Source organism: Bacillus rossius, chromosome 1 (genome assembly GCF_032445375.1).
Source record: "Bacillus rossius redtenbacheri isolate Brsri chromosome 1, Brsri_v3, whole genome shotgun sequence".
Classification (NCBI taxonomy): Eukaryota; Metazoa; Arthropoda; class Insecta; order Phasmatodea; family Bacillidae; genus Bacillus; species Bacillus rossius.
Window position 1 is genome coordinate 97,531,833 of NC_086330.1, and position 288,358 is coordinate 97,820,190.

The window sequence follows — 288,358 nt, forward strand, 5'->3', positions numbered from 1 at the left end:
TGACGGTTTCCTTCGAAAAACGAAACCACCTGAAAAATTCATCGTCAGTGTAAAATTCTATTGGATTATCCACATCCCTCAAATATCTCCTAGGCGCAGGTGCATACGCAATAAATTCATTGAAATCTCTATCAAACACCTCCATGACTACCGCCATCTTGCAAAAACACTCCGCTGGTTCCTCCACTAGATGCAATCTAGTGTGGTCTCTCGGCCACTAGATTACTTCAGTAGAAAGTTAGTGGGCACTATCACTAGATTTGACTGTACATACGAATTGTTAAGACTAGTGGGGATTTCTCGTCATCACTACTGAAAGAAATTCAAATGAACAACACTAAAATACATACATTTTCTAATCCTAAACGATAATTCATTATAAAGGTTAAATAGTACTCCTTAATACCGAAAAGGATTGTGGTCACAAGAAAAAGAGATACAACAAACATATGATACTTTGAGTTCGGCAGTCCCACAAGTAAGTATACTTCATCACTTTTCACTCACGAACTCGCGACAAATTTTCACTAAATCTCGTTCAGTATGCAAGGATTGAGCAGGTGCCTAAGCAAAAAAAGGCGAAGTAAATTAATACCATAAAATTATGTGACCCTTGATAATGTGTTACAGCAAATATGAAAACATATAAAGAAATTTATATATTTAAAAAATACTAAGGATTTTAGTGTGCAATCTAAACTGCCTTAGATGTGCTACTTTTGAGAAATAAAACATTTATCTAAAAATTTTGTACTACTTTTTTGGAAAAGCATTAGAGAAAAACACTTCGTAATAAAAAGCTTGACCGCAAGAAAGAGCGACGAAGAAGAAATATATATATATAATTTTTAATTTATTCCAAGCATATTTATTTCCGGCGCAGAAAACTGATTAACTGCAACGATGATTTAGACAACAGAATAATAGAGAAACATAAGCTGCTTGTAACTGTGTATATTAACCATTTTATTTAAGAAAATTGCCACATAGATATATTTATAAAATAAATCATGTCGTCTCCAATATCTTTAAATAATGTAAAATGTCTTTATATTACTGAAACCCAAAAAATACAAAAAAAAGTTAAATCGCGTCCATACAAATATATATATATATATATATATATATATATATATATATATATATATATAATACATTTATTTGGTACACAGTATAAAATACATGTTTCAGTACATGCAAGTATTCTTATGCTTTTGAAATATTTCCGGAGGTGCAAGATTTCAAATTAAGAGAACGCACAAACTCAAAGTTATGTATACATCTATACACAGTATACTTTTTTTTTGGGAACTAGGTACCAAAAATATTAGTTTGTAGTAGACAAGCATAATTATGTTCATTTTAAACTTATTTATGAGATTTCCATATTTACAGATCGCAACATGAATTTTATTTATTCTAACAAAGCGTGTTATATAATATATAATGTTTAACGATCTTTAAGAACTAGATATCAAACCATTTTTTTTTTTAAAAAGCGCGATTATTTTTACTGTGTATGCGCATACACAGTACAAGCATTCGGAATGCTTTCCAGCTTAATTTGTATATCCTCGTAAGCAAACAGTAAAGTTTCCTTACCAATTTCGCATATATTTGTTAGAAATTTAAATAATAAGTAGGGACCGGAAAAATTCGCGGGTTCAATGACCTGCAGGATAAACTCCATAGTTCTACGTACACTCGGTCAAATGTCACCCCACCCACTCATTGGCTGCTGTATTGTGAGACGTCCCAACATAGCAGCCTGTGATTCGATAAAGCTTTGGTTGGGTGTTTCTCATTGGCCCAGAGTCATCCAGGTGAGTTGTGAGCCAATAGCAGAGGCAGCACTGAGGTATAACTATTTGTATTATAGCCTATCGCGAAATTAATTAGCGAATTTTTCCGGTCTCTTATAAAAATTCCTAAACAGTCAAGATCCCCCCAAAATAATGTCGTCTCAGATTTGCTAAGACACAATTTATTTTTGCAAATTCAGCACAATTTTTTAATTAATTTAAATGTTGACTGCCTGCAAAACATAAATCCCAAAACGAGACATTTATCATCATAGTTATACTAAGACAGATCAAGCACACTTTATCAAATATTTACTTTAATAATAATCTCATGTTATAACAGGAAGTAAATGTACAAGATAATTATTGGAAAATTAAACATTTTCGTTAGTAAAAACCCTTTCTGTAAACAACGTTATTCATTAAAGAAAATGTAAATATACAAACAAACAAACAAAAATATTATTAAGGGAAATTTGCTATTTGCCAAAAATATATAACTGGAATGTTCATGGCAGTAAATGATAATATACACACAATTTTTGCCATTGCTCTCAGCACTTGTAACAAAACCGTTCTTTGCTCTAATATTTTATAAAAAAATCTCTGTATAAACAGTTGCCTGTATTCATTATTATTTTTCTTTGTTAAATCCTAGGCATAATATAGCATAAACGTTTTGTAGCAGTGCCTTACACTCACTTATTTACATACAAATCCTTTTAAATGTTATTTTACTTGCAAAACTTTTATTTTGCTTCTAAAGTATATTTTTGGTCTCTACATTACTTTTTTCATGCGGCTATCTATTATTTCAGGCATAAAGTATTTTAAGTAGAACGTGTCAGCTTTGGTAGCATCTTGTTCAGCCAAAACTGTTCATCTTTAAAAATTCTATCAATAAAACTTCATTACTGCTGTACGCCAAGAAATAACAATATTGCTTGTTTGAAATGTTAAGTTGTCCCTAAATTTGGTATATAAACTGTGCTGTTTCATACCTCAATGTAAAATAGATTTTAATATTCATGTCAATAATTACTGTCTTTAATAATAATATAAGTATAAAAAATTGTATTTTATAAAACACAATATGAACTGTCTTAGTGTTGTTAAAGGTTGGCTTAGTGTTATTTGTCTAAACGAATACTGTTTAATATGTGTTACTTTTCAGAACAGAATTTATTACGTTGTTAAAATGTGTGTTGCAGTTTTTTGGAGAAGCGCTAAAAAAAGTACTTGATAATATTGCTTGACCCGAAGAATGTATTCACAGCAGGAACATGATGTTATAGTATTTTTATACTTCTAAATACAGTCTCATTTTTGTAATTAATAATTATATGCACGCTATGATTGAGTGTAAAAAATAATTTAGCATTTACTAATTTATATTTACTGCTCAAAGGCTAGACTATTAAACAAATTACTGATAAATGCTTCTCTGCATCTCTCACCAAGAAAAAGAATTTCGAGATAATCGGTGCGTACAGCTTACTGAGTTCGAGGCGACATCGTCATCAGAATAACAGCTACAATTACAGATGGTGGTATAGCACTAATATCATTTGTATCAACACGTTTTCAAAACACTGTAATGATCTGCTGATTTTTTCGATTGGATTGGGCACTTAGATACTTATGACTAGAGACCTGCTAAATTCGCGGTTTCGATGGTCTTCAGGATAGACTGCACATTCTGCTGTACACTGGGCAAATAACGCAAGTTCATTGGTTGTTGACTTGTAAGTCGTCTCAGCTGGTTTGTCTGTTATTCGATCCTTCTTTGCTTGAGGGTTTATAATTGGTTGATATTCGCCAAGATGAACAGTAAGCCAATAGCAAAATTATCTAAGAGGTATATGTGTTAGATTTATAGCCTATCACCGAATGAATCCGCGAATTTTGCAGGTATCTACTTATGACTAGAGACCCGGAAAATTCGCGGGTTCAATGACCTCCAGGATAGACTCCAATATCCTCTACACTCTCGGGCAAATGCCAACTGTTCATTGGCTGCTGACTTGTGAGTCGTCTCGACTGGGTGGCCTGTGATTCCACACTTCTATGAGTGAGGGTCTCTAATTGGCCCTCAGTCCTCCAGATTAACAGTGAACCAATGACAGAAGCAGCACTAAGGTATAATTATTTGAATTTTAGCATAACACGAAATGAACCCGCGAATTTTCCGGCTCTCTACTTACTTTGAATATTCAAAGCTACTTATGACATAGATTAGATGGTTGAAGATTAATCACATACACCCACTGTAAGCATGGGCGTAGCTAACTTAGTGTTAGAAAATCTGGCAAAACATGTTTAGGAACATGACACATGAAAAAAAAACTTAAAAAGGAGGAAAGACCTTTATACGTGGGGTCCTAGCGAATTTTGTTGACATGTCTCAGCAACATTTGTGATCTCGAGATTCAACACACACAGGTTTGCTAAATACATTTATGTTTTAAAATACTCGACTATAATTTTCCTTTCTGCCTACTACTCCCTTGATTTCAAATGTCTCAGAATTCTTTTTGTCAATACAAATGGGAAAAAGCGTCGTATACAGTAAACAGCAAATAATGAAAGAATAAATTGGAAATTTGTTGATTCTATGTTAGAATCCATGAAAAAGTCAAGAAAATTTCCCGCGATACGTACTACCATTTATAGCAATGTTGTTTAAGCAGGAGTTAAATCAAGTTTCAGCGGACATTAAATTATCTAGCTCTATTGGGTTTATAAGTTGCATTGCTTATGGAAACGGCTAAAACCCATGAGCGCAAAAAAATTAAACGTGGCCGGTATTCGAACCCGCACCCTCTTGCACCATAAGCTGACGTTTTACCGAGCACACAGTAATAGCCAGCTCAAATATGCTGATAAAATTGCATTAATAAAAGTAAAGCTGAACATACATAACTACAAGAAATAACAAAGTAAAATACTGACTGAAAATTAGAATGAAACATTTTGTTAAATCCGTATGTGGAAATAAGCTTTCACCTCTAAGTTTGTAACAACACACTGCAATACTAAAATTTAAAAAAAAGTTTAATTTTACATTTTCAAATTAAATTCACATTCGGGAAGATATTAACTTTAACATATTTCAAATTATTACTTCGACGCAATTCAAACACATACAATATAAATGTATTACTAAAATATTAAACTGTATTGTTTCACGTAAAATTGATGTTATTTTATTTCGATCGTGCACGAAAAGCCCGAGGTTTGCGCGGAATTCGTTTACACATTTATACGTTGATGTTAAAAAAATAAACTCGAAGAGAAAATTTAATACATAAAATGAAAAATTGCATTTATTTCCACAAACTTCACTTCACCTTACTTCTTCCTAGTAATGCTCACTCTGTCCCTTGAACTTTGACAAGTGTTTATTTTGTGTGACTAATCTTCAAGGTCAGACAGTAACCTACTGCTGCACGAGGTGGGAGGGGGGGAGAATTCCGCGCGGTCTATCGGCAGGGGGTGCTAGTGGGGTGCGTACAACACAGGCACAACTACTGTACAGTCCGAGAGAAGAGTGTTGTAGGCAACTGACATATAACAAATACAGTGTTGCAAAAGTGGATATTTTTTGAGTGTTGCAAATTACTTAAAACATCTAAATTTATTTTATTTTACAGATTAAGTTTCATACTAGCAATTAGCAAAATCTGAAATTTTTCCATTGAGAGATTAATGGTGATTTTAATCAAAATAATAAAGTCTAATTCAAGCGACACTAATGATTACAGAAAAAATTAAGTAATTGATTTATCTCTTCCATAATAAGTTATTTTGTTGGACATTTTGTACAGATCATATCAAATACAATTCTTTAGGGAAAAAATGGATAGTTAATAAAAAAATAGTATCCAAAAGCACTGAGTTATCAACTTTGAAGTGAAATATTTTGAGAATTATGATTTTTGAACATAAAATAACTACAATTTTAAAGTGTCCATGCACAACTCTTTTTCATGGAAAAATAACAAAATCTGTGAAATATGGCCTTCTAAGCGAGTCTCCTGTGACTGGCCACTTCTTTCTTTGTGTTTTTTTTATTGGCTCAGATAATTCTACATGATCTAAGCCACAATAATTGTTAGAGTCATCATTATTTCGAGAATTAAATGGTTAAAAATTAGACTTGAAGCTCATATAAATCTTTTTCACATTTATAATTGGACTGCAGTGCTCTTACCAAATATTATAAACAAGGCGAATAAATGGTTCTCCAATCACGTGTAACCCGCCAAATGATGCAACATTGTTATCGACTAAATGAGATTACGAAAATGCTTGATTATATTTAGAGACCCGTGAATTTCGCGGATTCAATGACCTCCAGGATAGACTTCAATATCCTCTACACACTCGGGCAAATGCCAACTGTTCATTGGCTGTTGACTTGTGAGCCGTCTCGACTGGGTGGCCTGTGATTCGACATTTCTATGAGTGAGGGTCTCTAATTGGCCCTCAGTCCTCCAGATTAACAGAGAACCAATGACAGAAGCAGCACTAAGGTATAATTATTTGAATTTTAGCATAACACGAAATGAATCCGTGAAATTCACGGGTCTCTAATTAAATTTAGTTTAGCCTGGACTGAAATGAACCTGCGAAATAATCGTGGCTCTAATTATCAAATAAGAAACACAACCGTAGAAGATTTTGAAGTTTAGCCTGTCATGAAATGAATCTGAAAATTGTTATGATAACGTAAAATATATTTGGTGTTTTTAATTAAGTGACATCCAGTGGAAAAAATTATATATCTTTGATTTTGTAAAGCACTAGCTAGTCCAGCCGAATTTTGTTGGTAAAATATAATGCGCAGAGACCGGAAAAAAAATTGTGTTTTCATTTCATCATATAGGCTAAAATTGAAATACTTTTACCACTGTTCTGTTTTTTTTTTTTTTTTTTTTTTTTAATTGGCTCAGAGTCCTTCAGGTAAACGGTGGTCCAATCACTGAAGCAGCTTGAAGGTGAACGAGTTTGGAGTCTAGCCTACCGCAAAATGAATCTGCGAAATTTTCCGGTCTCTAAGTATAGCACGCATTCGATAATCTGGATAATGTTAGAGTTATCTCGTCAAACACAGGATAAAAAAAAAAAAACATTCCTTCGACCGTTTGTACGATTTAAATATTTACTCTTGTTATCTCACTTTCTGCTTCTCCGTCCTTGAATCTTACATAATGGATGCAACTGTCGAAGCAAAACATTACTGGCATACATTGTTTTGATTTACATTAAACCCTTTGTCGATGTCAGTATCACTGAACCCGATATCAGTCATTCCGTTCCTTCCTGAAGTCTTCATTACTTTCTGCTGTTGACACTTATATACTTCTGAATGAACCTAATCCTTTACTTGCATTCTCTTTAACTTATTCTGGGAGTTTTCAGAATTTCCTTTAATCCTTCTTTGCCCTAAACCTAATCATCACTCACCCTCACCCTAAACCTATCATTTTTCTATCATTTATTATTTACCCGAGAACTTTCGTAGTCACTATAAATGTTAGTTATAACACGTGGGCTGAATGTCGGCCGTCTGTAGTTGGAGAATGCAGTGTTGAGACGTCCGCCGACACACTTACTACACTAATTTATTTATTGCAACGAGAAAAAAAATACAATTTAGTTAAACCATAAATGCATAAAATGCATGCATGCTATGGAAATTGCTCACTATCAATAACAATCAGTGGCGTAGCCAAGATTTGTGTATGGGGGTGTTAAGAAGCATGGCCCCTCCCCCCCTCGTATTAAAGCGGGGGGTCCGCGGGTCTTCCCCCGGGAAAATTTGGATTTTAAGGTGTAAAATAGTGCTATTTTAGCAGTTTTCGGTACTTAAATTTAAATATTGTAATTGTAAAAAATTTATTAATTTTAATATGAAATTTGTTTGAGGGATGAATAATAAATTAATTAAAGATTTGGGGAAAGGGGGGGGGTGGTTTGAACCACTACCCCCCCCCCCTGGCTAAGCCACTGATAACAATCAAAGGTCCAGTACATTGTTATTATGTGGAATTATAACTTGTCCCAAACAGGAGCGTATGCAAGAGAAAAGTAGGAGGGAGGGATATATTCCCTTGAAATCCTAAAAAAATAAAAATTTCATTCAAAACAAAAAAAAATAATGGAAGGAAATTAAAAGCGCCAGCGGGAAAGGTGGATCTTTCCCTCCCCTTTCCAAACCAGAAAGAAATTCTGCGTACGTTCTTGATCCCAAATGATGAAATACAGTGATGCAGGTGTTTTAGTTTTAATGCAATCATCTTTGGGAGTTGGGAACATTATGAGGCTTATATAAACAGAGAAACCATACACATACACACTATTCCACATGCACCGACTGAGCAAGTGACCTTTTTATCCACGGAGAAGAAAAGTAAATCGTAACGCAGAATCGATATACTGAAATCGAGTGACTGAGAGAGTCGCAAGGTTGTAGTAGTATCGATAGATGAAATACTGTGTCATGATTGGCTGTGGTCGTTTTGGTGAGTGGGGGTTGCGTGGATTTCAATGGTAGAATTGCGTGTTTTCGGCTTTTACATTTTTTAGGCGAAACTAGAATTTTTACTGTAGCATGTAGCGTTTTAGGAGTCTCATGAGTTTTGTCATTTGAAATACATTTCTCCTGGTGATATGTCTTCCTACGTTCCCGCTATTGTGACGGTATTATTTGCTTGTCTTCAAACAACAGCTGTAAATGGTCGTAAGTACTAGTGGCAGTCAAACTGGAATGACGTAAAAACTTTTAGAATTATTGACAACAACTAGATGACATTCCCACGCTATTACCTAAACCGAACTTTTGGAGGCCATTTATTTAGGTCTGAAATATTATCTTTTAACTTACCTCGAGAAATAATAGAACAAGCAACTTTCCATTTTGACAGTAGTAACCCAAGAACATTTATTGGTTTTCAAGGTTACTGATGCTCCTGGAATTTCATGAAATATTTTTAAAAATTATTTGATATTATTCAATGTGAAAGTTTAGTTTCAGGTAATAGTGTTTTTTGTTTTGTTTTGTAGTAGGATCTAGTAATTCTAACATTTAAGTTTGATGTTTAATGACAATTGAAGGTGTTATTTATTTATAATACTCAAGTTTAAGGTTTTTATGCAATAAATGAAGGTATTTTTTCTCCAGCAAATGTAAAATATCAAACTGTAAATGTATAGATATGTTTAAGACTGTAGGTTATGTACGTGTAAACTTGTTGGTTTGCTGCAGAATGTGTAGCTCTCCCTAGTTTTGTTTCTTAGGTAGGCTATAATTAAAAAGAAATTTTTTAGATATTATACTACAAAGTGGGATATATTTAACAAATTAATTTATAGGCTATGTTGGTGTGGGAGTTTTGTATTATTTTTCACACTGTTACATCTTTCCAGGACAATTGCATTTTGTTTATGATCAAAAATAGATTTTCTTTATGATAAATTTGAAGAATGTACATATTTCACCTCAATATAAATATCAGGCAGCATTTATTAGCTTCAATGTTTAAGATTATTAGACATATAAAATGAAGGCCATCAATATAAATGGGTGATTAGAAAAAGTAAAATAATTCTTTACTGGACAGTCATATACAAACTATTCAATAAAGTTTTAACCAATGAGTATATCTAAGTTAAAGGTACTAATTGACTTAACTGCAGATATTTTTGGTTATGTGCTCAACACATTTCGCATTAAAAAAAAAAAAGTTTTTAATTATTTTCCAATTGAAACATAAAAAAAAATATATCTAATGGAAATGTATTTTTTTGAATTCAATACCTCGATACTATCACATAGTAGTAAACCTTATTTATTTTTTTAGTGTTAGGCCTAGGTAACTGTTTAGTTCAAGGTAATACTTGGATATCACTGCTTTTTAGAATGGAAAGAAAACAAATCTGAAAAAATGTTTTTCACACACTAGACTTATCCCTAAATTTACTCCGAAGGGATGCTTTCGTAATTCCTGCTGGTTTGTGAAAAAATTAAATTTTTATATCTTTAATTACAATGCATGTGCTTTTATGCTGCCACCGTCATTCATTGCTAACACCGGAAAAATAGGAATATATGTTTCCCATATACTTGAGATATTCCTGAATTAACCTTGAAAAAGGGTTTCTTGATTCCTACTGATTTGTGAGAAAATAACAGTTTATAGCTTATGTTCAAATACCTGCGAATTCACTCTATCGCCGACATTCATTGTTTACCAGTATGTTTTTTTTTGTAGATTTTTTGTGAAACTTTAGTTAATGTAAGTATATGTTGTAATAATAAAAATTTTTTAAATAACTTCTGTATTGCAACTGTAAGGAATTTTTTATGCTTATATTTCATGTTTGTTAATTTATTAGACTAAGTAATTGCATTACAAAGTGTTTGTTTTGTTACATTGCATTTAAAGTATATACTATTTTCAGTCATGTTTTAATGGACGAGTCTTAGGGAGCGTTCAAGTATTACGTAACGCAATTTTTTGATATTTTTGACCCCCCCTCCCCCCTATGTAACGCGCCGTAACGTTTTTCTGTACCCCCCCTCCCCCCTAGTAAAACGTTACGTAACCCCAAGTGACCATTTTTACCTAAAAGTCATAATTATGTGGCGTAACGTACCGGAATAAGTCACTAAAATACCTTTGTTATTGTTTTAATCGCGTTAATGTTATTTATTAACATTTGAAATTTCTTGTTTTTAAAAGCAAGAGCTTTCTAATGATTTTTTTTTGTCCTAATAGATTTTTACTACTCAATCCTACATTTAGCAATCATAAATTTAATTACGTCGTTTTCCTGACTTGGCTCTGTCATTACACATTTTTTGCTTTATCCGCCCTTGTTATTCTCATGCATTCTCCTATTTTAGCATTTTACTAATAAAGCTATTAAAATCAAATAACAAATTTTATTTCTAATAATTATTTTTACCTTTGGCAATGCAATTACAAACATAAAACTAACTGCAATAAAATATATTTGTCAAAATATAATCGTATTTAAGAATACGATTGAACGAAAACTAAAAACATTTAAAATAAAATTAGTCATAATTAAAATAAGTAGATTGTAAAAAAACAATTCAGTTGGAGTTTTACTGCTCCTCTGTCCATGGGTTTGCCAGCCACTCAGATTCTTTCATTACTGGCATCCGGAGAGCAGACGAAGAGGGTTCCGGAATTGTTAACCCGCTTGCATCAACTTAGTCTTCGTCGAGCCAATCGGCATCCTCAGACGATGTTTCACAGCGACGCACAATGCAGAGAAGCTCATTTGCCCTTCTTGCAGCAAGTCGCTGTGGCCGTACTAAACTTTCACGAAGGTCTTGGGCAGTCTTGCCATGCATGTAACGATTGTGCATTTGCACACTCTTGTGGGATGCAAAATAAACCTCACAGGTTGAACATATTCGGTTCTTTAGGTCGGATTGTACTGATGGGCAAAAGAAATCGTAAGGCATCTGCTTGAACCCTTCTAGAGCAGGCGATAGATCAACAGACAACCTCACAAGAAGTGGCAAAAACTAGCATTATCCTTTATCTGACTAGGTACCACGAGCTTGTTTGCGGTTTGAAGGATTGGGCAGGGTGGCGGCAGGAAATTTTCTGGAAAGACAGATTTTAATGCACTCTTCAAGTGGGAACAGCAGGATTCATCTGCGCATTTAATAATTTGCAAGAAATATTGTGATTCACGGACGTGAGTGCTATACCACGCCATATTAGGTTCTGCTGAATCCTGCAAGCTATCTTCAGGGTTTCTATATTCCGCCGAAACATCGTAGTTGTCAATTTTCATACAGTCGGTCGAGTGCTTGGATCACATAAACGAAAAGGGTTGCCATCTTGGGAGAACAAAATAAGAACAATTCAATCAGGAATCCCCGTAAAAAATAAACGAAAAGGGTTGCCAACTTGGGAGATTTTAATTCACTAGTTTTTTTATTAACCTTTCAGACCAATCGTCTTTCGTACCACAACATTACTGTTTTGATGAGAGAAAATCTCACACATAGAAAACAGTGTATTTTGAATATCAATACCTATATAATTTCTAATATGGCGATTGGAGTCTACGTTGACAACCGAAGTATAACGAAGCCATCCGAATAGCGGTATTTTTTTGTTTTAACTACTTTACTGGAGTGACGAGAAAAACTATCACAGCTGTTGATATATATATATATATATACGTGTGTGTGTATGTATATATATATATACATTTGGAGTTAAAAAAACAATATTCATTAATCCTGTGAAGCAAGCAAAAGCAATTTTGTGAAGGTAAAAAAAATAAAGTTATTATGCCATTTGAAATTTTGAAAGAAAAAAAAGTTTTAAAAAATGCATGAAAGAATCTGTCTCTACGCGACCGTTCTGAAGGGGTAAAAAAATAAAAAATAAAAAAATAAAAAAATAAAAAAATAAAAAAAAATACAATGTGACGTAACGCGTAGGTCAAACCCCCCTCCCTCCCCTGTAACGCATCGTAACGTTTTACAAGACCCCCCCTCCCCCCCAAATTCGTTACGTAATACTTGAACGCTCCCTTATGGGAGGCAAAAATTTGAATAGAATTGTTAACGTTGTTCATTTTCTATGAGGAATACGTGCTGTGCACTGAAGTAGCTGACACATTGAATTTTATAGTATTTACAAAAAATTCTTTGATTCCATCCATTATATATCCTGTGTTTGATATGGCTGGTGTTTCATGTATCCCAGTGTATTCCTGTATCCTGAAGGCTTGATCATGATGGCATGATCCTGTTGGTTTGATCCTGATGGTTTGATCCTGATGGTATGATCCTGTTGGTATGATCCTGATGGCATGATCCTGTTGGCTTGATCCTGTGGTACATGATGCTTGCTGTTTCAATTCAGTACATTGAAAGATCCTGATGACATGATCCTGTTGGCTTGATACTGTGGTACATGATGCTTGCTGTCTTAGTTAAGAGGCCTTGTCAGTAAATGTTTATTTCCAAAATTCTGCTCTAAATCTCTCTCTTTTAACAGTGAGATTTAGTGGCTTTTTCAACCGAAGGAACTGTAGCCGCAGCGCGTGAAAATGCCACTATACCCTCATCACAGGATTAGTGGGAAGGTTGACAGCTCCAGCTTACTCGACGAAAAATGTAGCTGGTTCCTCGACAATCTGAGAGGATGACAATATGACCGGCGGCTCACTAGGAAATTGCGGATGCAGGGATTCAGAGTCAAGAAACCTCACATTTACAACTGTAGTATCAGTCGTATCTAAAAATTTTAATACTTTAAACGTATCGGAATACAATTAATCTTAAAACATGTGGTAATTATTCTTTATCTGAATGTAATATTCTGTGAAAAATAATGTTAGTTGACATTAAAAAGAATACGAAATTCATCATGTAATGCTATAAAAGGATAATAACATAAATTCATATGCTTAGATAGTGCATATACATTGCACACAATCTAAATACAATCTCACTTAAGTCAGACTAACTAATTTTTTACAATGCACCATCATACAGTTTAACAGAGGTAGGGGAACCTCTTATGGATGTTGTTTCAAAGATTTAATATTTACAAACATCACTATTTATCTTATTATGGTATGTATCTTTATGAATACGAATTTACAAAAAAAAATATTGAATTGATTACATTACACTTTAACATTTTACACAAGACTAAAACACTAACAAAACTTAATTTTATATATTGCTGTAGCATATTAGACGACGAAATAACTCACAAGACTAACATTAAAAGGGCTGCATTACAAATTTACTTTAAGAGGTGAAAATATCCTTTAAAGATATTTCATTACCTCATTGATTACACAATACTGCCGTTAATGTGATCGTAGATATAAAGTATTGAAATATATATTCCATTAGGTTTATGTAAATATTTAGAAAACGTCATTGCTTATAGATGCTCATTATTTAAATAATAAAGAATCTTTTACTTTAATGTACTGAACAAACAAAATATTTATAAGTTAATAAGAATAAGCTTAGTTGAGTAACATCTTCAATTTGTATTGAATTCAATGTACATATCGAAAATCATGTAAAATGAATGCAACTGATTGAATTCAATATATATTTGATCTTGTGAAACGGCCATAATGGTGATGTAGATAATTATAGATGCTCACATGCATCGTGAGAGTCCGTATAAAGCCTATTACAATTCTATAAGTATACATTAAAATGCTTTTAAAATAGACATGTGTGATAATATTAAAACTTGTTTAAGTGAGATCATCACAAAAAAAATGAAAATCCTTCAACAGTAAGTTATGTTTAATAAGATTTTAACAGAACACACATACAATAAGAGAATACTAATCATGCCACATAATTTAACACAAAATACACATTCCAGTAGGCGCTACATAAAAATAACTTTTATTTTTATGCTGATAACTCTGCATTGTTTTATATATATCATTATTTCTAACTTTTAATATTCTCTACACATTAACTGAAATTACTTATTTACAGAGTCTTAGCAAATGTTGGTCTGTACCACATACAGTTCGTACGATATCTCTACGTAAAACACATATAGTTCATTATTATTAATTTCAATTATATTTCCATCAACATAATTAAATTAGTATAGGGCCTAGGTTGGTCACTGTTAATTTATTGAGTACTTCTGAAGTATTTTCATTGTGAGTTAACATACATACCAAATGCCATTCTTCCAGTAAAGTTGCAAAGAAGACAGCAAGATAATATAAGTATGTATGTAGTACCATATTTTAAACCCCTATTAAATGAATAATAACTAAATATCTTTTCTGGACTATTAAGTAATATTTTTATTACTGTTATTTGTAACTGAAATAAAATGACAACTAACAAATTAGTAAAATATATAATTAAGTGCGATATAGTGTGACATTTGTCCTTGGACGGCAAACGAATATAATAAAATGTCTATGACAATGTTAACTTTTCTCATTATTATGGAAAGAAACAAAATGGGCAGATAAGCATATTTTACGCTGACATTTAAAAATGCTCAATTCAAAATGAACATTCCCTAGCAAGAAAATTTATTTTGTATCACCACAAGAAATCAAACTGTGGCGTAGCCTAATTCATAACATCCTTCGTACAGATTTCTTGGTCTGCTTTTCTACGCAAGAAGTTTTCGTTTTCTCCTCTTTTTCTTTAATAGCTTGAAGGATGTAAATTGGGTTCCTAATGGGCATCGAGCGGGAATGCCTGGGGTCTACTAATTCAGGAAGCATACAATCCATATACATAAGTTTTTCTTTCATCTGACAATTCCAGAAATTATCGTCTCGATAAATTTTTCTATTTTTGAGCCCAATGGAGTCCACAGACAAAAAATACAGTACAATTCCCTGGTAACATGAAGCTGACCCTGAACTTGATAGTAATAAGCATGCTTCTTGTTGATAACATCAACATGTGTTTTATCGTTTACATTCCGGAATGTGAATTTTCTAGATAGTATAGCATCGTCAGGAGAAATTTCGTTTGCTGACGATGGACACTTAACTTCAACAAGGCCATCAGAGTCAACAGTTCCATCCGGGGTTGCACCTAAATATGAAAGTTCTGGGTCTACAAATAGTCCACATGGTTTGATTTTGACTGAAAGTATTTTCTCAAGTTCTTGAATGGCGTTCATTTCATTTTCTCTTCCCCACAACATGGCATCGGTGTCGAAATCATGCACATCAGTTTATGTCTATATTCATTTTTAAAATTTAATTTGAAATTTCTTATAACTTTATGCTTGACGTAATATAATTTTCTTGTTTAGTGTTTAAGTACCTGCTGTTAACATAATTCTTGTAAAAACTGTATATCCAATTTATTCTTTGATATTTAAGATATTTGGGATGCAGATTATTTCAATAGAATTTTGCAATTAACACTGTAAATAAATATATTTAATATGGTTATTTTGTCAAACATCATTTGCACTATATGTGATTCAGGATTACCACTACATTTCATAATTAAAGACAGTGATTAATTATGGAAAACACTGACTACTCGATAATTTAAACTCAGTATTTACAAACATTATATTTTATTTTCGTAATTGACTGTTGTGCTGAATGTGACTAATTCATTCGCCATGCCACTGCAATATTATTGAAAACACACGATTAGCCTTCAAACAAAATAGTCTTCACGAATGCTTCTGCAGACGTAGCATGACAATCAGCGTTTTGGAAGCTGTCGGATGTAATTTAGCAATATACCAGTCACACTCTTACAATAAATAAATTTTGTATCTTACATTTCATCATATAGTTTAGTTGTGATACGATGAGACGTTTCAAAAATCATTGAAACTGTTACACGACTAGTACTTTTTGCTGTCAATGATACAGTTTCCTGAGTTTTACGATTTTGTTAATAAAAATAGGAAAATTTATAGCACATATCATATCTATTCATTTCGATGTACAACAAAACGTTTGTGATATATATGTTGAAAGTAAAAGACAAAATTATTTTTTTATGGGGAACAAGGTGGCACATTCGCATTTTGGATGTGATAGTGATCTCAACATAGAAATTTTGAAGCTATTCACCACGTAGTGTTTTTTTGTTTCAATGTAAGGAAATATAATAAATGAGATGTCGGAATTCATCCATTAAAATAATTGCACCATGTCAAATAGTTACAATTACAATCCCTGCTTCAGAATTATCGGAAATTATACAATCTGCGTGCACATCATCACTGTTTATACTGTTATTTAAGATTCATCATTGGGCCAAATAAAATTTTCAATTTGATCATTCAGTATGTTCAACAAAATAAATGCTAAATCAACGAAATAAAAAAATTAAATCTCACTACAAACACTCACACACTAGGATGACACTCCGAATTGTGTCAGTGACAATAAAATAAGAGGCAGTACACATATTATATTTTCTTTGTTGCCTGTTGTTCCTATGTTCCTAACCTTGTTTCTTAGCCATTTCATTAACTTCAAATATATCATGATAAAACTGCAATTAAAACACCAAAAGAGTCTAAACTAATTTAACATTGGATTATTGTGGGCAAGGGAATATGTAAAGTAATTTCTCATGATAATAAACCTAGAGGGTAAAACTATTCTCAGCACTGGCATTCTGCACACGACATTACATTATGGATATTGCTTTTAATTTAATTTGTACAAGTTTTGGGCGATCTCTTGACTATCTTTAATGTTCGTAGCTGATGTTGACAATTTACTATCTATTACTTAATGTTAATATGATAAAAAACTTACTTAAATTTTACTTTGCATCTCCATTTCTGCAAACTTTCCCCTCTGTTTTTCTTTCTTCTAGTTGAAATAAACACCCCACTCTTGCTTGATAAACGACGGTTTTTCCCTGTATAAAAAAACACCATGATTTTATTTCTTCCCGATGACAAGCAAAAAAGTTGTATGGTCGCGAATAATACATTCGTATGGCGTCACATCAGCGGAATATTCCCTTAGCATAAATGTGTCAAGACTGTGGCACTTGTGGAGAAGTAAACCTTCCCTCGAACACAAAAACAAATGAACGAACAGCTTTTTTTTTTTTTATGGGATGTGCAGTCGGAGACCCCTGGGGTGGTTGAAGGGTGCCGGGGCCATTGAAGGGTCGGGGAGGGGGGGGGGGTGAAGGGTGACAGGTCGGTCGCCAGACCAGGTAGTAAAAGTTCAGGGGCTGAGGATAGAAAAGGCCTATCTCCAAATTATTAAGTATAAAAGTTGTCATGTAATAGTTAAAGACTTGATTACACCCAGGTTTATAAACCCATCATGATCATGAAGACACCGATCGAAAGGTAATGTGCAATACATTTGAATGGCGTTTTCAGTTTTTGCTAAATAATTATAAATATAAGTAAAATTTCAATGTATCTGGACAAATCAAAATATTGATAATATCATTTTCATCACAGAAATAATATATGATATGATAACTAAATTTTAAAAAAGCGGTTATGTTAAATGTATTGTATACTTTCAGTAGGCAAAATTTCCGGCCCCTACCTCTTATAGACTTTGAGAAAAACTGCCTTTTAAAATAACATTGATATAGATAGGAGCACAAATTTGTGACACGGCCTCTTAAGTATGTCGAAGAACCTGCACATGATAGAAATTGCTAAATAAGAAAGTATTACAATTATAGGTTGGAAAAAATCCTCTTTATTCGACTTAACAATCAGAATTCATTATTATATAAAAATATTTTTTTCAAGTATAGGGTCTTCTGTTGTACTGAATTATTGCCATCAGGATCTGTCAACGTATTCAACTAAAACAGCAAACATCATGTACCACACGATCAAGCCAACAGGATCATGCCATCAGAATCAAGCCTTCAGGTTCCAGGGATAAACTTCAATATATGAAATGGAAAAACTAGTGTATTTTTAATTCTCCGTAGTTAGCCACAGTTGTGCTTAACAAAGAGAGACACAATTGCGGATATACAATGAATGGTGGCGTCTGTGTGAAAACACAGGTATTGTAATGTAAGCTTTAAAATGCTATTTTTCACAAACCAATAGTAATTAAGAAATGCTTCCCTTCAGGGTAATTTTAGGGTCAAGGTAATGCTCGGGCAAAATTTTTTGTTAGTAACTTATTTTCGTTATTATGTATTTCATACAGCCTTCTTTTTTATCTGTAAGTAATCAAAGAAAATGAATAACATTTGCTGGTTTTATGTTACTATATAATTTATTACAAAAGAACCTCGCTAGTTCGAACTAATTGGAACTGAGACCAGTTTTGATTGATGAAAATTCATATTACTAGGTTTAATTCATTGTTTAATCTTTATACTTAAGTCTATATAGGGTAGAAAATCATAATTAGTTCTAGGTAGTACAGTATTACATATATATTGTTCAAATAACAGTAAAGTACATAAATACAGTACTATGTTCTTTACTATAAATTGATTATCTAATAACATCTGTAAGTATATTTAATTGATTTATTGTTCACTTATTTATAAACTATGCTGTGTATTAAAAAAAACTGTACATGAGTTTGTTATTGATATTTAGGTACTCATTTAAGTACATTCCTCTTACCAATTTCGGTTTGGATTATCTGGGTTCTCGGACTAGTGGGGTTCAGTCTTACAACTTTACACTACCTATAGCTCTATGTGTTATTTTCTGGGAATTCAGTTTTTATACCTATAGAAAAAAATATTTTACGAAATCAAATGTTTTATAAGTTACTTTGTTAGGTACTTGTTAAATCTAGTCTAATTATCATTATAATTATAAACAGTATGATAAATAAAAAATTAAATTACCATACTTTTTTGGGGTCTGTTAATTTGTCTTAATGCTGCATATTAACTTAAAATTAATCTGTGTGATGTGGTTGTAAAATTGACTGATCACAAATCAGGTTAGCCCTCTGATGGACTGAAAACCAAAATTATTTCTTGCAATTGGGAAACTTGACGGATGTTGCAGTGAGTTGGATTTTATTGGGGTACATACTCCTTCTCACCCCACCTTTTCACTTGGTCACTTTATGCTCCATTCGCATCCTCTCCTGTTCATCTATAATGACCTTGATGTGGATGAGATTTGAAGCCCTAGCTCATTCATTCGTCAAAGATTGACTGTGTTCTGATCATGAGATGGAGTTGTGACATTTGAAGTCAATACCCACCCACTGTAAAAAAAATTAATGGCCCTAAATATGAGAATGAAAGAAATTTGTTCCATTAGGTATATGCTCAGTTGGGTTGGCAGTACTTTGAAATTGATGACTGCTATAATTTTTTTTGTTTTTTTTTGTTAATGTTTGTTTGAATAAAATTATAGTAACCACAACATTTATATTTTCCCAGCAAGGTAAAGTGACTGCAGGTCACACTAGGCTCATGGCTAGAGATGTTAGTTTTCCGGAAAAGTAGTTTTGGGAAAATTTTCCTAAGAGTTATTCTATCACAGATACACACAAAGAAAATTTTATCAACTGTTCTATACAAACGTAACCAAATAACTAAACAAGTGATCCAAAATGTTGTAAAGGAAGACAAAATGTTCTCTACATATTAGCATACGCCATGGTTCTGTATCTAATTTTTACCTTTATTGTTTTTTATCTGTACTGTAGTATAATTTTTACATAATATTTTACGTCTGGTACAAAATGTTTGTAATAAAGGATAAATACTAAACACTACACACATGCACACACGCACACTCTACAGCCTAAAAAGATTGTACCTATGAATATACTTGGAATATCATTAATGCTGATTTGGGTGAAGGGGTAAAAGAAGTTTTTTTATGATAGTTTTTTTTGATATTGGGGGGGGGGCGATATATCCCTCATTTCCCCCACCCAGGGTATGCCCCTGATTGTACTATTATCTATTTATTTCAACTTAATTCTAATTATGTAAATTAATGTTGGAATTGGAAAAAAGAAAATTTTGCAGGAAAATACATGGTTATATTTTTCCAAAAAATTTTCCCATTCACATCTATATTCATGAGTTAACCAACATAGTAAAAAAAAAGAATTATTGACGTAGCCATATCAGTAAAATGACACTGTATTGAAGAAAAATTATTTTGCAGTCATTCCATGTTACTGTGCTATCTAGCAGTCAAACAAACATTCAACCCACTACTACAATGATGGCCATTGTATATTTAACTTTGAGATCAATGTACTCAGTTCTAAATGTTTTGTGGTTTGACCCAATTTTACACATGGTTTGTACCCTCTAGTGCAATCAAAGTTAAGGACTATTTAAGGACCCATTTACTTCATCACCTTTACCACTATAATGCGGTAAAAAAGTATTTGTAATATCACAACATCCCTGAAGAAAATAACAATGTTAAATAGTAATGAAAAAAAAATATTTCCTTGGTTAGTTTAATTCTTACAGATATGCTCCTATTGTCCATAATTATCGCTGGAACACATCATACTAACCTAAGCATTGTATCCATCCGAAATTTGAAGCTGTAACAATTAATTTCATCACTTTTACATTTACTTTATAAGTTCAAGGAAAGACAGCAAAACACATGTTTTAAGTTTGTAAGTGAGATATAAAATAAAATAAATGAATTGAAATTTTTTTTATAAAAATCTAATCAAGTGGCTTGAAATTTGAAAACTGTACTGCACATGTGCAAAGCATTGTTTCCTGCCAAGTCAGAAACAAAAGAACATTAATATTTCTGAAATTTATGCATTATTTACATTCTATTAGTCTCTATTAAGGAGTTTTGAAGTATTCTTTGTGAATTTTAAGGACTTTTAAGGGTCCTTATTCAATTAAAGAAAAATTAAGGACTTTTTAAGGATATTAAGTAAGTGTACGATCCTAGTCATAACAGAGTCCATTTAGGGGTGTGGTGGAAGGATTACTGAAAGTGGATCTGAAGTATGAACCAGCAGTAACTAAGACAAGTCTCGTTTGTGTCTTGCAGTCTTGCTGTGCCACTGTGATATCTGCCCTGGCAACAGGTGCGAGACAGACGGCATGTGCTTCACGACCACCTCGCTCATGCCCAATGGCGTGAAGATGCACTCGTACAGGTGAGGGTCCAGTGCACACCCTTCTATGCTTGAGGGCACTGGGGGCCAGGGAGTGGTCTAGTGGATGAATAACTTGCCTCCCCTGTGGCGGTCCGGGTTACACTCCCGGAGGAGTCCAGCCTGGATTTCTCGTAAGTTAAGCTGGAAATTTGGCGGATGTAGCTTTTTATACTTTCTCAAGATGCTCCTATTTCACCTGTTCATTCCATAATTTGCATCTCATTGCTTGAGACACGGAAATTTTTGCAGATTATTTTGGTTCCAAGGGAGACTGCATACATGTAAAACCTTGCATTGCTTTGATGATTGGATCACAATTGCAGTGCTACTAAGTATTACAGATTTTCAGTTATTATTACTGACTTAGACTTCCAGTTACGGAATTATTGAATGTTATTTATTTATTACGAAAACATAAAATCTTAATGACATGTTTACTGCATATGTAATGCAGGATAATTTTGATATAATCCTGTTTAGCTTGATCTAACTCAGATTATTGAGCGTGCTACAAAAATAAATTTACTCCTCAGGAGAATCGAGAATCCAAGGATACAAAGGTTGCAGTATCAAAAATAGTTACTTATTTTAGTTATTTTAAAAGTTGTTTTTGGATGTGTGTAATCTTTAAAATATGTAATGGATGGTTTAGTTTATTACCATGTAAGCTTTATTATTGGGTGTAAATTTTATCACATTTGCTTCACGTGTGTTTTATTGCATGTATAAATGTAATTACCGATGGGTGTGCCTGGAGTTGGCAGCTATGCAATTGTTTGGACACTCCTCTCTACGACTGTGGTCCAGTCAACTACAAGCTAGCTGTAGAGTGCCCAAACCATATTGACCCACCCCAAAGAAGAGGAGGTTCTACAGCAAGGAATCAGCCCATGGGGAAGCATATGTGTGAAAAGTATAAATATGACTGTGTAGTTTAGCATTACACAAAATGAATTCGCAAAATTTCCATGGTCTCTACTCATCACCCTTGATTGTTTCTAACGATTCAGATTCAGATTTCGACGAGACATTACGTCAAAGCATTAATTCATTGTAGAATGTTAAGCAGGGATGTCAGATTATCAGTGTCCTATTTGTGGTACAGAACATTCAAATTAATGGTACATTGACAAATTAATGGTTAAAAAAATGGAGATAATTTGTCATATTTTGTTCAATTCATATTCCTGTGCAGGCTTTTTATGTAACACTGAGAGGCTGAAAAGCATGTGGAAATAATTAGACAGTCCTGAATTCATCTACCCAGACCACCAGAAAATCAAACTTGCACCATTGATATTAAAGTGGTTTGTCTTGACAAGAGGGTGTAAGTTAAATCTTCATTGCTTGAGTGAGGTCCAAATAGTCCAGTCAATAATACTCAAAAGGAGAGTGTATAGGGAAATGGAAGGAAAACAATTTTTGACTTTAGGACCTTGTTTGACGTAGTTAGGAGGTAAAATACAAAAAAGTCCCCACTTTTACATGAAGAGTTGGGGGCAGGGGGGCACACAAAAGGTTCCTTTTTTCGGTTTGTCTATTAAACCTCAGAAACTATGCATCCTAGTGATAAGACAACTATATACAAAATCAAAGCGGACAAAATGTGCCACAAGATAGACTCCGTTGTTTCACTATCTGGCATATTTTCAGAAATAATCACACTCCAAATTCACTAATTTTGTAGGGGGGGGGGGGGAGAAAAAAAAATCACCTTATGTTTTTTGCCTTATGTTTTTGCCATATTTGACTAGCTAACTCTTCAGTCCTTGGTCTTGTGAAAATTTCCTGAGAAAGGAAGTTATAGAGCATTGCATTTCCTTTAATAATATAATGTATTTTACTATTTTATCTTCAACCATTGAAAAGTTAGAGAAATTTTAACTTTTTGTATAAATTATATATTATGCATGAAAATGAATTTTTTTTTTAATGTGACGTCTTCTAATAAATCGATGAACGCCGGCTGCACGCACGAAAAAGTGTCCCATTATGCACATTGTTCCATTACACTGTGTCTCGTTATGCTTATTGTTCCGTTACGCTGTGTCCCGTTACGCTCATTGTTCCGTTACACTGTGTTCCGTTACGCTGTCGTTAAGTGCAGTAATAATAGGTTATGTTACAATTGACTAAAAATTTATGGTGATTCATATAATTGATGATAGATATTTGATTATAGTTTATTTATATGAAAACTTGTTCATAATTATATTATCTACACATGAACTGTTTCGTCGACTGTTTATAAAGTGAAGTGAAAAGTTTATGTGGTTTTCATTGGTTATTACAACAACAATTTCGGCGATAAAGGTTAATTATTCTTGCATTTTAAAAATCTGATTAGTAGTATAATTTCAAGTATTTATTCTTTTATTATTAAAATAAAAATGATTCAATTTTATTCATAAAAGTATGCAATAATTTCATCAATGTTTTGTTATGACTTCACGTTAAACTATCGTCTGTAAACTGACTTTACAGACAACCAATTTTTTTTTTCATTATTCGACTGCTCTATTTCCATATAAGCTAATAGATATTAAAATGTATATATGTATTATATATTTTCACGTAGGTACATGTGTAATTCTCAAAAATTATATTGTTTGGTGTTGTTGAATACAATATTTAATACGTACCTGTAAATCAAATGGAACCACTTTTGGAGCACCATCTTTCACCCTTGTAAAGATGTAGTGACTCCTTGTATCTGTTTTTTTTTGTCCGACCAGGTAAGTTCAGACAGAGTTATTTCTGTAGTGTCTGCCTTCAGGCCTCTCTCTTGAACCCCGTATACAATTTGTCTTCAAAACTGACAGCTGAACAATACAACAAATTTTGTAAATAACAGTTACTTCATAATGCGGCGATCTGATCATGATCTGATATGACATCCAAACCACCTTCATGCGAACATTTTCAAACCAAGGTGGCATGACCCATGGTGGAGGTGTGACAAATAGTACACTCAGAAAATAGGTAACTGGAATGAGTGCAACCATGACATGTGCACCTCTCCAGAATAGTTTTGTGGGGTTCTATTCACGTCAAGTGAGCAGCACAAATATTTTGGGCAAGCCCGCTAAACTAAGGATGCAGCTGATAATACCAAACTAATAGAGCGGTTTGGGAAATATTCTCCCTTTCTGGCTACCAGCAAAATCATGTATATTGTCACGGGATGGTTGGTGACAAAACAATCACTTGCTACAATGCTGTTCCAGTTGGTGAACAAGCAATAGCTAAATTGGTGAATTCTCCATTTTCAGATAGCAAACTGTCTCGGAGAGATTGAGTACTCCCCCTTTCGACTGTAAGCTCATCAGTCAAGATCGACAACGGAAAGGTGTCTGTGGATCTTTTTTCGCTTTTCCAACGTATATCTATAAATAGAAAGCTGACGAAGATTTGAAAACTTATTTGTAATATGAATAAACCCTTTTCTATTTGGCTTTCTTCAATGAAGGTGGGATGAGGAAATCAAAGAAGTAAGTTCTTTACAAAGATCTCAATACAACAAACAAAGATGTACATTTGACAAACTTTGAAATTGTTATGGATGGAGGACTTCTCCACAAAGTTATTTTGCAAAAAGGTCTCACAATATCTGCCATTTGTGACTGTTCACTAAATTTGTGAACATTCACTATTGTGGAAGGAGTTACACTGTAGTGTTGATGGGTACACGAGTTCAATATCAAGTACCAAGGTTGCACAGCAGCAAAGGCAGTACCGCCTCAACAAGTCAGCGACATACATTTCAATCAGGAGTCAGTCATAAATGTGAATCAGGAAGACTTCTTGTAAAATGTCTGCAACAAAAGTTGGCTGAGTAACATTCTGAAGGTCACACTACAGGCACATGAAATCAGAATCCTTCAAGCACAGAATGATGTATTGTAAACATGGCCATGGAGTAGTCACATACCATTGCTGTTGGTGTTATTGATGATAATGTAGACCTAATAGTCCTGTTGATTGTCAAGACACCTGGGGACCAGGACATAAGTTTTATCAAGCCTGGACATGGAAATATAAAATCTGGATTGTTTTCTACCCAAGAGCTTCAGACCCAAGGGGTGTGAGACATACTATTTCTACATGCCTTTACTGGGTGCGATACCACCTCAACAGCCTTCCGAAAGAGTAAGCTGGGATTTATCAAACTGTATTTGTGTTTTACTGTATTGTTCTGTATTTAAAGTCTCCATATGCCCAGGGAGCTGCTGCAGTTTTCTCAGACACTTCCTCAAGTAAGGATGATACAGAGGAAGCTGGGAAATTGTGTATTTTGAGGTGGTACGGGACTGCATCTAAGGAGAAATCTCTGAAAGCTTATCGTTACCAGTCCTTTGTTAAATCGGTAGCAATATCAAGCCGGACATTTCATACCTCTCACCAACTGAGGGGACAGAGAAACAATATTCTCTGAGGATATATCACCAAGTCCAGATGTGGTTGGGTTATGAGTTACCTCCTCAGATGTATGTGTGGGAGCTAACCACCAACACATGTCTAGCCCCGGTGCACAGTGCACCGGTTGAAATATTAAAAATTATATTTATTGATGCACAAAGGGTTGTGCCACCACCAAATGTGGATGCAGAAAGGCATCTCTCAAGTTCCCCTGCCTGCCAAAACTGTCAAGGGAACTGTCTTAATGGGGACCCCTCTTGGACAATGAGGAAAAAGAACTCGACATTGATCCTCTGCCAGCCATCCTCTAAGATTTATACCCTTTCTCAATGGATGAAGAAGAAAATGAAGCAGAACCCACCTCTGGAGTAAGTTCCCATAATAATCCTGCCGCAAAAGACCCAGGAATTTATAACAATTGTTACTGTATATTTGTACTAGAAGAAACATTTACGAGTTATGTGTTAATAAATAAAGTTATGTACAAATTGTTGAATATGGAATCACTCTACCCCAAACCTTTGCAGAGCAAATGTATAGTTACTATATGTAAATATATTAACAGTACATTATATATTATATACATTTAAAACTAACAATTATTATTGCCTATATAGAGGGTATTATGGCTCCTAATTAACAATAAAGATTCAGTGATCTTCGAAAATTTCCAATTTTGAATATTATCAGGAAGTTTCTATCATATATTGTTATTGTATTACTTTACAGGTAAAAATGGAGCTCTCAAAGTGGCGCCATTAGATTTAAGGTGTTGAGTCAAGTATTCAACTACACTAAACAATAATTCTATTAAGAACTACATACGAACTTGAAATATATTGTATAATCTTTAACGTGCCACGTTTATAATATATACTATTTATCATATAAACATGTATATATTAGCTTACATATAGAGTTAGAGCTGTGGAATAACAAAAATATGAAAATTACATTTTTCTGCAGAATATAATAATTTAAACAAAAAGTTAAAATTTTTTTAACTTTTCAATGGTTGACAATAAAATTTTAAAATACATTCTTGAAGGAAATGCAATGCTCTATTTCTTCCTTTCTTAGAATATTTTTATAAGCAAAAAATATGAAACAAAAAAGGTTTTCTTCAAAATTAGCTAATTTTGACCGTGATTATCTCAGAAACTATGTGAGATAGCAAAAAAAAGAACGGAGGTAATCTTGTGGCACATTTTGTCCGCTTTGATTTTGTATAGAGTTGTCTTATCATTAGGACGTATAATCGGAGGAATAATGTAAAACCGAAATATGGGACCTTCTATGTGTGTTTACCTCCTAAACTTGTCGAAACAAAGTCCCAAAGTCAAAAATTGTGTTCCTTCCATTTCCCTCTACAACATTTTCATTAACTGGACTAAAATGTTTGTAGTTAGTATTAACAAAAAAAATGTATCATCATTGACTCAATTCAAAACCTTTCTTGTCAGAGATTACAGTTATTAGTTTTCATTCTTTATTTTGTTGTAACATAGTAATGACTTTTTTTTGTGCATAAAATGATGGCTTTGCCATAGTGTTCAAAAATGGTACAAGTACCAGGCTAATGGTTCCTCTAACATCACTGCTGATGGGCGTTGTGGATGGCCTGGGCGGATGTCTCGTGAGAAGCCGATGAAGGGTTTCATCTATCCATTGATGCAATGGAAATTTTAAATGCTAGTTTATCTTAAGTTATAATCTGTAAAAAAATTTTTATCTGTTTAGCCACTTGATTAAATATTTTATGGTGAATATAAAGCTATTTTGATACACCAGTATTAATATCTGTGTAGTGTGTGTGTGTGTTTGCTTCAATTTAATCTTTTGAAGGAGCAATGTTGTTAACATATAAAGTACCTATTGTTATGTATAGAAAATTTTTTTGTATGGAAATTAATATTATTGTGTGGATTTGTGCTTGTCTCTGTTCATCAATTGACACAATCATGTTTTATGTTATCATACTGGTCATTTCTTGTCTCTTTTTTTATTTATAATATGTCCCTGTGGATTATTAACTTAGAATTTAAGATACAGGGAATGATAAAGGATCAAAGAGAAATGTTCTCTTATAATCAAGTTGTAGGATAGCTGGAATTTCATTTATAATTTTTTGATTTTCCCAAAATACTTCATGGTAGTTTCCATAGTAAAAAACTTGTAGAAATGTAGTATTTTGATAGAAATTTGTTCTTCTGCCTGAATTTAATATTAATTATCCTACAGTAAGAGATATGGTTGTATCAGGGTGGTGGGGGGCAGTGATGTGTTAGTAATATTACATAATAAAACAGGCAGTTGCCTTCCCTTTGAAATTGGAAAAATAAATTAATTAAAGGAGCAGGCTCTAGTTAGAAAAAAATTTGTAACCTATACTCGTAAAACTATTATTCGTAAAACTATTTTTATAGTAAATAATGTTTTTTTTTCTTTAGTTATTTTTTGTTTATAATATGTTTCTATAGACCAGTGGTTCCCAACCAGTGGTCCGCGGACCATCAGTGGTCCGCGAGAGCTAAAATATGGTCCGTGAAAAATTTTAAACTTTGAACTTGCGTCGGTGAACAAAAGCGAGCGCGGCGCGCAGGAGACCAGGGGAAGGGCAAACAACTGAATAAACATTATGGCACAAGCCGGTCAGTCAGTCGTACGTTTTCTTTTGTTTTGCTCAGCAGTGTTGTGTTAGTGATTCTGTTTAGCTGTTTAGTGGGTCAACATCTGTAACTCCTCAATATTCTTATGGATATTTTGATAAAATATGAACAGGGTAAGTCGGCTACGCATTTTTCTCTGTTAAATTTTTTTAATAAAAACATGCAATTACAAAACAGGATGTGGACGTTACTTTACGTATGATTCTTGTGTTTGTGTATTACAAATTTTAACTACCGTAAGGTACAGTTAGTTGGAAACCTAATTATATATCAAATAAAGCGATATGAAATTAAAATTTATGATAGTAAAAGAACACTGGCCTCACAAATTAAAAAGTGGAGCCAGCCACAAACATTCTTAAAAATATGCTATCATAAAATTGTTCAATTGTTGTTATGCTGTTTTAGGTGTTTCATAACGAAATAAAAACACCGTAAACTATTTTAATGCCTAAGTCGGATAAAACAATTTTTTCTGTGTCGTACGAAAAATTGGAGGATCAAAAAATCGGCCTGAATATTTTTTTTCTTTCAAAGACGCATTTACGATTTGCAGCGCACTCTACCTTTGTCGGTTTGACTCGCCCTACTATTGAGTTGCTTTTTCTCAAAAAAGAGATCAGAGCTGTCACGCTTCTGTCTTCCTTCTCTGATAGAGAGCAGGGTTCTCATGTTGTTTTCGAACCGCTTGTGAAACCGATTGGTACGGTGTTTGTCCGCATTTCCTCGTTTGGAATTTTACTTTCCGTTGTGAGAAATTCAACTTAAATTTTTTAAAAATTATATTTTGATTTTTTTGTAAATTATGTGTTAATTATTTTCTACATAAGTATGTGTTCCTGCTTATAAAAATTTATTTTGCAAATATTAAAAAATATATATATTTCTGGCAAACAAACTATTAAGTTGCTTTATCAAAAAATAATAAGCAGTTTTGTGTATATTATAAACTGCCAGTTATTCTTTATTGTTGTTTATTGTGCGTTGAAACGCATTATTGTAATAGTTGTAGTGATTATATTTTACCACGAAATTCTTAGTGCCAAGAATATTACTTTGATAACCATGCCCTAATCGCACGCCAATCCATTAAAAATAATATAACTTTTTCACGAGAAGTTTTAAATAAAATATATAAAAAATTCATTATATGTTTTTATTTCATCTTAAAAAATGACCAAGAATCATTTATTTATAAGATGTAAAAAATTTATACCTACAAAAAGTTTTAAAGGTAAAAAAAGTAATTAAATGTAAAAAGTTATTAAAGGAAAAAGTTATTAAATATTTAACTCCAGATATGTAATTCATTTAAAAATGACTTGGCACTTTTAGTATAACCGTCATAGAATTAGTAAATTTGAGACTGGCGCCAAGAGGGTTAAGGGAAATTTAAGTTACCTACCCACCCACCAAGACCCTTGTTTTTAACGATTAGACAACATTATTTTTTAAATTGTGTAGTAAAGATTTAAGTTTGTAAAAAAAATTATAGCGAGGTTAGAATTTTTTTTAACAGTATATATTTATTTATTTATTTAATGATTTATTTTATGAATTATGAAATAATTTAGCTAAATTATTTTTTATTCTTTTACTTGGCATAAAACATAATATATAAGCATAACAGTGTACATTCTATTGCATTTTGGTTTTGTTTTCAAAAATGCTGCCTAAGAGAAAATATGATAAAAGTTACATTAAATTTGGATTTACTTCGATATAAAGTAATGGAGAAATAAAACCACAATGTGTTATATGTGTTCTCGCGAACGAAGCATTGAAGCCAGTGAAATTAAAACGTCACCTAGAAACGATTCATCCTAATTTTTCTGACCGACCACCAGAGTTCTTTCAAGATAAATTGGAGAATTAAAAAAAAAATGAAACTCGGGCCTAGTGGTACAAGATGTGCATCTTCTGAAAAAACATTAGTAGCATCGTTTGAGGTATCGAAATTAATAGCACAATCAAAAAAGCCTCACACAAACGGAGAAAATCTTGTGAAACATTGTTTAATTAAAGACGTCGGAAGAAGTTTTAGGGTTAGAAGAAAAAAAATAATAATTTAAGATATACCTTTGTCGAACAACACGGTGACAGCTAGAATTGAACTCATGTCAAATGATATCGAGAAGCAACTTGTTTCAAGAATTAAAATGTCACCATTCTTCGCTTTGCAGTGCGATGAATCCATTGACATTTCTAATTGTGCTCAGTTACTTGTTTTTGTTCGCTTTTTAGACGACGACAACATAATAAAAGAAGAATTGTTGTTTTCTCAGGAACTGGAAATGACATCAAGAGGTATCGATGTCATGAATATAACTGGATATTTCCATAAATATGGCATTATGTGGGACAAGCTAGTCGGTTTCTGTACGGATGGTGCTCCTGCGATGTTAGGATCACATTACGGTCTAGCAACGTTAATTAAACAGAGGAATCCATCAACATTAACATCGCATTGTATCCTTCATCGCCAGGCGTTAGCTTCCAAGACTCTTCCTAAATGCCTTAATAATACAATGAAACTGGCCATAAAAGTAGTAAATGTCATTAAAATTAGTGCCTTAAATTCACGCCTTTTTAAAAAAAACTTTGCACTGAAATGGACTCCAACCATGAGAACCTCCTCTTTCACACAGAGGTTCGTTGGTTGTCGAAAGGCAATATGCTGGAAAGATTATACGAGCTGAGCGGAGAGGTTGAGTTGTTTCTAGGTGAGAAAAAAATGGAAGACTTACTAGTACAGTTTTCTGATTTGACATCCCAGATGCATTTGGCATATCTTGTGGATATTTTTACACACTTAAATAAGTTGAACTTGCAAATGCAAGGTTCAGGAAACAGACAATTAGAAGGCGTTGCAAATATTTTTAACTTTGAAGATAAACTTCGTGCTTTTATTTGCAAACTTAAGTTATGGATTAGTCAATTTGGCGAGGGCAATTATAGTGCGTTTGCAACATTGAAGGCACTCCTTGACGACAAAAAGTATGTCATGTTTAGGGAAAGCATACAAAAAAACAGCAAATGTCATTGGAAACGTTTGTTGATGAATTCAACCGTTACTTCTCAGAATATAACAATACAGAAGCTAATGTGGACCAAAATCTGATATGCAACCCTTTTGGCACTAACGCTAAAGAATTTGCAGAAGAAATCCAAGAAGAACTTATTGAATTACAAAATGACAGGAACTTTAAGGACGCTTTTGAAGACGTTTTGGTGTAAGAAAGCAATTTCATGTACTAAAATTTGAGAAATCGCTTTGCGCAATCTTATGCTTTTCTCAACAACTTATTTATGCGAACAATGATTTTCTGCATTACTGATCATTAAAAACAAATCCAGGAATCGACTGAAAGTAAGTGATGGTATGCGTGTAGCTTTGAGCAAAAATATTACCCCAAGAATTCAAGATCTTGTACAGAAGATGCAAGCTCAAAAATTTCATTGATGCAAACTGAATTGTGTACTAAAAATATAAGTTTTCAATCATAACACTGTTAATTAATGATTATTTTGGTTTTTTTAGATTGCTTATGTTAAACGTTTCTATTAACATTGAACGATTAGGCTTAAAGTTTATTTTTAGATTGATACAGATTATTTTTTAACCTTGTGGTCCCTGCTATTAATAATAAAATTAAAGTGGTCCCTGATCAAAAAAGGTTGGGAACCACTGCTATAGACCCTCCTCCCCTATGAAAGAAGTCAAATCCCCGAAAATGTCTCCTATTCATTTTGTTGAATTCCGTTTCAAAATGGATACGCCCTTGGTTAGAAAACTACAGCAGCTCGCCGGTTTGATCAACGTACCTGACTTCTACCTGGGGTTGTGTTTTTGAGTCCTGTGTCAGCCATGTGTGTTTATTCCAGTTTTTTATGGTGGAAGGAGGGGGCACGTGACCTCTCCCATAGATAATCGAATAATAAGCTTCCACAAATTTCAAATTTCAAATTTCTTTAAAAAATTTTTTTTTTGCAAAAACAAACAACCTGACACTCAATGTGACAGTTGCCACATCTATGATCAGTCATTTCTACTTCTCTACAGATTTTAGCTTTCACCAGAGTTTGCGGGAAACTGTGCTGATGTAGTTGAACACTCAGTACCATGATCGTAGAGAGACAGTGAAGAACCAAGGACAAAAAATTTAAGGAATCAGGCACAAATTTTGTACCTTAGATTGTTTTTTTTTTAAACTCAATAAATTTGAGTTTTTGTCAATCTGAGCTCCCTCTAGGAAATAATTGTGGCTCTGCTCCTAGGTGTTCAGAAATTAATTAGTTTGTAGACCGTCCTTCAATAAACCTCAAAAATAAAAATAAAGGAATGCAATATTCGGACCAGCTTAACACCTTAAAATAAAAAAAAGAGAGAATGTGTTTCGGAAAATAACTCAAATGGTGAATATTTGTAATTTTTATGGTGGCTATTTGAATACTCTCTGTTTATTCCTAGGTTTGCTTTTGTTTTGTTCATTATGTTTTTTCTACCTGTGTTTGTTTACCTGTGGTTAGCATTTTTTGCTGACTCATTTCAGGCAATGGATAAAGTCTGACATTTAAATTCATACGGTAGCCTCACCATTAAATTTTAAAGGTTTAGTTTAGTATTGTAAATAAAAAAAACATTCTGTCGGTCTGTAGACTATGCATTTATAATATACCATATATAATATACTCACAATGTATAATATACTCACAAGAAAAAATACTACACAGTCATTGTGCTACTTCTGTCATTGTTGTATGAAAGTCTAACTTAACATTTCAAGAGCAGTACTTGTATTTCCCATGGTGTCTAAAATTGGTACAGATACTAGTTATTGAATAATTTTTTTTTGAATAGTAGGGTTTTGTGTTCTGAAATTTCAGCTTGTTTCTTCATTTACTTACTAGTTTTCTAACAAACATGCAAAATGATACCAGATATTGTTTTTGTAGTTAACAAATTTCAAACTGATAGTTGCACCTGTGTTTCCGTACCATGTGCGTCTCTGCCTGAGGACGGGAGCAGATAGCAGTTCCCGAAACGTCGCTTGTTTCTGTTTAGGTAAAACTATTGTATTTGTTTGTTTTTTCGTTTTGTCATGTTTTTTGTCTCGCTTCAACTGTTGTGCTGAATTATTTTGGGTTTCAATATTTTTGTGTTGTCATCATTTGTGGGGATTTTTTCGTTCTCTTAGTACATTTTTCTTTGTTTTTTCTTTGTTTGCTGACCATATTCCTGTTTCGGAATATTTTGTGGTGTTCATATCCTTGTTGACAACAGCAATTGTTTGCTTAATTTTGTGTGTTTTTTGTATCTTTTTTTGAGTATTTTTATTTTTATTTTTATTTATTTATTTTATTTATTAGTTTTTCTTCAACAGAAAAAGTTCTTAGCAATGGCGTATGTCCAAAAACTTACATCAAGTCATGCACTCCCATTGCACAAATCTTTTAAAGATAACAAGCATTGGAACTTGTGTGTCCACTTTAGGCAGGGTCAGTTTGGACAAATTCAAGGAAGACAGCTACAATCCTTGTCCAGCATTAGGAATTTATGGAAAGAAAAGATGGAGTATGAGCTGGAAAATTGACTTACCAAAGACTGTATAATTAGCTACAAAATCATAGTTGGAATTCCAATGCAAAACAATTTTTCAGCCAAACATTTAAAAAATAATGAAATTGTTAATATTAGCAACACTGACTTTAATATTTTATACACAAATATTTCAATTTAAAGCACTAGAAGTTAATTTTTACTGTATTTTTTTAAAATGTTTAAAAACTGATTTTTCTTAAAGGAAACAAAGTTGTATTTGTTGTAACAATGTTTGTATCATACATTTTTATTGATAACATTTTTTCAATAACATTTATTGGATTGGTGTGACAACATTGCCATGTTTTCCCATAAAAATCTTGTAGCTGACCGGTATTACTCTATTTTTTAGTTTTTTCCTCTTACCGACTGTGATCATTAAGTTAGCTGTTACTTAGTTAAATTACAAACTTTTATTTGTACAAAATATTTAGACTTAAAAAACTGATATTTAACTTACTTTGAGGAAGGTATCACATTCAATTTTATATTAGAACCCTGATAACACCTGTCAGGAATCTCTTCAGTTACAGTTTTTAAGCTACGAGTTGATTTACGAACACTATTCCTATTAGATGATTATGTTGCTCTGTAAAAATAGAGTGGATGAAAAAAACATCATCACATTTTATTTAAGAACCATCCTTTTCTAGCAAAACCTGTGTTAGAAAGTTTAGAAACACCATTTTTGCTGCGAACGCTACCAGGAACTGCTAGCTAAGAAACCAATAAATAACCTTAAGCCTTTAGAATGGTGTAATGTTAAATTTTAATTTGTTACATTTATTTGTAAGGGAAATTTAAATTAGTATTGGAATTATTATAAGGCAATGCGTGGTGCGGGAGTGTGTGTTTGCCTGTTCCTGCTCGGAGTTTGCCACCCCGGCCTTCCACTGCGAGAGGCGTGTTGTGTCAGTCAGCATCTGCTGAAAATTGTGCAGGACTCTCGCTGACTTGCAGCGTGCATGCACGAGAGGTGACTAAAGGACTAACTGATTTACTGTCAAGACTTACTGTTGGATGTCTGTGGATGGAGTTATGTTTTAATGAGAGTGAGAGTAATAATAGTTATACCGAAACGCACTGAATATTTACTTGTATAGTAGAAAGATAGTTGTCAATAAGTGTAGCGAGTTGCCTACTGGATAATTCTCAGGATGTACTGCACTTGGTTGCGCATGCTGGAGGTCTTTGGTTCGAAGGGAGAGACAGTGAGAGCTACCAGCAACCAAAGCTCTAAAGGGCCGATCTGTGTCAAGGAAATAAATAACGTGTTTATGGAACAGAACAGACATGGACTAGTTTTTTAGTATATCTCATGACTCCAGACTATGGCAAATTCTTAAACAATAAGTGCGAAATCTGAATTCTGCCCACTAAGGTCCTGACTTGTCTCAAACCTCATACCTCCGCCTTCCCCATCTCTTTCCTTTCAGAGTTTACTCTGTTGGTGTCAGACATAAGAGCCAAAATCCTATCACACTAAATTAAAGGAGACAGGGTTTAAGTTTACTTGCTAAAGAAACCGTACATTCAAAATTGGCTGTTACAGCCTTAATAATCCTTCTGGAACGTCTAAGCATTTTTTAAATATTTATTCTGCTATTGCTTATTGTACCATATTTTCCTTCTTAGGGAGTCTTAGCTCTACGTGTAATACATACTTTTCACGACTGTGTGCGTGAATTTAAGCAATATGTAGCCTAGTATCTTTTGTGTAGTTTTACCTAATCAGTTTTGTTGTGTTGGCACAAAAAATTGAATGGTTTTGACTGCATCTAGCATCTAGATGCTCAGGACGTCTGCAGGTCACAAGTCTGAAATTCATGAAAAAGGAAGGTAACTTAAGTCCCTAAATATACAGCAATGGTGCAGGAAGTCTCACAACTTCAATTTCCAGCAGCCTTTTGCTAACTCACATTTTATTTTTGACTTTTACTTCAGTTTATAGTCACATTTTAAATATTAATAGTTGGAGCATGTACACTTAAATCATGTACACTTAAATTATCTGTGAAAAAGGTTTTAGCTTTCTAACTTAAAGATCGGTATGTTCCTGCAAATTATAGAAACTTTCTAATTATATTTTCTAAAATTTGTGGTAGTTTTACATATTTAAAAATTACCCTTAAATAAAAGTAGAACAATTTTTAGTAGAACTTTGACACGTTCTGAAATAGTTTCACAGATATTTGTAGACACCCTGTGCTGGTGATTTCCATGACTGTATATGCTGTAATGTGAACGTAATGTGTTCTTTCTTTGCCTTCATATAAATTCTGTGGCCACGTATGGGTCATTCAGAGCGTTAATGTAGGTATTGTGTAGAATAGGTTTCGCTGACCTTCTGTGTTTAGGTTGCGATCTTATCTATAGTGGAACTCTTTCATTAGTTGATTAGTCAGAATCATTTTAAAGTTTGAAAAAAAAACAACGAATTAAACTTAATCTTATCTACCACTTAGCTAAAGAAGGTAAACAAAGATTATACAAACAGGCAATATTTTTATGTTTGTAAAAATAACTCATGGTGTTGGTTAATAGTGGTTTTAGATTTGATAGTTCTGTTTTTATATGAACTTAACTTAAATTTTTTTTTTTGAAACAGGGGTCACATTAATTAGTAGTGGGACCATTTGGAACACATACATATAGACTGTTCACATGAAGTCATCACCATGGAAAAGTAGATACAAACCATGCATAATGGAGTCGGTTAACAGCGGTGTTGCAACTCTGCTGTTTTGCTGGAAAAGCTTAATCTTCTTAGACTGCTTAGTCTCATGGGACAAAAAGTTGCAGTAACTTCCCATTTAGATAAAAGGTGCAGACATTTTGATGTGGGTGGTATTAAACCATGGTGTCTGCAGCAGAAGATACAAAAATTGTTGTACTTTAATGCCATATTTTTGTTCCAATTTACTTAACTGTAAAATTTCCTGTGGAATTTTGCTATTATAAACTATGTTCTCAACATACCATCAAACTCTAGGAAAGAGATTTAAAGAAAAATATTTGTGGAATGTAATTTTGTAAATATTCATAAACTAGCACTTGTGTAGTTGACTAGGACTAGATTATTTATCTCTACAGAAGGTATCAAAGAAGTGGTTTTATTTTCCACCAGTTCAAATACTCTGGGAATGTTTGTTTAGGACTATGGGAATATTTTTGAATATTTTACACCCTAAACACGTAAATAGGTTTTTTTATAGATTAAAATAAAAGGTTGAATGATTATTTAAAACTTAATTTTTTGTGTTATATTCCTGACTGACTTGTGATTTATATTTAAATTAAATGTATTCTTTTAAGAACCAAAATTGAAAATCTGATAGACAGAGTGGATTCGACCCATGACTTATAAATCTCTTGGATTTTAATGAAAAAACTTAATAGTAAGAATAGCAGAATTATTTTAAAATTGCCTTAGTTTCCTTGCAGCACATTAAAAGAACCTTTTTTTGTAACCATCCAGCCATGTGGAAAAACATATTCTGTATCTTTATATAATCCAGGCATAGGAGCCCTAAAAAGGCTTGAGTGTGCAAAAGGTCTAGTAGTTATGATTTTTTGATGTTATATAATGTCCAATTACCTTATATAAAAGTGAAGTTTTCGACCTCGGTGTGCCCGTGTGCATGCCGTCATCTTGGAAAAACCACCAAAATTATGAGTTATTTTAGTTTTCCTAAAATATTTTATCTATGGTATCTAAGTAAATTTTCACTCATTCCTTTAATGTAGACTAATTAATTATGTACAATACTTATAATTATAATCTTTTTTCTAGCTCAAATGGCTGCGGAGATAGGAAGTCGTGAATGTTGGGTAAGTTATGTAAACATGATGGTTTTTCACAAATCCTGTCAAACAACATGTATTGACCACTTTTTGTATAATAAATATTTACTCTCAGTGGGATTACAAATGCGATTGGAAACTTCATGTACAAACACAATATTAAACATAAACTGATTTAATTATACATGATTGACAATTTTTTTTTTTTTAAAAAACTATTTAGCCATATTAGTCTAAAAAGATATTGAACTTGTAAAATATCCAGTAGATCTAATTTGTTGATATGTTGTAATACCCAGTTTTATAATATAAAATCCAAGTTTTCAACTTTATCGCTTCTGTGCATATGCCACGATCTTGAAAAAATCTCTTGCTGTTCCTTTGACAATTTTCTTCATGCCAAAACATAATGGGTTTGAAGAATAGTCCTATTCAAAACCTACAATATTTAATCCCTTGTTAGGGGTAATCTTGCCATCTCCATCTGATATTGTATGGCTGTATGGAAAATGGCTTGGATTCCCTTGCCTGGCTGGGTGAAGTGGTTATATGGAGGAGGCCACAGCTGATTTGCATGTAGAAAGGTCAAGAATATTGCGCCTGTTATTTGTTAATTCCTACCCAAGTAAATATGACAGTGCTTGCCTCAGAGTGTGTAACTTTAGAAAATTATGGGTCTCTTCAGCAGCAAACCTGATTCATTAAATTAGACCAACCATTGTACGTAAAAGACTGTGATACAGTTGAAAGTGATTCGAACTTGAATAGGATTGTTGTGAGGCTCGGAGGATTTCACCTCTTCATGTATTTTATGGGATGTATTGAATATGTAATGGCTGTAATTGGCTTGACTGAGTTTGCAAAAAACAGCATTGGTAAACTTTCGTCTGGACATGCCTACCTAACGTGCTTTCAGAGGTCATGTGTTGGCTAATCAGACTTTGGCAAGATTGAGTTCTGTTACCCTTGAATTAACTAGTGAAAAGCTTACTTCACGGAATGACTTAGTTGCAGATATGAACAGATGTGTTGTAGTAACTGCTCAAGATAATGCAATTTTTCAAGGGGTTGGAGCAAAACTGATTGAAGAAATGAATGGACTAACTTCAAAACTGTGCGCAATATATTAAAATGACTAAATTTATACAAAAATTCATAGAAGCAGAGTGCAAGAGTGACCGGCTCTTATGTTTAAACACCATTTGAAACATGCTTCTATACTTTTGTGCTGATGGACATTTCAACCATGCAAAATCTCCACACTTTACGTGTTCATATTGGAAGGGGAGATGGATCCACCTGAGTTTCAGAAATTCACCTGTAAAGGACATTTCACGATCAAATGCACAGATAAATTTGATCAGGAGCATGGTCAGAAATGATTACTGCACAATCACTTATGAAATCCATGAAATTTCAGGAGGCTTGATTCAAGGATGTGGGATTACAGGCAGTGTTCTTCTTCTCTGGACTCTGGGTATTGTTTGCTTACAGGATGTTTGTGAAAAGATTGAAAATTGCTGCGAAAGTATATCAGCAACATGGAAACAACACATTGAAATGAGACCCTTCAGAATTGACAGAGACAGCCAGAACGCCTAAAACCTCATTGACTGGTTACCCGCATGCTTTTTCTTTGCGAACATTCCCAATATCATTGCACCCAACAGTAGAATGATTGGAGATAACAAGTTAATAATTTAGAAAATATCCATTTCTAAAGCAAGAATGCTGTTGTATCTCGTGCTAGTATGACTAACTGTATGAAAATTAAGGAGGGTAAAGTGGCTATTGAGCCTCTTATGTTATTTCACAGAATGTTTATAGATAAGTAATTAGATGTAGAGCTTATGGAATACTGTCACTGTTATAGATAGGTGATATGCTAAAAGTACTTGTGCTAAAAGTACGAAGCTCTACTTAGCTTTCACCCCTCTTCCAGAAATTTTTCAATGCTGGAAGAGCATACATAATACAGGTAGTAGATGAGGGTTATTTTCTGCAGGTAGTATATGGGGGTTATTTCATAGATATAGTGAGTGGGATCATGGGGATACCTTTTTTTTTAATCATTTGCAACCATGTCCAATAGAAACATCATGGACTAAATGCCATCATCATGTTTGACGGTTAATCGTTAATGTCTCTGTGAGCGAAGAGGCACAATAGTACATAAAGCGCTAGGCATGGGAAAATAAATTTCTCTTCTAAAATATTTTTTTGTGAAACGATGCTCTGCCATTGCTCTAAAGTAACTTAGTTGGGAAATGAAAGGAACAAACCATTTTTTATTTCCATGCTGATATTGGAATTCAAAAGGGCAGAAATGACTGCAAATCAGGTCCCTGAGTATGCAGGCTTTATAATTTTGAATACAGCTAGCTTTATATTTTTCTCCGAAATATGATGCTGTCAGCATTAATGTTCGTGTTCTGATAGCCACAAAATCTATTTAAAAAAAAGTGGGAGAGTTAGATACCAAAATGTTGTGTATTCAAACAAAAGCTTCAAATACAGCACAGTTGTTGAACACGTCCTATTTCTTCATGCTGTTAGTGGCCGTGATACCACACCGGCAGTCTTTAGTAAAGGCAAGTTGAAGTTTTGTAAAACCCTTCAACACCCACTACTTTGTGTATTCCAACATCCGAACATGAGCAAAGACAATCCCATCAAAGCCACTGAACATTATCTTGTAGCACTGTATGTAGGTAATGTCTACACTTACATGAATGAACTGAGGTGAAGAGCTGTAAAGAAGTTTACTTTTAATTAGACTCAATTTCCTCCCTCTAGTTCTGCTTGTCCAGTGCACACACTGAGAAGTTATCACCAAGTGCAAGCAAGCATTATGACGAGGTTAACAACGACAGGTCTTTGTGATCAAGAAAAAGGACAACATACTTCAATTCCAGCAAAAAGAATTATAGTGCAAAGAGTGAAAACTAATTTTTACTTCATTTACATTTTTACATTTAGTATAGTTTAATGTTAAAAAATGTGTCAATCATGTACAACTCAATCAATGCAAGTTTAATATTCTATTTTTACTCGTAGTTTCCTTTTGTATATGAAATAATACTCTTGTGTTCATAGTAATTATATAAATAAAGTTATCAATAAATGGTGTTATTCGACAGGATATTTGTAAAACCATCAAGTTTACAAAACTTACCCAACATTCACGGTTTTTTATCTCCGTAGCCATTGGAACTAGAGAAAAACTATATTTATAAATATTTAAAACTGTTTTAATTAAGTAATGTGCCCCAGGCCTAACAATCAGTCATTCTTACTAAAAGTATAAATATTGAAAACTATTACTACCTAAATATTTAAATGAACTCAATATGCCTCTGGCCTAAATAAGTATCAAACATCTCTTACACTAAACAGCATCCCATGTTAGCAGATGGGTAGCAAGAATCTGTCCCATTAAAATTGTTTGAAATCATTTTATATGTTATTTTGTTTGGATTGGAAAATATCAGCTAAGGAGTGACTGCTCATAATGAAAACTGTTTTAAAAATTAATTTTCTGATTACAAATTGCAAGCATTTAACTTTTAATGCCAATGCACAAACTCTGTCATAGTATTTGCAGTAAAAATTCAGACTATACTGAACATTTAGGCAAAATGTGCAACAGTTGAGGAAATCAATCAGGGCATTCAATTACTAATGCCAGCAGGTTAGTCTAAAAATAACCATCATATTTGGCATTTTACAAATTTTAATTCTGTTATTTATAGCTTTCAATTGCTGTTCTTAGAAGGATTTAATTTTATAGGGTTTTATTTCGTACAGTTATGCTCAGAGGCTTAACAGTCGCACTTACCTGGGCACATGTGTGGTGTGCAGAGCTTCAGAAGAATCCACGCAATTTGAAAACTGCTTTGTGATATCCGTGAGAGGTCTGTGTACAAAAATCATTGAAGAATACAGTGAGAGCGGATGAATAGTTCTATCTCCGTATTTAGTTAATAAACAAGTATTTTTAAAAGAGTGAAAATGGCCAAAACACATGTTTTCAAACTAATTTTTAGTCATGAAATACTTGATACAGATTCTTGAATGCACTACATCGTTATCTTAATTTCTCCACCATATGTTATGACCACTGCTCAAATCTCATGGTTGGCTTTTGCAGTAATAGAAGACTGTGCGCCAATCCACAGCCTTGCGCTTAGAGGCGATACCGCGCTAGAGCATCAGCGAGTGTTGTTCTTATCATCCCACCTCACAAAAATAACCACACCCCTGACTGGATGGGCTCTTTGAGGGGATGGGACCCCCAAGTGTGTAGCGGGCTTTAAGCCTTTTGATTACAGACTCAGTGATCATAAATTTGAGTCATGCAGGTATGTTGGAATCAAACTTGTGACCTTCAACTCAATCAACGTAAAGCGTTGGCGATCAAGACCCTCAAGGACTCAACTTATGAGGAGAAAACATGTAAACTGTATTAGTTTTAAAATTTTTTTTTCACTTACGTCATTGCAACAAAACCAAAATAACCCCAAAAAGCTTGTCAATACAACATATAACATCAAAATGCAAGATAATACACTATATTAGAACAATTAGAGTAGTAAGTCATGATTATATATTAGAAATTATTAAATTTTAAAATTATTTATAATGTATCAGTCAAAATTAAACTGTTTTGGTGAAATAAGTATCATGAGAGATTTAATTGTAATATTTTTGTAATAGCGTGCTATATTTATGAATAAAAAGAATTAATAAAAATTAAAACAATAACACTCATCTCCGGTTTCAAAAACAAAACTAGTCTAAAAATAAAACCATAAAATCTTGTCCCTTCCCATTGCTGGTTACACTGTCTGTCATAAGGAACCTCAAAAAGGACACCAAAAAAATGAATATGTAAACACACAAAAAAAAAAAGCCAGATTCAATCAATGTGTGTTTGTGCAATCATGTTTTTTTGTCTGTGATTGAGGTTTCTTTATGAGACACAGTATGACCAGCAATGGCTAACGTACAAAAAAATCTTTAATATCAGTCTTCCCGAATGCAAGAACCATTCAAAGAACGTAAAATGTAATTTTTTTTAAGTTCAAGTTCAATGTGAACAAACTTAAAATGACAATGATACAATAAAACATGAATGGTGTCTAAACTAAATTAATTTAACTTCAGTTGGGAAAGCCTATAAGTGTTGTTAGTGCTAAATGTGAACTGTGTCATGGCCTTTTGAAATCGGATGGAACGTGAAGTTTAATGGTGAATTTGACTTGAGAAATAGTGTCTTCAGAACGTTCTTCGCCATTTGTGTTTTTCAGGAAAATTAAAAATTCTTTGTGTGATTGGACGAAAGCCCTGAATTTCTTTCTTTTATTTATATGGAATAGGTTCTTTTTAAATTTCAATTTTATACTATGCTCCTTCATATTTTTAGTTGGGTTTTGGATTCTTACAGTTAAAATACTTTATCACTTTTAATTTTAATTTTTTTTTATTTAGCAATTCCTGTTGTTTTTATCTTTTAACAGTGTATTAATGCCTGTTGTAAGCTGTAAGTGGGAAGTAAAGCTAAAAATGTATAAATTCATAGTGAAATATTTTAGGGCCATAGCCAGCCTAATATTGAAGGGATTAATCATCAGCTATCTGCAAATTTTTTAGTTAATACCTTGTTGCCATCGATCATAAAGAAACACCACCCAGTGTGGTGCTTATAATTAATTATTAGATTATGTATATTTCATAAGAAATATGTTTTTAAGAAGCAGAAGAGACTTTTTCGCAATAACGAGAATCAGAATGTTGCATGTACAAGACTCGACGTGCAGTTCATACGCCACTGCTCGTGGCTGGTCAGTTGCTGTTGTAAGTTCCCACAAATAACAGCCTCCCTTCTGTTCCTTGTTGCCATTGCAAGAAAATTCAGTTTCCCGACTCAGTTCAGAAAAAAAAAATGTTTATCATGTAAATTTTACTATAGCTTAGTGTTTGATAATTTACTTCATTTGATCCTCAAACGTTTTTTTTTTCCAACTAAATTATTGGCTCAAGTGTTAAGCTCCTATAAAGCAGAAATGGTTAACTCCTGTTAGAAATCGCTTAACAGGATTAAACTTTTAAGATTTTTTTTTTCAATATCAGTGGTTTTACAACTGCAATCACCTGAGTTAATGAGTTGTATGGTGATTTTTAAATAAAAGTTTATGATTTTTTATGTTATAAATTATATTTTTCAGGGAATTGTATATGTTTGATCGTACATAGCATCATTCATGGGCATATCCAAGGGGGGGGGGGGGGCAGCTGCCCTTAATTTTGAAGGGATTAAAATAAATAATTTTTTTTAATAAATAATGTTTTTCCTTTTGTTAATGTTTATTTTTGAATGACCCCATGAATCCTTCTCCCCAATGAGAGCTTAAATTCTGGAAAAGACCTCTCCTCTGTCGAACTCCAAAAAATGCTTTCTCTTCTGTTTGAGATGGACTTCATTGGCTTCATTGATTGTTTGTGCAGCCTGAAAATTTTAGATATCGAAAGCATGACACAAATTCATTCTTTGTAATATAACTATTGAGCTTGAAAAATCAATTAAAATTCTCTACTTATCTTGTCCAATTTGCTTTTTTTTTTGTATTGTAAAAAAATAATATCTGCACAGTTATTGTAGTTAAAACAAATGTTGGGATAACTTGATAACAAAAATTATTTACTATTATTAGATCTATGTATTTGAATATTATTTTACCAACTATTTGTGCCAATGAAAGACAATGTTTAGTGTTTTTTTAATGTATAAAAGTAATTCTAAGGTTTTAATGCTAGAAAGAAAAATCTTTGCATTTTTATTGTTTGAGGGTGAAATTGGGGTTTAGCCAGTCTTTTATAATTTTTCAGTATAAAATAATTAAAGACTTCTTTGTTACTTTACAAATTTTAATATAATTAAAGCATACTGTTACTTATCAAATGTTTTGTGTGTGTCATAGGCAACTAAATAATTTTGTGATCGCTACTTGTTTTGCTGTTGCTAAAATTTTTTCTTTCTTGACATTTGTTATGTTCCACACAGTAACTGAAAGTTTCATAAGTAATATTGTGTTTTTGTTTTTACCTAAGGATTGTAATATTGTTTTCTATTAAAATTCTGGATACAAATCATGCTGAGACTTAAAATGTTTAACCAACTTGTTTAAAAGTAACTTGAATATACTTTTCAATTTAAAAGCACTTGAATTAAAAGCAGTGTGTTAGTTTCTTTAAATCTGGAGTGGGGGTCTGAATTAATTAATTTTAACCAGAAAATGTTTTATTGCTAAAGTTAAATTTTCACTCTTGCAATGTATTTTCAGCAGTGTATTTGGCTGGTTAAAAATTTTCATCATATAATGTAACAGTAAATTGTTTTGAGGAAGAATTTAATCCAGCAGGCTTTTTATAATCTTTTGTTATTGAAGAACGAATTAGGTTTATTTTTGTAATTATTGCTGAAATGTTCTCTCACAAGAGGTTTGTGATTGGACAAAATATGCATTGTATTAAAAATGTTATTTTTAATGAAACAGTTGTTCATTGACCTCTTATCTGAATTCTGCGTTACTTTTTTCGAGGAAATATGGAAAGTTTTAAATTTTATTGCCAATGCAGAATATAACATAATTTAACATAATTTCAAAAAAGTAAATAATAATCATTTACTAATAAAGGTGCTTTAATTATAAAAAAACCTGCATTTTTTCGTAAAATATTTTACTAGTTCTCACAACAGTATGAGTACAGGATGTTTATGGACTAAATTTAGGACATAGGTCCTTACACACACATCTGAAATGTTGGAAAAAATATAATTTTATCTTGAAGCACCCAAAGCTGAACTTCTGTTGAAAGCTGAGGTGAAACGAACCACTTCACAAGTATTGACATTACTGTTTCTTAAATTTTATTTATGGGTGTTTATTTAGGATTTTGCAGTTTTTTGTATAATTTTATTAATATTCGTAGGCCTATATGTTTTATCCTGTGTATGTTTTTTCCTGTGATTAAAATATTTTATCACTAGCATTCTTAAAACTATTTTATTATTTTAATGTTTGATTTACTGTTTATAGTTTCAAACAAACACATGAAATTTAGAATTAATAAAAATATATCTTATTTTCAAATCAAATTTGATCTTCCTTCTTCTTTGCTATATGCTAGATAATTTTTGCTTTAGTTTACTTCTTATTTAAAATGCAATTTGAGCACATGTTTACGTAGATACATATTTTACTAAACTTTCATGACAGTTAAAAGCATTTGAGGGCCATAGCATGACTCTACGTACCAGGAAGGTATATGTTCTTTGGGAGCTAAACTACACAAAATCTATTTAAAGAAAAGTTTTGAAAGGAAATTGAAAGTGTATTCTACAGTAAAGGAAATTGAAAGGTGTATTCTACAGTATGAATCAAAACTATATAATTGCCAATGTAATCAAGGTAGTATATTTATACAGTAATACTCTACATCCGTAGCACAAGAAATTGTGTGAGGTTGGGTTGAGGGGGTTTAGGGGAATATATTTCCTTCTGATATTTAAAAGAAAATGAAAAATATTACATCTGCATTATATTTCCACAACTGAGGTTTTCAAAATTTTATAAATATTTCACGTGGTCAATTTAAGTTGCAGGTGAATATTAAAAAGTTGTATAGCCTATATGTTGGATTTTGTTGTCACCTGGAGTGTCAGAGTAACATGTGGCTGCCTTTCAGGTACTGTGTGGAGTCTTACAGCTTAGCCCAAGTTAGTTTTGCTTGTAATTCTTAGTATGTTGTTGATTCTTCCTTCTGGTTAATTGTAATATCTAAGTTAAACTTTTTCTCAAAAATCTTGTGTCCTTATCCCAGCATGAATGGTGGGTTATATGGTTTTTCACGACATTGTTCATACAGGACACTGATAATGTAATCAAAAGACGCAGGTGATGAACACTTTTTACATAAATATTGACTTCCTGCGGTAGGTTGGTTTGAATTCATAGTGAAATCCTCTTTAGGTAGTTCTGAGTGTCAAAATATTCATGCTTATTAGCAGAAAAAAACTTTTTGTAAACATACTTTTTGTTTGTGAACCAAGTGTAGAATTATCCAAATCCAGAACACTTTCTAAGAGGATTTCATTGTATATTATCCTCATCCTTTTGGTACAGGAGGTGCATGCATTGCCCTACACACCAAAAGCTAACTTTCAGTAAAAATAAAATTAAAGGCAGCATACCAAAATAAAAGGCACTAACATTTCTTGTACAGAAAAAAAAAGCCAGTTATTGCTTGATTTCTGCCAAAAGTATGTTTCAGTTTTCAGTATTCTTATTTATAAGCAAATTCTTGAGCATAACTATTTAAAAAACTTCAGAGTCAATGAAGTTCTTTATGGTTCATATAGCAGTAATTTTTCTAAACAAGTTTTTTGAAGTTATACTTCTTTAGGCACGTTATGAAAGAATGATGGGAGTTAAATTTTAAGATGCGCGCGCACCATGCAACGATATTATCACAGGAAGATGGCGGACCCACGTGCATGAACATAAACCCACATTAGGGGACATACCAAATGTATTGGTGTACCAAATGAAACTTTATGATATTCAAATTACCATGGAATTTATTTTGGTAAACTAAAATAGTTATAGTAAAGAGTAAATTCCAAGGTTTAAGTAAAAAAAAACCACATTATTTTGGTATTACATAAAATATAATACACATTTTCCTCGTAACCTTCTGTCAGAGCAGTGGTTATACTGCGCGGTCAATATGCTGAAGGGCCGGGTTTTTAAAACTCAGCGGTAGGTATATATTTTTTTTCCTTTTTTTTGAAGTTATACTTCTTTAGGTGCGTTATGAAAAAATGATGAGAGTGAAATTTTAAGATGCATGCACATCACTGTAACACAAAATTAACATGTTGAAGCTTCCCGCTAAACCGCTCATTAAGTCTCAATAAAAAGCTACCAACAAAATAGAAATAGAACCTCTATTAGTCGTGCATGTTGGCACGCTCGTCGCCTCTGATCACTGTTTTCATATTTATAATATTTATCCACATGTTTCTAGTTTCTACATTCACAACACGTGTTTTAGTTTCATACAAGTGTGAATTATATATGTGCTAATAAATTATATTCAGTAGTGATTTAAATTTAATATTTTGATTAATATTATTTATTATTCGTAAATATTAGTAAAATAAATTGTGCTTATATATATACTTTTTCAAGTGCTCCAATATAATTGAGGTTAACTATCCGTATGTATTATTTATTGATATAAATTAAAATATTATTTAATATAATTAATACTACATATTATTAAATTATTAATGTTAAATATTTATTATTGGTTATTTAATATTTACAAAATAAAGAAATAAATTTAGTAAAACATTTAATAAAAAATTTGTGATAAAAATTAAAATCAAACATCAAATTAAAATATTAATTTTTAATATTTATTATTAAATAGAATAAATAATAAATATTTATAAAAATAAATGAACATATTTAATGAAAACTTTTTGATAAAAATGAAAAGTGAATATTAAACTAATAAAATAAATATTTAAAAAATGAATAAAATAAAATTAAATTTTTGAATTTATTATTAAAATTATTTATTTTCTTTTAAAATATTAAACAATAATATAAATATTAAAAATTAAGAATCTTATAATATTTAGTACAAATTATGTCATATACATTTATTATTCTCTAATTTTATTTATTTAATTTTTCAAATTTAAACTGAACTTTATTGATTGTGTTGACTATCTTTTTCCAGCCCTTTTATTATTTTATTGTAATTAATTATTTGCATGCAATTAAAAACTATTTTTTAATGATGCCAAAGAAGTATAACTTCTCACGCGCGTACATAAGTACTCGCACCCATTTTTTTTCTTAGCTGTTTCTTGTTAGAAAGTAGACGAATATTTCTAACTTATAAGCAAAAGTTTTGTAGATTTTACTATATTTTTGTAAATGTTTTAATTCTTTTGGAAGGTTGCACAGGAAGCTTGTTGAGCTGTTGTGAAGCATTAAGTGGTTCAAGCATTTTTCACTACAGGGGCTGGGCTCATCACAAGAATAGTGTTTTGGTGTTTTGCATTCCGTTCACTAAGCTGCACAGCTTTTCAGTTCATAGATATTCATATACATCTTTCTCAGTAGTTGCATTTCTTGTGCTGCGACAATAGTTGGTTTAAGATATTCTCAGTATGTACTTTCATAAATCCTTACTAGGTTAAGTATGTCTGCTTTATTGTCAAAGCTCATAAAAAAAATCATAAGGAGTACATATTTAGATGCTATGTGCAAATGGATATGACATTATTATTATTGCACTGATGAAAAATATATGAATTAGTGTAATGTAATGATAACTTTGTTTTTTAAATGTATTAAATTGATTACAAGAAAAAAATTACAAGTAATGGTTTCTGATGTTGTATACATTTACCCTTGTGTACACACACACACACACACACACACACACACCTGTGCCCTGGAGCGGACAGATAGCTACCACCTGTGTCATTGTAATCACCTTGGGGGGGCTAAAAGTAAGGTTTTAATGATATCTGAATTTCATGCTTTATTATTCTAGTTTATTTTGGATAGTCTCTGTAATGTCACACCCAGTCACAGTGATGTGCCTCTGGGTGCTTATAGCCTTAACACGACTCCCATACATACACTCGGAGCCCTGCACCAGAATTACTGTGGAGCATGGCTTGACAAGTTTACACGTCGGAGTGAAGTGGAGTGAAGTCGGCGGCAACTCGCTGATGTGAAATTGGGGCATTGTGGCAGGGTGAAGGCTATCCCACGCTGAGTTTGTGGACACAGTCTCGCACATACGTATACTTGGTGCTCCGTATGAGCCTGTACTCGATACACCTTAAGTACCCTTATAAATTAGAGGTTTCTATGGACTACGTATAAATTGTTATTGAAGGATTTTTGAACATAGGGATTATAGCTTAAAACAAAATAACTACTTTTTAAATTCTGTGAATATGATGCAAAACTGAGTTTATCTCTTGTTAAGACTTTTTTTTTGATAATTGTTTAACATTAATTTTTACTGTATTGCACAAAATGCAACACTAAGTTTACTAATGTTATTTACTCCTTTGTCCGCACATAAACAACTGACTATGGAAAAACTCTTCAACTACAGACCATTACGGTCATCAGTGTTTACTGAACACCACATTTCCATTAAATGCAAAATTATTTTTAGTGACGAGACATTATGAATGCTCCTAATAACGATGTTACCATACAGTGCTGAGCAATAAACTGGTATACTATACAATGAGCATAGTAGTGGAAACTCGTGGTAGTCACTAGATCCAAGTTACAAAGACTCGCACAGACATGCGGTGTTCTCCATGCACTACTGAAACATGTACCAAATTTGAAGATTTTGAATCAAAATACGGTGTGCATTTTGTAATACTCCATGAGACTTAAGTGAGTCACAGTGAACAATCAATTATGTCTAAGGGAAAGCAACCACTGAATTGTTAATGTGGCTGTTGAATGAACTATTTTTCAGTTAAACTTGGCTATTTGTTTTACTAATAGGTAAAATACTTATTTTTAATAATTAATTTTCTTGTTTACAATGTTTAAAACACTCGCTGATATATTTCACATTTTTTCAATTCAAGTTGGTGTACAAAATTTTGTGTCGTCAATGTTGTGATGACACCTGGCTCTGTGATCCTGTTGCGAGTGATTCCCTGTCATGATGAGGGCGCTGCCCAGCCTAAAACTCAGGGAGTAAATGGGTTCTTACCTTGTGGCTTACAACATGGGGCCAGGATAACAGCGACCCCTCGAGCTGTCGGTCGCTTGAGACGCCATTTAGAATGAATGCATGTCCGTAGTTTGGTCTATGTCGTTAAGGCACTGGCTGCTAAACTGCGAACCAATCACTACTCTCTAGCGGTGAAGCGCGGAGCAGCGCTCAGACGCGTCCGTCGCGGATGACAGGCGAGCTACGACTGACTCCCACACACCGGCGCACGGCGAGCGGGAAGCAGGGGAGGGGGATGCACGAGATGTGTGGGAGACAGTACACGGTCCGGGTCCAATGACACCATCGTTCGTCACACCAGCCGCCGCGCTCGGGTGCGTTCACCACTCGAAGCACCACTCAAAGCACTCTGTTACACTCATGCCAGGACCAGACGGCTATGGTCAACAGCGGGCCTAGGGACCAGGATGGGCATGACAGCTGTCGTCAGTTGCTAAACATGTGCGTTGCCATATCTAACATGAAACAATAGATTAACGAAACGAAACTACTACAGTTACAGTTCCTAACCTCAAATTTTGTGTACATTAAACTTCAGTTTTAGTAAGTTTGGCTCCTTAACATACTCATTTGTAGCAAAAGAAAATTGTGCTACAAAATTCTACACTATTTCTTATTATTATAGTTAGATTACGTCTCTAACCTCTTAGTTACTTCATACAACCAACTGATACACACATAGGAATATATAGCAATAGTGCGACGAGTACCATTTAAATTGTGCATTCATATTCAAAGGTTACAGTTATACTGTCAAGATGTCATCAATACTCGACGTTTACTGAAAAACTTTGTGTTCGTACTCACATAGCTTCTTTCTGCTGTTATCTCCACAACCTTTGCTGTTCACCATGTCTTATGTCGAAAAATGTGTGCCCAAAGTCGCCCCGCAGGTAAAAAAAAATATGTATGGTCCCCATGAATATTACCATGGTCATGTATGTACCTGCATGTTAGAATTTTTAACCTCTTAACTTTGCTGCAAAACAAGTTCAGTTTTTAACAAGGGTAACTTATTGAAAAGTAGTTATGAATGGACTATGGCTGCATATTTCTCAGCACAAATCTTAGTGACACTAATCACACTGTTCTTACACACAATTTAAATAGTGTTATGGATGCTGACCACATGTGTTTCTATTTGTGAGCATTTTGCTCTATGTGTGGTTAAGTTGTATGTTTAGAACTCTTGTGCAGTTATCCTTAGAGGTAGTTTTGGATGTCTCATTAATGGTCGTACCATAGCTGTGATATTGCAAAAGTTTCTTTATAGTAGAAGCTAACCAAAACTCAGTGTTTTAGAAGTGTTAATGCAAATTACTGACGTTATTATTCAAATATTAATATAACTAGACAAGTGAAAATATTATCTCATAAAAAACTGGTCAGTTTTTAATGTATGTTCAGCAAAGGCATTTCAAATAAATTGTGGCAATAGATTCCTAAAATTAATCTGTGTACATTCAGCATATTCAGGTATCTGAGTACTAATTAATTTACACACCTCCTGGTAGAAAACATGCTGAAAGGGTCATGACACAATATTTTTGCAAGTTTTAAAAATTTTACTCAAATTTATTTGACACAAAATCTGAAAAATGAAAGTAATTTATGTTATTTCTAATAATATTATAAGTATGTATTTCATTTTATCACAGTGCCTACTATTATAGAATTTCACTACATCCATGGCAGACATTGTTAGTTGTCCCTGAATATGTTTGTGTATTTAAAAATGGCCTATTATTTTAGTGCAAATTTTTTTATTTCTCTATATCACATTTTTATTTTATTTAGGTTTAAAATAAAAGCTTTTGTTATTTATTTAATATTTTTGGTTTTTTGATTTATGTGGTTATATATTAGCGGTTGTGTTGTAGTTAAAATTATAATTTTTACGTACATGCGTAAGTACTCTGCACAATACAGGGATGCTTATTAATAAATATGTTTAATTTATTCAGCCATAAATTTACTGTTGATAGATCATGAAAATGGTGTGTCACATTTCAGTTAGTAATATATATTTAAGAAATTTTTTATGTTGTAGTGGCTTAGGGGAAATGATTATTTTTTTTTAAATTTGAAAATTGAAGGTAAAGCAAAAAAGCTGGTTTAAACATGCTAAATAAAATTGATTTCCATGTTAATATTCTGCATTTTAAGTATTTTGCAGAGTTCTTTAGACACTTTTTTTTTTTTAAATTCTAAACTTTCTATCTCCCATTTTTTGTGAAGGTGTCTCAACAAGGAGAATTATTTCCCGCCGGAGAAACCGAAAGCATGTGAGGCTCATTACAATCGGTGCTGCAATTTCAGTTTCTGCAACTTTCACCTCGCTCCACCTCTGCTACCCCCCAATCCCCTGTCAGGTAAGGTGGGCTTGGATTCCCCCCTCACCCATCCTCTCTCGTGCCTTCAGTGTGGGGGAGGGGGGACAGTGATGATCAAACTCCAGGGCCCCGTCGGAGGTATAGTTAAACTTGCTGCGAAGGACGAGACTCAAGCCTTCAAGATCACAGTGGGGTTGCATGTAGTGCACAAATAATGCAGGCTACACCAATTTTATTTTGAGCTTAAAAAAGCATTCACAACTTGACTCTTACCACCATTTCTTCGGAATCATGAAAGTATTTTTCAGTATAACTGTGGAGAATGTTTTTTTTCATATTACATTTTTCAAAAATTATTATTTTTTTTTGTAAAAAATTAAGGTAAATTTACTTTGAAAGAGCATATTATTTATGATAATAATTTCTGTATATATTGAAATATTACAATTTTTATTTGGTGTAAGATCCAAAACAAATGTTTATTCGCCATGAATTTAACAAAAAAAAATATATTCTGCCTGGAAAAAAATTAAAAGTTGGTGATATTTGTCGACCACCATTGTGCTTCTGAACCCTGGCCAAATGAGCCAGTGCTGATCCTCTTAGAGACAGCAGTTACTGTGTTGTGCTAAAATTATTCAAACAATTAATGTTTAATCATCACTGCTGCTGCTCCCATGCTGCAAGATTCTGTTTCTCTCCGGTGCCTGCTTTCCTAACGAGTGTGAATACACTAATATTTTGGTTGTTTTTTTGCCGTTTTTTTCACCTTCTTTTGTCTGGGCGTTAACTTGCGCGTGTGTTGCAGCTGTTGTTAGCTCCTGGAAACCAACTCACCAACTTCTACGCATTTTTTAATCCCAGTAAATTTTATTTGTAAATAACTCTCAGCATTATTTGTAATATTACTGTAAAAGAAACCATCTAGATAAGTAGGTATTTAAAAAATATATGTGTTGCTGAAAAAAAAAACTAGAATGTTTGGTTTTTTAAAATAATTTTAATTAAAAGAGTTAGTAAATTAACTAACTGTAGAAGTGTTTCTAATAAAAAAAATTGTAATTTTATTTTTTGTTAAAGAAATTGCAATATACCGTAATTAAATATCTTATTGTATTCATTTAGTGTTACATAAGTCTAGGTGTATTATATTAAGTACAAAGTACCTACATTATTTTTGTAAGTTTTGGAAATTTTTTTTTTGATAATTTACTGTGGCAATTTTTATTAGAGTTATTTTATTGTCCATTTCTAAAATGAAAATCCTACAAGTATGTATTTGTGGGCGTTCCAATGTAGTTATTATGCTGTTATAAATTGTAATTTTACTTAAACTAATTAGGGCCAGAAAACCTTACAGCCACATATTTTTATACCTTGTATGAATACATTTTGCAAGTTCAGTTGTTATTAACACCTAAATTTTGAACTGTTGATTATGAGCATGTAAGTTTACGATGTGACAACATTTTGTGCTATGTAGTGTGGGGTTTTGTATTTACTGATCAGTGATTTACAGTGTGTTGTTGATTTTGTTTATAACTTTAGCTAACATAACTGCACCCGTTGAGTAGGGTAAACTAGGATAGCTCGCAAATTCAGATAAAGAGGAGACGTTTTTCCTGTGAAATTCTAGTGTGATTTATTTATACCCTTGATGGTAATGAGTGACGAACGTCTATTCTTTATTTGATGCTTTTACTAATGTAGTGTTATTAAATTTTACTAACTTCAAGTTTGTGTCCCTGTGAAATTTGTGGTGTTCCATAAAGAAAAATATCATCCTTTTGTAGAAAATGTTTTTCCTCAACACAAATTTAAATGGATTTTTTTTAGAACAAAAGAATGGTTGGACTGGCTAGGCCCCGCCCACCCTCCGCTAGGGTGACCTTGTACATTTTTATGCATGACATGAATTTGATTATTTCTCTCCCAGTCTCTTTATCCTAATCCGTGTTGTGTCTGTTTTGTGTGTTTGTGTCGATGACAGGTGCCTGGACAAAATGCTAATGAACCCGCCCGAAAATCCAATCTTATGCCATTCGGCCAATCCGGTGAACGACACTTTTGTCGTTTGGTGTTGTAAGGACCGTGACATGTGCAATAAAGATTTGAGTCCTCAGTTAGCGGATAGACGGTTACGTGGAGGTAGGTTTTTGTTCGCAGCAGTGTGGTGGCTATCTCTTCCATGGAGCGCATGTGGTGTTTCAGTTCCATCTTGAATAGTTCTCACCTGTTTTTGTTTCCATTTCTGCTTCTCACTATTTAAAATTTTACTTAGTTTTAGCAACTCTTATGTCGTCATGTACCTGCTAACTTAAAAGCCTTGAGCACCTTATAATTCTGTGGTTGTGGTGGCAAGTTTCCGCAGTAGAATACACACATGTCCCAGTTCTATGGAAAACAAAATTTAGCAAAAATTTAATGTTAAGTACATACTTTTTTTCCTTTGTCGTGGCAGTGCTGGGCAGAGGTGTAATAATCATTACACATTAGTTTCACATTTGAAACTACCCTGCATGTCTTATTGCAACCCAATGGTTAAAATTTTGTGTCACAAATTATTTAAATTGATGAAATTTTGTGTGCACTTTCTGATGATACTACATTAAAGTTCGATTTATGTTCTGTAGAGTTGATCCAGAAAGCATGATGCATTTTTATGATACTTGAGGTAGGTATCATATGGTAAGAAGTGGCTTGGGCAGACTTCTAAGATTACTGCATGTTGTGCTCAAGTTAAGTCTTTTGTAATGGTTTATTAGTTATTAACGAATTGTTAAAACAAGTAATAATATTATTAGTGGCATTTCTTGTTTTCTGTCAACTTTAGTACATTTATAATTTTAATTGTGAATTTTACTTTTCTATCTGCATGTTGTAGTTGTTCAAAGTTTAAAATACAAATAGAGGTTGCAGAGTGTGTGTGTATGGTATTGAACATTAGCAAGTTTTTATTTTCTATACTAGCTGAGGATACCCAGCTGTACTGGGTTTTATAGAAGATTCTGAACATTTTGTAGAACAATGCAGTCAAAACGTATGAAAATGCCAGAGGTCAACCACTCTCAATTACCATCTCTCTCCCACCATCACATTACCTTAAGTATTTTACTTTCACTTATTACGTTAAAAATTTTTTTTACTGAAATTTAATCAACTTTGTTACTTTCTGTTTTCCTTGATACGCTCAAATTGATTTCCAAAAGTATTCTGATGCATATGTCTTGCCATCGCCTATGTATACCCTACTGAGCTGAAACTTATCCTCACCACAACAGGATAATGGAACTTTCAAGAATGTTTCAAAAATTTTGGACTTCCGTTTCTGGTTTCTAGAATGTTCCAGAAAAGGAAGTTCCTTTGAAGCTTCAGAACCTTCTGGGACATTTTAGAACATTCTCAAACATCCTGGAATATTGTAGAATATTTTGGAAAATTCTAGAACATTATAGAAGCTTCTACAACACCCTGGAACATTATGCAACATTCTCAAACATTCTAAAATATTGTGGAACATTCAGGAACATTTTGGCCAGTCTCGGCCACTTCAGCACTCGATTCCCAGCTGCTTCACCGAAGTCCCACTAGAAGAACATTGGTGCAATGTCACATTTTACATTTATATCTTCAAATCCAACCCTGCAATTTCAAACCGAAACCACTTTTTTGATGGGGAATGAAGGGCTACCATACCATATAACTCCCATGAGGCTGTGGGGGTAGGTTGCAGTGTTCTAGCGGTACGCAGGGAAAAACCATGCTTACATTTATTTATATATATATATATATATATAGATTTATTGATGTTTTATTCAATATATTTTTTACCATAAGAAATTTCTTGTTCATTTGTTGCACAGTGGATATACAACTGTACAACATACACTATTTCACTCAGGTTAATAAGTGCTTTTTTTAATTTTTGTCTCTAGAGTTATATAATATTTTACTGTGAATAAATTTTAAATACCAGTATTACATTTACCGTAAAATAAATTTGTTTGATAGTTAAATTGTTACATTAAAGTCTCGTGTGATACCAGTTACTTTATTCCTAAACTTAAGTAAGTAGTCCTCAGTTTAGCATTTGAAAGTTTATTGTGTGACTGAAATTAGTGTGCATGTAAAAATCATTAAGGAATATCTTTCATTTTCTCTGTTATTTACTAACTCCATTTAGCATTGTGAATTACACATCTACAGTTTAAAACTGTATATGCTATTAAAATTTTTGTACTAAAATTAGAGTTGCAATTGTTAGTTATAAAATAATGTCATACAGGTTGATATTTGATTTCATCCACATTGGACATATTGCTTAAAACAGATTTTGTGTGTAATATTAGGTAGTACAGTGAAACATTTCAAAGCAAAAAATTAAGCATTAGACATTTTATTTAGATCAAACTTATGGCTGGCAAGTTTTTGAACTCAGGTTTACTATGTCAAAAATAATAAATACACTCTTTGACTTAAAACTGCTTAAGAAATTTAAGTTTTCAATGATTTAAATATATTACATGTTATTGGTGCCTTCACATGAATGGGGTAGTAAGTAAAGAATAGGGAAAGTTTTATGTATGGTAAGGTGCTATTCCTTGATTTTCATTGAAGTAATTTAAACATGTGTGTATTGTAAGCATTTTCTCTACTAAAATTAATTTCATTTCTTCCACTTCAGCATGACCTTTTACTCAATATAATCAGTATCTAAGCAGTTAGTTTCTGATACTTGTGTTCCTTCCTTCTGTAATTTATGACCTTTTATTTTGATGCACGTTTCTTTGGCATGGGACAGTAGTGGTCATATAATGTAATTTTTTGAGTGCCTTTTTGTTAGTGCAGACACATGTTAAAGTATCCTAAATACTTTTGGCTATTCTTTCCTGATTGGAGTTGATTTTAGTGTTTCATTTAAAGAGAGTTTTGAAATGGAAGAAAATAATTGAGGACTAGAGAAAGTTATTTTGGGTACTATGCAAAGTTATAGGTAGGAATTAATGTATTTCAGTAGTGCACTGCTAAGCAAGAAGTTAAAAAATATTACTTTTTTCCCATTGTTTCTAACAGAATGACTGTATTGTGTAGAAGTATTAGCATTAGGATAGAAATTTATCAGCAATAATGATAAATTTAATGCTGTCAGGATGATAACATTGCTGTAAGTGTGAGTGAAAACACAGCAATGTGTTTATTTCATTGTGTGCTGTTAACATTCTGTAAATAATAATATTAGAAAAGGTTTAATTAGTTTGATGGACTATGATTGTTGTACCTCTTAAATTATTTAGTTGGGTTACTATTTATATTTTTACAAAATATTTTTTTGGTAAATTATTATAATATGTTAATATGATGTTTGGAGTATACAGAATTTAAATTAGCATATTGTACTTATTAAATTGCATTTAGTCATGGTTACTTGTCCATAAGGTGTTAATAAAAAACAGATAAATCTTGTCTTTAGCATTGATTTTTCTAGAGTTGTCAAACAGTTTATGAAAATGCTTGTTTAATAAATTTTTCATTTCATTGATTGTAAATTAAAACTTTAATAATAACTGCTAAAAGAAAAATTTAAGTTTTTTTAAAGTCAAAGTGTATCTGCACTAAAGAGGTTACTTTGCTTTAATATAATGATACACAAATGTGTGTGTTAAGGAATATCAAATTTTTGTAATGCATGATCAGTAGATTAAGCATGTATAAATCTAATCTTTGCATACCAGTAGTTTCCACTATATTAATAATATAACTTCCTCAAGCCCATGAATCCCAATAACATAGTTTGTTCCTGCTTTGGTTGTTGATTTGCTAATATGTTCTCTAGATGTTTTCATAAGTCGGCATTCTTTCCGCCTGACTACCCACTGTGGTGTCAGAGCAGTCCCTCAGACCACGTGTTTGCCGGCTCTGAGAGGTACGGTCTGTACGTGGTCGCGTGCTGTAACGATCGCGACTATTGTAACCGTGACTTGTCGCCGACCTTCCCGCCAATGGCTGCAGTCACAGGTGAGACGCCCGCTCGGGAGGGGGGAGCGAGAGGGTCCCTCCTGCGGACCTCACAACGCCTCGGAGCCTTCCTGTGGATTGTCTGCGCGGACTTGTGGACGTCGGGCTTGTGTCGTTTTGTCTTGCACCGCATTGGAGGAATCTGGTACTGGGGTGAAAAAAAATACGTGTTCTTTTTTACTAAACGTTTGTTGTGTGACTGAGGTATTTTCATATGTGCAAACAAATTTTTGTTAATTAACTGCTGACGGAAGTAGATTAGCTGGGCAGAGAGCAGTGATATATAGGGTTTTGCAAGGCAAGTGATAGTTGAATGGACTCATTGGTGTGATTATACAACATTAAAGTCTATCATTACCTTTTTCTTTAATGTAAATTTAGCATCATTTATCAATGTTCTTGCTTGAGTGTGCTCACATCATTAGTAACTAATTTGCTTTCATTTTTTTGTTTGCCTGTGGGTATTGTTGTTAAAAGTTCAATGAAATTTTATGATTGGCAGTATATGTTAAATTAAATGAATGTGTGTGCCCAAACATGGATTGTATGTATAAAATATGTTTTAGCAGAATAGTTGTTTTCTTTTGTACAATAAATATAACCTTTTTATTTTTATACCTTTGGGGATAAGTTAGGAGGTTGGTTTGAAACCCTAATGTGCATTGGTTTGTGGGAAGGTAAGGTTGGTTTGAAACACTGGAATGTAAGTTGGTTTGAAACCTAATTGTAGATAGGTTTGAATTCTCTTGGTATGAGGATTTAAGTTTTTTGAAACCTAATTGTAGGTTGGTTTGAAGCCTGTTGATGTGAGAAGTTAGGTTGTTTTTAAATCCAAATGTAGGATGGTGTGTAATCCATTGATGTGAGACGGTAGGTTATAAAATCCCTGAATGTAGGTTGGTTTGAAATTATATGTAGGTAGGGTTGAATTCCCTTAGTGTGAAAAGATAGGTTTTTTTGAAACCCAACTGTAGGTTGTTTTGAAGTACATTTATGTGATAAAATAGGTTTGTTTGAAACCCCTTAATGTAGATTTGTTTGAAACCAAATTGTAGGTAGGTTTGAATTCCCTGTTGTGAGAAGGTTGGTTTTTATTTTTTTTAAAACTCAAAATTTAAGTGGGTTTGAAGTATGTTGATGTGAGAAGGTTGGTTGATTTTAAATTTTATGGTAGGTTGGTTTGAATTCCCCTGGTGTGAGAAGTGGTTTTTTAAAACCCAAATGTAGGTTGGTTTGAAGCCCTTTGATGTGAGAAGCTGGGTTGGTTTGAAACCTCTTAATACAGGTTGGATTGAATTCCCTTAGCATGAGAAGATAGAATGATTTGAAACCATTTAGCGAGAATGGTGATTGTTTAGGGGAAATGGGGGGGGGGGGGGGGAGGCAGGGAAGGGGTTATCCCTGAAATTATAAAAAATCTTTCATTCCCAACCAACAATGAGAATAATTTAAAAGTAAATAGTGAAAAAAGTGGTTATATCTCCCTCCTCCTGCCCCTGAAATGAAATTCTGAAATTCTATGTACGCTCCTGTAAGTGGCCAACTGTTTCTTCTTTCCTGAGTTTGTTGCTGTGAGGGAAAATGATTCCATTGTAAGTACTTAATATTCTACATGTTAATCGTTTAAATTACTTAAACCACAAACAGTGAAAGGTCTAATCTTGCGTGTTCGGGACAACGGCCATGCCAGATTAGCGATTTTTGCCGGATCGTGGAATGTCCATTTGGTTTATTGGGAATACCAAGTTTGAAAATGTAAAATATAACCCTGAGAAAACTGAAACTACAGGCAGCGCAGTTCTGCACCCTGGTGGTGAGAGTCAACAGAATGAATCCACTTGAAGAAAAAAAAATCTGAATACAAGTAGCTCGATTGATGTTTAATTACTGAATGTGCCGAACCATATAATGCTGGATTAAAGACCTTTAACAAACTGGTGTGAATATAATATAATTCAATCATTTTAGTACTTTTAACTCTGCAACTTTCAATTTGAAAACAAAACACTTTGATGCTCATCACTAGACATTGCCTTAACCAGCATATTGTGTTCAAACATATTGAATGTACTATTATTTCTTTAATGAAAATTTTGTACCTCTGCCCACCAGGAAAGTCACTTTTTTTTAAGGTACATACTGTAATTTTTAAATATTATTTATGCAAACACATTTACCCTTTCCTTTGGTTCTTTTCCTTGTGAAATACCCCTTTGTACCTTTTTACTTTGGCCTTACTTCCACTGTCTGTGTTCACTTGTACTGAATGTTTCCAATGAGCATGTTTGTTTTTATTGCATGGTATGGCTTTATCTTTGCTGTCTGCATGTAATTTTGTACTTGTATTTGCTTGATAACTGTATCTGTATATATTCTTGTATCATGTATTTGCTGAGATCCACTGTCAAATGCTGTAGGGAATTGTTTTCAACTAACATATAGCAAGTTACTTAATTTGTAACATTAATTATATTTAAAATGTTTGATTATTTACAAATAATTAAAATTATAAGCAAACCATTTAAAATTTGATTTTTCCATATTAAATATATTTGGACAGTTCATGTAATTATGTCTGTGACAGGTCACTTTGTCAGAAAGAGGATTTTAAATTCAATTTAAATTAAAGTTGTCAAGGTTGTAAAGAATACTAACAATCATACTGTTTGTCAGGATGGATAGGCTGGGATTTGCACCCAGGTAATTCCAAATGCAAGTCTAATGTTACATATTAAGTTAAAGGAATTGTTGGTATGTTCACACATTTTACTAATCAAAGTTTTAAGAAACTTTTCTTTTAAGAAATTCTAACTAAGTTTAATAATATCTGTAAAGTACCATGTATTTTGCCAAGAACTTTTCTTCTGACTTTTATTTTTAATAGATTAGCTTTGACTTATTACTGGGTTAGTGTTTTGCACTTAATCATACATATTTTTATGTCATTAATGAACTAGTTGATCAGTTACTTTCTTATGTATGCCATCAATACATTTAAAAATTAATATCCAAGGGAACTGGTATTGTACCATATTGGAATAGTTTCCATCGATCAGCAGTTTAGTTTTTCGTAGGCGGATGTGATGTAACACGTTTGTCGGTGTGCCAGAGAAAAACAGCTCGCAGAGCATGGAGCCCAGCACGGACGTCATGATGATCGTTTTGTACGTGGTGGTCGCCCTGGGGCTGATGACGGTGGCGGTGGTGGCGGCAATGTGGCTGCGCAAGCGCAACAAGATGTCCCTGCCCCTGCACGGGTGCGCGGAGGACTCCATCGACGCGCCTGACCACCCGATACTGGGAGGGGTCTCCCTCCGGGACATGATCGAGATGACCACCAGTGGCTCCGGATCAGGTATGGCAGCGCCTTGCTTGACATGGCTCCGATAATGGACTCCAGGATGAATGAATTGGGACAGGGGTGCCGTCTCAAAAATAAAAAAAAAAGGTTTTGGCCCAATTTGTATTTTGTATTTTTTTTTTTTGGTGTCAACAACAAACACTGAGATCATCTTTATTTAACACTCGCTCATCTATAATGGTTGAAAAGTATAATTTTAAGCTTGACATTTTTTTCATTGTTTTATTTTGTTGTAATATATGTAATATATAATAGAGATCCTTAGGAATACAGCATAGCCGAGACTGTTTTCTAAACGACAGGGATGTTATGACAGTATGTACTATTGTGTTGCTGGAGCCGAGACTGTTTAAAACCCTTTTTGGTTTTCCACCCTAATTTGGCACAATTATGAAGCGACAGGAGTGGTAGAAGGCCGGTAGCCAGCGTGGGTTCTGTGGAGTCTTAACTCCTCCCAAAATATGAAAATACAAAATAAGTAGTTGTATAGGTATAATGAATACTCTATGATAGCTGATTACATAATTTTTTATATTTGTGTTTTATACTGCAAAAAAAATTTAGTTTGCACTGTTAAATTTGGGATAGTAAATTCAATAACTATTAAAGCCCAAAATCTTGTATTATTTCACTATTTGATTAGCTTAAATTAATAATGGAATGTGACATATTCACTAATCTGTACAATCAAACACTAGAACATACTATAGAAAAAATAACTAGAATTTGTTACTTATATCTCAAAATGATCACGAAGCAAAATTAGCAGACCTTATAAATATACATTTTATTACTGACAAAGAGTGATATAAAATACTTATCTAAGGGTTCTTGTGGGTGTAATTATAAGAAACAGACATAAAACCTTATATTATTGTCAGACACTAATATATATATATATATATATATATATATATATATATATATATATAAATTTAAATCACCATCGTTCTTGGTTTAACATAATGTCTTTCAATTTCCTTTCATTATTCACATGACTGTCAAACATCCATAGACCTCTCTGATAAAGAGATAGTTACAATATGAACACAAATATAACAATAGTAAGAGAAAGAATTTGAAACACTAATAGACCATTTAGAGAAAATAATAATATGATAGATATTTATATAAGAAAGAGTTTGTCTGTTTGTAGTTTGCATAGCACGGAGATGATGAGGCCTAGAGGTGTGAAATTCAGTACGTGTATTCTCCAGGGAGGAAGTGAAGCAGTTTGCACCTCAAAGAGATTTTTTTTGTGTAATTATCTGAATTATTTTTTAATTAAATTTTTTAAGGGTTTTTCAACTACATTTTTCTGATCTCCATGGCAGGCAATGACTAATGCATTGTTGCTGCCTTATTCACTATTGTATCTTAATTCAATCTTTCTGTAATTATCTTTGCCTTCATTTTGACACAATATTGTTGGTTAAATTAAATGTGAATTAAAGGTAGTTCAAAACTTTTGAATCCGCGATGGCATGATTAGTTTATATTTCCTTAAGTTATCTTACTTAGTTCTTACAAATTTTTTGTTTCGTAAGTTATTTTTCAAAATTAAATTTTTTTTGATTGAGGCACAGCAGAGGGTTACCTATGCGGTAGACCGAGTATAATGAGCACTGCAGGAGTGTTCTGCTTGTGGACTGCCGTAGCGAAGCATCAGCTAGTGATTAATTTTAACAGGCTCATTCACTACAAGTTTCAAATTTTCAAATTTCTAAATTAAAAAGTCTCACTTATAACATTTTGCAGTAGGCTGAGGTGGGAGTAGCACTATCACTGGAGAAGACTCCTAGTGGCCGTGATCGCTAAGGCAGGTGTGAGGTTTGTGGGTTCTATTCCAACACCCCAGGGTGACTCAAGATTACCAGCACTGGCTTGAAGCCCATATTAGATAATTAAAGATCTTGGATTCATATTAGATGCCAAATTGTATTTTCATCTTCATGTTAACTCTCTAATTTCCAGTTCACTCAGAACCCTATCACTTATAAAACACATCACATTTTACCAATGTTATCAATGTGGACCCTATTCTTCTTACTCTTTATATAGTTTTAATTCACTCTAAATTAGAATATGGTTTCACTTATTTGGAACTCTGTTATTAATTCTGTTCAGGACAAACATTCAATGTTCAATCTTCAATAACCTTATTTTCTGAAGGTCAAGCCATTTTAGATTATCTATTTAGTTTGTAACTGTTATAGTTGTCAGCTTAGTTGTAATTTTTTCTTGAAAATACAGGGCTTGGAGTTCCAGATTTTTAGCAGCCGTTTCACTCTTTAATACCTACATATGTATTTTAGAAAACAAAAATGATATATATAAAATAATTACCAATTTCAATAAAGTAGTTACTTATATTCTTTTTCTAGGCTTACGATACTATTCTTTTAATTTGTAATAAGTTGGATCTTAGTTTGTAATAATCCATATTATTCTCATGTTCAGTATTTATAATAGTTTTTAATCTTTGTGTAATTATTTCTCTCTTGTAGTCAGTTCTTGTAAAAATCTTTTATTTTCCAAATATTTTATGTATTGTATTTTTTTTGTTTTTGGCATCGCGGTCTGGTCTCTGGCGTTTGTAGTAATATAATTTTTTTATTTTAGTTTTTGTGTCTGTTATGGTGCCTATAGGTATATGGTACTGGCTGCCTATGTATGTTGGCTAATTGCGGTTGTGCCTACCGTCTTGCGGTGCTTCCCTTCAGGTGGTGCCTGCCTGCTCTTGGTGCCTATGGAAGGGCAGTGCCCACGTACTTGCAGGGACAACATTTGTGTTCTGTATGTGTTGTACCCACCGTATAGTCCCTCGACTGTTGGTAGCCATGTGACATATAAATTCAAAAGTGTGGGTGTGGAGTCCACGTGTGACAGAATTGAAACTTCTTGCTTATTAGGTGTAGATAGAGATAAATTATTAGTATAAATTTATTGAATAAGAGATAATAATTGAGAATAGTAAGGATGTGGGTATGATCTCAAATGAAAATGGTAAATATTATTGAACAAGAAATAAAATAGTAAGGTTGCTGGTATGATCTCAAATGAAAAAAAATTCAAAGTTAATGTTTTCAAATATATTTTACAATGAATTTGTTATTTAATTTGATGGAAACATGAATCAATTATGGTAATTAGTTTCTCACTTTTTATGAATTATGCAGAATTATCAGTGTCTATAATCGTAATAATTGGCTCATGATAGCTAAAATACTATACAAATGTTTCAGAATTAATATGTTCAAAATTCATTGAAAATACAGAATTAATTGTTGTACCCAACCTGGTTGTTGGGGTATTAAGTTAATGGTACAAAATTAATAACTTTTCTCCACATGAATAATTAATTTGAAGATACTTTAAATAAAATAAAATAAAATAAATAAATATGGTAGCATCAATCGTTAGCAGTTACGAAAATGGAGGAGTAGACAAACACAAGCAGCGTTATGAGAATTCAGTAGCAGCGCGGCTGCTTTATTTCTACCTCTTCCGTGCCAGCTCCCCTTTCCGCCGTTCCAACTAGTATATAGCATGCTACACTGTGTACATATGCCCCTCCCTCCCTCCCTTGCTGTCTTCCCATTTGACCGCTAGTGCATGTGTTGGAGTGACGCCTTTGACTCACTCTCCTCTACCGGTTTCCCCACCACATACCTAACTATTCCTTTCATTCGGTTGGAATTTTCGTAATGCTCAAAAATTATACCCCCTCAGCAAAGAAGTTTCACCTCAATAAATAAATAAATAATTGAATAATCGTGGAAGCCCTGTCCCCTACGCCTCTGTTCGCAACATTATGACGTAAACCTTTGTATAAAAAAATTAGGAATGGGCCAATCATATCTTCAAATCCTCAAATATAATTAAATCCGTAGGATTTGAAGGACTAAATATTCAAGGAAAATGATCCAAAGAAAAATATTAGAGGAAATAAAGTAAACTAAAAAAATTCAACACTGATAACCTCTGAAGTTTATACTGTCAGTTTTTTCCTTTGTACATTTCCTGTCACCATTCCCCCGAGATATTGTACTTTTAACATTTAATTATATAAATAAAATACAACATGTCTTGATTCAGGAAACTTAGTTTGTGAAAAAAACATTTAAAGGTTAGAATTTTTCAACACCATAGTAAATATTTTTCATTTATTGTACATAATTTTATTTTTGACCCTTGACATTGGGATTTGACCCATCACTCTGCTTTACTGGGCTCTAAAAGTTTTTTAATTATAATTATATTATGGGATTATATTTTCAAGATTGTGATCAAATATGACATAGTTTAATATTCTCAGGCTCTGCTAAAATTTTTTGTTAATATTTACAAGTGATTACTATCATGAGTAACTTGAATATTAGTAATTGTGACATTTAAGAAAAAAAAAAGGTTTTTAGTTTAGGAATAAACTGAACTGTTTTTTTTTTTTTTTTTAGTAATAATGTACAATAAATACTTTACTGCTTTTTGTAGTTAAAGACAAAAAAATTATAATGTGGCATTGAGTAAGCCTTCCTAGTAATAGTAGTGCTTGAAGATAATGGGTTTAACTAAAGCATTACTCATTAGATTCACAGTGAAATTACATAATTGAGACATAACTGTGACAATTGTTCACTGGTAGAATTTGATTTATTTCAAACATATCACACTCTACAATCTTAGTTTAACTATATAAAAATGCTATAAGGTGACAAAAGTTTAAGGTACGGCATGAACCACTCTCACATAGTCAGGGAAGAATGATACAGTATACAAACAACATGACTAATTATATTTGCAAGTGGAATGATAGTCATAAGCATCAGAATTACACCCAAAAGCAATAATAATAAACCACTTAAACCATTATTTTCTCCTAAAAACATGCACAAATAAATTTATATAGTACTATCATTAGCATATCCAGTTTCATAGTTGACCGATAGAGCTGGGTTCATTTGGGACGTTAGAAGGAAGCCACATGTGGGTACTTAAATTCCAAACTAATATACAAAACTTGATCTATGTTGCTTACTTAAAGATGTTAGTAAAATTATTTGATCAATTGTTTCTGTCTATTAAATATATTAAGTATATTAACACTATATATTTTGAATCTAAAGGATAAAAATACCAAATAATTGATGAAGATGATTTTATATAATTCTGTGAAAATTTACAAAAAATCATGCCATTTGAAGTGACTTTCTCTCAGCATGTTTTGATGATTTAAACACATTCTGCACATAAGAGATAAAGTATTATTTTTTTTAAAGAGAAGCTTAAACACCCATAAGCCTTAAAAAAACAATATTGATTAGAAATTGACCAATCAAATTCTCAAATACTCAAATACCATCAAATCTGTAGTAATTGAAGAATTCATTATTTGAAGAAAAAAATAACAAAAAAAAAAAGATTAGATGAAAAATGTTAAAGGAAATTAAGTAAATCAAAAACATTCAGCCTGATAACCTCTGAAGTTTATTAATTCAATTTTTTTCTTTATACCTATCAAATTACCATTTCCCTAAGATATTGTAAATTTAACATGCATTATATGAATTAAATAATAGTATTCATTTATTCTGTAAACTTAGTTTATGAAACAACCATTTAAAGGGTAGAATGTTTCAACATCATTGTTAATATTTTTCATTTATTGAACATTGTTTTATTTTTGATCCTTGACACCTAAATTCAGATTCGAGGGTTATATTCAAGGTAATTTCTGGGATTCAAATTTGAGTTTTGGATTCGAGAAAATTGGGATCTGACCCATCAGTAGCATTGATATTGATTGCTCTTAGCTTTCAGCTGGTGGTTATTTAAGCCATGTCATTGCAAATGTCTTCTGTTAACTCGCATGAAAATGAAGAAGAAGAAGGTAGACTGCTGGATTGGGCTTGAAATGATCAGCTTGGTAAAGCTTGGGTGGGAGGGAAAAAAACACAAACATTATTTTATAAACATTTCGGCTCAACTTTCAAAGTCACAAAGTCATATTCTCATTGTGAACTTAAAAGTATCAATGTCTAAAATTAACATTAGTTAAAATATTTGATTAATTTTAGTATTTACCAGAGATGTGTAACGTCTAACTTCGGTAACGAGCAAATTCATGTGTTCTCATGTTGAAAATATACTTATAATACGAAACTCGATCACAAAATATAACTCATAATTCTTTAAAATAATGCAGACCAAATTGTGTTTTCAACTACATTTATTGACGCAAATTAATTTTCGCACCCACCGCTAGAATTCGTTGCCGGAGCAGCCACGTTGACTATTGAATCATTTGATTAGCACACAAATTTTCAAATATGAAAATTTACTAAGCCAGGCCGTGGACCTTATTTTCAACAAGTAATTGTATTAAAATAATGTTCATCTTGTTAACATTCACTAAACAGTTACCTAAAACTATAAAGATTCCCTTTGGCTTTGTGAACGTTGGTTTGCACCATCCGCCACAGGTGGGAGCACCGTGGTTACACATTTATGTTCCATGCTGCTCCACTTTCATTCACAAAATTACTCGTACCAAATGCCGTATACTGAGAGCTAAGATGTTACACATATAAAAAAAGAATCTTTGTAATTGTGAAGTTTTGTGGAATGTTCTTGTTTATTTTTTCCACAGTCTATGTAAACGTTACTGAATAAAGAAATGGTATTTTCCCCCAGGGTTGCCTCTGCTCGTGCAGCGGAGTATTGCAAGACAGATTCAGCTGGTGGAAATAATTGGCAAGGGGCGGTTTGGGGAAGTGTGGCGTGGTCGCTGGAGAGGAGAAAACGTTGCAGTGAAAATATTCTCCTCTCGCGAGGAGCGGTCGTGGTTCCGAGAGGCAGAGATCTACCAGACCGTCATGCTGCGGCACGAAAACATTCTCGGCTTCATAGCAGCGGACAACAAAGGTCAGTAGAAGTTAGTTGTTGCTCAGCGTTGTGGCAGCTCTGTTTGAACGACTGCAACTTGATCGGTGCCTTGTGTTTTCTTTACCATCTGTAGGCAAGTTCATGTTTGACGTATAGTTAAACATAGTTTATCTGGACCAACTAGGAACCAAAGGAAATTCGGAAAATCGAAAATCCAGATAGGGTAAAATGGGTAATAAGCAAAATTAAATCCTTAAATAAGCAGACTTACTTATGTTACAATAAAAAATTAAGTTGTAACAAAAATACATAGTATACATGCCCTATATTATTTAAAAGAAATTTAAAAATCTAAAAATAACTTTTCTATAATTTCTTAACAAAAAATTTGTCCACTATCTTTTGTTTCAAACGTGAATGAAGTATGGTCACACAAGCAATTTATCATTAATAGTTCAAGGCTAGCCTACAAATGATTTAGCACAGAAAATAGCACACGCACAGAAAATAGAAACGAGGTTTTTGAATTGCGCCACCTACACTCGAGCACAGCATACGCACGGGAAAATAGCACAGGATCGACGCACAGAAAGTTGACCAACTTTTAATATTCTCTGTGCGTGTGTGCTGTGCGCTGCTCGCTGACCAATGAAAACTGGCTTACCACCGAGGTCATGCGCAATTGTAAATGTTAAATACGTACGTAATTTGACTAGATTTGTACATTATTGTTTTGATATTAGGCGCGGGAAGTTAAATAGTCTCCTTCAATTTCAACATGAATGAAGAGACTAATTTCGACATAAGTTTAGTTTGCCTGGTTGAAAGCAAACCAATTTTATTTGATAAAACCCTGGCAGCGTTCAAAAATGAAGAAGCCAAGAAAAATGTGTGGCAGGCGTTTTTCATTGATTGATTTGATTTTTTATTGCATTCAATAGACCATACATAATGGTATAGAATATGTCATAAAAAATACAAATAAACATAAATACAAACACATAAACAGGTACAAGAACAGTATTAAAAGCATACAATTAAAATAATATAACAGCTGCACTTCCATGAATAAGTACATATTTAGATAATATTATATATAAAAGAAAACTAATACATAATTACAGTAAACATTTTACGAAGCTACCTCCTGTTCATAATCATCTATATTATAAAAAGTCTTATGTGATAAATAAAGAAATAATTATTTTTTAAATAAATTATATTGCTCCATATTTTTTAGAGCTGATGGTAATTTATTAAATAATCTAATACCAACATTTTTAACTGACTGTAAAGTTTTTTTTCTTATCAACCCTTTGCAGATGAAAATCGATCGTTGATGCCTTGCGCAAACAAGGATTTCATATCACTGTAAGTATTCTGTAAATGAAAAGAATTACCTTGCAAGGCGTCATATATTTTAATTCTGTGTTTCACATTATTATTATGCCAGTTTACCTTAATGGCACCAAAACGACATATTTTCATTTAGTGTTGTTTACATTTCTTAGTTATATAGTTACGATTTTTATAGCATTTTAGAACTACAGATTGAAAGTTCCTGTGCAGAAAAAAGTGTTAAATACGTAAACATGCCATACAATGTAAAGGTCTGTAACATTGTACCCTTTCGAAGGATATTCTGTTTAAGGTTAGAAGTGTACGATTGTTCAGAGACCTGGAGGTAAATTGTGATTTTTGCTACCTTAAACCAAATTCTTTTCCTTCTCATCCATCCTCACAGCGCGCGCAACACAAATAAACACATTTCAGCTGTTTTCCTCTTACAAGGCTACCAATACATGTACACAATTTTTCCTTCGCTGCACTTCCTTTAATTTTCGTAAATATTTTGTATAAACTTCCGATTTCTCTGTGCGTGTGTTATTTAATTGTAGGTTGAAGTTCTGTGCTGTGCGTGTGCCCTGTGCGAGTGCGTGTGCTATTTTCTGTGCTAAATCATTTGTAGGCTAGCCTTCAGCTGGAGTGGTCTCAGACTGATGTTCCGAGTACACCATGATATTTATCAGCTGGTGCGCTTTCTAAACTGAACAAAAATCATTTTATTACCATAATTCTACAATTCAAGCTGTAAATTTACATGAAATAAAACTAAAAAGTGAATATTTGATATACTTCTAGTTAAATTCTTGCTGACGTAGTTAAAACTTTTTATGTAAACATTAAATAAAATGTCTACAAATCTGATCCCGATTGTCCGGAGATCCGGATCAACAAGGGCTGAATAAATGCGGTTATGCTGTAATAAATTCAGTCTAACCTAAATTTGTGTGAAAACTGACGGGCCAACCTACATTCCCATTTAACGAAAATCTGAAAGTGATCCTGCGATAAACCTGGTTTATACGGCTGATAGGTACTATGTGTGTTTTGCATGTTGTCATGTAGGTCCATGCAATTGCTAAGCATAGTACCTGTTATAAGTGTATCATAGATCAGGTTTGGATTTTTACAGAGGCCAAATAAACCTTTTTTAAAATTGTAGTCTTTGTCTGGCTGTAAGTATGCTACTAGCCTATGGATTGCGATGAAATATTTAACATGATGATATATTTTGTGAAGTAATATATATAAACTTTTTTGTCCTGATAAGCTGCAGGAGACACACATTAGTTTTTACATGCATTGCTCTAAAACATTTCCACACAAGTGGGGTCACTCTATATAAGTAATTAACTTGCATTTATAAGATCATTTAGCTTTAATTTGCACCTTTTGTAACCTAGCAGCATATTAAAACATTCTTCAGCGATATGTTACAGAGTAATAATAAAATAATTATAATCATTATATTCTTTTTGATATTATTATTATGCACGTAAAACCCTATTAAAATAATTAATACAATTTTCAAATATATAAAAATCCATGACTTTGGTTACCATATAACTTAACTAGTATACGTAATTATGAATTAAAAAACAATTTTTTAAAAGACTAACACAAATTTTTTAAAGGCAGACTTGTGGGTATGCATGACGTTATGCACATTCAAGTTAAATGGAGGATTGCACTTTTGTAGCACCTATTAGTACTCTTAAAAGAAACTTTTTATATTTAAATTAATGTCTATTACTAGGGACAAGATTTTAAGATTTTACTTTTAGAGAACTTTTGTTTTTAAAACACAAGATTTCTGTGTTATTATTTTTATTTTTTATGAACTGTTTATTCATAAAGATAACACAATTTTCAACAAATACTATAATTATGTGTTAAATGATGTGTACTTCACCAAAACAGTGTCATTTTGACTGATACTTGATGCACTTTTACAGTAAAATAATTTATAATAGGCAGAACAATAAAAATAAATCAGCAAGTATATGTGCATTTGTAAACTGTTCCAATACTATCATGATGTAAAAAAAAAAATGAAAAGGCAGTCATGGAACTGTCAACAGAAGTGAAAACTTAAAACTTTGTTTTTAAATGTGTAATATGACATCATTTCTACGTCAAATGTACATAACAAAATGATTTTGGTATTATATCACTAGCATGTCGATAACACGAACCCATACTATGTAAATAAATAAACAAAAAAAAATAACCTCAACTTAACTGCCTACTAAAAAATAGCCAATACTCCCAATATGTACCACATAATAATGTTAAATTTTCCTTAGAAAATAAAAATTAAATGAAAAACTTATAACTTTAAAATTAGAATAAATGGTTTTATCCTTGAAAAATCAACATTCACTACGTAAATATATAAACAAAAGAAAATAGCTTAATGCAGTCAATTGAACTTCACTTTCTGCTACTACAGCATGTCGGTGACGTGAACTCACAAGATTTTACCCATCCAAAAAGAGTCCAATACGCACATGATACAGCCGAGTATATACAATGTATTAGTGTATAGTGTATATATGTGTATACATGTGCATAGGCCGCTGTGTGTTGCCTGGCTGGCACAACACGTCACTAGCATGTCGGTGACGCAAAGTCATAAGTTTTTCCCGTACCAAAAATCGCTCATTGCTGCTAAAGAACTTTTCACTTCAGTTAGTGATTACTTATTAATAACAGTTATAATATAAAAAAAATTTTTTTCTTCAATCTATGTATTTTGTACATTCATATTGATGCTAACTCCATACCAAATAATTTACATTCGTAAAATTTAATCTATTGAAAGATTACATTTTTGCAATCCTAGTTAAGTTTTGATTAAATAAGCTGATTACTTTCATGAATTTTTTTTGTTGCATTTCGATGCTTTATGGAACATTAACTTGCATTTCGGTTTTATATAGTGTATTGACATTCTTTTCGGTGCTATTTCGGCTTTATTGCAGTTCACCATATAATCTTGTCCTATCTATTTCGTACAGGAGATATGAGAAACCTAGGCCTGCACACTGTAAATAAGTGAAAATAGACTTACAAGATACAGTTTTATTTTGCATTGCAGACAACGGGACGTGGACTCAGCTGTGGCTGGTAACGGACTACCACGAGAACGGCTCGCTGTTCGACTACCTAAGCAGGAGCACCGTTGAGATTGCCGGCATGATCCGCATGGCTCTGTCGATCGCCACCGGCCTCGCGCACCTTCACATGGAGATTGTGGGGACACAGGGTCAGTGTGAGTGTGCTCTGGCAGATGCTGCTTACTGACAGTTACACAGACAGCACACATTTGCATGGTCACCATGTCATCCTGGTGGGAACAGTTTATTTTGGACAGCGAGAGCACTTGTGATTCAACTTAAATTTTTATTAATAGCCCAGCAGTATTATGCCTTACTCTGCTTTGGAATAGTTTCTGTGGTTCTGGACATTATGAAATCCGGCACCAATTGAGCTGTCCACATTCAAATTTTTGACGTTAATTTCTGACAGAAATATGAATATCTTTCATCTTGGGTTGGGTGTCACTTCGGATGAGGATTCGACACTGTTTAACACTCGTAAACTATGAGAGCTACAGAGTTGAAGAAACTATATCTTAGTAGAGCAGACTTTGCTCGTGGCTGTTACTTATGACTCACCCAGTTAACTTTGGCAGTAGTGATGGGTCAGTTCCTGTTTTTTTCCGGTTATCGGTTCGGTACCGGTTCTTAAAATTTGGTTCTCGGTTCTGACTTGAAAAATAAAATAAACATTATTCACACATTATTTATGAGGTGTTTCAAGTAATAAACTATTTATTGTTTTGGCTACAAATAAAAGCACTAAAATGCCTCTTTCCAGACTTACATGTTTAACAATTTACTACAGTACAACCCGGTTATAACATTCCCGTTTTTAACATTTTCCCGCCTATAACACCATAATTTCATGGTCCCGTCATTTCTCCATTTATCACAATGCTTTAATTTCCCGCCTGTAACAATATTAAAATTTCTACATTCCCGCCTTTAACGTTCAAATTTTCTTTGATAACTGCCACAATTTGCCGTATCCCTTCCTTCAAAGTCATAATTTAGAGCGAAACCATAGCTAGAAAATACAGCACGCATATACAAACATCAGATGTTTACATTTGAGTAGTTCACCATAGACATGGTACACACGCACTCCACAACTTGCACCGGATCGACTATCAATATGGCGTCCTGTTCACGCTTGTTAGCCTATGACTTGTTCCTTTATACTTATGATGCGCATTTTGTGCACTGATACATGGTCGGAAACAGTGCTACTGTAGTCTATGGTGCTGGTTTTTGTTTCAAAGGTTTAACACCTTGAAATGGTTAACTGTTCTATGGATATATTCACGGCTTTTGTTTGTGGTTAACCTTTACCGTAATTTTTTTTTTTTTACTTATTGTAGTCACGGTCGTATTTAATTAAAATACGCCGTATTGAAATTTTATTCAGGTTTTTGTACGGTTATGATGGCCGATAAATATAAGCGAAAATATATTCTGTAGCTGAAAAAATTCAGTTTATTAACCAAGTGGACAGGAACCCCAACAAAACGCGTGTTGTGATTGCAAAAGAGTTGAATATTTCTGTTTCGACTCTGAACTGTATCGTACAAAACATATTTTTTTCTTTAGCATATTATTAGGTATTAGGTATTACCTATAAATAAAATTAACCAATTTTCCACTCTATTGCTGTACTTAGTGTAATACTCCTGTATTTTGTGTTGTTTTACCTAAACTTTTTAATTTAATCAATCCATGCGTAATTTTTACAAAGTGAAGATGATTTCCTGCTTATAACATTTTCCTGCTTATAACATTTTTTTATGTTGGTCCCTTGGAGAATGTTATAACAGGGTTGTACTGTATTTATAACACTGAAAACAATTTGTTTGTATTGTTCTGTCCTCATTGTTTTTATTGTATTCTTACAAAGAAATGCATTGGCATAATGTTTCAGTCTTTAAAGAGGCTATCAAAGCAAATTAAAATGTTTAGTATAGTTTTCAAGCTACAGCAGAAACACCAACCTAATACAAATGTAATATGTATTAGTGAAAAATAATTATAAATAATATAGAGAATACTTAATAAAACTAAAATTTACTATATTAATCTAGCAATTACCTCAAGAAATTTACATACACCCTCCTTTAAAACCTATGAATAAAAATAAAATATTACATTAATGAAAATAAATTTAATGATGGCGAAATTTAAAATAATTAAATTAATAAATTGTCCATCAAAATAAGACGTGCCACTTTCAAAGCAATCCCGTTTGCCTAAAAGAGAAAGTTACTAGCCATTCCGCTAGATGGCTGCAGATGCGGTGAACTTGCACTCCACAGCACTGCTCAAAAAGCATAAAATTTTAGGTTGCCGAAAATTATTATGGAAATATTTAAAATCAATCATCAATGCTATTAAACAAATCTACTATGGAATTTGCACTTTAAATTGTTCTTTACACACGTCACCCATACTTACGAGTCAACAACTCAATTAGCTGCCTATTTAAAAAAAAAAAAAAACATTGAAACAAACATGGCGTCTTTCTGTTCTCATATCTCTGCTGAGGCACATTATACAGTTGGACACATCGATGAACTACATCTATGACACCTTCAACTGTTATGTTTTTATTGAAAAACGTACTTTGTTTACAGATGTGACGAGAATATTAAATATTTTCACTTGTAATTTATTTTATAGTTAGAGATGAATATTATTCCACTGAAGTCCAAAAAAATAACTCAAATGTGAATTGGACGTGAGTTGAGCCATTTCATGCTGCAGTTAAATTGTAGTGAAGGACTATTTTCGTATGGGTTTTGCTATACTACCGGCACCGGCACCGGCACCGACATTTTAGCTGTGGTTCTCGGTGCCGGTTAAAATTCTGAGAACTGTAGGAACTGAGAACCGGTACCGATCCATCCCTAATTTGCAGTGATGTAATGAGCGTTGGTGGGGAGTGTCAAATTGAAGTCGGTGAGAGTTGTAACTCCAAAAGTAAATGACCGATTTCTGTGATTTAAACTTTCAGTTATTCGTGAGTAAGCACTGAATGATTTTAACATTTTCTATAGTACCTAATTTTGTATTAGGGAAACAATTTTTGTATGTTGAAAAAGAGACTGAATTTTACCGCACTACTAAAACTTTGTTCAAATATATACACATAATCTTGTCAAAAGTGTTAATAACAAATTAAGGTTAAACCACATTTAACTTTTCACAACTCTCTTCGCAAGCATCAATAATATTAAATTTTGTATCGAGGCCTTGCATTTCGTTTTACACTTTCCACTTTGTAGATAAAAATAATGCACACCTGCTAAATGTTTAAGAAACTGTAACGCACATACAAAAAAGAAATGGTAATGAACTTCACAATCAAGTGTAGCCTATTGAAGATGCAGCTGACGTGCCGTGTCGCATGCAGACGTAGCGCAACAACTTCTTTATCTACTGGAGCGTAGGCGAGCTCAAGGTCAAGCCAAAGAGAGTAACAAGAATGGAGACAGCGTTGCCAGATGCGCTCGCGCCTTAGCTGCTTAGCCCATAGTTGCCACTTCACTCTTTTCAGTTATGGTTGTATGCATTTGCATGTCGCCGATAGTGAAAATAAGTTTTTAGACTGCAACTGTTTGCGTGTTTGGTAAGCTGTATTAAACATAGCCGAGTGTTCTTTGTTGATGACATAGTTTTGTTTAGAAAGATCTTCACATAAACACTAGATTTTCGTAATGGGAAGTGGACAGTGTAATGAAAATAAATAGTTAATCACCTATAACCTACAATGGAATAGAAACGCAAATTGTCTTCTGAATGTGTTGCGGCCAAACAACATTACAAAAGGGACTGGGAACAAGAATTGAAGTGGTTAAAGCCGGGCGGTAGTGATAATCAAGCAAAGTGCACAGTATGCAATTCTGTGCTGAGTATTGCTACTGGCGGACTTAAAGATTTACGTCGCCATGGTAACACAGAGTCACAAAAAAAAAAACCAACGATGTGTGGAACAAACTTTGTCGCTCACAAACTTAATGGCAAAGGAAAATAATAGGGGTGTTGATGCAGATCTATTTTGGGCAAATTTTGTTTGCGAAAATAACTTGTCATTAAGCTTAAGTGACAAGTTCTCTAAATTGGTGCCGAAGATGTTCCTGGATAGTAACATTGCAAAAGACTTTCGGTTTGGTCGCTCCAAAACAAGCATGATAATTCAGCAGGCACTAGCTTCTTGTGAAGAAGAAGAAACTGTTAGTTCAATGAAAAACACTTTCTTCCCACTGTTAATTGACGAGTCTACAGACATCACAGTTAACAGACAGATGGTTATCTTGGCTAGATTTTATACTGTTCAGCAAGTTGAGACACGTTTATACAAAATTGTGGCGATTGAAGGGAAAGCAACTGGAGAAAACCTATTTGATATTGTGAACAGCTCCTTCAAAGAAGATGAAATACCTTGGAGTAACTGTTTGGGAATGTCTTCAGATGGTGCAAAGGCCATGGTTGGAGAATTAAACTCTGTTCTCTCAAGAGTTAAGGAACAGCAAGAAAATGTTTGGTTTCTCCACTGCACCTTCCATGTTTCTCATCTTGCTGCATCACACGCATATGCAGAATTACCAAATGTGTGCGAACAGTTGTTGAGAGATGTCTACTCTTACTTCAAGACATCAGGAAAAAGAAAAAATTAATACAGGCAAATACTGTACAACAATTGTTAGAAATGGATGAACATAAAATTTTGCGGCCTTCTTTCACCAGGTGGTTGGCCATACTTCAATGTGTCAATCGTTTACTTGAACAATGGCCAACTTTGATCGAGTATTTTGTTTTGGTTGACCCAAAAGAGAGTTCTCTGGAATCTGTCAAACAAATCAAATCAACCCTGCACTCAAATTCAGCAAAATTGTATTTCCTTTTTCTCCAAGAAGTTTTGCCACGGTTTGAGAAGTTCAATGTTCTATTTCAGCAAGACGACCCATATCTATATAAACTGTATTGCGAGGTGTGTGTACTGCTGAGACAAACTATCGCTAGCTTTGTTCAGTTTTCTGCGATACAGAAAGGTGATTTGACTACTATTGATTTTCAACGATCAAACCAGCTTTCTGATTCTTCCATTTTTATTGGCCATGCAACACGGAATTTTTTAACGGAAAACCAGATTTCACCTTCTGAAAAAGTTGAATTTTTCCTCAATGTACGTAAGTTTTATGAAACTGGTACATAGAAACTGTATCGGTACATAGAAACTGTATCGCCTCCTGCCACTCAATGATCACATTATCTTGAACGTAGATATCTTTGACCCTGCAAACAAACAGTGTGGGGATTGGGAGAAGGTGGAACTCCTGGCCAAAGCTTTCCCAAATGTGATTTCAGCAGAAGAATGGGATGCTTTGAATGAAGAATATTTTGCATATATGTACACTTTGGGACATAGCTGTATCGAATGTGCAGCTATCAGATCCTATTGATGTTTTTTTGGCACAAAGTGTCAAAGTATGAGGAGAATGGTAAACTGCGTTTCCCAACACTCTGCAAGCTAGTGAAAGAAATGATGATACTCCCTCATAGTAATGCAAGTGTAGAGAGGGTATTTAGTAACCTGAAACTAATAAAGACATCACATAGATCATCGTTGCAGTCGCCAATGCTGAATGCTTTGATGCAAGTTTCTTTTAGGAAGAATGAAGGTGAATTTAAGCCTACGCCTCAGATGAGGAAGAAAGCAAGAAATTTAAAAAAGGGAGGTACTTAAATTTTTGCATAACTTAACTGAACAGTATTGAATAACATTTCCTGATAGTGACAAACTATTTCTTTGGAGTGTAAATTTTATTGATATATTTATTTCTCTTTTGAGACAAATACTAGCATATGACCTATGAACCTATATGGACGTGTTTTCTTTTGAAATTATAAAAAAAAAAAAAATCTTGGATGTAAGTAGATTTTTTTTGTCTTTGCAATTTTTTATTTACTACGATAGAAATAATTTGAGATTAATAAAATTGCCTACATTTATTTACGATTTAAGCCATTAGGATTTTTCAGCGATTTTAATTTGTTCACCATATCTTAATTTCTATGTTTGTTAAACAGCATTGAAATTTCATTACATAATGAAGCTGGAATATTGTGTGAACGTCCAGTTGCTGTGGATAGTTCTGATGGACTGAGCTTTCTCAACACATTCTTAAGAGGCACCTACACTCTGTCTGCACATGACATCTTAAATGACGTTCTAGGTCCAGCTGTGTTGTAAAATTTTACGTAAATGTCATTGTTTACAAAATTAACTTCCTCAATGACTCCTAGCCACCACTGTTCATCATACACACAGGCATCAATTTCACTGTTCCGAAGAATCAGGGTGACAGACTTGGTTGAAACTGGAAGATCCTTATACTCTTCTGATTTGGATGTTGCATAGTATCTCGTTATAATCTCAGTGAGTGGAACAAAGCGGTGAAATTTCCGTGTTCCTGGGAGTCATTGGCAGTTGTTAAACCTAGGTTTGAGCTCTTCTTGTCGAGCAGTAATTTCCTCTTCTTTAACATGCATATGTTTTATACCTTTAATTGTCTGTGTACAGTACATAATCATATCTTCACGGGAATGAATGTGATCCTTGACTGTTTTTGAAGACTAGCCTTTGTTAATTCCCTTTATGTTGTTCCTCCGACACCATCACAGGCATTTTTCCATTTGATGTTGCGAAGAAATTCCACTCTGCACTAAGGCCTTATCATTCTTATGGTGACAGACATTCATAAAATTCTTTTTATTTTCATACTGGATGATCCATCTGAGAAGTAAATTATATGCTGAACCCAAGGAACAGTGTCTTTTTTAAGTGTTTCATAAGATGAGATTGAAATGTATGCACCGTTTCAATTTTACACAAGTTTGGCAAGGCTGTAACTTATGAACCAGTTGAATCTCAAAGTCAAAATTTTAACAGGAGTTATGTACCATGGAGTGCTTAGTTGTGTGCAAATTTCAGATTTTTAGATAACTACCCACCAGAGATATTAAGCCGTAAAGTATGCAAAAATATAAAAAAATTAATTTTACAAAGTTGTAAAAATAAAGTAGCAAAGTCTCACACTCCAAATAATTTGTGTTCACACTAGCTACTATTACATAAGTATTTCCAAAAATATTTTGGAGCCCAACACATGCTGCCTTCATTCTGAAAAAAAATTATGAAAATGCAAATTTTGGCAATTGTGAGTCAGAAGTTTAACCTTCAAAGTTGGTAAGATTGAGTGATTTTAGAAAGATGGTTTATGATCAGAATTGTAGTATATAAGGTGTTTAACAGTTCAGATTTTGTTTCATCATGCTATGACCTACCAAAGCTCAGCTATGGCAATGTAGGTAAACCCTTGTAAATGTAAAAATTGTCGTGCGCCATGGCAACAAAATGGCTGCTATAATCAAACCAGAGAGAATAAAAATTCAATTGTGCCAGTTTTAAATGGTCAATACATAATGTTAACAAGGCACAATTATTAAATTTTTAAAAAATGGTCAAGCAACCAGTGCTGGACCACTTGGTATGGATTGACCCTAATCCAACATGGTTGTAGTCCAGCAAGTAATTGATTAAAGACTTTTCATTGAATTCTTAAATATGTGAAGAATACTTATTTTTGAAATTTAAGAAAAAAATTGTTATGAAAATAAAAGTCTAAGTTTCTAGTAATTTTGTGTGATTTTTTAAACTTTGTGATACATAATATAGTTAAGTATCGATAGAGTTTGATGTTGCACATCTATGCTCAGAGGCTTAAGAGACAGGACCTACAGTAGGATAGTGGCTCCAAACCATGTGTATACCATCTCAGTGCTCTGTAGTTAGAGTCATACCATTGTGCTGGGATTGGACCTATGAAGGAGCCTCTATTTTGGGTTTTGAACGTGTCTATGCTGAACCGCGCGCACGTGTGCTGTGTGTGTAAAGGTAAGCCAGCGATAGCGCACCGTGACCTCAAGTCGAAGAACATCCTGGTGAAGCTGAACGGGACGTGTGCCATCGGGGACCTGGGGCTGGCTGTCCGGCACGACGTAGCCACAGACACTGTGGACATCCCCCTGAACAACCGGGTCGGCACCAAGCGCTACATGGCCCCAGAGGTGGGTGTTTGGTATGGTTAACCAGGCATGGGTACAAGCGGCCTGCACTAGCTGCACGCTAGAGAGTTCTCAGGCCTTATATTGAACGGCTTATTTGTCAACAGTACTTTCAAAAATGTGTGTCCTGTTGGACACAGTTGTCTTGTTAAGGTGGATCATACTTGCTTTCTTGGATTTGTACATTTTTTTACTATAATTAGTGTATTAAGTTACATCTAAATTATTGGTGTAATTACTAACTAACCAAAAATTAAATAGTTATAATTTTATTCATCATCATTCTCAACTGATTTCAGCCTGTGGCTGGGTCAGCAAAGTAAAATGCCTCCATCTTCCTCTTGTCACTCCATCATTCCTCTTTCTTCACGTTGTTCCAGTCTTCTCTCTTCTGCACTCTTTTAACTTCTCACCTCCTCCTTGGTCCTCCTTGGGACCTTCTTCCTGTATACTTCAACACCATAATTTCCTTGGGCAGCCTCTCTTATCTCTCTTTTCCCATTCTCTATAAATGGCCAAACCATCTCATTCTTGCTTTTTCCATGATCTCATTCAAGTACTGAACTCCTGTTCTTGCTTGCACCATCTCATAACTGCCAACATAGTCTATAGTCCAAGTCTCTGCTTCGTAAGTGACGATGGGGTTGTATCTGGTATCTAATCTTGTATCAGGTATTAATCAGCAAGCTATAGTATGTAATCACTGAGAAAAGGGGTTAGGGAAATAACTGATGGTTTCACGTAAGTCGCTGCAGATGATAATATACTTACCCTAGGCTACAAATTTAGGCTTGAAAAAGTGCCTGAAGTCAGGTACTTGGTTTGTCCAGTAAAAAGTTTGGTAAATGATTTATCTGTACTGCAAACTGTGCCTAATAATTTAACGACCCAAGGTGTTTGAGTAGGATTTCCATTAAGGTTATACAATTTCATAGCTATAGTAGGCCCAGAAGGCCTAGTTCTATACAGTCAAACCTCTCTGAAACGACCCCTCACGGTTCTCAGGAATAGGGTCGTAATAGAGGGGGGTCGTAATAGATGTTTTCCGAAATTTTAGTTGATTTCAACCTCCCCCCCCCCACGCCTTTTTTTTTTCCACACCGCTACTCGCTAAGAAACCAGCCATACAATGGCAGGATGCTGTCACTCACAATGCTAGACAGCTTTGCTTTAAACCCACTTCAACCTTCATGTCAAGTCCGTCGCCCTTAAGGCCACCTCTAAAGAAAATATGTCAGTAGACAGTTTATTTTTCCTGGTTAGTTTACATGTACAATGTCTGCTTGCCGTAGTTAAATACACTAGAACCCCGATGTCACGAACCCCGGATTTAACGAAGCAGTGATTTTACGAATACATTCTCGGGAACCGTCAAAAAATTGGACATTTTGACCAAAATGTGAAAATCAGAAGAAAAAAAATTAAAAAAAAAAAAAAAAACAAAATGAAAGATCATTAAAATCTGTTAATTTTAACACACAGCGTATTTTTGTGTCGGCTTTAATACTTCCAATAATGTTCATGTAAGAATAACAAAAAAATAATGGGACATTTACTTCAAAAATACGGCAGCAGTAGCTTGTGCAACGTAAGTGGGAGCGCGGGAATATCGTCTAGACAGGCTGGCGGCAGCACAAGCGGCGGATGCATGACGTCATACGGCTTACCTCTCCTTCCCTTGTCCAGACTTCAAGGTTCATCCCTCCCAGGCATACAAACCATCGTGTCTCTCTCCCCCTCCTCCCTCATTGTCCTTTGGCATTTGATACTGTCAACATCCTTCCTCCCCTTCTCCAAACTGTGTGCAACGAAAGCTTTGAATATATATATTCAAAGACGAAAGCAAGGTTTGTATAGTCCATTTCTGGTAAAATGAAAAATTTTTAAGGGCCCCCGCGACAGCCATTTACCGTTAATTGTTTTGATACAATTTGTTTGTTAGTTACACAACATTATTTCTGCTGGAAAATCACTGAAACTTCAAAATTTCTTTAATGGAAAAATTTAGCAGGGCCTTAAAAGTATTCATTTTTGCCGCAAATGAACTATACTCGCCCTTCCTGCCGGACAACATTTTCGGCGCGTGACGCATGGCAACTACAGTTGTGTGCCACGCACGGCCACGAAAAACCTACGTGATTTCCAAACTATACTATATATCCGACTGGAGTCTGTTTACGAAAAGCATTTAAGAATTTGTTAATGCCCAACTGGTTCTATTGAGATAAAATGGCTAAAAGGCATGTTTTCGAAGTTTTAGGTGTAAAAAACCCGTTACAAATTTCTTGAAAGTATAGGGAAATGCATTACACCTTTATCTTTATTTTTCCGCCATATAATGTTACGGTCACCGCTCAAATTTCACAGTTATCTGACGGGAACAAGATGACTGCGCACCAGTTCAGAGCCTTGCACTTAGAGATTTTACCGCGCTAGAACTACCATTGAGCGTCGCTCTTATCATCCTGCTTCACTAACACACACGCTGACCAGAGGGCGCCCTAAAGCTGATTAGAGGAAGCATGTAGAAATGCAAGGCAGGAAATTTTTCCAGCTTATCAACCAGGACCCGGGCAAGTCTTGTCTATCAAGCTTTTCACATTAAAATATAAGAGACTTGTATTGTGTAATTTCGGTGTTATTTAGTGGTTTTTCTTAAAAATCGCTTTTTTCGCATTTTCCATATAAATTCGCGGAAAATTTCGCGATTTCGCGATTCACCATATAATTGTGGCCCTAGTTATTGCTCGCGCGAGAGGCGAGACGTGGAATGTTAGAAGAAAGATAAATGCGGGGTAGACAGACGGCAGCCAGTGTGTTTCCTGCGCGGGGAATTAGTGGCGTAGCCTTTTTTTTTATGCTGGGTGAAGCAACCTTTTTCTATCAACCCATGGGAAAAGATAATTGCTTGAGCTGTCAAAATAAACATCGCTGCGGCAGTTAAAACAAGTCAAGGCGGGCGTGCATCCAGTCGGTCGCTGTGTATTGTCAAACGATAGTAATCAAAATCAAGAGAAATCCAGCAGGTAGCTTTGCCTTAACTGCGTACCACACTAGACACTCGCAAAAAGCTAAACGTAAACACGTTGCCACAAAAACCTTTATCTGCACCCTGCTGGCAAAGGGACGTGGAATGGGGGTTGTTAAGTGCTGACAGCGGTCGAGAGGAAGCACTCGGCAAAAGAAACGCAGTAACACGCTACTCACCACAAGAAACTTATTTTCTGTCCGATTTTCTTCAGATTTTCGGCAATTTTTTCACGGTTCCTCGAAATCGGGTTGTAATAGAAAGGTGGTCGCAATAAATGGGGTCGCAACAAAAAGGTTTTACGTAATAGAGAGGTGGTCGCAATAAATGGGGTCGCAGCAAAAAGGTTTTACTGTATGGCCATCATTAGTCTGTTTTCAGGATCTGTGCGCTATGTGTTAAGTAAAGGAATTGGTGTGATTTCACAGATAGTGGCATATCTTTTTTTACGATCTACCAAGTCGGGGACCCTCAGCCACCGAGGCGATCTGGGTTTGATTCCCAGCCGTGCTGATCCCAGTGAGCCAGGATGGGTTTGGTTAGGTTTACCCATGTTTCCCTCATCTAATTATTCCGTCAATGCCCCATTTTCATATCACCCCTGATTGTCTCCATGTACGTTTTGTTGAAAAAACAGTAAGTCACTCCATGTTTCTCTATAAATTTGTTACCCAGCAAGATAGGTTCTCTTCTTTTTTTTTAAATTTTATAATTTTGTCATCTTGAAGTTCCTATAGCACGTATCATCCTTAGTTTTCAGTGTGCATTGAAATGGCCATCTACTCTCTTTCCAATGTATTATTTTTGCCATGAGCGCTGCCCGTGTTTTGGCGTACTCGGTTGCCAGTTATACCCTATAGAGCACATATGTTTTAGATACAACTTTTTAATGTAATGAAACATTTTTTAAATGAATTTAAACCTTGTATTTTTAAAGTGAATTTTAGAATGGGGATTTTGGAAATGCATTTTCTTGTTGTAATTCATCAAGAGCATCAACTGATAATATTAAAATTTTATTTCTTAGGAGTCGTAATGAAAGATGCCACCTTGGTTTTGACTGTTTTTGTGACCAATTATTTATATCATTTAATATTTTAAAAAATGTTGTGCTCTATTGAGCATAGCATATAATTTTATATAATGCCATGTTATTAATGGTGACCGACTGTTACAAATAGATTATTCTATCAAAAATAATTGTTATTTGGCATTGAATTATTTTTTTGTTATTATGACTACAACTGTGATTACGGTCAACAAACACTAATTTATGGTCATAGAAAAATTAACAAATACTAAAATTAAAAAAATATTTAAACTTATTTATTATTATATTATAATGGTATATAAGGAAAGGTGTTTAATGTTAACAAGTCAGGTAGTATCAATCTGGCAACAGTGGTTGCCATTTACTATGTACTGCAATGTAACCGTGAGCCAGATTGTAGAAAGTACTCACAGCTTGTGGTATGGTTGTGCTATCTCCCCCAGGTTCTCGAAGAGGCGATCAACATAAACCACTTTGACTCCTTCAAGAGGGCAGACGTGTACGCGCTGGGGCTGATATTCTGGGAGATCGCGCGGAGGTGCAACGTGGGAGGCATCCACGACGAGTACCAGCTGCCCTTCTATGACATGGTGCCGTCCGACCCGACCATAGAGGAGATGAGGAAGGTCGTGTGCATCGACCGGCAGCGCCCGTCGATACCCAATCGCTGGCAGTCCATAGAGGTATTGCTGGCTGAATGCTGCCTTTGTGTGGCAACAACTTTGTTGCTGGAAGTATAATCTTCTCGTTAAGTCTGCCTTCTTGTACTTTAATCTTTCAATAACCATCATTGATTTTGAAAAACAAATAATATTATATTACAGTAGAACTCGCTTAAGACATAATAAGTTTTCCCGTTTATAACATTTAAATAATTATTCCCTTCATCACTTCCATAATATTATATAACTATGTTAATTTTTCCCATTCAAAACGTTTGCCTATATAAATGCTCTCAGCATATAATGTTCATCATTTCAGGAATAAAATAATGTAATAAAGTTTATCTTTACACTACTAAATTTTATTTATAATTAAACTTTTAGATAGTTGTTTCAAAAAAAAAAAGCAAACATAACCATCAAAACCATAACCGTATGCTGTGACATATATTTTGACTGAAAGGTATTCATCTGTTATAGCATCCTACATAACCTCGATGTGTGGCATTTAAGGGTACCCAAAGACACTATAACATATGAAAGTTTCAGACATGTCGGATCGTTTACATTTACTGTACTATGTTATTATGTATTAACCAAAGAAATAGTATAAATTACTATAGAGAAATAAGAACAGATTACCATATATAACCAAACATAATATGTTAAAAAGAATTAAGACATATTGAAATAAACAACCGGGAAACAAAATAACATGCAAATATCAGATTGGTGCAGGATGTAATTATAGGCCTTTGTAAAAAAAAAAAATGTAAAACAAACATCAACAAAACAATTAACACATTACCAAACCTTACTGAGTCTTATATATTGAGTAACGAGCTCGTGGACAACTAGGTACGTATCAAGTATTTATATTAGATTTAAGTAAAAAAACAGGTTAAGTTACTCAACAAATATTATTAAAAAAAATTAATTCATCTAACAAATTTTAAATTATTTAAGTCTACTTAGAATTCTTTCTTCAGAATGAAAATTAATTGCCGGAAATGTTCCAAAGTGTAGAAATTAGGGATGGGAAAACCGATTACTAATTTTATCGATACCTACCAATTCTACTTTAATAATCGATAATCGAGAATCGGTGATAAAAGTCGATTCCCGCATGTAGCAACAAAAAAAAAACAATAATTTCACAATATTAAAAATCTGTCAGATACAAATATTTAACGACTCGTTGAGTGGGGTTATGACTGACTAGACGCATATATAACACAGTCATATTTCCCCAAATAAACAATATCTAAAACTTGGGTCGATGTTATACACAAGTCAAAGTACAAAAATTATTTATAAATAAATTATCACTGCGTATTAGTAGGGACCTGTTCTTTTTGTGATCGCGATTGAATGACGATAAACGCGAAATCGCTACAACACAGCGTTTTTACACGAAATTTAGTATTAAAACGCGAAATCGCAGTGTTTTTACGCGAAATTTAAATATTGGGTAAAAGACTTGTCTCGTCACTGGTAAACAAACACTGCAACATGGCCGCCACTGAACATTAGTCATAAATGCACTAAAGCAAACAAAAGCTTACACACGCTCATGTTACAATGTTAAACCCAAAAATATACTGTAAAAATACGCAAAACTACGGCTTTATTTTCCTTTCCAGCATAATGTTTGGATAGATAAGATAAACAGGTGAAGTTTTAAAGCCTACGCACACCGCTCGGGGCACTGACGTCAGCTTGGAACAGCGACACCGGATAAATACAAAAGCAAGCAGATGATTGGGCGAACGGTGTTTGGAACAGCCTTACGTGAGTGGCCATGCCACGTCAGCCGGGGGCGCTGGCATATAGTTGGAACAGCGTCTTTAGGCTACTTCGTTACCCATCCGTATGGGGCAGCACAAGCATTTTAAATCGCGCCAAAAAGCGGAAAAATGTAAACAAACATTCATTTTCGAATGGTGTGAAGATGATGATTAGTTGGTCAACACTCAAGTGTTTTATAGATTTTGTTGGGTCGTTACCACAACGCCGAAATACCATAATGCCGAATGTCAAAATTGACCACAACGCCGAAATAACAACGAATTAATTTGTGTGTGTTTCTTAAATGTAACTTAACGCCGAAATACCACAATCAAGTACAACACTTTCATTTGCTAGTTCCCTAGTTGTTGCTTAATTTTGTTACTGTTTCATTTCACAAATTTTTTGTAATTTGTACCCTTCTCTAAGTTAGGCAAGGTGTATGAACGAAAATAATTTATACTGCTCAAGGAAAGCCTAAAATATTTTTTTTATAGTTTAATCTGTATTACAAAACAAATTTTAGATTAGTTTGACCCCTTCGACATATGAGCCATTAACTTCTAATGATGTAAACATTTATATGAGTTAATGTTAATAACTTAGTTGTGTACTGAAATTTGATAAATATGAATTTATGATGTATGCTACATCATATATGTATTGAAAGCTGAAAAAAAAAAATTGTTGCAAATAGAATTTGAATTATTTAATGTTAAGTTAACTAGGTGAGTATCGAGTATCGAGAATCAAAGGATTTTTTAAGGAATCTCTAATCGGGTATCGGAATCGAAAATTTTGGAATCGTCCCATCCCTAGTAGAAATCCATATTACTTCGTTGATTCAAGTTCAATAACAGAAACTTGCATTATGTTCACAAGGAAGCTGTGATCACGCAGAAGTTGAAAACTGTTACATAACCTTAAAATAATAATAATGAAATTTCGGGTCTTTGTTTTGAAGAGGTCAATTCCCAAAAATGAATTTATGTTCCTGGAACACCAAAGCAAGGATGAGGCCCATGACTCGAACCGCTATGGAATGAAACCACAAAAATATTAACCTCCATACATAAAAATAATTATCATGGGATACACTTTTCCCACAGACGAAACATTTTCTCACCCAAAACGGTGGTAAAAGATAGGTTGTTACATTTTATAATCAATTTTTACATCAGCACCAAAAAAATACAGGCCAAATGGCCTAAAAGAATTGGAAAAGGCAAGGTAAGTCTTTTTCGTTTGGCACGACAGAAATCATAGAATTTACAATAAGTAGAGGGTATACAAACAAAACAAAATATTCATAGAACCAGTATTGTAGTACTTAGTGTTTCCCTTACACAGTTGATTATAATAGAAACAAACACATTTAATACATTATTAATTAAATAAATACACAAAACTTTAACATGAAGATAATGAATATACGTAAAGATAAATAAATATTAAATACAGTAAAACCTGTGTATAACAAAACTGAGGGGACTTGATTTTGTTATGTTTGTAATAGAGAGGTTTCTTTATAAAGAGGTGAAACCCAAAATTATAAAAAAGCATGTCATAAAATAACAAATGCATATTTAACGTTGCACCTAATCAAGAGTCATGATTTAACACTATTCGCATTACATTGCAAATTAAGACATGTATTATTTAGGGAAATAACAAATTGTATATAATGTACATACTACATACCTAGATGAAAATAACTGGGCAGGAAATCATACTGTATGTACAGACAGTCGTTGCAGCACTCAAGAGAACTAGTTGCAGCCAATTGCACATGAACTTAAAAATACCTAAACTACAGCATGGACAGTATAAAAACATGTAAAAAATTAATATTACTGCTTTAAAAAATAGTCTTTAATAGATGCGTGCTTTGTACGGTTGCTTAACTCATTAGTCACACCACACTCAAGTTCTCGCAACATTTTAAGATTTGATGCAGATCAAGATTATCATTTTTACAGTGTTTCTGTCTTTTCTCTCGGCACCAAGGAAAAGTCCCTTACTTTCAAGATCACTTCGCTGCGAAAGTATTGTTGACAAGGTAGAGTTTGGAATTGAAAATCTTTTTGCAACATCTGTTTTTCTTTTGCCCAGATCTACTGCATGAAGAATTTCCAGCTTCGTTGAAAGAGAAATAGCTTTTCTCATTTTCTTATCCATAGTTTCTAAAAAATTCCGTGTATGTACTGATGATTGCACTTAACCCTCGTATGTGGTTAGAACTGGATGCAATTGAATGTCCAATTGTTTCTTACAAACAATTGTGTACTATTGTACAGTAAAAAAATTGATTAGGATGCCTAAAACAATAAAATCCAACATATATATACTTATTGCTTGAGAACACGACGGAAATAAACTTGCAGCAATAAACTCAGAACACAAAGCCAAAAATTTCACGACAGAAGATTATTCATACAAGCACGGACTAAACCCATAGACTAAACCAACTGCCGATATCGAATTCACGCACAACTTTCGTGCTTTCGAGAGATCGACACACAGTACTGGCGACTAATTTATCGCGCGCAGTCGACCAACTGTACCATGTCATCTTTGTTTCGGCTGCTTCTTTGGCGACGTACTGCTCTCTTCTGTGTAGTGTGGATAGTTCTATGATGCAGAGCAAGATGGCTGTCCACAATTGTTTACGTTACGTTAATATTTGAGCAGAACTCAAGTATTTCACTGCAAAATTGTGTGTATTTTGTACAGTTCCATTTATTTCGTTAATTCGTAATAGAGGAGTTCTGTTAAATCACACATTATAATTATTTTGTTACAAGAGGGTAAAAACACATGTACAGTCAAACTTCTCTGAAACGACCCCTCACGGTTCCCAGGAATAGGCTCGTAATAGAGGGGGGGTCGTAATAAATGTTTTCCGAAATTTTCAGTTCATTTCAACCCCCCCCCCCCCCCAACCCCCAAAACCGCTACTCGCTAAGAAACCAGCCGTACAATGGCAGGATGCTGTCACTCACAATGCAAGATGGCTTTGCTTTAAACCCACTTCAACCTTCATGACAAGTCCCTCGCCCTACAGGCCACCTCTAAAGAAAAGATGTCAGACAGTTTATTTTTACTGGTTAGTTTACTAGTATACATGTACGTTTTCTGCTTGCCGTAGTTAAATACACTAGAACCCCGATGTCACGAAACCCGGATTTAACGAAGCAGTGATTTTACGAATACATTCTTCGGGAATCGTCAAAAAAATTTGACATTTTGACCAAAATGTGAAAATAAAAATAAAAAAAATCAAAAAAAAGATTTGAAAGATCATTAAAATCTGTTAATTTTAACACACAGCGTATTTTTGTGTCGGCTTTAATACTTCCAATAATGTTCATGTAAGAATAACAAAAAAATAATGGGACATTTCCTTTAAAAATATGGCAGCGGTAGGTTTTGCAACGCGAGTGGACGCACACTAAGCTCGCCCGGCTGGCTGGCGGCAGAGGCTTAATGACGCATAAGCTCACCCCTCCCTCCTCTCGGTAACATTCTTCAAGGCTAGCTCATCCCTCCCAGGCACACAAACCATCTAGTGTCCTCCCTTATAACACCCCAACTTCGCTCTCCTTTGAAAAACCTTCAGTGAGAAAATGCTCATTTCACCCTCCCTTCTCCCATAAAATTGGGCTATTATGAGGGAGGGGTAAGACCGTTGTAAATATTTTCGGACCCCTCCCTCCCCACTAAAACACGCCCAAAAAAAAGTATGTCAAAATATGTCACTTTTCACACCAAGTTCGTTTTTAGTCATCTCTGGCAAGGAATTTACAAGCTTTCAAACTTAAATATAAATGTATTTTAATAGCAAGGGTCCTATGAAAAGGAATGTAGAATACCGCTGATGTGACCTGATCCTCACGGTTTCCGGAAAAACGGACTTATAAACGGAATGGTCGCAATAGAGAATTCGAGCCAATCCACCCCCCCCCCCCCCCAGCACACCCCTCAATATATCCAAATACATAAAATACTCGCGCTAAAGGAATTCGCGCCGGCTGGTGGTTATTTTCGTTCAAAACGTGGCGAAGGAACTTGTGTGGAACAGGTAGAAAACATTAGGGTATAAACGAAAGATATAAGAACAATGCTATCCTGAAATGCTGTGACATGTTTTTGGAGTAGATAATCACAGCGACAGACCGACAGGATGCGCTCCCGCCCTTGCTGTCAGCCATGTTTATTTTGACAGCTCAAGCAATTATCTTTTCCACGTCCCTTCGCAGCGTAAAAAAAAGAAGAAAAAACACGGAATGCAGATGGGAAAATTAACTTAGCAGTAAAATAAATATATTTACGGCCCTGCTAAATTTTTCTATTCAATAAAATTTGAGGTATTAGTGATTTTTCAGCAGAAACTGCTGTGTGACTAATAAATTAATTGTATCATAATAACTGAAACTTTAAAGTATTTATTAACGGCGAAGGACAGTCGTATAAGCCCATAAAAATATTAATTTTACCGAGAATGGACTATACAACCTGGCTTTTGTCACACACGGTGTGGGAGGGGAGGAGGATGCTGGCCGGACGAGTTTCTTACGCTCTCGCAGAAGCTACCACAGCGGATTTTCCTGCGGGGGGGGGGGGGGGGTAAGAAAGATAACATGACAGCTAAGACGGCTTTTCGTGCGATAGTGGACGTGCCGAGCTTGGCTAGACACTGCCGCGTTGACAGTCCAGCTCTCGCCAAGATAAATGTGAACACATAGCGCCCAACAAAGTGTAACAGACTTGTTTTTCAGCCGATTTTACTCAAATTTTCGACTTTCACTGCTTAAATTTTTCACGTTTTCTCAAAAAACAGTCGTATAAACGGAATGGACGCTTCAGAGGGGGGTCGCATCGGCGGGATTCTACTGTAATGGTACTTTTCGGGGATATATTCGCAGTGTAATATAGGAATGTTGTGGTTTTCGCGAATGTACTTTTCGCGTTTTCATGCAAAATTCGCGTGAATTTTCGCAAAATTCGCGATCGCGAAAAATTCCAGGCCCTAAGTATAGCTCTTATGGAAGTGAAAAATTTTATATTGGTATTACTAGGGGAATTCAACAGTTGTAGTGGGCTCAGATTGAACATGCTCTGCAGAAGCACACATTTGTCAGGCTTTAGTATGTGTTCATGCTTTATGAACAGAAGAGACAGACTAGCTGTACATACTTCAAAACATCCAGAGTTGATTAAGTTAGAAGTTAGGAAATATTCAAAAGCAAAAACTTTAGAGATAGACTGAAGCTCATACATGAATTTAACTGTAGTAGATGTAGGACGTATGTACTTATTATCTGATCATGTAAATGAATGCAAGATCGAAGGGCTTAGGGATTAGCGTCAAACCTTCTTGAAATTTGTAGTTTTGAACAGATGGACAAGTTTAAGATTACTTCCATGTTTGTGAAATGTAAAATATTTAAATGAATTGAATGATTCTAACACAAATGCTCTTATGCTGGTAGAATTTGTATTACAAAGCTAATATTTAAGAAGAATGTTTTTAAGACAACAAAGTAAAAATATTACTTGAATATGTATGTAATTTAGAATTTGAAATTTTTTCTGCATTGGTACGATGTGTATTTTACACACAGTTTGACATATGCATATCAGGGTATGTAACAGGTCACAAAATTTTTAAATAAACAACAATGGTTTTGGAATTCGTGAAAGTTAATTGTCAACAGCATTTTGTTAATTTGCAATAATGTTTTTGTCACCACATGTCAAGTTATTGTTGAATCCCTACTATTATTATAAATGTGAAAGTGTGTTTGTCTGTTTGTCCTTTTTCACGCTAAAACGGAGTAACAAATTGACATGATATTTTTCATATAGTTAGTTTATGGGCCTGAGAGTGACATAGACTACATATAATTATGAAATTCTATACCTCAGGAAGTGAAAACAGGGTAAATTCAGTTTTATAATAGAAAATCATAGGAGATAGGTCTTAGTCACAAACATAGTGGGTGTGTGTCATTTTCTTACGTCAGCCACACGGTCTTATAGTAAGGTCTGGCAGCTTCCTATCCTTCTCCTTGGCGAAACCCATCCGCTTCGTGAAGCTTGCAGCTGCTAGCGAACTAAAGGCGCTAATAATAACAGTTTAGTTTAAAACTTCGTCAGTATATGTGGCATTGCCTTGATTTTGTTATGTGCTATCGTTTGGTGCAGCTGTCACATCTTGCCTAGGGGTTACCTACCTTGAAGATTGGCGTCCCAGTTTTGCGTAGCCTTGATTCACCGAGATTGTGCAATCAATGGGACATTAAAATCAAAATTTCCAGTTTTTCAAGTGTATGTCCTACAGACTTTAAACTTGGTAGTAATGTTCCTTATATTGATGTTAGCCTGGAGAACACTGGGTACTTCAGTTAGTATTAAATATAAATTGTTTGCTACTGTCTTCTTAAGTCATGTGGTATTTATCTCAGAAAAAGTTATACCTTTTTCTTATAAAAAAAGGGCATGTTCCTGCGAATAATTTATTTATTTTGTATCATGGTAATTTTGCTCAAATAACAAAAAATAACCCTGTTATATAAAAAAAATTTGTGAGAAGTTTTATTAAAAGGTCTTGAAAAAGCCCTCAAAGTGTTTTACCAGGTATTTGTAGGCACTCAGTTTATTCTAATTGTTGGCAAAGCAAGAGGTGGAGTGGCAAACATAAGAAGTAGCAGGGCCATTGAGAAAAACTAATAGACTGGGGGCAAAAATATTTGTCAAGCCCCCTGTCCATTACTTAATGAACATATTTTGAAACCCTACAGTTAAAAAAAAATCTAAAGGCTGTGCACGTTACCGTGGCCATAACTTAAGACGTGGTATTCACGTTATTGTAACGTGTGACAAGTCGCAATCGTGCCCGCCTTGTTCCTTTCACATACAAAAAGCACTTGAAAAATTTTCCGTCGGATGTTACAGGTATTCGAATGTAAAGTTGCATCTCCCCAGAGGTCTGAAAAACTAACAAGATATCAAATCTACCCTGAGCTAAGCCAAATAAAACAATTTAGGTTAATTGAAAATTTAACATAAATTTCACTTTTTCTGTAATATTTTTTATCTTTTCAAGCTGATATCCCTCGTGTGCATAAATAACATCAAGAACTTTTTCAATCCATTATTTGTTGTGATAATCAGATACAGAACATTTGCAATTAAATCTGCGCACGCCGTAAATTTCCGATACAGAACATTTGCAATTAAATCTGCGCACGCCGTAAATTTCCCGCCGATTATCAAGTTAAGGCTAAACACAGTTTTGCTAGATATAAATTTGTACTTATTTTTAAATAAAATTATTATTATTTTTTTTCGATGTTTGTATATTTAATTAATATTAATTATACTGTCAATCAATGCAGGTGTTATTAAATTACACACGTTTAAGTTATGAAATCTGTGAGTTTGTTTAAAAAAAAATGGATAACAGTAAACTGTATGTAAGATACCTGGCGCCCTGGCAATATAAGAGAGAGAGTGTGACTGTGTGGTAGGTTATGTATACACGACACTATTAAACCTACTACAAATCAGTCACGGAGTTAGTAATGTATGCATATGTATAGTAGTAGGTATATAACAGTCGCGGCAGAAGTCATGGTGCTGACGGGTGTGGAGTCCATATGTTTGCAGTGATAACCTTGTGTTTATTTTGTATATTTGTTGTGCCCACCATCCTAGTCTAACGACTGTCAGTGGGAATGTTACAATTTAAAATAAATAAATAAATTAAAATAAATAAAATTAACTAATATGTTATGTGTAATACATTTGCATAAATATTCTACAGGCATTTTAAGCAAGAGATATAATGTAGCAAATTTCTAATTTTCAAACAAATGAAAAATAGTTTTGTTACTTACAATTTAAAAACATATGCTTGTATAATTTTAATATTGCAGTTACATGAAAATTACTAGTATTTATTTTTTGAATGCTGAAACCAGCGAATACAGTTTCTGCAAATTGGTTTTCTTCATGTAAACTTATAATTTATTAGTAAAGACAGGATTTTATAGTTTTATTTTTAGTCCAGTTTTATTTTTAAAACAGATTTCAGTGTTAAGTGTTTTTATGTTTCTAAATACTGTTTTGTAACACTTAACTCTACCAAAATAGTGTATGTGTATGCTGCATTTTTATGATATAATAATTTATAATAAATGGGTCTAAAACAGATACATTTAGAAAAATAAAAAAAAATTGGTTTTCTGTAAAGTCTGTTTACTGACGATAGTTTAACGTGACGACATAACAAAACATTGATGAAATGATTGCATACTTTTATGAATAAAATTGAATCATTTTTATTGAATTATCACTATTTTGTATGGATACAAAAAAGGAGTGAAATTAAATCTACAATTTAATTGATAAATTTACTTTTATTTGCACTCATTAATTCAAATATGTTTATTACTTTAACGAAGAGATTATTTTAACTATAACTTTTATACATGTTTGCTATTTAACTTCTTTCAGTCTGTGTTATTCTGTTAAGGATAGGACGATGATAGGAAAAGTAGGAAACGAATGGGAGTGTTTCAAGTTTAATGTGCCTCGAAAAAGTCAAATCGATGGTTGTTCCAATCGAGTGGAAGAGAGATAGATACGGCGCAAGCGTACAATGAGCTAACAGGACACAGCGTAATGAGTAAATGTGCGTAATGGGACACTTTTTCGTGCGTGCAGCCGGCGTTCATCGATTTATTAGACGTTGTCACGTCAAAAATAAGTTGGTGAGCATTTGTGGTTTAAAAGTGATTCAATAAGAAATGCACAGTAAAACAAATTAAATTAATTTTTTTTATCTCTGCACTTTGGTACAATTTTTGAGTGGAAATAATGTCAGTCCTGGAATTTAAAACATTGAGAGATTATTTTTTTAAAATGATTTTCATTAATTTTTGGTTAAATGCTGCTTAATTCCTTGATATAACTTGCATTTCGGTGTTATGCGGTGTATTTACTCGCTTTTCGTTATTATTTAGATTTTATCTCAATTCACCATATAATCTTGTCTCTATGTACTAGCAGAGAGTATGTGCTAGAACATACATTGTGCCTATGATACTTATTTACCACTTTGTTGGTTCTCTTTGATATGACAAACGCTGTGTTAGCTGTTCTTTTTTTTAAGTTAACTTTATGCTTTATTTAGTCATGCCAAATAAACGCATGTAACGTATGTACATAAGTACATGCACGCTTTTTTACTATCTTTAGTAATTGCAATTTTGTAGTGGGCCTGGGCGTTGGGGATATTCCTATTACGCTCGCGAGTAGGCGGTGTGCTTGTCGTTGCAGGTGCTACACTCCATGTCGAAGGTGATGAAGGAGTGCTGGTACCATAACGCGGCAGCCCGGCTGACGGCGCTCCGCATCAAGAAGACGCTCGCCAACCTCGGCGCATCGGAGGACTTGAAGCTCAGGCTCTGAAGTGAATCCAGTCGCAGCTTTGCCCAGCTGCCAACTACCTGATCGCAAAGCCATTTACCTGAAGTTTACGAGTATTGTACTGATTTTGTGTACAACGCCCCGTTTTTTTTTTTTTTTTGTGATGTACAGTGAAAGGCGCAGCTCATTGTGTTGTTAGATATGGACTATTCTTTCACTAGTCATGGTGTTTTTTTGTGTTGGAAAGTTTGTTGGTGCCGTATTTCATCGCACGATCATCACACATTGTAGAGTCTTACACAGCGCAAAAATAACATTTTCACAGACATTTTGCAGTTCTTTTTAAAACTTTTTGATAGAATGCACAGATTGTCGGATTATGTTTGAAATATTACATATTAACATTTGAAAATCTTGAACATAGTTTCTACTGAGTAGCAAAAGTCACTAACACTAGCATCTCAAAAAATCTCTAATTGTAGGGAAAGTTTGAAAGCCCAAAAAAATTACTGAATATTTTAAAACTTAAATTTTACTGAAATATATTTTATACGGTTGGAACTTAATGTTAAGACTTTTCTCGTTATGAACTTCAGTGTAGTACTTAGTAGAAGTACTGTTTGGAATACAATGCTTTTCAAGACAAGTTTGTAAAATTTTTTTGTCAATCAGTGGTGCATATAGAACAATTGGTAGCTATTTTCTACATATTACTCTATTTACAATCACAAACAGGCTCTGTAAGGTAAAGAAAAAGAAACGTTTTTTTAAATATGTATTTGCAACCCATTCCATTAGATATAATTTATTATTGTCACTTTTGACAATTCCATAGATAGCTAAAAGTTTCTTTTACAAAATTTTGTTCACTGCCAAGATCAGAGAGTCAGTGTCAAAACATTGTAATGGGCATTAATTAGATAGTTTTTGACGTGTTAGTTGTTACGTATCTTGCTTGTGTTATCAGGCAGCTGTTTTAGAAACTGGTAATCGTACACTTCTGTAGGATGTCAGTTTGTGGTTATCTCTGAATAAACTATTACTATTAACTAGGGATGGATAGAGCTTTGAAAACATAAAGTCAAATAAATATATTTTTAGTTAATTTTGATATTAGTAATTTTTTTAGTTTTATCGATACTACTACCTCATTTATGAAACTAATCTTCATTTCAGCATATGTGCATATTAAAAATGAGAAAAACAATTTTGATTAAAAATATATCTGTGGCGTGTTTAGAACATGCTTACATTTACTAGTCTTTGGTAAAGTCGTCCAATGTTTTTTGTGACATTTTGACATTTAAAATTCATTTTTAATTTTTACTTTACATTAGCTTTTATAGGAAAATTTTTTACTCATTTTGTTTAGAATTTTAGTATAAAACAAATTTTTAATTGAAATTAAATTTGTATCATAATTTTTTTTTGACAATATTTACTTTGCTGTGCTTCATTTAACATTGCTATTGATCACGTGAGAAAACACTAGTAATGCAGAAAGTCAAAGCTTATTAGCCTCATGTTGACGGATGTACTGGACGTGCTGTGACCTGTGGGATCTGGGAGACTGTTTGGTACAGTTGCAGTGACTTCGTGTTGCAACATACTTTAAAGTACCATGTTTATGGGTAGCACATTTGTGGCCCTACCCCCGTCTTTTTTTTTTTAGAAAAAATTAGGGTGAACCCTTTAAAAAATTTTTTCTCCAAATGAAAAAAATAATATTGCACTGTATGGATGAATGCATGCATGGATAATTAGCTGGTTAAGTTTTTTTTGATAAATATAACCTCAAATTAAAACTCTGTTAAGAGGATTTTCAAGGGACTGTCATCAAAAAAATGTTTTAGGTTCGAAAACTTCTTATAATGGAAAAGGAAAATGTTTTCTCCTTAGTTAGTTAAAAGGATACACGAATAAAGTGACAGATGGTAACATTTTCTTATCATAACTAGCCTCTAAACATGTAAAACAACAAATAGTTTTAATTGATAATTGAAAACATTAATTAAACTTGTATATATGGTTAAATGAAAACAAAGTAAAAATACAAATTAAAGTGGTTTTTAAAAAATTTTCTGAAAGAGAATTTACACATAGAAAATATATTCTAATTTTGCATTTATCCCACGTTTGGTTGATACCATATTACTAGTAAATAGAAACTGCAAAACAAAAATATATTTATTACCAACTTAAAATATATTGACAACGAAAACTGTGGCCTGAATGTGTGACGTAACCAACGTAGCGTACCCAAAACCCATGTCTATCGTCATCGTAGTACGTACATACTAACCATAAAAGATGATGGGCTATCAAATATAGTTTACTTGGCACCAGACAGCGTGCGCTGCATGCGATCGGCTAGCTATCGATATCTGACTACGTGCGTGCCTCTCTATACATGCATCACTGTAACCAAACATGATGCCAACCAGTGCTGGATACATTTTCATGTGCGCTACACAGCGGCGACAGAACAGATAAAGGTTATAATGCTTTAAAACGTGTTTGAAAAAGAATTTAAACATCGGACAATTTTATATTTCTGTTAATTAAATCATTAAATGGCGATAACTTATTGAATAAAGGATTGTAACTTAAAAAAAAAAACATTTTTTTATACAGTAAATGAAGTTTTTTGGGTAAATTCGTAAATGGGAAATAATAACGTACATCTTGGGGAGAAAATGGCAGGACCAAAACATTTGATCATATTAGACAGGATATCGTATTGTGCGGGAAAGTCTTGAATGAGTTTTACTGTTAGGTACAGTAGAATCCTGGCTAATGCTGGATATTCAATATATCGAAGGTAAATAATGTTCGTAGTTATGTGTCTGTTGGCACCCTTGTCTTGATGGAAAAAAAATTACAAATCCTTCCATTCCTTGCCATTCTAATGTGTTTTATCAGATGTTCGTACATAGTCCTATAATATTTGCTAACTAATCTGCAATGACAAGAGTTAAAAACAAAGTGTTTTCTATTGCTGATAAAGAGTTTACTTTATTTCATCATCTTCGGCACAAATCGTGAATCATTTCACAGAAATGTGACAGTGTGTCTTTAAAGACAAATAAAATAGAAGCTGGAAGCATGACAAAGTTGAAAAAATTGTTTGCTTGGTTAATAAAATTCGAGAATCGAGGTATCAATCAGTTTTAAATTAAATTTTTTTTATATAGCTTGCAGAATCAATTGGTAAAAAGTTCAAACACTGACAAGTGCTAAATTTATATTGCTTGCTTATAATGTTTTTTTTTTCCCTAATGCCCCCTTGAAGAACATTATAACAGTGTTCTACTGTATATTTTTTCATTCAAATATCCCAGCAGTGTGTGTAAAGCATCAGTAATTGCGCCTATATGTTATATTACGTTTGCCGCCCGCCCTCTCGACCGGCCGGCATCGGGCAAGTGACATGTTTGGTGTCTATCTGCTGCACTGGCGTTTAGCTGGAGAAGGAGATAATCTAGAAGTAAACCAACCAGAGTTTGTGTGTGTGCATTTCAAGAGTGTGTGTGACCCAATCTGTAGCAGTGTTGTTGGTCCCCCTTTGCTTGCCCATCACTGTAAATGCCCTTGAACTGGCAGCCTATCGTGACAGGTTTTTATGACCTAACTGTACCCCAAAACAATGTTTCTTTGTGAGAAATTTCAACCGCAACATTCCATGACAAATCTGCAGCTATCGTTGGTGTTTTGAAGTGCAACTTTCATATTCTTCCAGCCCACGCATAAGTTTCTTGCTGACTAATGGTACATGCTAGTTTTTGTAAGTGGGACTGACAAGAAAGAGTAGCGTGCTGCCTTTCCTCTCTAGGGGAAGGGGATGGGTAAAAAATTAGAATACAATAGGTTTGTGGGAAACATTGTTATAAAATTTGTCTTTTTTTAAATTATATAGTGTGGAAATAGGAGGAGTCAAGAGTAGGGGGAGGAAGAAGTGAGTTCAGGATGGCCACCTCACCCCATTCCATAAAGTAGTACCGAAAGTAAATGAAGAATGACAGAGGGTTAACACCAATGCCATATTTCTTACGTGCTAATAAACTGAGGACGGAACACAGAGTCCTCACTTGTATCTATGAAATTCTACTGTAGAGGAATAACTGTATATGGTGTAACCCATATTCAAGGGTGAAGTTTATGGTAAAAATGTTAGACTTTCATGACAAAAAATTACAGGTGCTACCCATACGCAGGAGTGACCCCTCTGTGAGTATATACAGTACTTTGAACTGAACTGTTACTGAATGTAAAACTTCTTGTTGGAATCTGAAAATATGACTTTTAAATGAGAAATCCTTTTAACTTTTTTAACTTTAAAGTAAGGTTATGTACTTTGCAATGGCATTTCATTGTACATGCATTAATACATTCTTTTTACAATTTTTAAATCGGGCATTTTTACCAGCGAATATTGTGATGAAAATTTTTTTTAACATTAATGAAACTCAATGTAGGTAAGTACGATGATGTGGTGATTGTGCGAAGAAATAAGGTACTTTTCTGTCCCCATTTTTTTAATTATATGTTTTAAGTATGAATATGAAACATTCGTAAAAATATTCATGGAGTATTAACAGTAGCTACAGTTAGAGATGCAACAACGCTTGCATATTACAATAGTGAGCATACATTTTTAAAAAATACCTGTGTGTATTTTCTAACGTCACGTGGACTTGCGTTTAAGTACAACTTTTTTAACGAAATTATATTTGTGGCAGATGAATGATGAAAAGAAGTTGTCAGATATCCACATGTTGTCCCCTTTGATAAAGTAGTTTAATCCTAGCCAGAGAGCTGAAAGTTTTATTCTCGATAGAGGTGGCTCTGCGAATGTGGAAACTCAAAATGCACGGGGTAGTCAACTTCAAAGTAATAGTCAGCTCAAACACACACAAGACACTGATTCCATCCTCTCATTACGTAATGCTCTCAAGTAGATTTTACAATGCTTGAGTTACGTACTTGTTACCTAATTTTTGTGTCATGTTTACGTTTGTGTTTGACATTTTTTTTTCCAGCAAAGTGAATGTGCTCTTAGTATATAAGAAATATAATTTTTTTACACTTACTTATTTAGACAGTGATCATATATAATGTGAGTTAGTCCATATTACCTCAAATATGCAATAAGTCATCAACTGCCATTCTTGCCAAGACTGAGTGCTAACAAAAAGTAGGTAGTAATTTTCAATTTTTTTTCCATAAATAGTTTTTTCAAACTTAGTTATTGATGAATGTGTTCTTTAAAATATGTTTATTTACTTTCTGGTTATTGATATTTCTCATGTTAATCTGCCACACAGTGATGCGGGAGACTTTTTTGGGTTGACTACTCTGTCTGTTTTATCATACTGTGTATCATTTGTAATTGAAACAGTTGTTTGCGTGCCAGTGAAGGCTCACACATGCTGAGCCCCTGCATAGGTATGTCTTTGATGATTTTATCATGTGAATTTTTTTGTCTTTAGTCAGCTTTTTATGTGCATTCAATCAGGAAGAATGAACATTTACTTTGTTTTGATCAACCAACTCATTGTGTTCAAGTATGTTGAGCAATTTTATTATCCACTTGCGAGGGAGGGAAGGGTGGTAATTTTATTTGAGCTCTTATTTTGTATGTAAAGGATTTTTATTTGCTAACCCAGCAGGTATTCCTGATAGAGCTTTAAACATTTTAGTATTATCTGTTTTTATTTTGTTTTATAAGGTGAAGAAACCAGAGAGAGTTTTTCAGAAACACAGAATATACACTTTACCAAGATTGGTATTAATAAGTACTTACTCGTAAAATATGATTTAATAATTTCACAGTCAGCACCCACAGAAAGTTATGAAGTCGCTGCAGATGGACTACTGCAGCAAATCAAGCAGTGTCGTTCACTTCTTTGTAGGGTGGGGCATGGTATTCGTTTCAAGGCATAAGACAGTTTTAAATTCATTTTTACACATTTTATATTAGCTTCACCTGTATGTTTGTTTGTATGTTTGCAACCGACTCCTTTGCACTCGATTTTGACCCACTTTAAACGGACAGTTTTAATCTAAACTTCGTACACTTATCGAGGACCAGTGACAATACACTAATTTAATAAGTTTATCTTATCCTGTTTAGGATCGACAGGATTAAATAATTTCCTCACCCAGCCTCTGTGTGAGAGTAAGTGAGACAACCGTGCAGTTGGCGCATGCGTACCGTCTACCTATTTTCCAGCTCGAGCACTCGGGGTATTAGTATTATTACAATATATCCTTGACAGTTGGTTTGTTGGCCGAGCGGATTAAGGCGTGGGTCTTTGATGACGTCAACCCACGGATTCACCGGTCGTGGGTTCTAATACTGTCCACAGCTGAATTTTTTTTTTTTTTTTTTTTTTAAAGAAACAAATTTTGGGATTGGTGCCGTAAATCCAACCGTAATTTGTCTGGGACTTCGCCAGTCCTTCTATTCAAACTAAAAAGTGAAAAATAAATATGGTTTAAAAAAAACTAATAAACACGCTTTTAAAGCACATCAAACTAAAAAGTGAAAAATAATTTTTAAAATAAGCTTAAAACAATAATGAATGAAAAATACTAGTATTATTGTGAAAAAAGCGTGGGGCGCTTTGTTCCATATTTATCGTACATCGAGCGCCCGATGGTAGAGCAGCCGACATGTCATCGGAAGGCTCTGGGTTCGAATCCCAGTCCAGGCGGCTATCCGAATTTTTCTCACATATTCTATACACTCTCATTGAGAAGGTCCTTTCCTCATCCTTTCTCAATCCTTATCCTCCCCAAAATTCCTGTTACATAAATGTGGAACGCTTCACGTAATAATTAATCCGTAACTCCCGTCCTTTCTGCTTCACAGCATTAATTTCGTACAGTATGTAAGACTGGGCGATATCACTTGTTCGTCAATAACCTTATACCATTAAGTCTCACTGTATATATTGATAACGTTAAAATCTTTGAATGACTTCTAAAATCAAGATTTGACTATCAATACAGCTGTACACATTAATAATTTGGAAAATAATTACAGTTACTTATAGTTATCACGGAATTAATAGTAGAGTAGAACAAATAACAGTTTAAAAAAAATTAAAAAACATGCTTTTATAAATAAACCAAACTAAAATGTAGAAAATAAATAATAGTTTAAAAAACTAAAAAACACGCTTTTATAGAAAATCCAACTAGAAAATAGAAATTTTTTTTTAATAAATTTGAATTAAAAATAATGTAAAATAAAAAAAAAAGTTATTTAAAAAAAGCGTTTTAAAAGTATAAGTATAAAAAGTATTTTAAAAAAAAAGCTTTTTAAGAAATTATCAAAATTATAATCCTTCTACTCATATCTGTCGATAAAATATTTATAACTATTGACACCATGCACCCCATGCTTTTTTTAAAATAAAATACTTTTTTTATTTTACACTATTATTAATTCAAATTTATTAAAATTAATTTTCTATTTTTTTTAGTTGGATTTTCTATAAAAGAGTGTTTTTTAATTTTTTTAAACTATTATTTATTGAGTGTATTTTTCTATTTACAGTATGTACAATCACTAGTGACAAGATTATATGGTGAATTGCGATGAAACCGAAATAACTACGAAAAGCATGTCAATGCACTATAAACACTTAAATGGAAGTTAATACACCATGAAGCACCGAAAAAAAAAACTAAAATCTCAAAATAATCAGCATTTTGAATGAAAACTTAACTTAAGTAACAAAATCATAATCTTCTAATTTATAAATTCAATGAATGTAATTTATTTAGCATGAAGTTTGTACCAAAATATATGTACTAAAACAATGGAATTTTTTTTTAAATTTCTTGTTTTTAGAAAAAAACATATTTGCATTACGACATTGGTACACACAAATACTTGAAGATACTCTTATTACAAATTAATTACTGGTATTATATTGTAAAAGTGCGTCACGTACCAGTCAAAATGACACTGTATTTGTAAAAAATGTATTATGAAACATTTGAGGGTCATATTTTTTTGAATAGTATCCAATCTTTATGAATAAACAGAATTCATCCTTACTACTATTATAAATGCGAAAGTAACTGTGTCTGTCTGTCTGTCTGTCGCGCTTTCACGCCAAAACTACTGAACCGATTTAAATGAAATTTGGTACACAGATAGTCTAGAGCCTGAGAAAGGGCATAGGCTACTTTTTAATGCGAAAAAATGGTTGTAAGGGGTTGAAAGGGGGGGATGAAAAGTGGTATGGAAGTATCGTCATCATTAGAGCTAGAAGCTTGAAACATTTTTTTTAAACTGTTGATTCAGTATTAATAAATATGACATTCAGAGTTTGTACAAGTTTTACCTCAAGGATGTAAAATAACATTAGGGAATAGGGGATGAAGGTTTGTATGGAAATATGTAAGGTTTATGTGAATGTTTTATAAGTTTGCGACAAGAGCGAAAATATTCGAGCTTTTCTGAGTTTCTCAACTCTTTAGAATTATCAAGAGTGTCTTCCCATAAGTTGAGGCTGAAAGTTGGTGTTCCAGTCCTATTAATGAGAAATATTGACGCGCCAAGGCTATGTAATGGTACACGGCTACAAATTACACATCTGGGGCACAACATTATAAAAGCTACAATCATGACTGGAATGGTGAAAGGAGAAAATGTTTTGATATCCTGTATTCCAATAATTCCGACTGATTTGCCATTTCAATTTAAAAGAGTGCAGTTTCCCCTGAAAGCATCATTTGCAATAACAATTAATAAAGCTCAAGGACAGATGCTTAAAGTTGCAGGATTTCATTTAGAAAAAAAAAATGTTTTTCACATGGGCAACTCTATGTGGCATGCTCACGTGTATCAAATCCGCAAAATCTTTATGTTTTGGCAATAGATGGGAAAACAAAAAAACGTAGTTTATAAAAATGTACTAAAATAAACTCATATTAATACTTAATACCTTATATACTTATATACTTAAATAATTTAATAAGCTCTTTGCAGTGAAACACTGCAAATAGCTCATTAAAGTATTTATACGTGTGTGTCTTATTTGTAAAATAATTAGCCTAAATAATTAAAAATGCTACCCAAAAACACTATTCCACGCGGACGAAGTCGCGGGCACAGCTAGTAAATAATAATGAAATCTCATGTTTTAACAATGAAAATGACCTAAAAATAGAAACTAAATTTTTGTCTTTAACAATGGCACAGAATATAAGGAGGACAATTTTTCATTATTGAAAAGGTAATATATCTGCACTATGATGTAAGACATGAGGCGAAATGAGAAGGGTTGGTGCCCTGACTTGTTGACCAGCAGATTTATAAACAAAACAGGGGATCTCGGTTTAAACTACCGTGCTGTCATATTTTGTGGGACTGAAAAGAAGACCATATCAGTGCTGCCAAGTATTATTTAGTTTTGTTATCATTACTGACGTAGACGTCCAGTTAGTAACTACGGAGTTTCATTCTTTACTACGAAAACAGAGAAACTAAGTGATATTCTGTGATGTCACCTTTTAGTACAATAAATCTCGCTCATGTACCTCTGTAGTAAGAAGGTAAATCTTTTGTAAGTACTTATTATTGTATCTCTGAAACTGATTTTAGGTTTTTAAATGTTATGTATAATTTTTAAATTATATATTGGATGGATTAGCTCATTACTGAATGGAGTGATTGTTAATTTTGTAGAGTCTAATTATTTGGCATGAACTTTATAATTTTTGTTATATGCATGTTTTATAGTATGCTTAAATTTGATTACTGATGGGTGTGTCTGGAAGTTGGCAGGACTGTTACAATAAAGTAAAGCATGTTGTTACAGAACACCAACACATGATGTAGGTTTCAAGTTTAGATACAAGAGTAGAAAACAGTCTAAAACTATTCAGCCCGTTATAATAATGTCTGTTTTTATCAACCTTCTTGCTACAGAAGCATAAGCACCGCTGGGTGTGCGGACTCCACACTTCAGGGACAAAAGTGCCGCCTCACTGAGGTCTGGGGGATATTAAGGTATAGTGAGATGAGCGTTACGATGATGTGGGCACCTCTGTGTGAAAGAGCATACAAAGCCGCATGAAACACTTGCTCGGGATTGTGATGTTGCCAGTGTGGGAAACGAGACTTGAACTTACTGTAGTTCCACTGCGCTCTTAGTGTCTTGGCACGCTGTTAGATGTATGGTGAAACAATACTTAACAGTTTTTCGGGCGATCCTCACACCTTATTCCCTACTGCTATCGCCACATGGCCGCTCCAGTAGCAGACATGTCAGGGTGTCTACAGGTCAGGAGTAAGGATAGTGAGAAAAGTCACAAAAAAAAATAAAGAAATCAATGTACCATGGGTCACGTAAGTTGTTGCCCACCTCTGACTCCCTCCGAGGATGCGACAGCCGTGGGCTCAGAGAGGAAGCTCTTGCCTCGTACCGGTGGCCGGAGAGGTAGTGGCATAGGTGGCCTGGGTGTCAACTGGGTGGCAGGTGGCTTAGCTAGCTGCTTCCAGATAGGCTTCTCTAGTAGGGTCGGGCCTCACGATGGCCCTGGCAGGGACACAGCTGGTGCACTCGGCCGCGCACTAGGTGGCAGGGCTGCTCTCCTCGGCTAGCCAGGCCGCCGCTTCATTCCCTCCCTACTGCGTTAGAGTGTACGGCCAGGATGGGTAGCTGTTGGCAGCCGACGCCTGGCTGACCTGGCTCGTAGTGGTGTGGGGTGCTGTTGGGGCGTTACCGGCTGACACCGCATGCTCATAGGGGACTGTTTACCCGGAAGGCCAATTTTGCAGAAGTACTTGAGCCATCTAAAACCACTCTGCTGCTGTGTTGGTAGGGAACGTGGCAAGAACGAGGGACCAAGTCAGAGTACCCTGTACTTTTTCTCGGGGTCGGCGAGGAATAATATGCAAACTTTACGACTAAACAGAATTTATAAAAAATAAAATAAGTAACACTTAAATGGCCAAAAAAATAAAATTGTAAATTTTTATCTTTAACAATGACACAGCGTATAAGAAGGAAAGCTTTTCATTATTGACAAAGCAAATAAATATTCATCATGATTAGGCCTGTGTGAATATCAGTTTTCTTTAGAGTGATTCGAATACGAATATAAAATTATTCTCGAATACGAATATTGAATTTGAATAGTAAGAATTAGAATTTCACTTAAAATTCTTTTTATATATCATATAATAACATATTGAAAGAAAAAGTAAATGTGTAGCGTAGTGGCTTCTGGAAAATTAGATAAATAATAGTAAAGTGAATGTTTGGTTAGGTAAAGTTAGCTACAATTACTATATGTAAGATTTTGGTGAAATATTAATATTTTGAAAGAAAAATATAAATAATTATTTTTCATAGTAATCATAATAGGATCTGCAAAAATTTTTTTTTATAATAAACAGTGCAAAGCAAATATGTAAGGCAATTACAGTATGTGTGAAGAAACTTCAAGAAAGGTGGGTTTTAAAAAAAAGTGCAGTAAGCAGTTTTAATCTATAGTTAAATATGATGTAGGTCTAAAAAAATTTAAAACTTGTTTGTTTGAATTTTTCACTATGTGATAATTAGTCCTTATTTATATTAACAAAAAATAACATTTATGGATTTTATTTTTTGGCTTGTTTTAACTAAAGTGGAGGAACAGAGTAGCTGCTTAGAATGTTCCTCTCTTTTTCTGTCCAGCGTATGTGTGCATGATAAAAGAGGTGAAGTCCCCCTCCCTCCACCCCCTTTCATTGTGAATTTTTTTTGGACCACCAGGGCTCCTGAGCTGTCACTGCGGTAGGAGTGTGGGTGTCAGTCTTGGGTGCGCCTGTATCAGTCTGTCATGCACTTTATATTATTATCCACCAGAAAAAGTCATCATTGTACATTGTTAGGCTTTAGGAGTCTTTGCTGTGAGTATGCGACCAGATGTTTTCCACGAGATCTATACAAGTTTTTTTTTTTCTCTTCACCGCCGCCTTCCCCCGTTATGAATGAAACTAATCACAAAGCTGGCATGCAGTGTTTCTACCCTCTCATCTGAAAACTGTCAACTTTAACACCCTTGCAGGGTTTTGATTACTACGGACACGAACACGTGAACACGGACATGTGTTTATCCTTATCAGTATGCGGTCAGTTCTAATCTATTTTTAACGACCTGCCCGACTCTTTTCTCCGTAATTTTTGTGCTAACGTGGGTGTTGGTAATTTAGCAAAAAAATTCCACATTAATAACCCTTTCAACATTACCAAAATCCTATACAAATCTTGTCCCTGCCCAACGAGAAAATCTTCTGTGATTCCGAAATTTTTCCAGACATTTTAGATTCCATACACCCGTATTTGTAAATGACTGAATATTTTTTTTTTCAAAGTATTAGTATTCGAAATTGAATCACATATGAATATTAAACTATTCATTTTGATATTCGAAAGTTCAAATATTCGCACAGGCCTAAATGATGTAAGACATGAGGCAAAATGAGGGGTGATAGATAGTTTTCAGTTTCGGGTGCGTTCGGCTCGTGTGAAATTTACTTAAATAATATAATAAAATTTTATCGTGATGTTTTGACAATGTCTGCAGAAATCATAAGACCCTTCGGGCGGAAAACCTAAAAGGTCACAATACTCATTATGTCATTTTACTTAGGTGCGCGTGGAACTGGCTTGATTGTGTTTCACCCCTTGGGGTGATTTTCGTGCATATGATGGCACAGCGAAAAGTAGTGAAGATGGAGGGGTACATAGAGGGTGATAGGGAGATACATGGGCTTACATGAGGGGCTTATCCTCTAGAAGACCTCAATAACAATATCTGTCATAGAAGATAAGTAGCAACTTATATATAAAATGCATAAAAATCTTGTCTCATAAGGCAGTTAATACAGTACTAATTATTAATGAGGAAGCCTATCTGCTGATATAAAAACATAACAGTGTTGCTTATTTGGGTTCTTGAGGTGAAATTGGTTGGGAAGATTTTTGATTCTAATGTGGCTGAGAATGGACATTGCTATAATTACTAACTAGAGGCTAAATATTTTGTTAAATGCTAAATTTTGTCACTAATAAAATTAACAGGGTTGTATCAGTTTGCAAAGAGTAAGAATTTTAATGAACATTTTTTTTCCATGGGTCTTAGTTTCGTCAAAATTTTGCATCAATAAATTTTAATAGCGCAGTTAAATATAAACTTTATTTTAGTTGCATGGATGTGTATTTACTTGGACATTTGTGTTTTTACCATTTTGCATTCATCATCATAAATTAAACTTAAGGTAATGCAACCAAAAGAGTGAAAGGGCTTAAGTTACATGTGTTAAATTTTTTTTTGTGAGTCGACCTTACAGATGAACTTTGTTTGCCAATACTCAAAGACAATGTATTGACAAGATATCAAATTTTTTGGTTCTGGATTATGATTCAGTAATTAAATAGTTTTTTTGGCCAGTTTAGTTGTATTAATATATTTAACGTGTTGTCCTTTTGATTCACGGACCTGAAGTGCATCGGCTTACTCAGAGAGTGACGTAGGTAAGAGAGTCTGATGTCAGGAAGGCAACCGGAGCGTAGTGCATCGGCAAAGTTGGGAGTGAGGCGATTTTGTGCGAGACAGTTAGTCCCTACCAGTGGCCTATTTCATAAAACTACAAGTCTACAAGTTACTAGTTACAAGTTACAAGGGAATTTCTTACAAGTGTGAATCTGAAGTGTTTCACAAAGAAAGTTGCTTGACTTGTAGAAGTTGGTGCACTTGTAACACATACCTACAAGTTTACGAGTCAGCTGTTTATTGTTCGTGTTTTGATTATGTAACGAATTTGCAGGTTATAGTTGCGAAGTGTATGCTGATAAAAATGTAGGGAGACAAATATTTGTTGCCTTGCAGATAACGATTTATTTCTTCGTGTAGGGTGATCCAATAGATGACCTATATCTTGTACTAGCTCCTCCAGTTTAATAGCACTCGTGCGGAACCTTTCGTTATATTCAAATACTGTGCCAAGTCCCATGTTCACTCTCTCTCTAAAATTGCGTGGTCGCCTCATAACCTCAATATCTATATCATCTTCATCATGATCGGTAAATATAATAATATCCAATGTATTCTAAGATGTTATAATATCATTCTATACACAAGCATAGACTTGTTAATGATTTACAACTAATATAATTGGACTTGCACAATATTCTACCTATGTATTGACACTAGTAGCAATTTCTCACAAGTTACAAATGCTTGCAAGCTACAAGTTTTTTTATGAAACAAAAACATTTATTTACTTGTAAAATTAACTTGTAACTTGTAGGAAACAACATTATCAAAGTTTTTACAAGTTACTAGCAAAGTTACTTGTAACTTGTAGACTTGTAGTTTTATGAAATAGGCCACAGGTCGCAGGTGGAGAGTGTCGCGTGCTCGCCGAGCAGTGAAATGGCCCGCAGTATTCTGCGGGATGTGGTTTGGAAAAAAGCATGTTCAGTGATTGAAGCATGATAGATGATAGAGGTGTCTGAATTAGCAGCGGGCACACAAAGGTGTGAGGCAAGAGGCCTCCAAGGAATGCTGTTACTTTACCAGAACCATAATGTGAGTAATGTACTTCAGAATGTCATACTTCGGAATCTTCTGCAGCAAGTATGTCATGAATTGTCGGCAGTGAATTTGCCAGCCTACTCTCTCTCAGGATCATTTTGAAAGAACGCAGCTTGTAACTTAACTTCAGTAAACAGTCTATTGACATTAACAATACGATGGTAGCTATTCCTGTGTTGGTTGGCGATAAGTCATTTAGCAGTTGACCTGCGGGGATCAAGTGATGGTAATAAGTTTGTGCACTGAGAGAACCTTTAATTTATTTGTGTTAAGTATTAACTGCGACAGAACTGCATGATTCTACGACACTCTGCATGCACGAAGAATTATGGAGGCCGCACTTGGCCTTAATCTCGCAACTCATGACGGATGATGAATAACATTACTTGCATGTTCAAAATCAATGACTATTTTCCTTAACAAATCCAGTGCTGATACTTACATTTTCGTAAGATTTGAAACATTTATTTTTTCGTTGTTGCTTATGTTTATGTCATGGCTATAGTCTGTAATATATGTGGTGTTTATTATATTAGAGGACTGAATATTATTAGTCATTGTTTTGCTTTAATAAATAACATGCTTGCTTCAGTTATGTATCACGTGCTGTGTGAGGGTAACTTAAATTAAAAATATCGTGGCGGAAGGCCCTCGGATTCAGTCAAGATCTGCAAATTGTCACTCTAAAATAAAAATAATAAAATATCTAAATTATTTTTTAAAAAAATTGGAGGAGGGTGGGGTAGCAGTAGAGCTGGTACAGGGATGTCTAATCTCCTTGGGACAGGGGGTGTAGGGTGTTGACTGAAAAAAAAAAAGTATTATTCATCCCTCATCGTTTCAGGTTTATTTCTGGTAAACTATGACGAACACATAAATAAATAAATAAATAAATAAATAAATAAATACTCTTTTGAAATAAATAAACAATAATTTATCCTCTTCTTAGCATGAGTATTAACTTTTAAAATGATATGATTAATGTTTACAAACACCTCGACCCATCCTTAGGCTAAATTAACCAAAGAAATTTAACATTAATGGATTCTAACTGCCTGCACTCCTGGAAAGAAACAAAAAGTTAAGCCATCCTAACATTATTAAAATTACACCCACATACTTTATTTTACTCAAGTTGAAAAGTTAATTATGAGTTCGCCATTACTTACACCACCTTCTCCAAACGGCAGCACGCAGCTACTCGCCAGGGAGGCTCCGACAGTCCCCAAACACGTCACGGAGAAGAACCACCTCGGGCTCACTCTGGGTGGCCCATTTATTAATTCCTCCTCACATTGTCATCACGTCGAGAACACTCTACACGACAGCAAAAACCCCGGCCGCAATTTCACAACACATCCGCCATGCAGCCAACTGATGCTATCCCCTCTCCACCGGCCATGCCAGACTGGCATTCCTGCCGCCAGATTGCTACACAGACACTCGCGTGACAGGCTAGCGTGCCTGCGCAGAGACAGCAACGCAGCGAAAACAACCAGGGCGGCCAACGCTCCCGGAGATTCCAGGCCATGATATGGAAACCGCCCGTAGCTGGCCAGGCCGCGGATGGCAAATCACACCACCGTCCCAGATAAACAGAGAGCGTTAGCAATCTACCGCGCCGCGACAAAAGAAAAACAACACCCGAGTGTCGCAAGCAAGCATCAGGCACATAAGCGGGCTCACAAAGCACCACTGTGCAAAACCAAGTTCAATAAACTCTTCACGTAAAATTTTACAGCGTGACAATATAATGTGTGTTAAAGGGTACAATAAATTATTTCCACAGAGTGATCTTAGGCCGAACGCAAGTCTTCGTGAGCAGTACTCTGCCTTTTTTGACTCTAGTATGAGAAGTAATATTACTCAAAGTGGGCAGTTTAAATATTAATTTTCCCCATGAAACACAGTTTCATTTCAAGTTACTCAAAATAACTTTGAGAGCCAGTGTAAATGAATTAAATCTTTTGAAAAATAAATGATCAATTTATAAAGTAAAATGCTTAAACATGTTAATTTGAAAATGTTCTTAACATGTGCTTCTATTCATGGTATATATACTTCTTGCACACATTTGTGTGTAAATGTTGGCAATGCTGTCTTTAGTTGCTATAAATCTTTGTGCATAACTAAAACTTCCTATCAGGCATCTTAAAGCTGGCTGTGGCAATCTTCTGCCAAACGAACAACTGTTTCATTTGCAATTAGCATTTTTCTTGTTCAGCATCCACCAATTGGGAAGAAGTTATGTATGTGATTTTTTGTATGATGACTGTTATAAAGTATAATTTTTTAAATACATTTACTATATTGACAAGCGTGGTGTTAAGTGAGAGAGACAGAGCGTCTGTTAAGTATGTATGACCTATTAACATAGTTTTTGCTGTTTCACTTTAATGCAGTTTTGCGACAGTGTTCGTACTATCAGCAACACTTTGCAACTTTTATTAGCAAAGTTTAGATTTTCATTGTAATGGACTTCTTGCATGTCACTTAAATTTTTTTATACTTTATTACAATAATTGTGACTTATGAAAGGAACAGCAGAAAGTTGACAGTTGAAAGTGACAACGTATTGTAGTTCCTAAGACACTTTTTACCTGTAACACAAATGGAAGCAACATTTAGAGTTATGTAAAGTATATATGTAAATGTATATTAAATTTTTTTAATATATTTTTCCTTTTTGTGTTGCTGAGAATGTGATCCATAATGGGTTGTTAGTATTACTATTTAACTGAGTTGCATGGCTTTATGTTGGTGGTTTCAAAAAAAAGTACAAGCTAACTTGATATTTGTAAACTGTAAGTATGAAACTATTTATAGAGTTTTAGTTGTGATCAAGTAATGATGTTTGTAGCAGCTAAGATGATCTTTTAATAGTGGTGTACCAATGGTAATGTTCGAAATGCTTTTTTTTTTGTTAAGGTATTGGAAATTTTGCAGATGCAAAATGATGGATATAATACATATATGTATGAAAGTGTGTAGGAATTGAAAAATTATGATTTTGTGACTTTTTAAATTATATGAATCATTTTCTAATTTTTGTTAATAATTTTAATGCTTTGAGTTATTCTTGAGATTATGATTGCCATTTTTAGAGGAATCAATTTGTAATTTATTGCCATTAACAAGCTCTGGTGCTTGGGGTTTATGTAAAGGATATGTTATATGTGACAGGGTATCTTCAGATGAAAATTTATCCACAACAGTAAAAAAAAGTAAGAAAAAAGAAAGAATCAGGACTTGTGTGTAGTGTATAGAAGACTTTTTTATTATTATTATTACTGGTATTGGTGTGAGCTATCTGCACTGTAATAATAATATTTATCTGCTGTCCGCAGTAATTTGCTTTGTATTGGTACATCACTAATCGCGGGATTGTAGACCCATTTTGCTATTCCCATTTATGTAGTTGTCAAATATGTGCTGTAAAGAAAATGTGGTAGTTACTAACTTTTTAGTATGCATTTAACGCAGACTTTTTTAAAAATGTTTAATCAGATTGTTAATTGCACAAGAACATTTTTTATGAATGGCTTTTAAGTTTTCAATACATATATTTTTAAAAAAGTCTTTTTTTTTATTTCTAACCTGAGGTAGATTAGGGAATAAGTGTTACATGCAAATGCTGTAATTTCTGGTAATATAGTACAAATCAGATAAGATTGATGAACAAAAAACAAATCTCATACACATTTTGTAGGACTTCGTAAGTTGTAACAAACACCAATATTGTAGACATGTTGTAGCCTCAGCTGAAATTTAATATAAATTTCTTGGAAGTTTCCATGGTGTTGAAACTTAATGATAGTGCGTATGATTTTGTTCTTTATTGGTAGGAAATTTGTGCTAGTCCTTTATCTTGTTCTTGTCCAATGGATTAGCTCCAAGCGGTTCTTTGGATTTATTTAGCTGAGTTTCAGATTCAAAAATTTATTTGGATCTAATTTTAATGATTAAAGTGTGATTATCAACCTCATAGTAGGATGCAAACAGCCAAATGAGGTATATTTTGAGTTCATATACCATAATTTACTTTGTTAAAATCTCAGCACTATCAGAAAGACAAAATGGAAACTATTATTGGTCTCAAATTTACGACCATACTGTTGTCTGAGCTAGTTAAATGAAGTTATAATGTTTTGGTTGGATTACAGAAGTTTCTTGAAAAGCCATTGTATTTCGTTGAATCTTTACACAAACAAAGTAGTATTTGAATTGATAGTAATGAAAATACAACTCAAAATCATTTCATGGATAAGTACCAAATTAAAAATCTTTGTTAGTTAACTAACAGTTCCTTCTGTTTTTAAGGATGTTTTTATTGTATGTTGCTAGTTTCCAAGTACAAACATTGTGACTGTCAATCTATTTTTTGAACTGGAGGAAAGATTATACATTAGCAAGACAGCTTCAGTTTCAGAAGTTAGCTGTTTCATGAAACTGCTGCAGAAATAAAATTAAGTCTAAGTTTTATATATTTTTTATTATTTTACCCACTACACATGCTTGTTCAGTTCTTTGCTGCCACACACAGAACATGCTACCTTGCCTTAGTGCATGCAAGTTTGGTGTTTTTGAAGTAGATTTTCGGGTTTGTGGCTTTTTCAAGAGAGATTTGTTTTTAGTATGTAACTTAATAAATAATAAAAAACTTGTTTACTTGTGTTAACATGTGCAAAATAATTGTGCACACTAAAAACACAACCCAAGATGAAAAGACTTTCTTTACACTACTGTCACAAAATGGGAGTATGGGAAAAACTTATTTAAATATATTGTTGCTGGTTTTGAATGTGTTGATATCAAAACTACATAATAATTACTGTCTATAAGAATATTTGTATTTTTTGCATGAAATATATTGATCTGCCTTGAAGTTAATTCATTACAAAACAACACATCTATAATTTCAAGTAAAAAGGCACATTTTTTTCCCACTATAAATGTTATTCATGTATATATTCCAATGTTTTATCTCTATGTCAACATAGCCCATCTTCTGTGGTTGAGATTCTTGTAAAAGTTGTGTTTAACTAATGAACAACCATGTTTCCATGTTTTTGTTTGTGTGTCATCTTGGCATGAAGCATTTGGCATCCAGGTGACAACTTTATAAGATAAACTATTGTGTCGACTTAAAATACCAGATGTTAAAATACTGGAATCAACCGTTCAATTATTATTACACAGGGTTGCCACTGGTTTCCAACTTAACGTGGACTCAACACAAAAAAATACTGGAAAATCAAGGAAACTTAAAGTAGAAATACTGTAAAAAAATCATAGAAACTTAAACTGAAATCCTGTGAACTTTTATGTTAGTAGACTCATCAATTAAAATAGTAAAGAGAGAAGTTTCTAGTGTGTCCACAGTGTCTTCTTCCTCACGAGAGGCTAATGGTTGCTGAATAATCATATCCATTTTGTGTGACCACAAAAAAGGTTATTTTGCCATGTCACTGATAACCTCACCTTTATTTTCTTTCATTACGGGCGAACTCTGTTGTATGCCCCTTTGAATTCTTTGTGGCATTATGTATTGCTGTGATGTCGCAGATCCTTAGCCTGTCGCTGGCAATATTAAGCATCAAATTACTCACTGTCATCGCCTGGTAACCACTGTTCCATGGCTTTATCCATTCTAGTTGGTTTTTCCATTCTCGTGTATCTTTCTGCTAAAAACAAAGTTCAAACTGGTAATGCCTTTTTTGTTCATTGTAACAAGAGCTGCGAGTATTTAATTCAAGTTTATGTCGCCAAGTCCTGAAATGATACAAATTCAACACAACAAAATGGTTAGAAAATTCTGAAACAAAAGCATTAATCATAGATACTATAGGAATAATCATCTATTTTGTCACTTACATATTTAAACTTACCTTTGACTTTAATCAATTTCAGTGACGGTCAACAGAAATTGTATGCATTCGACAATAGTTACGTACTTAACCTCTAGAGTTCTACACATTATTCAAAGTAGTTTTCTTGTTGTCCATGTCTATGGTAAAGTTTTGTTTAGAAATGCACAGAAACAAAAGAATGCTGTGTTTCTTCGCCATTAACAGTATTTGTTTTATGAACGACAAAGTTTGTGCAGGTATGATGAAAATTGCATTTGTTAAAAGCTGTGATAATTGAGTAAAATCCAAAATCCGTTTGAGGGCCTAAAATCCGTGAAACCGGATAAATTTGGCAGGCCTGTTACAACTACAAGAAGAATTAAGAAATTTATGTATGTATACACACATACATACGTAAATATACTGGTGCTAAGAATTTTTAATGATAGATTGTCATGTTGGTGAGTACTTGTGTTACTGTTATAATTTTTTTTAGTTTTGGTTGTATGTAACTGAACATCTGCTGTTGCATGCCGTCATTATAGTGTTGAGTCGATAATATTCTTTGATTTAAATTAATAGCACATTTATTACAATTTTTTAAATTTTTAGTGGTATGAACTTTGTCATCTGTACATATAGTGTAGAACTTGTTTGATTCCTAAATAATATCCACAAAAATATATGAAATGCAATGAAAGTTGAAAAATATTGACTTTCCAACAGTGTAAAGGTTATATTGTCATTATTCTTAATTGATAGGCCACAATATGAAAAAACAAAACAAATAAAAAAAGACGAAAAATGCAGTTGTGGTGGTGTAGGATGCGTGTACTGGTTTATTTTGCTTACCTGTCTGTTTCTACAGGAAAAGCAGTTCAGACACGCCGCCATTTGGCACTAATTTTATTCTTCACATCATCTTGTGTGCAGCTCAATGTTAATGCTTTGGTTTTAGACCTGAAGTAATTTTTTTTCCCTTCGCATATGGTAAGGTTTTATTCCAGAGACATCTACAGAAATAAATTAATATCTCAGTAAAAAAAAATTGCACTGTTTGTTATAAAAAGTACTGAAATTCATGTGTATTTTGTTGCTTATAGTCTTTGCATTTTTTGCTGAAAACTAGACTTGAGTATACCAGTGTGTGGTGAAATTTTGTGCAGAACTAACATGAACAGCAAACTTTTAAATATTTTGACAAAAATTTTTATTTTGCTACAATAACTACTGAAAATAAGCTCACTCTGGCAGCTTGCTGTAAATTGGCATTATTCCATGTTTATGCTCTCTTCTGTACGAACTATTGTTCGTATTTGCATTTATTTAATATAGTGTTACTCAAAAGAGATTCATCAATATAATTAATTCGTATCTCAATAAATATTCTATACAACTTCTCGTAACATATGGGACATCCACATTCTGAAAAGTCAGAAAAAATCAGGTAGTTGTAATTGATCAGCGAAAGTCAGGGCTTTTACTTATCCGGGGAAAGTCACATGGAAATTCTCTAGTAATAATTTCAGGGAAAAATGTTTATCTGCCATTACCAGACTGAAAGCATTTTTTTTAAATGGTGAATGCAAGGTTGTGTTTAAAATAAACAGAGTGGAGGGAGAACTAGGCCAGCTACGAAGATGGTGGAGAATGGATTTTCTTTATTTCAGAAAATTGCAAAGGAGGTAAATTATGTAAAGGATATTTAGTCAGAAAATTTTTAATTTTAGTACGGGAAAGTTGGAGAGTATTTATAACAAATTTGCATGAACACCCTGAAGAAGCTTCTTGAAACTGTTTGGGCCAATAAAATCATTTGTTTTCTAGAAACATGACAATCTTCTTTCTAATGGCTGCTTACTAAAATTTTAGCACCACTTATTGGTTTTGCTTCCCTTGGAGATGAAAAACCGTTCTACAGGATCAGTTTGTTCGGAAGACGTCTGCTATTTGAAGACAAAAAAATCATTAAAAATGTCTTCTAATTTTCTTGCAAGAAGGCACTATACAACCATAATGAAGATTACAGAATTGCGGGTTTCAATTATTTATTAGGTCTAATTAAATTCTGCATGTATATTAATGTAGCAGGTTATCTATGCATTTGAACTATCTCTGGCACAAATGAGCATCAAATGATCATTACACTTTCAAAAAACATAAAAACTAAACGGTGTAGATGATTTTCCTGAAAAATCTTTTTGCCAATAGAGAATACCTGAAAGGTTTTTTTTTTTTTGCAAATGTTTGGGATTGGTTTGTTGTAGGTTGCCTCTGCTATAAGCAGCTATTGTTTATAATGGCACCTACCGCATAGCAGGAGAGTTGGTGCATGCTTCAGTTAGTGGAAAGGGGGTCGGTAACTGTTGTGCAATGTGAATTTTGCACACATTTTTAAGCGAAATGAACAAGCCAGTCATCCATTTATGCCTGGATGAAGGTATTTGAAAAAAAAAAGGATGCATTTGCAAAGAAAATACACGTGGTTAGCCCCCCCGTACCAAAGGAAAAATTTTTGTGTAGCCCACGGAAATGAACTAGGCAAACAAGTCTTGAACTGCAGATGCCCCAAACAAAGGTATCAAAAATTTTGCGTAAACATTTGGGCATGAAACTGTGCAGACTCCAGTTGGCCACGGCACTCAAAATGATTATTGTGCACGTTACACATTCTGCTCCAAGGTGCTAGCAAGGATCGATGACAACAACCTACCCATGAGGTTAATTTTCAGTGACGAGGTCACATTCCACATGACTGGCAATGTGAATAGCCACAATGTGCATTTTTTGGGAACGGGAAATTCTCTTGTCCCCATCAAGCATGAGAGAAATATCCCGAAAGTGAATCTGTGTCATGTTAAGAGAAAAGATTTATGGGCCATTCTTTTTTATTGAAAATAAAATTCATACCTTGACGTGCTTACCTTGTGGCTTCTGCAATCTTGGGAGAAGATTCAAATAACTTCATCTTCCAACAGGATAGTGCACCGTTTCATTTGGCTGCAAGGAAACATCTAAACACACATTCACCTGGAGATGCCTTGGTTGTGCAGGTGTCGACCATGCGGTGTGGGGCAGGTGGCCACTGCAATCACTGGACTAAACCCCATTCAATTTTTTTTTCTCTGTCAAAGACAAAGTGTTTGTGCCACCTCTGCCGCTATCTGAGACAGCGAATCATATTGGCAGTTGAGTCCATTACCACCGACACATTGCATAAAGTGTGGGACGAGTTTGAATACAGCCTTGATGTTTACAGCGTAATGAGAGGTGCACATATTAAGTCATTGTAACTTGTAAAAAAAAATTTTTTTTGAGAGATCCTCTATTGACTGAAAAAAAGTTAACAGGAAAATCTGCTGCACTGTTTAGTTTTTATGACTTTTTGAAATTAAACTGATCATTTGTACTCACCCTGTATTGTCTCCACTGAAAGATGGCTTTTGTTACGATCTTCAAATTAGTACAACCTAGATACCTCAAATACAAGATCACCCTAAATATTTTACGTTGCATTTCAGATATACAGGGTTTATATAAAAAGTATTGGGAAAAGTTTAGGATTAATATATTTATTTCAGATATTGCTTCAGTGCCTCAAAAGTCTTCAAAGTACATCCCTTGAGCATCGACACACTTTAGCCAGCTGCTTTTCCACGACTCAAAGGCTCCTGGTAGGCGGATTCCGGAAGGTCCTTAAGGGTACGTGTGTAAGCTTCTTTGACATCCCATGGTGGTGTACTTTGAGGGAGGATTTCACATTTGGGAATAGGAAAAAGTCTGCTGGTTCCATGTCGGGACTATAAGGGGTTTGGGGCGTCTTCAATGCGTTGAGGGCTGATCGCGCATTGCCGGTGATTTCGAGATGTTAACTATGGGCGCCACCACGTGGAAGGGCACGTGGACCCGGCGGAGTCTCTCACTCAGGGCGTGACGTAGCCCAAGTGGGGACGAGTTACCAGCCCTTTCTATCCTAGCTACCCAGACCTGGCCCGCTCTAGGCGTCGGGCACGCCACACTCCTAGACTCACTCACCACGTGATTAAATAAGTACTCACTTTATATTTATTCTCCAGATTTAATTTCACTAACACGTCTCTCTACACGCCCGTTACACGTTACACATTACACGGTTAAAAAGCCTGAGGCACGAATCGGTTTAGGTGAGGGCATGGTCCACACACGTGGCCATACTGCAAAGTATACTTATTACACGGTGATGAAAAACTCGACTGAGACAATTAATTAATTAAACAGCCCGCTGACCGAGAGCTGCCCCGAGGATGACGAACGAAAGCGATTTAAAAAGAATTAACGATACAGAAATTACTTGGTCAGTGATGAACAAAGGTTGAGGTCCCCGGGGTGCTGGCGCGTCTGCTCTCGGTCAGTGATGAAGATGGACTGGGCTGAGCTCATCGCTCGCAGGTGGCAACATGGCGCCCTTCGCGCCAACACAATTACCGTTACTGTATTCTACGACTCCGTGCCCCGGCGAAAGTTGAGTAAATTACAGATAAACATTAAAAATATATAAAAATTACTGACAATGGAAAGTTTGTTACTATTTACTTATTTAATGATAATTCATATAAAAGCATTCCTATCCTCGTCCAAGTCCGTGCCTGTTCGGGTCCGCCCGGGCAACGTCTATAGTTATTTAAGGTAACTTATTTAAATTAAAGAAACACAAGTAAACTACACAGCACTGGGGCGAAGATGGATGAAAACAACAAAAAGGCTTACAATTAATATTAACATAGCAATTTTAGGGATCGCCGCACTGCTTCTAAGCGCCCTCTTGTGGTAGTTCGTGGCGCGCAATTCAAACACACGACTACGTACATGGCGGTACAAATGCCGGGGAAGGGGAGAGGAATGTTGAGGAAACGGAGACTGACTAGGCTCATGGGGCGTAGCCCCGGCTGACGTCAGCGTTGCAGAAGTTCTTTGCAAGCAGACGCTTGCCTCTGCGTTTGGTTGTCCATCTAGACCTTTGGGATGAGTTTCGTGCAGATCTTCCGTATCACAAAAGTTTCAGTGATAATTTTCAATGCCAATTTCAACTGCGACCATGCATACACTTAACCGATGGTCTGAATTCAGCACTTCATGCACACATTGCATGTTGTCGGTTGATGACGTTGACAGCTGTCCAACGCAGGGCTTGTCTTCCACACACTCTCGGCCATCTTTGAAGAACTTGTGCCACTCAAAAACTGCAGTTTATGACATGCTTTCATCCTTGAACACTTGGCAAATCATGCCCAACGTCTCACGTACCTGATTTCCCCGGTCCAACACCAAATTTGATGGTGTACTGCTGTTCAATCATTTGCAATAGAGAAGTGCTTGCAACAAGTCACTCGAAAGGATTCCATTAAAACATGATCTAGCCTGAACGAACGCTCGCAGACAACTGGTGCTTTGCACATGTTGAAGGTCACACACCCCCCAACACCGAGCCTGTGCTGTGCAAGCGTCCTGCGATGTACTGTCACGTCAGGAAAAAATTATTCCCAATACTTTTTATACAAACCCTGTACATGCTTCAAAGTGTCTTATGTTGCTCTCAGGCATCAGATATCTATGTTTCTATGTTCTTAATAATCTGCTTTTGTTCTACAAGCAGGGCCATTGAGATAAACTAAGGCCCCGGGGGATAATAATTTTGTCGGTCCCCATCCGTATTAATTAGTATACAACTTTTCGGACACCACCATTAAAAAAAAGCGCGACAGTAAGGATGTGGGTATAATGTCAAATAAAAAAAATGCCTTTTTCTGCATCCTGTACTCTTTCGTTCATTCACTGGCACTTTTTCGCGCCTCTTTTGGTGGTTTATTCCCACGTTGTATTTGATAATACCTCTTATCTGCTTCTGCCTTTTTGCTTCTGCCTTTTTATTATTTTTAGGCATATGTTTAAATCATGATCTCTAGCTGAACAAAATGAAAGAACAATAACACACTTGTTTCAGATTATTTCTTTTGTATCACTTTGATTTAAAGAGTTAGGTATGATATTAATATATGTATTTCAAACTTTTCTCTTGATTTTTTCATTACAATACAAAAGATTGATTCATTACACTTTCAAAGTCTATTCACAAGCCTATACATCCTTTTGACATTTGAAATCACAATGTTCACATACCAAAAATAAGTTATAGTTGTAAATATAACCTCTCAAATCTTTGCATCTTTTTGAAATTTTCAATCACACTGTTCACATAAAAATTAATGATACTTATAAAATTTCATAGCACAAATCAATAACTCTTTCTCACGTGAATAAATAAATTGTAGATATAATCGTTAGCTGTTATAAAAACTGAGAATTGTGTCACGAGAATTGCGTAGCATCACTCTGCGTCATTTCTACCTCTCCCCTGCGATTTCCCATTCCGGCCCTTACAACTAGCATATACAGGGTGTCTACTGACCCTGGAAAACCTGGAAAACCTGGAAAAATCAGGGAATATTGTAATGAGGGAAAAATCAGGGAATTTTTTTTTGGTAGGCTGTAGTTGGCAATACTTTTTTGTTTATTGATCAGCTTGCATTGACGTAGCATCAAGTGTATCCCCTCCCATTTTTATTTTTGAATGGCAAATAACGAACAGTTCCCACGTCCATTTTCTTTTATTTACCATCGGATTCGGAAGTGGCGTTATATCACGTGATACAAACTGGTTCAAGCTGGTCTGTTGTCCTGCTGACGTGACGTGCTACGGCATTTGCTTCCCGCGTTCGGATTACACCAACAGGTGCATTTAATTTTAAGTAATTATGGATGCCCCCAACATAAACTGGGCATTTTTTTTAGCTTTGAAAATACATATCACAGACACTTTTGGTGAAGATTCGCCATCGTTGCTAGAAATTGGTAGCTATGGGCTTCATACGGTCCATGGTGCTTTCAAAACTGGAATTTCTGCTACACATTGGGATGTTGTTGGTTTTTTGAGGCACAGTTACTTTTTGTTTAAGCATGTACCTGCAAGGAGGGCAGATTACATTAGAATAACTAGATAAGAGCTTTTTCCCAAGAAATTTTGTGCAATCAAATGGTTAGAAAATACTGCAGTTGCTGAGCGTGCCATGAAAACGTTACCCCACCTAAAGAAATTTGTTAGTGAAGTTTCTATTTCATCTGTCTTTCAATGTAGGTAGTGGAAAGTGCTCTTGAAGATAATATTCTAGAAGTAATATTTACATTTTTCCACTCTTTGGCATCAGAGCTGGAATTGTTTCTTACAATGTTCCAAAGAAATTTGTTAGTGAAGTTTCTATTTCATCTGTCTTTCAATGTAGTTAAAAGTGCTCTTGAAGATAATCTTCTAGAAGTAAAATTTACATTCTTCCACTCTTTGACATCAGAGCTGGAATTGTTTCTTACAATGTTCCAAAGTGAAGCACCCATGGAACCTTTTCTGTATGATTCACTGGTAGACATTTTATTAACTTTGGCAGGAAAGTTTGTGAAACCAGAGGTACTGAAGAGCTTTAGGGAAAAATGCAGTGTATCTCGATTGGATGTAGATAACCAGGAAAATCTATTGACTGCTAACTATATCAAGTTGGGTTATGCAGTACGCCATGACATCAAGAAAGAGAAACTACCAGAAAAGTCTGTCCTGTTACTGAAAAATGATGTTAAGACTTATCCAAAGGTTATGGTAAAAAAACTTCAAAACAAAAGTCCCCTAAAGTACAAACTTACCAAAGGAATTTCCTGCTTATGTCCGTCTATGGCTTTAAATTCGGGTGTGAGGAAACAGCGTGTGAAGTACAGTTTAGAATGTTGTCTTCGAAACAGGTGGCTATCAGGACAAGAAGCTGATAACATTGAGTGATCATATCAGTTGGTATGTTCCTCGCAAGATTCTGAAGCACTGTTCTTGTCTTTTTCTCGAGAAGATGGGTGCCTTGATCACTTGTGGATGCTCATTCTTAAGGCACATACATTAGTTGCCAAAATAGGCCTTCTAAAGTTTGTGAGGATGATGATGGAAATGCATCATTGGAAAGAGGATTTTCAGTGAATTTCTTATCTGCTGACTGAAAACTTGCAGGAAGAAACACTGATTGCACAAAGACAAGTGTATGACTTTGTTAAACGTTCTGGAGGTGTAGAGCATGTTGATATCATCAAGTCCATGTTACAGTATGTAAGAAATGCTAGTTGTAGGCGTAAGGAAGCCCTGCAAACAAAACAAAAAGAAAAGGAAGCTACAGACAAGAAGATGGCAGAAAAAAGAAGAGTTGAAGAGGAGATCAAGGCATTGCAGTTTAAGAAGGCTCGAGTGTTGGATTTGGCTTGTTCTGAAGCACGTGCTATAGATGCAAAAGTTGAGTCACTGCGAAATTGATGGGAGCTTCCTTTTACTAATCTTTTTTGCAAAAGTAAGTGTGTGAAATATTTGTAGCAGCATGTTTTATTTGCCATCAATTGAGTCACTTTAGCCACGTCTAGAAGAAGGTAATATTTTTACTAATTTAAGTAAGTTTAAATACTTTGAAACCCATCAATGTATTGTTATGCAGTTTTTTCAGTCTCGTGGAATGTCGTAATTGTGTTAAAGAAAACCTGGAAAAATTCAGTTTTAGACCTGGAAAACCTGGAAAAATCAGGGAATTTCATTTACTAGATCTGGTAGACACCCTGCATATAGCATGCTATGCTATATACCTATTCCCCCTCTCCTCCTGCTATCTTACCATTCGACCGCTAGCGCATGCGTTGGAGTGGCATTACCGCTGAAACACTTTCCTCTACCGGTTCTCCCACCATGTACCTAACTATTCCTCTCATGTGATTGTAATTTTCGTAACGCTCTAAAACTGTAGTCCCCTCAGCAAAGAAGTTTCACTTAAAAATCTTAAGACTAAAAGTTGCAATGGACTTAACTTTAAACGTGATCTGGAAACATTGCTGAACTAGTAATATTTCCAATTAATTTTATTAGCAATAGAACTGTAATTTTTGTCTACTATCAGGGTAAACACAGGCATTAAAAATATTCCCATACTCGATAGACCCCTCTTGGTGCTCCGACCCTGGGGATTTTTTCCTCCCTTCGTGCCTCCCTCCTCCCTTGTTTCTTGTTGGCCCTAACTACAAGGAACTTACATCTTTTTTGTTCAAATTATCTACTTATAAAACTTAATATTGAATTGGTTGTAGAGATTGCTTCTTGGCACAGAAATGAGTGTATTTAGGATGATATAAGTTACAAGCTATTTTTTATCATCCTGTCTTCTATAAAAGAAAAATAACTTAAACATGTACATTGAGAATATATGCAATGAATAAATGTTATCAAATTATTGTTAATGTACGATACAGAACATGTTTGCAGATTTTAAGATTATAAATGTTTTCATCATTGTAGATCATACAGAGTCATAAATTAACCAATATAACTTGTGGAGTTTATTTCTGAAAAAAGGCTGTTACCTTTTTTTTTCTTTTTTTTTAATTTTTACAAACAATTTCTTCAACTGTGTTGGTTTCTGTAAGTGTCATCTCAGATGTGAAGTATTTTTATCAATGCTTAGTTGCTTTGTTTTTTTTTGTGTGTGACAGCAGTGCACAATGTACTTTGTTAGCAGTCAGTCAGAACGAGCAGAGTTGCACAGGAAAGAAAATAAGGTTCATTTTGCAAACTATTTTAAAGTTTTGATCACGGTCGTGCATCTCGTCACTGTCAACATTGTAAACGACAGTGCAGTAGAGTTAATGGCATTTGGATGACGATTAAGTTTTGTTGCTTATTACCAGTAAAATTATTTTTGGTAATAAAGGTATAAGAAATAATATGATTATGTTTAATTCTACTGATTTAACTAATAAATATCTTTTAAAAATTAGTAATTTAAATTTATTGTCAGTAGAAGTAGAATTTTAGTATTAACAATATCTCTTAAAATGTTAACAAGTACGACCATATTTCATGTAAATATTAATTAATTAGTATATAGGTGCCAATCATTTATAACACCTCCCTAAATGAAGCAGGTCACAGTGCTTAAAAAGTGCTCATTTATGTAATTGCAAATTAGCTTTACTTGTGGCGTAAATCTCCATATTTACTCTGCAGTTGCTAATGGTTGTAACCGTTGTAACTATCCAGCTGATGTGTTAGACTGCCTTGCATTTAACTCGAGATCCTTTTGTAAGATTCCATTGGTGCTAGTGAAATCGAACTTTCATTGACATTAGAGCTATGCGTGGCTTGTGTTTGGTGCTTATCTTTCTTTGGGCCTTGATAGACATGTTAATCCTGTCTGGGCAGAATGTTTGTTAGTCAGCCATGAATAGAGAAGCCTACAGGTGGTCTCATTTTGGGAAATTTTTAATTACAATTTGAATGGGTGAACTCTTCAGTTCATTGTCGAGTTGGAAAGAAAATGAATAATTAACAGTTTTATGAAGAAAAAAAAACCCTGTACCTACCTACATAATAGCTGAAACTTGTGGTTTTCCAGATAGTCTTATAAATATAACATAGCAGCGACTTAATTAAAAAAACAGTAATGTTTGATGTCAATATGTTATGACCTGGGCCAATAATATTTTACACCCTAATCGGTCTTTCACCCTAATTAAGCACAATTAGAGTGGAAAACCAATTAGAATGGAAAAAAATCTTGGCTCTGTATGTAAAGTACTGAAATTAAACATCCCTGTGTATTAGTAAACAGCCTCAGCTTTGCTATATGCTTAAGGATCTCTGGAAAACCACTGGACCAATTTGTAGCTAGTATCCAATTTGAGAAATATGGCGGCAAAAACATGATCAGGGATATTTATAGTTGAAAACAGTCTCAGCTTGACTATTAACGCAGTACAGAAATTTATGTCACAATATTTGCAGGTAATGTTTGCAATAATTTTACATCAACCCTTAATCTGCGAGTACCATTTTTCTCATGTGGCTGGAATAGTAGTATTCAACATTTACCGGGACTCAAGAGCATGGCGGTGGCGAAGTTACGGCACAGGGGAAGTAAAATATTGAATTGCATGTAAAGTTTTTAAAAATATCTTAATGTGTCTCGACAGAATAAATATAAATAAAACAAGGAACTGTTTAGTTCCATTTTTGGTTGTTTCCTTTATTTTTAGACAATTATCAAGTAAATTGAAAATTGTATTAGAGCTCTTGCAATTTAACTGATTGGTGAAACTCACTTTGATAAAGGCATAATGTGTAAAACACACCCATTGAAATTCAACATTAATTTCTTTTAGGAATGACAAGCATACTTTCAGATGTTGATATTTTTAAAGTCAAGCCAAGGCTGATAAACATTCTACCTGATTATTGTATTGTATAATTGACTGAAGTGTTATTTGTATGATTGTTCATTTTTTAAATAGGCAAATTAGCATTGACAAAAGCAATACATTAGTCAGCCACATATTAGTAACTTTTGTATTTCTACTGTTTGTTATTCACACCATTCAACACACTGTTTAATCTGTTGATAAATATACATACACACACACACACCATGTGATGAGCAAGTACCTAGTTACCTTCACCTAGAAGGGTAGTTGAAACAATACACAGGCCTAATTCGGAGCTTATGTACACACACTTCAGGAAATAGGTAGCATCATGTAGAATTTTAATCATTGGAAGGATTACACCTGGCTTTTCAATTTATTTTTAATCAAGTTGGTGCTTATGTGTTTCAGACACTGTTATTTTCTAAGAATGCAGGTACCGCATGTTGTTGACCCGTAGCATCCTGTTATATGTTATACATATAATTATTCCTCGATTGAACATACTCCAACTTTTTTGCAATGCTCTATGTATCAAAAACATTTGATTTTTTTGGTCTCCCGTATTAACCGTCCAAAGTCAATAGCGTTTCCTTCTTTTCTTTTTATCTATTATATTCTGAAAGTCTTGCTATGTCAAACAAGTTGGTCTTTAAAGGCCTAACCGGAATGTTGTTCTGTTTAACTCCTGCTACCCATTTGTAGTTTTGGTACGTTTATCTGAAAGCTGTTGTATGTTCATTTTATTGGTTTTTAATTTTAATTTTGTTGCAAGGATAGAGTTAATTTAATTGCTGTATTTTTTTGATTCCAGCATAGGCCTAACCTGTTTTGACATAAAATTTTTAATTGAATTTCTGTAATTTTATATTTGTTATTATTTTTTGTTTAGTTTTTTAATACTGATTTTGAAAGACAACATTGCAATATAACTAATTATTATAACTAATTAAGTGTGGTTAGTATACAGCAAAAGTTCCATATTTTTTAAAAATTTTGGTAGAAAAACTATTAAAAAAATTTGGGACTGCAGTCCTATTAAGCATGTTTGATATCTGTCAGCTGATGATTTAATGTTTACATGAATCATTCTTTCACTGGTAGACTTTTTAAGTTACGTAACTTCTTGTAAATTAAAAAAAATATCATTATTAATTTGTATTTTTTCTAGATAGCTGTGGATATCTGATTTTATAAATTTTTTTCCTTGGGGACCCTCCAATGAAAATAACTATCAAAATCCGTCAGAGAATATAAATTTTTGAGGTCATAAGAAAAGGCTGATGTCACATTCATGACATAATTATAATTTCTTTAAGAGAACTAATATAATTATGTAAAATTTTGGTGTCAAGGTTTTTAAAACTTTCAGAATTTTCTCATCCTAAAAAGTCTCTCTATTTGGTTCTACTTGTGGGCAGGCTTCCAAAATGTTGAAAATTTGGACTTTAATAATTTCTATGCAGGGGTTATGCGATGACTATATACAATTTTTAATTTAGTGTTCTTTGCATGGCTATTGTTAATAAAAGTTTTAAGTGCTTTTAAGTTTTTTTTTTTTAAATACATAGTCAGCAACCCTTTTTGCATGAAATACAAGATTTTTTTCCCCTTGGTTACTGTAGTGTTGTGTTTGAAAATGCCAGGTACACAGCATGTATCAGTGAGACTGCTATTCCTCTTTTATATTAGGTAGAGATTCATGACAAGAATTTTTAAAAGTGCATCATGTCATCATCACCTATCCTTCAGAATATTTGTAACATGTGGTATGAATGTCGTTAAGGGAAACAGTGCTCCCCGTGTTACGAAACTGAATTACTTTCTTCTCTTAACGCATCTGCAACATAAAATGGTACAAATGTAGTTGATACCTATGTATGGTATGATAATTATTTTTACCCAATATCCTCTTGCTTGATTATCTACGAGGCTATAATTTCTTATAGGAAACTAAACCTACCTTTGTAGAACCACATTAGGTGTGGAATATCACAAATATCTATAGCCTATATGTTAAAACCAGTATATGGGCTACTTTTGTTGCAAATTTATTAAAAATTGACTGACCAAATTTTGCGGGATAAAATAAAAAATTAACAAATAAAAAAAATAAGGTTTTTTTTCTTTGTATTACCATCCCATCACCAAATATAACATTTCTTTTTATATATATTAATTTGACATGACTTTGTTCTTGATGTATTTTAGTTATATATTGGGGACAGTGTATAAAAATGTTTGTTAAAAACTATTAAACATTTAACTAAAATAATATTAGCTCTGGGAAATTGGGTTTTAGGGTGCATGTCACCAAACAGAAATAACTAAGTAACCCAAACAAACACTAAAATATAAAAACTAAAATATTATATAATAGAGAGGAAATAGTTTGAAGCAAAATTATTTCATTTTTATTAATCAATATTGCACTGACATTTAATTTTTTTACCCTGTGTACCATAAAAACATTGTGGGATGCCTTTAGTCATTTTAGTTAGAGATTGATTAATTGTTAAGTACATTCACTATATTTGAAATTTTTTCTATAATTATTTCATAATCTAAACTAAATGTCTTGTCCATTGAATTGTGTCTAATTGTTGTTTGGCAATTAAAGACCAAATTAATGTAGAAAATGTAATTCTGGAAAGTTTAGTTTATTAAAGATTTATTGTATGTTGAATTTCACTTATTATGCAGAAAGATGATAGTAATAAACTGAGAAATGGGAAAAAAAACTTAGCAAGTATGATGCCACATGTTACTCTTATTATAGCAGGAAATTTGGCCAAGGTAACTTTCCCTAGTCATAGCAGCTAAAGTTCAAAACATGTGTTGCTCATTATAGGTAATTTAAAGCCTTACTGTTGTAAATTTAATGCTTCTATGTATAATTAAGGAGTTTTAGTCCCAAACAATATGTTCTGGAGTGTGAAAATTCTACAAAATAAAATGTGCTGTTTTTCATATAAAACTGTTATGTAAAGTAATTATTACTCTATTTGTATACAAATAATTCTATTTCGTGCTGTTTCCAATAAAATAAAATAAAATAAAATATTGATAAATGAGGTTACGGTACTGTATATTGCACATATTTTTGACGTGTGCATTTTATAAGGATACATTTTTGATTGGAGAAAAGAGTGATATTCACATTGCATCTAGTATGCTCTGTAATATACGTGTATGAACATTTTTTGATGTGTCATTTGATGTTTAATTGTTTTCATTAATTATTAATCAAATGAACAAAAAATTAGGTGTTTAATGTAGCAAATTTTCATTGTTTGAAAGATATGTAATATTAAGTACTCTTGATGTACATTTCTTACCTGGCAGCAATCATCATTCATGTTAATAAATGTTAGTTTCAGCTTTAATGATATTGTTTATACAATCTTTTGTTCTTGTTTTAGATGACAGTAAAATATAAATATATACTGTAAACTGTTCATGTGTAAATAGTTGTTTTTTTTGTGTTTTGTTAATCTGAAAGTTAGATATTTGTGTTCTGTAATGATTTTTGCTTATGTGGTTGTATAAACATGGGAAAATTTAAATTTTAACAATAATAGCTGCATATTGCATAATTTGTGTAATGATTGTATCAGCAGCAAAATTTTTTCACTTGTGTCACTGTTCTTAATAATTTCATTCCATCCTGTGACCACTAATAGTAATACTTTATTAATTATGCAGTTTAAAAAGAATAACATGTTTTATCTTAGTTTCAATGTGCAGCTGTGTATTTATACTTGAGTGTACATTTATATTTTCTTCTATGATACAACTTTCAAAATAATATAATGAAAAATATTGTTCTAATTTTTTTCTAATTGAAAATTATTTCAACCCCTATTTTTTGTCTGTAACTACGAAACTGTTAAAATATTTAAAGTATTTAATCTGAAGCAGCGGACTTTTTTTATTTTTTATGAATACATGTGTACCTTCTTTATTTGTTTAATTTATGAGTGTGCATTATTTTTTGGCTACCACTTTGTATGGTAGACACGAGATAGACTACTTAGCTGACTTAAAACTTAATGCTTAGGGATTAAGGATAAAGTGTACTGAACTAGAGATAGAGAGAAAGAGAGAAAGAGTGAGTGGCTATAGTTGATTTAAGGATAAGGGTTAAAACAATGAGCCAGAATTTCTTATGAAAAAATTGTAGAAACTTGGAAATTAAAAAAAAATTAATACAAAATTTTAATTTAGCACAATAACTTTATTCAAAACTTTTATCATAATTTGTTACAATATACTTAACATTACCAAAATGTTCCATGCTGTTGATGAAGTCATTAATTAAATGGGCTTAGCATGTTCTATTTATATATAAACAAGAACTCCCTTTTGTTACGAATCACACAAGCTCACTCATGACCTATTTTCAGTTGCTTTCCTTTATGGAAGCATGGGCACTTCTTTCAGCACATTCAGCATTCAAAATTTGATGCTCTTTGATCAAACTGCGTGTAAAGTAATTTTTAAATTCGTTAGTGGGTACGCTATCTTTTTGCCCAATGAAACCTCTGGGAATGGGAAGTTGTGTTGCTAGGCACCCCTGGTGTCGGCCTGACGTTAAGTCTATCGGGACCCCACTCGAATGACATCACCTGACTCCACCCAGCCTAGGGAGTAGGGTGATGCTTACGTCGATTTGTAAATGCACTGGAGAGGCGTTTTTGTGGACCCTGTACGGCCTGCAACATATTCATTACGTTCCAGAAACACAACGTTACCTTGCTGAGATGTCTGGAACTGTCATGCTGTACAGGGGACCATCTTGGCGCAGTTTCAACAGAAGTTCCCGTTCGCTGTGTCCAGCTCGTTGAAAGTTAGCGTGGGCAGATTTTTATTTTTTATTTTTCACTGGCGACCTCTGGACCTCGACGTGTTATTTACAGTATGTGTGGTGTGACTTGTTTGTGTTTGTGAGGTGGTCGGAAGTGCGTCCCTGGGGGACCAACGAGGGGGGGAGGGACTAGCCCCGCCTAGATGCCCTCGGAGGTGGTGGTGGTGTGTCGGTGGGTCTCCTGCACCAGGTACACCTGGCTGCCCGGCACCGAGCTGGTGGTCACGAAGGTGCGGTGCTTGGCGCGGATCAGCGACAGGTTGCTCTCGGCCGTGTCTGCGCGGTCCTCGGCGGCCTCCAGCTCGCGCTGGAAGCGGCGCGAGCGCGTCACGCTCTGCGAGGACAGGCCCTCCTGCGGGAAGAGAGATGTACAGTCACCATCTCCCACTTGCAGGTCTACAGCGCATCCATACCAACCACTGCCCTTAACTGCTTATGATTAACTGTTAACACAGCCAAATGTAAAACCTGTCAAGTTGGTAGCCAAAATTAAAAAATATTCCTCGACCAAATTCTATCTAAACGTGCTATGTTATGTTTTTCTTTGTTAACAAACATTAGTGTAAGTTTTGGTATAAAAGTAACATATTTGTGTTTGTGACAATTTAAAAATTTCACTTGGTAATGTTGAATTTGCCACGAGACAGAGGCAAGTATACATTAAGAAGGGCTTCCAAAAATGTCAATTTTAGGCAAACCAATTGTCGGTTTATGTCTCAAGTGCCCACAAATTTCTCATGTTAATTAAACACAGGAGCCTATATATATATATATATATATATATATATATATATATATATATATATATATATATATATATATATACATACACACACACACACACACACACATACATATATATATGTGTGTGTGTGCATATATATATATAAATGGATGTTGGTATATATTACATAGTTAAACTCTGACACCATTTGACCAATCACCATGAAAGCACATTAAAGTGTTTTTACCTATAACTCACCACGAGATGGTGCTGCAGCTGGTCAACTTCTAAACCTTTTTAACCGATGGCCATGCGACATACAAACAGTAATTGTGTGTTATTTCTTTATGTCCATCACACTGTCATATAGCGCTATCCATTTTACTTTAACTCACGGACAATATATCACCGTTCAGCCCAGTTAACGCTGGGTATTGCTGCTAGTAATAGTTTTTAAAAACACACTAAAGAACAAATATTTCACTGGTATGAAGGAAAGGTTTTTTTTTTTTAAAAGTGGGTCTTCTGTGTTTTAATTTGCTATATTTATTTGTAGTGTTTTGCAATTTGTAATTTTTTAACTGTGATCAATTTTCGTAGTCGGTTTGTTCGTTGAGTTTACTGATTGGTATTTTACTGAAAGGCATAATTCTTCATAATATGTGCTTGTCATGGATGTACTCAATTTGTTTTTAGATTCAGACGTTCTACTTTTCAAGTGCCTACATACTTAACTGCCAGGACTAGAACCACTGTTGCTTCCTAGTCCATGTTGTGTTGTCCTGTGGGTTTTTGAATGGCTACAAGGTCTATCATTGCTGCTACTCTGCCAATCTGGCCATTCATTTTCAGCATGCTTCTTGCTCATAAACTGTACCACAGAATGTTAAAATTTTCATAGATTATATTTTGCTTTCATAAGAAATTGAAACTTTTGCTATGAATATTCTAGAATATTTTAATGGGGTCTCCATACATGTAAAAGGGGTGTCAAAATATTTGGTTTTTTACTTATGCGTACAAAGTAAAGTTTTGAGCTCATTTTATAGAAGAAGACTGTTTGTGAAATTTTTTAAAACCATCGTTTTTATATACAGTAGGGGGCACAATCCGTATTGGAAAGACACTTGCCAAGAACATTTGAATTTCGAAAAATTTTCAACTGTTGAGTAAACCAAACCTTTGTGTAAATATACGGTAACATCGGTGCTCAGGTCCAACTTATCCTTGCTGAGGGACCAAAGGTGTAGTATATTTTTTGGCATTGCCAGAATTACAGAACAGCACTTGTGTTTTCAGACAATTTTTTTTTAATTTGACAAGCTAAGAATTTTTTTTGCAGAATTTTAGAAATACAACACAAATTACAAAAAATAGAGTTCATTTAAGGGTCTTGTCATGCATTCTATAGTTCAACACATTCTTTAATCCAGCACCAATGAGCCGCTTGCTTTCAGGTCTTTTAAGGGGGACTCCGGCTGTTTACCGTAGCCTCCAGGTTGTATTACCGCGCTGCCTGCTTTTTTAGTTTGTTCAGAGTTCATCGTTTCTGTCGGTTTTCATTTCGGTACAGTGTTTCCTGTTTTCTAGCAAGTACATTTTTACATTTAACGTATAGTATTCCCATTAAATCTGTATTGATGTTCGATAAACCGGCAGAATGGCCAGTCCGGCCTGGTCCTGGTTTCAAACATACCGGATTAAAGAAAGACCTTTCACTCTACATGAAGAGTGACTGAAAAGCCAAAAGTATCTCTTCTGCAAAATTTATGGGGGAGGGTTTCATCCCTGCATCTACCAGTGTGAAGGGATGTCACTTCAAGATAGCGAACAGCTTAAGTTACAGCTCTATGGTTCGTCTACTTTATCATTCAGTTTTAATGTGTTACAGTGGTTACATGTACATTTGGTGAAGAATAATCGGGTCTAATGTAAGTAAGCAAAGGGCCGCTGAAAGTGAAATCGTATCGTGACTTGTCAGGCCTCTGGTGACCTGTAGACACCTGTTACCACTGTGTCACCTCATTTTGTACCCAATTACTGACGGTAGTTTTGGACACAATATGGTAATGCAGTATGCAGTGCTACCATTTTATTACTGTGGCTGACCAACACCAGGCGACCGTAAGCACCGGAGAGTGCCGGCCTGCCGAGCCTACCTGCTCCTGCAGCTGTCGCTTGTAGATGGACACCTTCTGGTTGACCTTGTCCAGGGCCTCCTGCAGCAGCGCGATGTTCTTCTGGTCCTCCTCGCACTGGATGTGCATCTCCTTGACGGTGCGCTCCTTCTTGCGCAGGATCTTGATGGTCTCCGAGTGGCGGCGCTTCTCCTCGTCCAGCTCCAGCTCAATGTCGCGGATCTGCGCGACCATCACCACACATCAGCCACGGCTGTACCTCATCGCAACGTACTGGAGGATATAGTCCGCTGAAAGAATCTTTAAATATTTTTATTTATTTATGCATTTGTAACATGCCACCCTTGAGCGGTGGGCACGACACACATGTACAAGAAACAAGTAACAAGTTGTCATTGGAAATATTTGGAGACCCCCTTCTCCAATCGGCACCAAGAGCAGGCAAGTACAACCTGTGGAATCAGCAGCAGGTAGGTGCAAGAGCAATTGGCCAAAACTCAAGGGTGAGCGGGCCACATAATTGCAGTGACCAAAACAGAAAAAGGAAAAAGAAAAAGTAATAAAGAAAAAAAAAACTAATTTCTTCATTCAAAATCATTATAAATAATATCAGTAAATAAATTATTATATATAAAAAAAATTAAATTAAATAGTTTTATACATAAAGATTCTTTGAGCAGACTGTTTATATTCATCCCAATGTTTATACCTATTCACCCCATTTTCAGCTTCATACAAAATAATTTACTTGAATATAATAGTATATTTTTACCAAAACTGTGGAAACTACAGTGGGAGTCGCACAATTGTGAACTTGTGACTAGCCCTTTTGGGAACAGCTTAGTTAAATATGAAATGAATTTATTAATTTAAATAATTTTCAATTGCTACCGGTATATACTTGGATTGGGATTTCCAATCCGTGAAGTCTTTTACAGAAACTCATTTTAAAAAGTCGGGTGGTCGCATTATGTTCAGAGTCACATTATTTTCGGTTAAATACAGTTTTAGATTTGGTAATATTTTAGTATAGATTATTTTATTTACTAAGTACAAAAATGTGTTTATTTTTTCACGTACATTTCACTATATGAGTGTTGCACTTTAATTTTTGTTGTTCATATAAAATGTTTGCCCGACTAATTGTAACATAGTCAGTCGCTGGAATGTTATTTTCTGTGTCTTCACAGCTATGATACTTCACTTATGTTACACCGATTTTCACAATATTTATTCAGACACGTTTGGAATTTCAAAAAATCTAAAAATCTGATGTGTACGAAGCATAGCCTTTAGCCTAATTTTTAACCACCATAAATATTAATAAACTAAAGTTAAAAACATTTTTGTGCCTAAAGGGTGTAATTAACTGTCACTAAAAGTGAAAATTATGAATAGTTAATTTAGTTTATTTAGGAGGATTAGTTTCAACAATTGTGAATTTTTCTATTATTTATATTTATTAACTTTTTATTCAAACTTGGGCATGACAAGGCATTTAATGATATATTCCACAGCTTTTATACTTTACTACTTCTGGTATTTACTAACAGGTTTAAGTCTGTAACTGTCAGGAGGTAATTACTAATTATTTCATACAGGTAACTAACTAAAGCTGTCAGATCAATTACCTCATTTAAACAAATTTTTACTTCAACAAGTGCCCAAAGCTAGATCCCATGCTATGTCTGACCTAAAACATTATGTCTGATAGCTACATTCAAATCTGTGGCAAAATATTTGGAAATGCAATCTGGTGAGGCAGGCGCGTAGGAAGCAAATATTTAATGGGGGGGCAAAGGAGAGTATCATTATAAATGGTGGATTTAACAAAGGGGGTGTCCAGGGGCTCTCCCTCTTAAAAAAAAAATTGTATCCTAAGGAGCAAAATGGTGCTATTTAAGCATATTTCGTGCATTAAAATAGAATGTACTACTAGCAGAAATTTTAAATTTTTTGTATAACAAATTTACTTAAGGCTCAGCATCACTAAACAGTGTTCACTTTTCAGTTTTCGCCTCGTAGAATTCATTTTAAAGGCAAGTTGGAAAGGTCTATACATCAATCAAATCTCAAGTAAGGCTCCAATTTTTTTAAAATATACTATTCAGTATTCATTATATTTTTTTATTGAAGGGAGTAGTAGAAAGTATTTAGATTGTATTCAGAAAGGTCAAAATAATTTTTTTTTTTTAGCATTTAAAATTTGAAAGTTAAAAAATAATAATAATTTTCAAAAAATGCAGTTCAACTTAAAAAAATAAAAAATATATAAATGGAAAAAGACCTTTTTGCAATAACAATCATATAATTTTATTCAGGAAAGTATTAATATTATTTTGACATTAAAAATGAACAAAAAAATTTCTTTTTTTATTTTTACTGTCAGACTTAATAAATCAAGGTCAATACAGGAAAGGTCTATACATCAACTAAATCTGAATTAAGGCTCCAAAGTTTTGAAAATTTACTATTTGTTATATTTTTTATTGAAGGAGTACTAGAAAGTATTTACATTGTATGTATTCAGAAAGGTCAAAATAATTTTTTTAGAATTTAAAATTAAAAATGTCACAAAAATTAATTTTTCGAAAAATGCAGTTCAACTTTAAAAAAAATAAAAAATAAAAATACAGATGAAAAAAAGCTTTTCGCAATAACACTCATATCATTTTATTCAGGAAAGTAGAAATTTTATTTTGGTATTAAAAATTAAAAAGGTCAATATTTTAATTTTTTTACTGTCAGACTCCCCTTAAGAATAAGTTTAAAATGCGAACCCCACAGAATAGGCGAGTGAAGATGCTTAAAAATAACTGCAAAACTGCTTGATAAATTCTTGTTCAATGATTTGTAGATTCAAAGAAATTTTTTTATTACTCGATGGAATAATCACGAGCGACTAGCGGAAAAAAATAATGTACCGACATACTAAACTTTAATGTTAAATAGGTAGGTATATTACATATGGTTTTCGGGATCATGTAAAAATTCGTCTCAGTCTAAACTGCTCAAAAGTAATACCTGAGTTAAAGGAATCCAACTCTTCTTTAGGATCTTTGTCTTCACAGGCATTACAGCCTTTTAGGCGGTGGTTGTGATGAACTGCAGGACTGTGCAGAACGGTTGTTGAAGAAAAAGTTTATGCTTTTCTGAATCATTGTACGCAGCAAAAATTAAAATACTGTTATAAATTTTCTCCAAGCAAGACGTACAGCTGTAGAATGATGACTGATGTGGAAAGCGCTCTGCACGTCAGGTCGTTACCGTTAGGTAGAAACGAGGCGGGGTGAATGCAAGGGCTGAAGGTCAGGTAGACAAGGGTGGACAAAAACGGAGCGTAAGCTACTGCAACGGGCGGAATCATTTACTGGTCTTATATCCCACAATAATATTTCCGCTATCAGCACTGTGAAACGTGAATATTTAGAAGAAAACAAGAACAGTTGCCGTATTTATCGTGCCTGTACACTTATCGAAAAGTCTTAATTTATTTTAAGAATAAGGTAACGCACAGACAAGAAAATTCCACAAAACCACTTAACATTGCAATGAAGACAATGCCTCTTGTTCATCTGATGCAATGGCCGGGCAAAACCATCACTTTGCCCGGCCATGAAATGTTATGGCCGGGCAGTCGCCTGGGTCGCCCCCCCGGTTCCTACGCGCCTGTGGTGGGGCTTAGTTCCCATTAAACATCTTTTCTCTTCTAGAGTCATCTATTAGAGATGTTATTTTTCCAGAGAAGTATTTTTGGGAAAGGTTTCCCATGATTTACAGGAAAATTTTCTGCGAAACATTCACAGAAACACACAAATTTTATTTACTATTTTATACAAACATAACAAAATAACAAAAGTGAGCCGTTAAGTGGAAAAAAAAAGGGACAAAATTGAGTCAGTATGGGCATACCACATGAGGCCTATAATTAATTTTTAACTTTCATTTGTTTACCTGTATCTACTGCAATATAATGGTAATGTAAAATTTTCAAGTGGTTTAAAAAAGTTAGTAATAGAGGATAAATATTGGACACTTTACATGTGCATATAGGCTACTATTAATTATCTCAATACACCAACTTATCTCAAATTATTTAAAACAATGTTGGAATTTGGAAAGGAAATGGGATAACTACTGCAGTTCTAACTACGTGAAAGCAGCGATGATGGGACGGTGTTGGTCGCTCACCCTGGCCTCCAGCTTGCTGATGATCCTCTTGCCGCCGACGATGGCGTTGGCCTCAACCTCCTCCAGCCGCACGGACAGGTTCTTCACCTCGATCTCCAGCGACTTCTTGATGGTCTCGATCTTGACGATGCGCTCCTGCTCCTCGTGCAGGATCTCGACGGTGTGCTTCAGCTCCACCTGCACCCTCTGGTAGCGCTCGTCGGACGCCTGCGGGCGGATCAGGGCCGTGGCCAGTTGTTGTCAACCAGGAGGGTCCAGTCCATATCGTCGCTTAAGAAACAACACCTCTTGTGTGACCAAAATCAAATTTTTCTGGAGAGCTATGCGCCATGCTGGAACTGAATGATGGCCGGTGTTAGAAAAAAGACAATAGCAGCGCATTCTGTTAAGTTTTCGGCTAATTCACTTCGTGAGAAGACGCTGAATGCTTACGTGTCCAGGAAGATACTAAAAAATAATTTTAAAAAATGACATTTAGGCAGTGTTGTTTCTTAAGTGACGATATCATATATCATGTATGTGTTAGTTTTCTTAATGATTAAATTTTAAAAGAAAATTGACGTCACACTAATATCTCCGGGAATACTCAACTTGGGAACTCCAACGTTTGCATAAAATTCAAGTAATGATTAGGCTTCAGAGATAAAAACAACATTACATATTTGTTTTTAAAAACTGTTTTTAATACTTTGTACTTGAGTTAATTGTTCGATGTTTTGTCAAACATAAATGCATAATGTTATTAAATATGTCAAACACACATGTCAAGTTTGTATGAAATATATGCTTACAAAAACATTTGGAAATGAAATTCATTTCACTTTTGTGTTTGAAACAATGAAACAAGTCAAGCAAACTGTAGGTACCTACCAGCTTCTAAACATTAAGCGTACAACATCCAACATGTAAATTCAAAGTGACCTCTATTGGCTATTGACTTTGGAGTTTCTGATGACACGACACTGGCTACTGATGTGGGAGTACCTCGAGAAAACACACCAACCACTGACCTCGAAGAGCTCGTCTTGCTCGTCTAGGTTCTTGACCTCGACCCAGCTACTGACCTTGGAGTTCCAGGTGGTATCACACCAACCCCTGACCTCAAGCAACCTCGGGTCCTCGCCTCTCGCGTGACTTACCTTGAGCTCCCGGGTGACCTCGTCGTAGTCGCTGGCGAGAGTGGACAGCTCCTGCTCGATCTTGGACTTGATGGAGGCCAGGTTCACGTTGATGGTGGTCAGCTCGTTGATGCGAGTGTGCGCCTCTTCGTACTGCTGCTCCACTGCCCTCTTGGCGCGAAGGGCCTGCGGGAAAACGCGAGGCGTACACAGTCCATGGGAAGTACCCCTTGGGCGGTGGTGGAACCGCCTAGTGGGCCATGCACTTGGACTAATAAACGCAGGAATTTTGCCACTGGGATTAAGCGCGAAGATATTCCCCCAATTGCTAATTTTAAACACGGGGAGATACATTTACCTTATATATATATATATATATATATATATATATATATATATATACACACATACATATATATATTCAAATACTTTCGTGTGCACACCTACATACAAATACACGTATACCTTTACACGCACATATACCTACAAAACGGACGGAATGTTATTGCCGATTGGCTGGCTGGCAGCCTGGCGGGAAACGACTAAAGTCGCCCCCGAAACAACCAGTACCGCCCAAAACAATGCGCACAACAATGTGCAAGCCCCCAACCCTCCGCATGGTAGACTCTTTCCTACTCTGTCCAACTCTTCATCCTGAACCATCCTTCTGTTTCCCGTATTCAACCTGCTTGCCAATAATGCATGAATTTTTGCATCCCGCATGTAAGTGCCCAGGGTTTTCCCTGTGTCTATGCAGGTTTTACCTGGGCCCAATTTATCTAGTTTATAGTCTAGAATAGTCAGTGAGGGGAGTTAGTCATGGCGCCAATCGCTGCCATGGCTGGCCAATCCCCCTCCTAGCACACGATGCATGCTCCCTCTCCCGCATGGCTAACCCCTGAATGATTAGAGCGTATAGGCTTCGGACTGAGACGCACTTAGAGTCTCTCCCAAACCCAGACCCCTCCCAAATACACTTAGTTTTAACTTCGGTTAGGAAAAAAAAAATTGTGTTGAGGTAAAATATTTCTGCTTGAATTATGAGTTAAAATTGTTAGCCTACATTTGGAAATTTCTTAGAAAAACTTATATCTTATTTACCTAATATAAATAAATAAACATTTATACATGAGAGTGGAAAGAAACTTGTAAATTAGGTTTTCCAAACTAATCGTTAGTACGAAACTTCTAAATACAATTGAATTTTATCCACTGACCCACCATTATTAAAAAAAGAAAAGTAAAAGCACAGCACCAGTCCAGCATATGATTTAAGTAATTGATCTATAGTTGGAAGTTACGAGGCGAGACAGGATCAGGAATGAGATAGTGCAAGCTAGAGCAGGAGTAAAGGACTTGAATGAGGTCATGTAAAAAGTAATATTGAGAAGGGTTGGCCATGTCCAGATAATGGGAAAAGAGAGGCTGCCTGGGAAAATGATGGGAGTTGAAGAACACAGAAAAGTCTGAAGGAAGACCAAGGAGAAGGTGGGAAGAACAGATAGAATGAATCAGACTGAAGGCGGAAGATGATGGCATTTTAATTTGCTGCCCTGGCCGCGGGCTGATAGCCAGGGGCAGATCCAGGAGGAGTTTCTGGAGAGGCTATCGTAGAAAATAAAGAAAAGGATGCATGTCAGATATTTGGCTTGGCATATTTACACATTTTTGGTCTCAAATACTGATCTTTGATAATTTTATACAACTTTCGATGTAAGAAAAGATGAATACACGTTCTTAAGTAAACTTTACATACCCTAAAAACTAAAATATGATAATACAATTCGTGCTCGGGAGGGGCTATTGCCCCCCACGGCCCCCACACTTTTTCTGTAGCCACGCTTGCTAGAAGCAGTTGATGATGTTGGTATCTATAAGCATGGGCGCAGATACCGAAGGAGCCGGGTGGAAGGGGGCTGCCCCCCCCCTCCCCGTGGAATCAAAAAGCCCCTCTCTGAGAAGCCCCACTTACGTTTGCAAAACCGTAAGTGTGAAATGGGAATGAGCAGGGCCGCAACTAGAGTCTCTGGCACCCGGGGCATGAATGGATTTATGCGCCCCCCCCCCCTCTTTTTTGCACATACCATACCAATAAAGCGGGGGGTCCGGGGGCCCTCCCACGGAAAAAAAGGTGCTATTTAAGCATTTTCAATACCTACATGTAACAGTTTCTGTGCTACTGTAACTTCCATGCAAAAACCTTTTACCAATTACCAGTTGTAGTAGGAATTACAATGCGAGCAATTTCGGCGCCCCCACAGCTTTGCGCCCGGGGCGTATGCCCCGCTTGCCCCCCCCCCCTTTCTAGTTACGGCCCTGGGAATGAGAAACATTATCACCACCACCCCCCTCCTACCTCACCACCGGGAAACCTATAAGGGCGACTGTGGCGCGCGCCAGGTAGGTCACCTGCTCGTAGTTGCCGCGGATCTCCTCGGCTTCGGCCGTGAGGCTCTGCAGGCGGCGCTGGGCGATGCCGTACTGGTCCAGGGTCACCTGCAGCTGGCGCTGCACCTCGTCGTAGTGCGCCTGCAGCTCCTGCGGGACCAGACACACTCCGCTCAGACCGCCCGTCTCTGCGGGACACCCCGCACTCCCGCTGCAGTGCAGGGAGTATGTACCGTTACAGGCAGTTACTTTATATTCACGTTTAGACTTTTGAGTCATTGTTCAGACATTTCAACAAATTGAAAAAAAAAAAAAAAAAAGTGTGCTTGGAGTCCACGTGTGACAGAAGTGAAACTTATTGCTCATTATAAGATTGACATAAATTATTAGTAATTTTTTTATTGACCAAGAGATAATAATTGAGAATAGTAAAGATGCGGTTATGATCTCAAATGAAAAACAAATCCCTTTTGGCATTTAACTTAGAATTCTTTAAAATAATGCCGAGCGTGACAAATACATACGTAAATAATTGTGTTTTCAACTTAATTTTTTTCTTGACTCGAATCACACGTTGTTTTCGCAACCACCGCTGCAATTCGTTGCCGGAGCAGCTAAGTCGACTATTCAATCATTTCATTTGCAGACCGAAATATTAAACTATATGATGTAACGGCATCGATAAAAGCGAGAAAAAAAACTTGTAAAAATTCTAAACACCCCGGCTTTGGACCTTATTTTCGACAAGGAACTTTATTGAAATACTGCTCATATTGTTAAAATTAACTAAACAGTTAATGCTTAGTTGTGAAAGTTGGTTCTTGCCACCCGCCGCGCTCGCTCCAGCAGGGACCGGCACTCACCGTGAGGGTGAGCGACTGCTTCTTGATGGTCTTCTGCAGCTCGATGTTGTTCTTGTTGGCCACGTCCAGGGACAGCTCCAGCTCGGTGATGTGGATCTGCAGCTTCTTCTTGATGCGCGTCACCTCGGTCTTCAGCTTCGTCTCCGCCTCGACGACGCGCGCGTTCAGCTGCTCGATCTCGATGCTGGTCTGCTTGCTGCGGCACGCCCGGCACGCACCCTCTCAACACCCCTCGTTCCTGACCGCACGCCCTCATCTCCTTCTTGTGAGTGGAACAGAAGAACTCGTGTACGTTTGCACATTCATACGAAACTACAAAATAGAGTTCGCAGTAACACTGCATTCGGATTCTCACCCGGGAATTTATACTTTTGTGTTGTCCCAGTACCTCCAATAGTTACAGTTATTTTGTAAACAGTTAAGTATAAACTTATGCTCCAATTTTCTTCACAAATACTCAGAATTATACATGAAATGTATTTCACGCATGCAAAAATAACCATAGTCATGAGTTGCTTATTGTATTACAGACTATTTCTTGATAAATGCTTTCCAAAGGAATCTAATGTAAAAGTGCAGAAAAAGTTTTTTCCGTTGCATAGGTACTTAAGCACTTGACAGAGTCGAAACATAATTCGCTATAGCGGAAATCAGCCTCGTTATTACGAGTTGTTTCTATAACGCGGTCAGCAATGTATTAAGGAGTGAGGGGGGGGGGGAGGGGGGGTGGTAGGGGAGAAATGCAATTTTTTTGTATCATTGAATGAAGTTTTTAGCGGGATGATATTTTAAATGAGATATTATGGGCATTTCCATAGCAAAGATGTGAAATTATGTAAAAACAATTATCATTTAATTGAAAAAAACTGGATTTTTTTGAATTTAAAAACTGTCTTGTGCAATTTTTTTTAAAATAGAAATGTTGGTTTGATTTTTGGGATGGTGTTTTATGTGTATATTATAATGTAAATACAAATTCGAGGAACGAAGGATTTGGGAGGGGGAGGTTGAGAGGACTATGTGCCCCCTTATGTTTACTTGAGGGTGGAATGCCCTCCTGGACCCTATGTTGCACGGTCCTGAACGTGATCCCACATGCCATCAAATGAAAAATAAAGTTATTTTCGTGAGAAAAGCGTGCTATTTGGAATATTTTAAGTCAACATTCCAAGGAAAAATTCCAATTATCGAAGACGAATAAAGGCTTCGGATAAATCGTCTGTCATCGAAAAAAAGAATGTATACCGATGGTTCCCCTCCTTCACGTCATCAACTGTTCTTGGTCATGCAAAGTCAGTATTTGATATGATTGACGAACGGGCTGCTCATCGCCATGGGCACATGGTCATCCTGGGATTGGGTCAACATCACCCACATAAGTGGACAGAAAAACAAGTGATAGTACATACTGAGACCTGAAAATTATGCATCAGGCATGAACTTAGACCGCCCAAAGAAGTTCAGATAAGTTTTAATAGATGCTGCAACATTAGATCTAGCTGCCACATGCATTATGAGCGGCTGTTTGCAATATAAATTTTTTAATGTGTGTATTATTATAAAAATAAATATTTATGCGTTATTATAAAAGTGAAAAGATATAAATAAATAAGTAAACTCATTTGAATAATTGTACATAAACATGCACCAAAGTGGTTTGAAAGGAAGACAGAAGACCTCAGGTAGCTATTTAAAAATAAAATAAAATAACTACATAGAAGAACTCTTAGTACACTATTAATGGGATTACGTCTAGGAAGTTAGGGGATAGTATGCGGTAAGGAATAATCGTAGGGACTGGATCGTGCTAGATGAGATGAGTCTGCGTTATTTTGTCGTGGGAGTAGGTCCGACTCCCTTGGGATAAAGTGTCTGTCGCATGAGGTGTCGGAGCTGTTGCCGACTCTAGCGTCCGTGACAGCAGCCAACAGATCACCGAATGGGTGCAATGATGTGAACACACATCCTCTCATCATCTAGGACAACTCAGTGATTCCTCGTGGTACCAGGGTTGTTAACCACAGTTAGATCTGCCCTGGGAGTCCTCGTTCCTCCAAAACAGGTACCTGGTGAGAAGGAAAGGTTCTGAATGCTGGCAACAGCTGATGGTCCGGAAACCTTGCCTGGGGGATAAGGCAGTTGGGTCCCAAAGGCATTGGATCAATGCGAAGATCAAAACTGCGTAATGGCGATGGCTAGACTCTGCAAAGAGCCTCGACCTGGCCGGAAAAATCTGTAAGCTTCGGGGAGCCGCAGACGATGGGATATCCAAGTATCCGGTCTCCGAGGTTATCCTGTGGTATTTTTCGGGACGGTTACCGTGCTCACACAAGGACTAATGGTCCGCATAAGCCCGCGAGTGCCCTGGTAAATCTGTCAGTAAACCCCATGCTGGTACCAGGATTCCCTGCTGAGGTTCCATCTAAATGTTTTGGTTTAGCACTGGCAGTTGGTGGCTCTGATCGTCCTGAGGAGTCTCCACTCCGCTGATAGGTGCACAGCTCCAGTACTAGCCTGGCTCTGGCTCTCTGGGTTCTCTGAGTGGTTCCACAGAAGTGATAACACTTGGATAATTGCCTTGCGCAACTCTTAGATGGGGTTTCCTCTGAATCACCACAGGTATGGCGAATGGGTTAAGGCAGATGGGCGGCAACGACAACGATGCTGGGAAAGGTCGTTCTAGCCCTTCCCATTCATCTCCAAGTTACGAGGAAATGGCGTATATATCTCCCGATGCGTTAGGAGGCCACACGAGGGGAGTATATTATGCTGGTTCTGCAAGCTATTAATTGGTTTGTAATAAATCAACTCTTTGTTAGAGAGCGATCCATTGCTTTCACAACACACAAACCAGAGCTGGGCACAGGAAAATCCCCCTGGCAGAAGTTTCCCCAGAACACGAAGGCCAGTGCTGACGGCGTGACGCCAGTCCTTGTACCTCTTATCATGGAGTAACTGCGAGTTCCTCTGGTCGAACCCCGCCAGCTCGAACTTGAGCTGGTCCAGCGACCGCAACAGCCCCTCGTCGCGGCTCTGGAGCCGGCGGTCCTCCATGAGGCCGGCGTGCTGCTCGTGGACCTCGGCCCACCGGCGCTGCGACCGCACGTCGGCGGAGACGCCCCGGAACCCCGCGGCGGCGTCCACGAGGCGCGACCTCACCGTCAGCATCGCGCGGGCGACCTCCGCGTCGTAGCCGTCGTCGTCGTCGAACATCATGTTCGCCGACCGCGTCTTCGCGAGGCGCGAGTTATAGTTCCTCCCTCTTGCCTCGGCGATGACGGCCGAGCTGCTGAGGTCCTTCTGGGAGAGCGATCTCCCGGGTCCCTTCGGGTGTATCGCGAGCCGTTAGGAGCCGTCACTGAAGCCATGACCGTCCTCGCGTGGTCTCCTGCCAAGTTCCCCGAGGCCTTGTCGCGCTTTTAGCCATCGCTGAAGGAGGGGGGCCGGGGGGGCTCTTCCCCCGGGCAATCGAGGTATGCGTGGACACAATAACCCCGCCCCCTACCTCCCCCTCGGAAATAAATGCCAGGGAAACTCGCGAGCGAAGGACGAGCCAGCACCATCAGCACACCCGGGAGAGACAATGGGAGAGCCTGGTTTCTTCAGCGCGAGAGCGCGCCTGATCAGCGAGGCACGCGCTCTGGCGGTGTTTATATTTAAGTTTCGAGTTGGGCTCGTAGGACTCGACTGCTGCTCCGCGCAGTATTTATAGCCCGCAAAGCGGCGGCTGCTTGCGTCCGTGCCTGGGTTGGTCTTTGATGGCGAGAGATAGCCGTCTTGTTTTAAACAGATTTTTTTAGGCATAACATTAATTTTCTATCGTTTGATTTTTGATGTGTAAACATCTTAGCTTTCGGTATTCGACGTTTGGTATGAGTAATTTCGTGAATGGAACGGAAGTCGCATGGAAAAATAATGTGTAACCACAATGCTGCCATATGTGGTGGAAAGCGCGAATGAAAAGGGCAAAAAGCCAAAGAGAAACTTTATTTTATTAACTCTTTTGTGATTTTTAACAATTGTTCAGTATTTTAATAAATTTTACTGTCGAAAATCAGGTCCAAAGGTTTAGTATTTTTTGAAGTCTTTTTCGCTTTTATCGGTGCCGTTTAATTATATGATTTAAACTATCACTCTGCAAATAGAATGATTCGATAATCAATGTAGCTGCTCCGGCAGCGAATTCTAGCGGCGGGTGCGGAAACTAATGTGATTTGCATCCAGAAATGTAGTTGAAAAAACAATTTGCGTATATATTTATCACACTCGGCATTATATTAAAGAATTATTGATTCAATTTCGTGTTCGAGTTTTGCATTATAAGTGTATTTCAACATGTAAACACATGAATTTTCTCGTTACCGAGGTTAAGATGTTTATACATCATTGGCGAGTACTGAAAGAAACGCTCACATTTTTTTACCATTAAAGCATTGTCCATACAATTTAATGGAACACCGGAAATTTACAGTGACTGGCTTCTACAAATAGATTTTCCCTGTAAAGTCAATGCCATTTGGCATTTAATTTGTCACAGGTGTAAGCTCTCGTTAGTAACTTTCTTCCTTCTCCGCGTTTCTTGTCTTTAGTTAGCCCCTGGTGGCAGACCTACCGCCTTGCGGTGGAGCTTGTAAAGTTGCCTGCAGTTGGGTTGTAAGGGGTAATCAACTCCGACTTGGTTCCGCGTCATCACACGTGACCGGATGTAAACAGCACATCACTCGTGTTTGAAAGGGGAGTGCCGAGCCAGGCTATTAAAGATTGTTCAAGATGGTTCTGGTCCTCGAAGTTCGTTGGCCCCGAGCGAGTCATATACATATACCCCCTCTAGAGTCGTGCCTCGTTGCCCGAGAGTGACACTTTGGCCGAAGACGACCGCACCGCCGCTGCCTTGACCACCGCTGGATAGAAGACGTCCCACTGTCCGAGGCCACAGGAGTGGACTAGTGCGGAGATAGCCTCGATGTGGGTAAGGGTCATTTCTGCATTCCTCGGGAACGGACCTGGCCCACGACCGGAGGAAGCAGACCTCGCCGAGCTACAAGGATCCGCCCGGCGATGAGCAAGAAGGTAACTCGCTCGACGAGCAGTGAACTCGTTCAGCGTCTAAAACACTTAAAACTCGCTCCTCGGTATCCGAGAGTACTCGGTGTGTAGAGTCCCCGGGCATGTCTATAACTACTCGCCGACGACTGAAAATGGTTACTCGTCGAGCGAGTAAGGTGAAAGCGAGTTGAAGGACTAAGTGAAAAATGAGCACAGTTGAAAGCTGGAAGGGGTGGTTGGTCAAAGACAGTGGCGTGGGGCGCGGCGTGTGTATAGACAGAGACGTAAAACACTTATCAACTAGTGCATGTTGTGTTGGGTCTTCCCGAGGGGAATCAACGAGACAGTGACAGTGGTACGAGACATAACGAGTGTGTCCAAGGCAGCCACGAGTAGGAATCACCTAGGGGCTGCGAGTGCAGGTTCGCAGGATAGCCTCGTGGTGTGTGCGGAGTGGCGGAGCCCAGAGCAGTCCGCGCGGAGCACCGGGGGGAAGGGGGGTGTCACTCGGCCGGCGAGCAGCAGACAACAGGCGCACATCGGCAGCTGCGTGCACCTCAAGGCGAGCGACGAACCAGTAAATACAGTAATTTCTAGTTTTTTGGTTTGATGTAAATTATGCGTATTAATTCTATTTATTTATTAACAGTCACCAGCTCCCATAGATTGTAGTGTTGTTGTTGTTGAAGTAGAGTTCAAGTTGTCAAAAATAATAAGAGATCACGTGTATCGGTTTTGATTGACAGCACTGAGGATAAAATTCGTTAATTCTAGATCTCAGTAAAAAAAAAAAACACCATCTTTTTGTTCTCCAGGAGGGATTGTGTGCAACAAATATATTCACGGGAACGACTTTTACTGTAGTAATACTGTCATTTGACATTGAAAATGTCTAAATTTTTGATATCTGCCAGCGAAAGTAATTTTTTAATAATAAACTAAAAAAAAGACATAAAAACTGTTTGAACCATAATGTCGTCTTTAGATTCCTATGCCTAAATTCCATGTATGCGAAATAAAAGGTGATCTAGTTATCCCCTATACAATGCATTCTAAAATGAGTTTATTTTTGTAGTTTGTGAAAAGTAGTTGAGTATTTTTTTCCTCTTGGACTTAATGTTTCGACGTCAGATAGGTTAAAAGAGTCGGATAAACTCAATAACACAGTTCAAGAGAACCAAACCACCTCAGCGATTGCTTGGTGTGAATGGCTTACAGGAATCAAGATGGCCGGGCTGGGATTCAAAAAGTTTTTTTTGAAAGGTGAGTCGTTCATCTTACGACTACCCCACAAGGAGTGAGTCCCGAGTGGCGTTGTTACGTGCTCTGCAGGGAGGGGAATCTGACCGGGTTAAGTGTCTACAATAAACTCCCTAAGCTGTTGCCCATATATGAAATATTTACTGTTTGTGGATTACAACCAAAACTTTATTATTGTTATATATTTAGTAGACCTCATAAAAATAAAGTTATTTACATGATATTCTGTATATATAGCTTTTTACAATGGAATTTCTGTGGTTATATAGTTAGAAAACAATTTTTAATTATTTAAGAATTATTGTTCAGGTCAACATTTGCTGAAAAGTTCCGTTAACTAATAAAACAAATTCAGAAATAAATTGTTGCGCAATATTGGGCGGTAGTAGAATGACGTAGATCGAGCAACTATGATTCTCATATAAGCATAAAATACATTTTTTTACAGCACAGTGTGAGTTTAAATATCGCTTCATGATTTCTTCTTTATGGCAATACTTAGCTCTAAGGGATATTTCTGTTAAAGTTGGCAGGAATAACTCTCTTGCATTTTAAACGGATATTCACTGAGTGCAATATATTGCGTGTAAAAACCAAGTCGCGAAAATGGTCGTAATTATTGTCAATTGCATGAATGTTTATACACATTATACTACAAATGTTGTGACAATGTTACAAATACAAGGGAGGTTTCCTGATGAATGTACAAAAATAGTCTTTTAATAGAAGTAATGACGAGGAAATGAAATATATATATATTTCATTTCCTCACACACACACACACACACACACACACACACACACACATATATATATATATAGTAGTAGTATATAATAGCCGGACCTGGGACTGGCTTCTGGCTGTGGTGTCTGTGGTGTTGACCGCCATCTTGGATTGTGACGTCACGGCGGCCATCTTGGAGGAGTGTAACGGGACATAGCGTAACGGGACAAGTTTGACCTTGACCTTTGACCCTCAAAATTTGCCAAAATTGGGCAAAATTTGCCCAAAATTCCTCAAAAATCGCCAAAATTTCCATTTCTGTGGAAAAAAATTCCGCCAAAAAATCTCAAAAAATTCCTCAATTCAAAAATTAGGATTTCGAAAATCCTCAAAAGTCATTTTGTCTTAGAAAGAACCCAAATTCCTAAAAGAGGCTTAAGCATCCTTGTTTACAGCCTCCGATAAGCCTCTTACGTCATCTAGGATTATGACCGCCATCTTGGATTATGTTGTCACCGTTGCAGTTTCCGTTACGTCCGCCATCTTGAAAATCTTTATTTATTATCCGATTTTAATGAATTTTTTTTAAAAATTATAAAAAAATTCAAATAATAAAATTTTAACAAAAAAATTATAAAAAATATACTTTTACGACACGGAATTCGGAGTCCTCGGTTCGAACCCGACGAGTGCAAAAAAAATAAATAAAAATGGCGACCGATCCTTCCCTCACAGTGGACGCAGGCAGACTGACCCCCACCACTTTTACCAATGCATATATATCGTCACATAGTATGACGTCATGTACGCCATCTTGAAATTTGGACGCCATCTTGAAAATCTTTATTTATTATCCGATTTTAATGAAAAAAAAACCAAAATTCATCAAAAAATTAACGTATTTGAATTCTGTTTGATTATATCGATGTACGTCCTTGGTTCGATTCCCGGCGAGAGTAAACGGTCGATCCTTCCTCCATGAAAGCTACCTAGACTGATCTACCACCACCAGTACCAAGGTATATATCATCAACTGGTATGACATCATGTCCGCCATCTTGTCTTCATCCGCTGGAGACCACCATCTTGTTTTCGTCTGATAGAGTGTGCCGATACCATGTAGTATAATTATCTGTTCACGATACTTTTGTCCTCAACTGTTGACATTGAACATTGACCTTGAAATTTGACCTTGACCTTGAACTTTGACCTTGAAGTTTGACCTTGACCTTGAACTTTGACCTTGACCTTGAACTTCGACCTTGAACTTTGACCTTGACCTTGAACTTTGACCTTAACCTTGAAATTTGACCTTGACCTCGAAATTTGACCTTGACCTCGAAATTTGACCTTGACCTTGAAATTTGACTTTGTCCTTGAAATTTGACTTTGTCCTTGTCGACCATCATGGATTCGACATTTTATGTTCAGTACATGCTACCAGGAGCTACCACCTGCTGAAGTACTCCGTCTTGTGTGTACTTGTATTATAGAGTACATTTCCATCTGGATAATTTTATTCTAACCTGCTACAGTGCAGTAATCATTTATTACCGAGGTGCCCCCCCCGCCATCTTGAAATTCGGCCGCCATCTTGAAATCATGTAATAATGTAGCTATAAAAGCGGGAAAAAATCCAAAATTCATAAAAAAAATCACTCATTAACTTACATATTGATTCGATCCGCTCCAGTCCTTGGTTCGATCCCTGAATGATGCAAAACATTTAATTTTATATAAAAAATAATAATTTCAATAAACCATGTTCAAAATTCTTAAAGAGACTTTAAATCCTCTACTACCATCATCATATCAGACATCAAGACCACCATATTGGAAATTCATAATTGTAATGCTAGAGATTCGGGAAAAAGTTCAAAATTCATTAAATAAATTTGTAATCTATATACTGATTGATTAGATCGACTAAGGTCCTTGGTTCGATCCCTGGCCGATACAAAACAACTTTAATTTTAAAAAAGTAACAGAAAAGTGTAAGGTTCGAGAAATAAAACACCTCAAAGTCTTTTACAAACATAATATTTATTACACAATTTCTATCCTACTACAGAATCACTTGCAAAAGCCAACAATCTTATAAACATTTAGCCCTGCATAGACGTGCAACGACTACTTCTTAGCTCCAAATGGCTCCCACAGCTCCAACAGCCTCCAAATGCTTAACACAGCTCCAAATGGCTCCAAATGCTCCAAACGGCCTCCAAATGCTTGACAGCCTTCAAATGCTCCAAACGGCTCCAAAAGCTCCATATGTCTCCAAAAGGCTCCAAATGCTTCAAAAGGCTCCAAATGCTCCAACAACCTCCAAATGCTTAACACAGCTCCAAATAGCTCCAAATGCTCCAAACGGCCTCCAAATGAATCCAACAGCCTCCAAATGCTTAACACAGCTCCAAATGGCTCCAAATGCTCCAAACGGCCTCCAAATGCTTGACAGCTCCAAATGTCTCCAGCAGCTCCAAATGCTTGACAGCTACAAATGCTTCAAAAGGCTCCAAATGCTCCAAATGGCTCCAAATGCTCCAAATGGCTCCAACAGCTCCAAAAGGCTCCAAATGCTTCAAAAGGCTCCAATTGTTCCAAGAGCTCCATCTTCAATTGGTTCCAACTGATTCCAATTACTTTTCTTATCGAACTTGGCATGATTACTAACATGTCTTTATTAGTATACATTTTGACTGGCAGTGGTAACGTATTGTGCACCTTTAAGTTATAAGTTTTATTTAGAAATCAGATTTCGATAAATGGTAGATACCATTTGGAAATAAAATATATTAATTTATCTTCAAGTTTATACACATACATTTAATTTAAGCCATTATTGTATGTAGCCAGCTTCCCTCAGTTCTTTGAGTATGAAGGAAATTTCTGTAATGTTCGAATAGTTTCCTGCACAAAGCGATCCATGTAGTAGTCGTAGCCTGTCAACCAATATGTTAGGATCTTCCCATGAGGTATAATCAATCTCTTCTGCTGCGTTCAACATCCTTGCATGTTTATTATAAATATTATGATATCTGGTGTCTTCCGTTTTAACACCAACCTCAGGGTTACTTTCCTCATCGTGCCAGTGATTATCACAAGCTTGATCAGGATAATTTATTTTATTACGACGTTTCCATCGTTTTGGTCTCAAACCACCATCACAGTCTTCGCTCTTGCATGCGTTTGGTGCTTCAGCACAGTACTCAATCATGTCAGCCTTAGATGTGTCAGCACAGTCTTCGTTCACGCCAGCTTCTGATGTGTCACCACAGTCTTCAATCATGTCAGCACCACAAACTTGATCAGGATAATTTATTTTATTACGTCGTTTCCATCGTTTTGGTCTCAGACCGCCATCACAGTCTTCGATCTTGCCTGCTTTAGGTGCTTCAGTACAGTACTCAATCATGTCAGCCTCAGATGTGTCACCACAATCTTCAATCATGCCCGCTTCAGATGATTCATCAAAGTCTTCGACCTTGTAAGCTTCAGATGGTTCTCCATCTTTCTCATTTTCATGGAGACTACTAGATATTGGAGTAAATATATTTTCATTTCTAATGTGGTTACAACTTCCTTCGTTTGTTTTAAATTTTAAATTATTATCTTGATCTAGATCAGTAATTTTAGCATTAGCTTTTTCGCCTTCGTTCCTCTTCCGCGATGTTGTAGCCCAGTCTTCGTTATCTTTATTCATCTTAATTGTACAGGTCTTGTAATGTCTATCCAAGTAATATCTTCTACCAAAGGATTTCTGACACTGACTGCAATGAAATGGTTTTTGACAAGGACCCAAATTACACTCGCTTCTCTCATGTCGTTTAGCATTCTTTCTCAAGGTAAACACCTTGCTACAGTATCTACAGTGATGACGTTTCGATACAGCAACAAATCCCGTTTCAGGATTCATATTAGTTACTGAGACTAATGCCAGATGCAAACTAAGAGTTTTAAATTAGATATTTTACTTAAATAGAATTTTTTTATTATTTCATCAGCGAGAATTAATTTATCTCATTCAAAGGTACTTGTTGCAAGTAGTTCTGCTTTTCAACAACAGATGTCGCCACATGTTACTTGCAGGTAAATAATAATATTTAGTTCTTTTATGCGGGATGCGGGATGCTCACTAACGATCGCAATAGAACGATGGCTTCGCTAGACTCCAAGGAGAAGGAAGTACGTCCATCCTGTTAGTGCTTCTTAGATTTCTCAGAGATTATTTGACTGAGTAATGATATTTTTATTTTAATTTCCACCTGATAAAAATATTACAAGTGATGATTAAGTAGCAGAAGTTCACTAATTATTAGCAACCTTGAATAAAAAATGACATGCTTCATTAAGTAAAAAAATCCTTCATGCAGAGATAAATTCCTCATCAGTAACCAGAAGCACTCGGAGAAAACCATCAGATGTCTAGTCAGGAATAATCAGAAGCACCCAGAGAAAACCATCAAAATATTGTCAAGAAAAATCAGAAGCACACACGGAAAAATCCACCATAATACTGTCAAGAATAAACGGGAGCACTCGGAGAAAACCGCCATAATATTGACAAGAATAATCGGAAGCACACGGAGAAAACCACCACATGTTTTCTTTGATATCATAAAATTTCAGGAAAAAATAACAAAAAATAAAAATAAATTAATAAAAAATTTTAAAAAAATAAAATAAATAAATACATAAACAGATTCTGCTAGCTTGTGAACTTCTCATTGTTGAGTAAAGATATAGTTCTAGTACAAGCCAGAATTTTATGTATTTATTTATTTTATTTTTTAAAATTTTTTATTAATTTATTTTTATTTTTTGTTATTTTTTCCTGAAATTTTATGATATCAAAGAAAACTTGTGGCGGTTTTCTCCGTGTGCTTCCGATTATTCTTGTCAATATTATGGCGGTTTTCTCCGTGTGCTCCCGTTTATTCTTGACAGTATTATGGTGGATTTTTCCGTGTGTGCTTCTGATTATTCTTGACAATATTTTGATGGTTTTCTCTGGGTGCTTCTGATTATTCCTGACTAGACATCTGATGGTTTTCTCCGAGTGCTTCTGGTTACTGATGAGGAATTTATCTCTGCATGAAGGATTTTTTTACTTAATGAAGCATGTCATTTTTTATTCAAGGTTGCTAATAATTAGTGAACTTCTGCTACTTAATCATCACTTGTAATATTTTTATCAGGTGGAAATTAAAATAAAAATATCATTACTCAGTCAAATAATCTCTGAGAAATCTAAGAAGCACTAACAGGATGGACGTACTTCCTTCTCCTTGGAGTCTAGCGAAGCCATCGTTCTATTGCGATCGTTAGTGAGCATCCCGCATCCCGCATAAAAGAACTAAATATTATTATTTACCTGCAAGTAACATGTGGCGACATCTGTTGTTGAAAAGCAGAACTACTTGCAACAAGTACCTTTGAATGAGATAAATTAATTCTCGCTGATGAAATAATAAAAAAATTCTATTTAAGTAAAATATCTAATTTAAAACTCTTAGTTTGCATCTGGCATTAGTCTCAGTAACTAATATGAATCCTGAAACGGGATTTGTTGCTGTATCGAAACGTCATCACTGTAGATACTGTAGCAAGGTGTTTACCTTGAGAAAGAATGCTAAACGACATGAGAGAAGCGAGTGTAATTTGGGTCCTTGTCAAAAACCATTTAATTGCAGTCAGTGTCAGAAACCCTTTGGTAGAAGATATTACTTGGATAGACATTACAAGACCTGTACAATTAAGATGAATAAAGATAACGAAGACTGGGCTACAACATCGCGGAAGAGGAACGAAGGCGAAAAAGCTAATGCTAAAATTACTGATCTAGATCAAGATAATAATTTAAAATTTAAAACAAACGAAGGAAGTTGTAACCACATTAGAAATGAAAATATATTTACTCCAATATCTAGTAGTCTCCATGAAAATGAGAAAGATGGAGAACCATCTGAAGCTTACAAGGTCGAAGACTTTGATGAATCATCTGAAGCGGGCATGATTGAAGATTGTGGTGACACATCTGAGGCTGACATGATTGAGTACTGTACTGAAGCACCTAAAGCAGGCAAGATCGAAGACTGTGATGGCGGTCTGAGACCAAAACGATGGAAACGACGTAATAAAATAAATTATCCTGATCAAGTTTGTGGTGCTGACATGATTGAAGACTGTGGTGACACATCAGAAGCTGGCGTGAACGAAGACTGTGCTGACACATCTAAGGCTGACATGATTGAGTACTGTGCTGAAGCACCAAACACATGCAAGAGCGAAGACTGTGATGGTGGTTTGAGACCAAAACGATGGAAACGTCGTAATAAAATAAATTATCCTGATCAAGCTTGTGATAATCACTGGCACGATGAGGAAAGTAACCCTGAGGTTGGTGTTAAAACGGAAGACACCAGATATCATAATATTTATAATAAACATGCAAGGATGATGAACGCAGCAGAAGAGATTGATTATACCTCATGGGAAGATCCTAACATATTGGTTGACAGGCTACGACTACTACATGGATCGCTTTGTGCAGGAAACTATTCGAACATTACAGAAATATCCTTCATACTCAAAGAACTGAGGGAAGCTGGCTACATACAATAATGGCTTAAATTAAATGTATGTGTATAAACTTGAAGATAAATTAATATATTTTATTTCCAAATGGTATCTACCATTTATCGAAATCTGATTTCTAAATAAAACTTATAACTTAAAGGTGCACAATACGTTACCACTGCCAGTCAAAATGTATACTAATAAAGACATGTTAGTAATCATGCCAAGTTCGATAAGAAAAGTAATTGGAATCAGTTGGAACCAATTGAAGATGGAGCTCTTGGAACAATTGGAGCCTTTTGAAGCATTTGGAGCCTTTTGGAGCTGTTGGAGCCATTTGGAGCATTTGGAGCCATTTGGAGCATTTGGAGCCTTTTGAAGCATTTGTAGCTGTCAAGCATTTGGAGCTGCTGGAGACATTTGGAGCTGTCAAGCATTTGGAGGCCGTTTGGAGCATTTGGAGCCATTTGGAGCTGTGTTAAGCATTTGGAGGCTGTTGGAGCCATTTGGAGGCCGTTTGGAGCATTTGGAGCTATTTGGAGCTGTGTTAAGCATTTGGAGGTTGTTGGAGCATTTGGAGCCTTTTGAAGCATTTGGAGCCTTTTGGAGACATTTGGAGCATTTGGAGCCGTTTGGAGCATTTGGAGCCATTTGGAGCTGTGTTAAGCATTTGGAGGCTATTGGAGCATTTGGAGCCTTTTTTTGGAGCTGTTGGAGCATTTTGAGCCTTTTGAAGCATTTGCAGCTGTCAAGCATTTGGAGCTGCTGGAGACATTTGGAGCATTTGGAGCCGTTTGGAGCATTTGGAGCCATTTGGAGCTGTGTTAAGCATTTGGAGGCTGTTGGAGCTGTGGGAGCCATTTGGAGCTAAGAAGTAGTCGTTGCACGTCTATGCAGGGCTTAATGTTTATAAGATTGTTGGCTTTCGCAAGTGATTCTGTAGTAGGATAGAAATTGTGTAATAAATATTATGTTTGTAAAAGACTTTGAGGTGTTTTATTTCTCGAACCTTACACTTTTCTGTTACTTTTTTAAAATTAAAGTTGTTTTGTATCGGCCAGGGATCGAACCAAGGACCTTAGTCGATCTAATCAATCAGTATATAGATTACAAATTTATTTAATGAATTTTGAACTTTTTCCCGAATCTCTAGCATTACAATTATGAATTTCCAATATGGTGGTCTTGATGTCTGATATGATGATGGTAGTAGAGGATTTAAAGTCTCTTTAAGAATTTTGAACATGGTTTATTGAAATTATTATTTTTTATATAAAATTAAATGTTTTGCATCATTCAGGGATCGAACCAAGGACTGGAGCGGATCGAATCAATATGTAAGTTAATGAGTGATTTTTTTTATGAATTTTGGATTTTTTCCCGCTTTTATAGCTACATTATTACATGATTTCAAGATGGCGACCGAATTTCAAGATGGCGGGGGGGGCACCTCGGTAATAAATGATTACTGCACTGTAGCAGGTTAGAATAAAATTATCCAGATGGAAATGTACTCTATAATACAAGTACACACAAGACGGAGTACTTCAGCAGGTGGTAGCTCCTGGTAGCATGTACTGAACATAAAATGTCGAATCCATGATGGTCGACAAGGACAAAGTCAAATTTCAAGGACAAAGTCAAATTTCAAGGTCAAGGTCAAATTTCGAGGTCAAGGTCAAATTTCAAGGTTAAGGTCAAAGTTCAAGGTCAAGGTCAAAGTTCAAGGTCGAAGTTCAAGGTCAAGGTCAAAGTTCAAGGTCAAGGTCAAACTTCAAGGTCAAAGTTCAAGGTCAAGGTCAAATTTCAAGGTCAATGTTCAATGTCAACAGTTGAGGACAAAAGTATCGTGAACAGATAATTATACTACATGGTATCGGCACACTCTATCAGACGAAAACAAGATGGTGGTCTCCAGCGGATGAAGACAAGATGGCGGACATGATGTCATACCAGTTGATGATATATACCTTGGTACTGGTGGTGGTAGATCAGTCTAGGTAGCTTTCATGGAGGAAGGATCGACCGTTTACTCTCGCCGGGAATCGAACCAAGGACGTACATCGATATAATCGAACAGAATTCAAATACGTTAATTTTTTGATGAATTTTGGAATTTTTTTCATTAAAATCGGATAATAAATAAAGATTTTCAAGATGGCGTCCAAATTTCAAGATGGCGTACATGACGTCATACTATGTGACGATATATATGCATTGGCAAAAGTGGTGGGGGTCAGTCTGCCTGCGTCCACTGTGAGGGAAGGATCGGTCGCCATTTTTATTTATTTTTTTGCACTCGTCGGGTTCGAACCGAGGACTCCGAATTCCTTGTCGTAAAAGTATATTTTTTATAATTATTTTGTTAAAATTTTATTATTTGAATTTTTTTATAATTTTAAAAAAAAAATTCATTAAAATCGGATAATAAATAAAGATTTTCAAGATGGCGGACGTAACGGAAACTGCAACGGTGACGACATAATCCAAGATGGCGGTCATAATCCTAGATGACGTAAGAGGCTTATCGGAGGCTGTAAACAAGGATGCTTAAGCCTCTTTTAGGAATTTGGGTTCTTTCTAAGACAAAATGACTTTTGAGGATTTTCGAAATCCTAATTTTTGAATTGAGGAATTTTTTGAGATTTTTTGGCGGAATTTTTTTCCACAGAAATGGAAATTTTGGCGATTTTTGAGGAATTTTGGGCAAATTTTGCCAAATTTTGGCAAATTTTGAGGGTCAAAGGTCAAGGTCAAACTTGTCCCGTTACGCTATGTCCCGTTACACTCCTCCAAGATGGCCGCCGTGACGTCACAATCCAAGATGGCGGTCAACACCACAGACACCACAGCCAGAAGCCAGTCCCAGGTCCGGCTATTATATACTACTATATATATATATATATATATATATATATATATATATATATATATATATATTACGCGTGATACTCAGCCTTAAGGCTGCTGTTACACTATACGTTTCGCCTCTGCAGCTAAAACTTCCACCTTTTTCTTTTTGGCTGAATATTCTGTCGTCTGTTTTTATTAGAGAGGAATACAATACAGACATATCAAGAATTCAACAAGTAAAATTTATAAAAATCTAACGTGTAAACAACTCTTTGAAAAATACATCACCGATTAGAAGCTGGCAACCGCCTCGGTTCAACCACACAGTGTGACACTGGCTGAGGTAACGGAACAAGGCTCGGGGCCTGCGATATGGCTCCCTCCCCAACCCACAATTCCCAAAACTAAATAAATAAATAAAAAAAGGATAGCTGCAGTTTTGGCAAAAAAATATACCCCAGTTCGCATATAACCTGTGATGTCATTTTTTTCTAAGTTATACTTATTTAGGCGCGTTATTAAAAAATGATGAAAGTGAATTTTAACGATGCGCGCGCACTATGCAACAAAAGTTTTACAGGATGAAAAATGGCTGCATAAAAAAGGCTATATAGCTACCAATAATAAGTATATATGTGATATTAAATCTTGTACTTTAATGATTGATATTGAATAATAATCCATATCATTAAATCAAATCATTTATTGTGTATATTAGTGATATATTTACAAACTTTTTCAAGTGTATTTATGTAAGTAAGGTTAGGTTACAATTCTTTAGGCGCGTTATGAAAAAATAATGAGAATAAATTTGTTACGCAATTTCGCAATGCGTAACTATATGACTACCAGACAGCGTCCCTGGCTATCTGATGGATACCACCCGCAGCACAGGGGCGCGCAATGTTCGATTTCTGCGCGCCGGACGGCACTACATCGGGGCCGCTCGGGCCGCTTCGACTCCGCCCGGCTTCGCGGGCTTCGTCCGGAACAACCAACGATGACGTACATCCGCCGGCGGGTATCCAGACTGTTCCTCGGTCGGGCCCCGGCGGACTATATAAACCGGCCCAGCCAACGCTTCTGCAGGTTGGTCGGTGGTCGTCTCTCGGGGCGTGCGCATCTCTCTCGCGGGTTGTTGGCTGGGAGTTCCCTGCGCCCTATTGGGTAACCGAAGGCTGGCAGTGCGTGTGGGATTTTTGTGCGTGCTGGGGGCGGCCTAGCAGTGCCAACTGCTACCGACCACGTCCCGCGGGTGGCGGATACGGGAGCCCAGCTCGAGAGTTGCAATCTCGCTGGGGTGGCTGTGAATAACCAATAGCAGTCCGCGGACCAATGGCCCGCCTGTGGAGTCGTTATTACGGCTATCGGGGTGAAAGGTAGCCTGAATGCAGCTCGGCGTGTGGCAGAGAGCAGCTTCGTCGGCGAAGGCACCGCAGGGGAGCTCGATGTGCCATAGTAGCGAAGTGTAGACGAACTGTGGGCTGGAACTTGCGGAGCTGTGAACTGCTGCGCGCGCAATGGAATTGAAATGCATCGGAACTCTGAAGGAAGACATCAGGAACCTTCAGCTGGGGCTGCTGTAGGTGTGGCAGCAGAAGCCTCGAGCGGCGCGACCTTAAACCGTCTCGGGGATTTTGGGTGGCGAGGTTGGTTCCCTCCCCCCACCCTGGCTTGAAAAGTACTGCTGTTGACCTGAAGAAGGAAGATGAAGATGGCGCAACGTCAGGCTGCCTTTCGCTCCGTGCGCCCGCAGTTCGAGCCGGTTTACTGGCTCGTCTGCCCACTTCTGTTATAACCCAGGAGTTCCCAAACTTTAAATGCGGGCCGCAAGGCCCAAGCACCCAACTCCAGCATGGTTGATTTTTCAGCCCTTCCAACTCTTCTTACCTGGACCCTTCTTCCCTCTTGTCCAGTAGTTACCTGCTTGCTTAATGCATGATAATTGATCCCCGCATGACCCGGCCCAGGGTTTTCCCTGTGTCTATAGGTTTTACCTGGGTCACACTTAGCTATCTTTTAAGCTAGGCGACCAATGGGGCGTCAGTCATGGCGCCAATTGCAGCCATGGCTGGCCAGTAAACCCCAACACGCACACGATTGCTCGCGCCCTTGTCCTGCATGGTTCGAAACCCGAATGGTAGAGTGTATAGGCTTCGGCCTGAGACACACCTAGGTCCTCCCCTAACCTGGACCCTCCCCTACACACTTAGAATTAACTTAGGCTAGGAAAAAAAATTGCTTCTGCAGGCAGTCTCTGACTGGCCCAGCAGCGTGAACCTGCAGTGACGACGATCTACACCACCGGCCTCTCCGTCACGCTGCCCGACGACGTGCCGACCGCTTCAGGAAGAAAACGGTAAGAGCCGTCGTCAGAATCTAAGTCCGTAAGGGACTCTGCAGATTTTTCAACCCAGTAGAAATATTACAAGTCCACAAGGGACTTAGAATAAATTCAAGTCGCATTTGTTTGGACTTAGAATTTTCGCAGACTGAGGAAATAGAAATTTGCCTCGTCTGTAGAATGAAGGGAACTGTATCGTGAAGGTTACGGGATAAGTATAGTAAATGTTTGACTGGTGTTGAAAGTAGAACGCGGCAGTGGGGCAGCTTGGCAAGAGACGGACGAGAGGTCGAATACCGCATAACGTAAAGTGTACCAACTTGCAATACGTTGAGGCCTACCGTAACACAACCAACGTATTTTTACGTAACGGATTCGACTGAACTGTTATAAGTTCCTGGACTACACGATCACTCCTGATAGAACTTCAAAACGCAGCAACTTCGTTGAACGGCTGACGAGCCGAGTAATGATAAAGACTGTTCGCCGCAATAGTAACCGCTGTCAGTAACCAGGAGACTTTTGAAAACGACTCGCTGAGTGTAAGAACGTGTGTGTAAGAACGTGAACAGTTTAAGTATCATAAGTTAGGCATTGATACTTACACCAGAAACACAGTTGAACTTTAAAGAATCAGACCACGAAGAATGAGAATGTAAACTAGTTACGTATATATAAACTGTACTATAAGAGATTTCATGTCAGTTTTCTTTCTTTTTTCCTATTCTTTAATCGTATTTGATTTGTTTGGCAACGTTAAATTCATGTGAGTACAGTTAGTTAACGTAATATTGAATGTGCCCAAAAACCAATTGATTTGATGTTTATATTTTTCTGCTAATATAATTTGCTGTTTGCCTTATAATAAGGCGTTAACTTAATGCGTGTGACATATACTTGTGATCCGATATTGTTAATTATATTTTTCTGTTCACAGACATCGTGGGCACTTGATGTATTCTTCAAAATAAGAAATCAGAAGGTTGTCATATATAAAAATGCGTGTATTGAAGGATGTGATGTTGTTATTACAAGTTTTGTTAATAAAAGCACTTTTGTTTCTCGAACTTTAGAACCTCCTTCTGAGATTTCACCCCTTGTCCTCCCACCCTTCCGGACTGGAGGTAACAAATTCTTACGATGCGCGCGCAGAATGCAACAAAAATTTAAAGGATGAAAAAATCTACATGCAAACAAAAATTATATATGTGATTTTAATTCATATAATTTAGTGACTGATATTAAATATTGGCACATATAATAAAAAAATTATTTATTGTGAATATTAGTGATAGTAATTGTGTTAATAAAATCTATTTATTTAAGTGAGAATATAATCCCGTATGTATTATTTGTTTGCATTATAAATGATAAATTATTACAGTATTATTTAATAATTACTTACAATTAATAAATTAGAATAAACATTCATCAAATTTATGGATTTTCATTGTTAATGATTATTTATATCTATTATTTTATTGAATCACAAATAAATTTTATAAACGTTTTTATATATTTAAATTAAATACTAAGTGTTTATTTAATTTTTTAATTTGATTGAATTTATATTTTACCAACTGAATGTATAATATTACTCCATTCCTTTTATTATTTTATTTCTATTAATTATTTGCATGCAAAATTAAAGTTAGCTTTTTTTTACTACGCCAAGTTAGTATAACTTCTACCGCGCGTACATAAATACTCGAACCAATTTTTAAAATAAAAATTTCAATTATACATTTTTAAATGCTACTTAACAGTTTAAAAATTTGTTAAACTTAAGTAATCTTAAAAATAAGATGAAACCACAAATTTTATGATGAATGTTCAAAACGTTAGAAATTTTTTTAGTAGATTTTTTTAAAAAGGGGAATCTTATTTTTGAACATGTCGCACTCCCCTTGAGCTGGGAGTTAGGTATTCCACGCCACCCAACACCTCCCCGGAGAACGAAGCTGCGCCCGCCACTGCTCGGGCCACTCACCGGATGGCTTCGATCTCCTCGTCCTTCTCCTGCAGGCGACGCTCGGCCTCGTGACGGAACTGTCCTAGTTCCGCGGCCAGCCGCTGCGAGCGCTGCTCCTCGGCCTTGCGACCCTGCAACCGGCACAACACCCTCAGCCCGCCGTCTTCTGCTGGATCCGAGCACACACTTCCCTACATCCCTTAGTGAATGCAGCCACAATGTAGAAACACGCAATTCTAATGGATATATAGTATATGAATACTTTTACTGCTACCACCACCTTTGAATGTTGGTCATACTAATGTGTTACGTAGCCATTTTGAGTCGTGATGTCTATGAATATTCAGCAAAACGTAAAGAACAACGACCAATTAATATATATATATATATATATATATATATATATATCAAATGTAGCGTATGTAGCGTAGATATTATAAATGTCAGCGATAAAAATAACACATTTGTTATGAATCCCAAAATATTAGAAATGTTTATAATAAGCTTAAATAACCCTGTAAGTTTAAGTTTGCCTTACGGTAATTTTATAAACATTTTTGTCTCCTTTTGAGTTACCAATTATACTTTTGACTTTTTTTTTTAACAAAACGTATACAAAAATTCTTAAGTAATACTATACACAATCAAAATAAAACACGATACCGAAGCTAGTGGATGTATGGATGCGAAAAGCACATCCCTAGAAATCTCGACGCAACGCAACGCAAAGACGACCGCGTCCACCCTGATACACTTCTAGTGGATTCCTTATCTAAGGGATCAATTATGCTAGTATCCAGATGCAGCTATAGTTTGCACCTACAGTTCACAGGTATGTGAGCCACACCTGAACAAATCTAAAGTTTGCCAATTGCTCGTGAAAAAGCCACGACATTGAAAGGAATTAATTTATTTTACAATAATAGAGTATTAACGCAAACTTAACCTAACCGATTTTTCATTTTACTTACGATAACCTTATACGAACCTAACCTTCCGGGGAAAAATAAAGAACTATTATTTATTACACTGACCGAACGTAACCTAACATTTTATTTCGGTAATCTTAGGAACTGTTGTCCTTAACGAGTGACATACTGCTTGCTAGGCATTGCAGTGGAACGACGCAGTAGGCTAATAGATGAACGCCGAGAATTCGCCGTAGAGTAGCAGTGTCGTCCAACCAAGTACTTTTACGCGTCTTGATTGCAAATATGAACCGTTGAGTTGCGCGTACCAAGAAATGGCGTGCTCTGGCTGGCGGTGCCGAGTGTTGGATGTACACAGTAGCATTATTAGGTTTGATCAAAGTTTATTTAACTAATAGGCTCCACAAACAATTTTCTTCTTTGTGGTTTAAGTCTATGCGGGCTGGCAGCCTGATGGGAAACGACGAAAGTCGCTCCCGAAAAAACCAGCACCGCCTAAAAGAACTGAGAACAGCAATGTCCGAGCTCTGGCCCCTTGCTTGGTAGTTTCTTTCTGCCCCGACCAACTGTTCTTCCTGGACCATCCATCTGTCTCCCGTGACCAACAAGCTTGTATAATGCATGATTATTGCATCCGCATTATCCTGTGTCTAAGCAGGATTTACAATGGCCCAACTTATTTAGTTTTACTTTAGAGTTAAGCGCGGGGGAGTTAGTCATGGTGCCAATCGCTGCCATGGCTGGCCAATCCCCTTCTAGCACACGATATATGCTACCCCTCCTGCATGGCTAACCCCTGCATGTTTAGAGCGTAAAGGCTTCGGCCTGAGTCGCACTTAGTCATCCTTACATAGACCCCTCCCAAATACACTCAGTTTTAATTTATGTTAGGAAAATAAATGTTCGGGTCGTGGTTTGGCTTTTATCCATGTGAACAGTAGGCTATTGGAATATTAAATAGATGTGTACGTGGATGAAAAGGGAGTCCCCCCCCCAGCACTGCTCGCCCTAATGGTTCCGAAAAGAAAGCCACCGCGCTTCAGGTAGCAGAACCACCTGGACATCGGTACAGTGTGTCAGACGATAGTTCCTCGTCACGCATGACTGGGCCATCTCTCGGATCGACAGGGAAGCCAGTCGCTGAAGCCACTGAAGTCAGTGGGGCCGCTCCGTGCCGTGTTGTCAGATGTGTGAGGTCGCTCGCTGGCTCCCTGATAAGGTAAGTGGCGGTCTGCTTCTGGCAGGTAAGCGCAAAACGTGCGAAGAGCATCGCAACAAGAGCCTTGGCAATGCACTGCGAAAAATATGTGGCGTTGGCTCCAAGAATATTTCCAATTTCCTCAAGTAAACAAATTGGTACAGATAACCTGAAAAAATATGTTTTAAACAATGTCACATTCTCATAGTTTATTTTTGGGCTGAGCTATAATAAACTTTTCAAATTTAATCTCATTTTAAAATTAAAAGAAAAAAAACAGATCACAGAGCTGGATGAAAATTTTGAAATTGTTATTATATTTGTGCATTTAAAACTAAATAAAAGTATAAATTTAACTCAGAATAATATTCGTAACGTATAAAAAATATGTTCATTAATGTATAAAGTTATAGAATCATAATTTCCTTTCTACACATAAAATTATTTCGCATACGACATTCATTTTATCATTATATTAGTAACTTCACTTTTATGATCTTTAATCACCCGTATGTTCTTTGTTATTTTAAAGATTCTTTTTGAAGGAACAAAAAATGTCATTTTCGTTTTCGCTAGACACGATTTTGATTGTCCGATAGAAAGCATTCAACATATTATATATTTTAGAACCCGGTCGAAAAGTAACATTTATGTTGAAAACTAAGGTCATCCAAACAGTAAATAAAAAAACCTTGGCTGCAGTTGTAGCATTTTTGGTGACGTCATAACCCTCCCACATTGACACAACATATTGGAAGGTGTTGGAATGCTGGAAGCGAAAGTTTGAAAGTGTGACATGGCCTTAGCCTTATGGCCCTGTCACTCTGTAGGTATATATGTATAATAGTGACCATGCAAGCATTAACGGAAAAATTTGCTTTGATGTAATATTCTACATCTGCTGCTTTCCTGACAATTGCACAGCAAGTTTGTGAGGTCCGCCTGTCGGGTATGCAGCTCGTATCGCTGTGGTCACTTCTAGGATCAGCATTATGGCTCAACACTACCAAATAACTTCTCACTGCAAGTTACTTTAAAGTCGGTTTTAAATCATTTTTCTGTAAAATATATGCAACTTTGACATTTATGACCTTAAAAAAACCACCGAGGAATTTCTCGTTTAATTCCGTGTATATTCTGAATTATTAATTAAAATGCTGTTTTAAATTTAGTTTTTACAGTAATTATTCTTCTTATACCTGATAGGTAATCTGTTTTATAATATGTATCGTAAATTAAAATACATCATAATTGAACAGCCCTCCGCAGTAAAATCCCTAATACCAAGATGAAATAACTTATTGCTGAAACGTAACACTCTAATATATCAGAGAGAATCAACCTATACCCTGCTTCCAGTGGAAATTATAGTTTGTTGTGGGAATGATTTCATCGACAGTAAAAAAAAGATAACTTACCAACGAGAGAAAAAATGCCAGTTTGGAATAAAAAATATGATTTAGGTTTCTTAACTAAATTTTAATTCCAGCATGAATCCTACTAGAACCAGTGGTACTTAACCTCCAAATGAATTAACTATTTAGAAAAGATTTCACAATTATTAATAAAAACAATATCATCACATTCTAACAATTGCTATATTATTTTTAACTTGTAAAAGTATTAACTAACAGTTACAATATTACAGTGTGATATCCAGCGTTTTGTAAGACTCATCATTGAAAATTTCTGTAAAATTCCAGCCTATTAGTCGTTCTCACACGCCTTGTGGATTTCTTCTTTACTCACCATTACTTTTAATTAATAGCTATTTCTGTAAATTTTATCACGATATATCTTTTGCATCTTGGCTCTAATATTTTCAACATATATTAAATAAGTGTGATATATGAGTGTAAAATGTTCTCCAAGTGTTACTATTTATAAAGACGCGAAATATTTACACCCATGATATTATTCTAAATTAAAATCTGTTCAAAATATTTGTGATATATTATTAGCTTATTAACCGCGCCTTGTAAGCACTGCACTACGAAGCCGGACAGACGATTGTAACGAGAATATGTATTATAATAGTTGCAATACTAGTATCCTTAGGTTTTTTAAAACTTGAAATGACTCTTTACTATGGATATTTCGGTTTACCGAATATGTTACAGGGTAGTTATACTGTCATAAAGTTTCATTTGGCTCACCAACATGTTTGGTATGTTCCCTAATTTATATGAAAGTGACTATATATGTGTTTATGTTCATACACATGGGTCAGTTATCTTCACGTTGCATGGTGCGTGCGCATCTCTCATGATTGTTCCACAACGTGCACAAAGGCGGCGTGTGAGCTGGAGCCTCGAGGACTGCGGTGTAAGGCAAGACTCACCGCCTCGGCCTCCTTGTAGGCGGCGGTCAGCTCCTCCCGCTCGTTCTCCAGCCGGCGCACCTCCAGCTCCAGCTCGTGCAGGCGGCGCGTCAGCTCCGAGATCGTGTTCTTGGAGTCGTGCAGGTCGTCTGCGGCACAGCCACACCACACCGGGTCACAGGGCACCAGGGTACAGGGCACCAGGGCACCAGGACACCAGGGCACCAGGGTACCAGGAGACAAAAGGATAAAGGTACCAGGGCACCAGGAGACAAGAGGATAAGGACACCAGGGCACCAGGGCACCAGGACACCAGGACACCAGGGCACAATGACACCAGGACACCGGGGCACCAGGACACCGGTGCACCAGGACACCAGGGCATCAGAGAACATGACACCAGGGCAACAGGGTACCAGGACACCAGGGCATCAGAGAACAGGACACCAGGGCACCAGGGCACCAGGGCATCAGGGAACAGGGCACCAGGGCATCAGGGAACATGGCACCAGGCCACCAGGGCACCAGGGCACCAGGACACCAGGGCACCAGGGCACCAGGACACCAGGGCATCAGAGAACAGGACACCAGGGCACTAGGGCACCAGGGCATCAGGCAACATGGCACCAGGGCATCAGGGCATCAGGGCATCAGAGAACAGGGCACCAGGCCACCAGGGAACCAGGGCATCAGGCAACATGGCACCAGGGCATCAGGGCATCAGGGCATCAGGGAACAGGGCACCAGGAACCAGGGCATCAGGGAACAGGGCACCAGGACACCAGAACACCCTGCGTCCCTTGGGTCACAGGGTGCAGGGCACCAGGGCACAAGGCACAATGGTCACAGGACACAGGCCCAGGGTACAGTTGGCAAGTGGGGAGCTTTTCGGACGTTGCCGTGGGCCTGTGGGTTTTCTTGGGGCACCCCAGTTTTCCCCACCCCACCTCCCTCTTCGCTGCTCTATTCTAAATCGTCTCTGATGGCCTCGCTGTGGCTGGGTCACCCAGTGTGTCACGCTACACGTGTGCTCCAGCAACAGGGGAGCGCGGGCTGGCGCTCACCGGACAGCTTCTTGTTCTCGCGCGTGAGGGCCTCCTTCTGCTCGCGGGTCTTGTCCAGCTCGTGCGTGAGGCGCTGCACCTCGGTCTGCTTGTTGCGCAGGTCGCGCTGCGACTGCTCGTACAGCTGGATGGTCTCCTCCAGCCGCGTCTTGATGTCGATGTTGATCTTCTCCAGGTGCTCCACGCGCTTCTGCAGCTCGCGCGCCGTGTTGTTGGCCTGCGCATGCGCCCTCCTCGCGTCACCCCCGCCACTCCCTCGCTCACGCCTGCTCCACTCAACCAGACCTGGACGTAGTTATGCAAAAAGGAACCAACCCACATGAAACCTATTCTGAATATTTTGAAGTTAAAGTTAATTATAAATTGTAACTCTCGTATTGATAACATAATGTGGGTATAATTTTAATGGTCTAGTATAATTACTGATATAATAATAGCAACAACGGTACGATCAACATTGTACTATTTTAATTTATTTTCAAATAAAATATAACAAAATTGTGGGTTGGTTTCTTTTTGCATAACTACATCCAACTAACACTCCGAATACGGCATTCTTTAGTTCCTCTCGTTCCACCTGACGATTCTGTTAAACGCCATGGTGATATTTCAATTACTTAAACTTTTTTTTTTTTTTGCCATTTCGAACTTTTGTTAGGTTATGTTAGCTACATTAAAACTTCTTAACGGTGTTTCTCAGGACAAGTAGTACTCACAAACACCAAATTTGGATTTTTTAGTTAGAATTTTCTATAGAAAAAAAAAACTAAATAATATTTTGGACATACTACGCACGTCACAGCTGGTTTGCACTTAAATATAATTTATCCAGGGAAAAAATTTACAGCACAGACAAACACAGTGGATTTAAATATTTTTTTTTCCCCGTGAAAAAAAAGAGTAAATCAGTTATGGCGTTCGTCCATAAAATTATTCGTTGCAAGAATCGTTTGAACAATGTATTAGCTTTTTGCAGTCTTTACCATGGTGCGACGTCACGGAAATTTCAACCTAGTTTTTAGTTTCAGGCTTGTTTAAATAAGTTTCGCTGAAGTCACCACATTGTAAGTTTTTGTAAATGGAACCGAATTATTAATGATAAATTACAGATATTTGTACATTTGTATAATTACATGAAATCAATTTTATCACTACGAAATAGTAATCACAGTAATACTGGGTTCGGATTCTTACTCGGGCATTTATGCTTTGATTTTTCCCCGTACCTCCGATAGATAAAGTTATTTGTTAGCAGTTCCCTTTATAGCTTCCAGTATTAAGTGCACACATAATAAGCAAAACTAAACCAAATAAAGTCCAATTATTGAATAATCGACCATTTTTCCAAGGTTTAAAAAAATGCTTGAATGAAATATCAATGAAAACATAAAATTATGCGCCAATTTTCGTAATAAATGCTCAGTATTATCTTGAAAAACGCATTTGATGTATGCAAATATGCCACATAGCCATGTGTTGTACAAAGTTACAAAATATTTTTTGTAGTATTACCAACTATTTCTTGACAACTGGCTTCCAATGGGATCTTTTGTAAAAGTGCAGAAAATATTTTTATGAGTGCCACCTCGATCTGAAAGGCTATTTATGCAAACAGATCAGACACGCTGACACAGTATCATTGTGTGTCTAAGTTTTGGTCAAAGGAAAGTGATAGTTTTTCAATACTGCTTTACAATTTTACGTCATGCATATTGAATCTTTACCAAAAGTCCGGGCCTGTTTTTTCAGCGAAATCAAAAGGAGTAAAATTATTATCAGCTAATAAAGTTGAGTAATTTATAACACACAATGGAACAATTAATAAAATTTAGGCTAAAGAAAAAAATACACCAGTTAAAAAACTAATTTATATAATAAGAGATATTTTAAATGAAATTGTCCCAATAAAAACAATTAGAACTATAAATACATGAAAAATAATGTTTTACAAACATTTAAACTGGAATAACACAAAAAATACTAAACCTAAGCTATGCATGCAAATACCAAATTAATGAAGATATAATTATATTTTAAACTCTAGAAAATTTCTAGGGAATAAAAAATTTAAAAGGAAAATGTTTAATTAGTGAAAAGCTTAATAGAATCAGATCAGAAAAGGACTGAAACAAACATAAAAATAACACTATTGGATTCTTTACGTATGTGAATTTAACCTAAAAGATTAGGCTGTAATAAGATTTTAAAAAATGGAAAAGAACACACGTATCATCAGCTGATATCGACAGTTCTATTGAAAAATGGCAAGTCAACGATGTAGTCAAGCGCAGGAAAAGAAAATGGTCATGACAAAGTTAGTATGTGATTTAAACTGGAAGAAAACACTGAGAAATAGTACAACACATCAGCCCGATTCTGACACTGGAAGCCTACGCTTCACTAACCCCCAGATATGTCCACGAACATATTCGAAGTTCAAAGTTCGCTCATGAAACTTCGCGGACGAAATGAAAAACACAATTTTGCGAGTTTTCATTCACGTTCACACGATTTTGGGGTATTTAAAATGTTGCTTAACCATCCCAAACAAACAATCCTCCCGGAAAAATAAAGAAAGGATTTTTTTTTGAGACTTTTAATACTTCAACAACGATTTTAAGTACTATTAATGTAACTGATATATCATAACCAAAATTTAATTTTAGTTACGATTACCTTTATATGCGTAAACCTGCCCCTCCCCCCAATAAAAATAAAGAATAAATTTTTGCGTGATTTTATTCGTGTAACAGACGTTATAACAGACATAATAACAGACCCAATAAGAGACCTATATGAGTGACATAAAAACAAGCGCAAGAGCGGTATTGTGTTAAAGTTTCAGAAACGGCAATATAATAATAGTAATGACGTGTGGGAGACAGCCTCAAGAAGCAGTACATAAATGATTGAAGAAGTAGTACCTAGATTGTTGAAGAGTTACGTGTAAAGAGAACGAGTCCTACATACACACGGATGTTTGCCCTTCCGTGGCTGGAACACCTCGAGGGGAGGGACAAGCCGGCCGCGCTCCGGGCGGTACCGCGAGCAGCGGAACTCTCGCTAAACGCATGCGATACTGCGTCAGCTGAGGGAAGCTGTCAACTTTTTTTTGTCCTTGAACTCCTATTTTTATCAAGACATGGCGCTAATGGTGTTACCAAAAAAAATATGTTTCAAACAAATGTTGTTGGTAGTCTTAGGATGTGTAGCAAACTCCAAAATGTTGGCAATGCTTTGGAGTGTTCGTGATTATTTTTAAAGTTTTCAAACAACTGTCCTTACACTTTCGCAAGTTGGAACTAAACTGCGAAGAGGCACGAACTCGCCTTAGACTCGGGCACGGCGTGAAGCGCGGCAAGGAAGGGTGGATGGGAAGGGGGGTGTCGAGGCACGCACCTTCTCCAGGTCGATGATGAGCACCTCCACCTCGCTCTGCAGGCGGGACTTCTGCTTCTCCAGGTTGTTGCACTTGATGAGCAGCGTCTCGATCTGCTCCTCCGTCTCCTGGAGGCGCGCCGTGAACTTGCGGCTGCGAGCAGAACACGCCTGCTTCAGCCGGGGGCTCGGCCATTGGCACCGTGGTCGTTACACCTTTCCGTTTTTTTGACTTCCGTCGTATTCACTGAATTACTCACACCAAATTCCAGATAGCGAGAGCTAAAGCTAAGATGTTACACACATAAAATAGAAAATAATTTACATGCGCAATAAAAAAAAATTGAACAATACTGACACCAACAATACTGACATACGGGGCTAGTAGTTGTAGACGACGCGGCTTCTTACAGCAGTTCAAATTGTAGGTGTTGTAACAACTGATAGCGCGCAACCCAAAACGACATATACTGCCTTCCCTGATATTTGAAAATATTTACAATAAATGTAAACATCTTCTCTATTCCCTCCCCACTCCATGAAGCCGCTCTATGTCATTCTGATAGTCCACACCATGTTGGCCGAACGCTTCAAAACACTGGGCGAAGTGTAGAGTCTGCATTCATACACGAAATACTATAGGATAATGTTACTCCACTCATGCAGGAAGAAACCCAGTTGAAAGGAAACTGAAGGCCAGCGAAAGAAATGTAATGAGTGAGAAAAGCAATGTACTGAGTGAGGAAAGCAATGTAACGGGTGAGGAAAGCAATGAACTGAGTGAGGAAAGCAATGTGGTGAGTGAGGAAAGCAAAGTACTGAGTGAGGAAAGCAATGTACTGAGTGAGGAAAGCAATGTACTGAGTGAGGAAAGCAATGTAATGGGTGAGGAAAGCAATGTACTGAGTGAGGAAAGCAATGCACTGAGTGAGGAAAGCAATGCACTGAGTGAGGAAAGCAATGCAGTGAGTGAGGAAAGTGGCGCTGCTCACCGGATCTCCTCGACCTCCTCGATGCGCGCCGCCGCCTCCGTCTCGTACTTGGACTTGAAGATCTGCACCTCGCCGTTGGCGCGGTTCAGCTGCCGCTCCAGGTCGAGTCGCGCCTCGGACTCCTCCTCCAGCTGCACGCGCACCGACTCCAGCTCGATCTCCACCTGGTGCAGGCTGGACTCCAGCGTGGCGCGCCTCTGCCGACACAGGGGGGCCTCCGTCAGCGAGACCGCTCGCGGCAGCCCCGACCACTTCGCTCCGCCTACTAGTTTTACTTCTTCACGCCCGAATTCAACCCTTGACTTATATTACTAGTGGCACGTGACAACAATTTTAATCTAAAAATGCAAAGGTGGACAAAAATACTAAGTTATTAAATATGAAGTTGGTAACGTACTGATACTAAACAAAAATACTAACAAATACTATAAAGGTAATGTAGCAACAATTCAAAATATAAAAAAAAAATTAATTTGGGTAAATGACGATTTTAGGATTGACTCTATCTAAGTGGTTTTGCAGTAAGAAGAACTAACATTCCATCCAGACAAAGGCTATAAATATGACCAATAATACTTAATGATGTAGGAAATAGAAGTAACTAGTTTAGTGTAAGAGAGCATGGAAAGGCACCATAAACAATCTCATATGAGAATAGCATGCCTTCTCGGTAGGGTCCTGCCACTTCTTTGGATCGCTGACCTTCTCACATTCGGGATCACACACACTGTGGAGGGGGACAAAGCTAGAATGTGTGGAAGCAGGCGCTAGCGGATGTAGGGTGTGATACGGGAAGATGGTCAGGTAGGTGGCCTGTAGGAAGGCATGGGTGGCCTGCAGACTGATAATCTCTAGTCTTTATACATAAAAACACGGTAGAAAGGCTAGGCATGTGTTGGCGGAGATAGAAGATGTAAATCATTAAAGCGCTATTCACACGAAAAAAACATTGCTGAGGCAAACTAAAACAGACCGTTCTCGTGAGACATATTTAAGGTTATGATTACATTGAACATTAAAAAAAAGGTGACAACTAACCAAGATTGTTCGGAAAAAAAATTACAGTTATCGAGATTCAATTACGTATCTTAAACTTTTATTGTGAGGAAAAATCGTTGAAGTTGCAGTTGAACAATACTTTGATAATTTAAATATTTATTTATGCTAAGTTAATAATTTGATTAATGATAATGTATACCAAATCGAGAATTTTTTTTTTACTTATGAAAAGGAATAATTTTGGAGAGTTAATGTGGATAGCATCAGATGTCATCTTAACAAAAAAAAATAGTTATTTTATTTTCTATTGGCATAAGACACGTGAAATGTAATAATTTATTAAATAATCGTACATATTCGGATGCTGTTAAGTATTTGGGGTCTAGATGAGGATTCCTAGTCGATTATACCCAAGCGAGAATGCCTCGCACACTTGGAACAAGGCCACGATAGGCCCGATGACAGGTGTGGAGATCAGGATCAGGAACTGTCTGTCTGTTCTGGAGGGTCCGAGGCCAACCCGAGTTTGGTGCGGTCCGACAGTGGTTGGGAAGGTCTACACAGTAAATTTATTTGTAAAAGTACCAGAAAAATGCTGTATATTTTACAGAATAAGTTTGGGGAAAACAATAATAAAAGGCTTCATTTTTATAAGTGTGTTACATTGCTTTAGAAACTGTTATCACTTAGTAATCAGAACAATGGAACATTTTGTTTAAAATAAAACTGGTTATTCCACCACCAGCTAGAAAGATTTGCAAGCAATGTTTCGATATGTTACAAGAGAACAATTGCAATATCACATGTCTCAGGGAGTGATCCTTGTGACAGCATGGAAATTGTGTCGAATGAAAGCTATCGACACTACACCTATGAGTAGTTTCGAAATAAAAGTATCGCACTCATGAAAATATTCAATAAAAAGTATTCGATAACTTGAGCCATCGTTACTTAAATAAATGTAAATAAATGAATTGATGTGTATAAATGTGTATAATTGAATAACTTAAATCTGATTTTGCTAAAAAAAATATTTCAATATATTAACTGCATTATCAATGGTTATTTGACATGCTACTTGCCAATAAGTACAAGTAAAAGTATCGATCACCATGTCCCGTGTCCCTGGGCAGGCCAGTTCCTGCCTGCATGCCTCGCGGGAGGTCGCGCCAAACGTGTCGGAGAGCTGTTGGCCGAGTACTCTCGCGCACACTTGCGGCGGCCAGGAACCCCTGCCCGTCACTCACCCTCTCGTCGTCCTCGAGTCGGCGGCGGGCATCCTCCAGCTGGCCGGCCAGCTGGCTCTTCAGGTAGCTCGAGTTCTCCAGGTTCACCTTCAGGTCCTGCACCTCCTTGGTGAGCTCGATGTTCTCCTGCCGACACCAGTCCAGCGCTCCGAGTCAACATCAAGATGGAGGGGGGGGGGGACATACTGTTCACCAAGACAACATCAAGGTGGAGTGGGGAAACGTACTATTGACCTAGACAAGATCAAGGTGGAGTGGGGAAACGTACTGTTGACCTAGACAAGATCAAGGTGGAGTGGGCGAAACGTACTGTTGACCTAGACAAGATCAAGGTGGAGTGGGGGAAACGTACTGTTGACCTAGACAAGAACAAGGTGGAGTGGGGGAAACGTACTGTTGACCTAGACAAGATCTAGGTGGAGTGGGGAAACGCACTATTGACCTAGACAAGATCTAGGTGGAGTGGGGAAACGTACTATTGACCTAGACAAGATCTAGGTGGAGTGGGGGAAACGTACTGTTGACCTAGACAAGATCAAGGTGGAGTGGGGGAAACGTACTATTGACCTAGACAAGATCTAGGTGGAGTGGGGAAACGTACTATTGACCTAGACAAGATCTAGGTGGAGTGGGGGAAACGTACTGTTGACATAGAAAGATCAAGGTGGAGTGGGGGAAACGTACTATTGACCTAGACAAGATCTAGGTGGAGTGGGGGAAACGTACTGTTGACCTAGAAAGATCAAGGTGGAGTGGGGGAAACGTACTGTTGACCTAGACAAGATCTAGGTGGAGTGGGGGAAACGTACTGTTGACCTAGATAAGATCAAGGTGGAGTGGGGGAAACGTACTGTTGACCTAGACAAGATCAAGGTGGAGTGGGGGAAACGTACTATTGACCTAGACAAGATCTAGGTGGAGTGGGGAAACGTACTATTGACCTAGACAAGAACAAGGTGGAGTGGGGAAAACGTACTATTCACCAAGAAAAGATCAAGGGGGTGTACGGGAAACGAACTGTTCACCAACTCTTAGTTACTGTCATAAAAGCCAATGGTATTAGGCCTAGGTTGCGTTACATAAAATAAATTCTCGCAATAATTCATTTTTTTTTTCAAGTGTAGTTTTTCGCACTTATAAATAATCAAAACTGCAAAGCAAATATTCGGTTATGTTAATTTAGTTTATCAGTTACACGTAAAATTGTTGTTAAAATATGCTTAAGTTTTTTTTATTTTAATTTTTTTACTCCTCTCCACCGCTCCTTCCAGTGTGTACGTTTCCGCTTGAAATCGACAAAATATATATCACCCATAAAAGTGAATATTTTTTAATGCGGAAGTTGAAATTGCACTGGCGAGGGGGTGAGTCTCGGGTATGCTCTGGGACTGATCGGGGCCAGTGAAACTTGTTCTTCCCAATGGAGTGCAGCCACTTTATCCACCACTTTTTTCTTTCAATGTGCGTACCAATTCTTGCCTGTTTTGATTAACTTTCGTGATTAGTGTTTTCTGGGAGAAGACTGAAACCTAATATTCTCTTTCCACACTAATGAGTGCTTTGTAACACACCGCTGTAGCTGCAGTAAATAACAGTTAATTCAAATGTGGATATTGTTACTTGAATTTTCCTGCTCCCAATCCTGTATTGATTTCCTTGCCCAAAAACACACTCCTTACTCCGTATGTATATTTCACTTACATAGGGGGATAAAATCTACATCCCTGAACAACCGTAGTTTGACTGTGGCTTGACACATCGTCCACAGTTTGGAAATAACATATTAGGACCTACAACAACACATACCAATGATATTGTGGAATGAATGTGGTAAGTAACCACCATATCGTTTAAGGGAGTAGATTTACCTATAGTTATTAAACTTGTTAGTTTTTCATTTTTTATGATTTTAAATAAATCACCAACATATACATGGGTAATTGTTGATGAATATTGTAATATAGTCAAAGAAGGTTTATTTAATGGTATTGAGAAACTTTACACCATTTTATATTTAAATCCAAGCAAGTACTATAAACATGTAATCATGTGGTATAGTGTTTAGAATATCCCGTTAGTATATAGCCCTCGTATCAAAAATTTACAATTCAATAAAATTTGTTTCCTCAAAAATCGTAGAAAAATTAAACATAGTAATGTCATTAATTGATCTAAAATCGCCGTAAAAATATACTATAAAATAATAATTATTTAGAGTTTGCTTCTCCCTTACGCATTTTTAAGATTGATTTTGGGAAATCTTGGAAGATCGAAATCATTTATAAGCAACCAAGATTTTAAGCTGGGTGTTCACAAAAAAAAATGTACCGTGGTCTATCACTACGTCAACTCGCTTTGTAAAAACAGGTATGCATGAGAAGGTGAATGCTGTACTTGCTATAATTTAATACCATTAAAATGACAGTGATATACTCGAGGACAAAATTTTGGAATTCGCCTACTGTTGCAAGGAATTTTCATACACTCCTTTTGGGGATAGTCACAAAACATATGTATGGTTTTAATATGTCAATATGTCTTTCATAAGAGACATTGTGGCATCGTCATGTTACTCGCATATTTGTTTTGTGGTTTTATGCTGTTGTGTTAATTTTGATATATTATATTTTCCCTTGTTTTTATAAAAAAAATCTTTGGTTAGCGATTTTAATTTAATTTACTTTACCTTAGGTATTTTATTTTACCACTTTCCTTGCAATTTTGTATACCTAAGGTTGGCTATAGCGCTGGTAGGCGCTAAAATATTTATATTTTGTAATTTTAACTACTGTGTAAGTTAGTTACTTTTTATATAGGTCTTCCAATACTATTATAATTTTTTATAATTATTTGTGTGGGACGCAGATCTCTGTTTGATCATTTTTTTCTACATTTGAGACCTTCGATACGAGTCTTCATCGTGAGACGTGCGACACTAGTAGTAGAAGAGCCCGCGGTAGATCGCCCTTCACCCACCTGATAACCAGATGAGAACTATTTGCCATGAAATATTTTTGATTTATAAACACGCCTGTGATAGCTTGCCTATAGAAAAGTGTTCATGGCTATTTTTAATAACATTTTGAAGCGGCACGGTGGTTTAGGACTTTACGAGATAGTTCATGGTGCCAGCGCATCGGCTGTCCACGAGGGGGCGCGCGTATTTTTCGCCTGTGTACAGGTGATGCAGTAGAAGGAGGGCCAAGTTGACTTCGCCATGGCTATACTCGCAGGTATGCTAACCAAGGATCGTGAAGTGTGAGGGTGTAAGATGACGGACCATGCTACGGTACGTAAGTACTCTCTACACCACGCTGACAGCCCTGGACTTCAAGTAAGTGGATCACCATTTAAAAACCTTTCTCCGCCCTTCACACCACAGCTTACCCATGCATTTGCTCTTTTGACTCCTTCGAATGTTCCATCAGTGATGTCACTCCAACTAAACGTCCTCAACGTAAATTGTAGAACTGTCAGCATAATGCAGGACTGTGTACGAATCTCACGACTTTTTTGTTGCAAAAAAACAGTTTTTAAATTTATTTTGCTGGCCAGCTCAATATCTCGCTTTAACTTTGTAGAATTTAAACTGCTGGTTTTGCGGGTCTGCGCTCCAGGACTCTTATCACCTATTTAAAAGACTTCATCATATTTCATATTTCATTATAAAATCAATTGTAATGTGGTTAATCTCGCGTAGTTATTGATCTATTTCTTTTGCTTATATGTAAGGGGGCACCTTTCTTTTTGATAGATCACGCGCGTAATCACTTTGCATTTTGTCTTAGTAAAAAAAGTAATTTTTAAACTTTGTCATATTTTAGCTGTTTTTCTGTTTGATAGTTCATGCGCCATGTACATTGCCATGTTCGTGTATTTGTTCACGCGTTAGAGCCCAGTAATATAAATTTCATGAATTTAAATCATTTGTTGGCTTGGAATTACTTTTCATATCTCAATGCTAATCGCGCAGCCTTAAATTCTGATTACTTTTGCCCACTCCCGGCATTTGGTCGGGGACGTATTTTCCTTTATGGAGAGCCGGCCTAGTCGTGGAGCCGGAGCGGGGGCAGCTAACCATGCGGAGCAGTAGCGAGATTATTTTTTTACCCTCGTAAATTGATAAGCATTAAAAATTTACAATCAGAATTATAAAATATTTTGTTCGTTGTATGTTCCTTTGACGTTAAATTAATTAAAATATTGATATTTAAATGTTCAAATTTATTTAACTTCATTGAACCATAAAATTATCATACAAAATTATAGCGCTACGATAGCAGTATTTTAAGTGATATTTACATTCATGAAAAAGTCAAATTATTAAGTTTTTTCGTAAAAAATTAGAACGATACGTAACCAGAATATGTCAATATATTTTTAATTTTGTTTGCGACATTTTTCTTCTCTATTGTAGATACAAAAATTTTCTCACTATAGGTAGCGGTTAGAAAAAGTAGTGTAAATATTTTTTTACCTACTAATATTTAAGGTGTACATTTATGTTCATCTGTTTTAATGTTACAGTTACAGAAACTTGCAAGACAGCATAGTTGCTTTTACTGATATAGTTTTATGCAGGTAGCATCCTTGGTGCGCAACTTACAAACTATAAGAATGAATGGAGTGGTCTCTTTTTGGGGAAGGCGATTGCCACAAAAAAAAATGCCTACCTGTGACAGACGGGTCTTGTGGGAGGTGATGTCAATGATGGTTCGGTTCAGCTCTTCAATCTTCACGCTCAGCTCGGAGATGTGGACCTCCAGCTTCTCCACCTGCTTGAAGCTGATGAGCTGGAACAATGAGCGGCGCGTCGATCAACAGCACTACAGGGCTGACATGTCCGCCAGTCTTGGCCTCGGCCAGCGCTTCAACACATTAGGAACACACCTCTTATCCTAGTACCACAGCATCTCTACATCTATGGAAGGTGTAATACTTACAGTCGCGCACAGATGTCAGTTAGAGACATTCTCGAGCAGCATAGTGAATTGTTGTGTCGCATTATCTGCTGTTAAATGGGATAATGGCTGTGATTACAGTGTGTCATATTCGTGTATTGTATACCCTGTGCACTAAAGTATGACGCCCAAATCCTGTATGGAGATACGTAATGTAAAGGCAGGTCAGAGATCAGAGTACGACCTGGTGACTATGTAACTCGGGTGAGGGCGGTACATTCAAATTATAAGTGTAAGGTATATATTGTTAATTTAACTGTTTGACAACTAATTACTTAGTATTACGAATTTAATATGTGCAAAAATAACGTGATCATGTTTTGTAATAAAAAAACTATGTTATAAATAACTAAGTAGGATATGAAGAATCTCTGGTACACCACAACACAAAATATGTGGCTATCAAAATAAAGATAATTAAGTTTCACCGGATTTTTTTTACCTGATACTAGCTTAGACATTACTTCTCACATTCAATGTAGCCATGTAAAAACATTATTATGAAAACTCCTATCAAGAGGGTGAGCCCGAAAATACTCCATAAAACTAGGTCTCAGTCTCGGCAATTATGGTTTCTCCACAAAGATAAACCTTAAGTCGAATTTCTGAGTTTCCTTCCCCTTGGAGAAGACATACGTGCCGCCGTGATCACGGAACGAGGGAGGGACAACAGCGGCAGAGACCGCACACTCGATGGTGTTTACCGCAGCATCCAAATTAAGGCAAAATTAATTATTTTGAAAATGTTTCTGAGCCCTTTTAAAGCACATATGTAAATAGCCAGGCTCATACATCTTAATGGATGGTTATTCCGTGCTTGCCATTAATATTATTTATTGTTTATGTCAACATAATGATAAAGCCTAATTTGTAGTAAGATATGTTCTGGAGTAAATGCCCAATATGAATTAGAAGCCACACAATTACATGTTTTATACATGGCTTATATCTTGTGGGTGTTGTAGCTCTTTGAATGCATATTGTTATTGTCAAAACTCTTAGTGTTCACAGCTGATGAATAGTAAAGGAGGACATTGTGAAGAAGTTAGTGCGTCAAGACCACAACGCACGAGTATTCCCCATGTTTAATGAAAGCTCATATTTTGTATTTGGTTTCACGTGCCATCGAGTGGACTATGGCAATATATTTCTAAGTTTGACCCTTTCGTATTTTGGCACATAAACACCTTAGCATATCCCATATCACGTCCACCAATAGAGAACAACTTAGTAATACAAATTGCGACTTAATAGTGGTTCAGCAACGTACTTAAACATTGCTACAAATGATCTTAACGTAGCTGAAATATAAACAATTTAGTAGATATTTATTGTAAACATTCGTGGCTTCTGTTTTGAACCGCGTACGCGGAGATTCTCGAGTTTCGGCATGATTATTGGAGTCATCTTCACGGGTTGTTAAAAAACCCTTGATTATGGCTGCACCAAGGTGTCCTGAAACGTAGGGCTCGCCATTTATTATACGAAAGTGGTCTCAACCCAGAGACCAAAAAGTAGTTATATTTTAGCAGGGAGGTAACCAGTGGAGGGTAGACGGGGCATAAGCCCCGGACACCACATAAGTAGGAGGGGGAAGGAGGAGCTATATTTGTAGTCATTTACTTGAATATCGTAGTGTTATGAGAACACAAAAAAAACTATTGGCCAACATATGAACATAATTATTTGTATTGAAAGATACATTCATGTACCTAAATCGTGAAATAATTAAAAAATTGTATTTTTCGTTTTTTATATTACACTTGCGATGTATTACAAATTAAATTAATGTATATATATATAAATATATACATTTACCACCTAAGTTTAATAAAAATATTTATAATAGTGGAATTAATATGTGGAGGCGATATGAGTTGTCAGGAAAGGTTTTGGTTAGTTTGGGGAGGGGGGAGGGAGATGCCAAGATGAGTTCTTGTGCCGGTGGAAAATAGTAAAGTAACGTCCATGTATTTAAGTAAGATAAGGAATTACTGATATTTAATTTTGCAAGTCAAATTACAGACTAAAAATACATAATTTATTTTGGTTGACGTTTGAAGACAGCTTTATGAAACAAATCGTATCTATAAGTAAATTCTATGTCACTTTTAACAGCAAAAAACACTCACCTTTTCCTTCGTGACGGACTCGACCTGTGCCAGCAGCTCATAAACTTCCTGTTGGAACTTGGCCTTCTCTTTCTCAGCCCTGAAAACAAACGTTTACGAAATAAATTCATTAAAGGTAGCTTCGCTTGGTTTAATTTCGTTAAAAGGCATTTCCATTGGAATTTACAAGCTAACTTTCCTTACAAAAATAAAAACAGAACTAAATTTCTGATCTGTAACATCTTAGTATTTGGTGGGAGTAATTTCGTGAATGCGACGGAAGTCACAAGGAACGGAAAAGTGTAACAACCACAGTGCTGCCAACTTTGACGGATGGTGCTAACCAAAGTTCTCAAAGCTAAAAGGAATCTTTATAGTATTAACGGTTTAATGAATTTTAGCATGGCAGTTGTATTTTAATAAAATTCCTTGTTGAATATCAGGTCCAATGCCGAGATTTAGTATTTTTTGAAAGTATTTTTCACTTTTACCGAAGCCGTTTCATTATAGAGTTTAAAATTTCGGCCTGCTAATCAAATGATTCGGTAGTTGACATAGCTGCTCCGGCAGCGAATTCTTAGTGGTTGTTGGGGTGGGGGGAACAACGCGTAATTTGCGTCCAGAAATATACCTAACTGAAAACACAATTTTAGTTTATTTATCAGGCTCGGCAATATTTTGAAGAATTCTACGTTAAATTTCTTGTCCAAGTTTCGTATTATGAGTGTAGTTGCAACACGAGAACACATGAATTCGCCCGTTACTGAGGTTAGATGTTCCACATCTCTGGTGAGTGTTGAAAGACTCACTCAATTTTTTTTCTTGGAATCAGCTGTGTAATCAGTAAGTAATGATACCGTGCCATCATTTTCACATGGAAGATGAGGAACACTTTTGCTATTACTATACCAAGTCGATAATACCTAACCAAGCATTATTGTTCAAAAAAAGCTATTCTGCGATACATGTTTATCGTAAAAATGGGGTTTTTGTTGAACCTTTACGTAAGAAATTATGTTTTGTGAAAATTCGTGTTTTTTATGTGAAAATATGTTTTATTATTTTAAAATAAAATCATTTTTATATGTTAAAACTTGAAATCACTCTCTTTGTATATATAGACTTACCTACCATTTAAAAAATTCAAAATTTTAAACCATGTGTCTTATTTAAAAAAATACAATGAATATACAGAAAGTTAGATGTCTGGATATTTCTTATTAAATCACGTCTTTACTACTAAACCAATATGCAAAAACATTGAAAATGCCCTAATACATTCTTTGTAATAATTTACACATTGTATGTAAGCCATATAATATCTACGATATTGAGTATCAACACACTAGTTTAAATACTTTATGTGCAAATTTTAATAATTCTTGTCTTAAATTTTATCCTATTTATACGTAACACATGTTTAAATCAGATACTTAGTTAATAAATAGGTTATGTATAATTCCAAAACTCTAACTCTAAGGGAGCGAAAAGTGGTAAGATTATAGTTTCATAAAAATAAAATTATCTACGAAGAAAATCAGGCAAGAGTTAAGATACTGATTATAAATATCAAAAATACAAATAATTTTTTACCATTTTTCTTAAATATATTTCCATGACAAACAGTGCAAAATTGCGTATGTCCATAGTGTATGCACCTAATCACTTTGCGGTGAATTAGAATTAGAACCTGTCAAAGACGGGAACCACAGCTAATATGTTTTCATAATATCTATACTTATGTTGAACGTAATAATCATTACTACAGCACCAGATTTTTGTTTTTAATACTAATAATAAACGAAAACGTTCTGTACAATGCATGAATTTCTGGAGAAGAAAATTTACTATATAAAATATTTCAAACACAAATGTATAATTTAAAATTTTTATTTGTTTTGGCATCACTAAAAACTACCTACTGAATGTATTTCAATTAAACTTTTTGTAGTAAGGTCTTCAGTTAACACAAAAGCTTAACTACCTATATGTAGTTATGAAACTCGACTCATAAAATAGTAAAAGTGGTAAATTTTCTTTCACGAAGGAAAATCTCATTTCTCCATTATTAATCAAGCAGGAGTTAAGATAATATGTACGAGTAGTAACCAAACAAAAAACTTCCCACTCCTTTAAACCCTTTTCGAAAATTCCACTCATAAGAAGTGGTAATCTATACAGCAGTGTTGTATAAACTCCCTTTTAATTTATATATTTGTTTTGAATAGCTCGTGTTTCGTCTGGTTATTTTATTAGGAGGTTGTAAACGCCGCCGGGCTTTACTCTGGCGCGTGTCCAGAGAGTGTGGAAATGTTTGTAGCTCCGGGAAATTGTGTTCGTGTGCACAGGGAAGCCACGAGGAACCACGCGCGGTGACTCACGCGGCGCGTGAAATATTTCCTGCTTGGATATTTTAATTTCGCCCGCCGGCCGGGGCGAATTTATCGGCGCGTCGAGGTATTTCGAGCGTCTGTTGAGCCCTGGGCTGCGTCAGACGGGTCGTAAGTCTTCCACGTTCCAAACAGATAAGAACGTTCCAGAAAACCCAACAAAACTTGCATTTTTTGTTGGCCGCGATTAGTACACGTTCTTCAAATGAATGGGGAATTTTGATCCAACGTAATTCTTTGGACATATGTAATTAAGCACTATTTGTCATGCAAAAAAAATTCAAGAATGCAAAATAAGATATTCAAATGAAAACATAAACCCACAGAAAACAAGCCATAATGAACTGATTTAAAACTTGAAATATTAGACAGCACAGAAAATTCTGTGGAAGGAATTTATATATGAAAAAAAATAATAGCACACACAAACACAGTGGACTAACAATAACGAGACAGAATCAAAAATAACAGTAAATGCTAACAGATAAAAACCCTGGACAACACAGCAAACATATGTACAAACACAATGATGAAAATAAACAGGTAATATGGACACAACGAACGCAGTAGGTGATTAGTACATCAACTACTTAAGTTTCCAGGGAAATATATGAAATCGAAGTGTGTATATGTGATTTTAGAACTATCGTATATAACATATTTTTCATTTTAACAAGTTAGATACTTATACCAAATCTAACGAATAAAAATTTTCATCTGTCTGTAAATAAATGATTTCACTCTAAAACTGACAATGCTATTGATTTAAAATTCAAACAAGTTTTAGATAGTAAAATTAAAATTAATCAAGTTCCTTTAAATGTGATAGCTCAAACATTTTATAAGATAAAGGGATGATTATAATCAAAAAATCGATTTCTATGCAACATTACAACGTGAAAATATAATTTAAAATATAATAAATTAAACTGGATTTTTTTTTGTTCTTGAACGTAAAACAACAAACAAATAAACGTAGTTTATAAGGAAGCTTAATGTGACTTTAACTAAACTGTGTGAATTAGTTGGTCCACGGTTAAGTAGTTGTCACAGCTAGTATTGAAATACATTTAATAATAAGATATTAAAAATGTTTTTTTTTGCATACGTAAAATTGACGCAACGATGCAATGATGAACTAAATTACATTTATTCAATCTTGGATCTTGTTTAAAAAAAATGCGAGCGAGTCTTTCAGTACTCGCCAGTGATGTGTAACATTTAACATCGGTCAAGAGCAAATTCGTGTGTTCCCATGTTGCAAATACACTTATAATACGAAAATCTGACGAATTTAACGCAGAATTCTTTAAAATAATTCCGAGCAAAATAAATATACGAAATTTGTATTTTCAACTACATTTCTGGTCACGAATCCACTTAGTTTCCGCTCCCGCCGCTAGAATTCGTTGTCGGAGCAGCCACGTCGAATATTGAATAATTTGATTAGCAGAAATAAATTTTAAATTATACAATGAGACGGCTCCGATAACATTGAAAAGACTTAGAGAAATATAAACCCGATTTTTTTGACCCGATTTTTGTAAGGAATTTTATTAAAATAGGCCTACTGCCTATTTTGTTAAAATTCATTAAACGATTAGTAATAAGAGGATTCCCTTTGGGCTTTGTGAACATTGGTTCGCGCCATCCGCCAAAAATGGCAGTATCGTGGTAACATATTTCCGTTCCATGCGACTTAAGTCACATTTTCGAAACTATTCCTACAAAAATCTGTATACCGAGAGCTAAGATGTTATACATAAATTAATTAAATTAAAGCTTGTAAAAAATACTTGAAGTTGAGTGTTAAGATCCCTTCCCTTTCACCGAGAGGATCAGTGTTTGCAATCCCGATGGGGCAAAAACCGCGGAGTTTACGCAAATGAGAGTGCGTGAGTTTTTCTGGGGGTAGGCCTACTCCCGTTTCAACAAATTCTACATCCCATCAAAACTACAGTTTTATCTCGTCACTCTTCGTCACCCTTTTATCTTTAGGATATATTTATTTGGCTTTTTAGCATTTATCATCACATGCTTTATTTAAGTCTTATTATTTTTATGTTGGGGGGTATTAATTCATACATTTAAAGAGTGCCAAGATATTCGGTGTATAGGAAATTTACTTAATCAAATGTCTTTAACTTCTTTATGTTTTTATGTTACTAGAATTTGTATATGTGGATTACCTTATTTATGTGGATTTTATTCTAAGGATTTAATTTTGGTTATTTATTCTATTGATCATATTATAATTTTCCCTATTCTATTTTTATATTCCTACCGGAATGACTGTTAAGTAAAGTGTTCGTTAATTTTATTATTTAATGATAAAGGATTATTCTTTTTGATATTATTAAAATTATATTTCTCTAGGCGCATTATGGAACAATTTATGAGAGTGAATTTTTACGATGCGTGCGCACCATGCAACGAAATTCTCCCAGGAAAATGGTGGACGCACGTGCATGAACATAAACAAATTTATAGTCACTTTCATAAAAATTAGGGGACATACCAAACGCAGTTGTGAGCCAAATTAAACTTTATGATAGTGAAACTACTATTGAATATATCTGGTAAACTAAAATAGTCATAGTAAAGGGTAATTTCAGGTTTCATAAAACCTAAGGATACTGGTATTAAAGCTATTATAATACACATTCTCCTTACAATCTTGTGTCTGGCTTCATAGCGAAGTGCTTTTATTTGCACGGTCAATAAGCTAAAGGATTGTGGTTTAAAGCTCGGCAGTGGAATTTTGTTTTAAATTAAATATTCCTGGATTATAAAAATTAAACAATTTGTGCTTTAAGAATATATGTTTTTATCATATTGCTTTAAATATAATTAAATACATATCTCAGTCCATAGGTTTGATTATATCATATTAGGAAGGCTTATGTTCTCCATTTTTATTTCAAGTAATATTAATTTAATGAAGTTTGGTAGAACATTAATTTCCATGAATTCGTATATGTGTTAAAATTTTTTTATAATATCGGTATTATAAATACTTTATACTTAATAATTGAAAGTCATCTAATGTGTGCAGAAACTATATAGTAGTATTAACTTTTTAGTGAAATTTAATAAAGTGGGCAGTATTTTAATAAAATCCCTTTTCAAAAATCAGGTACAAGACAAGGTTTAGTATTTTTGAAAAGTTTTTTTATGTTTATCGGAGTTCCATTATACAGTTTAACTTTCCGCTCTGCAAATCGAATAATTCGATCATCGACGTAGCTTCAACAGTAAATTCTAGAGGTGGGTACGGAACTACATGAGTCGCGTTCAAAAATTTAGTGATTGATATTAAATACTGATCCATATAATAAAAAAAAAATATTGTGAATATTAGTTATAGAAATTGTGTTTGTAAACATTTTGAAGTGTATTTTGAAGTGTTTTATGTAAGTTAGATAATGTTACCGTATGTACAGTTGGTTTGCAATTTAAATAATAAATTATTACATATATTTTAAACATAATTTAAATAAATAAATTAGATTTACATTCAGCATATTTATTGATTTTTCATGATTAAAATTTATCTCGGTTTTTAATAAATGAAATAATTAATTTTATACTAATGTTTATATTAATATTGAATACTGAATATATATATATATAATATATATATAATAAATTTTGTTAAAATATATTTCAAAATAGTTAAGTGCCCTAATCGAAAAGATTTATAACTTCTAACGAGTAGGCTACTTTTTTCTTGTAATTAAGTTTCTGATTAGACATTAATTATTTTGTTAGGTATATTTACATTATTGATAGTTGCTAATTTTTTTGTGCATATTGAAATGATTATGATTTCCTTCTCCTTATTTGGTTTTAATACATTTATTTATGAAAATATTTATTCTAATTTTTTAGGTTGAGTAGGTTATTTTATTAATAAATTAAATTTATACAGATAATTCAATATAACTTCTACAATACTTTCAAGTTAAAACTACATTGAATCATCGTAGTGGCCTGTCCACCTGTCGAGAGTCGTCTTTAAAATTTTGTTTCAAAAATGGTTTGTAGGGACGCATTTGCAGTTTTTTTTCTTCACACTCATGCGTTAGGCCGAGGTAAAAGGAACGCATTCTAAAGCTACACTGCGCCCCCCTAGAAGGAAATGGTAACGGGACACTGGGCCCAGGTGTTGGCGTGAACAAATATGGCGGTGCCTCCTCGCTAAACCGGTCCCCGTCTTTGACACCGCACGAGGGACTCTTTGGCCCGTTGGCGAAGTGAAGGCAGGAAGGAAGAGAAACCGCGTGGGGCGGGCAAGGCAGAAGCAGAAGAAGCGACGGCCAACGCAGTTTTATAAATAGTCTAGCGGCTGCCGCTCTGGTTGTCCTGTGGGAAGACCCGTTAGTTAAGCACGCGCGGGTTCTCACCACATACCTCTAACCACTAGCCAACTACCAACTCTGTTACTTGACTATTCATAACAACCCCCTCCCCCATCTACTTCCACAAAGAAGGGTGCTTACACACTGGTATTTTGGCTTGCCATCTCATTGACAACGAAGTCATTCTAGACTGACATAACCTAGAAACATGTTGGTCATATGGTACTTAGGGCGGTATTCCAAGACATTCGGGTAAGGTTTCGGATAATCACTGCCTTTTTGGGACACGACTGTAACGTAACTCGTAGGCAGTATTTTAAAACGTGTCCAAACTGAATCCCAGTAAGGAACCAGATTGGTGGCTGTTTTAAAAAAACGGTGCCCTGCGTGAGACTAGAAACTGGTTCCAAAGCATTCAAGCTGACGTTTCGCAACCATCGATACATTTGTTACTGCAAAACTACTAGATTTAGCAGCACCATCGCACAAAAATAGAACGGGCAGTCCAATATTCTCAAATATTTTTAAAATTGTGATTACTTCTTGTTGAGACCATTAAAGTGTACCGAGTGTATTCCACGATAGTTTCGCTTTAATAAAGTTTCATTTGGCACACCAAAACGCTTGATACGTCCTTCAATGATCTCAAAAGGGAACATATACGTTCTCATGGCGCCAAACGTGGGTCCGCCATCTGGACGAAATCAACAAAAAAGTTAGTTCCACGCATGCGCGAAATTTGGGCAACGGATAGGACACTAACATCCGTCCCCTAAAAACAAGCGACTGCCGTGTCTACCGTGCACTAGGAATACGGTTCGAGTACGGGTGTAGCGTATTTTACATATAAACGCTAATTTTTGTGCCTTGGAATACTGGTCTTAGTGAGGAACCATCCCCAGATTTTTCCTGAAAGGAATTCGGTAAACCAATGTATCCTAAACGAGAATGGCTGAGCCAGGACTTAAACCAGGCTCCTTTACGAATGTGGTGTCGAACGTCGGCCCCACTTCGCGCAGTCGGAATCTCCACCCACCCCATCGTGATGATCTATTAATGGGACACGTTCAGAGGGTTACGAACTACCGAGCACATAAATTTGATTCATGCTACGGGGCGTCGGGGATCGAACCCGTGACCCTTTCCTCGTGAGCGCTCATGAAGGAATCCAAATAAATCCGAATTCCATTCTTGGCATTGTCATTTCCAGATTTCTCAAACGGTCAACACTTCCAATCGTGTGTTTTTTTTTCTCTAAAGCTCAGGCACACACCATATTTGTACGCAGGTATCGAAGAGGGAGGGGGGAAGTCTTAAAGTCACTCTTTACTGATATAAAAATATATATAACACAGCAAAAACAAATTTAACAGAAAACCATCCTTAAATAAATGCACATGAACATCTCACTGATATTTTGGATACTGGACTCGTGTTCCGAAGGACTCCGGTTCTAATCCAGGTTTGGTAATCCTGATTCCTGTCTTCCATTTAGTCTCTAAACTACTCCAGGATTCCTTATTGTAGGCATTGGCCGAGTTATTTTCCAGCATCTCTCAAGTCTGACGTCACGTGTCCCCGTCTGTCATCATCGCGTCGACGAGATGATTGATAAGTGACTGATAAATTTTTTATCCTATTAAATACTCCGCTTCTAATCTGTTTGGAACAAATGGTTATTGTACTAAACTGAACATTTCTGAATGTTTACTTTGGTTTTATATCGCTCAAGTAGGTGTTAAATATATAAAACCAATTGTCCTAATATGTTACCAGTTGGTACTGATGTACGACATGCTACGTTCAAGTTGAACTAGGTGCAGTAGTTGACAGCACTTTTGGGAGAAATGCATAAATTAAAATTTGGCATATTTTTCCAAACTTTTTTGAGTTATAAACTTTTTATATTCAAAATGTGGCTTGGTTAAAACGAAGCATATAATTACTGGAATGCTTGATGTTTAAAGTGACTAGTAGTTATAATTTTTAGTTAAATTTCGGAAATGACTACAAGTTTAATGATATTGTTAATAGACACTATGTTATGGTTTTCAAGAAGGAAAAATTTCAGCACTAAGGGGGATTGGCCTTGCCATTTTGCAATTCAAAATATTTTTATATCACTTGCTATGTAGCTTCCGTGCTAAAATGTTTGGCTTGACATAGAACAGGACAAAGTTTTGGCTACTTTTTGAAGTTAACACTTGTGAACTGATGTGATTATTATGATAGTTGTAGTCGCCCGCGGTGCTTATAGGCTTATTGCAACAAAGTATAGAGGGCCTTGACGTGCCAACAATTAGAAAAAATAATTTGAAACTATAAATATAGCAAAAATTATGAAAAATCCAAGACGGCAGGACCGAATACTTCTTTAATGTTATTGAATTAAAACATGTTGACACATTTGGATGTATGATTGGATGATTCATTTCCTATCTCTCCTCCTTCATCTTGCTAATTTAATCAACACTGCGCAGGATCCAAGCCAGGGAACCCACTCCTCGGGGCTCGTACAGACGAGGCGAGATGTTCCCACGGCGCAGGGAAGCAGTTACCTGGACTTGGACTTGGCCAGCTGGTCGATCTGGTCCTGGAAGTCGACGACGATCTCCTGGTGCTTCTTGCGCAGCAGGTTGGCGGTCTCCTCGGACTCCAGGTGGACATCCTCCAGCAGCTTGCGGAGCTTGGTCAGCTCAGTGTCCCTCCGGCGGTTCACCTCAAACTGAAAACACAGAGCACATGCTCTCTAGATATTCTGAAGAGCACCAGAGAGGTGATAGACTTGGTTAAGTACCTTGTGATACTCATTGAATGGGGATTACTCTGAGTCAACCACAGGTCAGCTCAATTGTTAGGGCGGGTTGGGTGACAGTGATGCAAGGATGGGTAGCCTCAGCCTCTCATGGTAGCTCCTTTTCAAACATCTCCAAATCGCGATGAAATTGCGTATCAATTTCCCTATGGCTCTTGAGAGCTCGTGTTGGTAGATTCAGCCCTTCTTGGGAGTACATTCCTGTAAATCCAGCATGTTAAACCATTGCAGTTCTTCTGCTGAAGAGTGGGCTTGACTCCCTGGAGGAAAGTTGCCTGTGTTTGAGGTTTCGTAACCGTTGCTCTAGCATCTGAGACAGAACCCAAAATGTCCACTGAAAGAGTATAATGCTAATATATAGTCTACCGACACTCATCGCAAACCTCTGTCTCCTCTTGGTACCAAAAAGGGCTCTGCCGGGAGCACCTTTGTTTCGCAACCTCATTTGTATGAAGGAGAAAGGCAAATGGGCTGAATCTGCGGGAAACAGCACATGCGTTTGAAACCTTTCAGAGGGATTCAACTACTGGCTTTTATATTTTGAAAGACTGGACTCCAAGTGAGAGCGATGACCAGATGGCATGCTATTACACCTCGCTGGGGCACAGCCAGGCCCTAATCAATTGTAATATTTCTGGACCGTAGTTGGATGTTATTATAATCTCGTTGCATGCTGAGGTAACTATGTGGATTACGGACTGGTGCATGGTGTCATTAGTCAAAAGAAAACATACCGCCAGACTAGAAGTGCCTTAGACTAGAAGTGACTTAATAGTGTGGGCTGATCCCTGACCCACTAAGGTTCCCTCCAGCCCTGGATCAGATTGGTGTTGGACTCACTCTGGCAGTGGCACTTGCTCTGGTAGCACGACCTGAGGGATATACTTAGCCATGTGATGACCGGACGCCATGGACCAGCTTTTAGAGGATGGCTAGGTCCTCAATCGGATCACGGGCAATTTGGATTATTTAAGAATATATTTGGGTAAATGCCAGTCACTAAAGTCTTCACTTAAGTCACCTGCTGGTTAGCAGGTACCAGGGAGGGGAGAACTGATGGTGCTGATGCTGGAATGGGTTTATGAGCTTCGAAACAACCGCAGTAAGTATCTGGGTGGCGCTATAGTGTTACATTAAATGTCAGACTGTAACATGACTTGCCATCGAAAGTTGGGAGTATCATGGAACGATCCTTGACGACAAAGTATCTGCTGAGGATTTATTATGTAGACTTTGGCTTAAATTGGCGTTGGACTCGTGGTGGTAGTGGCTAGCCTTACATGCTGGGTAAAACCCTGAGATATGCTCTTCTCCCGCTGAACAGCCGGTGGAAGGCGGCAGTACTTACCTCGTTGTAACTATCCTCAAAAGTAACATGAGTGTGAATAGCACCCCGACAGAGCCAGGTGCTGTCTGAAGTCAGGATATCAGGCCGATAGAGGTGAAAGGCACATCATGACCGACAGGGAACATGATGCGGTCCAACGCCGATGTAAGCCTCTAGTCTCGCGGGAGATCGCGCCAGGTATGTTCTCCAGGAACGGACGTGCTACAACTGGGATTGGTTACTGAATACTTGACACAACACGGTCCAGGTGAGGCGAACCTATCGCGGGGCAAAGTTTCACAAGAAACATGGGTGACGGGCGAGAAACCCTGGCTTTTCCACGGCTCAGGCACCGGCAAGGATAATCAGGTTGTGAAAGGCATCCCATGTTTAAGAAACCTACAACTTGACAACACAGGGCAGGTTATCGTGTTAGTGCAAATTAATAAGAGTGTGACCTTTTACGTGTTTCGGACCATTTCATATCGTATTTCTACATATTTATCCATTGGTTGGTATTATAGTTAATATAACATCAGGGCATAATGTTATTGCGACTGTTATGACTAAAACTACAATCGATTTTAAAATAATACTGTTGCCATAACTTATTGAAATAACAATTATTGACGTGTTTTTTTTTGTCTCATATGGGTACTAGTGAATCATATAATCTGCACTAGTACAAAAAAATCCGTCTGAGCGTTTCGTGATACATGATAAGGTTTGATTAATGTGACATCTGTCAAAGGTTCACAGTGAAATGAAAGCCGCCAGTACGAGCATGATCGCCCACCGGGAGACGCGAGACAGCTCACCTGGCTCTCCGCTCCTCCCTCGGCCTCCTCCAGGCGCTCCGACAGCTGGATCACCTGCACTGCGAGGTCGGCCTTCTCCCGCTCGATCTGCAACCCGCAACACACGACTGTCACGCGGGCTGCGCGGCCGCCCCGTGCCTGAGCGAGGGGCGCGCAACTGAACAGGCGGAATATGGCCACTCAAAATATGTGCGGTTGAGAAATGCCAACATCGAATACCAAGTATTAAATATAAAGAAAATATTGAAATTTCTTAAACATGATATTTTAAATAAAAAAGTATTATCACAAAACATTCTTACTTCACATTTTATGGAATGGTGTATTAACAGAGTGGCGTATTGAGTAAAACGGAAAATTTTATACTTCGGAATAATTTTGACAATGTTGAATTAATTTGGTAGCAATGAAATAAGCACGGCAGCCATGTGCACATGTGCAGCCGTGAGTACTGTCCGGACCAAACGTTGTGGTAGCTGGACTCCCTAGTGCTGTAGGCGCGTAATGTCGGCACGGCCCGGTCACACGCGGCGCACATTCGGCACGGCCCGGCACGCCTCGGACGTGTTGTCTCTGTTACAAAAACATATGCGTGTATCGCTTTCTCATCGCTCCCCAGGCCACAACGCTTTGGGTTTCACTTGTCCTTATCATGACACCTTAGGCCCATATAATTTTTTCACTATATAACGAGAAATGTAAAACCGATGATGTGACTTATATTAGCAACCCAAAAACAGCAATGTAATCAACCCATATGAATGCAATGCACACGTTACCAGTAGTCTGAATTTCACCTCGACAGATATTTTATCCAATAATCATCTGTCTCCAAATGTTGTTAGATGAAAAACAAGGTTAAATATAGATATGAGTCGGTATCAAGGAATGTGTAATGAAATAAATATGTTACGCGCAAATAAATTTAGCAAATGAAGTTTACTGCAGGGGGAAAAAACGTATTTTTAATATACCTCGTCACAAGTATAACTTTAAAAAAATCAATTACATGAAAATATAATACTCTTTTGGTAAAAGTGCCACATACTGTAGAAATAAAATTAAATAAAATCACCCTGTACGGGTAATTAACTCGTTAAATTACATGGAACAATAAAACATAAATCTCAGGAATTTAAAAATCAAACTGACCTGGTCGCCGGTTTTGGTTAAATGCATAGTACTGTAAAATGCAAAATTAGACTATAAAATGCCACTATACAAAATTATGAAAGATACAATATCATTCACAATAGCAAAATCGTAAGTATCAATGTCTACAGAATAAATACAATTTCCAAACAAAAATATAAAGGTATATTATAAATAAACAATGTATTGATAACCTCCCCCTTAAGGCATTGAATCATTGCTCACTACTTTAGAAATAATGTCTCTTTCTCGACTATGAATAACTTTATGAGCCGTCGACAGCGTCCACGTCCACGTCCGTCCATTTCCGTACGTCTCGTAACACGCGCTGCGAGTTGGTCACTTAGCAATGTTTAGATGCTGAACGCTACATGTACCGACCTGCGCGCGCATCGCCTGCCCCTCCGCCGCCTTGCCCCTTCACCCCCGCGCTGCCAGCTATCACAACGTTTGGTCCGGACAGTACGTGTACACTCACGCACACGCGTGAACACGTACGCCATGCTTATTTTATTATTACCAAAATAACTCAAACTTGTCAAAACTCATCCCGAAGTATAATATTTATACATTTAATATTTATATTTTGTAACTGAAATTGAGTATTTATGGTTTTCAACATTCATACTTTGCAGTTATGCAGTTTTTAATTTTTGAAACAAAAAAATATATATTATAATTTTAACATAGTGTTTTGGTTGTTCCATATTGCAAAATATATAGTCTTAAAAATGTATAGTGAATATTCCCAGCAACGAACGACCACAAAAACAAATCAAGGTGGCCAACATTTAATTTATAAACTTTAACTACTTTTAGGTTATTAGGTTGCCTATAAATACCATACAGTTTGCTGATTTACAAAGAAAATAAGAGCGTTAGTTAAAGCATTGAGTTGCAACTCTTTATCTTCCTTGCTTTGTGACCATGTCCTGGCCATGTCCCGCCTAGTCAGGGGTGTATCTGTGTTGGTGAGGCGGGAAGATAAATGCGACGCTCCCTTAAAAACGAAGTCTACTTGTCAAAATTATCTATTATTTTTTTAAAGATCAAATTATATTTAAAAAATTTGTAACGTGATTTTTAAGTGTTTACAGCATCCTATAGTATTATTAATGACTTTAGATGCTAATGAACTTATTTAAAATGAACTTAAGTTGCAAATTAATTGTTTTGCCCTGATTTGTGTAGTTGATTATATTTTTAGATAATCATGTTTGATAAAAATTATGATAATGATAGATGATAGAGCAGATAGGAAACTAATGCACGTCCACGTGGAAATTCAGATCACACCACACTATTAACCGTCTCGTAAAATATGTTATAAAGAAACTCCTCAAAGCTGCAGTCTTTCAGTGCGAACATGCGAGGGCAAGGCAGTTGGCAGCCCTGCCCGGCCTGACCTACTTGATGCAGGGACAAGCGGCTCGGTGGCAATGTTGGCAGCAATGGAGGCGAGTGCCGAGGCATCGGGAGCCAGAACAATGTGAGGTCGTAACAATAGCCCGCTTGCCACAGTTGGGAAGCCTAACATTCACTCAACCCGAGTCACACACCCGTATAGTTCGATAAAAGGCATTTTTGTTTGCTTTTGTAAAACTTAGGTTATGTGTCACACAAATTACATTATTATTTGCAAAAATTAGTTGTTTTTGGGAAAATATTTGTTTTTACGTCTAGGTGAACTTAATTAAAATAAAAATTTGGCCAGGTTAGGTCAGGTAATTAAATAATACATATAATCCTTTTTAACGTAATAAAATTCTAGAAAAAATTTGTTACATATAGATATATATATATCTCGGAAGAGTTGGTTTTCGTTCGTCTTGTTGATCGTAACTAAAATTAAATGATCGTTAAGTAAAGTAAAATACATTAATCGTGAAAATTTATATAAATCAGGAAATTTTATTTCTTGTTGTGTAAACATCTGGCTCTCGGTATACGGCATATTGCAGGAGTAATTTCGTGATTGTAACGGAAGTTGATTGGGAAAAGAAACATGCAATTTTGACAATACTAATTGGTTACTTTTAAAACATTTTCGCACTCAATCTCCAGTCCCTCTTAGAGTGTTTAACATTCAAGTTTTTCATTTGACAGTAATAAATAAACATCAAATGGTGAAAACTGAAGTTGTTTGACTAATAAAACGATAATCATTAAATTAATTTTAAAATATAGCGTCAGAAGAAAACAAACAATCTACAAGGTTAGACGAAAGGACATGCGTAACTCATCCTTTCAAGAAATTCGGCATCGACGGTTCTGTAAGAATCTTTGTGACTGTTCGGAAGGTCAAAAGAAATTTATTTTTCAAGAATTAAACATATCCTTTAATACTTTTTGTTATAATTTATAGTCATAAAAATAAAAAAAGACAATTTAAAAAATACGGTTTACAATTTTGACAATACTCAGCGTTCGCCATACTGTACATACAAAGAAACTGTTAGCCCACATATATTTGACTCCACGTTGATAAAATAATTTCGTGATTAAAATTTTGCTGTTAAATCTTAAATGTTGAATTATGTCAATAAGGTTAAGGTTTATTTGTAGGAAGTATATACACACTTATTTCTGTTTTTTAGGCAAAAAAAAAAGAAACGATTATACATACATATAGGCTACTTAGTGATACAAAATGTGTTTTAACATTTTTCACTTTAATTTTGTTTTAAACTATCTATTTAAATGTAATTTTCAGTTAGAAAAATACGTAAATGATAGCGCCGCGTTTCTAACCCTTTAGAGAACTATGATTGTTCCAAGACCATTTTTCTGGATAGTAAATAATAGTTATTTTTAAAGCTGCGATTATATTTTGTTATAACTAATCAAGTTTACAACATTTATTCCAGGATAGTTTAACTACCATAAAGTTTACTTTGAAACATCAATACACTTAGCAAATTGCCGGATGTTGAGGAAAGTTTATTCAGCTTATACGGGTGTATGTTGCCACACATAGGTCTTGACGAATTCGGCTCGTGGCTATAGCAGTTACTGCTTGGATGCGCATTGGCCTTTCAACTTGATGATTTCCGTTCTGTAATGCGCTCTAGTTTCATTGCATTACTGGTACATACTAAAATTTAACCCTCAACATTCCTAAAGAAGAATAACCTCAAAACGCAGGTAATAATAATTCCGGTGTAGGGGAAATGTCACAGGTTCAGCGTGGAGGCATTTATCGTACATGTGATGCACTCGTTATTCCTGCTGTTGGGCCAGCCCTGATAAATCAATACGTAGTACCACCTTGTTAAATAGAATTATAGTAAGTTTTTAAAAGGTAAAAAAAATTTTTTTTGCAGATTTTCCTAAAAATGAATGCTTTACGTATATTTATCACGCTCGGCATTATTAAAAATATTTAAACGTTAAATTTCGTGTCCGAGTTTGTATTATAAGTTTATTTGCAACATGAAAACACATGAATTTGTTTGTTACTAACGTTAGATGTTTTAACATTACTGGCGAGTACTGAAAGACTTGTTCATTTTTTTTTTCCAACCGCGAAGTTGGTAAGAGTGATCAACCGAACTGAGGATATGTCCAGGGAATGATCATGAGTCTGTGAAACGTAGCCTTCCCGCAATCGTGCTGGCTTCTTTGTTGAACTTTCGAAAATCCTATCACATACTTATCTAAAGAAGGCGTATGAAACCTCCTCGTAAAAAGCCACACAAAAGCAATGAATAATAATGACCGAATTTTACCATGAAAATCTTTGTTAAATCGTGTTATTTTTCGCAATTTTGAACCGCTTTATACGCAAATTAAGAAAAATACTAGGAATATAAACTTATGACATCATACAATTGAGCTGTAAACAAATGAATGTTTAAAATTTCATTCTAATATACCGTTACAAATTATTTTTATACTACACATTTAATACTGCGTAATACATTATACGCAATGTAACAAATAGCCAAGTCTCCATTGATGCGGTGAGATTTTCAAGAAAACTGTTAAATCGCTTTATAAATTAAAAAAAAATTTAAATACAGATAGGACGAACATAAGAATGCTTCGCAATTTATATTTCTAATTCTCTATCTTTCTATGTATATATCTCTATCTCTCTATATCTCTTTCTACATACTACATCTACCTCTCTCTATCTCGCTTTATCTCTGTCTATATCAATTTAGCTTTATCTACATCTATATATCTCTATCTCTATTCTCTATATACTTATACATCTCTGTGGATGAAGAACTTTCGGAGATCTAAGATTTTGAACTAACGAATATATATATATATATATATATGTGTGTGTGTGTGTGTGTGTAGGTGTGTGTGTGTGTGTATTCTTTCTTCACACAGTTGAGAGTCGGTGAGCATCCAGACGGACGCAGCTGAGGTTTCTAGAGCGGGGATTCTTGAGCGCGGACTCGCCGGAGGTGTTTCTATATCTGTCCCCCGTCTTGGCAGCCGGACAACCAGCCATCCGCCTGTCACGAGGGCTTACCGCGCCGGCTGCTGTCCGCCTGCTGCTCCAGACACGCCTGTGTGGAGGGTCTCAGTTGCCGTGGCTCGAGACGAGCGAAACATTGGTCTTTATTATTTGGGGACAGGCTGCAATACACACCGTTATACGCTTGAACTGCGTTATCGTTGGACCACGGGCAGTATCGACACGCCCCGAAGATAAAGGAACAAAAATATGTGCGTGTACTTATATAAGCTCGATAGAAAAAGTACTTATTTTCGATTTAAGACAATAAACTATTTTGAAATTATTTTTAACAAAAAATTATTAAATTAATATTCAGTGTTCAATATTAATATAAATATGTGTATAAAATTAATTATTTATTTTAGTAATATAATTGAGATAAATTTTAATAAGTAATCAATGAATATGTTAAATGTTTATTCCAATTTATAAAGTTTAATTATGTATTAGATAATAACGTAACAATTTATAATTTATAATGGAAATAAAATATACATACGGGATCATAACCTCACTTATATAAAACACTTGTCAATACCCTTGAAAAATTTGACTGATACAATTTATATTTATAATATTCACAATAAGTACAGGTTTTTAATTATATGGACCAGTATTCAATTTCAATCAGTAAAATATAAGATTTAATAGCACATATATAATTTGTATTTGTATGTAGCCTTCTTTTTACACTGTGAAAATTTCTTTGCATGGTGCGCGTGCAACTTAAAAATTCACTCCCATGATTTTTTCATAACGCGCCTAAAGTAGTATAACTTAAAAAGTTTTGAAATTCGAATTACCAGAACACATTCAATCCGGCAGGAAGGTTAAAATGTAGAATCAGCCAAAGGACGATAAATGAGAATTATTTGAGTATAAATGCGTGAATTTCACCTAGGTATCAGAAAAAAAAATCGTGAATGGCTAGGTACCAGAAAAATTCGCGTTTTCATTGGCCTCTAGGATAGATTCCACAGTCCTCTGTAAACTCGGGTGAAAGTCACCTGTTCATTGTCTGCCGACTGGTGAGACGTCTCAAATTTTGTAGCCTGTGATTCGAACCTTTTTTGGTTGGGGGTTTATTATTGGCCAAATGTATTTTCAGTAATTTATGTGCCGATAAAAGAAGTAGCATGGAAGTACACATATTTTAATTCTACCCTATCGAGAAATAAAACCGCGAATTTTTCCGGTCTTTAGTCATGGTACCAAAGATCCTTTGTGTTAGAAAATAGCGATAGACCACTTTAATAATTTTCGAAAACATTATTGAAAAAAGCAGAAAATAATTTTAGGATACAAATATGATTTTCCGAACTATAAAATCGTATTTTATTTGAATAAAATATAAAAATAAACATTACCTAATAATGCAATGGCGAAAATACTAGTGCAATCATATTTGTTTTACATAATCAGACTGTCTAATTTTTTCGATTCAACCGCCAATCGATAGTTTTTCTGACTTCGATACCAGCGATATGTTATCCTAGACTTCAAATGTGCCTGAAACCAACATACGACAACACAAACATCACCCATCAATTGTCTGCGTGTGTGTCGTATGTAATGATATGTATTTAAAAACAATAAAGATTTTTTAGAATATATAATGTTAATCATCTTATATGTTAAAAATATGTTTTTTAAATTATATTCATTTGTTTGATTTGTTCTTATAGTATCACAGTTTTTGAGAGGTGTTTTTATATTCTTAGTAATTGTTTGTTTTGAGGTTAAGCTTTAAAACTTCCAGGAAATAAGCATCCTAACCTACACCGGAAAACAATATTTGTACTTTTACAAAAGATTCCTTTGGAAACCATTAATATTAAAGAAATATATTTTAATTTTGTAAAAACATTACTATGGTTATTTTTGTCATTTATGAAATACGTTTTACGAGATAATACTGAGTAGGTGAATTTCAGTAAAGTGGTCACCTTCTTTTTAAGAACCAACCAAGTAGCGCCATCTAACAGCGGCTTATTGAAATTAATCATTGGTCGACTTCAAATTGCTACAGTAAACACCGACGCGCTCAGTTCACGCGGACAGATTTTATGACAAAAAGGTGGTTTTTGTGGTTTATAATCTAAGGTAAGTTGTTTAAACATTGTGATAATTTAATGCGTTCAATATAAATAAAAACAATGTAATATTATATCAGTTAATTCCTTTAATGAACTGTTTATTTAACGGTAAAGGAGCACAATAAAACCTCATTGAAATTTTAGTCGTTTTTTTCGTCGCGTTCCGTTTCAGGTAAAGTGCCTATTCTGTTGGTAGGTAAAGTGAACTACTTTACCCATCTTCGTGCTATTTTTCCTGTAAATATAAATAATATTTTGTATTTTTTCAGATATGACAAATACATATGAACGGACGACGCAGCAGCAGACATGGGACGCAGTTACGAAGGAAAAACCTATAAGAGCTGTAAGAAACGAAGAAATGGGCTTCCTTAAAGCTATAAAAGATTTCAAAGTTCCTCGATTGACGCTCAAACGACTTGTAAGAGGAATAAACAAAGAATCTGTTGAAAATATAAAAGTATTGGAGTCTCGCCGTCCAATTTTTAGTCCTGGGCAAGAAGGAAAATTGGCGCAACACATTTTAGACATGGAAATGCGATTTTATCGATTAACTTTGCAGGATGTAAGAAGACTGGCATATCAGTTGGCTTAACGAAATAATATAAAACACAATTTTAACAAAGATACTCAAATGGCTGGAAAATCATGGACTTCTGCTTTTAGAATACGTTAGAATACTGACATTGAGAAGCCTAGAAGCAACCTCTCTTGCACGAGCACAAGGTTTCAAAAAAGTAATTGTCATGAAATTTTTTTGACCTTCTGGAAGAGGTGAGGTCTTAAATAAACTATCCACCTATTTGTATTTTTAATGTGGATGAGTCCAGCTTTACCTAAGTGCAGAGCAAAAGCTCTAAAATACTTGCACAAAAAGGAAAGGGGCACGTGAGTGCTATCACTTCAGCAGAGCGGGGTGTAATGAGCACCGTCGTGATTTATATGGCTGCTGGTGGAAACTATATTCCCCTTTTATATTTTTCCTGGAAAGAGAATGAAGGTGGAACTGCAAGGCGGGGCACCACCGGGTACAGGATTTGCTTGTCATTCGTCGAGGTGGTTGCAATTCGACATTTTAACGGATTGGTTAAAGCATTTTCTGAAATTCGCCAAGCCGACTGAAGAACATCCAGCTCTCCTGATTCTAGACGGACATAACACACATACAAATCATTTGGATTTTAATCCAACTGTCAAGAAAACACGACACGATCGTGTTATGTTTGCCCCCATACTGCAGTGACAGGCTTCAACTACTGGATGTGTCTTTAATGGGGCCTGTGAACAAGTATTACATTCGCGCAGTTGTGAAGTATTGTCGCAATAACCCAGGAAAAGCAGTAACTGTATTTCAATTCAGGAAACTCTTTGGCGAAGCCTATAGTGAGGCAGCACAACGTTATATTGCAGTCAACGATTTTCGTAAATGTGGAATAGAGCCAACGAATCGACACGTCTTCAAAGATCACGATTTTTTGGCTGCATACACAACAAATGTGGCTCTTACTGAGCCGGAAACACAACTATATGAGAAAAACAAAGAAAATGATACACTTGAAAGAGAAGAGTTTCCATCAGTTCTACAAGATACCTTGGAGCAAACACCAGCAGTGACGCCGCCAATGTTGGATGTACTAGCAAGCACATTAACGCCTCTAATAAATGTAAAATCCACAACAAAGCACATCATTCGCAGTTACGCCTAAATACTTGTTTCCGATTCCCAAGGCATTGCCTAAAACAAAAAAAAAAAAACTAAAGCGAAAGAAGGGTCGTTCAACAATCTTAACTAGCAGTCCACATAAAAATTGTTTGCAAGAAGAAAAGAAACAACGGGAACAAAATAAAGCACCAATTCGGGTATCCAAACCTGCTACTGTTCCAACAAAACCTGCCAAACTAAAATTAAGAAACAAAACTGGCGATGTTATGGATGAAGGCCCTGAATGCTTTTACTGCGAGGAAGTTTAGTGTAAGTCAGAACATGATGTTGGCTGGATACAGTGTGTTTTGTTTAAATGGTGGGCTCATGAAGCATGTTCGCGTTGCAACGACAATGATGATGACTTTTTTTTGCAAATTTTGTTCTTAAGAATATTTGTGTGTGATTAATGAAAAATGAAAAATAATGTATTATTAAGAAACTTTGAGTCCCTTTGTCGCAACCCTGAATTAATATAAAAATAATTACGTTTCTTGAGACTATGCCACCAGCTTTGTGGGTTTATTTAGGCCACTTTACCCAATCTGGATAGGTAAAGTGGTCAATTTCCCTTTTTGGCTTTAAACTTAAAAATAAATAACATTGATATAAGTTAAAAGAAGAATGTGATATCTACTATATTAGTTTGAGAGAATACATTTATGAAGTAAAAAAATGTTGATATTTATACAATAGGCAGTCATTCAAGCTTTAGGGTGGCCACTTTACCCGAACTTCCCCTACATCCTACAAAAATTTGTTCATAATTTTATATTTTAATTGAAGTTTCATTCAGGTATAGTTTTTCTAAACCGTGGAAAATATAATCGAATATTCAATAAGTCAATATTTGGTTTTATTATGCTTATTTGATGCATGCCGTTAATACTAGAAAGCTGTTCAGGGAACGGTTTACAAAAAAACTTCAACTATTGGAGGTAATGTGAGAATAAAAAGCATAATGCTCGGGTAAGAATCCAAACCCAGTATCATTGCAAACACTATTTTGTAGTGATACAGTTTTTTTATGGAAATTTACAAATATAGCTATGTAGTTTTATTTGAATTTACGGTATAGGAAATGAGCCAATGTTTTAACGACAGTCGTTATGTCTGAGTCGCCGTCAGCAATCTTCCGCGCAGCCTGTGCCCGGTGTGGGCTACTCGCAAACGACTTCCGTCGGGTTTTAAACCCGAGACCGCCGGATTCGTGTTACCGCCGGCGGACGCGCTCCTATTTTATGGCGGCGCAGCCGGTGGAGCGAGGGTCCTAAAGGCGATGTTTACGCAGTCGCCGCGAGATTCACGGCTTCTGGCCTCGGCGGAAAGACATCCTCGTGTCTGGATGCAGCGCCGCGTCATCTCGTGCGAGGACAGTCGTGCCAATCCGGCGCCGCGCAAACATATCTAATAACCGCTGCGACTCTATGGGCCCGCCTTCGTATGAAATGTGCACAGAAAAAATCCGTATTTTAACAAAATATTTTAATTTTATTTTGGAAACCAGTTGCCAAGAAATGGTTCTTAACACTACAAGAAAGATTTATGGCAAATTTGAATAAACCATGGGTATTATGGTTATTATTGCATATGTGAAATATGCTTTTAGAGGTAAAACTGAGTATTTGTTATTGCTGAAACTCTTTAACCCTTAATGCCCCCATCATCATGGCAAAAATTTTTTGAGTACGAATACACTTTGTGGATTTTTGGTGTATTAGAGGTGAAGATATTCATGCTGAGTGGGTGGTTAGCCGTATTTTTACTTGCTGTTTGTAAAGAGATGTGCGATTACGAAGCATAGATGCTTCCCAGTAAATTTTACATTATAATCGATTTTTTTAAATCATGAAAAAGATAATCGAATATTCAACAATTAGACTTTATTTGGTTTTAGTATGCTTATTAATGTGTGCAGTTAATGGTAAGCTATTCAGGGAACGGTGTACAAATAACTTTAACTATTGGAGGTACTGGGACAATACAAAGCATAATTGCCCGGGTAAAAATCTGAACCCAGTATAACTACGAACACTATTATTTAGTAATACAGTTGTTTTCATGTAACTGTACAAATTTACAAATATCTGTAATTTTACATAAATATTTATGTTCCATTTACAAAAACCTTTACAGTGTATGTGCCAGGAGAGTTGTGCAATATGCTTGAGCTCCACACCACTCCGCTAACTCCAATAGGTTATGACGAAAGAAATAAAGAAAACATACTTTTAAAATTTGTAACCTGATTCATACGTTGAAATAACTCATAATATAATTTTGTTGGTATAAGTGCAGCATAAGCTGATAATTATTATAATTATTACTATCTTAATTTAGAAATATTAATTAATAACTCATGTAGATATCTTAGCAAAACACTATGAATGCAATTAAATAATTTAATCATTTGTATATTATATTTATTTAGTACTTAGTAATAGTTTCATTTATAATTTTATTTTTATTCATTCTGTAATTCGTTGTGATTATAACTTGGATATTCACGTCTGCCTTTCAAATTAGTTTTTTCCTAATTTTCTTCTATGTTTGCGTTGTTTGTCTGTATTTGTTTTTTTTTTTGAGTACAGTGAGAGCCTATTTTGGACTATGTCTGTTGGCTAGCTGTTAAAAAACAAATATATCTACATCCAAGGTCACAACGGGTGAAAAACAGGGAATCATCTAGGCTTTGTAATCGCACATCTATTTACAGATTGCAAGTAAAAAATATAGATAACCACCCACTCAGCATGAATAACTGCACCTCCAATACACCAAAAATCCACAAAGTGTATTCTTACTCAAAATTTTCTTGCCGTGTTAAAGGCTATTAGCAATATCACCATTATTTCCGGTTCAGAAAGAAGTTCAGCTAAAGCGCAAATTTAGTACGAGTTCAGTATTTACGAAAACGTGCCTACATATCAGACTTTAAGGATTTTTTTTTTTTAAATTTCTACGATGCTAGATCGTGAACATTAAATAACATTAGATGTACAGTGTATGGTCAGAAACTACCTAAGTGAAGTATAGCGTGAGTGATTATTCGACTCATAGACGAGAATAACACACAGTTGACCAGCACGCAGGTTTGTGACGTTTGTGTGATTGAAAAGACAGGTGAAACATGCATTATTTTTTAACAGTTGGCAACCAGAACAATATTGCGTAGAGTGATGGGGGGGGGGGGGGGGGAGGAGAGGGCGTTCATCTGGGCGTGGACAAGAGCAAGCTGCCATACCGGAGGAACAGCAAGCAGACTTCACTAGTGACTAGAGACTAGTGACTAGTGACTAGTGATAATTTCGGGAAGTGCGATTTGTTCACATCATCAAACACACACAGCATTTTTTGAATCCATATTTACCCAATCTTTAAAATAAATCGTTCTGTATACGAAATAACGGAATTAACAAATATATTCATTTTTGTTCAAGTCTTGAAACAAAAAAAAAAACAGTAAAAATGATAATTATATTGTCCGTTTATATGACGTACCTGCATAGGTAACTGAATGATATTTCTCTTCAAAAAGTGTACACTTTAATCTTTTATTATATTTAGGCTGATTTTTATAAGGAAATAAAAATATTTTTGGTTTGAATTCAATTAAACAAAGGAAGGTTTATAAACTTCAAAAACATTGGGAAAATTAATTTTTATAAAGATAATAAAATAATATAAAATAAAAAATTAAATGTGTATTTAAGCATTGTTTATTTTATGTCTATAGTGTTAAAATATAAACATGAATTACATATGATTTTGACTTAAAGAATTTATATTTTAAACAAACAAATGCTGTGTGGCAAACTTTATAACTTTAATTGTGAAAATCTGCCCATGTGTAAATGAATATTTTCAAGGGATCAGAAACGAAACCAAAAAATAATCTAATGTATCTGGTCTAGTATCTTTGTTCGTAATATGCGGTTACGCCAACTTGAAAATAACAAAAAACAGCTTGTCTTAATTTAGTAAATATAAGTAATTAATTTTTTTTGTTTGTTGTCTACGTAATCAAAGCTTAATTGCGTCTCTCGTCCAACGTAAACACCGCCGCGACACGCGCGCTGGACACACGCCCGCCGCGCGCTAGACAAGCAGGGCCGGAAACCTCGTCACGCCAAATTTCCCGCCGATCGAGCGCGGTCGCAACCGGCCCGCCGCGGCGTCTGGACGGCAGCCAGAGAGGCTTCCAGCGGCCGACGCTCCATTAGGCGCGGCGTCACAGCTCCGTCTCGGCCCCGGGACTCCGAGAGTGACGGCCCTCCACTCGAAGCAACAACTTATGGCTGGACGTAAACTTAATGGGTGGCAGGACATGCTAAACGCAAAAAAAAAAAAAAACTAGAAAATTAAACCAGTTGACAATCGAAATTTTGTAATGTTTTCTGTAATTGTTGACCCACGTTTCACGAAACTAACAGAAATCATGTCCTTTTTTTTTGTTCCAAAACACGGTGACCATCAATTTTCGACTCGAGTACAAAGATGATTACTAAGCACCTGTACGTAGGCTTCATGAATAGCGTATTCGAACTTTAATGATGCCTGTAGCCAAGACGTCAGTTTCATTTCAAGGCCGCGAACTTCTATGCAGAGTGGTTAACGAAACTGGTGAAGCATTACGAAAAGTGGTTGGAACTAAACAGCGGTTATGTGAAAAATGTGAAGTAGTTACTTAATAAACTAAAACTGCCAATAAAGTATTTTTTCCCGTGAGTTTATATATATAATGACTAACATAACCTTTAAGAATATCCCTCGTACCTGTAAAGGCGACCATGCAAAGTTACAAGAGGGAACACGAGCGTGTGAATCTGTATTTCGCGCACATCTAGGCGCTGCTCCAGTGGCTTGGAGGACGTGCGATGACAGTGCAGTGGGAGCAGGGCAATGTGGATCCGCGGTCACAGACACGTCTCTCCTTCGCAGCAGATTTTCAAAGTGGCATCCCTCAACGCTAACGCAGGCAGTATGTCGTCTTGCGCTCTTGTGAAATTTTGCAGCGCATCGTGTGCATCGTTCTCTCGGTGCGCAGATGCTCGTGAAGTTCAAACTGGCGCGCCACTTTTCGCGCCTGTAGCTCTGCGAGGGTTGCGTTTCCGTGCACTCACAATGGGGTGAAATAATGTTGATGTGCGATATCTTAGCTCTTCGTATACGGCATTTATGTAGGAGTAATTCCTGAATGGAACGGATGTCACATTGAACGTAAATGTGTAACTACAGTGCTACGATCTGCCGATGGCGTGATTTAAAGTTCACAAATACAAAGGGAATTTTTATTGTATTAATTGTTTAATGTATTAAAAAACATTTCTTGTCGTAAAATGGGTCCAAAGCAAGGGTTAAGTAATTTTTTAAAGTATTTTTCACTTTTATCGGAGCCGTTTAATTATAGAGTTTAATTCGCTCTGCAAACGGAATAATTCAATAGTCAACATAGCTTCTTTGGCAGCGAATTATAGTGGTGGGTGCGGGAATTACGTGCATTCCGCGTCCTGAAATGTAGTTGAAAACACAATTTCCGTATATCTATTAAGCTTGGCATTATTTTTAAGAATTCCATGTCCAAGTTTCTTATTATAATTGTATGTACTTGCAAAAAAATAACACATGAATTTACTCGTTACCAAGGTAAGATGTTACACATATCTGGCAAGTAGTGAAAGACTTGCTAACATTTTTTTTCCAACCCTGCTTTAAACGTTAAAATCTTACACGAGTCCGACGGCGCGAGCACGTTTAAGAAGACGCTTTGCTTTATTTTAATAATTTTTAATTTTAGTCCGTCGCCTGCCTTTGCTATTTTCTCGCGCGCTATCGGGGCTCGTGTCCGGGCGACTTGCCCGCGCGTGCCAGAAGGGCTTATTAAGACCCGCCTGGACACGGCGCTGGCTCCGCGCCCGGCCGCCGCCAGCGCCATCGGACGGAGGGAGCTCGAACCACGTCGCGCGAGCGGCCGGGGGGCGTGGCCCGGCCGGAGGGGGAGGGGCGAGGAATGCCTCTTCCCCCTCTCCGCGACCGAGTGACGCCAAGGAAGTTATTTCAGAACATGCGCGGCGGTGTCGTGGCGGTGCGAAAAAAAAATATGCAAGGCTGTCTCACAGGGAGTGGCTGACTCACACCGCTCTGCATTTTTCTGGCCATCCTCACTTCTTCCTTCCCTCCTTCTCCCTACTTTCAAAACTCCTCCGTTTGATAAATTCGGTGAATCTACCACCTGCACGTAGGCTGGATGCCTTCGGGTGTGATTCAGACGAAAGTGAATCCGCATGGGCTGCTGTCCAAATTTACATTGCGGTGGAAGGGAGGATGATCTGTAGGCTTGGAATTCAGGAAAGGCTTTCGTGCTCGTGTTCATATTTTTTATGCAAAATGTTGAGCGCCATGGCAGTTGGTCAATTCTGTTGCCAGCGTTTCATAAAAGACATCTCTGTTGATATTCAGAGAGGATTTTTTTTTTTGGATGCCCGCCGGGAATTGTTGCAGTTTCCTTCTTGGCCCCTGTTGGTGGCATCTCTTTCCTTAGAAATGAACCTGTCTGTCTGTGCCAGGCTGGAACTCGTGCTGGGTCCAAGATCTTACCTACTCGAAAGGACGGCGAGAACTTGCTGATTACGGAGCACAGGCCATCGCCAGTCTTCGCCGCGGGCAGGTGACAAGGCCGTGATAGGGACAACCAGGTGGTCGGTCGGAGCCCTTCCGAGGCAGGTGCGTGGAGGGCCCGCACGACCCCCAGAAAGGAAACAACCCTTGAATATGCTGACAATTAAACCCTGGATCTTTGGGGTCCACCAGCCGGACACTTCGACCGATGAGCCAACAGGATCGCGCTCTAGTAAGTTTAAGCTCTAAAAATCTGAACATTTGAACTACCCTTCAAGTAATTAGTGCGAGGAAAAAAATGATTTTACGCAAGGAACTTTATTTGTGAACATTTGCATTCCTTTCTTTCCAGGACTCTAAACTGTTATCCGTAGACCTATTTATCAACTTAAAATTATTATTTTTTAAATAGGGTTACATACATAATAAAACCTCGTCTTACATACATGTACCTTTATTCATATATAAATTAAATTTTCAACAATGATTTAATTACTTTTGCTTATTCACCCGCGTAGAGTTCGGTCAAGGACCGATTTTTAAACAAACACATTTATTTCAAACACTTACTTAATATTTTAAATCATAATAATTATCCTCTTAAATAATAATGGAACATGTTCATACTAAAAATAATAACTTAACCATGGTTACCCTAGATTTATTTGAACATGCATTTATGATATGTTTCTGAAATAAGTTTTTATTTGCACTAAACAATTTTGTAAGCCATTCAATGTAAAATGATTTTTCGCAAACTGTATTTCTACGCGCTGGAACGTTTTTTTTTGGTAGTGCAACCATGTGAATGGGTCGATTGTTTTATTGAAGAATTATTTAGGCTTCTAAGGGATTTTAATTTTTGCTACCTTCATAGTTAGTTGGATCAATCACCTTTTTGTTTCTGTGATAATCTGTCTTCAATAAAAGTTATTTGCATATCGTAGACATGCTTAATGGGATTATTGAATTCTATACTAAAAATATCTTTATATTCCTATAAACATACATACCTAATATTAGAGGGGTAAGGACCACCATTTCACTGATTATAAGTTTAAGATTTTTTTTTTGCTAAATATGTTTAAATTTTTGGAGGTCTTTTAGCTGTTAGTATGCTGTTTGCAAAGTCCCTGAAATATGCTTTGAAAATTCTAGATTTTTGTCCAGTGACCCTTGGCTGTACTGACGCCTGGAAATACCAGTTTTTAATTGTAACTATGGGATGGTTGGATTTATTTTTGAAAGTTTAAAATGTTTCAATTAAAAAAAAAAATTCACCACTTGCTGGAGTTTAGATTTAGTTATTTTCGCTGCACAAATATAAAGTCTCTGAACATCTTTATTATAGTTATCATCAGTAGATGTTACGTCGTTTGGAGTACATGAAATACATAGTTATGTGTCATGCACATATTGATGAAAAGGTAGGTATTTTAGTTGCAGCAGAACGTCCTGCGATTAATTGGGAAATAAAATATATGAAAAATATTTATTCTTGCGGAACTATCGGTAAAACCTTTTATGAAAGATTTTATTTTCACATCAGTTGTGTCTATTTGTACCAGTTGAGAACGGTAATTAAGGTAGTTCGTAAATGATGTGAAAGCTCTTGTGGCTAAGGTAATACTAGTAACATATCCAAAAACTTCTTATGAATAACGGTGGCGAAAGCTTTCTAGAAGTCTAACAGAACTAGGAAGGTTTTCTGAGACTTATCCATCGCTCTGCAAATATTAGGTTATGTCTAAAGTATTAGTGCTTGTGATGCGTTAAGATTGAAATCCCGATTGTTTTACACAGTAAAAATCATTTGCGTTCAGGCACTACTGGTAAAAATATTTATCGGTAAATGTGTTTGTAGTTTTATGTGTTTTATTTTTCATAATGGATCTTAATTTTGCTAGTTCTTTGGGGGAAAAATTTGACTCACATATTGTCGTAATTATTATTGCAGAGGGTGAACAGAGTTTACAATATTTATAAATAAATTATGTCTTTTTCTACCGCTTTTCTGCTCATATAATTAATTATTTTGTAGAAATCTTTAGCAGATGTTGCTTTAAAACAGAATAATTTGTTTTGTTTACTAAGTATATTTTGTTCACCCGGATTGTCTAAAGTAAAAATATGTATAACTTGGGCAGATTTTACAAAGAAGTCATTGATTTAAGTAGGATCCTGAAAAACAATTCCAGGATTATTTTTTTTTTGGTTTTAACGTAGAAGTGGCGAAAATTATTTTATGTAGTTTGGTTGACAGAGTAGAATATTATTAATTTCAATAGCGAATTAAATTTTTATATGATTTTTCAGTGTTTTGTACTCATAAAAGTAATATTACATTCGTGATTTCTGGTATAGTTTATTCACATTGTCCAATTTTAATTTTTTTCTATTATTTCCTGCGTAATGCGTACATGTCATGTTGTTCTCTCCTTAAAGCCTATAATTTTTAAACTTGAATTAATAAAGTGTCCTCATTATTCAAAAGGCCCAGCTTGTCAATGCTGGAGGTCCGTTGCACCTCGATAATATACAATAAGGTTTCAGAAACTGTTTCATCGCAGGGAGACTGCTGTGTCTTCTGTTTTACTTTTTTTTGTGTTGTCCCGTTTTGTGTTTGCAAGGATATTTTTGATAATGTGTCCTATTATGCAGAATTCATTGAACCGTCCAGGGCTGTTTAGCTGTTCCTTCGTCTGTTACTGTGCCTTCGTCCTGCCATCCATGTTAAAAATATTCTGGTGGTTTTCTATTTTGTTTTGGTTTAGTTTGTGCTATTCATATAATTCATTTTGCGGGGTTATAAATGCATGAATAATATCCTGAAAATATCTAATCTGAACTTTTTTTGTTGCGATTTGTTTACACATACACACACATGTCTGTACCTAGGAGGTATAAAACACTAATTCACGAAAACCATATATTTTTAAGAGAGCAATTTAAAGAATTTTAAATAGTGACTCACTTTTATAATCAACTATTTTCTACCCAAAATTTTCATTTTGTTTAAATCTTAACTCTTAGTGTTGTATGGTAATAGAAATAATGTCAAATGGTGGTCAAGTTTACTGTTAAAAGTGTATTTTACCCAAAAAGTAAATATATCGTCTTATGCCTCCGAGGTACTCACACGTACTCACACATATATAAACTTTCTGTTCAATGACGATTGTACTTAATTTATTACTGAATTTCTGCGATAAATGTGGTCGTGTTTTAGTAATATCTAGTCATGACTTTTAATTTTAGAGTTTAAATGAGCAATTGATTGAAGGCATTGAACTTTAATCAAATAATACAATGAAATTTTATTTATGAAATAAGTTTTTTTAAAATCTAAGAATCAAATTGGCATACGTCTTATTCACACACATCTGTGCAATCCACATAATAAACATACAGTTTTATTTGTCTTTAAATTACTCTGAAGACATTGAGCAGCTGGCTTTTCCAAATGTTCCAAATTTGACTAAAACATTTTAAGTATAATGTATAAAAAAATCTTTAAAAATGCTTAAGTTTTCGTATTAAAAGTGGTGATATCAGAACAGATATTTGAATATTGTTCATCGCTTGGCACGCGCCAGCTTGCATTTTGGATGCAATCACTGAAGGATGAAGGGATGCAAATGTAAGTATCACTAAGGGCCAATTGCACAGTCGAGACTTAGGCGAAGGAAAGCATTACTCCATTTGATTAACCTGCAAAGTTTTTGCAGGGTTTCTCATCTGACTGCAATCCTGTCTGAGTATTCGGAAAAATAACCTCGATTGTTTGACCATTTAGTTCATTGACCTTGGGTTCTATTTTCGCAGATAAATCAGTTATTTTCTGTACACAAACGCTCCCTAAGTTTGAGGGTTGGGCGTTGTGCATTTCTTCTTTCCTTAAACGCAAAAAGCAATCAGTGAACTTCGATAAATCACCCAGAACAATAGGAGATTGGATTTACTGGATTTACTACCACAAATTTTAATGCATATCATGAAAAGTGTTTTAAACTAGTAAATATATTTTTTTTTAAAGTCTTATTGGCACTGGACATGGATTCCTGGAGATTTGCAATCTAAAGTTATTTTCCGGCCCTGGACTACACACCACACACCTATAGAAAGTAATTTTCTTTTGTAAATGGAACAGAAATATTCATATAAAAGTACAGATATTTGTACATTTACATGAAAAGAATTGTATCACTACAAAATAGTGTTCGCAGTATGTAATACCGGTTTCGGTTTCTTACCCGGGAATTATGCTTTGTTTTGTCCCATTACCTACAACAGTTAAAGTTATTTGTACACTGTTCACTGAATAGATTTTCAGTATTAACTGCGCATTTATAATCATGATAGAACAACATAAAGGCAAATTGTTGAATACTCAAATTATATTTTCAAGATTTAAAAAAAAAATTAAATAAAACATCAAATAAAATATAAAATAATGCGCCAATTTTTGTTAAGAAACACTTAGTATTATCTCAAAAACTTATATTATATGTGCAAAAATAACATTAGCGATGCTGTACAAAGTTAAAATATATTTCCTGTAGTTTTACGAATTATTTATTGGCAACTGGTTTATAAAGTAATTTTTTTTTCAAAGTAAAGATTTTTTTTTTCCGTGTACACAAGTCGAAGTCTTTTGTTCATTGGCTGCTGCCAGATTTTATCTTTCTGCTGGGACGCTGATGGTTGGATCATATGAATGTTGTTATGGTAACGTTTTTTTATCTTTGGGGCTTTTAAAACTTCGCAGGACCCCAATGAAAGTGCCATACAAATAGATAATGGTAAATTTCAGCATATATCAAAATAATTACACTAAGTTTGGGTCTAAATGTGCTATTATAACTGACGTTAGTCAAACGGAAATAAAGAAAATTACGAAAAAACAAGTACATTAAAACAACCACAAGACAGAAAGTCAACAGCACAAACCTAGCAAATAACAGAGACATTAAGACGTAAAAGTTAAAGAAAAAAACACAAAACCCTCACGAAACCCAAAACCAGACTCATTGGCAATAAATATTGATTAGGACGATAATTTACTGTCAATAATGACTGTTGGTTTTTGTTCGTTGACATTTTACCGACAAGGATTCATTGTCCATATCTTTTAAACCGTTTTCGACTAAGAAAAATATTTCAAATATCGGGAAAAAATTTAATTGTGTTTATTTTCTAAAGGTTCAATTGCTACTGTGATATTTGGGATGTCTCAAGTTTCGGTAAGGCAAAGGAAAATCAGCTTTGTCCAGTATTTAACACGAAAAGTAAGAAAGGTCCGTACAGTCAAAACAATCCATCATTTCTGAACTTTTGAGAGAGACTACTTTGATGCTAGATATTAAAAATCTTGCCAATGGCACCAAATCAAAATTTTCTATAATATTGGTTTAAAATGCTCAAGGATCGGACTAGTTCGATTACTAACGTGCTCGTTCGTAAGATTTGGAAAGTTTATTCTAAATTTAAACTTATGAAATAAAATATGATCTAAAGTTTTGGTTTATAGAGTCCAATATTCATACTTAATAGTAGCAAGCCTAACATTCACAAAACTCCACTAACACATGCATAGAGAGCAAAATAATTTTTTAAAGTTATTGTACTCGCTTTACAAAATAAACCAAAAAATTATGGTTAAAGGTAAGGAGTTTATTGATTCTATAAGGACTGCCCCTCTCCTGAAAAAACTCACAGATAAGCAAATTAATTTTTTAATGGTTCTAACGAACCCTTTGGGTTCATGGTAAGCATGATAAATTAATCTCACTAAATTTGTCAGATATATTTTCTTTAATTACATAATGGTGTATATTTTAACATGAGATAAAATTAAAAAAAGAGATAAAGGAAAGTTAAAAACTAAAAACCTAACGGATGTTAATCACTAATTTATTAATATTCGGTAACATAAAAATTGTATTTTGAGATTTTGGCATTAATAAATATGTATGATAAAATGTTTATAAGTTAGACTCTAACGTTATTATATTTATCTCCGGCAATTTACTATTTTTCTTATTAAACTTTTGACATAAGATGTATTTTTTAGGAATAACAGTTTGAAACGTATTGAATATATATATTTTAACTTAAGATATTTATTACACTGAAGGCTTGGATTACACTTGTTATCTTGTTTCATATTTGTTGAGAGTTTAATTCTTGGTAGTAAGCGCCAAAACCATCCTAACCGTTACTATTTTGAATGTAGGTTCCTAAACTACATTATATTAGTACGCCACAAGACACAGCTTTCTCTAGAGCATATTATTGTTCCCGCATGCAAAGTGTTGTTATTGGCTCAATGTAATGTTAATCAAACACTATTCTTGACATGTGCAGAGTATAAATAGCTTACCCTCTGACGGAATTCCCTCTCTGACTCAAGATCTTCTTGAAGCAGGCGGATCTTGTCCTGTATCAATAAATACATATTCATTCATCAGAATTTTTTATTCAATAAATCACACATTTTTTCAGGAATTTTCATCTTACACTTAAAAAAAACAATATTAATTATTACATCAGAAAAATGTTAAATAAAATAACACAAACACAATTCAACTTATATTCTGGAATAGTGAATGTTATAAATAGTGAGCAGAATTGATCTGTACAAATTCGAAAAATCATAAAAACTAATCGCGTGCGGCGGATTTACCTAAAACTATTTCCAATTAATTAAGAATCTCTGAAAGTTATTTTAAAGTGACTCAGAATGCACTCCTAGAGTCACGCGGCAAACATCGAGGCGGTATTCAAACTCGTCCCACACTTTGTGCAATGTGTCGACCGTGATCAATCGAAGTGTTAAAGAATATTGTGCATGTAACATAAAGTGTGAATAAAACCTTTAAGCAACAAATTATTTTAAGAATATAAATGGTTTGATTTTAAGAAATATATTTTCTGAGTTCCCAAAAGGTGTATTTTCCTTTTATTTTGGAAAATTCTTTATTTACATATATTTTAATTATGTCATTAGTATTTTAAGAAATTTGGACTTTATTTGAACAAAACTATTTTAACACTTTATGAGATAATAATGCAACAGAAAATACCTGGTTGCTTCCACGAAACAATATGGAATACGAAATATGCCTACATTTTAAAAAAAGAAAAAAATTGTTTTTTAAAACCACAAATATATCTGTACACTCAATAAAGTGAAAAAAATATATTTAAATTTTGTTAAAATAATTATAATTTTTGTAGAAAACTACAGTCATTCTAAATGTGCTGATTTAGAAAGTTAACTATGTGCTTTTGCAGTTAGTATTTTAAACGATAACGAAGGCTGAAGGTTAACAAATGTTTTAGTAACGAAATGAAGAAAGTATCTACTCTTTAAAAATAATAAAAAATTTATGTCCAAGCCATGTTAAATTTAACACGAAAATAAATGTAGTCATAAAAAATCTAAGATGATCCAAAAGATTTACCCAAACGCGAATCAACTTTAGGACTTATTATTTTATTACTGGAGCCAAACACGTGATTGTCCAATCCTGGACAAGACAAAAGTCTTTTAATTTTCATCCTTGGATAAACACTTGAATACTTGCAATCTTACGCCTCATTGCAATTAAACTAAGCAAAATACCTTTTCAGGAGACTGTTTTCCACAATATAATGTTTAACATAAACGGGGTTAAGATTTAAGTCTGCCTTCCTTAGTACGTTGACATCTCTTAAGTTGTATTATGCATTGTTGAGGTTACATTGCGAGAAATTGATTGAAGTTAAATGAATTCTGTTCAACGTCTCGTCGACATTGGTGGAAAAATGAGCTCACGGCAACGTCCGCCACGTTCTACACTTGCGAAAAAATGTGGGCAAGAAACTGAGGAGAAGGTTATTTTAAATTTTGGGAGATGACTGTCTTGTTGACAGCGTCGTAATTAGATAAATATTTCTGGAGCGATCAAGGGAAATTATGAAATAAAAAACCGCATTCAGAATGGCCGGGCGGGGACTCGAACTCCGCTCGGAACGCGTCGGTCGGATGCCGCGCACGCGGGGGCGGCCATCTTGTCGAGCGAGTCGGCGCAAGATGGCGGGGACTCACCTCGAGGCGCGACAGCGCGCTCAGGTCCGCCGAGTACTCGATGCTGACGTCAGCGTTGCCGCCGCCGCCGGTGCTCCGGTAAGAGTAGGACTTGGTGGTCTTCGAAACCGCAGACATCTTGGTTCCTTTTTCTCCTTCTACTTCAGATCAGCTTTAAAGTAGACAGAAAAAGAAATTGTCAGGTAATTATCTCTTCTTGGTACGTGGACGAGTGTTGAGTATTATATAAAAAAAAAATTCACAAAAATTTCTTGCAGCACCAAAAAAAAAAATACTTATGCACAACGTAAATTCTATTAGTCTGGTGGTTCACGTACAAGAAGTCGCCTTCCGCAGTTGGAGAGCTGTGGCCTGGCCTCTTGAGACGCCCGATGCGCACCCACAGCGCGAATTCGTTCGTGTGTGAGAGGGACCAGCGACTGAAGACGCGCGGGGCTGGGGGGACGCCGACGCACGCTCTCCCGCCCCGGTGAGAGAGGGGGAGAGAGAGACGCCGTGACGTCACGCGAGGAGGACGCGCGCCGGTCCTGAAAACATCCGTGCGCCCGCGAACTCTCTGTCTCTCTTCCTCCAGCAGTTCACCACGGCGCTCCTTCTTCCTCTGTCCCCTCCCCCGCACAATCCGCCTGGCACCTCGTTCGCCCCTCGTTCCCGCCTGGACTCAAACGTCCCACGAGAGAAAGAAAAAAAAAAGTCGCTCGCGCGTGTTCATGCCATTGTTTATCCCCCGTGGAAGGATCATGATGGCTTGAACTGGTCATCCGCCCTATTACTTCCTTGACAACGGGGTCCTTTCGAAGGAAAAATAGCCTGTGCTTACCATTGTCTATCGTCCGTGAAAGAATTTTGATGGCCTTCAACCGCGTATTCACATTCTCGACTCCCTTAACTGGTCCTTTACGGAGGAAAGAAAAAAAAAAGGAACAAAAGAGGTAGGCGTATGTGCTTAACATAGTCTGTCGTCAGTGGAAGAACTTTCATGGTATTCAACCGTCACCATTAAACCAGTTCTTTACGGAGGTCAGAAAAGAGGAACACATGTCTGTTATTACCATGTTTCTCGCCCGTGAAATACCGTAATGGTAGTTAACAGGATGTTTTTTGTCTCGTTCCTTCCGGGAGGTTCGTGACGTCGTCGCGCGGAAAGGAAGCGACAAACACTCAGGAGACCTTGGTTCTCTGCTTAATCCTTTCCAGTGGTGTGGATAGCGACAGGCATATTGGGGCGATTGTGTGTCCTGTGAGAACTGATCTGAACGCTATGAATACCGGTCGTGTGTAAGACGACGGTGGAATCTCCAATGAAACTACTTCTAATCCGACTTTGAAGCACATGTATCATGAATTGTATTAAAAAATATATTATGAACTACACCAAAGGTCTGATTGACTATAGATGCTAATGTGAAACTTTATTATTAATTTTCATTTTTTAATGTCTATACAGGTACACAACATTTTACAGGAAATATATAAAAAAAAGTTACAAAAGTTAACGTGTGTGATTGCTCATGTCGTAGTTTATATCTAAGAGCAGTCTTATTATAAAATTTACCATTTGATAGAAATCACAAAAATCTACCAATTATTCTTGATGATTGATATTTGGAAGTGTAAATAAAGTAATATTTTGAACCAAAATACACAAAAAAATTGCAATTGAAATAAAAAAAAAATTAACGTTCATAAGCTATTAGAGAAAAAGTAATATTAAAAATTTCGAGTGATCTCATTATCACTTCTATTAGCCATATATTTATAAATGAAATGAATTTATGAATCAATGAAGCAAGAAGTCTGGTTTAAAAGTAGTTACCGTGTCTTGATTGTGAGATACAGATTTAATACGTATTTAAAATTTCATGCTCGGCTCCGAAAAAAGTTATTTTGTCAAGGACAACTTGTACAAACGTTTTAATAATCAAGCATTACATTTTATGTTTTAGGTAGTAAATTTTTTCGCCTGTAATAAGCTACAATGGCTAAGATTTTTGTTAAAAGTAAGACAAATATTCATAATTGGTATTTTTTCCAGACTAACGGCTTCATAACCACTTAGTAGAAGTCATTTTCTGAGTTATTACAGCTGGGAAAAACCTAAAAATTTACGTCTATGGTACAATTTTAATTTAAAATATTTCTGCGTGAAAACCTGATAGGGAGACCGGGGCAGGTTGTAACAGTTTTTGTATTTAATTTTTTTTGTGTTCATGTATAATACCTAAGAAAAATATTTACTGGGCAAATTATGAAAGAGCCCTTCTTCTTCCATCTCAGGTATTTTGGAAACAATCCTTCTGCTATTTTTTGCTGCACAAGGGGAAAACCGCTTAAGAGAAAATTGTTACAACCAGCCCCGCTCTGAGGCTGGTTGTAACAGACCCTGGGGTTGGTTGTAACAGTATTTAAAAGTGTTTAAAAATTCAAATCCAGGAATTATTTACAATTTATTGCGAACCATACAGGAAATATTAAACATGTACTTGTTTTCACATATTTGGCAGAACGAAAAAGTCTTACGAATGCATAGTAGGTACCTAATGCTTACTCGAATATTCCATCTAATTGACAGTTGTGACAAACATACTTTTTAGATTTTATCGCATAAGAAAAGAGTGACCACAATTGGCAGTCCAAACAACGAATCCACTCCTCACCAGGCTTGCTTGAAGAAAATGGTTCTAAACACACTAAACAAAAACATTCACTGTCGTCCTCTGATGAGCTGCTGTCACTTTGTAATTAATTTCGTTGTTTTGGAGGAAGTTTTGGCTTAGCTTTAACACGTCTGCACATTTGTGGTAATTTCTTCTTTCCTTTCAGGAAGACACGATTTATTCGTTTCTCATATTCTTCCTTCAGCGCATTCTTTTCCGGAGTGTCTGTCAAAATTGCACTTTTCCTTGTTTTTCTGCCACCACTGTTTTCCTCGGTGCGGATTTTGGAAGTGGCTAGACTGCGTCCGGAGAAAACCATTCTGGCTCGAGTGAATTATTAGGACATGCTTGAGTTTGATAATCTGGAGATTCCCTTGCCATATCATGTGAAGAACTTGGTGCTACGTCTGTATTTGGTCTGTCCGTTACAAACGAATGAGCAAAATCTGTATCATTAAATATGTCTCTGTTGTAAGGAAAATTCCACATTTCTCAAATCCTTGGTGGATGTTTATGGGAGTTGTAGCTAGCGGGAAAGCTATTTTTAAGATCGATGGAATATCGTAGATTGTCATCGGCTTAACTGTTGCCTCTGGGGTTTTGTTGTTCCTTAACCATGCATCCATTGCTGTGTTTATCTGTCTCTTGAGTGGTGAAAATACACTTTGATCAAGTGGCTGAAGCCGATGAGTGTAATGAGGTGGGAACGATAACATAACTATGCCATTTTGTTTTGCAAAATCTAGACAGACGGGAGATATGTGTGACTGATGATTGTCTAAAAGTAGAAGGACTGGTGTCCCTAAGCAGCAAAATGCTTAAGGAAAATCAAAAACTCGGCTTTGGTTGTCCATACAGACTTATTTACAGCACCTATACACCCTGTTGGACCATCTCTGATGAAGTGATCGTAATACCTGACTCTAGGAAAGATGAACATGGGAGGAATAGAATTGCCTGCAGCATTCACTGCCACAGTTAAGGTAACCAACTGTCCTCGTTCGGCTGATGTCATCGCTCCAAATTTCAGTTTCAGTGGGAAGCAAAATCGACACGTGTAGCTGTCAAGGTGATAACGAGCAAGAGGTAATAAATCATCGAAATAGTATCTGTAGAATGTAGGGCAACAAGTGCAGTAGGTTTTTTTTTTTTTTTTAACTGTCAAAAGCTTAAGGGCGGGGCAGGTTGTAACAGTCGACGGGGTTGGTTGTAACTACTTATTTGAGTTGTTACAACCTGCCCCAAATGACACTACTAGAGAATCCATACATTTTGACAAAATAGTATATATATAATTTAAATGCCAATAACATATTGAAAGCCAGTGTTTAGAATATGCATGTACTCCAAAGAGAGTTTTTAAACAATGTAAACACAAATTACAATAATTATGAATATTAAACGGGAAATATTTACTCAACTTGTCGAAAAACAGTCTTTCTCTTCTTGTTTCTAACGAGCGTGTCTGACCGGCGATATGTTGCCATTCACACTGAGAGCAACTACAGGCGCTCCCGTGACTAAATGGAGAAGACTCTCTGGAGACTGGTTGTGGAACTAACTGTCGTGTTACAACCTGCCCCTGTTACAACCAGCCCCGGTCTCTATTATAAAAATAATTAAAACCCTAAAAAATTATTCCGGGTATGGACAATTTAAATTTTCTTAGAGTGTAGTTTGTTACATTAACTAATATTATTAATTTGTTCTTCTACGAGCAGACATTTTACTGACTCGACCAGACAATGTTCTCTGTGTGATTTAATATAAAAGAAGGTAATATTCATAAAAAAAGGCTTCCTGCAGAGCTAAATACCAAAATATGGGAGTTCACCGCGCCAAATATTTTTCCGTCACAACTTTACAATAAATTGTGAAGTGACATACACATATACATATACACTTTTACGGACCATAACAGACAAAGCGGAATATTAAAGTTTCAAAATGTCTACAAAATTTATAATTTTTCCACCTTTCGTGTGAAGTGAACGGAACTGAAATTTCGATTTTGAAACGTAACTTATAAAATATCAGGTTACCAAAATATAGCTCATTGATAGCTTATGTTTTTACTTAAACGATTGATTTAATTTAATTTATTAATTTTATTACAGTTGAAAAAAATCTCTAGGCTTGTATTTTTTTTTCCGTATAATATGTCACATGACAAAACACTGAAAATTTTAAACTGCACATTAGAACACCATCACAAAGAAACAAAACATTTAAAAAAAAGTAATGCCAACTGTTTAATATATAAAATAGGCCCTTTAATATATTTTTGCTATTCCGTAAACCGTATGTTATGAATTATCTTTGGAAATATTGCCTGCTTTCGTTTACACAGCCAGAACTATGCCACTGTTAATATGACAGAGTGTTTTACTATAATTTTTTTGTGAAGCATTTTTTTGAATGGTCGTTCACTGTCAAAGGGTGTCTGGTTTGTCATTCCAGGGATGGCTCGCCCGGTAGCTGAATGATCTTTAAATGATTCGGTGTCTGGATATGGGAAGCCCACAGTTCACAGGACTGAGAGCCACACACGAACAGTTCCGAAGTTATCCGAAGTTTACAGATCACTCGTGAAAAAATTCACCATATAAAAGATTTATATGTATTTTATTTTACGGTCATAGAGAATTTTGAATAACGATAACCTAACCTAACCAATATTTATTTTTTGTTACGATAAACTAACCTAACCCAGCCTCCTGGGAAAAAATAAATATTATTTATTACATTGACCGAACCTAACCTAACCTTTCTTTCACTTCGGTAAATTTCTGAACCATTAGGGTTGTGGTTGTGGCTTTCATCCCTATAAACAGTAGGCTGCCCTATGAGTATTTGTTCTGTGTCTGGTGTTACATCCGTGTTTTTATAAAACTGTGCCTGGACCCACGCTTCGTCCAGAGCCTTCACGAGAACTTGCGGTGTCGGATGTCCTCGAAGGGGGCTCAAAACCCCCCTCCTCCCCCCCGCAAACAGCAAGCTCCCACGCCCGTGCAGAAACGCCTGCGCCGCCTGAAGACGGTTGAACGACTTCTGTCGCGTCACGTCGGGCTATACTTACCTGCTGGCGAGACGCATGTGCGGCGTGAGAGACGAAGGATGACAGCAGAATGTCCGCTCGTGCATTCATCCATACTACTCACAGTTCTATACGTTATATTTAGGACATTTGAACATTTTTAAAGCAAATCATTAGAACACGTAAACCACGGAAAAATTTTCCTCCCATGTGTTACCATAACAATTATTTGGATTCTTTGATAGAACTGGTTATCTCCATTACGTACAATGAAAACTAACGAAATACATATTTAAATCAAAGTTATTTTAACGTTAACTTAAATTTATTTGACAAACCAATTAAAAATTGTTTTTGATTTAAACTTGGAGTTAGTACAAATCCTTCGTAAAACAATATTTTCCTCACCTGTAATTATAAATGTTTTCACTACTAATTTCAAAAGATAACACGAAGAAAATTTTTAGAATCTCTCAATATTATTCATTATAATACTTTGGATATACGCAATTGCAGATTTCCGCTGTTTGTCACGGAAAATGACAAATAGAGCAAAACTGCAGTGGCGTAAGTTCAAATATAATTGTATCGAATAAAAATTCCCAGTTGCAAGAATCATTTAAAGAACCTCTCAATATTATTTTTGGCCAAAATATACTTAATATGTATTCCGATACTTCAAAAATATGTATACGCACCTGCATTAATTTTTTTAAATAAAAAAATTATTTTAAGTAAAAAATTTTTTTTAAATATGTGTGAAATTACCCTGAAATATCAGTTAAGTATAAGTGTTTGTGGAAATTATGACTTCAATAAATTAAACTAGAGAATGAAAATTATATTACTTTAAAAGTCAATCATTTGACAAAAAAGTGTGTGACATACATATTAATTAATGAATATCATGGAAAACATTTTTTTTTTTTTACATTTTTCGAACGAAAGCTTTGCACGGGATTTTGACAGGTAATTGAGGCGCATAGAATTGCCATGTGCAAGTAAAGAAGTTCTTTACGACTTGGAGCCGAAATAAAAATTACAGTAAGGAAGCTAGAGTAATGTTGTCACAATGCAAGATGGGGTCAGAGTATACAAGTTGTTGTCACATAACCTTTTATGACTGACTACAATCACTTTAAATATTTTTTTTTCTATTTCCAAATTTTTGTGAAGAAATAATTTTAATTTCGAAAGATAAAAATTAAGCTCTACGCTTTGTACAGCTGTTTAAATATGTGACGAAGACTTAGAAAGTTGAATCGAAATTTTGCAATTATGAACACGTGACTGGCATGATAATAGACTACCCTCAGTGTGCAACAAAATAATAAATACATTTGTAGTAATACATTCATAACGTCCTTTAGTCCGCGATAAGTATTTCAACTACACAATCCTCTCAACAAAATAATACTAATAAAATAATGGCTTATGGTCTAAACGGATTATTAAAGAATTATTTGCTAAAATAAAAATTCAATATACATTGTTATAACTGTGAAACGCTGCATTAATAGAACCAAAAAAAACCATAGATAGTGAATTGTTCGAGGGAGGTCGTAAACATGTCACTACTTATAGTTGGCATTGTCACCCGTCTTCAGTACCAAGTTAGGGATTGTCCAGTCATCAGGTACAGGTGACAACCCTCTTGTTATAGTCAATATTAGTGAACGCGTGGACATTAATGTTAAACATTTTCTCAAGAAAACTGTAGGCCTACGTAAATTTAATTTCTTTGCTGGGAGTAATGCCTGCTCGGTATGCAGCCGGTATTGCTGTGGTGCATGACCTCGTAGCTAGTGTCTAAGGGGTAGCTTTAGAAAAATAAAATCGGCTTGACACTAAATGCGCATGCAATGGTCATTCATTAACAATAACACCTTCCAACTATGATCATAAAATGTACAAAAATTAACTAGAAAGAATATATATTGTACACGAGTGTTTTTCAGCGTTAAACATGCAAAATATCCTAAATTCGTAAATTCAATAACCTTTTCCGTACTATAAAATTCATACCCATGTTGTTCTACTTGCAACGCGCAGTGCGGATTCTGTTTTTCAAAATGATATCGTAAAAGAATGGCTGAATCACGTTGTAATAATATTTAACATGCGAAGCCCTTGAAGATGGCTCCAGCAAGACATGCCGAAACATCCGGAACTTAATCATTTCCAAGGACGTGGCCTCAAGCCAGAAGTCAAGGAGTAGTTAGTGACTCTGGCAACGACAGCCTCTGATCTAAATTTATATAGAAGACTGGTTACCAGGCGGGAGCTTTAAGAGTGTATGTCCCGTTCCAGGTCGTTATTTTATTTTTACTTTTAACACGGGCAAACTTGTAGCATTTTTGAGAAGCCATTAATCAACAAATAAAAAAGTAAACATTTTTTGCTTAGTTAGCTGTCAAAATAGAATTTTTAAAATTTTTGTGCAGTATAGACAAAGAAAACCAAATGGCACAAATATCTATATATATATATATATATATATATATATATATATATATATATACACATATTTTAACAGTAATGCTGGTGGCTACTTTGTGGAATGGTTTAAAATTCCTTCAAAGAAGTCTATTTTATTTTATTTTCTCTTTTAAAATCATAAAAATTTTAATGATTTGATAACGTCAGAAAAGCTTAAATATATCCTATATATATATATAAATTAAAAGGTAATATTCATAAGAATAGCTTCCTGCAGAGCTAAAAACCAAAATGTGGGAGTTCACCCCGCCAAATATTTTTTTCCGTCACAACTTTACAATAAATTGTGAAGTGACACTAACAAATTAAAAAAATTGTGTGTTTTTAAGTGATTACACACCTTTTAAACAGCGTATACATATACACTTTTACGGACAATAACAGACAAAGCGGAATATTTAAAGTTTTAAAATGTCTAAAAAATTATTAATTTTTCCACCTTTCGTGTGAAGTGAACGGAACTGAAATTTCGATTTTGAAAAGTAAATTATAAAATATCAGATTACCAAAATATAGCTCATTGTTAGCTTATGTTTTTACTTAAAGGTTTTATTTAATTTAATTTATTAATTTTGTTATAGTTTAAAAAAATACCTTTAGGCCTGTTTTTTTCGTATTTCAATATAAGTCACATTAAAAACACTGAAAATTTTAAACTGTACATTAGAACACCATCACAAAGAAATAAAATATATTAAATAAAGTAATGCCAACCGTTTATTATATAAAATAGGCCCTTTAAAATATTTATGCTATTCCGTAAACCGTATGTTATGAATTATCTTTGGAAATATTGCCTGCTTTCGTTTACAATGCAAGAAGTATGCCGCTGTTAATAAGACAGAGTGTTTTACTAACATTTTTTTTGTTACGCATTTCTTTGAATTGTCGTTCACTGTCAAAGGGTGTCTGGTTTTTCATTCCAGGGATGGCTCGCCCGGTAGCTCAATGATCTTTCAATGATTCTGTGTCTGGATATGGGAAGCCCACAGTTCACAGGACTGAGAGCCACACACGAACAGTTCCGAAGTTATCCGAAGTTTAGAATTCACTCGTGAAAAAACCCCACCATAAAGCAAAGAGGAATATTTTATTTGACGGTCATAGAGAATTTTGAATAACGCTAACCTAACCTAACCAATCTTTCTTTTTAGTTACGATAAACTAACCTAACCCAGCCTCCTGGGAAAAAATAAATATTATTTATTACATTGACCGAACCGAACCTAACCTTTCTTTCACTTCGGTAAAATTCTGAACCATTAGGGTTGTGGCTATCATCCATATAAACAGTAGGCTGCCTTATGAGTATTTGTTCTGTGTCTGGTGTTACATCCGTGTTTTTATAAAACTGCCTGGACCATATCACGTAGAAGCCAGTACTGAATAAATACGTTTAAAATGAAACTTTTCCAGCTATTTATGCAAATTTATGCAATGTATATAATTTTTTTGTGAAAGCTCAGCCATTTGGCAAGTTCCGGGCCAAAAACATCGTAATATAAGGAACATGACTACCCAGTTTCAAGTCTGTAGGACACTGTCTTGAAAACTGGGAAATTTTGATTTTGAAGTACCATTGAAAGGACAATCTCGGTGCATCAAGGCTACGCACCAGAAAAATCAGGCCGCCAATATTCAGCTTAATTTTGTGGGAAGGCAGGTAACTCTTATGCAATACTTTACGGACGCACCAAACGATAGCGCGTTACAAATTCAATGCAACGACATCTATTGAAGAAGTTCTAAACTATTATTTGTGCCTTTAGTTCGCTAGCAGCCGCGAGCTTCACCAAGCGGATGGGTTTCGCCAAACAGAAGGATAGGAAGCTGCCAGACATTACCTACTATATGACCTTGTGGCGAAAATAGAGAAATGACACGCACTCACTGTTTGTGTGTCTATGACCACCTCCTATGATTTTCTATTACAAAACTGAATTTACCCCTTTTTCACTCCCTTATGGATGGGATTTCATAATTATATGCAGTTATGTTACTCACCGGCCCATAAACTATAAAAAAACCCATGTTGATCCGTTGCCCCATTGCTGCGTAAAAGGAAAAGCAGAACAAAAATATTTTTTTGTAATTTATAATATTAAGTAAGGAATACTGGGAATGGGAAACATACCCTTAAGCACACATAAGTTGACAAGCACGAATGCAATCACACACCATTATGTTGGAATCACAGGAGCGCGACAGACTCGAAGCGTGGTGTGCTAATATTATTCTAAACAATTATGTTCGGACACATCTGTGACGTCAGAGTGACATGTCTGGCGGACGCGACAGACCTCCCCGCTAGAAATATTTTTCTATTCCCGCCGAGTCGCGGGCGCGACGTCACTGGATACGCCAGAGTTTGGTTTGTTTTTGCAATAGTCATTATTCCTGTATTGTAATGTTTTGTTTACAAAATTTATCCGTGCAAGCTCCGAAATGTGCTCACGTACAGAGAATTTTTCCAAATGAATTAAAAATTTATATTAAGCATGGATTTAAAAAAAGTATATGTGAGCGAGTCTTTCAATACTTGCCGGTGATGTGTAACATCTAATATAGGTAACGAGGAAATTCATGTGTTATCATATTGCAAATACAAATATAATACGAAACTCGGTCACAAATTTTAATGTAGAATTCTTAAAAATAATGCCAGGCGTGATAGATACACGCCAATTTGGATTCTCAACTACATTTCTTGATGCGAAACACGCATAGCTTCTACACCCGCCGCTAGAACTCTTGCCGGAGCAGCTACGTCAACTAATTAATAATTTGCTTAGCAAACATAAATCTTAAATTGTATGATGAAAGGGCTCCGATAAGAACAAAAAAAAAGTTGTCTATAAAGTCGGTTTACGGACGATAGTTTAACGAGACAACGTCATAACAAAACATTGATGAAATGATTGCATACTTTTATGAATAAAGTTGAATAATTTTTATTGAATTATCACTATTTTGTATGGATACAAAGAAGGAGTGAAATGAAATCTACAATTTAATTAACAAATTTACTTTTATTTGCACTCATTAATTCAAATAAGAGATTATTTTAACTATAACTTTTATACATGTTTGCTATTTAACTTCTTCCAATCTGTGTTATTCTGTTAAGGACAGGACGATGATAGGAAAAGTAGGAAACGATGGGAGTGTCTCAAGTTTAATGTGCCTCGAAAAAGTCAAATCGATGGTTGTTACAATCGAGTGGAAGAGAGATAGATGCGGCGCAAGCGTACAATGAGCGTAACGGGACACATCGTAACGGGACAATGCGCGTTACGGGACACTTTTTTCGTGCGTGCAGCCAGCGTTCATCGATTTATTAGACGTTGTCAAGTCAAAAAAGACAAAAAAAAAAAACAACTAAATCCCGGCTTGGGACTTGATTTTCGACAATGAATTTTATTAAAATACTGTCCTGTCTTGTTAAAAGTTTCCCTTTGTCTATGTGAACTTTGTTTATTCCCATATAGGGTATATAGAAACACCGTATGTCACACATTTCCGTTCTGTTACTTCCGTCGCATTCACTAAATCACTTTCACCAAATGCCGTATACCGAGAGCTAATATTTTACACGTCAAAAACCTGCAAGCACTGACAGCGACGGCGAAGTTGCTTCGTGTTCGCTTGTCGCGCGGGCCGCGGGCGTGGGGCGCACGGCCCGACAGCTGGCGCTGTTTGCCCGCCGCCTCGCTCGCCCACGCCCCAGAGCGGTCGACGTCCGCGGGCCGGGTAGTACAGCCCGCCCGCAGTTATTCTTAGCCGCCGCCGCGGAGGAACACCTCTCCCGTCAAGGGAGGGGGTAATCTCAAGTTACTGGCCGGTCCAGGGGGAGGGAGCGACGAGGCGCGCACACCCCTCCTCGGACCTCGCCGGGGCGTCCTTTTATAGACACGGCGAGGGGTAGCGGGTTGTTGGGCGGGCGGGGGCAACCCCCACTTCTCCCGCGACTCAGGTGGCCGCACTCAGCTGTGCGACCAACCCCCCTCCGGGAACCATCTACCTTCGGGTGATCGAGCACCTCGTCGACAGCCGTCCATCTGGGCTTGTAAGAGGCCACACTTGGCGTGGTTGTGGGCCACACGTGGAAACATATGTATTATAAAATGTATTTGTTTTAAAACACTACTTTACAATTACACAAAAAGAACGAAATTAAATACGAATAAAAGCTAACAACCAGAACAATTTTCGAAGACAACTACGAATATTAAAAAATGGCAAAAAAAAAAAAAACTTAGAAACACAGAAATAAATAACATATAAACATCGATTTTCGATAGTTTTACCCCAGATCTAGAGAATCTACGGAGTTAAGGGGCCCGTCTACTCTGGGTGTATGTGTGTTCGTGAGGCGGGATGATAATCGCGAAGCCCGCTGGTACTTATAGCGGGGGCCTACCATTTGTCCGAGTGTCCACTTCTCCGAGCGCGGTATCGCCTCTAAGAGCAAGGCTGTGAACAGGCGCGCAGTCATCTCGTCGTCCACAAGACAACTGTAAAATATGAGCTTACCGTAACATTATATGGAATAAAATTGAAGGTGAAGATATAATGCAAGTCCCTTAAATGCTTTCAAGAATCTGTATCGGTTGTTTTACGCCTACAAATTACTCTGGAAACACGCCTTTTTAGCCACTTTAACTCTTCTGAAAATGCAGTTTAAAAACTTAATCCAAAATCTAAAGTACTTTTCGGCCATCAGCGAACTCTTAAATGCTTTTCGTAAACAGACCCCACTCGGACATCTTGAGTAGTTTTGAAAGCGCGTTGTTCTTCCTGAAGATCTGCGCACCGTGTGTGTGCCCGGGCAGACGGGGCCTTATCTGTCCGCTCCTGTGAACGAGAGTATCAGAGTCTGAGGCTACGTCTACCTGGCCACACGTACATGTGGGCAGAGCATCAGAAGAAACCACGCGATCACTGTCTGTTTACGAAAATCACTCAAGGGTACGCAGAGGGCAGATAAGTAGTTCTGTGTCGCTATTTAGTTATAAAAATGTATTTTTTAAAACACCGAAAAGGGAAAAACCCGTGTTTTCAGAGTAATTCTTAGACATGAAACATCAAGCAGAGATTCTTGAAAGCACTCAAGGGACTTTCGTTACTACTTTATCTTCATTTTTCCGCCATATAATGTTATGGTTGCCACTCAAAACTCACGGTTGCCCTATGCACGACGAGAAGACTGCGCGCCAGTCCACAGCCTTTCGCTTAGAGGCGACACCGCGCTAGAAGCACCGGCGAGCGTCGCACTTAACATCCCGCCTCACCAACACAAATAAACCCCTTACTAAGCTCTCCCGGCTAGGTGCACGTGGGCTCTAAGGGTGACATTGGCTTGCTCACCACTCGCCTCTTAGACTCTACGCGCCAGGCACAAAGCTTGAGTTCAGTCTTTGCGTTGATAACACACCTCTATGGGACTCTAAGCAGTTATGGTGGAATGTTGAATATCAAGGCAATCTGCACGTCTCCATATTTCTCACCATGTAATATGCTAAATATTTCCGCACTTTAAAACGCCCGCTTAACTGTTTTTTTTAGTAATTATCACTGTCCAAAAATATAAAATTAAAAAAAATAATGGGTGCGTGTACTTGTATGTATGCACGTTAAAAAAAATTTATATTTACTTGGCGTGATAAAAAAAAATTGAAGAAGGTCGGTAGGTTCAGAAATGACTGGTTTATACATCTGGCATTGTTTATGACCCGGTTTCGTGGTCCAAAGACGTTAGGTTTATATGTATGTATGGCTTCTACATGGACATTTAAGAGCTTATTCTAAGTATCGAAAAACTAGACTTTCATGTTAGGCTTATTGGAACATATTTAATTCGTCGGACAGGTATTTGTCTTGAGTTGTCTTTCGTAGAGGGAATAATTAATAAACTCCGCTAAAGGTAATGTAAAACAGAATATAATATTTATTTAATATTTAGTTACACTGGACAGTGGTCTAGAATCAAACCGAGGACAGAAATCCATCGATTGTATATGTAAACTAATAAGTGGTTTTTCGGTGAATTTTAGTATTTTTCCCGAATTTCTTGGTCAATAAATACAAATTTTCAAGATGGCGGTCAAAACAGCTTACTGAAGGCTGGTAGAAGATTTTGAGACTATTTTAGGACTTTGATAATGTTTTATTGAAGTTATTATTTTTATTTAAAATTAATATTTTTTGTATCGACCAGGGATCGAACGAAGAACAGGAATCGATCAATAAATAAGTAAATTTATTACAAATTTATTTCATGAATTTTGGAATTTTTCCCGAATTTTTAGCTAAATAATTACGAATTTCCAAGATGGTGCCCAAATGTAAGGATGGCGGGTGCCATAGTAATAAATGATTGATGCACTCTAGCAGGTTAAATTTTAACTAATACAGTAGTGCACTCTAGGAGCCAAAAACAAGATGGTGGTCTCCAGCAGTGTTAAACAAGATGACGGACATGGCCTATTACCAGCTGACCATATATACCTTGGTATTGGTGGTGGGAGGTCAGTCTTAGAGCGGCTTCTGTGGAAAAATGATCTATCGACATTTTTTATTAGTTTTGCTCTTACCGGTTTCGAACCGAGGACATCATGACCTAAGTGTATTTTTAAATAGTATTTTATTATAATTTAATTAATTGTTTATTTATAATTGTTGAAATTTCGTCCAAATTTCTAGCATAAAAATTACGGTTTTCTAAGATGGTGGCCATAACGAAAAGTGAAATATTTATAGAATCCAATATGGCGGGCGTACTGAAATGTGTAACAAAGACAAAATACTCAACCATGATGGCGGGCATAACAAAACATGAAACATTTATAGAATCCAAGATGAAGACCATAACAATATGTGGGATGGCTGCTTTTAAGTAATATTTTATTAAACTTTAATTAATTTTTTTAATTATAGAATTTTTATCATTAAAACCGGATAATAAATAAAGATTATCAAGATGGCGCCCGTAACGATAATTGCAACAGTTATGTCTTAATACAAGATGGTGGTTATGTCTCGAACAGATGATGCTATTATTACTTAAAATTTAAAAAAATATACAAGTCTTAATATGCATGTTATTTTTATATATACCTTATTTAATTCTCAGTCTGGTAAATGTCTCGATGGCCGTGAGGGTAAAGGCGTAGGTTTTCCAACCTAGAGGTCAGAGCTGCGATGGTTCGAATCACAGCACTTCCAATGTATTTTGCATAAAAAATTTAATTTAATATGTCGATAAGGACTATAATATTTCTGGCAGGTAATGGAACATCGACCTTAATTGATGAGACAGAGCGACACTGTCGCTCTCTAGGAACAAACAGCAGGAATAAAGTCGATGGTATCCAAGATGGCGGTCTCCAGCAGAACAGAAAAAAAATCAAGAGTATGCTGGCACTCTCTAGGAACAAACATTAGAAACAAAGTCGACGGTATCCAAGATGGCGGCCTCCAGCAGAACAGAAAAAAATCAATATGGCGGCCGTAACGAAAATTTCATCATGAGTGAGTGGGGCGCTCGATTTAAAGATGGCGGGTCCAATATGGCAGATCCAAGATGGCCTCCAAGGTAAAAGTCAAAGGTCAATGGTCAATGTCATCCAAGATGGCCACCGTGACGTCATCGGAGATGTAGGTTCCAAGGCAGTAGAAACCGCAACAAACCACACCCTGAACCCTGTGCCCGGAGGAACCAAACCATACTACTTTCGTAATTTCAAAAAACTGAATCTTTGTAGAAACTACGCCGTATTTTGACTCCCAAGTTATATGTTTCATTCTAAACAAAGGTGGACAAAAGACAGGTTTTCTTGATGTACAATTAACCAATTTTTAAAATGTTTTGTTAATATACCAAAAATATTCTTTTGGATTCATGTTTAAAGTAAAGTAACTCAGTGTCCGTAAATTGATGAAAGTAGCCGTAAATTTACGAAGTACCCAGGATAATTTGTAACCAGCTTTCTTCGTAAATTAAAAGTGAAAAATTTAAACATTGTATTTGGTATAAAAATTAATTTTCAGTAATTTTCGAGGCAAATATGCATGTTCTATAAAATGGGAAAAGTAAAAAACTTTCGTTTATTTCACGGTGATTTGTGTTTGTCTAATTGTGCTTTATCACCCGTAATAGCATGTACCACGAATTTTAAAACCTCCCGTATATTTCTCAACTCTGCGCAAAGAGTTAGGAGTTCCGTAACTAAACCAACAGCATCAGTGTTAGTGCCACTTAAAGCGAACCTAGTGCATCATCCGCATGTGGCCTGAAACAGAAGCCATCAACATTATGACGTCGCAAGGCGTGAATGATAATATCGTAAGATTAGGCCTAGAGCTTGACTTAACAAGGGAAAATGTGTAGGTAGTATAATATAAGTGAAATTGGGTGACTCGCGAGATAACGGAAGAAAATCATCGAGTTAAGGCGGACTATAAATGATCCGTCGCGTCTGTCCGTCATCCGTCGGTTCGCCATCCGTTCATCCGTCAACTAGTTGGACGCTGTTAAAAAACCCGAGCTTAAAATTTAATGATAAATGTCTTCTACTGGTATACAAGATTGACGATCACGTAAGTTATTACTTATAACACATTAAACTAATTTTTTTTTCGCAATGATATTTTGTTATAAATTTTAGATTTACCTTGTTTACACTTTTTTGTTTGTCCCGGACGATTTTCGTTTCAAATATCAAACATCAAAACATGTTCAAGTACAATTAAATAAAAACATACTATGTAAGAGATAAACAAACGAATAAACTACAAAACCTTGTAAACTAATGCCCGTTCTACAATGGCACGGAAACGGAGACGATGGATCATCGGAAAATTTCACTATCGCGTCTGCTGCTTCCACAATGCACGGGAAAATAACAAATGTCAACCAATGAGATTTAATTTTAAGGTTACAAACTATTTATTTCATTTTTTTTTAAATATGCTTCGAGATCATAGCACGCGCAGAATTTACATATATAATTAAAGTAAACCACAAAGTAATAAGAAAACACTATATATTCTTGTAATTTAAACAATTATTAACGAATTTAGAATATAAAAAAAATATGGCTACCACCACAGTCAATATACGGCTTCTATTGGTCACATGGAGCAACATAAACGGAAGAGCCCAGCATTGCCGAGCTAATCCGCGCGGGTCAGTTTCCGTCTGCTTACTGTTGTAAAACGGGCCTTATACACAGGCAACGATGAGGCGAAAACCACATTTTATATATAACATTACGTATTATGTAGTAACTGTTTTACATGTTTCCGATTTTACGATTCATTTCCAGTGCTCAACTGCACTTGCGACCTCTACACTAATTACGATAAATATTTAACATAAAATAAAACTGAGCGCCCGGATAGCTTAGACTGTATAAGGCTTTCAAATTTAGAGTAAAGAATTCAAGTTTTTTTATCGGGTGGTTGAGTTTTTAATTTTTTTTTAATGGGTAACAGATGATAGTAAAACTATTAGAAAACCTTCAAAAAGTATGAACGTCCTATATTTTGATAACTTAATGTGCAAACTAATGCACGGAATTCATTACGTTACTATTTAGAAGAAGAAAAACGCACGGAGTAACGGAACGGTTTCCAGGCAATGCGTTTTCGTGCCTTCGATTCAGTTGCGGAACATGCACTGGTTCCCCTGTGCAAAACGGAAGGAACGCTCTCTATCAAGTTATACACAACGAAGCTAGGCGAAACGCAGTTTTTTTTTTCTATCTCAGAATATTTGTGCTTCGGGAGCTTCACCGTTTAGGAAAACTCAGCATGGGAATCAGGCACACCGAAGTAAGGCACAATGAAGCATAACAATTTGTAACACCCTTATAGTTTTTAAGCTCTTGATAGGGTCTGTTTGTGCCTGATGACGGGAACATATGGCAATTCCTGAATCGTCGCAACTGTTTTGTCATAGGAAACCTTCTCTATCCGTCGGTGATGTCATCGTCGTGTTTGTCCATAGTATATGTTTATCTTCATCATTGTGTTTGTATATTTGCAGCATTGTCCAGGTTCTGTTGTCTACCTGCATTTACTGTTATTGTTGAAACTGTCTGGTTGTTGTTAGCCCACTGTGTTCGTATGTGCTGTTATTATTTTTTTCATGACTTAATTCCTTCCACATAACTATTGTGCTGTATGATATTTAAGTTTGGATATGTTCGCCTGTGCTGTCGCAGTTGTGTTGTCCATAATACCTGTTTAGTTTCATCATTGGGTTCATCTGTTTTACATCAGCTGATTTAGACTTTTTATCTGTGGATTTATGTTTTCAGTTTTATTTCTTGATTTGCGATCTTGAATTTTTTCATGACAAATATTGCAAAACTGCAATGGCGTTTGTCCAAGAAATTGCATTAAACACTGATCAAGTGTTTTTTTTGTATTTTAAAGTATAGTTTAAAGTTCCAAAGTTTAGTTAGGTACTTTATGTAACATTTGTACCAAAAAAAGTAGCTTTAATGCTATTTACCAACAATTTTCTCTTTTTGTGTTCGTAACTTAAAGTGAATTTTCATTCTTTTGTGGGTACCTTTTGCCCTTGTATTTCCTACCAACTACTAACATATTAAATTCATTCATAATGAAAAAAAAAAGGATTAGAATCAAGGAAAAATTTTTAACTGATTCTGAAAGCAGTATTCTCCACAAGAGCTTACGTAAGATCTCGTATCTTTAAAATCCAACCATAGAGTGTACGATATTTATCACTATCTTTTCACTGTTTTACAGTGACTGCTTGTGAATTCGAGAGGCCATGATCACTGAATCATCCCGTTCTTTTGGCGAGGGTTAAGGGTTTGTGTTCAGTCAATGACATGACTCAGTTTATAAGCACCGTGTCATCTGTACTATAGTGGTTTTTGGCTAATGTATGTCTACATTTGACAATTCTTTTTAAATATGTCCTGTATTCTTTGAGTTTATGAATTGACATCATAAAAATTTTTAACGACCACAAGTTACCCATATTTTTATCCTAGTATTTTGCAGCATATCCACAATTTACTATCAGAAGAAATAAGATTTTTTTAAATTAATTTTTAAAAATATTATTTTGTGTATTTTAAGAGCAGATATATTGGTTTTAAAATTAAAATACTATCTTAATATGTGTTTATAAGCTGAAATTAAGATGGCTGAACATAGTTTCAAACCCAGATTCTATGAAATGTGAGTCCAGTACCTAAAAACGTTTTAAACTCGTTCCGGATAAATTAATTTAAGGTAAAGTGTATCGTTTTTAAGAATGTTTTTGCTTTAATTTTATTGTGCACGAATATTTAATATGTAATTTATTTGAGCTAATATCAACATGATTAAATTTAATTCTTGCTAACAATAAAAGTATAATCTTATTCAAGTTAGTTTTCAAACAGGACACTGTAAATTTTATTTTATTATCAAATTATTTAAAGAAAATATATATTTAAATAGTAAAAATCTAGCAAGCCGATGGAGGAAGAGAAAATGTGAATTTCTCAAAACGTATCCCTTGGTAGACAATGACACTATAACTTCTATCGAAGGGACTCTTAACAGTATATTATAAAATGAAAACAAATACCAGATCAGTGTTTGAAACGAAAATATAGTTAGGCGCAAAGAATGCAAAGAAAAAATATTCCTTGGCACAGCGTATAGGCATACGTAAAATTAGAAGTGACGAAATCTTCCGTAAAAGTTTTGGAAACTTCTATAAACTTCGGGAACATTTCAAGAAGTTAACTTACATAACTTTCTAAATGCTCTCCAATTTAACAAAATAATCGATGAAACATTTTCTCATAGTCTATGTACCAAAAATATTTTTTAATGTTTTTAATTCAATGCAGCCAGCATTGAATAGCTTAGAACAAATTTATTATGCCTAAGGTAGATAATTCATTTTTTTTAACCTTCGAACACTATTTTTTTCCCTTGTACTAATAAGTACAAAAATATCCTTTGGACCTAGTTTTAAGATAGTATTAAGATGGTTTAAAATAAATTCAAACAAATTAGATATTAAGACAATTTTGAATTTTTTAAAATCCAAACACTTGTTTTTACGACAATAGTTCGTTTCATCAAAAATTGTTTCAGCCCAAAGTTATAGATAAAGTTTAGGATTTTTACAACAAATTATAACGATTCGATAGAATATATATTAAATAAGGACAATGATTCCTTTTGTCTTTCAACCCTTGTTATTTATACCTCATGTAGTAATGTTTGGTTACATAAAAATTTACTTTAGACAAAAGTTTTAGACAATATTAAGAAAGCTAAACCAAAATAAGAATGGATTCGACAATTTTCATGGTAAGGAAGTTTTATTTATTTTCTTATTCCAAACTTCAGTTTTTTTTACGACACTTGAAGTAATGGTTTGTATTATCAGAAATTGTTGTAGATAAAAGTTTAGATTTACAAACAATTTCAATGTATTTGATAGTGTGCCTACTAAGAGAGATTAATTTATTTTTGTATTTTAACCCCTCTTTATCAACCCTATGCAGGAACGGTTGCTCGTATAATCATTATTTCAGACGAAAGTTGTAGATATTAATTTAAGATTTTCCAAAAAATTAGAACAGATTTAATAGTGCACATGGTACGGAAATAATGAATTTTTAAAAATTTCACCCCTGATTTTTAAATCCCCTTCAGCAATGGCTCATCTTATGAAAAATTCTTTCAGATACAAGTTTGAGATAAAATATATAAGGTTCACAAACAATTTGAACGGATTTTATGGTGTTATTACTAAGGTAGTTATGAATTTCTTTTTATATTTTAACCCCTCTTTATCCACCATTATCAGCATTGGTTGGTTGTATCAAAAATTGTTTCTGACCAAAGTTTTATATAATATGTGTAATAACTACAAACAAATTGAACTGATTTGATAGTGTGCCTACTAAGTTAGTTATATTTTTTTTGTCATTCAACCCCTATTTTTTCCACCATTTGCAGTAATTATTGGCCATATAAAAATTAGGATAATATTTCAAGTTTTTACAAATAATAATAATGGATTTAAAAATTTAAAAGATACAGAAAAATGATTTTTTTTTTAATTCAACCCTGTGCTTTTCAACTCCTTGCAACAATGGTTCGTTTGATCAAAAATTGTTTCACACAAAAGTTTTAGATAAAAATTATAAGATTTTCAATCAATTTTCACTGATTCGATTGTGTGCCTACGAAATGAGTTATTAATTGTTTTGTCATCGAACCCTTGACTTTCCAATTCCTTGCATGTATGGTTGGTCATATCAAAAAATGTATTTAGACAATAGTTGTTAGTATTTCTCCTCCGAGATATAATACGTCCAAACGGATGTGATTTTGTCCTTATTATTAGAGATATTGCGATATTTCGGTTTTATCCCTTCCCATTTGGTCGGATATAGCCCATTAACCAACTCAACGTAGATTTTTTAATGACTATATTTTGTGTATCAGTTTGGAAGTGATTTGAAAAAATTATTGCATCCATAAAAACGATAATTATATATATATATATATATATATATATATATATATATATATAAACTTTTGAGTTGACGATGGTTTCTGGGTCTATGGACCATGAAACGAAGAACTACATGACAATAACAAGTCGCACCATGCTAATTGCTACGAAAGGTAGTATTTCTTCAAAATCTACCTAAAAAAAAGTACTAGCTAAGAAAAAATCCGTTAGGTAATACCCAATGAGACACAGTGAAATTGGTTAAAACGAAGGTACGAGAAATGTAAATAGGCATAGGGAAATCGATGTAAGGTGTAAAGTCGTTATGCTAAACGAAAATAGGTAAAAAACAGTTATTTTTCCCTCCTAGCTCAGAAAACTTGCAATTCAGCAACATATTCGGTAGGCAAGACGCAGTCAGGGAAGCAAAGAGTATGCCTACTCTGTGTCGTCGGTAGACCAGGGCCGCAGCAGCTGACCATGGAGGGTCCCAGGGCGGGCCGGGCCACACCCGCGCCTCTAGCGGGAACTATGCGCAAACACGACATGTGGTGGCCGAGAGGGGGGGGGGGGGGGTGGACGTCGCAAATAGCCCGGCACCGCCGAGGTCAAAGCCATCGCCTGCGACAGTGCAGCCGCCTTCTCCCTAGCCCGTGAACACCCCGACCGCCCACGCAAGGCCGGCCATAGACGGTGTGTGTGCATCACGCCGTCAGAGTTGTATTCTCGTAGGGTAAGGTGACCAAATCATAAACTTGAAAAAACGGGACACATCCAAGGAGGGTTTGGGGGCGATACAATCCAGCTAAAGGGTGGTCCGGGGGGCCTCCATCGAGACGTAATCATAGAAACATGCTCTTTTTTGCTAATTTGAGACCTATAAATCGTTTTCAATTTAACTATGAATATGTAATTTAATTTAAATTGTGAGGCGTATAATAAATAAAAACAACAATTTTGCTGCGAATACTTATTTATTATAAGTATTATGACATACTTCAAAACATAATTAAACAAGATAACTAACATTGTTAGTCAAAGTTATGTTAAAAATATTTAGGATTTCAATTGGGGATATTTTTCTTTCGTTCCAGCCAATTTTAAAACCTCTTTCTTTTCCAATATAAAGTTGTAAAAACTAGAACAGTCCATTTTTAAATTGTAGAGTACCTGCAAGATTGCAGAAAGGGTATCCACTCCCATCTTGTTATTTTCATCCGTCCATTGAATGTTCATAAGCGAAAAGATTCTTTCAGCATTACCATTATGGGCAGGGATCGCAAACACATACTGTCGAGGAGAGGGGAAGACGGCCCGAGGAGAGGCGCGACAAAAGTGTATCATCAACCCAACGTAAATACGGGACATTTAGGCGTCCCGGGAGACTTTTTCGGGACCCCGCGTACGATCGTTAAAAACGGGACAATCCCGTTTTTACGGGACGTTTGGTCACCCTATCGTAGGGTGCCATCATAGTGCGGTAAAAAAAAACCACAGAGATATTCGTTGTTGGTGTCCGCGCCTTAAATATTCTGTGTACACATCGGGATGAATGCGTAACAAATTTTTCGTACTAACGTGTAATTTCATTATCAACTATAATTTTTTTTTATTTCCCATTTGACGCTGTAGCAGCTCTCGAATTCACTCAGCACTAGACCGCTTAGGCTTTTTGGATTCCTTTTGACGCGAGCTTTCCTCTGATTTGCGTTTTTTTCATAATCCCGAGATTCAAATGAGATGACGTCTTTAATTATTTAGTAATTTTCAATTTAATACCGGTTTCCACTTAGCCTATATTCCAGTGAATATTTTTACTGTCTCATTTTGGCTCCATAGTAGTGCTCCACAAGCTCTTACAGTGACACAGGAATCAATGCCCAGCTTCACGCGTTTCCACGCTTCACCAGTTTATAACTTTACACAAAACTGATTCTAAACAATCACGCACATGCGCCTAAACAGGTACGATGACGTCACATAAAAAAAACTGCGCGACAAACATACATGGTCTATCCGTTGTGTGCTCAACCATTGTTGACACATTATTAGTCTGGGCAGTTATTAGAGAATTATGTCCGACGGTATTTTGTTACACAAGAAAGTTCAACCGATCATCACTGTAACGAGCGAATAGAAGTTTCCATTTCAAAACACATAACCCATGTTGATCCCAGTGTTGAACCTCGTTTCAAATATTCAAATAATGATATCTTACGGTTTACAGGACTCGCCCCAGACAAACGCTGCATATGGATTATTACTAGTAAAGTATCTTTAATGCTTCTACTTTGCGACTACGGCTTATTTACCGGTCTGCGGCTTTCACCGCATATCTTTTGGTCGTGATAACTAGCCAACCGGCGGAGAAAGAGAAAACACGACTTTCTTAAGAAGCATTTCTTCGGGAGACAATTCAGCCGTTACGTCTATCGAAGTGACTCTAACAATATTAAAAAGAATGATAAATATTATCAGTTCAGTTTTAGAAGCGAAAATCTATTTAGATGCAACGGAGTTAAGGAGTAAAATAAAAGAAAGGCCATAATCAATAGGAAGTTAGGCTAAAATTCAAATTAAATGTAAGGAAATTGGTCAATGTGAAGGTACATGAAAGGCAGATAGGCATAGGGCAGTCATTGTTAAGTGAAACGCCGTTATGCTAAAGAAAAAAAATAGGTAGCTACAGCACAGTAATTTTTGTCTTAGCTTATAAAACTTGTATCGATGTTCGATACAGTTTCAAAGGAAAAAAACAAAGAAAAGTTTACAAACAGTACTATGTTGGAAAAAGGAAACACTGTTACTGAAATTGAAACAGACAATCGCCCGATTGAACTAAACAAACGCCGGCAGCTTCGTAGCGTGACCCGGCGGGGTCAAGGTCAGCGAACACCCGGGTTCACCCGGAAATGTCAGAACTCAAGCGGTTAAATTTGTTCCGGATTATAGGATATGTCAAACTGACGAATGCCGGATTAGAGAGCATGCCGGTAAGTCATTCTCCAATAACACAGTGTTGTAAAGTTGTGTGTTTTTCCTTATCCAATAACATCGCTGTAAACAATGCGCAAGCTTAAATGCTTATATATGAAACCTATATACAAATTTCATTTTATTTTCTGTTAAAAATGTCGTAACTTCAGATTATTCTCAATAAAAATAAAAGTAGCCATACTTTTGGCTTAAAAAGATAAAAAAAGTTTTTGAAATATAAAAAATACATAAAATGAACCATAAAAATTCCTTTAGAAATTATGGTGTGAAGAAAGTTATAAATTTATTAAGGTTCGCAGGTTTAAGCGGCCATTCTCTGAAGTTGCTTGCGGTTCTATCCGATTCGAAGGGGATGATTTCACTGACATTTCGGTCAACCTTGTAGTTGCCATCTTCAGGGTAGTATGTACCTACAAATTAAGCAGAATATGGGAACACTCTTCAGAAACCTTCAAAACCAAGTTCTGCAGTAAAAAAAAAAGATTACATCTGATTGTCCAGACATCCCAGCCAACCTGCAGGTTGCATAGAGGCTCAGCTCAGAGAGGCCAAATCAACCAACCAACTTGAAGAAAGGGAAGTTCTACCTTCTCAGGCAAGGGTATTTAAAGACAAGATAATTTATAAGTACCTCAGTAGGTAACTGCTATCCTGAAGATAACGATTGCTGTTTCGACCGAAACTTCAGTGAAATCTTTGCCTTCAACGCTGCTAGAACCCAAAAACCAAAGTAATTTAATTGTAAATATATGGCCTGTGTGGTTAGTAACTGTGAAAATAAAGGTGTTAGAATATAAGCACATATTTAACCCCGAGGCGTTTCGATAGCATTATTTACGAGCGTGAAGAATTCTTAAAGACAAAACGTTTGTATTGGTGCAAAGCTTTGAAGTTTGTTTTATCTAAAAACATCATAAACACGTACAGTCCTACATATGAAAATAGAACTGTAATTTGGAATAGGGTTAACGATGAGATAGAAACAATAATTTATATGTTTAAAATATTACGTATGACTATAAAACTCACATGTTGCCAATTTTATTTTTTATTTGCAATGCTCAACAACACATGCTGTTTTTAAATTGAATAAAGTCAAGACATTTCTAATCTGTCATCGAAAGCCCGGATAGCTCAGTCGGTAGAGCATTAGGCTTTTAACCTAAGGGTCCAGGGTTCAAGTCCCTGTTCGGGCGTTTAGTGTTTTGTTTTTGATTTGTGGTTTCAAGATCCTAGGCTGACACGCATACACTTATAAATACTTTAATATTTAAACTTAGGACTCTTTCACACTACATATATATAATTTAATTTTAAAGTCATAACTATTATTTAAGGGTTATTTCTGAAATTTTAACGCCATACCTTGCTTAGGTACATTAGTTCTCCTGTCACTAATGTTTTCAACATTGGGAGCAAAACGTTTCGCCAGTGGTAATAATTTGAAACACTCGCGTGACTCTTTACACCTTTTACGTGTCTTTTAGTGAGTACCTGTTGGAAATATCAGTGAAATAACAACAAATGAGGTGTTGTATTAAAATTTCAGAAATAGTCCTTGAATAAAAATTAACGATGAGAAAGTGAAGAAAAAAATTTACAAGTCGTGTGAGACCTAGCCTTAAGCTACAATGCTATTAGCATTCATAATAATTACTACAGTAGTGGAAGAACATCATAACTGCCACCTGATTTCTATTCAAACAAATCTTAAATGAATGCCTACATTCAGCTGCGTTATTGTGCGTGTGCTAAGCTGATACATGTTTGTGTCCATAGGCAGAGAAGATTTTACAACTTGCTGGGTTCCTATTTAGTAGCTATATTTCTAGTAACAAACGCGCTAACCTCGTAAAACTTTGAGTTATTAAAACATGTAAACGTAATGAATTAAAATAAGTAATTAAAATTTTACATTCAGTATCAACATGCCATTCAAGAGCATAGCTTACAATTTGTACTGAAAGGCAAATAATTAAGTCTCTGACGTTTAAATAATTTTTTTATGTAAGTAAAAAATTAAATATAATTATAAAACTTGTTAAAATTAAAATTTGAGGTAATTAAAATTTATTTAAAGTGACTCGAGTATTATTAAAAAAATCTAAACGTTGTATTTATAATGATCGGTTAACATTATAAATAATTTTACTTCGAGGTGAACAATTTAAGATCTTTGCCCACAAGGAAAAATAAATATTTCTGTATTTTTACAAAAGATTCCTTTGGATACAAGTTGCCAAGAATTAAATTGTGATACTAAAAAAATATATATTATAACTTTGTATAACACATGCCTATAGTTATTCTTGCTTATATGAAGTACGTTTTTCAAAATAATAATGAGTATTTAATACGAAAATTTGCGCATAATTTGATATTATTTTAATCCCCACAACAATAATATTTTTAAACCATTTAAAAAAATTGAATATTTAATAATTTGACTTTATCATGCTTATTAATTTGCGCAGTTTATACTGGAAAGTTAGTAAGAAAACGATTTATAAATAATTAACAGTAGTATAGGAAAGTATTTCCGGGCGCACGGCGCTGGCGCGTGGAGCCGGAGCCGGTGTCCGCCATCTTAGATTGTGACGTCACGGCGGCCATCTTGGATGGTTGTGACCTTGACCTTTAACCTTGACCTTGAATTTGATCCTCAAAATCCGCCAAAATTGGGCAAAATTTGCCCAAAATTCCTCAAAAATCGCCAAAATTTCCATTTCTGTGGAAAAAAGTTCCGCCAAAAAATTTCAAAAAATTCCACAAATTAAAAAATTTCTCTTTTCGAGGGAAAAATTTCCCGTTTCGAGGGAAAAATTCCCGTTTTTAGTCCTTAAAAATCCCAGCGGCTGAAAATTCCTAAAACTGGCTTAAGCATCCTTAACTCAAGCCTCAGTTAAGCCATTTCTAGGAATAAGGATGTCATGGCAGCCATTTTGAAATATGACGTCACCGTTGCAATTTCCGTTACGCCCGCCATCTTTAAAATCTTCATTTATTATCCGATTTTAATGAAAAAAAATTTAAAATTTATATAAAAAAATCAATTAATAAAATTTTAATATATTTTTTTTAAAAACAAACATTAACGACACGGAGCTCAGAGTCCTCGGTTCGAACCCGACGAGGTCAAAAAAAAAATAAAAATGGCGACAGATCCTTCCACCACGGAAGTCACCTACAGACTAACCTACCACCACTTTTTATCATCATCTAGTATGACGTCATGGCCGCCATCTTGTCTTCGATGCTGGAGACCACCATCTTGTTTTCGGCTGCTAGAGTACGCTGACGCCATGTTAGTTTAACTCTTACCCGCTAGAGTGCAGTAATCATTTATTATTGCTGTGACACCTGCCATCTTGTCATCTGGCCGCCATCTTGAAAATCCGTAATTATTTAGCTAGAAATTCGGGAAAAATTCCAAAATTCATCAAAAAAATCACTCATTAATTTACAGATTGATTCGATCAGTTTCAGTCCTTGGTTTGATACCCGATCGATGCAATAATGTTTAATTTTATGAAAAAATAATAACTTCAATAAGCCACGTTCAACATTCTTAAAGAGACATTAAAACCTTTACTGTCATCATCATCCTATAAGCCACCAACACCAACATATTGGTAATTCATAATTTTAATGCTAGAGATTCGGGAAAAAGTTCAGATATCATTAAATAAATTTTCAATCAATGTACTGATTAATTAGATCGACTAAGGTCCTTGGCACGATCCTGGACGATGAAAAAAATATCAATTTAACATAATAGTAACAGGTTCGAGAAATAAAACACCACAAAGTCTTTTACAAACATAATATTTATTACACAATTTCTATTCTACTACACGAACACTTACGAAAGCCAGCAAATTTACAATCATTTAGTTCCGCAGCGGTGTGAAATGACTAATTCTTAGCTCCAATCGGTTTATACTAGAAAGAGTCCAGCCAGAACCTTTACAGACATAGTCCACCTCTTCTTGACACAGTTTCTGGATACCGTTTTTAACAGTTTGCTTCACATCGTTAGAACTGTAAATTACTGCAGCCGATGTCTTGAATGCACACTTCTTCACTTTGTCATCGAACGGATATGGCTTTCCATATATACAGTCCAACCACAAGTTATATTTCAAAGGTCCGTTTGTTGCTACATCATCAGTAAGCTGATTGATTATCTTCTGTCTGATATCGTCAAGAAAATTACAAATGTCCTTCGACTCACCGAACGTATTTAGATAATAGTAGTCTTTCAACGTTCCACGAAATGCAGACTGCGACAAGTAGAAGCCATTATCGTTCACTTGTAATGCTCCGAACACAGTCTTAGGTTTAGTTCCATGTTCAGACGTCATAACAATCGGTTGCTGGGCATCTGTTCTTTTGGTTGTACGCTTTCGTGTCTCCAATCTAAAGCGAGGAGTCGAAATGTCGGCAGGTAGTTCAACAGTAGGAGCACAGACTCCACCTTTACATTCTTTCGCATGATGTCGCAAACTGTCAATTCGAGTAAACCATTTAAGGCACTCATCACATCGAAACTTCATGCGAGAAGGATTCTTCGTACATTTGCTCCGCTCATGTCTTCGTGCATCATGGGAAAATGCGAACGACGTATCACAGTAGCTGCAAGGATACCGTGGTGATGAAGACGATCCTTTCAGACCCGATCCAGATACAGACGTTGCAACAGTAGTACCATTTCCAGGCATCCTCTTATGCACATCGATGCATCGTTGTTGCGACGAAACCTTTACTTTCTGCCGCACAGCAGGACCTTTGCATGCCTTCATGTGCGTTTTCATATTATCTTTTCTGGCAAACTGCTTATGACATTTCTCACAAACAAACATTTTACGATATAGGTTCTTGGCACATTCGCTCCTCTCATGTCGTCGAGCATTGCTGCTGTTTGAGAAAATCTTGTCACAGTAACAACACCGATGTTCGTTAGTTGTTGTCGATTCGGCATCCATTGAAGCCTCCATCGAGGGCGAAACGAAGTTCGTCGAGTTTTCCTGCACAGCCAGCACTACAGATATTAAAGTCTCTTCTGCTGGTGGTATCGCGTCTGATGAAGTCTCCTCCAGTGTCGTCGCCGTGGTTGTCAACGGAATCTGCTCCTTCTCCGTCGTAGATGTCGTCAAGGTTCCCGTAGTCGACGGTACAACCTCCATCGAGTTCGACGTTAAAGACGGTAAAGATGCCATCGAGGTCTCAAGAACAGATAATTGACACGACTTATGCACCAGAAGAAACAAACTAGACGATCCTTACACCGCCGACGTCAGTAACAAACTGAGCGATCTACTGTCTAGGACTCGCTTATATACATGCACCGTATGGAATAATACGCTAGTCAAATCAAGAACCATGTAAAATAATACTAGAGTCAAATCTACAAAATTAAAAAAGAGGATCATTTGATCGAAAAAAAATTCGATCTCTCCAATATACGCCAGGCTCCAAGAGCTACAATTCACGTCATCAGATCCATCTACATTTTGCTCCTATGCTTCAATTGACCATTAGCTGCAAGTTCTCCAACAGCTCCATCAGCTCCAACACGTAATGTACGTAATGTACGCGCAATACATGCAATTTACGTACAATAAATGTAATGATCACACAGTACACACAGGAAACGGAACGTACACACAGTACACACAGAAAACGGAATGTACACACAGTACACACAGGAAACTGAACGTACACACAGTACACACAGGAAACGGAACGTACACACAGAAAACGAAACGTACACACAGTACACACAGGAAACTGAACGTACACACAGTACACACAGGAAACAGAACGTACACACAGTACACACAGGAAACGGAATGTACACACAGTACACGCAGAGTACACGCAATTTACGCAAAGTACACCCAATGTACGCAATGTACACAATATATATGCAATGTACACACAATGACTACGCTTCGTTCGCGCAGGACAAGCATTTAATGAAAACGAAGCACGTTTGGACGGAAATTCTATAAAACGAAAGCTCATTTAACGAAAAGGAGGCACATTCTCTCGTTCATTCAACTTGGTAGGATACGATCGTCAATGATAAATTAGGATATAATCTCTCCAACAGTCTATGAATCCAACAGTTTATATTTCCATTAGCCATCGACTCCAACAGTCATTGGCTCCAACAGTCATTGGCTCCAACAGTCATTGCCTCCAACAGTCATTGGCTCCAACGGCCTTTTGGTTCATCAGCTCCAATGATATTTGGTTAGAATGCTACGACTCTAAGAGACTATGAGACTACAATTCTACGAGTGTACAAGACTCCTCCAACTACCTTCAAGTGTACAAAGCTCCAACTACTTCAGCAGCATTATGTTATAAGATTACATGACTGCTTGTCTACATAGCTACAAGTCAACGAGGCTACTTGGCTACGTAGCTACAAGTATACGAGGCTCCAAGCCATCATGACTACGCGACTACGAGCCATGAGGTAACGAGACTACGTGACTACGGGTATTCAAGCTTACGAGACTGCGAGGCTACAGAGCTACGAAGCTTCTAGAACATAAGTTTACGAGACTGCGAGAATACAGGACTACAAGTGTACACGAGTACTTGACTATTTCTTAGCTTCATCAGCTCCAAATGGCTCCAACAGGTCCAACAGCCTCCAAATGCTTAACACAGCTCCAAATGGCTCCAAATGCTCCGAACGGCCTCCAAATGCTTGACAGCTCCAAATGTCTCCAGCAGCTCCAAATGCTCCAACAGCTCCAAAAAAAGGCTCCAAATGCTCCAACAGCCTCCAAATGCTTAACACAGCTCCAAATGGCACCAAATGCTTGGCAGCTCCAAATGCTTCAAAAGGCTCCAAATGCTCCAAATGGCTCCGAATGCTCCAAACGGCCTCCAAATGCTTGACAGCTCCAAAAGGCTCGAAATGCTTAACACAGCTCCAAATGCTTCAAAAGGCTCCAATTATCGCATCTGTCTTCGTCGGCATTTTCTCTTTTGCTCCCACTGCTCCAACAGCATTATGTTATATGATTCCATGGATACTTTGTTACGTAGCTACAGGTCTACGAGGTTCCAATGCATCATGTTTACGAAGCTTCCAGAACACAAGGTTACGAGACTGCGAGGCTACAGGACTACGAAGCTTCCAGGACACGAGGCTACATGGCTACGAGACTACATGACTCTAACTGATTACAATAGCACCACTCAGTGGTGAGAATTAATTTATCTCATTCAAAGGTACTTGTTGCAAGTAGTTCTGCTTTTCAACAACAGATGTCGCCACATGTTACTTGCAGGTAAATAATATTTAGTTCTTTTATGCGGGATGCGGGATGCTCACTAACGATCGCAAAAGAAGGATGGCTTTGCTAGACTCCAAGGAGAAGGAAGTTCGTCCATCCTGTTAGTGCTTCTTAGATTTCTCAGAGATTATTTGACTGAGTAATGATATTTTTTTTAAATTTCCACCTGATAAAAATATTACAAGTGCTGATTTATTGGCAGAATTTCAATAATTAAATGCAACCTTGAATAAAAAATGACATGACTCATTAAGTAAAAAATTCTTCATGCAGAGATCAATTCCTCATCAGTAACCAGAAACACTCGGAGAAAACCATCAGATGTCTAGTCAGGAAAAATCAGAAGCACCCAGAGAAAACCATCAAAATATTGTCAAGAATAATCAGGAGCACACGGAGAAAACTACCATAATATTGTCAAGAATAAACGGGAGCACACGGAGAAATCCACCATAATATTGACAAGAATAATCAGGAGCACACGGAGAAAACCACCGCAAGTTTTCTTTGATATCATAAAATTTCAGGGAAAAAAATAATAAAAAATAAAAATAAATTAATGAAAAATTTAAAAAAAATAAAAAAATACATAAATATATTCTGCTAGCTTGTGAACTTCTCATTGTTGAACAAAGATAGAGTTCTAGTACAAGCCAGAATATATTTATGTATTTTTTTATTTTTTTTAAATTTTTCATTAATTTATTTTTATTTTTTATTATTTTTTTCCCTGAAATTTTATGATATCAAAGAAAACTTGCGGTGGTTTTCTCCGTGTGCTCCTGATTATTCTTGACAATATTTTGATGGTTTTCTCTGGGTGCTTCTGATTTTTCCTGACTAGACATCTGATGGTTTTCTCCGAGTGCTTCTGGTTACTGATGAGGAATTGATCTCTGCATGAAGAATTTTTTACTTAATGAGTCATGTCATTTTTTATTCAAGGTTGCATTTAATTATTGAAATTCTGCCAATAAATCAGCACTTGTAATATTTTTATCAGGTGGAAATTTAAAAAAAATATCATTACTCAGTCAAATAATCTCTGAGAAATCTAAGAAGCACTAACAGGATGGACGAACTTCCTTCTCCTTGGAGTCTAGCGAAGCCATCCTTCTTTTGCGACCGTTAGTGAGCATCCCGCATCCCGCATAAAAGAACTAAATATTATTTACCTGCAAGTAACATGTGGCGACATCTGTTGTTGAAAAGCAGAACTACTTGCAACAAGTACCTTTGAATGAGATAAATTAATTCTCACCACTGAGTGGTGCTATTGTAATCAGTTAGAGTCATGTAGTCTCGTAGCCATGTAGCCTCGTGTCCTGGAAGCTTCGTAGTCCTGTAGCCTCGCAGTCTCGTAACCTTGTGTTCTGGAAGCTTCGTAAACATGATGCATTGGAACCTCGTAGACCTGTAGCTACGTAACAAAGTATCCATGGAATCATATAACATAATGCTGTTGGAGCAGTGGGAGCAAAAGAGAAAATGCCGACGAAGACAGATGCGATAATTGGAGCCTTTTGAAGCATTTGGAGCTGTGTTAAGCATTTGGAGCCTTTTGGAGCTGTCAAGCATTTGGAGGCCGTTTGGAGCATTCGGAGCCATTTGGAGCATTTGGAGCCTTTTGAAGCATTTGGAGCTGCCAAGCATTTGGTGCCATTTGGAGCTGTGTTAAGCATTTGGAGGCTGTTGGAGCATTTGGAGCCTTTTTTTGGAGCTGTTGGAGCATTTGGAGCTGCTGGAGACATTTGGAGCTGTCAAGCATTTGGAGGCCGTTCGGAGCATTTGGAGCCATTTGGAGCTGTGTTAAGCATTTGGAGGCTGTTGGACCTGTTGGAGCCATTTGGAGCTGATGAAGCTAAGAAGTAGTCAAGTACTCGTGTACACTTGTAGTCCTGTATTCTCGCAGTCTCGTAAACTTATGTTCTAGAAGCTTCGTAGCTCTGAAGCCTCGCAGTCTCGTAAGCTTGAATACCCGTAGTCACGTAGTCTCGTTACCTCATGGCTCGTAGTCGCGTAGTCATGATGGCTTGGAGCCTCGTATACTTGTAGCTACGTAGCCAAGTAGCCTCGTTGACTTGTAGCTATGTAGACAAGCAGTCATGTAATCTTATAACATAATGCTGCTGAAGTAGTTGGAGCTTTGTACACTTGAAGGTAGTTGGAGGAGTCTTGTACACTCGTAGAATTGTAGTCTCATAGTCTCTTAGAGTCGTAGCATTCTAACCAAATATCATTGGAGCTGATGAACCAAAAGGCCGTTGGAGCCAATGACTGTTGGAGGCAATGACTGTTGGAGCCAATGACTGTTGGAGCCAATGACTGTTGGAGTCGATGGCTAATGGAAATATAAACTGTTGGATTCATAGACTGTTGGAGAGATTATATCCTAATTTATCATTGACGATCGTATCCTACCAAGTTGAATGAACGAGAGAATGTGCCTCCTTTTCGTTAAATGAGCTTTCGTTTTATAGAATTTCCGTCCAAACGTGCTTCGTTTTCATTAAATGCTTGTCCTGCGCGAACGAAGCGTAGTCATTGTGTGTACATTGCATATATATTGTGTACATTGCGTACATTGGGTGTACTTTGCGTAAATTGCGTGTACTCTGCGTGTACTGTGCGTACATTCCGTTTCCTGTGTGTACTGTGTGTACGTTCTGTTTCCTGTGTGTACTGTGTGTACGTTCAGTTTCCTGTGTGTACTGTGTGTACGTTTCGTTTTCTGTGTGTACGTTCCGTTTCCTGTGTGTACTGTGTGTACGTTCAGTTTCCTGTGTGTACTGTGTGTACGTTCCGTTTTCTGTGTGTACTGTGTGTACGTTCCGTTTCCTGTGTGTACTGTGTGATCATTACATTTATTGTACGTAAATTGCATGTATTGCGCGTAAATTACGTACATTACGTGTTGGAGCTGATGGAGCTGTTGGAGAACTTGCAGCTAATGGTCAATTGAAGCATAGGAGCAAAATGTAGATGGATCTGATGACGTGAATTGTAGCTCTTGGAGCCTGGCGTATATTGGAGAGATCGAATTTTTTTTCGATCAAATGATCCTCTTTTTTAATTTTGTAGATTTGACTCTAGTATTATTGTACATGGTTCTTGATTTGACTAGCGTATTATTCCATACGGTGCATGTATATAAGCGAGTCCTAGACAGTAGATCGCTCAGTTTGTTACTGACGTCGGCGGTGTAAGGATCGTCTAGTTTGTTTCTTCTGGTGCATAAGTCGTGTCAATTATCTGTTCTTGAGACCTCGATGGCATCTTTACCGTCTTTAACGTCGAACTCGATGGAGGTTGTACCGTCGACTACGGGAACCTTGACGACATCTACGACGGAGAAGGAGCAGATTCCGTTGACAACCACGGCGACGACACTGGAGGAGACTTCATCAGACGCGATACCACCAGCAGAAGAGACTTTAATATCTGTAGTGCTGGCTGTGCAGGAAAACTCGACGAACTTCGTTTCGCCCTCGATGGAGGCTTCAATGGATGCCGAATCGACAACAACTAACGAACATCGGTGTTGTTACTGTGACAAGATTTTCTCAAACAGCAGCAATGCTCGACGACACGAGAGGAGCGAACGTGCCAAGAACCTATATCGTAAAATGTTTGTTTGTGAGAAATGTCATAAGCAGTTTGCCAGAAAAGATAATATGAAAACGCACATGAAGGCATGCAAAGGTCCTGCTGTGCGGCAGAAAGTAAAGGTTTCGTCGCAACAACGATGCATCGATGTGCATAAGAGGATGCCTGGAAATGGTACTACTGTTGCAACGTCTGTATCTGGATCGGGTCTGAAAGGATCGTCTTCATCACCACGGTATCCTTGCAGCTACTGTGATACGTCGTTCGCATTTTCCCATGATGCACGAAGACATGAGCGGAGCAAATGTACGAAGAATCCTTCTCGCATGAAGTTTCGATGTGATGAGTGCCTTAAATGGTTTACTCGAATTGACAGTTTGCGACATCATGCGAAAAAATGTAAAGGTGGAGTCTGTGCTCCTACTGTTGAACTACCTGCCGACATTTCGACTCCTCGCTTTAGATTGGAGACACGAAAGCGTACAACCAAAAGAACAGATGCCCAGCAACCGATTGTTATGACGTCTGAACATGGAACTAAACCTAAGACTGTGTTCGGAGCATTACAAGTGAACGATAATGGCTTCTACTTGTCGCAGTCTGCATTTCGTGGAACGTTGAAAGACTACTATTATCTAAATACGTTCGGTGAGTCGAAGGACATTTGTAATTTTCTTGACGATATCAGACAGAAGATAATCAATCAGCTTACTGATGATGTAGCAACAAACGGACCTTTGAAATATAACTTGTGGTTGGACTGTATATATGGAAAGCCATATCCGTTCGATGACAAAGTGAAGAAGTGTGCATTCAAGACATCGGCTGCAGTAATTTACAGTTCTAACGATGTGAAGCAAACTGTTAAAAACGGTATCCAGAAACTGTGTCAAGAAGAGGTGGACTATGTCTGTAAAGGTTCTGGCTGGACTCTTTCTAGTATAAACCGATTGGAGCTAAGAATTAGTCATTTCACACCGCTGCGGAACTAAATGATTGTAAATTTGCTGGCTTTCGTAAGTGTTCGTGTAGTAGAATAGAAATTGTGTAATAAATATTATGTTTGTAAAAGACTTTGTGGTGTTTTATTTCTCGAACCTGTTACTATTATGTTAAATTGATATTTTTTTCATCGTCCAGGATCGTGCCAAGGACCTTAGTCGATCTAATTAATCAGTACATTGATTGAAAATTTATTTAATGATATCTGAACTTTTTCCCGAATCTCTAGCATTAAAATTATGAATTACCAATATGTTGGTGTTGGTGGCTTATAGGATGATGATGACAGTAAAGGTTTTAATGTCTCTTTAAGAATGTTGAACGTGGCTTATTGAAGTTATTATTTTTTCATAAAATTAAACATTATTGCATCGATCGGGTATCAAACCAAGGACTGAAACTGATCGAATCAATCTGTAAATTAATGAGTGATTTTTTTGATGAATTTTGGAATTTTTCCCAAATTTCTAGCTAAATAATTACGGATTTTCAAGATGGCGGCCAGATGACAAGATGGCAGGTGTCACAGCAATAATAAATGATTACTGCACTCTAGCGGGTAAGAGTTAAACTAACATGGCGTCAGCGTACTCTAGCAGCCGAAAACAAGATGGTGGTCTCCAGCATCGAAGACAAGATGGCGGCCATGACGTCATACTAGATGATGATAAAAAGTGGTGGTAGGTTAGTCTGTAGGTGACTTCCGTGGTGGAAGGATCTGTCGCCATTTTTATTTTATTTTTGACCTCGTCGGGTTCGAACCGAGGACTCTGAGCTCCGTGTCGTTAATGTTTGTTTTTAAAAAAAATATATTAAAATTTTATTAATTGATTTTTTTATATAAATTTTAAATTTTTTTTCATTAAAATCGGATAATAAATGAAGATTTTAAAGATGGCGGGCGTAACGGAAATTGCAACGGTGACGTCATATTTCAAAATGGCTGCCATGACATCCTTATTCCTAGAAATGGCTTAACTGAGGCTTGAGTTAAGGATGCTTAAGCCAGTTTTAGGAATTTTCAGCCGCTGGGATTTTTAAGGACTAAAAACGGGAATTTTTCCCTCGAAACGGGAAATTTTTCCCTCGAAAAGAGAAATTTTTTAATTTGTGGAATTTTTTGAAATTTTTTGGCGGAACTTTTTTCCACAGAAATGGAAATTTTGGCGATTTTTGAGGAATTTTGGGCAAATTTTGCCCAATTTTGGCGGATTTTGAGGATCAAATTCAAGGTCAAGGTTAAAGGTCAAGGTCACAACCATCCAAGATGGCCGCCGTGACGTCACAATCTAAGATGGCGGACACCGGCTCCGGCTCCACGCGCCAGCGCCGTGCGCCCGGAAATACTTTCCTATACTACTATTAACCTATTGGAGGTACCGGGAAAACACAAATCATAAATGTCCGGGTAAGAACCCAACTGAGAACTGAGAACACTATTTTGTAGTAATACATGTAAATGTAGTAATGAATGAAAATGTACTAATTTAAAAATATCAGTAATTTTACATGAATATTTATATTTCATAAATAAAAAAAATAACAGTCCAACTATGGAGTACACCGAGATGTTCCAGCAGTTGTGTGAACCGTCCGCCACGTTTCATACCCGCGAGAATCCAGGCATGGACCTCGCAGGGGATTGAACCAAGATCATTAGAACGCTATTCGCGTGGCGACCGGATTCTTTCAAGTTTCTGCCGACAGGGCGATAAGAAAGTTGGTTACGTCATTGGTGATAGCGTAAGTGTGCGGTATGAAGACCAGCGGACCAAGACAAAAAAAAAACATTGAAATAAATTTAAACGTATGTCTGTGATTATCGTCTTATTTTGCCTATATTTTTTTCCTGCGCGCCAATTGAATACCACCCCCCCCCCCCCAAATGAACTTTAAGAAAACTTTTCTCCTGTCCATCTGTACGAAAGTGTATTGTGTTAGTGAGGCGGGATGATAAGTAGGACGCTCGCTGGTGCATATAGCGCGGTATAGCCTTTAAGCGCAAGCCTCTGAACTGGCGTGCAATATTTTCGTCATGCACAGAACAACTTGAGCGGTAAATATAACATTAAATAACGGAGATTTTACGATGAAGGTGTAATGCAAGGATCTTGAGTGGTTTCAAGGAGCTGATTGGGGCGTTTCATGTCAAAAAATTACACCGAAAACCCGTGTTTTAACCCTTTTCACTCATCTAAAAATTCAGTTTAGAAATGATATACGGAAACAGATCTACTCATCTATCCTTAGCGTATTCTCAAATACTTTTCCTAAACATACCTCACTCAGATATTTTGAGCACTTTTAAATTGCGCTGTTTTATCTGAAGCTTTGCACACTGTATGCTGGCGCCGTAATGCCATTGGCCTGAAATAAAAAATAAGGTTTTGGACAGAAAACCTTGTTCAGTCTTCATTTAATTGCAATATCACAAATGATCCCAAAGTTAATATGAAAAAAATAAGCAAAAAAATTTCATTTCCTTAAAACTTTACCTCATGGAGATATAATTTTATTGCATCCTAATGTATAGTAATTTAAAATATAAAATACACACGATATATTATATAGTAATGTGTAGGTATACTATGAATGTACTAGTAAGTGAATTTAAAAAAAGATTTTTGATATTATTTTGGTCCAAAACCCATACACTAATAAGTAATAACATATGGTATAATATTTATCATTTGAAAAACAAGTTCGTATTAAATTTTACAATGATATTCTGCATATTTGAATAATTTGTGTAAATTATTCTGACTACATGAACGAAGTCGTAGGCACAGCTAGTAATAACTAATCTTTTATATAGGAGGCACAAAAAAAAATACAAGGAACATGTTGTTAACGAAGAGGTGTTACAAACGATGGCTCGTTCATATTGGTTGAGATTGTTAGCTATTCATAATTAAAAAAACAATTACGTGTTTGATTGTTGTCATTATATTTGTGAGTGACGAACACACAGAGTAAAACTAATTTACAAAAAATAAATTTCACATTAAATTATTTATTTACATGATTATTATTGAATGAAATCATTCTACAATGTCTTCTTATTTGAGTTTGTTAATATTCTTCAAACGTTAACCTAACAATTAAAAATATTTCTGTATACTTTACAACAATTTTAAAACGAATTTGAGGCGAAAAAGAAGATCCGTGGATAAATAATATCTCAGCGATATAAAAGCCAAATACTCAGAGAGGTGAAAAAGTTATATGAAGCAGCGAAGGAAATGAGAGTACGCGGAGAAAACCCATAATCTCACAATAATTTCCGCCACGTTTCTAACTTACGGAAATATCTGGGTTTGACCTATATTTGCGCACTACGAAGGCAAAATGATTACTTTTATTATAGTTTTCTTCCCTGATCTTAAATGGATTTTTTAAAACCCCAAAAGTAATCTTCATATAGATGTGAATCAACCCAATACTCTCGGTAAAGTTGATCAGTAAACCACAAAAGTTATACACAGTCACAAAATTCCATTAAAAAGCAACTATTATAATTATTGACGCACACAAGAGTTTATTTGTATGAACTGCCTTCATCAACGAACAAACCCACAAAACGACGACCTAATTCTGAATTAAAGACACACGAACGAGGTGTGACTAAGTTCAGACCATGTGCCTCACAGACGACAGTAAGGAACTCAGGCGGTCCTGATGAACTTTGGGTATCCAAAAAGTACCCGGCAGGTCAACAGGACGAAAAGAACTTGCAGCGCGCGATGCAGCCAGAACAACCTGGAACCATCACAACGACTACCATAGTAAATTTCATTTAATGTCAAAATATAAGTGGGGCTTAGTTAAATAACTGCTCTTGCCAAATTATGCAACATATGAGAAGCTCCGTAACATAGTGGTGTAAGCAAGAAATTTTGCAGCTATGTGTAAGCTACACATTTCACATATAAAAACTTAGAATTATTATTTGGTGTGGAAAACTCGAATCAGATGATGCTTGGCTTATATCACAATGCTGGAGCCTGTCATATATATTTAGCTTCACGAACGTATATTTTGAGCTTATATCTTGTCAAGAACGAAGTCATTATAAAGGTACAGTAGCACTTAATGACAAAAATCAGGGATAATGGTAAGGATATCAGCAGGAACATTAACCTGGAGTGATATCAGTAGTATAGGAATGGGGCCCCTGGCACAGGCTTCAGGCTGAGGTGCGAGGTGCCGAGCCACATCTCTGACGTCACGTCCATCGCTGACGTCAGGCTTCAGGCTGAGGTGCGAGGTGCCGGTGTCCGCCATATTGTATTGTGACGTCACGGCGGCCATCTTGGATGCAGCGTAACGGGACACAGCGTAACGGGACATAACGTAACGGGACAAGTAGATCACAGCAACCATTTTGGATCCGCCATCTTGGATCCGCCATTTTGGATGACGTCATTGTGTTCTCGAAAATTCCGGCATTGTGTTTTCCGCCATATTGGATGATGACATCACCGTTGCAAATTTTGTTACGGTCGCCATCTTTAACTTTTTTATTTATTATCCGATTTTAATGAAATTTTTTTAAAAAATTATAAAAAAATTCAAATAATAAAATTTTAATAAAATATTAATAAAAAATATACTTTTACGACACGGAGTTCGGAGTCCTCGGTTCGAACCCGGTGAGGGCAAAAAAAAAATGGCGACCGATCCTTCCCTCACAGTGACTGCTGGCATACTGACTCCCACCACTTTTTTCATAGCATATATATCATCCGGCAGTATGACGTCATATACGCCATCTTGAAATTTGGAAGCCATCTTGAAAATCTTTATTTATTATCCGATTTTAATGAAAAAAATTCCAAAATTCATCAAAAAATTAACGTATTTGAATTCTGTTTGATTATATCGATGTACGTCCTTGGTTCGATTCCCGGCGAGAGTAAACGGTCGATCCTTCCTCCATGAAAGCTACCTAGACTGATCTACCACCACCAGTACCAAGGTATATATCACCAACTGGTATGACATCATGTCCGCCATCTTGTCTTCATCCGCTGGAGACCACCATCTTGTTTTCGTCAGGTAGAGTGTGCCGATACCATGTAGTATAATTATCTGGTCACTAAACTTGTGTCCTCAACTGTTGACATTGAACATTGACCTTGAACTTTGACCTTGACCTTGAAATTTGACCTTGACCTTGAAATTTGACCTTGACCTTGAAATTTGACCTTGACCTTGAAATTTGACCTTGACCTTGAAATTTGACTTTGTCCCTGAAATTTGACTTTGTCCTTGTCGACCATCATGGATCCGACATTTTATGTTCAGTACATGCTACCAGAGGATACCACCTGCTGGAGTACGCCATCTTGTGTGTGTACTTGTATTATAGAGTACAATTCCATCTGGATAATTTTATTCTAACCCGCTACAGTGCAGTAATCATTTATTACCGAGGTGCCCCCGCCATCATGAAATTCGACCGCCATCTTGGAATTGTGTAATTATTTAGCTAGAAAAGCGGGAAAAAATCCAAAATTCATTAAATAAATCACTCATTAATATACATATTGATTCGAATGATTCCTGTCCTTGGTTTGATCCTCGATCGATGCAATAATGTTTAATTTTATGAAAAAAAAAAAATAATAATTCCAATAAACCATGTTCAACATTCTTAAAGAGACTTTAAATCCTCTACTACCATCATCCTATCAGACATCAATACCACAATATTGGAAATTCGTAATTGTAATGCTAGAGATTCGGGAAAACATTCAAAATTCATTAAATAAATCTGTAATCTATATACTGATTGATTAGATCGACTAAGGTCCTTGACACGATCCTGGACGAAGCTAAAATAAATTTAATTAAATTACCAGAAAAGTGTAAGGTTCGAGGAATAAAACACCTAAAAGTCTTTTACAAACATAATATTTATTACACAATTTCTATCCTACTACAGAATCACTTGCGAAAGACAGCAATCTTATAAAAATTTAGCCCTGCATAGACGTACAACGACTACTTCTTAGCTCCAAATGGCTCCAAATGCTCCAAACAGCCTCCAAATGGCTCCAAAAGCTCCAACAGCCTCCAAATGCTTAACACAGTTCGAAATGGCTCCAAATGCTCCAAAAGGCCTCCAAATGCTTGACAGCTCCAAATGTTTCCCGCAGCTCCAAATGCTCCAAATGCTTGACAGCTCCAAATGCTTCAAAAGGCTCCAAATGCTCCAAATGCTCCAAACGGCCTCCAAATGGCTCCAACAGCTTCAACAGCCTCCAAATGCGTGACAGCTCCAAATGTTTCGAGCAGCTCCAAATGCTCCAAATGGCTCCAACAGCCTCCAAATGCTTAACACAGCTCTAAATGGCTCAAAATGCTCCAAACGGCCTCCAAATGCTTGACAGCTCCAAATGTCTCCAGCAGCTCCAAATGCTCCAACAGCTCCAAAAAAAGGCTCCAAATGCTCCAACAGCCTCCAAATGCTTAACACAGCTCCAAATGGCTCCAAATGCTCCAAACGGCCTCCAAATGCTTGACAGCTCCAAATGTCTCCAGCAGCTCCAAATGCTCCAACAGCTCCAAAAAAAGGCTCCAAAAGCTCCAACAGCCTCCAAATGCTTAACACAGTTCCAAATGGCTCCAAATGCTCCAAACGACCTCCAAATGCTTGACAGCTCCAAATGTTTCCAGCAGCTCCAAATGCTCCAAATGCTTGACAGCTCCAAATGCTTCAAAAGGCTCCAAATGCTCCAAATGCTCCAAACGGCCTCCAAATGGCTCCAACAGTTCCAACAGCCTCCAAATGCTTGACAGCTCCAAATGTTTCCAGCAGCTCCAAATGCTCCAAATGGCTCCAACAGCCTCCAAATGCTTAACACAGCTCTAAATGGCTCCAACAGCTCCAAAAGACTCCAAATGCTTCAAAAGGCTCCAATTGCTCCAAGAGCTCCATCTTCAATTGGTTCCAACTGATTCCTATTACTTTTATCGAACTTGACATGATTACTAACATGTCTTTATCAGTATACATTTTGACTGGCAGTGGTAACGTTTTTTACACCTTTAAGTTATAAGTTTTATTTAGAAATCAGATTTCGATAAATGATAGCTTCCATCTGGAAAGAAAATATATTAATTTATCTTCAAGTTTATACACATACATTTAATTTAATCCATTATTGTATGTAGCCAGCTTCCCTCAGTTCTTTGAGTATGAAGGATATTTCTTTAATGTTCGAATAGTTTCCTGCACAAAGCGATCCATGTAGTAGTCGTAGCCTGTTAACCAATATGTTAGGATCTTTCCATGAGGTATAATCAATCTCTTCTGCTGCCTTCATCATCCTTGCATGTTTATAATAAATATTATCTCTAGTGTCGATCGTTTTAACACCAACCACAAGGTCACTTTCGTCATCTTGCCAGTGATTATTACAAGCTTGATCAGGATAATTTATTTTATTACGTCGTTTCCATAGTTTTGGTCTCAAACCACCATCACAGTCTTCGCTCTTGCATGCTTTTGGTGCTTCAGTACAGTACTCAGTCTTGTCAGCCTCAGATGTGTCACCACAATCTTCAATCATGCCAGCTTCTGATGTGTCACCACAGTCTTCAATCATGTCAGCACCACAAACTTGATCAGGATAATTTATTTTATTACGTCGTTTCCATCGTTTTGGTCTCAGACTGCCATCACAGTCTTCGATCTTGCCTGCTTTAGGTGTTTCAGTACAGTACTCAATCATGTCAGCCTCAGATGTGTCACCACAATCTTCAATCATGCCAGCCTCAGATGATTCATCAAAGTCTTCGACCTTGTAAGCTTCAGGTGGTTGTCCATCTTTCACATTTTCATGGAGACGACTAGATATTGGAGTAAATATATTTTCATTTCTAATGTGGTTACAACTTCCTTCGTTTGTTTTAAATTTTAAATTATTATCTTGATCTAGATCAGTAATTTTAGCATTAGCTTTTTCGCCTTCGTTCCTCTTCCGCGATGTTGTAGCCCAGTCTTCGTTATCTTTATTCATCTTAATTGTACAGGTCTTGTAATGTCTATCCAAGTAATATCTTCTACCAAAGGATTTCTGACACTGACTGCAATGAAATGGTTTTTGACAAGGACCCAAATTACACTCGCTTCTCTCATGTCGTTTAGCATTCTTTCTCAAGGTAAACACCTTGCTACAGTATCTACAGTGATGACGTTTTGATACAGCAACAAATCCCGTTTCAGGATTCATATTAGTTATTGAGACTAATGCCAGATGCAAACTAAGAGTTTTAAATTAGATATATTACTTAAATAGAATTTTTTAAATATTTCATCAGCGAGAATTAATTTATCTCATTCAAAGGTACCTGTTGCAAGTAGTTCTGCTTTTCAACAACAGATGTCGCCACATGTTACTTGCAGGTAAATAATATTTAGTTCTTTTATGCGGGATGCGGGATGCTCACTAACGATCGCAAAAGAAAAATGGCTTCGCTAGACTCCAAGGAGAAGGAAGTTCGCCCATCCTGTTAGTGCTTCTTAGATTTCTCAGAGATTATTTGACTGAGTAATGATATATATATATTTTTTTAAATTTCCACCTGATAAAAATATTACAAGTGTTGATTTATTGGCAGAATTTCAATAATTAAATGCAACCTTGAATAAAAAATGACATGACTCATTAAGTAAAAAATTCTCCATGCAGAGATCAATTCCTCATCAGTAACCAGATGCACTCGGAGAAAACCATCAGATGTCTAGTCAGGAATAATCAGAAGCACCCAGAGAAAACCATCAAAATATTGTCAAGAATAATCAGGAGCACACGGAGAAAACTACCATAATATTGTCAAGAATAAACGGAAGCACACGGAGAAATCCACCATAATATTGACAAGAATAATCAGGAGCACACGGAGAAAACCACCGCAAGTTTTCTTTGATATCATAAAATTTCAGGAAAAAAATAATACTAAAAATAAAAAATAATTAATAAAAAATTAAAAAAAAATAAAATAAAAAAAATACATAAATATATTCTGCTAGCTTGTGAACTTCTCATTGTTGAACAAAGATAGAGTTCTAGTACAAGCCAGAATTTTATGTATTTATTTTATTTATTTTTTATTTTTTATTAATTTATTTTTATTTTTAGTATTATTTTTTTCCTGAAATTGTATGATATCAAAGAAAACTTGCGGTGGTTTTCTCCGTGTGCTCCTGATTATTCTTGTAAATATTATGGTGGATTTCTCCGTGTGCTCCCGTTTATTCTTGACAATATTATGGTAGTTTTCTCCGTGTGCTCCTGATTATTCTTGACAATATTTTGATGGTTTTCTCTGGGTGCTTCTGATTATTCCTGACTAGACATCTGATGGTTTTCTCCGAGTGCTTCTGGTTACTGAAGAGGAATTGATCTCTGCATGGAGAATTTTTTACTTAATGAGTCATGTCATTTTTTATTCAAGGTTGCATTTAATTATTGAAATTCTGCCAATAAATCAACACTTGTAATATTTTTATCAGGTGGAAATTTAAAAAAAAAATATATCATTACTCAGTCAAATAATCTCTGAGAAATCAAAGAAGCACTAACAGGATGGGCGAACTTCCTTCTCCTTGGAGTCTAGCGAAGCCATCCTTCTTTTGCGATCGTTAGTGAGCATCCCGCATCCCGCATAAAAGAACTAAATATTATTTACCTGCAAGTAACATGTGGCGACATCTGTTGTTGAAAAGCAGAACTACTTGCAACAAGTACCTTTGAATGAGATAAATTAATTCTCGCTGATGAAATATTTAAAAAATTCTATTTAAGTAATATATCTAATTTAAAACTCTTAGTTTGCATCTGGCATTAGTCTCAATAACTAATATGAATCCTGAAACGGGATTTGTTGCTGTATCAAAACGTCATCACTGTAGATACTGTAGCAAGGTGTTTACCTTGAGAAAGAATGCTAAACGACATGAGAGAAGCGAGTGTAATTTGGGTCCTTGTCAAAAACCATTTCATTGCAGTCAGTGTCAGAAATCCTTTGGTAGAAGATATTAATTGGATAGAAATTACAAGACCTGTACAATTAAGATGAATAAAGATAACGAAGACTGGGCTACAACATCGCGGAAGAGGAACGAAGGCGAAAAAGCTAATGCTAAAATTACTGATCTAGATCAAGATAATAATTTAAAATTTAAAACAAACGAAGGAAGTTGTAACCACATTAGAAATGAAAATATATTAACTCCAATATCTAGTCGTCTCCATGAAAATGTGAAAGATGGACAACCACCTGAAGCTTACAAGGTCGAAGACTTTGATGAATCATCTGAGGCTGGCATGATTGAAGATTGTGGTGACACATCTGAGGCTGACATGATTGAGTACTGTACTGAAACACCTAAAGCAGGCAAGATCGAAGACTGTGATGGCAGTCTGAGACCAAAACGATGGAAACGACGTAATAAAATAAATTATCCTGATCAAGTTTGTGGTGCTGACATGATTGAAGACTGTGGTGACACATCAGAAGCTGGCATGATTGAAGATTGTGGTGACACATCTGAGGCTGACAAGATTGAGTACTGTACTGAAGCACCAAAAGCATGCAAGAGCGAAGACTGTGATGGTGGTTTGAGACCAAAACGATGGAAACGACGTAATAAAATAAATTATCCTGATCAAGCTTGTAATAATCACTGGCAAGATGACGAAAGTGACCTTGTGGTTGGTGTTAAAACGATCGACACCAGAGATAATATTTATTATAAACATGCAAGGATGATGAAGGCAGCAGAAGAGATTGATTATACCTCATGGAAAGATCCTAACATATTGGTTAACAGGCTACGACTACTACATGGATCGCTTTGTGCAGGAAACTATTCGAACATTAAAGAAATATCCTTCATACTCAAAGAACTGAGGGAAGCTGGCTACATACAATAATGGATTAAATTAAATGTATGTGTATAAACTTGAAGATAAATTAATATATTTTCTTTCCAGATGGAAGCTATCATTTATCGAAATCTGATTTCTAAATCAAACTTATAACTTAAAGGTGTAAAAAACGTTACCACTGCCAGTCAAAATGTATACTGATAAAGACATGTTAGTAATCATGTCAAGTTCGATAAAAGTAATAGGAATCAGTTGGAACCAATTGAAGATGGAGCTCTTGGAGCAATTGGAGCCTTTTGAAGCATTTGGAGTCTTTTGGAGCTGTTGGAGCCATTTAGAGCTGTGTTAAGCATTTGGAGGCTGTTGGAGCCATTTGGAGCATTTGGAGCTGCTGGAAACATTTGGAGCTGTCAAGCATTTGGAGGCTGTTGGAGCTGTTGGAGCCATTTGGAGGCCGTTTGGAGCATTTGGAGCATTTTGAGCCTTTTGAAGCATTTGGAGCTGTCAAGCATTTGGAGCATTTGGAGCTGCTGGAAACATTTGGAGCTGTCAAGCATTTGGAGGTCGTTTGGAGCATTTGGAGCCATTTGGAACTGTGTTAAGCATTTGGAGGCTGTTGGAGCTTTTGGAGCCTTTTTTTGGAGCTGTTGGAGCATTTGGAGCTGCTGGAGACATTTGGAGCTGTCAAGCATTTGGAGGCCGTTTGGAGCATTTGGAGCCATTTGGAGCTGTGTTATGCATTTGGAGCTGTCAAGCATTTGGAGCCATTTGGAGCTGTGTTAAGCATTTGGAGGCTGTTGGAGCATTTGGAGCCTTTTTTTGGAGTTGTTGGAGCATTTGGAGTTGCTGGAGACATTTGGAGCTGTCAAGCATTTGGAGGCCGTTTGGAGCATTTTGAGATATTTAGAGCTGTGTTAAGCATTTGGAGGCTGTTGGAGCCATTTGGAGCATTTGGAGCTGCTCGAAACATTTGGTGCTGTCACGCATTTGGAGGCTGTTGGAGCTGTTGGAGCCATTTGGAGGCTGTTTGGAGCATTTGGAGCATTTGGAGCCTTTTGAAGCATTTGGAGCTGTCAAGCATTTGGAGCCTTTAGAGCTGCTGGAAACATTTGGAGCTGTCAAGCATTTGGAGGCCTTTTGGAGCATTTGGAGCCATTTCGAACTGTGTTAAGCATTTGGAGGCGGTTTTTTTTAGCTTTTGGAGCCATTTTGAGGCTGTTTGGAGCATTTGGAGCCATTTGGAGCTAAGAAGTAGTCGTTGTACGTCTATGCAGGGCTAAATTTTTATAAGATTGCTGTCTTTCGCAAGTGATTCTGTAGTAGGATAGAAATTGTGTAATAAATATTATGTTTGTAAAAGACTTTTAGGTGTTTTATTCCTCGAACCTTACACTTTTCTGGTAATTTAATTAAATTTATTTTAGCTTCGTCCAGGATCGTGTCAAGGACCTTAGTCGATCTAATCAATCAGTATATAGATTACAGATTTATTTAATGAATTTTGAATGTTTTCCCGAATCTCTAGCATTACAATTACGAATTTCCAATATTGTGGTATTGATGTCTGATAGGATGATGGTAGTAGAGGATTTAAAGTCTCTTTAAGAATGTTGAACATGGTTTATTGGAATTATTATTTTTTTTTCATAAAATTAAACATTATTGCATCGATCGAGGATCGAACCAAGGACAGGAATCATTCGAATCAATATGTATATTAATGAGTGATTTATTTAATGAATTTTGGATTTTTTCCCGCTTTTCTAGCTAAATAATTACACAATTCCAAGATGGCGGTCGAATTTCATGATGGCGGGGGCACCTCGGTAATAAATGATTACTGCACTGTAGCGGGTTAGAATAAAATTATCCAGATGGAATTGTACTCTATAATACAAGTACACACACAAGATGGCGTACTCCAGCAGGTGGTATCCTCTGGTAGCATGTACTGAACATAAAATGTCGGATCCATGATGGTCGACAAGGACAAAGTCAAATTTCAGGGACAAAGTCAAATTTCAAGGTCAAGGTCAAATTTCAAGGTCAAGGTCAAATTTCAAGGTCAAGGTCAAATTTCAAGGTCAAGGTCAAAGTTCAAGGTCAATGTTCAATGTCAACAGTTGAGGACACAAGTTTAGTGACCAGATAATTATACTACATGGTATCGGCACACTCTACCTGACGAAAACAAGATGGTGGTCTCCAGCGGATGAAGACAAGATGGCGGACATGATGTCATACCAGTTGGTGATATATACCTTGGTACTGGTGGTGGTAGATCAGTCTAGGTAGCTTTCATGGAGGAAGGATCGACCGTTTACTCTCGCCGGGAATCGAACCAAGGACGTACATCGATATAATCAAACAGAATTCAAATACGTTAATTTTTTGATGAATTTTGGAATTTTTTTCATTAAAATCGGATAATAAATAAAGATTTTCAAGATGGCTTCCAAATTTCAAGATGGCGTATATGACGTCATACTGCCGGATGATATATATGCTATGAAAAAAGTGGTGGGAGTCAGTATGCCAGCAGTCACTGTGAGGGAAGGATCGGTCGCCATTTTTTTTTGCCCTCACCGGGTTCGAACCGAGGACTCCGAACTCCGTGTCGTAAAAGTATATTTTTTATTAATATTTTATTAAAATTTTATTATTTGAATTTTTTTATAATTTTTTAAAAAATTTTTATTAAAATCGGATAATAAATAAAAAAGTTAAAGATGGCGACCGTAACAAAATTTGCAACGGTGACGTCATCATCCAATATGGCGGAAAACACAATGCCGGAATTTTCGAGAACACAATGACGTCATCCAAAATGGCGGATCCAAGATGGCGGATCCAAAATGGTTGCTGTGATCTACTTGTCCCGTTACGTTATGTCCCGTTACGCTGTGTCCCGTTACGCTGCATCCAAGATGGCCGCCGTGACGTCACAATACAATATGGCGGACACCGGCACCTCGCACCTCAGCCTGAAGCCTGACGTCAGCGATGGACGTGACGTCAGAGATGTGGCTCGGCACCTCGCACCTCAGCCTGAAGCCTGTGCCAGGGGCCCCATTCCTATACTACTGATATCGGAAGTAAATTAATGTGGGAAACAGAAATCAGGATGGCGGGAACGGAATTTGGAACCTGAATTTTTGTAATAAGGGCCGATATAGCCAGCGCCTTTCAATTATAGAGTCGTGGGTTCCATCTCAAACGCCCATCATGATTACAATTTATGAGCACAAAGATGGTAGTCTTGTGGTTCGGAACCCAATAGAAATTGGGATCTTCTAAAGCCTTAAGTGTCTGTGTATAACCGTCCAATGAAAGACTCTATCAAGTCATATGCAGGATACTAAAAACTACGCAAATTTACTTCCTAGTAGGTTTTAGTCTACAATTAATGAATAAGATTTGAATGGATTGTCTGTTGACATTCGGGTTCGTTATAGAAGGATGAGAAGTGAAACGATGTTATGGAGCAGTAGAGGGGAAATAGGAGTACCTGAAGAAAAAAACTCAGCTAGCTCACATTAACTTCTGCCACTTTTCCCATTTGCAAATATTCCAGGTTCTAACCCCCTGGGAATCTAAATCCGATTGCCTTGGTGGGAGGCGAGTGAACTGGCCGCTCAACCACGGAGGATCCTCAAGTATGAATGTAGTTGAGTGTTGATCTCTAAGAAAGACATGTTGTCGTAGAGCATAAATTGTTACGATCGAGTGTGTGAACATAGGCGTGCGCAGGATTTCAGTAGTGGTGGTGCCAGATTGCACAACAGCCCTATCATTCACATACCCGAGTCTAAAGCGGGGGGTCCGGGGGTCCTCCCCCGTAAAAATTTGGATTTGAAAGCGCAAAATGGTGCTATTTAATGTGTTTCCGAACAAAAACATTAAATACACAGATGTAAAAAATTTAACAGTTTTTATGACAAATTATGGCTTTGAACGTTTTAATCGCCAGGAAAACTACTAAACTATTTACAGTTTTAAGCTTTGTTGAGCCATAAAGTAAATTGCACAAATTGTTTGCACGGAATTCATGCCGGTGTCTTTGAAAAACCTTACTTACATGTTTTCTGAAGACGCCAAATAAATGCTAGAAAAAACATTCTCATATGTTAAGTTTTAAAATCAACAAATCAAGGGAGTTTTTGTAACATACCTCAAATATGTAAAATATTAAAATAATAAAAATACACAAATAAGAGTAGGCAAAATTTTAACTTTTGGAATACAACAAAAATGTTTTGTCGGCGACTGCATATAAGTCATCGAGTAATCCTTTTCGGCATCCGGCTTTTTAATTTTAATCATCCATTTATAAATCATACAGACAGATATATACAGCAATTAACGAACTGTAACAACTGTCAACTAGTGAAAATAAAATGATAATTAATTAATGAGTGATCCACGTAACAAACACAGGCTGTACTCGTGTACTCATTAGAAGAGTAAACTGATGAGTAAACAGTAAGAGTAAACACTACACAGTAGTGCTACCTGGCGGACGGCGGCTATTATTCCGTGCGCCTGCCGAGTGGAGTGAACAATGGACACCGAGCGCGCATTCTATGTAATTCGAGGAGAACTAGGAGAAGTATTTACATTTCAGAAGTTTCGTAGCCACGGCCCGCGTGTACAACACAAGTAATTGCACCTGGCTTGTTTCCGTGTGTATACTAGTTGGTTCGATTGATAATTGATATACTGATAGTGTTATGAGCACATATCTGTAACTCGACACGATTGGAAAACATATTTTTTTTTTTTGGAAATAATACGGTTTTTTGTAAGTATGTATTATTTTTGCTTGTAAAAAATAAAATAACGTTAACCCTAATGGTGGTGCCAAGGCACCTGTGGCACCTACCGTGCGCACGCCTATGTAAAGTGAATAAAGTGATGCCAACTGGCCGCAAGTAATTGCTTTCAGGCAATAAAAATCGTTAAAATATTTTACTTATCATCCTCATCTGTTGTCAGATGGAACAGGCAGACATGACAAGAAAACACAAGCCAAGAAACCCCAGAAAATAGCCGAGAAAGCATGTGGTTCTTAGGAAGGTGTGTAAAAGGACGTGTTAAAGTTTAAGTTTGTGCAATTATGACAACAATTACAGCGATAAGTGTTTTCCATAATGTTCAGCTAAATTATGGCCTCGTGTAAATATTCCCTTACATGCAGACTTCGACATAAACCCATTAATTCTTTCTCCGGGTGATTACAGGTGGGAGTCTGTTTATCAGTATCAAACTATGACAATATAAATAGGATTATTATATTTTTTTTTGCTATGTCAATCCAATGATTTGACTTGGCCAAAATTCGATGTTCGAAGGTATTCTAGCCTCCAACGAAGAGTGCTGATTCTATCTCGTCATAAAGTAAAATTCAATTTGTGATTTTTATAGCCCTCTTAGAAATTCGAAGTCAATGCGAAGGAAAAATCCTAGAAACTTAAAGGGATTGCGTTATCAATTATTATACCATATTTAATTATATAAGTTAGCTTACATTTTATTACTGTTAAAAGGGTTTTTGACTCCAAAGACATCTCCTCCTCACATACTATGGCTATGTTATAATTAGAAAAAGAAGTTTAAAGTAAAGACTGCTGAATCAAAAATGGTTGCTGAATCCAAGATGGCTTCCCTCGCCCGGAACCAGATGCTCACCTGACGATGTGCCGGCGCGCGGCCGGCAGCGAGCTGGCCGGCTCCTGGAAAATGTACTGGCGGATGCCGAGCACGTAGCCGTGAATGAAGGACGGCCAGTCGATCTGGCGCACGTCGAACGGGTAGAGCTGCCGGTCGCGCTCCGACAGCAAGTCACTGAGGTGCCGCACGTTAGCGTCTGGGAAGCTCCACTCCTGCGTCACGAAGTGCTGCTGTGTCTTCGACAACCGCTCCAGCTTCCGGTGCAGCTTCATCATCCTGCAACGGTTTTACGACGTCGAGCAAAGCTGAGGTACTTGTTTGGCTGCAGGATTGCCACAGCTATGTGGCACAAAGCATGCATTTGTCATGTTAAGATGCTTTTTCCGAGATTATTACTGTCTAAGATACATGGAACTATGTATGCAGGTAGCACATTAAAATACTTGACTATATAACTGTTAAAGTTATGTGATATTGAATATACATTGGGCAAATTGAGAGGTATTTTTGACTATAGCACTATTATAGCTACATAAAATCGAGTATACAGATGTCACACTGAAAGGCTTTTATGATTATAGAAGTGGAAAAGGTATAATTATTGATCATGCAGCTAGCACATTGAGAGGTTTGTTTGATTATAGAACTGTCAAATGTATGTGACATTGAATATACAGTTGGTACAATGAGAGGTTTTTTTTTGGTTATAGAACTGTCAGAGCTACATGAAATTGAGTATGCGGTGTCATATCGAGATACTTATTTTACTATAGAGCTATCAAGGGTATGTGGAACTAATTATTTAGTTTAATTTAGAACTGACAAATGTATGCGTAATTGAGTATGGCTCATCGAGAGGTTTTATTATAGAACTGACAAAGGTATGTGGCAGTGAGTATGCCACTGACACATTGAGGGGCTTGTTTGACTATAGAGATGTCAAAGGTATGTGGCAGCGAGTATACAGTTGGCACATTGGGAAGCTTGTTTGACTATTGTCTGACAAATGAAAGTGGCACTGATAATGCAGTTGGCATGTTGAGGTTTTATGAAACGGAGGGGCACTCACTTGGGTGTCCGCCCAGTGAGCCAGCAAGCAGCATCGACGAGCGCCGCGGGCACGGAGTGCATCAGCACGCTGCACACCAGGTTCATGAAGGAGTTGGCGTTGCACGTCGCCGTCGGATACCAGAACTCGTGCCCGAACGGGTTCTCCTTGAGGACGCGAAAGCTCAGGTCGATGAAGCGTTTCCATGTGATGGGGTTACTCTCACCGGTGCAGCAGTTGTACACCTTCAGGCCCTCGCTGCTGCTGGGACGCAAGCAAGAACCACAGGAACACCTATTTTTTCCCTCACAGTACTCAAATCAATACAAGAGTGTTTGAGTATTTGCTGACTCCAAGTCATGCAAGCTTCATCACCAAAGATTGCATAAGCTAATAGAGATTTCCCTGGCGAAGGACAGCATTGCTAGTGTACAGTCAAGCTCAAGCATTACTAAGTGTTTCCAGAGGAGCAACAACTTGATACATCAATCCAACTGGAATTGATGTGGATCCCACAGACTTAGGAGGTAATAAATTAGGGAACGGGTTTGTTCATTTAATAATTGAAGTCAACATGAGAAGAATAACATCTCCTCCAACCGCTCCATAGAATAACGTCTCCATGATACATAAAGAAGTATTTGTTCTCTCTTAAATTACTAATTCCTTGGGAAAATATTTACTTTCACGAAGTGAAAGTCATTTGTTGAACCTGTGTTGCGACAGTGCGCACTTCAAGAGGTTCACAAACGAGACCTTAGAAACAGTGCCCCATTATTTTTTGTCCACAGAATTAAAATTTCTTTCAATGTTACCTCACAACTTATGAATTTTCTCGTTTGTCACACTCACAACGTTAGGAAATTCCATAAATTTATTGACATTTTAAGGAAGAATGTACCTCAATAAACAAAGGACTTTTCGTAGCTCTTCTTATTAAAACTACGCCAAATTCCGACTGCGTTTCATTGTAATAAGGATAAACATAGATACAGAAGGAAGAAGACATTTTTTCTGAAGACAACACATTTTTAGAAAGTATTATAAGTGCTCCTTTAATTATCGTTAGTTTTTTTTGAGAGTATGTTCACAACGTACCAGTGAATTTATAAATACTTCCATAAATCTAAGTGTTTCTCCAGATAATATGTTCTAAGTAATTTTAAAAGTGAACAACTTAAAAATTGTAGTATTGGAAATAAATGAAAACATTCAAATTCCTCTAGCACAATAACAGACCGAGCCAGAAAAGTTATTATTAAAACAATTCAATTTGCAATCCCAGTAACTTAAACTGAAACCTCTAAAGGTTTCAGTTTAAGTTACTGGGATTGCAAACTGAAATGTTTTAATAATCATTTTCATGGAGGCTGTTTTGCCATTAATGGGGGACTAAGTGAAAATACATGGTTTGTCTCCTTTCAATATAGATCATATTTTGAAAACAATATTTTGAATCCATCTAACCTAAACAAAATGTACATTTTTTTCACTGCTAAGTGTTAAGAATTTCCAACTTAATATGTATAAACCAACCCCAAGGGTGTATTAAAAACTGCACCCACATTAAAGATCTGCTCTCGCCTTGTTATCATAAAGTTGTAGAGCAATGTTGTACCAAATTACTTTTAAGCTACGACACCTGAAATGTTAGGGTGTGAGGAAATCATCGACTTCCTTTTTGCATTCACGGGGTCAGTTGTAATATTACTGCAATTTTTTAACATGAATTTTATTTTGTATGTCAAAGCCATACATACTACATAATAAAATTCAACTTTCTGCCATGGCTTTACCGAACTTTTTTTAAAATGATTTGATAGAGTTTTAAGTCTCACAGTTATGCATGGAAATGAGGCCAGTACCACTTCGGTACCTTCTCAGTGCTGACGAGCTTGAGTCATGACGGGATGCTGGGACGGAGGCCTCGACGACTCGCCACGCGAGTGCGACACATCAGCGATCACGGCTACCGAGGACCGGTCACGGTACCTGGGGTCGGAAGCGTTCCAAGCGGAGCAGATCATGAGGTTGGCGACCATGTCGACGGGCACCAGGTCGGCCACCTTCTCCTGGTGGCACAGTATGGTCCTGAAGAGCCCCTTGCCGGCGGCGGCCAGGATGCCCGTGGGCCCGTTCCAGTTGTCCACCCAGCCGGGGAACGGCTCCCGAGCGGACGCCACCACTGGAGGCACATTCGTACTCGGCTGTTGCGGGCGTGGTTTGCATCGATACTCTCGCTGCCAAGAGCACAAGCAGTGAGATGCGAAAGGTGAGTCATGTATGTATCGATACATTCGCTATAACGAGTTCGAGCAGTGAGAAGCGAAATGCGAGTCACGTGGTATGTATAGATACATTCTCTTTAACGAGTACTATCAGTGTAAATTGAAATGTGGGTTATATCCAGTAGATCCGGAAGCACAAATAGGTATTCTTGATATTGCTGATGCAATGTGATTGTTCTTGATGAGCTCAAAGGTGACCTTGCCGTGTTCACACATTTTAATTAGCTACTCGGTAAGACCCAAAATTATTTTCACTTGTTTCCACTGTGTTGATCGGATGTATAATCATCGATGACATTTCTATTGCCACTCATTTTTATATTAAGCATTCTTTCCGTAAAAATGATTTTGACACTTGAAACTTCTGTTAGAAAGGACATTAATGTCTTACTTTCTTATACAAAAATTTTTTTTTAGAAGTTACACATTCAGGTAATTAATTTAAAAACTAACTCAAATAAAAAAAAATAAAATAACAGAAAGATGCAAAAGCTGTCTATGTAGGATCTCAATTTATATTATATTCAGAATTAAATCATTAGTAATGACAAATGTGAAGTGAATTACAAATTGCTTCGCCACAGCTAAGTGGCACTCGAGCGACCACAGTAACTGATTAATAAATAATATTAATTTGATATAAAAAAAATTAACTTTGAAGTTACCTTTTGCGAGTAAGGATTTTGATGAGAGTAGACTTTTACTTTAATGTAACACATGAACTCAATCTGTAATGCTTTTTTTAATGCATTGTTTGATTGCATTAAATGTAAAGGAACTTGAAAAATTAGAATAAAGTGTAATTTGTATGAAAGGTTACCGATTGAGGGTCTGACGATGACGAGCCGCATGTCCCCCCAGCGGCTGAGCAGCAGGCTCTCGGCCAGGGCCTTGGTGAAGGTGTAGTTGTTGGGCAGGTCGTGGGTGATGGCGCGAGCCAGCCCGTCCCGCCGGCCGGCCTCGTCGCCTGCCCCTTGCTCCCGCTGCTCCTCCTCGCCGGCGGGTTCCCGCTCCGACCACGCGATCACCCGCTCCGGGTCCCAGACCGTGGGGTACACCTCCTCGCGCACCTCCCGCCGGTTGCAGTTGCAGTAGGCCGTCGACACGTGCACGAACACCTGCGGGACGCGCGCCGCAACCTGCACTCGTGCTCCGACACCTGCCGTTCCATAGACACTACTGCACACAGCAGCTTTCCGATATGTCTGCAGGGCGCCCGATATATTTGTTGAAGTATAGGGATTGCATCGTGGACTGCATTTTATGGAAGTCACTGTTTTTAACGGTAGGAATTCTAAACCATCATCAGGCGTGCTTTGGGTAATGCAATACAGCGATGGTGAGGTAAAAATAGACTTCAATTATATCACAGCAATCTATATCCTGACAGTTAATAACTCTCCATTTTTGAAACACTGAGTCACTCACTCCCTCAGTAAGCACTTTAAGCGGTGGTCACACAGATGTTCGTTTATTCTTCTGTTTACTTATATTAAGGCTATTATTTTTATTTTGAGACTATTGTGCTAGGGAGGAGATTGTTTAAATTCTCACAAATTTTTATTTTGCACATGTTATGCAAAATTTCATATTAAATATAATTATCACTTGCTGGCACCAAACGGACCGAGTTAGTTGTGCACGATTCTGTGCAAATCACTTTTGAAGATGTCACTGTGGAAGTTGCTGATCTATAATCATAGAGTGAACCTATAGGTAGAGCATGGGCGAACCTGCACAAGAACATATTTTTGTGGCCAACATTTACCCAATCTTCAAACATATGACTCTTTCACTTGTCGTTACTTAACCAGCATCAAGAATGTGTACCAATGAAGAAAACGGTGGGAAACAAACATTTCGTTTTTTATGCAAACATAACCATAGCAACAAACCTCAACCTGTGCATGAAAACTTATTTAAAAAACATTAATTCCTTATATTTTCGCCTTTAATCACAATAAAAACTACGCACAATACCAGACAGGCTTAAATTCCACACATACAAGAGTGCTTCCACACTCTTTGTGGCAAAACAATTTTTTCAACTATCTGTCTTGTCAGGGTCTACAGCCAGATTCCAATTGTGTCAGCCGGTATTCCAAAAACTTCCATAACAATGATCTTTGGACTTAAAGTATTTCCAATAATTTATTTTGGCCTCAAAATGCTGCTCTTGCTTTTCAGAGGTTCACAGATGAAGTTCTCAGAGGCCTTGACTGCAGTATAACTTACATTTTTGTCATCTTGAAATATTCTGACAATGAGGCATACCTATTAAAATGTCTTACTTAGTATGGGCTACTTATTAACCCATAATAGAGAATTTTAGACGAACAACAGGTGACATTCTTGGGAGGTAGCATCTCTACAGATGGGACCACAACTAACCCAGAGAAATTTGATGTTATTCTCCACTACAACAAACTAGTTATGGCAAAGCAACTACACCCATTCACATGAATTATAATCTTCCATCGGATCTTCTTTCCTTAGGCTGCCGAGATGCAGGCTCCCCTTCTTGAACTTACGACAGGAAATGTGTAAGATAAAGTCCCATTACCATGGACACCTGACAGCGACAAGGCCTTTCAGAAGTGCAAAACCAGTATTACCCAAGCCACTCTGCTTGAGCCTCCCATTTCTACAGCACCCTAGGCAATAATGGCAGATGCTACAGGCTTCACGGTTTCGGCAGTGCTCCAAAAGCTTGTCTAATATTCATGGCAGTCATAAGCATTATTCTCCAATAATTTAACCTTGCTCAATGAAAATATGATGCTTACGATCGGAAGCTACTAAGTATTTATTTAAGGATACACCAGTTTCGTAATATGGTTGAAGGCAGATACTTCACAGTCTTTAAGGATCACAAGCCATTTATTTTTACTTTCATCCAAAACCCAGACAATTGCAAACCTCGGAGATTCCGACATCTTCACTTGACAAGCCAGTTCACCACAGACATTCGGCACATCTACGGATGTGGCAATATTATTGCGAATGCTCTCTCCAGAGTGAATGATTTCGATGCATCGCAGATTACCAAGCCTTTGTTGCATCACAGACTGAGGATAAAGAATTGCGATAACTTCTGCAACTAGATTCTGGTCTACAGCTAAACAAGATATGCCCCATTTAAGTCTACTTCAATGTCTAAAAAAACCCACACAACCCTTCATAACTGCTCCATTTCGCCAAGTTGCATTCAATTTGGTGCATTAGCTGGCTCACCTAGGCATTAATGCATCTGTTAGATTACTCATACAGAGCTTTTTGTAGCCATCTCTCAAACCAGACTCTTGATCATGGTCATATGCCAAATTACTGTGTCGGCACACCAAAATTTCACACCATGTGTCTTCTGCTATTGGTTCCTTTGTTTTACTTTCCTCCCATTTTAACCATGTCCATAACAAAATTTGCCAATATCACATGGCTACCAATAATGTGTGACCATCATAAACTGCTTCACTCGGTTTTCAGAGGTACTTCCATAGGATAACATTGAGGACGTAAAAATTTTACACCATCTGGTTTGCAAACTTTGGTAGTACACTAAAGATCCCTACCGACTAAAGCCAACAGTTCGAGTCCTCACTTTTCAGAGACCTCAGCAACATGACTGGAATGACTCGCTTTCGCAACACTGTCTTTCATCATTGTGCAGCGAATGCTCAGACAACCCAAGGCTACCATAGGTTGCCACATAACATATCACTGGATGGACAGCTTACAATTCTCTTATGCATCAGGGCAGCATGCATGGTGATATTCACACTTCTGCAGCAGACTTTGTTAACGGGAAACTGCTACATATACCTGGCGAGTTTCTTATCACCGATCCCCATGCACGAATAGTGGAGGCCCCAGGCCTTATTCAAGAGCTTCATCAGTACTTCAGCGAACTTAGACCTGTTGGTGGCACAAGACACAATACACATAAAGTGTTCATTTTCAAAAATCTTGCAACATCTACAGAAGTCGTTGTTCACCACGAAGGTCCAAAAGAGTATTTGTCACCTCCTAATGAAGGGCCTTTCTCCATTTTAAGTCGCAGAGCAAAAACTGCAGGCAGGCTCCTGTCTCTTAAGATAGCTTTAAATATACATACCCATTCACAAACATCCATCCAGAGGACCATGACATGCGAAGTACTGTAGCTGTGATTGCCACTCTATCGAATCGTCATGGAGCCAACATCATACGTCCCCAGTCTTCATCGAAGAGATCCAGCCACCATGTTTATTTCCCTAACTGCATCCAAGGTGGTTTCACATGACTTGTGCGCATCACTGGCAAGGTGTGCTGTTGTAATACATCACCCCCACATCTGCTGTGCTGAGTACACTGTGCAGAAATCAGCAGGCGAAGATGTGTCTGCGTGTGCGTACCCCTAGCCGAGGAATGCAATGTACTCTTCAGGAGTCCCATTAGCCCAGCTGACAAGGGAATTATACGTCCTCTTTCAATAACTTTTGCAGTAATTCCTTTGGGATGTTATTTATAGCCTAGAATTTTCACTGAATAATTACCTCTTCTACAGGCACGTGAAACAGTAACTAGCATCTCAAAGCTTCAACAATGACAATTCATATCAAGATGCTTTTTAAAAATGTCTTCATTAAAAAAGTGAAAGATATAATTGAAGAAGGTCCTTCAAAACTTTCTGAATGTTATGACAAGTGCCTCAATGCTTCTGACGATTTGTCGAAATATGTAAATTACAGAAAATGTTTCGAATTGTAGAAAATTTCTGAAACTACAACTTGAGTCTGCCACTGATCACCAAGTTACCCTCTCGTGTCTTCCGAACGATCTCTCGGCGGCGGTCGTACCTCGACACAGCCCCGCTCGCACAAGCGCAGCAGCCGGCGCGTGCCCTGCACGTTGATGCGCACCGACCGCCGCATCTCCTCGTCCAGCTTGACCGTGGCGGCCGTGTGGAACACCACGGACACCCGCTCCTCCACCAGCCGCCGGTCCTGCGGGCTCATGCCCAGCTCCGGCTGCGTCATGTCGCCCTTCAGAGCCACGATCTTATGGAGGGCCTGCGGTCGCTCCTCGCGCAGCCTCTGGAACAACTGCACGTCGCGCCAAGCTACTGCAGCTGCCTAGGCGTGGCGGCCGGCCGTGTGGAACAAAACAAGTACTGCCGGTCCGGCAGGTGCAGCAACGTCATGTGCCCTCGAGGGCTACGATATTGCTCAGGCCTATGGCGGCTCTGGTATGTCGCGTCAAGATACAGCTGCCTGACCATGGATGTGGTAAGCGAATAGTTTTTGTGTTTAATGTAGAGGTATTAGTCCCTGGAGTAAACTTTTGTTCTGAATTTCAAGTCAACTGGTTAGCAATAGAATATAAAAACAATACTGTAATTATATAAAGGCCAATGGCAAAAGTTTGATAGCTTGATAGGAACTCTCTACGAAGAATAGTAAAAAAGTGAGTATTTTTAGACAAAAATCGCCAATCAATTAGCATATGCTTCGTTATTACAAAACAAAATAATTTTTGGTATAAAAATTGGATTAGGGGATGTTGGAACGTTTTTATTTTGACTTCACATATAACTTACAAGGCAAACTTTAACACCAACTTCCTTAATTCTACCTCCTCGGGTTATTCGTGAGTTGTCTTAGACAAAATGTTTGTCCTCCATTGCTTTTAAATGCTAAGTTGATAAGGGAATAAGTGGCATGCCGACTTCTCTTTTATATTTGTCTAACACATGGACGTGTTGCATTGTGATTAGCGATTAAAATGTGTGGATGGTAAACTTCTACAAAAACTCCCCAGAAATCATAGAAAATATTTTATTTAATAATTCTGGAGCTCGTTTGTGCTGTGGGAGGACTTAGTAAGGAGATTATCGCGAGGATAAGCAATGAGTACCACCGCAGTAACAAGAATGGACAAGGCCCTCAGACCTTGCTAATGGATGGAGAGAAGTAGGGATGTGTACGCTAAGGACGCACCTCTATGGGCAGTGAGAGTGCAGCAATCAGGTCCCGCAAGATTTGAACGCACTTGTTAAATATGATTTTCCGTTTTATAGTTTTTATTCACACCCTTCCACTGTCCACTGTATACTAGAATACAGGTTGGTATTTTGTCCTGGCAGTTGAGAGCCATGTCCAGGACCCGATTTGTGGTGTCGCAAGGCTTTCAAAAGGTCTTTCACCCAACAATAAGCATATGGTTGGGCACATTCTGTAATATGGCACCAATAGAGCCACTAGAGTTCTGATTATTTCTTTGGGTGGATTCCAACGGGTGACCTTGGCCACTAGGTCACACCACTGCGCTGCCAGCTTTTCTTAAGTTAACTCAAGAGCTTGTAGTAAGTTTCAGTACATCTTGTCCTTTTTTCTATAGGGTTACTTTTCACTTTTCACGGGTACATTTGCGTATAGAAATTTTGAAGAAAACCTAAGTTCATTTGTGATTTTTCTTTCAATAGAGCTGTTTATTGAAACACTTTTGAATACCATTGTATTGCATATGAACGTTTCTTTGGTATTCCCGTCAACGTGGCAGCCTAGCTTGGCCGCCAAACGGCGAGTAGAGCTCCAGTTGTTGACGCACCATTTACTAAACGCTCGAGTTTGATTAAAAGTTGTTGATTACGAATAGCATTTAAGAGCCATTTCACTTGTCTATACATATTTAGTTCGATAGTTACCTCTAAAACGTTTATTTTTAGGATAGTGATAAAGGCTAAAATGGGTGTTTTGACGAACGATTTTTTGTATGAAAAATGCTGCAAACGGTATTGTTAATAGTATAGGTACGTGCACGGGCATATATATTTAATATTCCACCATATTATTAAAGGGACACCACTTAAAGACATGTTACCGACACTAAGACTGCACGCCAGCACGGTGCCTGGCGCATAAAGGCGGTGAAGCGAGTGAAGCACGAGCCATTGTCGCCCTTAGTGACCGGACGCTTTTGCAGCACGTACGCTCAGCCGAAGTTGTTCTTGTGAAGTGAGGCGGAATGATAAGTGCGACTCTTGCTAGTGCTTCTAGCGCGGTGTCACCTCTAAGCTCAAGACTGTGGACTGTCCCGCAGTCTCCTCGTCTTGGTGGAGAAATGAATTAAAATGTGTAGACCTATTGCAAGGCCTTGGATTGCTTTCAGATTCATATCCAAAACACGCGTTTTGACCATTTCCACTCTCCTCGAAGTACATTTAAAAAACGGAATCCAGATACAGAACTACTAACCCGACCTCAGCGTATTCTTAAATGATATCCGTAATCAGACGCCATTCTGATATCTTGAGTAGTTTTAAAATCACGTTGTTTATTGAAGTTATACTTCTTTAGGGACGTTATTAAAAAATTACGAGGGTGAATTTTTGCAATGCGCGCGCACCTTCAAACGAAATTTCCACAGGGTGAAAAAACTACATATCTATAAATAAAAATTATGTATGTGCTTTTAAAGCTTATACTTTAGTGATTGATACTGAATACTGGTACAGTTCACTAAAAACATTAATTTCTTTTATTAGTAGTATAAATAGTTTTTATAAACTTTTTAATCTGTATTTAAGAAAGTGAGGTTATGTTACTGGGTGTATAATGTATTTGCATTATAAGTTATAAATTATAGCTTTATTAGTTAATAAATAATTAAAATTGGCAAATTAGAATAATCGTTCGGCATAGTAATTGATTTTAACTATTAATAAAATTAATCTTGTTTATTTAACGAATAATTACATACTTAATTTATACGCGTGTTTATATTAATGTTGAATACTGAGTATTTATTTAAATGTCTTAATTTGATTGAATATATACTTTACCAACAGGATTTATGATACCACTCCAGTTCGTTTATTATTTTATTTCAATGAACTGTTTGCACGCGAAATGCACGGCGCCGGGGCTCACCGGGCCGCGCAGCATGTCGCCGAGGCGCTGGTCGGCGTCCCTGGCGGCGCGCGGCCGCACCAGCACGTAGACGCGCGCGAGCCCCGGGCAGGAGCGCGCCAGCTTCTCCACCAGCACCTTGCCCACGAAGCCCGTGCCTCCAGTCACCAGCACGCAGCGGCCGTCGTAGAAGTCGCTCACCTCGGACCTCGCGTCGGCGCCCGGCATGGCCGACATCTGGCCACATGTCGACCATCACGTCACTTCAACCAGTGGCGTATGCTGAACAGTTTTCGTGAGAGAAAGAGGGAGGAGGAAGAATTTTGAAAAAATAGAAAAATAATTTAAAATTTTAACCTGTGCATTTAAAAAAAAAAAATACTTAATTTTCTATCGACACTAACACATTGACTTCACTGACATTTTGTTCCTCATTTATTTTCATAATTTCGCTGGGGATAGGTGGGGATATATATCCTACCTATTCACCCAGCGTTCGTTCAGCCATTGGTTCCAACCGTTTTTAGGTCACAACACTATTTTTTTTCGTTTAATGTCGAAGTTTCGCCTTCGTTAAGGCTTACAACACACACAAAGAGATTTTTTTTAAGAGTGTCAAATTGTACACACGAGACAATCAACGTTGAAAATCTAAAAAAAAATTTCTCAGGAAAACAATTTGTAAAAAAAAAGACACTACTAACCTCGCAAAATTCATTAAATTATAAAATACGCTTTGACGAAAACCAAATCGATTACATTATTGTTATGGCCTGAAATATTTTATGAAACCAAGACAGTGATTTCGTTTCATATACCTTCCCCTTTAAGGGCTAGCGATTGCGTGGTTACTGAGCTCCTTAGCGAAATTGGACGTATGCTATCTTTCGGTGCGAGTTGTTTTGGGTTACAATAATTTACATAGTCTATATTGTTCAAAAACATGCCAAAAGTCAATGAAGCTGTTCAATAAAACGAATGTATGTCAACAACTCGATTAAAAGTTACCAACGAGCCATAAAGTTGTGTAAAAAATAATACCGAGGAATCTGTGGTTAGATTGACTATGGGAAACATGGCAGTCCCGTTTCCTCTAACAAATTTATTTCGTTAATGCTTCATTATCAACCCATCGCCTCTAATTTTCTTTATAAAAATTTCGCCGTAGGTGTTGAATTATGATTTAATTCACTTATTAAAATCGATTATGCATGGCAATTGTACTACCCACTGAAACACGCTAAAACCGAGTGAACGTATTGAACAAACAACTAAGCATGAATAGATCACAATTACTGACTGCAGCAGGAACCGCTCCGTCCATTTACTTGAAACAACGCCTACTAATTTAAGATGAAACAACAGCCCTTATATGGATAAAAAATCGTTCATTTCTCTTCACATAATTTTATATCGTAACTTTCTTTCAAGTGTGTGTGTGCTTGAATAAAGTTACCGTAAGAAACATATAGGCCTACGTGCATCTCATAACTTGCTAGGTTTACGCTATTATCAATAAACTTGTAGTATTTGTCTTACTATCGGAGTAAATTCACGAAGCCAGCATAAAAATGTCTAATAACGCTCCATTATTTTTTCACCTTCTAACATAACCATTTCAAAAATATTAAAATCAGCGCCAACACATCCAATTACATAACTGAAGATCACGGGTGAAAACAAGTGATAACCAACTTTCTTGTGAATTGTGGCCACAGTGAAGTTAATGATTATGAAATCTGATAGAAAAATATAAGAATCTTTGTTATTTATATTTCCCTACCCCCCTTTTTTATATTTTCGTGAACATAACCATAGAAAACAAACAAATCTAACAATATTGAAATGGGAATTATATTATTTTGAGGGTTACCACTATGGGAAACTTAAAATTGACACCAGTCCATTCCGCGGCCGCATTCGTGCATATTCGCTTTTTCTTTCTCCCTGTGTTTTCTCTATCTCTTTACCTAAAATTAACACTTTGAGGATTTTGTTTTTTTAATTATATTCATTTAGTTATAAGTTTCATATTGATCGAATGAAACATTGGTAATTCTGAAGAAAATCCTATTTTCTAATAATAAAAATTCCAAAATATTATTAGGTTATCATTTCGAAAAGTGGTTACGATAGGTTAAAAACAAAAAGTCGTGATATCGT

The 288,358-nt window shown here is 36.2% G+C and overlaps 2 protein-coding genes and 1 non-coding gene across 9 annotated transcripts; 2 read left to right on the forward strand and 1 right to left on the reverse strand.

The window, feature by feature from the left end:
* The first annotated feature begins 8,304 nt into the window (after window positions 1-8,304).
* On the forward strand, window positions 8,305-115,756 carry LOC134540557 (TGF-beta receptor type-1). 7 transcript variants are annotated; one of them, XM_063383389.1, is made up of 9 exons: window positions 8,305-8,547; window positions 21,323-21,431; window positions 55,107-55,264; window positions 62,241-62,486; window positions 69,186-69,416; window positions 73,822-73,995; window positions 81,777-81,949; window positions 86,469-86,708; window positions 97,821-115,756. In XM_063383389.1, exons 1-9 carry the CDS (start codon window positions 8,478-8,480, stop codon window positions 97,950-97,952), a joined length of 1,533 nt encoding a protein of 510 aa, XP_063239459.1. In that variant the 5' UTR covers window positions 8,305-8,477; the 3' UTR covers window positions 97,953-115,756. The 7 variants fall into 7 exon arrangements, with proteins under 7 accessions (XP_063239459.1, XP_063239475.1, XP_063239490.1 ...); XM_063383405.1 differs by having other exon boundaries at window positions 73,822-73,989; XM_063383420.1 differs by lacking the exon at window positions 55,107-55,264 and adding an exon at window positions 53,022-53,155 and having other exon boundaries at window positions 8,332-8,547; window positions 73,822-73,989.
* Window positions 115,757-133,880: 18,124 nt separating this feature from the next.
* LOC134540550 (paramyosin, long form) lies at window positions 133,881-222,394 on the reverse strand. The gene is made up of 19 exons (XM_063383364.1): window positions 222,093-222,394; window positions 221,776-221,926; window positions 220,066-220,122; window positions 197,642-197,728; window positions 195,240-195,406; window positions 185,952-186,030; window positions 183,532-183,651; window positions 178,859-178,984; window positions 176,613-176,809; window positions 175,642-175,774; window positions 172,243-172,459; window positions 171,200-171,327; window positions 166,750-166,862; window positions 145,954-146,149; window positions 145,112-145,240; window positions 142,724-142,888; window positions 141,585-141,791; window positions 137,415-137,615; window positions 133,881-134,883 (listed from the first exon to the last, which is right to left on the reverse strand). The coding sequence occupies exons 2-19, from the start codon at window positions 221,890-221,892 to the stop codon at window positions 134,671-134,673; spliced, it is 2,652 nt and encodes an 883-aa protein (XP_063239434.1). The 5' UTR covers window positions 221,893-221,926; window positions 222,093-222,394; the 3' UTR covers window positions 133,881-134,670.
* A 25,201-nt stretch (window positions 222,395-247,595) lies between these two features.
* Trnak-uuu (transfer RNA lysine (anticodon UUU)) lies at window positions 247,596-247,668 on the forward strand. Its single transcript has one exon. It is a non-coding gene; the product is annotated as a tRNA-Lys (tRNA).
* The last annotated feature ends 40,690 nt before the right edge of the window (window positions 247,669-288,358 follow it).

Bases quoted from the DNA above. Each gene is read 5' to 3' on its own strand.
- LOC134540557 (XM_063383376.1), top strand. From the start codon at position 8,478: ATGTCTTCCTACGTTCCCGCTATTGTGACGGTATTATTTGCTTGTCTT. The intron at 62,487-69,185 runs GTATGGCAGCGC...ATTTTCCCCCAG, and splicing joins CACCAGTGGCTCCGGATCAG to GGTTGCCTCTGCTCGTGCAG. The intron at 86,709-97,820 runs GTATTGCTGGCT...TTGTCGTTGCAG, and splicing joins ATCGCTGGCAGTCCATAGAG to GTGCTACACTCCATGTCGAA.
- LOC134540550 (XM_063383364.1), bottom strand. From the start codon at position 221,892: ATGTCTGCGGTTTCGAAGACCACCAAGTCCTACTCTTACCGGAGCACC. The intron at 183,652-185,951 runs GTGAGTGTTTTT...TCATTGTTCCAG, and splicing joins AGTCCGTCACGAAGGAAAAG to CTCATCAGCTTCAAGCAGGT. The intron at 171,328-172,242 runs GTGAGCGCCAGC...GCTGTGCCGCAG, and splicing joins CGAGAACAAGAAGCTGTCCG to ACGACCTGCACGACTCCAAG.